Below are 250,929 nucleotides of genomic sequence, written 5' to 3'. Positions count from 1 at the left end.
TGCCGATTTCTCAAATTTAGCCAAACTTCAACAAAGTTAGTGCTTTATGCCTAACTTATTTTTCCAACGAATTTTTATTACCAATTGCAATTCTAAATACAACTTATTTCGCAAAAATTAAAAACACCAGAAAAAATTATGCCAAAAATGATGCAAAGTTGATACAGTTTTTGAAAACAGATAAATATTTCACTTTATTTCTACTTTTTGCGAAATACATGAGCATAATTGAAAAACAATATCAATAAAAAGTCAATAATTTATTCTTTACTGCACTTTTCAAACAATTAAACTTTGATTTACTAATTATGAAAAATTACAACGCAATTAAACTAAGGGAAGGAATTATATGAAAGTAATTTCACATTTACTAAATATCTTTTATGAGGTATGAATGAACAAAATTACTTCAGAAATCAATTTAGATTTTGTTGCCTAGAAAACTAAACCGTAAAAAATTCTAACAAACATCTGTTAAAATAAAGTTATAATTTAAATTAAGAACACTAAATCAAATCGAAACATATGCCTAAACCATGTAAATACCAATAGAAATACGAAATAAAAAGTCACATTTCGGTGTGCCTTCCACCACGTTCAATACAATCAATTGTCCTTTTTAAAACATCTTTAACTGCATTATTTATACTACGGGGTTTCGTGCTCACAACACATTCTCGAATAACTGCCTCTAAATGGTTTATATCTCGAAAAGGTCTTTGCTTATACACCTTTTGTTTTAAGTAACCCAACAAGACGAAATCTAGTGGGGTTATATCTGGAGATCTAGGCGGCCAAAAGTGTTCCACATTGCGACTGATTTCTTTGCCCCTAAATATTTCCAAAAGACGCTCTTTAACCACCTTTGTAGTATGAATAGGTGCACCATCACACTGATACCACACAACATTTCTTACTTGAAGGGGCATATTATCCAAATCTTCAGATAGTTCGGTATTCACAAAGTGTAGGTAGTCCACAGAATTAAAATTATGTGTAAAAAAGTATGGTCCTATAATTTGATCGTTTAATATGCTACACCATACATTCGTCTTAAACGAATATTGATCTCGACATTCGATTACGAAATGTGGGTTTTCTTTTGCCCACCACCTGTAGTTTTGCGAGCTCACAACGCCATTTTAAAAGAAGGTCGCTTCATCTGTCCATAAAATGTGATAAAGAAAATGATAATTTTCTTCTTTTTCCCCTTGAAACCAAAAAGAAAAATACAAGCGCATATCGAAGTCCCTTTCTTTTAATGTATTGATAAATTTCGGTTTATAAGGCGTAAATTTATTTTTGTGTTAAATACGTCGTTCACTCTCTCGGTTAACATCTGTTCTATCTGCAATATCTTGAATACTTGTTTTTTTATATTCTACGACATCCAAACATATTTCAAATTCCACTTCTTCAGTATGTCTAGAAGGCTGATGTGCTTTTCTAAAATTACTCTCAACCGAGCCAGTAGATTTAAACTTAGCTATTATCCTACTAACTGTTGACTGATGAATATTTCTTGCAGGATGTCTGGCATTGAAAATATCAGCTACATGTCGGTGACCGGTATTCGCGCCGCATATTAAAACGATTTCAATTTTCTCTTGAAGATTCAGCATTTTTAACAACACACTAGACAACGAATAAACTATTTCAAATCTAAAACTGATAAACACTATTTTGAGTTATTCAACAAATGTCATACGACAATAAAATATTTTGCTTATTCAGTTCAGTTCAATTGTTTCCACAGTACCCTTAGTTTAATTTCGTTGTAATTTTTCGTAATTAGTAAATCAAAGTTTAACCGTTTGGAAAATGCAGTAAAGAATAAATTATTGACTTTTCATTGATATTGTTTTTTAATTATGCTTATGTATCAAGCTATTTCGCAAAAAGTAGAAATAAAGTGAAATATTTATCTGTTTTTAAAAACTGTATCAACTTTGCATCATTTTTGGCATAATTTTTTCTGGTGTTTAAAATTTTTGCGAAATAAGTTGTATTTAAAATTGCAATTGGTAATAAAAATGCGTTGGAAAGATAAGTTAGGCATAAAGCACTAACTTTGTTGAGGTTTGGCTGAATTTGAGAAATCGGCAAATGTCAAATTTTCGGAAAACTGTAAAAAAACTAAATTTGTACTAGAGAGCTAAAAATTGGTATATGGGTAAAAAATGAAAAAACAGTCATCTTTTCTCTTTACCGATTTTTGAAATTTCGAGCAATAACTGCTTTTCAGAACATTTTTTGGAAAAAATGTCAAATTTGACAGGGAAGAAAAATCACTTGATCGGTCATATGCATGTCATTTGGCATCATTTTTAAAGCACAGCCTAATGGAGATATCAAAAGTTGCTTGAAGAGATGAACAAAAAAAATCTTATTTGATGCGGACTTTATGTGTGACACTGTATATTCACGGAGGGGTATGTATTTTTATCAAAAATGATATTTTGTTCGAAAAAACTGATGCTTTGAATAAATATAACATGGATAAACACGTTGAAACTTGCTGCATTAAGCTATTAAAACAATGATGTATTGTCGTATCTATCTATCGCTCTCCATGTTGAGATATAAATATTTCCAAGGATAATATCTCTACCATGCTCCTAATATTATCAGAAAAATTCAGAACTTTCAATCTAGTCATTGGTGGTGACTTCAATATTGATTTCGCTACAGATTCTAAACACAGTGAAGATATGATAGGAATATTCACATCTTTTGGCTTATCCAAACGAATTTTGGGCTACACTAGAATTTATGGTAATTCAAAATCATGCATCGACAATATGTTCACAAATTTTGATGTTGAGGCAGCAAAAACTTCTGACTTCCCTCCATCTGACAATTATTCTCAAATTATAAGTATAAACACAGAACGAGGGATTCTACAAAAATATAAAACAATTTTCAATAAAAATGTTGCAAACAAAACTTTATTCTTCGATAAATTAACAACAAAAAATTGGATTGAACCATTTAAACAACATTAGATAAACAAGATGATCCAACTTTACTATAATACCCTGAACTAGTATTTGAAAGTATCATTTCCTTCCATGAAAGTCAGAATGAATTCTAAACGTGACCCTAGCATTTATTCATATCCAGAAGTAATTGCTGCAAGAAATGAAATTCAGAAACTGAACGATCAATTGAAACTTTTTAACAACTTTGAGAAAATCAAATCAGAACCTAAATAAAAGAAATATACATGCGAACAATTTCTTATGAAAACGAAGAGAGAAAAAGCGATGAAACAACTGAACGAATCGAACAATAAACAAAAAACAATCTGGCTGCTTATAAATAAAAACATAGGGTGTAATAATCACACGAATAGCTCTTCTTGTCTTACATCAGAGCAGTTCAATGACTTCTTTATAAATGAAACCCTGGATATGAATAATGAAATGAGCACACCGAATAATTCATTCTCAAACTATCTCCACCAAGTTCCATGCAATGCTGATAACTCGATGCATTTCTATCAAACTGATACTGCAGAGATGAATGAAATTATCAAATCCCTGAAAAACTCGGACTCGCTTGATATTTACAATCACTCAGTGGTTATGTACGAAGAAAACCTATCTGCGCTACTACGACCATTGAATTATTTAGAGTACCTACACAAATATCTTGACAGATAGATAGTTTGGATCCAGGAAAGGAAGAAGCATGTTGAAAGCGGTGCTCATAACTGAAGCTTTCGAAAACAAAGAATCAACACTTGGCATATTCCTCGCTCTGAGCAAGGCGTTCGACTGCGTCTCTACTGACATTTAGAAATACTGAGATACTATGGATTTGTAGGCATAGCACACAATCTGCTAGCATCATATCTCAATGAGAGAAAGCAAATGCACAAGGCCACTACTCTTGATTTATTTCAATGACCTGCCAAATTCAATGACAATGTTTACAATGCTATTTGCCGATGACACTTCTTACGCCATTCGGAAAAAAATATTGAAGAGTCATCAGAATTAGAAAAGCGCTTAGACCGATCATCAGCTCCAGAGATTCAAATACTTAAAACTTGTCTAGATTTTTACTTCCCTTGATACAACCATCACAAAGGAAAACATCGTCTTTTGTAAAGAATTCAAGGCATTTTGTCGAACTACCAGGGTCAATTGAGGTCACACAGGAAGATCAACTAATTAGTTTCGACGTGGAAAGCCTTTACATCAACATTCCGGTCGAAAAATCACTCCAAATCAGAAAGCTATCCGAAGACGGGAACCTGAAAGAGAGAACGAATCTACCTATAGAAGTAATCATGGAATTACTAGGATGCTGTGTACGAAACTGTTATTTCCAACTGAAGGACGAATTCTTTACACAAAATGAGGGACTGCCAATGGGATCGCCACTTTCACCAGTCATAGCCAACATATATATGGAGTGGTTTGAAACTCTGGCCATTGAAGAAGCCCACAAGAAACCTCGAGTCTGGTTGAAATATGTTGACGACACCTTCATAATATGGAACCATGGGAATACTGAACTAGACGCCTTGCTGAAACACATCAACAGTGTGAGACCTTCCATCACTTTCACAATGGAGAAGGAAATCCACAACGAATTGCCATTCTCAGACGTTTTGGTGAAGAGGACCGACATTAAGTGGGAAACATCTGTATACCGAAAACCCACTCATACGGGACAGTATCTGAACCACGAATCCAACCACCATCAATGAACTGAGAGAGGAATCATCAAGACTCTATTAGACCGTGCTTTTGGGCTCTGTAACACGAAGGAAGGTCTCGAGAAGGAACTAGACATCATCAAAAATGATCTTCAACGGAATGGCTACTCCAAAGCGATGGTAAAAAAGACTTTGGCTAGAAGACAGCAGGAGCCTCGCAAGGAAGAGAAGCCGTCACAACCAGTGCTTGCGTTTCCCTACATCAGAGGATTATCGGATAGGATAAGAAGAATTGGTTCCAAGTACAACATCAGAACCTGCTTTAGATCCACTAACACTATCCGTAGCAGCCTCACGAAAACCAGGCCACCAAACGCGGACTGCGATTCCAAGAATTGCATTTACCGGATACCCTGTGAGTGCGGAAATTCCTATATTGGTGAAACTAAGAGGCCATTGAATGTTCGCATTGCCGAGCACAAGAAACACACACAGCGAGGGAAACCAGCAAATCAGGAATAGCAGACTCATCAACACAACATCGAGTGGTCCCAAGCTGAGATCTTGCACAGAGAGGAACATTGGTTAGGAGAAAATTCAAGGAAGCCGCGTACATGTTGTCCAACAAAGTGTTCAGCCAGGCCAGCGTAGAAATACGCAACATATGGAAACCCATCATCAAGCGAAAAATGGCCAACTCCCGCCAAAACGGTCATCTCCCACGGAACCAGTGAAGCGGAAAATGGAAAGCGGGGATAAGTGAAAGTACTCGAACGACCTATAAATAGTCATCTCTCGGAGGAATCAGTCCAGTCATCACCCGATGACGATTGTAGATACTAACAATCGAAACGTCGTGAACTAACGTGACTTGGAATCTCTCCATTTTTTATTTTTATTTTCTTTTTTCATTTCCTTATTTTTATTTATTCAATTGCTATATTTTTACTTGTAGTTTATTTCACTATTATTTCATTTCAGGTTTATTTTGCCTAATATAATTGTTATTTTCAGCTAATTATTTAAATTCTTCTTTTTAAGTTGTTTCAGGAATTTCAAATCATTTTATATAGTAGACAATGGAAGTCCGAACTAGTGAAATTCATCGTGAAACTCATCATGAAATTCATCATGAAACAAACGAAATAGTTTCTGTTACATCCATGAAATGTAATCCATTTTTCCTTCGAATAGCGATCCCGGTTTCGTCTGAAATTCCATTTCATGCTTCCAAAAGATCGGGAAATCTTTAATAGTTTTGACAATAATCTCAAAGTCGTATCATTTTTAAGCGATTTAACTATCTCACAGTGTTAATTACCGCCAATAAACTTCGTAATAGCTCATCGTCGACCATTCACAGCCTGCCATTCGTTCCCAAGCAAATAAGTTACGGCTATAAAACATCCATATAAATGCAGCTAATTATAAAAGTGTTAATTACATATATAATCTGTGACCAAGATACCATTCCTTGATCGCAAAAATTCGCAATGAGCATAGCGAGGCATAAAATATATACCAAACCATAACTCAATTTCAGATTGGAATTTAGGTAATCAGTTGATTGAAACATTGTGCAAAATAATATGAAAATAACAGAAAACAAATATTTTTGTCGGAAATATAAAGAAATCTGTGTTATTCATTGCCTTACAGTGAATCACGATAATTACTGATGTATCCAATAATGAAAATCAATTCAAAACTGTTAATTCATCAATGAAAACCCATAATTAATTTGAACAGTAAACACTGGGGTATTGACTTGAAGCAAGTGATAAGACTTGGGGATCAGGGAGATTACGACCCCGTCTTCTAGTCATGTAATTTCAGTTCTTTGAAAATGGCTTTAAAGCAGAAGCCGAAACGTTGAAAAGGTAGAAATTACAGAAATTATACAGTGTATTCCATTCAAAACGAGCCACCCTGAATAACTTTTAGCACACGAATTTTCAGGAAAAATAAAAATACACATCAACCATAGTTTACAGGAAGACATATGTACAGTGTGTCTCACTTCTCATGGAAACACCCCCGTATCTTCCGTAATGTTCGAGGTGAAACGATGAAACTCTCTGGACTGATGGAAATGCTCAAAATGCACCTACCACCTGAATGGAGTTGGCCAAAGTGATATACACTGTCCGCCACTCATGATGGAACACCCCATTTTCACGGTAAAACATATTTGGGGGCAAAATAGTCTCAAAATTCCTTCAGATTCGTGATCAGGACTACCAACTTACTACGATTTCACTTTTTTCCTGGAAAAATTTTAGTCCTGAAAAATCTGAATTTGTTTCACTTCTCATAGAAACATCTCCGTATCTTCCGTAATAATTGAAGTAGATTTTTTGTTTGGTTTTGACCTCAAAACATGAACGAAATTGTTTAAGAGAAACTAGACTTTTGTTTTCACATAAATTATTTATTTTTCATTTTGTTGTCAGGAAAGTTATTCCTTCTCAATAAGAGAGAAAATGGTAATTTTGTAAGAGGAACGGAAACATGTAATCACTGAGGTTTTAGGATAGTTAATGTTAGTTCATATTCTCATTTTCCCATTATTTAAAAAAAACAAGAATATTTTGTGGCGAAAAATGTTATGTAGTTCAAAATTCTTTCGAAGTACTACTTTCAAAATCACATTTTCAATTAAAAAACAAAACAATCAATTTCAAATGATTTAACTGTTGACAATTTTATATATTCCCTCCAATCGAACACATTTTTCTATGCGCCTTCTATTATTTCCTCCAACTCTTCTCAGTTCTCTAGGTGTGATTTATCTACACGCTTGTATAATTCTTGCACATAGAATTTTTTTATTTGCTGGCCTATCCTTATAAACTCTATTTTTCAAGTTTCCCCATGAATAAAAATCCAGTGGAGTTAAATCTGGGGATCGTGGTGGCCATACTACGAGAGTGCTATTGGGTCCTATCCATTTCATAGGTAAATTCCTATTCAATCAAACCCTTGTTATGCCACTATTGTGAACTGGTGAACCATCTAACTGAAAAATCATGCTGTGTCTCACATCCAAAGGTAGTTCTTCCAACACATAGGAAAATGCATTTTCGAGAAAAACAACGAATAGTCGTCTGTTTAAGTTTTGATCGAGAAAAAATGGCTCGATAATATTTTCGTTCAGGATACCACATCATACATTAAATTCCTGAGATATTTGGTCTCTACAATTCACCACCCAATTTGGATTTTGTTCAGCCTAAAACCTCATATTCTGGGAATATATAACACCATTCGTGGTAAAGGTAGCCTCATCACGGTATAAGATATACTTGAAAAATTGTCTGTCATTGAGATAATTTCCCTGCATCCATAAACGGCGGATTTCATCTCCTTCGTGCAAAGTATGTAAAAATTTGGGTTTTAACGCATGCATTTTATGCCTCTTTAAACACCTCCATATTTCACTGCGGCTCATATTGAGTTGAAGCGATAAGTTTCTCAAACTAATTCTAGGATCAGCTTGATGAGCCGCCAATATCCTATCATCATCAATAGGATGTTTTACAATTTTTCTGTCCTTTGTTATTTGGCCATGTTACTCACGAATAGATTATATATTTTATGTACACTTCTAGGGTGTACAGCTACCTCTAGCGGGTGTCTTCTATTAAATTCAGCGGCCGCTTCACGATAAGACCTCACCCCTTCACCAACAATTAAAACAATTTCAATAATTTTTGATTGAAGTGACAGACGTGTTGTTCTTTGTTGAACTTTGTCAATCAAAATGAGCTGATATCAGTTAAAATGGGAACTTCAGAAATACTAAAATATGAACAGGAACTCTCGAACAGAAAACAACTGGAAGACAGGAACAATATCCAACACAAATACAGGAACAATAAACACAATGGGAACAAAAACACGGCAGAAACAACAGGAACAAGGGTGATTCAAAGAACAACAATACTAGAAACAACAAATGCAATGAAAACTGGTCTGGGGGTTAATACAACAAGATCTTTCAACAATATTGTCAGGTTGACGGTAAATATCAATGAGCAACTGTTTTCCATGGTGATTTCAGGGCACCGCATGATTCAATGAAACTGATGTAATTCAATCCCTTCAAATGATTTCAGACAACAGTTCAGCAAGTAGGTAAAATAATCTAAATTCTACCTGTTCACCGAGTGCGATTTTTTCTTTAAAAATTAACAGTTGTTTCGGTGTTGCAATGAGTATGAAGATTGATTTTGTTTCGGATGGTAAAATATTTCCTCAATATATTGATAAAGGACTCCGCACATTTTTTATGAGAAATGGCTTGCCTTGAATTTTGCCAAAATTTTGATATGTTGTAGTTCTTGATGTGCTGATTGAAAGTGTCCACAGCCAAAGCTCAAAATTGTACAGTTTTCGAGATATGAACCTTTGAATATAGATTTTTTCCATTTTTTGCAGTTTTTGCTCATCAATCGAGAGCTCTCACTTCTGGTTGGGATATAATTTGGATGTTCAGCAACCAGAATTAGTTTTACGAATAATCTTCTTCAGTTATAATAGATGCCGCCATCTATAATTTTTCATACACTGCTTCACACGATAATCTGAAAATGTGGTGCTGTGACATTTTCCTCAGATAGGCTTAAAATAGATGATAGCATCTCACAGCATCTGTATCTTTCATACCTGAGAGTACTCTCCAGATAGAATGAAGGGGTTCAGGTATTGGAAGCGTACTATTTTGCCCCCTAATATGTTTTACCGTAAAAATTGTGTGTTCCATCGCTAGTGGCGGACAGTGTATATCATTTTGGCCAACCTCATTCAGGTGGTAGATGCATTTTGAGCATTTTCATAAGTCCTGAGAGTTTCATCGTTCTACCTCGAATATTACGGAAGATACAGAGGTGTTTCCATAAGAAGTGAGACACACTGTATTTTGACATATTTACATTTGATATTACTTCCCCTATCTCACCCCCAGAGCATGTCACCAATTTTTTTCAAAAGGATCACCCTTTTGAAAAACAATGTCACCCATTTTGGGTGACATTAACATTAACATATTAGATGAGGATGATCAGTTGGTGTCTGACTATTTGAACATACTTTATGAATTTGATTTTGTTTCAACAATAAATGGAATAACAAGAGATGCTACAGGAACTTGTTTAGATCATATTTTTGTAAGAAGTAAAAATTATGAATTATCCAATAATTTGTGTGCCCCCTGTATTTATAAGTCTGCACTCACTGATCATTCATCGACAATTCTACATTTGCAACAGGGTGGCATTGGGAAAGACTATTCGGGACAGCAAATTCAAAGTTTGTATACGAAAACTATAAATTATAATAAATTAAAACATTCTTTAAAGCATTATGACTGGACTACATTCTATGATATTCAAGATACAAATAAATCAGCTGAAACTCTTATGGAAGTAGTGAAAACAAATATAGATACTAATACTTGAAAAATTAAAATAAATGCCAAAAACAAACATCGAAAACAGTGGATTACAACACAATTCAAAAATTCTGTGGAACACTGTAAGTGAACTCACAGGCAAAACAGAAACAAATAACAGTATAACAGAAATACATAATATTCAAGGAAACTCTATCACTGATTCTTTTGAAATAGCTACGGAATTTAATAACTATTTTTCCAATGTAGGACCAGAACTTGCTAATAAAATACCGCGGACTTCAAATTGTAAACATTCTTACAAATCACTACCCCATTCAATTTTCTTGGAACCTGCAACAGAAGAAGAAGTTATTACTACCATAAAATCTTTAAAAAACCAAAAATCACCGGGTTACGACGAAATTACCGCAGAATGTTTGAAGGAAATTGCAAATGAGATTGCAACACCACTGTGTTATTTAATAAACAATATTATTTAAAAAGGTGTATACCCTTCTTGTTTTAAATTATCAATTATTGTAGTCCCATTACATAAAAAAGGAAGTAAAACTGAAGTTTCCAATTATAGACCTATCTCCCTGATTTCTAACTTTGCAAAAATATTTGAAAAAAATTTGAAAATTCGTATAACAAAATACTTAAATGAATACAATTTAATATCAGAACATCAATTTGGGTTCTGGGAAGATAGGTCAACACAGGATGCAATCTCTTTTCTGACAAGCAAAATTTATAAATCACTAGATACAAACAAAAAATCGTTATGCATTTTCTTGGATGTTGCAAAGGCATTTGACACAATGTCTCATAATAGGATGTTGGAAACTTTACAGGATTTAGGTTTCAGGGGGAGTGTTTATAATTTGATGGTAAGCTATTTAGCTGGAAGAAAGCAAAAAGTCAAAATAAATGATAAATTAAGTGAAGAAAATTTAATAACATATGGTGTGCCGCAAGGTACGGTTCTAGGGCCGACTCTGTTCACCATTTATATTAATCATTTACTTACCTTGAATACTGAAGGTTCCATTATTAGTTTTGCAGATGACACGGCTGTTTTTTATCAGAGTGAGTCATGGGCTGACCTACAACAAAAAATTAATCAAGATTTTATTCACATTATAGACTGGTTTGATTATAATTTATTAACTGTTAATTACTCAAAAACGTGCTTTGTTCCATTTAGTTGTTATGAAAATGGTTTACCAGATTTTAATGTTGTACAGTTACATGTCAACAATAAAATAATAGAAATAAATAGAGTTAGATATATAAAATATTTAGGTATAACAATTGACGATACTATGAAATGGAATATACATATACAAAATGTAATTAAAACATTAAGGCCTATGCTATATAAAATAAAATTTCTGAACCGATACTTAGACTTACCTGTGATAAAGATTGTATATTACTCTCTGGTTGAATCTAGGCTAAATTACGGAATATTGGGATGGGGTGGAGCCGCAAACTGTCATTTGTCCAAACTTGAGACTCTAAAAAAAGATTCCTAAAAATATTATTTAAAAGAGACATGTTGTATCCTACAAACCTTCTTTATCAAGAGGCTAAAATATTTGATATTAGTCAGTTGTACTACATACAGTTAGTGTATTTTTAATATAAACATAAACGTCACGATTATATAGACCACGTACATAACACTAGAAATAAAGTAAAAAAATTGATCAAAACAGAACTGACACTCAAAACAATTGGTCATCGAAGTCATTTGCATTCAGCTAGTCGAGCCTATAATATACTTTCGGAGTCCATTCGACAGGCAGAATATTTTAAAAAATTTAAAAAATCAATTAAAAAATTCGTTTTGGACGAACGACATCAAATTAATTTGTTACTAAGAGCCTGACGTCCTAGTAACATGGTATGTTGTTCTTTTTTTGTATTGGCAAATCCTGTTGTTTGCAATGGTTTGTAGTTCTTTTTGTTTATTTTTTTTTTAACTACTACATACAAAAGTTTTATTTACTGTCTAGATTATTTCTTCTGTATTTCTTTTTTGTTTGTTGCTATAGTTTATTTCATAAAATACGTACATTTTTTAATCGAAAATTTTGGCAGTCTCATCGCATACAAGCTCTGCTTTCGCGATGTTCTATGTTGGTGTTTATTTGTGTTTATTTGTATATTATATATAATATAATCGATGTAAATTAGCATGTGAACAATTGACAAATAAACATATTATTATTATTATTATTATTATATCGTCTCACATTATCAGATGCGTCATGATGAACAGATTTCAACAAAGTATGAAACATATTGTCTGAAGCTTATGATTTGGAAGCAACAAATTTTTCGAATTGAAAACAAGCTACCCTGAATAACTTTTGAAACAATGATTTGCAGGAAATACAAAAAACAGATCAACAGTTATATAGAAGGCTACATTTTGAAATATTCGTTCTAGAGACAAATATAGAAGCAATAAATCAGAAAAAGAGACAATGAGAAGAACAAAAAATGTTCAAAAACGTTTCCACTAACTTCCATACAATGGTACAAACCCGCTTCAATTGCCGCCCTCACATAGTTGAGAATCCCGAGAGTTATTTCTCTGCAATGTCTCATGATATTCTCTCTCTAATCTTCTAATGTTGTTGATTCTCTCTCATACACTTTAGACTTCAAAGAACTCCAATCCAGCGACCGGAAAATGATCAATTGAAAATTGCCGTACTGGAGCTGCATAATGAGGAGTTGCACCATTCTACTGAAAAACTATTCCGTTTTCGAATAATTTTATAGCCTCCTCAATTGCCCTATGGACGCACGGTATTATTCGATTCTCCAACATGTCCGAATATTTATCACTAATCAAATTATCATTGATAAAAAAATGGTCCTATGAGGTGGTCACCTAAAATTCCTACCCAAACATTTACTTTTTGAAGTCGTTGGGTATGAAATTGACGGTATAAATGAGGATTCGTATCACTCCAATATCGACAATTCTGCCGATTCACGTCTCCATTCAAACTAAATGTATATTCACTCAAAAAGCAAATTTTATGCAAGAAATGCTGATGCAAGTTGATCCGTTCAGTGAGACTTTCACAAAACTTGATACGTCTATCGAAATCATCTTCGTTCAATTCGAGAACTAGTCTAATCTTATATGAATGAAATTTGTACTTATGGAGGATCCTAAAAACATTTGTACGACTGATTTCTGATTTTCGAAATAAATTAGAAAGAAAGATATTGCGAATTATCCATTAGTCCAACGTGCCCTGAAACTGTAGTAGAAATAGCTTCATCGTAGACAACTTCTGAACGGTTATGCTTTTAATTGTTAACAGATCCAGTTTCCATAAATTTGTTCAATAATTCCGAAACGTATTTGGGTCGTAAATTTCTTCCTAGATGATCATTTAACATACGGGCAGCAGCAATAGCACTATTTCCTCATGTATTTCATCAGTTCGGACTAATATAATATAAATTGATTTGAAATCCCTGAAAAAATTAAAAAGAATAACCGAAAATAACAATTTTATTAAACAAAAAACTGTAATTACAAAGAAATAACCTACAAGCAACAACCAACAAATAAAAATTAAATAATAATAAAAGATGAAAATTAAAAAATATTATTAACAAAACTGAAAAATAAAAACTGAAAGATTCCAAACCAAGTTATGTCACGACGTTTCGATTGTTAGTATCCACAATCATCTTCGGGTGATAACTGGACTTCCCTCTTCCCTCTCTCCTCTTCATTGGAGAGAGGGAAGAGGGTTTTAGCGGGAGATGACCGTTTGGCGGAAGTTGGTCATTTTTCTCTTGATTAGGGGTTTCCATATGTTACGTATCTCTACGCTAGCTTGACTAAACGCGTTGTTGGACAACATATACGCGGCTTCTTTGAATTTCCTCCTGAACCAGTGCTGGTTTTTCCTCGCAGTGTGTGTTTCTTGTGCTCAGCAATGCGAACTTCCAACGGCCTCTTAGTTTCACCGATGTATGATTCTCCGCACTCGCAGGGTATCCGGTGAATGCAATTCATGGAATCGCAGTCCGCGTTTGGTGGCCTGGTTTTCGTGAGGCTGCTACGGATAGTGTTCCCAGATCTGAAGCAGGTCTTGACGTTATACTTGGACCCAATTCTTCTTTTCCTTTCCGATAATCTTCTGATGTAAGGAAGTACAAGTATTGGTTGTGGCGGCTTCTCTTCCTTGTGGAGCTCTTGCTGTCTTCTAGCTAAAGCATGTTCTACCATCACTCTGGAGTAACCATTTCGTTGAAGGTAATTTTTGATGATGCCTAGTTCCTTTTCAAGACCCTCCTTCGTGTTACAGAGCCCGAAAGCAAGGTCTAATAGAGTCTTGATGATTCCTCTCTTAGTCGATTGATGGTGGTTGGATTCATGGTTCAGATACTGTCCTGTGTGAGTGGGTTTTTGATATACCAATGTTTCCCACTTAGTGTCGGTCCTCTTCACCAAAACGTCTAAGAATGGTAATTCGTTGTGGACTTCCTTCTCCATTGTGAAAGTGATGGAAGGACTTACGTTATTGATGTGCTTCAGGAAAGTGTCTAGTTTTGCATTCCCATGGTTCCATATTATGAAGGTGTCATCTACGTATCTCAACCAGACTCGGGGCTTCTTGTGGGCTTCTTCAATGGCTATAACAGGTGAAAGTGGCGATCCCATTGGCAGTCCCTCATCTTGCGTAAAGTATTCGTCCTTCAGTTGGAAGTAGCAGTGTATGCAGTAAGTATGTTCTATCTTTCAGGTCCCCATCTTCGGGTAGCTTCCTCTGTATGATCTGAAGTGCTTCTTCGACAGAAACGTTGGTGTAGAGACTTTCCACATCAAAAATGATTAGTTGATCCTGCTCTGTGACTTTGATTGCTCCTAGTAATTCGACAAAATGCCTTGAATTCTTCACAAAAGATGATGTTTTTTCTTGTTTGAAAGTGGTTGACATTTTTTTTCTTGCAGTGGTTATAATTGGTAGTTATATTGGTGGTTATATTTTGAGTAGCTCCAGAGATTCAGCTTCCGCTAAAACCGATGAAGCGGAGAGAGGGAAGAGGGGATTGGTGAAAGCACTCGAATTACCTATAAATAGTCAGATCTCGAAGGAATAAGTCCAGTCATCATCTGAAGACGATTGTGGATACTAACAATGGAAACGTTGGCGTCGTGAAGTAACTTGGCTTGAAATCTTTCAATTTTTAATTCTCATTTATTGTCAATAGTTCAATTTCCAATTGTTGCTTGTATTATACCTATTTCATTGTAATTTCAGTTATTTTGCTTAATATAATTGTTATTTTTCAGCTAATCTTTTTAGTTTTTATAGATTTTTTCAGGGATTTCAAATCAATTTATATCATATTACACAATGAAAGTCCGACCCAACTAGCAATTTCGTATTTTATAATATCTGAGGAAACGTTTCAGAGAACAAATTACAAAACTATATTTCTCCCAGAAATGTTTTCAATGTGTTCATAAAACTGCTGTAAATAGGAAATTGGCACCGTTTTATAAAACATTATAGTTATTATCAATATTTTGTAAGGCCTTTTACAAACACTACAAAACAGTTTTATAAACATTTTGGCAGTTACTATAAAATTTGTATAACACTCTTAAAAAGTAGTTTTGTAAAGACTTCCCTCACTGCACTTTTGCAACATATTTAAGCGATACCTATAAAATAATCAGAAGACGGTTTTATAAGAGTTTTTTAGTAGTTCCAAGTAGGCGTTATAAAATATAATACAGTCGAAAACGATAATAATAAAATAAAAAAGTGTTAATGTTTTCTTGAAGACGCAAGAAGTAATTTTGTATTGAAAACTAACAAACAGAAAGGTTGAAGCCATTTTAAAATTTCACTTTTGCACTCATAAAACTGGTAAAGACATTGTTTGTGTTTCGCGCCACTCATTTATAAATCTTTTTGGTAAAATTATTAATTATACAAAAATTCACTCTATCGACGTATTAATTTTCTAGTCACAAACTCAACTCACTTTATCCTAAATAATATAATGTTATAATATTTATGTACTTTTCAGCTGTAAATATCACTATATGTGCGGTATTTCATATTTTCAACTCATCTAATTTTAGTATCCCGGATCGCTATCATTTAAAATGGCGTCGTTCTATAAAATAAATTGGTATCAGTAGCAAGCATTTCAACGCATTTTAGCTACTATGTTACCCCTATAAAACTGTTGAGAAACACTTAGTTCTGGGAGTGATGGTATTGCGCAGAGTAGGACTACTTTTAAACCTGTAGGTTTCTACAAAAGTGCTTGTATGAATAAAAGATTCCTCACATACAGTTTGGATAAATATTATCTGTCGGGATGTTTTGGCTAAAAAGTTTCTTTCATCGATTATAAAGGCTAAACGACGGGTTTTAACTATTATAATAACCTTTTCCTGTTTTTCGCAAAAAAATTGAAGCACTAGGTTAGGTGGGATAGTTTCAAGTGTTTTTTTTTAGATTTCCAATGTACAGGGCGACTCAAAGCTTCCAAAAAGTTTTATTTATGGAATACCAAGTCATTTCTTCGTCTATTTGAAGCACTTCGAACTGAATCTAAAACTATTATATACCCCCCAATAAATGTTCAAAATGGCCGCCATTGAGTTATTATTTATTTTTATTCATATATTCGGGATACAAACAGAAAAATCCACTACAGTATCCACACAATGGAATTATTATCAAATTGAAAGTATAACATATATATACACATATATATGATTATCATAGTGTCTAAAATTAAAGATGAATTAAAAATATTGAATTTACTTATGGGGTACCTATACTCAATAAAAATCAAATATTTAGACGTTGCTGACTAATTTCCACCACGATATGGATGGTGTTCCACTTGAATAACTAAACAAAAATATTCTTACTAAACATTACTAAAATTTTGAAGAATTTTTCAAAGCTGTGATTAGGAATCGATGTCAGCTGGTTGTTCTTAAATGCTGCATTTTATTCTTGGTGGCAGCAAATATATATTAGCAAAAGCAATTTGATTTTATAACAGTTATATTAGTGTTTTTGAATTGTAGTTAATATACCATACTATAAAATAGTTGGGAAATTATCATTGAAGTGACAATATGGTTATGAAAATAAAATAGTATCCGAAAGTATTCCAATAGAATAATTTCATTAAAGCTACAGGAAACAGTTATAAAATAAGCTTGAAATAGTTTTATAACTATCATAAAAATATCGCAGAAAAGTGTTATAAAACTGCTACATAACAATTTACTTTTATAGGAAAATAAGTTTTATAAGTTACTTGCAAAAACGTTTCTGTGATGATTTCCTGAATATTATATAATGGTTTTTTAATTTTATTTCATAAACGTTTCTATGACAAATTTATATAACACTTTTATTGCCTACAATCATCTAATATAATCAATTAGCATTTTGGAAGTAATTATAAAATACTAATAAAATAAAGCTGTTGCAACATCATGGAATTATAAAACAACTTTGCTGGTTGGGGAACTAATAAAATGCAACACGAAACATTGTCAAGCACCTTCAAACAAAAAAATTGTAGCAATAATTACAATTCGATCACGATATCGAGAATGATCCGGTTGGACTTATTTCTTAAGAATATATGATTCAAGTAAACTACAATAATAGAGGAAGAGTACCGTATTGTTGAAATTGACGGATAGCTGCTCCCTCGTGTTTTGAACAGTAGGTAACAATTAATCTTCGTTTTGACGACATTCCTTGATATCTTTGACTTCTGACAGGATGCTGCAATTGTTCAAAATTCTGAAATGAACACACGGGACTATTTGTTTGTTTTCGTGAACTGGCCAGAATCTCATGTTGAGAGAGTTGTATCGAAACTCACGACAAGCAATTTGTTCGTAGAAGTCGTCCATTGAACATTTCATTCGAAACGAACAAGCTTGAGTGACAGCTCGTATCCATTGAATTATTCGAATATGTTCATCAAATAGAAATATTCTGCAGATATTGTTCGATGTTTCGGATATTCCCAACAGTATGGACTTATCCGAAAATTTGTATGATATATTGAATATATTTTGAAAACTGAGAAAAGGAACATTCAATGTTTTTTCACCACTTTCATTTGTAACTGAAGTTACTGCAGTTCCATCCTATGAGGACATTTTCAAACTTACACAATAAACTGGAAATTAATTGATGATATTAGCCACTATACAGGGCGTTCCAACGAAAACTTGCCCCTCCCTGTAAGTCAGGAACTCAATTTCCATTCCTAGGGTTACTAATTCTGATATGGAAATCAGAGAGAGAAAGAGAGAGAAATCATAACCGAAACTTCCCCCCCTGCGACCAGCAACCACTTCCCTTATTTTTTTCAATGGCATGGGGGTCGAATTTTGTTCCTCTATTACTTCTGTATTTCTTTCTTCACTTCACTTGACTGTCCGAGAAAAATTTTATTGACTTGTGTGTGAGGTTGGATTATACTAAACTCTCCACACACACAGTCGCATAGGTTCCTAGGCAGGTTGATATCTCTTTCCTGGGTCTGCAACTGAAAACACCTGCACTAGAGCCTGAAGTTATTTTTGGCTCACACACATAATCAATCCAGGAAAAAACTCAATAAATATTTAAGCGAGAAATCGTTAAGAATAATTTATTTTACTAATTTTGAAGCCATACATACTTGCCCAACTAGCAATTTCGTATTTTGTAATAGTTTCGGAAACGTTTCGGAGAAACAAATTATAAAACTATTTTCCTCCCAGAAATGTTTTCAGTTTGTTTATAAAACTGCTATAAATAGGAAATTGGCACCGTCTTATAAAACATTATAGTTATTATCAATATTTTGTAAGGCCTTTTACAAACACTACAAAACAGTTTTATAAACATTTTGGCAGTTACTATAAAATTTGTCTAACGCTCTTAAAAAGTAGTTTTGTAAAGACTTTCCTTACTGTACTTTTGCAACATATTTAAGCGATACTTATAAAATAATCAGAAGACAATTTTATAAGAGTATTTTAGTAGTTCCAAGTAGGCGTTATAAAATATAATACAGTCGAAAACGATAACAATAAAATAGAAAAGTGTTAAAAATGTTTTCTTGAAGACGAAGTAATTTTGTATTGGACACTAGGAAAATATAATAGATATGTCACCAACTGAAAACTAACAAATAGAAAGGTTGAAGCCATTTTAAAATTTCACTTCTGCACTCATAAAACTGTTAAAGACATTGTTTTTGTTTCGAAGATTGATATTTTAACTGCAAATGGAATTTTATTGACAAATATATAGCCTATTATTAGCAAAATTTAAGCGCGCCACTCATTTATAAATGTTTTTGGTAAAATTATTAATTATACAAAAATTCACTCTGTCAACGTATTAATTTTCTAGTCGCAAACTCAATTCACTTCATTCTAAATAATATAATGTTATAATATTTATGTACTTTTCAGCTGTAAATATGTGCGGTATTTCATATTTTCAACTCATCTTATTTCAGTATCCCGGATCGCTATCATTACAAATGGCGTCGTTCTATAAAATGAATTGGTATCGGTAGCAAGCATTTTAACGTATTTTAGCTACTATGTTACCCCTATAAAACTGTTAGGAAACACTTAGTTCTGGGAGTGATGATATTGCGGCAGAGTCGGACTACTTTTAAAGCTTTAGGTTTTTACAAAAGTGCTAGTATGAATAAAAGATTTCTCACATATAGTTTGGATAAATATTATCTGTCTTTGATTTTTTGACTAAAAAGTTTCTTTCATCGATTATAAAGGCTAAACGACGGGTTTTAACCATTATCATAACCTTTTTCTGATTTTCGCAAGAAAAAATTGAAGCACTAGGTTGGGTGGGATAATTTAAAGTGTTTTATTAGTATTTCCAATATACAGGGCGACTCAAAAAGCTTCCAGAAAATTTTTTATGGAACACCAAGTCATTTATTTGTCTATTAGCACCTTGAACTGAATCTAAAACTATTATATACCCTCCAATAAATGTTCAAAATGGCCGCCATTGAGTGAAAAATCCACTACAGACAAACAGAAAAATCCACTACAGTATCCACACAATGGAATTATTATCAAATTGAAAGTATAAATTAATACACTAATATATGCATATCATAGTGTCTAAAATTAAAAAACTGATTATTAGTTATTGACAAAATGTATCAATTAATTATAATTTATAAAAATGAGTTTACAATATTTTTTTGGCCGTAAGCTACAATGTATTAAAAATATGGAAGTATTTTGCAACAGTGTTACCTCATATTACTGGAGTTTTCTCACAACACCAAACTGTTCTAGATCCACTATTAAGATTTCCGACCGTATATTTTTTAAAAGATGGATTTTCTGAAATAACTGAAACAAAACCAAACTAACCCAAATCAACCATTATCCCTTCTTTCACTAAACAAAAAATTATAAAAAAATATTTGTTACAAATAGAGTATTCGACCCCACCACAAAAATTAATCATACGTCAATTAGTCAACATCCCAACATCAAAGCCATTTACACTAACGAATACTTATGGATACGAACACTGTCACGAATTAATTATAGAAAGCGGATAGCGAACCTATACAATTGAATTTGAACGCGAACGCATAAGCTCAAATCACAAAATTATCGGAAACCTAGATACTCTCAAATGAATTAAATGCCGTGAATCACCTTGTATGATTTAGCTGCTAAAACTGAACTCTCATCTAACCCTAACAACTCATTTCTATATGAAATATTTTTTCGAAACACAATTAAGCATCCCGTTATTTTGATGTTTTTTTTTTACACAGAATACTAAGAATACGGCCCTATTAATATTTGTTTGCCTTTCTGCTCCGCTGTGGCTCTGCTGTCGGTACACAACTATTGTGATTGTTTATAAGTTAGTTGGCAACATTTTTGCTAATGAATGACACTTTGGTGACTCTTATAATATAAATTACTTATATTCATCACATATTACCTTTTTTATGATAAATATTCGTTGTCTAATGCTAAATACATGTTATATTAGACATAACCTATATGAACGCGGATTAAATATTGTTAATATTTAATTTGTCGTGCGTTTAGTGGCTGAGTTTTTGATGTCAGAATATATCTTTTGATTAGCTTCAATAATTGACCAGATATTTGATAATTCAGGCCTATATTTTCAGTTGATAGTTTTGTGTTTTTGAAGCTGGATTTGACTCATTTCATCTACGTTTTAGGTATATATGTTCACCATAGTTCCGTCGTCATGGGTAAATAATAACCAACTCTCATGGCCAAAAATTGATGTTGATAAGCTAATACGAAACCACAATTCTATGCCCGAAGCCAGTTGGTTTACAATGATGTATAAACTAAAACAAAGTCATTTGATGACCCACCAAATTGCTGAAGAAGAACTATTAGAACGGATACTGAAGAATGACGATACAGAACAAGAAAAAATTATCAATTCTATGCAACCAAAAAAGCAAGCAGGGTTATTTTCATTCAAACAAGTTGTCACAAAAAGTGTGAAATAGCCAGAGTTATGTATTTTTTATGGAACACCCTCTATATGACAGTAGTTATTTGTTATTCGAGGAGTTACTTCTGAATACTGTCTGTGAAGCATACCTTGCTGTACCTGAATTTGGTCATCATTTAAAGAGTTGTAACACGAAACTGCTTCACTCAGAACAAAATATCCAGGTTTCCTAAATAGATAACTAAAAACTGAAACTGCAAACCCTGTGTATTTTACAGTCTTCCAAATTGTGAATAATAAGGTTCAGTTACTAAACCCAATGCCTTGAAAATATTGAATTTACTTATGGGGTACCTATATTCAATAAAAATCAAATATTTAGAAGTTGCTGAAGACCTAATTTCCACCACGACATCGATGGTGCCCCACTTGAATAACTTAACAAAAATATTCTTACTGAATACAACTAGAATTTTGAAAAATTTTCCAAAGTTGTGATTAGGAATCGATGTCAGCTGGTTGTTCTTAAATGCTGCATTTTATTCTTGGTGGCAGCAAATATATATTAGGAAAAGCAATTTGATTTTATAACAGTTATGTTAGTGTTTTGGAATTGTAGTAAATATACCATATTATAAAATAGTTGGGAAATTATCATTGAAGTGACAATATGATAATGAAAATAAAATTGTGTCTGAAAGCATTTTAATAAAATAACTTCATTAAAGCTACAGAAAACAGTTATAAAATAAGCTTGAATAGTTTAATAACTATCATAAAATTTCGCAGAAAAGTGTTATAAAACTGCTACAAAACAATTCACTTTTATAGGAAAATAAGATTTATAAGTTAGTTGTAAAAACGTTTCTGTGATAATTTCCTGACTATTTCATAATTGTTTTTTAATTTTATTTCATAAACATTTCTATGACAAATTTATAAAACAGTTTTATTGCCTACAACTGTATTGTGTTCACCGATCATCTTATATAATCAATTAGCATTTCGGAAGTAATTATAAAATACTAATAAAATAAAACTTTTGCAACACCATGGAATTATAAAACAACTTTGCTGGTTGGGTTAAAGTATTCAAAATTCAGAAAAGAGTAATTAGAAGTATTTTGAGATGGAAATACAGACAAATCTGCTGTGGATTCTTAAAAAAAAACGGAATTTTGACAATATTAGGTTCATATATTTATAAATGTATTGTTTACTTTAAAAAAAAGTTCAAAGTGGGACTATCCTACCCTCATAGTAGTACACACATACATGCTAGTAATAATATTATAATAATAATAATTACGGCACTCTTACGGTATTGACAAGACACCGGTGTTGCCCTACGTTCCGCGGAACATTGAATCCGTTGTGGGGAACGAGGAGTGCAGAATTTATTGGAACTATTCGTTCCCCACCCTCAGGCTCATACAAGCTAATAAGCCTGATGTAGTCCTTCTCGACCACCAGATCAAGACGATATTTGTCGTGGAGTTTTCAGCTCCTGACGAGATGAATATCGTCAGAAAAGAGGAGGAAAAACGGATAAAATATCGAGATTTTCTCTTCGAACTCCGCAGACTCTATCCGGATCACTCTGTCAAGATGGTTGATTGGTTGATTATTGGAGTCCTTGGTGGAATGATGTCTTCTCTACTCTCGAATCTAAAAATCATACCGGCTTGCCGCACTGAGGCAGAAATCTTAGCCGGACAGATGCAGAAAGCTGACATTCTTGGCTCACTGCGTTTGCTCAGGGCACATGATTCTCGGACCCAATGATCACTTACCCCACGGTGTGGGGAGTGATCATTGTTTGATAATACTGGCGCGCCCTTCCGAATGTATCGGGGCTTCGGGGGATAGGGCCTGACCAGCGCACAGCGCACACTACGGAGAAAAATAATAATAATGATAATAATATACTTTATTGTCCTTAAGAATGAATCTTGTGAACAAAGCTTGTGAAAAGTACATACAAATGTAAGTATAGAAATATTAAATGTGAATAAAAAAACACCTACAAAAAAGTAAAGTTAGAACATACACTATAGTTCAATATATATATATATATAAATATATATATATATATATATATATATATATATATATATATATATATATATATATATATATATATATATATATATATATATATATATATATATATATATATATATATATAGCAATCAAGAAAGTGGCAAACCATAGACACGTGTTTCGGGCTTTTGGCTCGTGTCTATGGTTTGCCACTTTCTTGAGTGCTATGTCCGATATTAACTTCTGTTTCTACCGCGGACACGTGTTTCTGGCTATTGGCCTCATCAGCGCGGTTTGCCCCACTTTTGGAGTGTTGTGTCCACTAATTGATTCATTTTTGATTTTTATATCATACCCACTCGATAAAATCTCTCTTTGTATATGTATATATATTTATATATATATATATATATATATATATACCGGGTGTCCCATATTTTATGTGACAGGCAATATCTGGTTTGTTTGAGGAGATACACAAAAATGTTTCATACAATAGTTTCAGGAGTTCATGAGAGCTATATTTTGATATAATTTTTAAAATATACAGGGTGTTTGGTGTAGGTGCTATAGACCAAAATTCCATCTGTATTCAAATGCTACGTTAAATTCTGATATCATTTCATGTTTGATTTTTGAAATTCGGTTACGGCGTTGTTGAGTTATTGCACTTTTCCTTAAATATAAAGTTTCAAAAAAACTTATTTACTCGTACACGAATCCAGTCTATATCTTTTTTTAAATTGAACTAGACTACTACTGAATACAAACCATTATTCTCACCTCTACGATACGATATCGATATCAGTTGAATATAATATTGAAATTCCTGAGAATGTGACTAACTTGAGGGTGAATTGCTTTATATTGCACAATTTCATCAAGTAGCTTATGCTTGTTGATGCCATAGTAACAAATGTTGTTGAATTGTATCTACTTGTCAGTTCGATTCAGTGATTCTTTGCAAAACAGTAACTGTGTTCTTTGTGCGAAAACTCCAGTATGCCTTTCGCGTTTAGTCCAAGTGATTGCATTGATATGTTATTAATTTTTGGGGAATGTCAGAAAAACTGCCGTCAAGCACAACGTCTATACCAAGAACGTTTTCCAGACAGACCCATTCCGTCACGAATTACTTTTTCGAGAGTTGTAGAAAAATTGCGAACTGGGTCATTTCCTTCTACTACAAAGCATCGTCATCATACGAGATCTGTTAGAACTGAAGATTTAGAGATCAATGTGTTGGCTTATATTATTATTCATCCACATGTTTCTATCCGTACTCTTGCAGAAGAAGTCGGTGTGAGTAAATCTAATGTACAGAGAATTCTGAAAGAAAATAAATACCACCCATTCAAAATTCAGTTGGTACAAGGTTTGAAACCCACGGACTTTGAACGACGACTTGAATTCATTGCTTGTATTCAGGTAATATTACATGAAAGTCCTAACATATTCAGTCAAATTTTGTGGAGCGATGAATCGCGATTCTACAATAATGGAGTTGTGAATCGACATAACAGTCACTATTGGTCTCAAGAAAATCCCCACTGGGTCCGCGAAAGTAATTTTCAAACTACTTGGGGTATTAATGTATGGTGTGGATTGTTCAATGGCCGCATCATAGGACCTTACTTTTTCAATGAAAATCTCAATGGATTGCGATATTTACATTTTCTAGAAAATGATTTGATCCAGTTGATGGAAGATATTCCCATAGCAGAACGACAAGGAATTTGGTGGCAACAAGATGGTGCTCCTCCTCACAATTCACAGGTTGTTACTGAATATCTGGATATAACGTACCCAAATAGATGGATTGGTAATAAGGGTCCAATTCGGTGGCCGGCTCGTTCCCCAGATTTATCACCGCTTGATTTTTTCCTATGGGGTTATTTAAAAGATATTGTTTTCACTACTCCCCCTTTGAATTTGGATGATCTGAAAATGAAAATTCGACTAGCGTGCAGTGATATTACGCCTGATATTATAAGAGCGACTTGTACGAGAGAAGTGATTCGACGTTTCGAAGCCTGTATAATATCTAATGAGCATCAATTTGAACAATTTTTATGACTTATTTCTAGGTACATACCATTCTTATGAAATGATTTATCGAGTTATATTATTTACATTGTTATTAATTAAAGATTTGTTTTCGAATACACCTCTTTCAATTTCGCAATTGTTTCATATTCAAAATGATTCCTGACTGAATTCCACAACTCAAAATTGAAACCATTACTTCGAACACCCAAAATTTTGACTAATTTTCATGTGATCTGATGCAGAGAGAATAATTGTATGAGATATTTTAAAAAATAATAGTCGTTCTCAAGACTTTACATTTTAAGCAATAACTCAACAATGCCGTAACCGAATTTCAAAAACCAAACATGAAATGATATCAGAATTTAACGTAGCATCTGAATATGTAATGATATACAGGGCGTCCTATTTTGAAAAATGGAATTTTGGTCTGTAGCACATACACCAAACACCCTGTATATTAAAAAATTATATCAAAATATAGCTATCATGAACTCCTAAAACTTTTTTATGAAACATTTTTGTGTATCTCCTTCAGCAAACCAGATATTGCCTGTCACATAAAATGTGGGACACCCGGTATATATCTCAGTATATATATATAGTTAGTTCCCGAACTATTTCATTAAAGGGGAACTGCTGTGAAGTAGGGGGCACTGTATAATTTATTTGAACTATATCTCATGAGTAAAATTATAGTGAGAAATCAAAACGTGATATTTTTATGTTATATTTGTTGTATATAAATCAGCTTTCAAACGAAATTTATTGAATCTTCGCTTCGGCTTGATATGAATGTGACTTGGAACTGTTGTAACTAAGAAAAACCGAAAATAATAAAGGCAGCGCAACCAAAGTTAACATACAAAAGAGTAAATGCGTGTCTAATCCAATCAGGTAAGTCATCTGTTACACCTTTTGTGCTAGGTACGGCATTATAGTAGGCGCTTAGGACCACCTGAAAACTTAAGCTGTCATTATTGAATCGAAGACACTGATTTTCTGCTCGGAGATGTGTGAAAACGACAATATCGGTGCTTATTTTATGATATTTTTTTTTATTCATTTAAACATTTCAAATTTTCCATATATTTCATCTGTAACGATGTCGGTTCAGGAAAACAAGGTTGAGTAAATCGAAAATAATATTTGAAAGAGGTAATCTAATCTAATTTCGCTACACCGAAATCAGATTAGAGTTTATATAGATTGTTGTCTGAAGTGGAAAAAATATTCACTAAGTGTTCTGGCGATGTCTTGAATTTATTAGAGCCTCTGGAGACACCCTACATTTTGTTTTATGAGAGAGAGGACATTGGCAGATCAAGATCTTCAGATGATGTGGTGCTGCAGGTTTTTCCGGGTTTTCCTGCAGCTGAAAAAGCAAATGCGCCACGGGAATAAATGAAGTCGCCCCGGAGCGCCAATTAATTTTTGTTGTTGCATAATTTCATGATTTGTATTACTTTCTTATTTAATATAATGAATTGAAATTTTACATTCACTTGAATTAGGAAAAAAATCAAGAAAATGTCTTTATGACTTTAGACTTCTAAGAAATATATTTGAAGTGAAAACTTTATTTGTGTTTTATCATGCATTATTTTTCAATATAATGAACTATGGAATCAAAGCCTGGGGTGGTGCATATGAAAATTCATTAAAATCTCATCAAGTCTATTCATTAGTAGGCAAGAAAAATAATTCATAAAATCCTTTCACAAGTACTGACATAATTGAAAATCAGTACAGTACCATCCCCAAAGTATGCACCATATGCGAAACTTATTAAGGGTTTTTCGACAAAAAGTTATTCTTAATAAAAGTTTATGCATCCTCTAAAACTAAATATACACCAACAAAATACAGTACAACACACGTAATATACGAGGAGCCTTCAAATAATAATAATAATACGTCTTTATTCACCATAAAAATACAAATGGAATAGACAAAAATAAAATAAAACAGATTACGGGAACAATAACAAAAACAAAGAAAAAAAACTTCCAGTATATGGTGAATAGGCGGAGTATCAGCCAAGGCTGTTTTTCAACTCAACCTGGGAGAAACTATAGATAAATAATATGAACACAAGTCGAGTTAACAATATCAAAAAATTTTAGTTATTGCTTTACTTTAGAAAATTCATTTCAGAAATGCCAAGGTCGGGAACGGACAAGAGGCTAATGAGATAAATAAGTCTTCAGTCTTTTTTTAAAGTTTACGATGATGTATGATCGAAATTCGCAGGGTAGTTGATTATAATATTTGGGTGCATTATACGAGAAGCAGTGGGTGAAGATGGAAGATTTGTGTTTGGGGATGACTAAAACTGAACTGTTCCTTGTAGTAAAGCTGCTAATCGTAGAGAATGTTTTAAGCTTCTTTAGTAAGTAATCAGGTTGTCGAGTTATCAAAACTTTATGTGTGTTGGTAAGAAGGTGTAGAGTTCTAAGTTTCTCAACATTTAACCATCCTGATTCTTGCATTGCTGTGGATATATGGTCATATTTCCGAATACCAAACGAGAAACGTAGACAGCTATTCTGAATACGCTGTAGTCGGAGAGCATCCGATTGTTTCAAAGCAGGTCCATATACAGGGTGTTCCTTAAACACATGCTAATATTTAAGGAGGTAATTCTTAGACCCATTTTAAGAAAAAAACTTCTCATGGACGTATGTCCTAAACGCTTTAACTTTTGAGATACAGGGTGGCAAAGTTTTCAAAAATAATCAGTTTTTTAATAATAACTGAGATAATTTTGTAGACATCTTTGGCATATTTGGTACATATATTCCATGCCTCAAGACGCATTTTCTGATGTACACAAATTTGTATTTTTTCAAACAGTGGCATCCCTACGGGTTTCGCATTGAATATTTTTGGGGAAAAAGTACTACGCCAATACTTTATTTTCAAAATAAAATAATTTTTAAAATCCTCATTTATTTTTAAGAAAATTTGATCTTCTGGTATTTCTTTGTCCGACGCATGATTTTCACTCAAAAAAATAAAAATCGACAGAAAGCAAATTAAGAAATTAGATCAATTCTAAAATGAATGAGAATCTGAAAATTGCTTCATAACGCATTACCAATTCCCTAATAATATTTGAAAACGTAATTTGCAAAAAAATAAATTTTTCACCAAAACGAGTTTTATTTTATTTTGTGACAGTAAGTCTAAACGAATAGCACAAATTTGTTAATTAGTAATAATACCAAAACTGATTATAAAAATTGTTGGAAGTGGCCACCTGCACTTAGTATGCATGCTTCCGCCCTTCTACGCATGGAATTACGCACCCGTTCAAATATTCCCGGCGTATTTCGTATAGTTTCACACGAGGCAACTATTCGTTCTCTTAAATCTTCTAAAGTATTAACGGGAGTTTTATACACAAGAGTTTTAAGGTGACCCCATAAAAAAATCTAAACTGTTGAGATCGGGGGATCTTGCTGGCCATTGCTGAGGTCCTCCGAGACCTATCCAACGATTAGGATAAACTGTATTTAAATGGTTTCGGACAATTACACTGAAATGAGCAGGGGCGCCATCGTGCATGTACCATATTCGATTCCTTAACGCAAGTGGCACATCTTCCAATAACCCAGGTAAGTCTTCTTCGAAAAAGTGTAAATAAGAACGACCATCAAGGCGTCCTGGTAGAAAAAATGGACCTATTAGATGATCACCTATAATTCCTGCCCATACATTAACCGAAAATTGGTGTTGGAAATGGGTTTCGGTTATTGCATGGGGATTTTCTTCAGCCCACACATGATTGTTATGGAAATTTTGAATGGCAGAAAAATTTGCTTCGTCTGAGAACAAAATTTGTGTCTCAAACTGCGGATTTAGTGCAATCCTTTGTAGATACCACTGACTGAAGTTCACACGCTGTGGAAAATCTCTGGGGAGTAATGCCTGCACTCTTGAAATATGGTATGGGTATAACAAAAAATCAACCAAAATACGCCAAACAATTTGATGACAAATATTCAGAGTTCTAGCGATCTTCCTCGTACTGGTCTCAGGATGTTCCTCGATTTCTTGCAGCACCGCTTCCTCAATTTCAGGAGTTCTTACTACACGAGGTCTACCTTCCGGAGTCCCTTTCTTGAAACTACCAGTTTCCCCAAGTCAACGATAAATATTTGAAGAGGTTCGGCTATCTGGTAAGGCACGATTAGGATATCTTTCCTGATAAATGCGCCTGGCTTCTGTTGCATTACCATCGGCAAGGAAAAGAAAACCCAGCAAATCAATTGTGCTCAAAAATGTATGGAGATTTCAAATATAATTTGTAATTCAAGATAAAGCAGTGGCGTAGTATTTTTTTCGCCAAACATATACATTCCAAAACTCGTACGTACGCCACTGGCAGAGAAAATTAAGGAAATTGTACATCAGAAAAGGCGCCTTGAGGCATGGAACATATGTACCAAATATGCCAAAAATGTCTACAAAATTATCTCAGTTATTATTTGAAAAACTGATTATTTTTGAAAACTTTGCCACCCTGTATCTCAAAAGTTAAGGCGTTTAGGACATACGTCCATAGGACGTTTTTTCCTTAAAACGGGTCTAAGAATTACCTTCTTGAATATTAGCATGTGTTTAAGGAACACCCTGTATACTGTCGCAATAGGAAATTTTTGACATAATCCAAGACTCGCATAGTCTAAGTTTTAATTTGTGTTGAGCAAATCACGATTAGGAAAAAGCTGTCTGAGAACGTTATAAGAAGATTGGTTCAGATGGCTGACATGTTTAGTAAAGCGGAGATCCAGATCAAACCACAATCCTAAATTTTTCATCTCGTCCACGGAGGGAAGTATATCGTTTTCGATGCGAACTTGAAAGGTAGAGTTGGTGAGCTCTCTGTTCTTCTTAGCTTCGAACATCATTATTGCGGATTTGTCTGAATTGAGCTTGAGCTTATAGGCAGTAGAAATGTCAAAGATGGCTTGGAGATCGTTATTAATATGCGACAGAGCAGATGTAGACTCGCCTGACGAAAAAGAAAAATATAACTGCGTATCGTCTGCATAGTGATGTATACTGCATTTTTTCACGGTCAGATAAAAGTCACAAATATACAAGCTAAAAAGCAAGGGCCCAATGATGTATCCTTGTGGCACTCCCTTTAATACCGGCGAAGCATCTGAAATAACTTCATCCACAACAACTCTTTGAGTACGATTCTTCAGATAGTTTTCTAAGAGAGAAACTGCTTTTCGAGAAAAACCGAAGTAGACAAGTTTGTCACACAATATCTCATGATCTAGAGTGTCAAATGCCTTGCTGTAATCTAGAAGTATTAAATAGGTCAAATTTTGTTCATCTGCAGCTTGAAAAATATCGTCAGTAATTGACAGAAGAGCCGTGGTGGTATACTATGCTGAGGTCTGAATCCTGATTGTACAGATGTTATAATATGATTTTCATTGACGTACTCATTAATCTGATTTTTCAGAATCGATTCCACTACTTTAGAGAGATACGGTTGAATTGTTATTGGTCTTAGGTCAGAAAGGACAGTAGGTGAGTTACACTTAGCCAGAAGGATAACCAATCCATCCTTCCAATATTTTGGAAATTGGCAACTGGTAATGATAAAGTTTATGAGAAAGGTGAAGTGATTTATCAAAAAAGAGTCAATGAGATTGATTATTTTGAGGGATATCCCGTCAGAACCCAAAGCGTTACTTTTGATGCGTCTCAGGGAACTTCGCACAATCTCACAGGTGACTGAGGTGAAGTGAAAGGAGTTTTCAGTTTCTTCCGAGTTAATATATCGATCTAATAAGGACAATTGGTGAGCAGATCTGATAGGTTGAGGTATGGAATTGAAGTGCTGCTTAATGAGATTGACGTCTAATAATTCATCAGGGATATTTGATTTCTTGTTGTTCCTCAGGATATCAAGCGTTCTTAAGGTATTCCAAGCTGCTTTGGAATTTTTATTCTTAAAACAAAGTCCAGATATGCTTTGTTCTCACGTCGTATCGCACTCATGTATAATTTCTGAGGTCCTTATAGCTATTTCAATCGGCGATGGATAAAGATTTCTTGTATTTACTCAGAGCTCGGTTTTTGAGTGCAATCATCATTTTTATATTGTAAGTTTACCAAGGTGCTGGGGGTTTAGTTACTCTCTTCGTTTGAGAAGGGGCGTGTTTTTCGAAATGATTAAGAATGTTGTCGTTCAGGAAGGAGACCATACAATCCACGTTATCGAATTGATAGATGAGATCCCACTGAATATTCAGGACGTCTAAACGGAATAGATCGAAGTCGAAGTTACGATAATCGCGAAAAGAAACCATTTTAACTCTTCTAGAAGAAACAGAAGCATTAATTTTGCACATCACTGACATATGGAATGAAATTCCCTGAATATCATATACATCGACATCTAATATTCTTTCCTTATCAGAGACAAGGACGATAATCTAAGGACGATGTGAATAAGGGATTGAGAGTGAGCAGTTATTCGGGTAGGTTTCTCTATAAGCTGATAAAGATCGAACGAATTCATAAAATCTGTAAGGAGTTGAGAACGCCGGTCGTAAGTTAACAGGTTGATATTAATATCGCCGGCAGCCAGCAAAAAATCACACGAAGGAAGTAGGTTGGCCATGCCACAGTATTTCTGTATACAGTAGTTTCACTCAGCGTCGGTCCCTTTGATGTCGGTGTCCAGGAGTTTCATTTTTTATAATGATGACGTATTTGACACTAATGACATTTCTCCCTACTACAATCTCAACCAAAGCGTGTATACACTGCTCAACATAACAACTATTCATATAAACTGCTCAAAAAAAACAGTCTATGAAAACCATGTTGGGCACCTGAGAAAATTGTACAAATGATAATTTTGCATTTGTGTAATATTGAAGTAACCCAGATCGTTTGGGCAATGATGAACTAAGTTTCAAGTAGATTTTAAAAATTCATGGAATCGGCAGATATTCATATTCGAATGTGACAAAATATATTTTCATTTCAACAAGAAAAAAGACAAGATAAAGAACGTGTTTTGTTATTCATGAACCATGGTACGAATCCATGCGAAATTTCTTTGTAGTGATTTTTGGGGCCAAATATAGCATATTCATTTATTGATTGGAGAATTCAAGATAACGGACGAGTTTGCCGATTCGATTATATTAAGGACCAATTATTAAAAATATTCCTAATCGAATTCATCACTCAAGATTAAGGAATCTGTAGAGCCTATTCTTTCTGAAGTATGTAGTTACTATTCAGGACTAGAAGAAGTAAAAAAGTAATTAAGTATGTAGTGTTCAATCATACAAAAATAATTTTTTTGTATGTATGTACTAACTATAAATGTATGTGAGAGTTTTCGGAGTCGGAAGTTATGAATTATTTACACTGTAAGATAATAGGTTGTTTTGCTGCTTCCAGCTTTTATCCAAGTAAAAATTGATAATAAAATCACTGACAAGTCCAAATGCATTTTGACTATACCATTATATATGTTTTCCGACAGAAAAAAACTACTTCTTTAGCTAATAACTCGACATATATTGACAAATGTTGATATTTGAATCTATACAAGTCTAGATGTCTAATCAACCCCGAAAAGTTGCTGCGTAGATTAAAAACAGTTATTCTAAATGAAACATGTCCTATTAGTCAGCAACTTCTTATATAATGTAAATTTGACTATCAAAAATACCTTACGACTGTTAACGTTTCGGAATCCAAGTCTCCTCAGACATAAGTGCAAAGCTTCCCACTTTGGAGAAACAACTTTGCAAATAGTGGGACTTCGCCTGATTCGAACAAGGACCCAACTGCGGACCGTTTTGAAGTGTTCCTTATCAATGCAGACCATGCTATCACGGTTGTATACACACAGGGACTCGGTATTCCTACTAGAGAGCTCTTGCACAGTACCATGGTTCATGAATAACAAAACTCGTTCTTCATCTTGTCTTTTCTCTTGTTGAAATTAAAATATATTTTGTCACATCCGATCCCATGAATTTTTAAAATCTACTTGAAACATAGTTCATCGTTGTCGAAATGATCTGGGTTACTTGAATATTACACAAATTCAAAATTATCATTTGTACAATTTTCTTAGGTGCCCAACATGGTTTTCATCGACTGTATTTTTTTGAGCAGTTTATATGAATATTTGTTATGTTGAGCAGTGTTTAAACGATTTGGTTGCGTGCCTGTCTTGAACTCGTCGTTTGCGCAGACCTGAGACTGCAACTCCTGGGTCTGCGTGTAGAAAATTCAAACCAAAAATCACCCGAAGTGGGATTACTGTATATAGTATACTGTGGCCATGCTGTCTACGAGTTCGTTCAAACATTGAATCAAATCAGCTGAAGGGGGCCGGTATAATACTCCAAAAACGAGAGTTTTACATCTGTGGGTTGTTGAGATCCACAACTGTTCAAGATGAGAACTTATATGACTGACGAGTGTTTTTAATTTAATAGAGTTATTTATGTAGAAGGCAACGCCACCACCTCTGCCAATTCTGTCGGCGCGAACCAAAAGATAATTGTTAATTCCAATGGTACCAGAGTCAATTATTGGAGAGAGCCAAGTTTCAGTGACACCAAATATATCAATATTTTCATTCGAAATATGTTCCGATAGCAAATCAAACCCTATTTGATTTTGTGACAGGAGTAAAGTACTCTTATTTTGAAAAATATCGGAAAATGGTATTCAGAAAAGTTGTTCAGCATTGAAAAATACATCTAGCTTTGAAGTTATGGCCATCTAAGTGGAGTTGTATTTTTTTACCCATTTTATACGACGGTTCATTTTAAAAGCCTGTGATATTACAAATTGCGCAACTATGCTGTTAATCACAGTCAATTGTTTTGAAAAGTAAATTCATTCTAAAGTTTTTGGTGCAAAGTTGTTTTTATTTTTTGTTAACACCGAAAATTACTCAAAAAAATACAGTATTGTAACAAGAACTTAGTATTCAATAATATCAAATCACAAAATATTTCGGAACAAACTCATTGATTTTCTGGAGATTCAATTTTTTGTTTCAATTTTTTCAATTTTTATTCACATACCATAAATTACAGAATTACCATGTTATAATTCGAAAATGTTACATTCTACTTCAAAAACAAACAATCCACCTAAGCAATTCAATTGCTTGTGTTGTGGTCTTGAAATATTTCTGAATTGGTTTGTGTTTCATCAAGATTTAGTAGTAACAGATCAACTACATTAATATTGAGAAATTTAAACAGAAATAAAAAGGAAAAAGAGATAAAATAAGAAAAATAAGGATTTGAAAGAAACTAGGTATTCATGATTAATAACACTAGAAGAAAAAATACGACGGCATGAGGTGTTTGATGAGGATTTGGTTCTAACAAAAGAGATATTATCAATAAATGATAATTTGTTGTTATTGTTACAAAATTTTCAACAGATAATTGAACATTCTTATTAAAACAACGATAAAAATAAAATAAAAACAACAATAAAAAAATTAATTGGCGCTCCGGGGCGACTTCATTTATTCCAGTGGCGCATTTGCTTTTTCAGCTGCAGGAAAACCCGGAATAACCTGCAGCACCACATCATCTGAAGATCTTGATCCAACAATGTCCTCTCTTATAAAACAAAATGTAGGGTGTCTCCAGAATCTCCAATAGATCCAATACATCGCCAGTACACTTCGTGACACGACTATCGTCAAACTTAAACCAGTCCGTTTCGTCTTTGACCAAGGCGTAAAGGCGTAATAATGACCAAATTCAACGCCAGAACCACAGTGAACAATGACTGCATGAATATCATAATAGTGGTCTGCTAGGTTGATATGTTCATCTATTTCGAACCTTCCAAAGAGTTTCTTGCTTCCGTTAGAGGTTGAGTCTTGTTTGAAAATCATCATTGTTATTATTAGATTGACTGGTGCCTCAGCTGTACTTGTTTCCTTATAACAGTCAGTTTGGCGCATGTTTGACAATACAATACAACAGAAAATTATTTTCATATATAAATTTTTTTACAGTATTTTTGTAATTTGGCAAGGAATTCATAGTTTTTGTCATGTTGCAAAATATTGTACAGTTTTGGTCCTTAAAAAAATATATAACGTTGTGTGTGTGCTTTTCGAAAAATTAGTAATATTAAGAACTTATTTACAGCGAATCTAGTTTGCTTAGCTTTGGGAGTCGTATATTTTTGTTCATTATGCAACATCCAGATCAATGACTGGTAGATATATAATTCTCTTGCACCAAGTTTTTTGATATCCTTGTAGAGCTCAATGGTGGAATAGAGTTTTTTTTTCAATATCATTTTCAGTAAAAAAATTTGTGTTGATTGAAGTTTACCCAATGCATTATCGTACAGACCTCCCCATACTGTTATAGAATATTTAATAACAGTAAACAAAAATACAGCCAAAACAGTGAATTGTAATGGGGGAACCAGCTCCAAAAAAAGAAAAAAACTGTTTTTTCGGCTAGGAAAGTGATGACAACGGTTTTTTGGGATAATCATGGAGTTATTTCAATCGACTATCTTCAAATAGGGAAAACAATCACAGAAGCATACTACGAATCGTTGCTAGACAGGCTGAAAGCAGAACTCGCGAAAAAACGGCCACATTTGTAGAAAAAGAAAATCCTCAACAATTATTTCTCAGAGAACAACGCCGAGTAGGTACTATTTGGACGGTTACAGAAATGGGAACGTTGCTGGGAGAAGTGCGTAGAGCTGAGAAGAGAATATGTTGAAAAATAAAAAAAATCTGACAAAATGTCTAATATCTAATAAAGAGAGTAACGAAAATACAATCAAATAAATTCAATCTAATGATGGTTCTATGATTACTGACCAGAAAAAATTGCGAAATTGGTAAAATCTTGGCGGATGAAATACAAAAAAGAACAAATTATAAAAAAAATAAACCAAAAACCAAAATTGTGAATTCTTTTTTCCTAGAAAAAACTGATGAATGTGAAGTCTTGCAAGTTATTCAGAACTCTTGGAGCTGAAACTATTGAAAAATACATATTACTACAGTGCATAAATGTCTGTAGAAGATGTAGGTATGTGATTAGAGTTGTGTAATCTGTAGGTCAACTTCTCCATGGTGTGTTTGTTAGTTTCATTTGAAAAAAAATGAGTATTTGTTTGATTAATGTGTGAGTGATGTTCGATGTAATGTACCTATTGTGATTGTTTCATTATACAGGGTCCTGCAACAGTGGCGCGGTGTTCCATATCTCTATTTAGGAAACAGATAGGAATCTGAATTTCTATAATATTACCTTATTACTCGAGCTCGACAAAATAAATATATTGGCGGTCACACAGGATGTTCAATTTTTTCTGGGCGGATCCCAACTGTGTTTTTTCAAATAGCAACCTATATTTTTTATCGTTTTTTTGGTTTCTACATATAAAATAAAAGACACTTCATGTATATCTTTACCTCGGAAATATTGACGGTTTTCGAGATATCTAGCATGACAGGTTTTTTTTCCAATATGTGTCACTCAAAATATTTGAAATTATAAAGTTGTGCAAAGTCCAATTGAATTTTTTTTTGGTCGAATATTCTACATTGGTAACTCTCTCAAACAATATATCTGAAATCTACCTATGATATACAGGGTATGAAAAACCACTTGCCACATATTGTAAATAAAAATTTGCAGAATCTTCCTTATTTTAAATGGAATGCCCTGTATATTATTGATCCATAAGGAGCGCCAACGAAACCTCTACAAATTTCATTGAGTATTCCCTATGGCTAGGTTCAATAGTTTTTCTTAAAAAAGCATATTTTTCGAAAAATTGTCGTTCTTTCTATTTCTACGCCATAAACTCGATGAAAGACTTTATTCAAAGCGAAATCCATTTGACGGATTATAAGTATGTACAAAAGATATCTTGTTTCAATTTCAAAGTCTTTCATCGAGTTTATGGCGTAGAAATAGATCATACTTAAAGAAACTTTATTTTTATATTTCATTCATTATAATCTATTGTAGGTATATTAAAATGATATAGCCCAAGCACAGGTTTACCCTTCTGGTTTATTCTTCAGTTCTCCCGCCATCCTATGGACAATTTGTGATAGGACACTTTCCACCAGGGTCCTCGAATCCTCGTCCTCGACTGCTTTAGGTCGACCACATCGGGGCTGATCTTCTAAGCTAAAATCTCTGGAACGAAATTTTGCAAAATAACTTCAAATAGTGCGTTCATCAACACTACCATTGCCTGGTTAATTTTTCGGGCTGTTTCGGCAGTGCTTTGGTTGAATTTGAATGCGTACACAACAGTAGAGTAATGAGATATGGAGCTATAAAAACACCCGAATGGAAACGGACAAAACTTTTGAAACAACCTAATATATTTCGAACGTTATTATTTTTTCTGGCATGTAAATAGACCACAAGTACGAAAGAAAAAAGTTGATCGTTATATTCGTAATAATTACGAAGTCACTTGATTGGTTTTCCGTTCCGAAGTTTTAAAATACTTGGATGTGAAAATATATATAAATAAAACATATATCATGAGTATTTCTGTAAGAAGGCGGTTCTTTCATGAACTCCCTCCCACTGTGGATACCAGCGTTGGTCCCGCCCAAATCACCCACTCGAGTTGGAAATTAATTTTGGCTCAAGTTACCTGAGAAATACTTTGAATAATCCTCAGAATAATCAATACCAGTTTCTGCAAGTAAAACTTATAATGTTGGTGATCTTACCCAATGAAAAGCAGAAAAGCTGAACACCATAGGTACGAGATTTTTCAAACAGCTGCATTATAATTTGCAATTCAGTTCAGGTCTCTTTTTTACGTCTCGGCCACTACTTACTTCGAAATCTATATTTATTGATTCCCGTTCGATATCGATATCTAATGATTGAGTATGGGTCACTGAACCATTTTTTATGAATCATAGGAACCCAAGGACGACTGCAAATGACTGTAGAAAAAAGTTTATTACATCTATCCACAAGTTTCGGTGAATATTGAAACTTATTTTCAATAATAACAATATTCTATTATACGAAAGCACAGAAAGGCCTCACACTTTTTTGAAAAATTGAATAAATTTTGAGACTGAAGTTGGCACAGTTGGTGCTTGAGGGAGCAGATGTCTGCCAACCTCAACAAAACTGATAATCCCCTTCACCAGGAGAAGAAAATTGGACGATCTAACGTCACTTTCCTTCAAAGGTGAGGTCATTCCATTTGAAATGGAGGTGAAATATCTTGGCATTGTCCTTGGCACAAAAAACTCTCCTGGAACGCTCACTTGGAAAAAGTTTTAGACGAAGTCAGACTCTCCCTATGGACATATTGAAGGATTTGTAGCAAAACTTGGAGTTTAGGTCCCAAACAAACCCATTGGATTTATGTGATGATTGTCAGACCAATGATCACTTATGGTGCAATAGCCTGGTTGCCAAACCCAACCCATTCAAATTGGAACAAAGGACATTCGGAAGAGTTCAAACATCCTATCATTTCTAATAAATACTACCGGATTGTTACACTACAAGTGTAGTGGTATTTTCAGCAAAAATTATTCTGATTTCGAGTAGGAAAATGATCCTCATCTTTGATTTAGATAGCATGTAGATGAAATAAATTACTCATAAGTTGTTCATAAATATTTTTGTAGATGATGAATGAAGGTTAATTAATAAAAAAACTGAGCTATGGATTGATAATTTTGACCTTATTATACAGAAAACATAATTCTCATCATTGGCACCAAGTGAGGGGTTCTTTACCACATAATTCTAGAGCTATCATTTCAAAAAGTAATTCATTATTTTATAGTTATTACTTGTGATAATTACATCGTCCATAATTTCTATTCGTTATAATATTCCACACGTAACTATGAATTATTCTTCTCGCAATAATGATTTTTTCAAGCTGTATATGTATAAGTAGGTTTTTTCAATTAGATGACTTCCAGTTGCTATCACAATTTTGCAGTCATGACAGTTGAAATTGAAATTATACTTTATATTTTCCCCCATTAATTGTCGTCAAAATAATTCATAGAATTCATGACAATAGTTATACATTTTGGGGAAAGGAAAGTTTTGGCTTTCTACTTCTCCGTCTTTATACAAAAAAATATGGGAATTTTTCGAAGAAAGGAAGGAGCAATCAATTTCAAAAATTTCTACAGAGATATGTATATCATGCAAAGAAATATCTTTCAGACATAAACTGGAAGAAAAACCCTCTCAATACAGCTACTGTCATATAAACATTGAATTATACGAAAGAAAAATTCTTTTGAAACATACACACTGAGTAAAGAAAAGTACTTTTTGTATAATTCAGTGTTCGTATAAAAGTATTTCTGTTTAAACAGATATCGGCTCTTCAGCACCATTGTTTTAATATTTTGTAACATTCCATTTTTCCACTCTTCATTTTATAATGTTTGGGAAACTATCTGAACACAAAAAAAACCCTTTTTTCCAATTTTGAATTGTAGATTGTATCATTCAAAATTTATATTTTCACCACCGATCTGGGATTCTTCTGAGGAGTCATAATCGGAATGCTGACATCTATTCAAAGTCCATATGGTTCGTTTTGAATATTTTTATTCATGTTATTGTTAGGTATACAAATTGCTCTCCTTCTTTCGTTCAGTAATAGAGTTGTTTTCCATAGTGATTAACGTAGAGAGAGAAATAAGGTACAGACAGAGATATCTACTTTCAGTAATGTCATACCAAGAATCGGTATGTATGTCTGTAGGGATTAATGTGATATGTAGTAGCATTGTCTGAACTTTGGACCAGTTCAATTTGCGAAGGATGAAATTTTGAAAGGGTATTTTTCTGTTTCTGTTTTGGTTATACAGTTTTTATTTTATGAAAGCAAAGAAGATCAACTGAAAAGCTAATGGCGTCTAAGAATGGCAGTTTGTTGTGGACTTCTTTCTCCATTGTGAGAGTGATGGAAGGACCTACGTTATTGATGTGCTTCAGGAAAGTGTCTAGTTCTGCTTTCCCAGATTTATATCATATTAGACAATAGAAGTCCGAACTGATGAAATACATATAGCCACCAATTGGATTTCCCCATGATGCATTGTTAGCTAGACATGCTATGAGTAGCTTGAGTTTCCGTCTTTTTTTTTCAAACTAATTAATAATTTAATTATTGATACACATATTCTGCAAAAACAATTTCAATGTACCTAGACCAACCTCTAGAGTGGTTAATCCTTTTTATCTGCCAACACCATGTACAAATATTCTGAAACGTTCATCTCTGTACCGGTAGTGTACATAACAAAAAGCCCCCAGGTCATCCGTCCATTCCGGAAGAACAGCAAGTGCAAATAATTGGTAAGATAGTAGTAAATCCTGAACAGTCTACTTATTCCGTCGCGAATGTTTGTGAGGCGTCTCCTTCTACTGTGTGGATACTTTTGAAGAGAAATAGGTATCATCCGTATAAAATTGAAAAGGTACACGAATTAACTGAAGATGACCTTGATCGAAGAACAGAATTCTGCGAAATCATGACGAAAACCATTGCAAAGTATCCTACCTATCTCCATAATATTTGTTTCAGTAACGTTTGTACATTTTTTTGAACGGCGATGTTCACAGACAAAATTGCCGTTATTGGAGTCTAATCTAACCTAACCTACTGACATCAACCCTCACGTTTGTCGGGAAATACTTAACCAATATCCAGAAAAAGTTAACGCTTGGGCAGGAATATTGGGAAACCATATTATAGGACCTCTATTTATTGATAAAAATTTAACAGGGGAACTATATTTGAATATGGTGAAAACTACTGTTGACCCTCTCATCACTGAGATCGTTGAAGCGAATCCTAATGAATTCGATATGGATATCGTATTCCAACAATACCACCACTTTACTCCAGACACGTAAGAAACTATTTGGATACTACTTTTCCCGGTCGTTGAATAGGCCGTCGAGGTTCTACAGAATGGCCAGCTCGCTCGCCAGATTTGACAAAAAGGTGTAGCAAAAGGTGTACGAAACTGATATTGACGTTACTTTGTTCGAAAATGTTCGTATTGAAATATTGGATAGGCTGTTCATATGTCAAGAAGTTTAAGGCAACCATTTCAAGCATCTTCTGAACTGACCTCAAACTTATTACCTCATATTATATAGTTAAATGTCAATGTATTCAGGCAATTATTTAAAGTTCCGCCATTTTGTAGTAGTTGAAGAAATTAACATTACATTCTAGGGTTGTGAAGCATTCGTCAGGAGCTTCAAAAAGATTTGTCACAAGACCCCCTTTCCATTCATTTTTTCCCAGATGGCGCCCGTCGCCATCTTGAAGGTTTCATCTGTCAATTTCACTTCAAAATAAAGTATTCATGCATTAATTTCAATTTTTTGAGATGAGCCGTTCAAATAATGAAAGAGGGGGACATTAATGTATGTATTGTTTTTACCTTATATCTTATTGTAATTGTCAAAATGGTTTAGACTTTCACGGCTGAGGTTTTCAGTATCATTTCTTTTCGAGTTTAAAAGCCGTGGATTTTCGGAATTTCTTCCTGACGTTTCGCTGGCGCGAGTGGCTAGCTTCTTCAGAGGTTTATCCATCATGGGTTGCTGTCCGATGACTACCTTTGAGGCTTCGTAAAGCGTATTTATGCCTTGTCAGGTAATCAGTTGTATTTGTACCTTTATTTGTACCTGCATTTGAACCTGTACTCGTTCCTGCACTTGAATTTGGAACATTAACAATCTTGCTGTCTGTTGTCCTGTTCGTTATTCTCGAATTCCTCAAAATGGGGTTCCATATTTGATTGAGGTGCACCGCTTCTTCTTTTCAGTTGAAATTCTCCGTGTGTTTGTGGATCTCTATTGCGTCCCGTACCAGTCGGCTATGGTATCCCTGGTTGGGGGCAATTACTTCTGTGTTTTCATACACAATTCTGTGGTCTCCTTCACTAAGTGCGTGTTCTGCCACAGTTGACTTGTCCGTTTAGCTTAGTCTGCAGTTCCTTTTATTCTCTTTCAGTCTTGTTCCCATGGATCGTTTGGTGGTTCCGATATATACCTTTCCACAAGTACACGGTATGCGATAGACCCCTGCTGCTGATAATGGGTATCTTTTGTCTTTAGCCGACCTGAGGCTTTGTTGTATCTTCCTCGTGGGTTTGCTCATAGAAGTTCCCCCCCCCCCCCCATTGAAAGTAACTTCCTGTGAGACATGTTCCAAAGAGTTCGACGATGTCATTCGGGAACACGAGGGCTAACCCCCTCAGAGAGTCTTCCAGTGGGATATCGGTAAACAACGACACCACATCGAAGCTGACCAGAATTTCCGTCAGCTCCAGCGTCAAGCCCCTAATTTTGCCGACGAAGTCTGTCGAGTCCTTGACGGAGGAGTTGATCTTTTCCACATGAGGTTGTAGGAGCGAGGCCAGATGTCTCGCCAAGTGGTAGGTCGGAGAGCCCGTGGTACTCTGCCGCCTGTAGCAAAAAGGCGGCAATTATTTACCATAAGTACAGTTTTGAGAAAATGGCGAAAAACGTTTTTGTGCTACGCCACGAAAGAAATGAAAGAACTTTAGAATATTTCGTTTCGTTAGTGAAAAATATGGAAGTGTTTGTGTTCTGGAATGTATATTTTTGCTTTGTGTCCTTAGACATGGAAGTTATAACACATGCATCGTTTTAACTACGTAGATACAATTTGGAGCCTACAGCGATATTCAACACAAAGGCGGCAACATTTACATTGTATCACATGCTTCCGTTTCAACTACTTTGATAATAGACAAAAAGTAGGGTAATACGTTATATAAAAGAGGCAAGTACCAAAAATACGAATCATTGTTCGAATTTCTCAGATCGCTTGAATAAAATGACCGCAAAATATAAGAAAATAAATTTATTAGACGCAAAATTAATATAAAATTTTGATTCTTGAACAGCATTGAAATCGGCAACGTCCTCAACGAGCATTTAATGCCAGAACTGTTTCCTGTTCTCCGGCATTAGTGGACATAAATTCTTGATGATGGTATCTTTTTTATTTTGGGTATACCACGAAAGGCACTTCGAAATTGTGGTTTTGTTATACCTGTTTTAATTGATTTTGCTGTTAAAAAATTCAATTCAACTGCTTCACCATCAAAATCCGTCCAGTATCCGAGGGTATTCTTATCCCTTTTTTCACAATTTTTTACAATTTTTCAAAATTGTACAGTTTTATGATGTCTCTCAATATTTCGTTTTTTAGCAACGGAGACCGAAGTATTACATAACAAACACCCATCTTTATCTTTAACTTCTGTAAAAAAGTATTGTTCTTCCCATTCCGAATGAAAGTGGTATGTCTTTACCCTCTTACAACTGCTTGCCATAATATTATTTTTGTTGTTCTCTACTAACCCAACCGCTGGACATTGGTTACGCGTTCAGTTTTAAACTAAGCGCAATGTCGCCGCGCCGTGCGTATTTATTCCGTTCAAAGCTATCCAGATCGTTCTCGAACACTAACGCGCTGGTCCGGCTGGTCGGTTCTAGCCGATTTTAGCTTGATGGCGTCAGCGGCAGATCGCTCACCGCAACGTTGCCGCTGTTTATGTTTAATATTATGACAATTAGATTTTTTTGTGGAATTTTCGGAAGCTTCTCTGATTTTTGCAGTTTGTATTTTTTAAATTAAAATCGTTGTGAGAGCTACCAGAATTGCCTCCGCGAGCTACCGGTAGCTCGCGATCGACAGGTTGGCGACCACTGTTGTATTGTATTGTGATTTGACTCGTATCCCTGTTCTGTAGTTGGATGTAACCTGTAGAACGGTGAATAAATCTGTTGAAAATCTGTTTTTCCGTTAATCAGCTATCGCACCCCTTCGAACGACAACCCTCAGAAGTCGAAACTTGTGCGAGCTAAGAAATAACGAAGAATTACCTTTTAACGTGTGATTCCTAAATAAATAAATGTTGGAATGTTGATGATAGTTGAAATGTGGCCTAACGCGAAAGGAAATTACTAACAGGCACAGTTTCACATTTACATAAAAACATAATTGAAGAGTTTCAATCAAGTTAGCGATAATTACATGGTATTGCTGTGCTTCGTTTAACACTATTAGAGAAATTTCCAGATTCATTTCTATTTATTGAAGAATGAGGATGTGTCTTGCAAAAGAAAATAGGAAAAGTCGAAACAACACATACAATTGAGATGACAGAGGTAATGGTGATCGCGGTTTATGGTTATTGCGTCTTAAATAGCTATTGATTACGGCATGAGCGGCTCGCTGAGTTTCGTTATTTAATTGATCCGGCAAAATAACACTATAACGTGTAATTTGAAGATTATGAATAGCTTATCTCACCACCAACCTGACTCACCAAATCTTTTATCTATCTTCCTATGTGTATGAGCTAATCGTCGAAGCCATCGAACTGCAAAACCGCTCGATAGGCGTTGTCGGGCGTTTACCAGGCCCGGAGCAGTACAAGTCGCCGCCGAAGAGTTCATATGCTCTTCAGTGGGTCGCGATCCTATCTCCAGATGTCAGGATGGTAATTTGAGGGCGGCTCGCTGGCACGCTCGCCACGTCAGCCCGATCATTATCATTGTAATGTGTCCTACGGCAGGCTTCCAGCCCTTTCATCGCTCGCCGACAACCCGTCGCATTGCTATTATCTCAGAGTATGGAAGGCCGCGCCGTGATGGTAGCAGCGAGAGCTAATCGTTCCTGCAAGAGAAACGAAAGATATGCTGGTACGTGGACTTCCGATGTTTGGGATTGGCATTCTCGCAATTGTGCATAACGAAAATGGGTGCTTGTCCACAAGAACCAGTGAAAAATGGGAAAGTGTGGAAGGCTCTTTCCGAAAACCACCTTACAGAGATCGTAGCTGTTGTGAGTAGACAAAATTAATTATTATTCGGACATAGCACGCAAGAAAGAGGCAAACCATAGACACGTGTTTCGGGCTGGCTCCTGCTGGTAGCTCCGTGCATTTGTGTTTTCTTCTTCTTGTAACCAAATGTTGCCCATCCTTACACTTGGCTGCACCATACTGATGATGGGTCAAAAGTCCGAAACACGTGTCTATGGTTTGCCACTTTGTTGAGTGCTATGTCCGAATAATAACTCCTTTATCTATATCAAGACACTCGATATATGTCTTGACAAAGTTGGGAGTTAGCCCTTGTAATCACAAGGTCTTTCAACGATGACACAAAATTCCGGTTGGTCCCTGATGATGAATCAGTTTGTTTGTTTTTGATCCCTTTCTTGCAACCACGTGTTGTCTATCCTTTGCACTTGACTGTATCGTACTGACGAAGTCTAATTAGCCAGAAACACTATCACTGTCGACATTCAAATAAATAATGAATTTATTTCCACCAGTAATATGGAAGTGTCTAATCTCCATATAGTTTTTTTCAACTAAAATTACTTTTTCAATCCTTTTTGCCGGTATTCTTCGGTAATATTAGATACTCCTTCTTTAAATAGCTCATTACCTTTTTACTAAATTTTGGAAAATTATTTTTACGCCTGATGCTTCATTTCAATTTTCCCCAAATCAACTCGATGGGATTGAAAACACAAAAATAGAGGAAATCTCAGTATGGTGTGTCCATACTTTTCAGCAATACTCTCAAGGGCATACACTTTTTCAAATGTTTCATTGCTTTTGTAACAGTAGTATGTTGTTTTTTTCAATGATTTTATTAGATGAACATCTAAAGGTTTTGGTAATGCCTGTTTATTATCTACAAACAAACACACCTTTTCAAACTGACAGCTGACATTGTCAATTGTTTTATGTCTCTCTCTTTGTTCTTCAACCTCATGGCTTTACTGGTAATCCATAATTTTGAAACAATTAACAATTTTTAGTAAATTTTAATGTAATATTCTTCTTTGTATCCTGTGAGGAGTCAACCTCTTTTAATCAGTGACTTGTTTATTGTATTGACATATTTCAATTGTTCAAATGTAAAATTCTTTTCGACACGGCCAATCTCACTAACAGTAAGTTGTGACATTTCATATTAATAGTTTTTCATAGCGTATTACCATCATACAAAATTTGTAGCTTTTCCCTGAAGATGATGATAAATTTTATCGATATATTGGAATAACTTGTGTTATAAGTACACTTCCGTTCTACTGATTAACCAAGGAAAATTCCCAAGTTTTATATATATATATATATATATATATATATATATATATATATATATATATATATATATATATATAGAAGAGTAGTTTTTCGGGGATTCGATCTAATTAGAGTAAATATTACTCTTAATATTTATTCACTTAATCTAATAAGATGAAGATCCGTTATTTGAAAAGTCACATGTAGTTAACGAAATTCCCTGCAACAATTGTGATAAGATATATATAGGTCAAACAAAAAACAATTCAAAAACCCGCATAGCTCTTCATAAAAGTAATTGTAAAAATTTTAAACGAAATTCTTGTGCTCTCACACAACACGTTCTAGATAATGATCATTCAGTCAATTATACTAACACCAAAATTCTCCATTTCGAACCAGATTCAAATAAAAGGCAATTTCTGGAAATGGCTGAAATCAAAATTAAAGGAAACAATATCAACAAAAAGACAGACATCGACAACCTCAGCAAAATTTATTCATTTTTACTAACAAAAAATATAAATCTGAATACATCCTGTAATAATAACACAGTATAAATCACCATGATGAACGACAATAAAAAATTTGAAAAAGTATTTCACATTATTCAATGTCAAAAAGTTGTCATTTTGATGTTGAAGACTTCTTTCGAAATTGAAATTTCCAAATTAAATATACTCACATAGCACAGGTATGCTGTATGCTTTGCACGAAGGAGATGAAATCCGCCGTATGGAGTATTGTTTATGGATGCAGGGAAATTATCTCAATGACAGGAATTTTTTAAAGTACATCTTATACAGTGATGAGGCTACCTTTACCACGAATGTTGTATCTGTTGTTGAACATGAGGTTTTGAGCTGAACAAAATCTAAATTGGGTGGTGAATTGTAGAGACCAAATATCTCAGAAAGTTAATGTGTGGTGTGGTATCCTGAACGAAAATATTATCGAGCCTTTTTTTCGATCAAAATTTAAACGGACGACTATTCGTTGATTTTCTCGAAAATTTCTCGAAAATGCATTTTCCGATGTGTTGGAAGAACTACCTTTGGATGTGAGACACAGCATGATCTTTCAGTTAGATGGTTCACCAGTTCACAATAGTGGCATAACAAGGGTTTGGTTGAATAGGAATTTACCTATGGAATGGATAGGACCCAATAGCCCTCTCGTAGTAGGTATGGCCACCACGATCCCCAGATTTAACGCCACTGGATTTTTATTTATGGAAAAACTTGAAAAATTAAGTTTATAAGGAAAGGCCAACAAATAAGGAATATCTCCGTGCAAGAATTATACAAGCGTGTAGAGAAATCACACTTAGAGAACTTAGAAGAGTTGGAGGAAATAATAGAAGGCGCATAGAAAAATGTGTTCGATTGGAGGGAAATTTCAATTGTCAACAGTTGAATCATTTGAAATTGATTGTTCTGTTTTTTAATTGAAAATGTGATTTTGAAAGTAATACTTCGAAAGAATTTTGAACTACATAACATTTTTCGCCACAAAATATCCTTGTTTTTTTTTTTTAAATAATGGGAAAATGAGAATATGAACTAATATTAACCATCCCAAAACCTCACTGATTACATGTTTCCGTTCTTCTTACAAAATTTCCATTTTCTCTCTTGTTGAGAAGGAATAACTTTCCTGACAACAAAATAAAAAATAAATTATTTATGTGAAAACAAAAATCAAGTTTCTCTTGAACAATTTCGTTCATGTTTTGATGTCAAAACCAAAAAAAAATCTACTTCAATTATTATGGAAGATACGGGGGTGTTTCCATGAGAAGTGAAACAAATTCAGATTTTTCAGGACTGAAACTTTTCCAGGAAAAAGTGTAATCGTAGTAAGTTGGTAGTCCTGATCACGAATCTGAAGAAATTTTGAGCCTATTTTGCCCCCTAATATGTTTTACCGTAAAAATGGGGTGTTCCATCGCGAGTGGCAGACAGTATATATCACTTTGGCCAACCCCATTCAGTTGGTAGGTGCTTTTTGAGCATTTCCATCAGTCCTGAGAGTTTCATCGTTTCACCTCAAATATTACGGAAGATACGGGGGTGTTTCCATAAGAAGTGAGACAAATTCGAATTTTTCAGGACTGAAATTTTTTCAGAAAAAAAGTGTATTCGTAGTGAATTGGTAGTCCAGATCACGAATCTGAGGAATTTCGAGCCTATTTTGCCCCCTAATATGTTTTACCGTAAAAATGGTGTGTTCCTTCGCGAGTGGCGGACAGTGTATATCACTTTGGCCAACCCCATTCAGGTAGTAGGTGCATTCTGAGCATTTCCATCAGTCCTGAGAGTTTCATCGTTCTACCTTGAATATTACGGAAGATACGGGGGTGTTTCCATGAGAGGTGAGACACACTATAGGGGTATCTGGCGCTCTGCGGTTAAACAATAAAAACCAGATATTTTAAAGTTTTGCTTTCACAGTATATTTTATCAAATGATCATTTCCATCTATTTATGTGAATTTTAATGGATCACTGTAGTTAAGTCATCTACTTGCAGATTGCACAATGAATGATTCTACTTTCTATCACGTTACAGTATTTTTTCCACGACCCACTCTCTAAAAGTAGTTAATCACATCATTTTTCACTAGTAAGACCCCCATTGTAGCCTCTCAACGTTGCTCCTATTATCTAGAGGCGTTTGCAGGTTGAAATACAATGCCACGAAAACCCAGTCATTTTTGGATACTGTATATAAGAAGTCAATTCGAATATGCAATTCGAATTGAAAAACTGAACAGTTACCGAACGTCGACAGTTTCTTTATCGTCGACGTGGTATACTGTCGAATTTGTTTGAAAATGGAAAAAAACAGTAATTGGAGAGCGTATTTACTGCTTAAATCAAAATTTGACAGCTACCAGTAAATATTTGCATTCTGTTTTATCGCCGCTCTGTGTCTGTTTCAAAGTCTACATGAAAAAACCTAAAAGCTCTGTATTTCAAACATGACTCTAGCTAAACATAAAGTGTGCTACATTATGGGAAATATAATTTCAAGCGCTATTGAAATATGCAGGAATATACAGGGTGTCACATAAAAATAGTTTTCCTTAAATAACAATTGATTTCTTATTTGAGAAAATAAGTATTTAACGAAAGTCATTTTTTGTAGAGGAAAATCTGTTTTTTGTCGACCTTTTTTTCAAAACTCCTTTGACATCTGCTGAAGAAGTAAATAAATAAATAAATAAAAAGGAATAACTGCTAATATATTAAAAATTTTTTGTCCATTTCTGAAGACGGAGGCAGATTTTGGCCTCCGAAACGTCAAAATAAGTAATGTATTATTTCTCAAAAATTTTTTTGATAGGCAAAGTTGTTGAATACGACAAGTTCCTGATAAATAAAAGAGTTTTCTTAGTGAAAAACTTTGATTTTTACGCAGTAACTTATTGGTGTAAACTAAAAAGTTTGTATAATTTTCTCCATTATAATTTTTATATTTTTCAGATTGTTGAACGTAACAAATATCCAGAAAAGGTCGATAAAAAAATAAATTTTTCACACAATTGAATTCTACGTGCTTCTTTCAAGTGCTTTGAAAATGTTCTCATAGGAACAAGAAATTTTTGATAGAAAAAGAGTTACAGTAACTTTTCGAAAGTGCACTTTTTCGAAAAATATGCTGTAACTCAGAAACGATGATAGATATCGATATGCGGTTTTCACCATCAAGTTTGTCATAAAATTTGACCTTTAGACACAACCATGAGGTTTTATCTATCTCTGGTTTGGAAACAAGAGTTTCCTTTTGAAATTCTCCAACTTTGTACCACACATTTCAATAGTAATAGTTGAACTCACAAAACGTTCGCTTGATTTTCAGTTACAAATTGATGGGTTGTTCGAGGGTTGGGGGTTCCCAAAAAAAAGTTCAATTAAAAACTTGTCATCGGAAGTTATTGAAAGTGTGTCGCATCCGTTGAGAACTTTTTGGTCCTCTTTGAATTACAGCTTTCTTGTCAATAATCGAATTCAACTGCAACTCTCCAAAGTAATTTTGTTCGTTCTCCTGCAGTTATCAACCGTATCAATGCATTGCTGACAACAATTTCTTGTCATTATGAACTGAAACACAATATTCATCTGCACAGCTGTCGGTGAAAGACGTAGCGTGGCATATTTCACGATCGCATGCAACAGCGTCCCAAGTAAATGTCTATAATTTCACACACACAGTTATTTAGCATAAATGCGACTAACACCTGTGCTCTGCCGGGATTTTAAATCCGTAACCTGTACGTTGGGATATCCTTCCGAACATTATATTTATCAATTCAGGTAACGATCGGGTGTTTTCCGTTGCTTAGCTGTCAGCTATCGAATGTTATTAATATTAATAAAGGGTGTTATTCGAGATATGTCGTTTTTAAAATGAGACCGAGGAAACTGCATTTTTGTTTTTCCTGATGATACATATTGCAGTGCCTCAAGGTATAATCCCGACCTCCCATGAGGTAAGTTATTAGGCACGAATGGTTTTTTGACATTTAGAGAACATTTGCCATATGATGGCATTGGCCGATACTTGATGAAAATCCATAACTAACGTATTGAAAAAACAGTTTGATGTGAGATTTTCACTAAACGATTTTTCAAAAACGCAACTCGTGTTTGTAATATAATGTTTGTTTGTAGTATTGATTTCTAAACATTCTAGGAGATTGAGTTTCAAACTCTTCTCTTCTAAATGTAACACATCGTATTCATGATTGAACTCATTTCCTTCTGCTAAATGGTGGTTTGCAAATGTGGAATTGGTCTTTCCATTTACAAAACTACTTCAATGCTTTTTCATCCTTTGGGAAAATGTTATCCCTGTTTGGCCAATATACAGTTTTGGACAGGAAGGACAGTGAAGGAATCGTTACTCAATAAAAATTTCATCTACGGAACAAACACTGCCAAGATAATTTTCTAAGAAATGATAATACATATAGCGCATTTGAATAAAATGAGAGGAAATGATCAGATTTCCTCCATTAGTGTTCATATCACAGATTGAATCTTTCAGATATTTACATACATCATCAGCAGTTATACATGAAAATTCATAATGATAATTCATCTCACATGTTGTATTTTTCTCAATCCATTTGTCACTAATTTATTCTATATATTTAAACTTTTATTCAGACGTCAAATAAGCTTCAAAGTGGAATCAAACCTTAGTATGTGGTAGCCACAGCCAAGCAACACATAGTCTAGTTCACATCTACTTTTTTTTGTAACATTCTTCAGCCCTGTCCAAAAATTACGATCGAAGTGTTATTCGATTCGTATTTTTGCCTAGAAAGTTTAAGGAAAGGTCCGATAAAAATTACAGAAGTTATAAACAATTAAGTGAAAAAAATTGGGCTTTAGTTTTTTCTTAATATCTCGGAAAATTTTCAAAATTTTGGAAATTTGAAAAAAGATTTGAAAAGATCAATGAATTTGCGTAAAAAAAGTCCCGACTCTCGAAACTGTATCTCGATTATTTATAATTTTTACAGAGCCCTGAAAATAGAGCCAAAAGCGAGTAGTCTGGCTTCCGCGCGCCTTTCGTCACTCTGACATGAAAACAAAAAACAATTATTTAAACATTAGATGTGAATATTAGGGAATGAAAAAATTCATGTAATGTTAGGATACATCAATAAACAATAATCCGTAGTAAAAAATTTTTTATTACAATTTTAACGTTAATTATAAATTTGTTAATTAATAACTTTTTCTGAATTGAAAGTTAATATAAAAATCCCTATAATTATCAAACTAAAACCCTGGCATTTTTTTCCTTTGGTGAAGTTATCCTTGATATTTTATATTTTTTATTGACAATTGAAAATTATGATTTTATCAAAAATACATTACAAAATTTTTTCTTCTAATTTTCTATTGTTTCAATGTGTCATGGCTAAAAACTAATTAATAAATTTTTTTTTAATTTTTCACAGCTATTATTAATGAATTTATTATAAACAAATACATTGTTTATAAGCAATTCAAAAATTTTTTTTTGCATTATGTTAATTGAAAAAAATCATGATTTTTAGAGAAAAAATGCTTTCTTAAAAAAATTTCTTGTTGCTGAAAAATGCGTTCGTTGATTAACAATCGTGTTTTGCAACTAAATATTAGAATTAAGGAACCATTTTTTTTCAAATCGTACATTCTATTGTTATTTAAGGTTTTGAAAAAACTTTATTTTTATTCTTTCTTCAATTGTTTATTTAAAAAAAATTGTTACAAACAAATTTTTTTTTCAATACTTTGTTCTATAATAAAAGTAACTGTGTTTTTTTTTTAATTTGTTCTATTTTTTATAAAACTTTTAATATTGTGATACCTTGATACTTGTCTTTTTCATTCGCTCCTTCGCTTTTATAATTATAATAACTTTCAAACTATTGCTGTTATGATAAATATGCTTCAAGTCTTTTTGTTCATTATGAATTTATTAACAATTTGAACCTTTTACTAAAGTTGTAGTCCTATTATTTATTCAATTATTGATCGTTATTTATTAAAAAAAGAAAAATGTTTAAGTCTTTTCAACATAAACTGTGTCATGTAACAATAAATCATTCCGGTTTATACCTGTACCTATGCGATATTCTTTTGTTACGTGGAGGAAACATCTGATTATGGTTTGCAGGGTTAGGTTAGGTTAGGTTTTTTCAAAACCTTAAAGAACAATAGAATTTATGATTAAAAAAAAACGGTTCCTTAATTTTAATATTTAGTTGCAAAAAACGATTGTTAACTAACAAACGCATTTGTTACATAATGCAAAAAATAATTTCGAATTGCTTATAAACAATGTATTTGTTTATAATAAATGTTTCAACAATAGCTGTAAAAAATTTTAAAAAAAATTAATAATTATTTTTCAGCCATGAGACATTGAAACAATATAAAATTTTAAAAAAATAAATTTTGTAATGTATTTTTTATAAAATTATAATTTTCAATTGTTAATAAAAAAATATAAAATATTTTTTTTTTATTTTGGCAACGGTAATCTATTTTTTGCCTATTAAGGATAACTTCACCAAAGGAAAAAAATGCCAGGGTTTTAGTTTAATAATTATAGGGATTTTTATATTAACTTTCAATTCAGAAAAAGTTATTGATTAACAAATTTATAATTCACGTTTAAATTGGGTTAAACATTTTTTGACTGCAGATTATTGTTTATTGATGTATCCCAACATTACATGAATTTTTTCATCCCTTAATATTTACATTTAATATTTTCAGGGCTATGTAAAAATTATAAATAATTGAGATACAGTTTCGGGGGTCGGGACTTTTTTTAAGCAAATTCATTGATCTTTTCAAATCTTTTTTCAAATTTCCAAAATTTTGAAAATTTTTCGAGATATTAAGAAAAAACTAAAGCCCCATTTTTTTTCACTTGATTGTTTATAACTTTTGTAATTTTTATCGGCGCGTTTTCGGACCTTTCCTTAAACTCTCTAGGCAAAAATACGAATCGAATGACACCTTGGTCGTAATTTTTGGACAGGACTGAAAAATGTCACCAAAAAGAGCTAAATCGAGTACATGTGAACCAGACTAACACAAGTTATTTGGCAACAAGGCTATGGTCACAGAGAATATATTTGTTGATGTCGAATGTCAATTTTAACGTGAGCTCTGTCATTGGCTGGTACCACACATGTGCGAATCAAAAACATGTCATATGTCAACTTTCAAATTTGATATTTCCACTTGGTCCTCTTCAAGGAACAACAGATGGTTTTCCTTTTTTTTTAAATGATATATCATTTATGCTGTGAATTAATTGTGATTGTATCCTGAGGTTATTTTTTGGTATCTACAACTATATATTATGTGGAGTCCACATTTTAATCATCCTGCCGCCTAATCTCACATAGACTGAAAGTTGTGTTTTGAATGATCTCTTTTTATAGATTTAATACTTATGTTCTCTTATCCATATTATAGTATCCCTTATGATGATAATAAAGATTATCGAAAGCTTGGAATCTGGGTTATAAATATTTTTCTCAATGTCATTACTGTCATTTTCAGGGAAAACGACAAGATATTTCGATAATAATATTGAATGTGAACAAGAGTTGACAAAGATAGGTACTCACAATGTCTTTGAGGTTGAGACGCCAATGTTTTATAAAAAATTATCACGAATAAAAAACATATTAAAATTATGTGTACAAACATAAGTAATTTAAATGTAACAAGAGTCCAATAACTTGAATTTATTATATTTATAAATTATTTTCGCCAATTTTTGGTAAAATGGCCGGATTGTGTATTAAATATGTGTTTTTTTTTAATTTGAGGACGCATAATGACAGGAATGACATGATATTTGAGAACACTTTCTGTGCTTGCAAACTGTGATGCCAACTTTCATCTTAACCAGGAATGTCAATTTTGTTTTATAATGCAAATCTATATTTTTTTGAAATATGACAGAAATCGAATAAAGAGTGTAGATTATGAAGTGGTCAGATTTGTTTTTGAATTTTTGAAACTTTGAAAATTCTTATCTATTGGTGAAAGGAAGAAATATATTTCACTCAGATCTGTTTATTTGAACAATTTTCTGATAAAGATATGGAAGAAATCTCAAGAAAAAGCGTGGAAAGTCTCTACACCAACGTCCCTGTCAATGAAGCATATATATATATATATATATATATATATATATATATATATATATATATATACTCTGCCCGTTGAAGAAGCTCCGGGTCTGGTTGAGATACGTAGACGACACCTCCATAATATGGAACCATGGGAATGAAGAACTGATACCTTCCTGAAGCACATCAACAACGTAAGTCCTTCCATCACTTCCACAATGGAGAAGGAAGTCCACAACGAATTATCATTCTTAGACGAATTGATGAGAGGACCGACACTAAATGGTAAACATCTGTATATCAAAAACCCACTCACACAGGACAGTATCTGAACCAGGAATCCAATCACCATCAATTGATTAAAAGAGAAATCATCAAGACTCTATTAGACGGTACTTTTGGGCTTTGTAATGGTCTCGAAATGGAACTAAGCATCATCAAAAATGACCTTCAACGGGAATGGTTACTCCAGAGTGATGGCAGAATAGGCCTTAGCTAGAAGACAGCAAGAACTCCACAAGGAAAAGAAGCCAGTACAACCAGTACTTGTACTTCCCTACATCAGAGGATTGTCGGAAAGGATAAGAATGTTTGGTTCCTGGTATAACATCAGAACCTGCTTCAGATCTAGGAACACTATCCGTAGGAGCCTCACGAAAATCAGGCCACCCAACGTGGACTGCGATTCCTAGAATTGCATTTACCGGATACCCTGCGGGTGCGGAGAATCATACAAAGGTGAAACTAAGAGGCCACTGAAAGTTCACATTGCCGAGCACAAAAAACACACACAGCGAAGAGAAATTAGGAAATCAGGAATAGCAGAGCATGTTTGAACTCATCAACATAACATCAAGTGGGCTTGAGCTGAAATCATCCACAAGGAGGAACACTGGTTAAGGAGAAAATTCAAGGAAGCTTCATATATGTTGTCCAACAACGCATTTAGCCAAGTTAGCGTAGAGATACGCAACATATGGAAACCTCTAATCAAGCGTAACACGACCAACTCCCGCCAAACGGTCTGCTTCCGCTAAAATCGATGAAGCGGAGAGAGGGAAGTGGGGATAGGTGAAAGCACTCGAATGACCTATAAATAGTCAGATCTCGGAGGAATAAGTCCAGTTATCACCCGAAGACGATTGTGGATACTAACAATCGAAACGTCGTGTAGTAACTTGGTTCGGAACGGGAGACTCCGAAAAGGGCATCCAGGGAGCACTGGCAAATGACAAAGAAGGTGATAGATATGGAGAAAATTGAATAGGCTGTAAACTTATTTTAACCCTATAAGTCACCGGGACCTGTTGGCATATACCCAGTAATGCTTCAAAAGAGACTGGAACTACTTTTCAACAAATTGTGTATAATTCTCAGGGCAAGCTCAGCACTGGGACACTTACCAAAAACTTGGAGGCTGATCAGGGCCACCTCCATTCCGAAACCTGGGAAAATCAGACAGGACTTCGAGACCAATTAGTATCATGTCATTTGCGTTGAAAACGCTAGAAAAACTACTTGACAGGCATATCAGGGACGTATCACTGGCTATCAGACCATTACATCGAGACCAATATGCATACAGATCAGGTATGTCAACAGAAACGGCTCTATATCGGATAACAGAAAAAGTAGAATATACTTACAAACACAAGGAAGTACTTTTAGCTGCTGTTTTGGACATTGAGGGCGCATTTGATAATACGTGGTTAGAATCAATCATCTAGGCGTCGAGGAGAAGAGGGATCGACAAGACAAGCTATAGGTGGATAGACTGCATGCTTAGGGAAGATTGGTGTATACAACCATTATGGGGGAAACATTCGTGGCACGGGTAGCAAGGGGCTGTCCTCAGGGGGGGTTCTATGCCCTCTGTTATGGAACCTTGTAATGGACGAGCTACTATGTCTCTTGGACCATAATGAGTATAAAGCACTGGGCTATGCAGGCGACTTAATCATCTTAGTGGGTAGGGTAATAATAATAATAATCTTTATTGAAATAGGAAACCTATTATACATATCTATGAGTGTAATAATAACACTAGCACAATGAAATATAAGAAAAATATATGTGAAAAATTTTAAATTTAAACAATTTGAGATTTAAACTAGCATATAGCCAGACAGTGAATATTACATACAGTGCTAGTCAAAAGTCCCCTCCCCCCCTCGTATCTTTGGAACGGGTATACTTATAATAATGAAATTTAGAGGGTGGAAATAAACGGATGTAGGCTTCTTAACTGGTCACAACAGGTGACGCAATAGTCATAAATGACGTCACAAGGCCACTGTGACCAAAAATTTTAAATGGGACCCTATGGCAAGTGGCAGCTCGTTTGAAAGGTATTGAAAATACCTATTCAGTCATACCAATTTTGTTTGGGTTTCGGCTGATTTTGATTGATAAATTGAAGAAATACGAAAATTATTGTTTCGCATTTAATTAATAAAGATTTAAAAGTACGCCTCTGGTTCATTGTCAAAAAGGTTGACGTGTTTGAATTATCTACTTGTCAAAAGTGTTTATACCTTGAAAATTTACCTAAGCTATTGTTTAACGAGACGTTTAAGTGTTTACATAGGCAAAATGGTACGTACTGTAGCCGACAAAGTAGCAGCTATCTTAATAATTGGTGAATGTAGAAACAATTTCCATGCAGCGGAACGACTGTTTAATGAGAGGTACCCCGATCGCCCTATATCGAGGGTTTATTTGAGGGAGCTTCTTCGGAAGTTTGAAGCATCAGGTAGTGTTCAAGATGCCAAACGATCTGGTCGACCAACAATTAGTGATGACAAAAAAATTGACATACTTGGAGAAATGGTAGTGAACCCACTTCTTCCACAGCCCAAGTTGCGTCTATCTGTGAAGTCAGTCAAAGGACAGTACATAGGGTGTTGACTAAAAACAAATTTCATCCATACAAATTAAAAATGGTGCACCAACTTTCAGATGATGACCCCGACCGAAGACTAGAATTCTGTGAAACTATGTCCGATAAAATGAACCAACAACCAGGCTACATACAGACAATTTGTTTTAGTGACGAAAGTACTTTCTTTCTCAATGGAAATGTTAACACTCAAAATGTGAGGTATTGGAGTGACACAAATCCTCACATCTTTCGTGAAAAACATACTCAATTTCCAGAAAAAGTAAATGTTTGGGCAGGTATTTTGGGAAACCACATAGTTGGGCCTCTTTTTCTCAATGCTAACTTAACCGGTGAATTGTATCTGGAGATGTTACAAACTGATATTGAGGCGTTAATTCTTGAAATTCTAGAAGATAATCCAGATGAATTCGACAACTTGGAAATAACGTTTCAACAAGATGGTGCTCCTGCACACTATTACGGTGCAGTAAGACGTTACCTAGATGAAGAATATCGTGGTAGATGGATTGGACGACGAGGTTCGATCGAATGGCCAGCTCGGTCACCGGACCTTACACCATTAGATTTTTTTCTATGGGGATACTTGGAATCTAAGGTTTACGCTACAGCACCTGACAGTATTGCCATTCTGAAACAACGAATTGTTGAAGAATGTAGGGCAATTTCCGCTGACACACTGGGACGAGTACGACAAGAGTTTAGCAATAGGATGCATTACTGCCAGGAAGTAGATGGAGCACATTTTGAACACTTATTATAAGAACTGGTTCTTAAATCTTTATTAATTAAATGCGAAACTAAAATTTTCGTATTTCTTCAATTTATCAATCAAAATCAGCCGAAACCCAAACAAAATTGGTATGACTGAATAGGTATTTTCAAAACCTTTCAAAAGAGCTGTCACTTGCCATAGGGTCCCATTTAAAATTTTTGGTCATTTATGACTATTGCGTCACCTGTTATGACCAGTTAAGAAGCCTATATCCGTTTATTTCCACACTCCAAATTTCATTATTATAAGTATACCCGTTCAAAAGATACGAGGGGGGGAGGGGACTTTTGACTAGCACTGTATAAAGATTTCAGTATCATATATTAAGTAACATTTAAATAGATAATGAAATCTTGGTACATATATACATCAAATTATTATTAAAACAGTGATATTTGCTTTCATTACAGATAAAAATACCCTAGTGAACAATTGAAAACAATTAAAAACAATAAATGAAAAAACAATGAATGATAGCCAATAATGTCCCAAACAATTCCACATAACTATACAATTTGTATTCTATTACTTTTTTTTAATTCTTCAAGTGCTCCTTTAAAATGGATATTTTTTTATTTCCTTAGGTAATTCATTGAACTCGTGGAAGCCCTTAAAAATTAACGAATTTATGGTACTTCCGAATGCCGGTCTGTTTATATGTATATTATTGGAATTTATTGTATTATAACTATGAATGTTTTTATTGAATTTGATGTAATCTTCAAAATATTCAGGTGCCATTCCACTTACAATTTTGTATACGAAAGTCATTGTAAAATAGTAGAGTCTACTTTCAACTGATAACCAATTCAAACAATCACGCATACTTTTTATGGGAGTACAGCGATTTGTTTTCAAGATTAGTCTCATCCCTCGATTTTGTAGTTTTTGTAGCATATTTAATTTATTGAGGTTAAATGAAAATAATAATGACGCACAATAATCAAAGTGTGGTTGAATAATGGTATTGTAAACTGTTACTTTGGACTGCATTGACAAATTTTGTGCTATTCTACTGAAAAAATATAGTTTTTTCGATATTTTCTTATGTATATATTCAAAGTGATTGTCAAAATTTAAGAAATTATCCAGTTGAAACCCAAGGTATTTGACTGATGAAACAACTTCAATTTTTTCGTTATTGATATTGAGGTTCATACCGTTGATATCTAGAGAACTGTATTTATATTTCGTGGTGAATATCATTGCTTTTGTTTTTGTTACGTTTAACTTCAATTTGGTAAATACAATAATGTAGTGAAGGGATGCATGCAACAGGCCCTGAACATTATAACAAGATGGACCGAGGAAGAAGGGCTTAACATAAGCCCATCCAAGTCGACCATAGTAGCATTCACCAAGAGGACTAAAACGAAGGGGCTCGGACCTCTAAAACTTCAAGGTGAAGAAATACAAATGTCGGGGGAGGTTAAATATCTGGGAGTAATTCTAGAACTACTTCAATATAGTAGGGATCGGCTCAGAATAATTACAGGGTTACTAACCGGTCATTGTCCGCTTAGAGGACACCTGAATAAAATGGGGCTGTATAACGGAGACCTCAGCTGTAGATTATGCAACGAAGGGATAGAAACAGCTCTACACATCTTATGCTAATGTGAGGCACTGAATCACAGGAGGCAGGCTATATATGATGAATATCCAACACGGAACCTGTACAAACTTGTACAGGGAACAAGACTGATGGAATGGGTGTCATGAGAAGATTAGAAAATAAACGCAATAAGCCCAAGAGGCTGGAAACTTGGACTAAATGGACAAGTCAGACAGTTCCCAAGGTACAAAAAAAACTTGGTTTGGAATCTTTTAATTTTAATTTTTCTTTTCTTGTTAATAATTTTTTTGTAATTTTCATCTCGTGTTGATAGTTCAATTTTTTATTTTTTTGGTTGTTGCTTGTATTTTATCTCATTGTAATTTCCGTTTTTTGCTTGATATAATTGTTATTTCTTCAGCTAATCTTTTGGATTTTTACGGATCCTTTCAGGGATTTCAAATCAATTCATATCATATTAGACAAAGGAAGTCCGCACTAATGAAATGTTTCTCATTCGTGACAATTTTTTATAAAATATTGGCGTCCCGACCTCAAAGACATTGTTGGTATATTTTTCAGCTCTTGTAGACATATAATATTATTATCGAAATATCTTGTAGTTTTTCCTAAAGATGACAGTAATCACTATTGAAATTATTTGAATATGGTTTTATAAGAATACACTTTCACGCTTGCTACATTCCCAAACTAATACAGTTCTCCTATCCTAACTGGTCAGCAACGTCAGGACGAAGTAATTTTAGTCTTACAATTGCAAATTAGTTATTAAATCTGAAAAATTCTTACGAAATGATGACACTATTATCATCATTGCTCCAATTTTGCAAAAAAATTCATTTAACAATTAATTTTCTGTTGTAAAACTCAGATTTAATGATTAAAATGCCCTAGTTAGTTGAATACACCAAGTTTATAATATGAAAGTCAGTTTTCAATTTCATTTTCATTTCCTACGTTCTTTTTGTGAGTTAACTGTTGAAATAAAGAGTAATATCTACGAATAAAGTGTTTCGTTAGAAAACAACCAAAACATGTAATTCACATTTCCAAACATTCTAGGCAAAGCGCGGTACTTTTGACGAAACATTCAGACCTTTCATCCATTTGTAATAATGAAATAACCTTACACACTCCCACTGTGTTGTTTACTACACACTATTCAGTCAGGTTTTGAAGTCAAACCGAAAGCATTTGTCGGTACAGAAGTTCAAAGATTTCGCAAGGGTCTGTTTTGGTTTCGAATAACGTGAACATAATGGGCGGTATCGCTGCAAAGGTGGGTGAGAAAGTCTTGATTTATGCAGGATTTATTCGGTGTGTTAAGAACTAGTTTCCTGACAAGTTGAAAGGCAAGACCGCGGCTAGGATTTCCGCTGACCCCAACACTGGAAATAGCACTGTCGCTTTACACCACCATCTTGATTGAACAGCAAACATTTCGGAGGTCTGTATCGTATTTTTCCTTCGATTAATCAAAAAAGAAAGAAAATCGAACCACCAAATTTTGTGACAATTCAAACCTGCTTAACTATCTTTAAAATAACGTATCATTCCAATACAGAAACATTGAACAGCTATGGTTTTGAATCTTAAATTAATGTAACAGTTTGGCTGAAAAATGCGTAGAACAGAGAGAAATAAAACTTGATAAAACTTTAGTTCATTATTCAATATAGTTGCCTTCGAGAGTAATACAACCAAAACAAAAAACAACATAACCTATATATTCAACTTACAATTGAAATAAAGGGCGAAGTTCATCACGGAAAATGTTCTTCCACTTAACCATGAATAGGTTACAAATAAAAAGAAAAGGTAAACAAAAATTAAACTGTGATTGTTATATATAATGATATTATAATATAAATACGAATAAACACTTTACATAAAGAGTTTACTTCACCTATTCCTTACAAGATATCAATAATTTGATTTAATTTCAGTCTAACAAATTGTCTTTACAATTATTTTATGAAAAAAATAGACAGCGTGAAGTAACCTTCTTTTCTCCATGTTCAGCCATCCAATTTCTTGAAGTGGTGTCACCAACCAATACCAAAATTCAACCTAAAGCACGAGTTTTGAACTTTTTGAATCTATTTATATTGATTGGTTGAACATGAGCCATAAGGACTTTTGCACATAATAAGGCAGAATATGTCGGTTACCATAAATTATTTTCAATGCAGAATAGGCACGCTGTAAGAGTTTATTTACAAATTTTTCAAATCTCAGACCTACATCCATCAAAATACCAAGAATTTTTGCTTCACTAACAATATCTAGTGGCTCATTTCGAATGTAGATATTTACAGAGTTTTTCATTATGGGACAGTGGAATCTTGGAACAAAGATCACTACATTTGATTTACTAGTGTTCATAAATAAACAGTGGTCCGTTGCCAATCTGTATTGATAATGCCACAATCATTGTCTGCCATTTTCGCCGGAAAGCTGTGGTATACTTGAGTATCATTAGCATATAAATGCACCTGACAAGTGTGAAGAGCCTATACTGAGTTGGATATATAAATATAGGAAACAATAAAGGGCCGAGTAGGGATCCCTGAGGTATACAAGATATCTGAGTTGTATTCCTCTATACTAACCAGTTGCTGTCCATTTTCCAAATAGTCCGTCAATAATGCAAGAGCGTTGGCAGAAAAGCCATTATAATCCGAAATGCTTAACAAAAGATTATGATTAATAGTATTAATCGCCCGGTTGAAATTTAGTAGGACTAACACCGTACATTTGTTTTCATCTATTGCTTGTAGAAGGGTGGTTGAACAGCTATGCCCTTTCCGAAATCCTGATTGAACAGAAAGCAACAGAGAAAAGTTCAAAATATAGTTTTTAATTTTGAACTACCTACATGGCTCTCTCCAGGATTTTTGACACTTCAGGCACGATACTGATACCCCTCAAATATTTAAATTCCTTTGGATTTTGTGTTTTAGGCAGAACTTTCAACACGACCTTTCGATTGTTAGTATCTATAATCGTCTTCGGGTGATGACTGGACTGATTCCTCGGAGTCGTTCGAGTACTTTCACTTATCCCCACTTTCCATTTTTTTCCGATTCACTGGTTCAGTGGGAGATGACCGTTTGGTGGGAGTTGGCCATTTTTCTCTTGATGATGGGTTTCCATATGTTGCGTATCTCTACGCTAGCTTGGCTGAATACATTGTTGGACAGCATGTATGCGGCTTCCTTGAATTTTCTCCCAAACCAATGTTCCTCCCTGTGCAAGATCTCAGCTTGGGACCACTCCATGTTGTGTTGATGGGTCCAAACATGTCCTGCTATTCCTGATTTGCTGGTTTCCCCTCGCTGTGTGTGTTTCTTGTGCTCAGCAATGCGAACATTCAATGGCCACTTAGTTTCACCAATATAGGATTTTCCGCACTCACAGAGTATCCGGTAAATGCAATTCTTGGAATCGCAGTCCGCGTTTGGTGGCCTGGTTTTCTACGCCTGGTGAGGCTGCTACGGATAGTGTTACCGGATTTGAAGCAGATTCAGATGTTGTACTTGGAACCAATTCTTCTTATCCTCTCTGATAGTCCTCCGATGTAGGGAAGTACAAGCACTGGTTGTGACGGCATCTCTTCCTTGCGGGGCTCCTGTTCTCTTTTAGCCAAATTCTTTTCTACCATCGCTTTGGAGTAGCCATTTCGTTGAAAATCATTTTTGATGATGTCTAGTTCCTTCTCGAGGCCTTCTTTCGTATTACAGAGCCCGAAAGCATAGTCTAATAGAGTCTTGATGATTCCTCTTTTTGTCGATTGATGGTGGTTGGATTCGTGGTTCAGATACTGTCCTGTATGAGTGGGTTTTCGGTATACAGATGTTTCCCACTTAGTGTCGGTCCTCTTCACTAAAACGTCCAAGAAAGGCAATTCGTTGTGAATTTCCTACTCCATTGTGAAAGTATTGGAAGGTCTCACACTGTTGATGTGTTTCAGGAAGGCGTCTAGTTCAGTGTTTCCATGGTTCCATATTATGAAGGTGTCGTCAACATATCTCAACCAGACTCGAGGTTTCTTGTGGGCTTCCTCAATGGCCAGAGTTTCAAACCACTCCATATATATGTTGACTATGACTGGTGAAAGTGGCGATCCCATTGGCAGTCCCTCATCTTGTGTGAAAAATTCGTCTTTCAGTTGGAAATAACAGTTTCGTACACAGCATAATAGTAATTCCATAATTACTTCTATAGGTAGATTCGTTCTCTCTTTCAGGTGTAAAGGCTTTTCACGTTGAAACTAATTAGTTGATCTTCCTGTGAGACTTCAATTGACCCTAGTATTTCGACAAAATGCCATGAGTTCTTCACAAAGGACAAAATGCCTTGAATTCTTCACAAAAGACGATGTTTTTCTTTGTAATGGTTTGATTATTGGTAGTAGAAACCTGGACAAGTTTTGAGTAGCCGAATCTCTGGAGCTGATGATCGGTCTGAGCGAAACGTCCTCCTTGTGGATTTTGGGTAGTCCATACAAGTAAGGAGGCTTACTGTGGTGTTGTGTTAGCATTGATCTCTCTTTTTCAGAAAAATAGACTTGGTGTTTTTTCAAAATCTGGTACAACTTCATTTCATTAGATGCAGTAGCATCCCGTACGATCTTCGAGTATTCTACCTTCTGAAACAACTCTTCGATCTTCTGTTCGCAAAGAACAGTATCCATCACCACAGTATCGTTTCCTTTATCTGCAGGTAGGATCTTGATGGTGTTGTCTCTACGTAGGCCGTTGAAAGCTTTACGTTCTTCATTGCTGATGTTAGATATTGGAACTGGTTCATGATCTTGCTGCTCACTGATTTTCCATCTGAATTCTTCTGCCTCGGTCTGGTTAATAAGGGAACTGGTGGATTCCACTGCAATAATTATCTCCAAAGAGGGCACATATATTGGCGCAATGACGAAGTTTAGGCATTTCTTCAACAAGGATTCCTCTATTCCTGTTAGCAGGCGGGAACTCATGTTTATGACGTTGGCGGCTTCATAGTTGTCCTGTTTTCGGTCTGCATTTGGACTTTCCCCAGTTTCTGTGGTGGGTATTCTCCGTGTCTTGCCAGATCTTCAAGCACGTGCTTTCAGTCTTGGCAGAGATTGGTCCACGATCCTCTTCCAATGTCTCTCTTCTTATTTTTTCAAATCGTTCCGTGGTTCCGTGGCATTAATTTGAGAACTTATCAGTGCTCGGCTGGCGCGTTCCAATATGCGTTTGGCTCTCTCTCCTGGGATTGGCAATTTCAGCAGAAAACCTTTGAGGATGATATTGTTGTCTCTCGTTCTGCACAGAAGACTAAGGTGAGTTTCTTCCTTGATAAGCTTGACCATAGTCTTCTCATATCCTCGGAATAAGTCGCTGGCTACAGGTCCCTACCAGGTATTCAACGTTTGTTTCAAGGTGATTGACAATGTTTCATGATATTTCCCCATCAAAAAGCGGTTCAAACTTAAAACACGAAATTGTTTTTGTTTCATTGTTTGGAAAATAACAAAAGTATTGTCAGTCGTAGTACAGTAACTCACAAATTTTGAGTAGAATATCATAAAATTTCAACAGCTTCCTTCTGGAGGTTAGTACTAACCGAAAAAGTAGTGAATGCAATAATAATAATAATAATAATAATAATAACAGGTCTGTATTCATCGTAATAAAAAGAAACAGTAGAAAGATATGATGAAACATAATATGATGAATGGGCGAGGTTCAGCTATTATAGCTGCTTTTAAACCTAACCTTTCAAACTATAAAAGAATGCATGGTATCGTAAATAAATAATAAATTATTATAAAATAAAATAACTATAAAATAACACAAAATGATAAAATCGCGATATGGTAAAACAACATCTGGGAAATCGAAACCTATTTGATAAGCATGAGGACAGTATTGTGGTAACTTATTGACTCGTTAACATTAGAGCTTTGAGTCTTTTTTTAAAGTTCTTGAGAGGTAACTGTTTGAAGTCTACAGGTATGGTGTTATACAATTTAGCTGCCATGTATGAGAAACTACGTGTAAAAATAGCCGAATTATGATTGGATATAAACAAGAGGTGTTGATTGCGATTGTTATTGTTGAAAGATAGTGAAATGAGTTTATCACGCAGATAGGGTGGAGTTCCGGTTTGCAATATTTTATGAGTGAACGTGAGAAGGTGCAGTTCTCTCAGGGCATTAAGTTTCAGCCAACCTGAATTCTCAAAGGATGAGCTTATGTGATCGTATTTACGGATTCCATACGAAAATCGAATACAACTATTTTGTATTTTCTGAAGACGCCGATCATCTCTGAATGAAAGTGCACTATTATTATATTATTGTATTTTATTTTAAGAAACTTATTATTATTTTGAGAATTTATTGAGAATAAACTTATTATTATTATTATTATTATTATCAGTTTGTAGTAAAGCTGGTCCGTAAATGCTATCACAGTAGGCCAGTCTTGAGAGTATCAGAGACTCACAGAGGCTGAGTTTCAAGTTTTTAGACATTACAAGTCTGTTAGGATATAACTGCCTCAAAATATTGAAAGAAGACTTGCATACATAATTAACATGTTTTGTGAATCTAAGTTCGGTGTCAAGCCATAAACCTAAATTTTTACTTGCCTCTACAAAAGGGATAGCGTGATTATCGATGTGAATAGATAGAGATTCACGCACCGTACTTCTTCTATTTTTTGGTCCGAAAAGCATAACTTGCGATTTATTTGGATTGAGTTTTAAATTGTGTGCACAGGATATATCAAATAGCGATTTAAGATTTCTATTGATGAGTTTTTCGACCTCTTTAGTTTCATGAAAACTGAAAGACGTATATAGTTGGGTATCATCGGCGTAGTGGTGAATTTTGCATGTCTGTATGTATTTATGGAAATCACTTATGTAGAGAGCAAAAAGAAGTGGTCCCAACACTGAACCTTGTGGTACTCCATATCTCCTGACCAATGAAGTAGATTGTTCACCATCCAGTATGACATTTTGAGTCCGTTCTGATAAATATGTGTCTAAAAGAGTTACTGCGCTGCGAGAAAAACCAAAAAACTGAAGTTTTTTACACAAGATAAAAGAATCTACGGTGTCAAAAGCCTTGCTGTAATCAAGCAAAATGAGACAAGACCAAGACCAAGACAAGACCAAGACCAAGACTAGCGCCATTTATTATTGGGCCCGACCTCCAACAATACATTAAGGAAAGGGAATTTACCATCTTGTTCAATCTTAGTGACGGGCATTTATGAAATCAATTGAATAGTTAGAAAATGCTAGCCAACTTCAAACTTCCAAGGCCTTTTCATGAACACAAAATAAACGGCCTGATATATCGACAACAAGAGTAATAGACATTTTCACCAAAGAAACTGTCAAAAATATTTTGTAGCGTTTATAAATTTCGTCAGTTCATTATAGCTCGACAATACGAGTACATTACAAGTGAGTCGGTGCCTGAAAACAATTAAGGACAAATAAATTTCTCTTAGAGGTGCGCAAAGCTTTTCAATCATACAATATGAATGGTACAGTATAATATAATGTAATGGAAGATGAGTGGAATGTGTGATAGGCACGAGCCGAGACTCGAATAATGGTTAATCCATGTAGGCTGTTGAATAGAAGGGTATGATCCAATGCGCCCACGGCTGTATTCAACGATTATTTGAAATGCGCTTGTGAATAGTTCTGCTCATGTTTGACTGATCGACTGTTCAAAGAAATCTGTTCTGTTTTTCCGTTAAACAGCTATCAACGACAACTCTGAAAAGTCAAAACTCGTGCGATCTTTTAACGTGTGATTCCTAACACGGAATGTCGAAGTACGACAGATTTCACGTACTGAACTCATATTTACTTTTCGTGTTGTCTGAGGAACTCAAAATAATTGTTATCAACGCAAATTACCTAAAATTGAATTGAAATAATTTGTGAGCTGAATGGATAAAATTCCAATCAAATTAGACATTCAGCAAAAGAAGATTATGATTGAAAAAGGAATAGAAAGAAACGTCCCAGTCATTGGAATCACCATATAAGAGGTATGTTCCCGTGGGTTGGGCTATTTATCGGGCGAGTCCCCAAGGGGCGAATAGGGGAACGGCCAGGGGACTGGAAGCCCTGTCCGGGAAGCCAATGTGGCCTTACGGACGGGGTCGCCGGACTCCTGGTCAGTGACAGAAATAAGTAGAGTAAGAGGAACTAAAACCCCCAAAAGCCTTTGCAAAAGATGCCACTGTGGACCAGCCTACCCAAGCTAAGGTGTAAGAAATCGTACCGACAGCTGAATGGCCGCAGGATGATATGCGGTCACGAAATATCCTCTTGGGGAATTGGGCGGAACCTCATTGCAATCAGCCTACCTCTGGTAATGCGGGGCTCTGCCAGAGGTGACCAACTCTTTCCTTGCTACTCGTGGGAATACACATGAATGAAACAACAGAAACAACAAAAACCAATCCCGAGGCTGGACAGAAGTGCTCACCTCAATCTTAGTCGGTGGCTGGGAATGAACAGAAATGGCCACCCCAATCTACCGCTTGGAATGAGGCTGGACATAGCAGATCTCCTCCTGATGTAATACAAAGGCCACGGCGTCGCCAAGGTCAACAGGAGAAAGAGAGCAAGAGAGACAGGAGTGGCAGCAACTATAAGTGCATTCTCCTCCTCCTTCTCCACTCTACCTTCAACAGCAAGGGCAAGGAACCGGCTACCCCTGCAGGAAAGCTCCCTCACTTGTGCACCTCCACGGAGGGAACCCCAAGAAGGTTGAAGAAGCCGCGCATCGACAGTAATATCGTTGCACCTTCCAAAACCTTCGCGGAGGCCACCGTAAGACACCTCAAGGTTGCCAAAGAGAGTGTGTGTTCGGACAGTCTTGGCCTACACCTGCCAATATAAAGGAGATGTCTCCTGATGACCTGCCATCCTTCATGGAAAGGGCAGAATGGACTCCTACTCCACAGATTCCACAGATACACAGATGATTTAGGTCCTCTTTTATTCTTGTTATATGTAAATGATTTGAGTTCTGTTCTGACGAAATGTAAATTTCATCTTTTCGCTGATGATACCTTGATATACTTCAATAGTAGTGATTTCGCTGATACTATGAACACATTGAATGATGAAATAGATCAACTTTTTTATAAATTTAAAATCAATGAACTGAAAGTTGATGAAACTAAAAGTAAATGTATATTCATTGGCAATAATTTTCTGTATCAAAAATTTCTAAGTATGGAATTGGATATTAAAATAAATGATCAGCGGATTGAACGGGTTCAGGACCTATCTCTTTAATAACAACACTTGCAAAAATTATAGAAAAAGTAGTCAAGAGAAGACTAGTTGATTTTCTCGAGAGAAATCAGATATTAAACAAATGTCAGTTTGGATTCCAGAGTAGAAAAAACACTTATGATGCCATTTTTTCATTATTGTACAGTCTATACAGCGTGACTCACGGTCGATGGTAGGTTAGACCTTTCTGGAAAACGCAAAGCATGATTTTTCTGAAAATTTCACCTCACATTTCCATACCTGTTCTATCGATCTATAATATTTTCAGCATTGCAGCGTTGCCACTTCCATCAAAAAGTCCTAGCAACTTTATTTTTTTTAATGGAGCACCCCGTATATTAATACATTTTTGGTATCGCCCTGGTATTTTAATACTTTTTTGTTAATAATGTCCTATATCTATCTCAATCTGTTTTCGAGATAAAAAATAAATTGTGCTAAATATGGTCCAAAACATAGCCTTAATTGAAATTAAGTACATCAGTACTCTCAATTCATGAAAAGTTGATATTTTGATGATAGTTTGGACAAACTCGAAATATTCAAATTACACCAAGAAATCGACTCCGTATCATACAGGACGTGCTGAAATTACTATTATTTCCATTGTGCATAAAAGTAGTCAAAAGTAGTCAAGATGATATATCATGCCCCTATACCTAAATCGTCAAGTTTTCTCAGTAAAGTCGCTTCTTCTATAAACATTTTTTTTTTAGAATTTGGATTTAGGTAGCAGTGGAATTATCAAGCTAATAGCAGTTCGGTTACTTTTATAAGTAATTTACAAAGAGTTATCGACGGTGTTTCGAATCATCTTCGAAAATGAATGCAAATATCGATTATTCAAACGAAGTTCTTATGAAATTATTTATTATACACGGACAGTGTGATCAAAATCATTGCCAGAACTTGTAGAAAATTGAACCAAATGTATCCTGAATTAACACCAATGAACGAGAGGAAGTTTGTAAGATTACAAAATAATTTCCTTAACTATGACTCCATGTTAAAAGCGCCTTCAACATTACCAAAACCTGTTACTTCAAATGAGGACAATACTGTTAACGTTTTGGCATATTTCTATGCATATCCAGAAGCTTCCATTTGCAGTGCAAAAAAAGATTTAGGTGTATCCCATGCTTCAGTAAAACGAATTTTGAGAAATCACGGAATGCATCTGTATAAATTTACCAAAGTTCAAGCTCTAAAAGCAGAAGACTTCGAACATAGAATGCATTTTTGTGAATCCCTTTTGATTCATACACAGGAAGATCGGGAATTTTTGTCAAAAATAATTTGGAGCGACGAATAAAAATTTACGAAGGATGGTATTTTCAATAGAAGGAATAGACATTTTTGGACTGATCATAATCCTCATGTTACAAAAGAAATGGGTTTTCAAGAAAAATTTGACCTGAATGTTTTCTGTATTCTGAAGAACAATAAAATTAGCTCTTTTATTTATGAAGACACACTGAATGCAGAGAGATATCTCCAAATATTAAGGACGACTGTAACCGATTTTCTTGAAAATTTGCCTTTAGAGGAATATAGGAATTCGTGGTTTCAACTGGACGGAGCGCCAGCTCATTCCACCCAGGAAGTTTCCAGGAAACTTGACGAACTCTTCGACGATCGTTGGTTTAGGCGTTTAAAGCCGTGGGATTGGCCACCGAGATCACCCGATCTCACGCAACTTGACTTTTTTTGTTTTAAAAGAAAGGGTATACAGTACTTCAATGCCTACCAAAAAAGAATTGCGACGGCGAATAGTGCGGAATATTGAAGATCTGGATCCCCAGGAAATTGAAAAAGCAACCACAAGTGGCGTACAAAAAAACATTTTAAAGTGTTTAGAATGTAATGGACATCATTTTCAGTATTTATTGTGAAAATGTGATATTTTGTTTACAATTTTGTTATTTTGAAACATCCTATTCTGTTATTGTCTGTACTTTCACATGTTTTAGCCCACAAAATCTTACTTTTTACCTAGAAATGACTGATTTTTGGTACAGTTGTTCCCTGGAAACTTTGAGCCATAGTTAAGGAAATTATTTTGTAACCTTACAAACTTCCTCTCGTTCATTGGTGTCAATTCAGGATACATTTGGTTGAATTTTTTACACGTTCTGACAATGATTTGATCACTTTGTTCATGTGTATAATAAATAATTTCATAAGAACTTCGTTTGAATAATCAATATTTGCATTCATTTTGGAAGATGATTCGAAACACCGTCGATAACTCTTTGTGGATTACTTATAAAAGTAACCGAACTGCTATAAGCTTGATAATTCCACTGCTACCTAAATCCAAATTCTAAAAAAAATAATGTTTCTAGAAGAAGCGACTTTATTGAGAAAACTTGACGATTTAGGTATAGGGATATGATATATCATCTTGAAGCATTTTTCACCATCTTTCAATTCACTGAGTAATATACAGGGGGTTTCATTTGAAAAATTGAACTTTTGACTACTTTTATGTACAATGGAAATATTAGTTATTTTAGCACGCCCTGTATGATATGGAGTCGATTTTTTGGTGTTATTTAAATATTTCGAATCCAAACTATCATCAAAATATCAACTTTTCATGAAGTGAGAGTACTGATGTACTTAATTTCAATTAAGGCTATGTTTTGGACCATATTTAGCACAATTTATTTTTTATTTCGAAAACAGATAGAGATAGGTATAGGACATTATCAACAAAAAAGTATTAAAATACCAGAGCGATTCCAAAAATTTATTAATATATGGGGTGTTCCATTCAAAAAAATAAAGTTGATAGGACTTTTTGATGGAAGTGGCAACGCCGCAATGCTGAAAATATTTTAGATCGATAGAACAGGTGAGGAAATGTGAGAGGTGAAATTTTCAGAAAAATCATGCTTTGCGTTTTCCAGAAACGTCCAAGCTACCATCGACCGTGAGTCATGCTGTATAACAAATTAAATGATGGAGAGATTGCAGCTGCTGTGTTCTATGACATATCGAAAGCGTTTGACTGTGTTAGTCATGAGACACTGCTTTGGAAATTACAACAGTATGGTATAAGAGGTATAAGTCTCAATTGGTTTGAATCTTATTCATCTGAGCGTGGTCAAATTGGTTAAACGAGTAATTATTCTGAGTAAGGAAAAATAAACTGTATAGTTCCACAAGGCTCAGTCCTAGGTCCACTATTATTTCTCTTCTATATAAATGATCTGGCATCTATTGATATTGAAGGAGAGTTTACACTATTCGCTGTTGACACCACAATTTTATGGCATGATCAAAATCCCTCTGAATTTGAAACAGTAATAAATCATGATATTAGCAATATAAAAAGATGGTGTGATGCAAATCTTCTCAGTTTCAATATCTCTGAAACAATATTTCATTAGTTGTTGATGTGATGGGGCGTCCAGAGCGAGCATCGTCATTCACATCTTCTCTATCTTCTGTGAAAAGCTTTTATCTCTTCGAACTAACTCAGAGTACAATCGCTGTAAGCCACTGTCAACATTTCAGGTGTTTTTGAAGCAAGTTCTCTGATCCATGTTTTTCGATAGCAGAAAATCGTCGAACATGCTAAACTCTTTTAACTTTCAGGAAAACCCATTGACAAAGAAGTATTTTTTATTATGGCCCAAAATTTTTCAACCTTCTTCCTGAAAACCGGAAAACTATAAATGGTATAAGGAAATTGGAAACCGATTTGAAAGACAAAATTGGCGTTATTGGAGTGACATCAACCCTCACGTTTTCCAGGAAAGTACCCAATATCCAGAAAAAAATAACGTTTGGGCAGGAATATTGGGAGACCATATTGTAGGACCTCTATTTATCAAAATTTAACAGGAGAACTTTTTTTGAAAATGTTGGAAACTACTGTTGACCCTCTCATCACTGAAATCGTCAAAAGCGAATCCTAAAAAATCAATCAATGTACTTTATTGTCTAAGAGGAAAGACTCTCGTTGACAAAGCATGGTTTACATGTACAATATATGCCCATTAATTTGTCAGTGATTTATATAAAATCGTTAAATAGATAATATATATATATATATATATATATATATATATATATATATATATATATATATATATATATATATATATATATCTTTGGTCTAGTTGTAAAAAGAACAAAACATAAAAATAAAAATATATAAGTAAAAATATATAAAAATTTTTTTCATCTTTCGATGAAATCACACATAAACATAGAATACAGATAATTTGATCTTATAGATAAAATGCAAAAAGCTACAGTTAGCCCAAGATACTGTCACTATAATACTCCTGCAGGCTATAGTATCCTTTAGTAAAAAATATGCTTTTGACGGTTTTCCGAAAGATTCTCGGGCATGATATATTTTTTACTTGGCTCGGCAGATGATGGAAGAGTTTTTTACTCTCAAATATGAGAGAGTGTTTGGTTAATGTCGTTTTTGGTAGCGGTAGGGGTAAGTCGTCTTTTTGACGAGTATTATATGGTCTTACAATTGTCATATTGGATTTTTTCTTATACATCAAGCACACTGTCTCAAGGATAAAAATAATGTATAGAGTCAGAATTCCATGTTTTATAAAAAGTGGTTTACAGTGATCCCTGGACTTAGCTTTCGATAAATATCTGAGAGTTTTTTTTTGTAAGACAAATACTGAGCTCATTAGCTGATAACAGCAAAAACTCCATAACGAAATGCCATACATTAAGTGTGATTCAATGAGAGAAAAGTAAGCCATTCTGCCTGCCTTGGTTCCGAGTTCCGTAGTGATAACTCTGATTGCATAGCAGCCCGAGGCTAGGTTTTTGTTTATGCTCCTTACATGGCCATCAAATCGTAACTTATCATCAATGTATATACCTAAGAATTTTATGCTGGTATTGTTATTTATGATTTCTTCATTCAAGGTCAGATTTTCATAATTGAACTTGAAGGTCAGGATTTTGGTTTCATTTCCGTTGAAGCAAAAATAGTTTGAGTCACACCAGGTTTTAACTTTCTGTAAGTCTAGAAAGATACGCTCTTTCAGAATTTCTATATCACTTCCATGCCATAGTATGGTGGTATCGTCTGCAAACATGGTAAAGGTTCCATGTATATCAATCTTACTGAGGTCATTAATGTAAATAAGGAAAAGAATTGGACCAAGGACGGATCCTTGAGGAACTTCCCAGTTTATTTTTGAGATATCAGAGAAACAATTCGGCAATTTGACAATCTGATTTCGGTTCGAAAGATAGCTAGCAAACCAGTCGAGTGTCACTCCTCTAAATCCATAGCAATATCATTTTTTGAGCAGTACTCTGTGATTAACACAGTCGAATGCTTTTGAAAAATCGCAGAATACTGCTCCAATAGCTCTTCCATCGTTTAGGCCAACATACAGTTCATTTAAAAAGTTGAAAATTGCATCACTTGTGCGTTTAGAAGTTTGAAAACTGAATTGTACTGTAGATATGTTATGTTGGTTCAAGAATGCCAATAATCTCTTCTTTACAATTTTTTCTATAACTTTTGAAATGGTAGATAGTAAAGCTAATGGTCTGAAATTTGAAGGAGTCTCCAGCTCTCCTCCTTTATGGATTGGCACTATAACGGCTGTTTTCAAACATGACGGAAAACACCACTAGCAAAGGATTTATTTATTTCTTCAGCTAGAGTATGTAATGCTTCGTCTGGTAGATTTTCTAATATTCTTACAGATATTTCGTCGATACCAGAAGAATTTTTGTTTTTGATTTCCTTAAAAGTGTTTTTGAGCTCATCAATATCCGTGTTGAATAAATAAAAGCTATCAGGAATGAACATGCCTTCTAAGTAGTCTAGTGGATCCATTTGCGCTTGTATATTTGAGGTTAATTTTTCAGCTATAGTGCAAAAGAAGTTATTTAGTATGTTTGGGTTTATTATTGGTTGTTTGGGGAGTTTTGCAGCTTCACCTCTTAAGTTATTTATAATGGACCAGTTATGAATATTGTATCCCAACAAGATGGAGCACCACCACATTACTCCGTACAAGTAAGAAACTATTCCACTATTCAAAAGTGGAAATAAACAAAGTGTTGAAAACTATAGACCAATTTCATTATTATCCGTTTTCTCAAAGATTTTTGAAAAAGTCTTGAAAAATAGAATCTCGAAGTTCTTTGAAAAATTCAACATTCTCTCCGAGAATCAATTTGGCTTCAGAGAAGGTCGCTCTACAGAGGATGCGATTTATCTATTAAGTCGTGAAATCTATAGTTCTCTGGACAAGAAATTTCCCCTGTTTTGTATTTTCGTCGATTTATCGAAAGCTTTTGACACCGTATGTCACAAAAGATTACTACATAAGATCGAGTCCTATGGAATAAGAGGACCAGCATTCAATTTGTTGATGGATTATCTGTCTGATCGGAAACAAATGGTGAATATTGATGGGGTTTTTAGCCGCCCGAGGGTCGTGACCTATGGAGTGCCGCAGGGTACCGTTCTAGGACCACTTCTATTTACCGTTTATATGAATACGTTGATAAAAATCGGATCAACGGGAAATCTCTTCAGCTTTGCGGATAATACAGCCATTATGTACAAGGGAGATTCTTGGTCCGACCCGAAAATTGAGGCCCAAATTGACTTTCAAAAAATATGTGATTGGTTTAAATACAACAAATTAACATTAAATAGCGAAAAAACGTATTACTTACCGTTCACAATTTTCTCCAACCATTTACCTAATCTAGGACCTTTGGAAATAGACAAAGATACGGTGATAGTGGAAAAAAATGAAACGAAATATCTCGGAAGCATTATAGATACGCACATGAGATGGGACTTGCATATTACCAGCGTAAAGAATAAATTGAGAGGATTGCTAAGCAAATTCAGATATCTGGTCGGCTATTTGAACATGGAAAACCTCAAAATATTGTCCTACGGATCCTACGGCATCCTGGGATGGGGTGGAGTGGCAGAAAATAACTTGAGTAGTTTGAGTGTAATACAAAGATGGATATTGAGAATAATATTTAAAAAAAACATGAGGTATTCATCGGATTTACTTTATTCCGAAAACTATATATTTGATATCAGACAAATATTCTGCCAAAGAATATTAACTTCTATAAATAAAAACTGAATTTCTCTCCAATCCATTGAGCATACATATAATACAAGAACTAAGATAAATTTTAAAAATGTTCCGTGCCGTGAAAAGAGTATTGGGCAACGTTCCGTAGAATTCTTGGCTCCGAAAATATTCATTTTGCTACCAGATGAAATAAAAGTTATTAAAAATTATTTTTCTTTCAAGCGTCATCTAAAAACATGGATAAACAGAACTGGTAGAATAATATTCAACAATGTTATCAAGTTGAAATTTTTGAAATATCTTATCATTGCTTTTGCTGAATCGTTCCGATATTGTCACACTTACCCAATATAGACTTAGAAACACGGAATTGATACATTTACACTAATTTGACGCATTTACCTTATTGTGACCCTTTACTTGATATGGACTTCCCACCTAGATTATGTTACAACTTTACTTCTCTGTATTTATATATATTTTCTTATACTTTCATGTATCACGCACAAGCATTTTTGCTTCAGTGATTAGTATGTTTGTTTTCAAAAATTGTTTCGCCATTTTGTAGTAGTTGAAGATATTGACAATAAATTCTAGGGTTATGAAGCATTTGTCAGGAGCTTCAAAAAGATGTGCCACAAGACCGCCCTTTCCCTCTAATTTTTTTCCCAGATGGCGCCCAGTCGCCATCTTGGAAGTCTCATCTGTCAATTTCACCTCAAAATAAAGTATTCATGCATTAATTTCATTAACCCAAATTTCAATTTTTTGAGTTGACCCGTTCAAAAAATAAAAGAGGAGACATCAAAGAAATGCACTGTGTAATTGTAAAGACATACTACAGTGAAAATCGATCGTGGGGCCTCATTAAATGTACTGAAGGACTTTTTACTGCTTTGATATGTTTTTTGTCATATTCTGTATAAAGTATTATTTCAAACTCATAATTTTTACGAACAATGCTGAGTATTCGAAATAATTTCTATGGAATAGAGCAAAGAAGAGAAATGTCCAAAACTTTACATAACAACCTATGGTGTGAATACCTCCAGTCTCCCGAACAAGTGACAATAGCAACTTGTGTGGGCTAGAATACCTGTCTAATTGAGCTGCGGGAGACCCAGCAGTACTGGTGTTGATTAATACTCCACCAACGAAGATGATTGTCGTTGAAAGAAATGTATTGGGAAGAAAAAACTCACCCACTAATTGTGACATTAATGTAGTTGTACCCGTCCATAATTTTCCACAGATTTTGACATTTGAAAATCTTGTATATTTAAAAAAAAACTTGATATTTTTCATATCCGATAATACCAATGGTATAGGAAAATTTTGTCTACATTCAGTGGAATTTTTACCTCTCTCATTCACTTTGATTCACATTTTTTGGAATATTCCCACAGTTTTTGTATTAAGATGGAGAAGTAGAAATCTATAACCTGTCTTTTCCAAAAGTGTAATATATCTCTTCCAATTCACACAAAGTGTTTTTAATTACTGCCACCAGAATCCGGCAATGCAAAACAGATAAAAATAAATCTCAACCGTAAGAAAAATATAGTGCTCACACAAACTCAGGACCCTCCCAAAATGAAATTTGATCAAAACTTACATTCTGTTATCAAAATTTTCTTACTTGAATCAATTCATATAATCGGGAAGAAACTACTCCTTAATGTCAGATAAAACGTAATGGTTGCTGATTTTGTAATTTCTGTTTTCTTCGGTGTAAAAAAAGGTTTCAAACGTTAAGCCAGGCCTTAAATTTGGGGTGACGGAACAATAGTTATCAATCAATCAATCAATCTAAATATGCTTTAATATCAAAGCTTCACATCTTGTTGATAAAGTGTGTATACAGTGTCACACATAAAGTCCGCATCAAATGCGATTTCTCTTCAAGCAACTTTTGATATCTCCATTAGGTTGTGCTCTAAAAATGATGCCAAATGACATGCATATGACCGATCAAGTGATTTTTCTTCCCTGTCAAATTTGACATTTTTTCCAAAAAATGTTCAGAAAAGCAGTTATTGCTCGAAATTTCGAAAATCGCTAGAGGGAAAAGATGATTGTTTTCTCATTTTTTACCCATATACCAATTTTTAGCTCTCTAGTACGAATTTAGTTTTTTTACAGTTTTTCGAAAATTTGACATTTGCCGATTTCTCAAATTTAGCCAAACCTCAACAAAGTTAGTGTTTTATGCCTAACTTATCTTTCCAACGTATTTTTATTACCAATTGCAATTCTTAATACAACTTATTTCGCAAAAATTTAAAACACCAGAAAAAATTATGCCAAAAATGATGCAAAGTTGATACAGTTTTTAAAAACAGATAAATATTTCACTTTATTTCTACTTTTTGCGAAATAGCTTGATAGATAAGCATAATTAAAAAACAATATCAATGAAAAGTCAATAATTTATCCTTTACTGCACTTTTCAAACAGTTAAACTTTGATTTACTAATTACGAAAAATTACAACGCAATTAAACTAAGGGTAGGAATTATACGAAAGTAATTTCACATTTACTAAATATCTTTTATGAGGTATGAATGAACAAAATTACTTCAGAAATCAATTTAGATTTTGTTGCCTAGAAAACTAAACCGTAAAAAATTCTAACAAACATCTGTTAAAATAAAGCTATAATTTAAATTAAGAACACTAAATCAAATCGAAACATATGCCTAAACCATGTAAATACCAATAGGAATACAAAATAAAAAGTCACATTTCGGTGTGCCTTCCACCACGTTCAATGCAATCAATTGTCCTTTTAAAAACATCTTTAACTGCATTCTTTATACTACGGGGTTTCGTGCTTACAACACATTCTCGAATAACCGCCTCTAAATGGTTTATATCTCGAAAAGGTCTTTGCTTATACAACTTTTGTTTTAAGTAACCCCACAAGAAGAAATCTAGTGGGGTTGTATCAGGAGATCTAGGCGGCCAAAAGTGTTCCATATTGCGACTGATTACTTTGCCCCTAAATATTTCCAAAAGACGCTCTTTAACCACCCTTGTAGTATGAATAGGTGCACCATCAGTCTGATACCACACAACATTTCTTACTTGAAGGGGCATATTATTCAAAACTTCATATAGTTCGGTATTCACAAAGTGTAGGTAGTCCGCAGAATTTAAATTATGTCTAAAAAAGTATGGTCCTATAATTTGATCGTTCAATATGCCACACCATACATTCGTCTTAAACGAATATTGATCTCGACATTCGATTACGAAATGTGGGTTTTCTTTTGCCCACCACCTGCAGTTTTGCGAGCTCACAACGCCATTTGAAGAAAAGGTCGCTTCATCTGTCCATAAAATTTGATAAGGAAAATGATAATTTTCTTCTTTTCCCCCTTGAAATCAAAAAGAAAAATACAAGCGCATATCGAAATCCCTTTCTTTTATTGTATTGATAAATTTCGGTTTATACGGTGTAAATTTATTTTTGTGTAAAATACGTCGTACACTCTCTCGGTTAACATCTGTTCTATCTGCAATATCTTGAATACTTGTTTTTTTTATGTTCTACGACATCCAAACATATTTCAAATTCCACTTCTTCAGTATGTCTAGAAGGCTGATGTGCTTTTCTAAAATTACTCTCAACCGAGCCAGTAGATTTGAACTTAGCTATTATCCTACTAACTGTTGACTGATGAATATTTCTTGCAGGATATCTGGCATTGAAAATATCAGCTACTTGTCGGTGACCGGTATTCTCGCCGCATATTAAAACGATTTCAATTTTCTCTTGAAGATTCAGCATTTTTAACAACACACTAGACAACGACTAAACTATTTTAAATCTAAAACTGATAAACACTACTTTGAGTTATTCAGCAAATGTCATATGACAATAAAATATTTTGCTTATTCAGTTCAGTTCAATTGTTTCCACAGTACCATTAGTTTAATTTCGTTGTAATTTTTCGTAATTAGTAAATCAAAGTTTAACTGGTTGAAAAGTGCAGTAAAGAATAAATTATTGACTTTTCATTGATATTGTTTTTCAATTATGCTTATGTATCAAGCTATTTCGCAAAAAGTAGAAATAAAGTGAAATATTTATCTGTTTTTAAAAACTGTATCAACTTTGCATCATTTTTGGCATAATTTTTTCTGGTGTTTTAAATTTTTGCGAAATAAGTTGTATTTAGAATTGCAATTGGTAATAAAAATGCGTTGGAAAGATAAGTTAGGCATAAAGCACTAACTTTGTTGAGGCAAATGTCAAATTTTCAAAAAACTGTAAAAAAACTAAATTTGTACTAGAGAACTAAAAATTGGTATATGGGTAAAAAATGAGAAAACAATCATCTTTTCTCTCTAGCGATTTTTGAAATTTCGAGCAATAACTGCTTTTCTGAACATTTTTGGAAAAAATGTCAAATTGGACAGGGAAGAAAAATCACTTGATCGGTCATATACATGTCATTTGGCATCATTTTTAAAGCACAACCTAATGGAGTTATCAAAAGTTGCTTGAAGAGATGAACAAAAAAAAATCCCATTTGATGCGGACTTTATGTGTGACACTGTATAATTGAATCCTTAACGAGAGTGGAAGATGGTAATAGTTTGAGATGGTTACTTTGATGGATGGAGTATTTATTCCCTGTAATGAAATTTTGTTTGTGTTTATTCATGAGACACACTGTTTCAAATATAAATATAGACACTACCGTGAGTATGTTGCGTTGCTTGAAGTGAAATCTACACGAATCGCGAAATTTTAGTTTACACAGGTATCTTAGGGCTCTTTTTTGTAAGACAAAAACACTTTGAAAAACATTACCACTGCACACTCCCCGGAATAGGATACCATATCGCAAATGTGACTCTAGTTCGTTTGCAGTAATTTTCATAGCATAACAACCAGAAGATAATTTTTTAATCGTTTTTGACGTGTTCATTGAATTTGAGACCGTTGTCGATATAAAGTCCTAGAAATTTTGAAAAAACACTGTTTTCAATAACCAGCAACTGCACATTTGAACAACACTATCTCAATTTTCAATATATTGAAGAATAAAAGGTTCTAGTCACCACACTTCGACCTTCATTATATCTGAATTAATGATATGATAAAGATCAGCTTGCTTATCATTATGCCATAGTATGGTGGTACCACCGGCGAACAGGGTAACATTTCCTGTAATGTCAAGCGTCGTCAGGTCATTAACATACATGTTGTAACTAAATAAGTGTAAAACATTTAAGGAGGTGATTCCTCATCGAAAAAAGATAGGATCTTTCATATAAAAAATTTCATTGGAGCATCCCTCGTTAAGATACAGCCCCTTAAAGGGGGTACTTAAAATGTGTATAACAATGTTTTTCACAAGCACTAAAAAAGTTACAATATTGAAATTAACCTGACGTTTTGTACTACCAAAAATACACTCAGCCAGAAATTTATTTGGTTTACCCCATGGTTCTAAGGGGTGGAAAACGCAACCCCTAAAATTTATTTCCAATGTAACTTTTTGTCTTATTATTTGTATACCATTTGAAAATTGATTTCCGATAGCCTGTTCCATTCTAAACAAAAATGTCTCTTGGGTTTTTTGCCCAAAATAAACCAGTTCGCAGCAAAAAATTATTTCAGGAACAACTACAGAGATACATCGTCATAAATGCGAAAATACGAAACTAATCTAGTAGATTGCTATTAGCGATAGTGACAATTTAATTGGTATGACGCTGTCAGTTTGTGAATTTTCGAAATTGAATTAATTCTACTTATTGTGTGTTGTTGTTCTGTTCTTGATTTGTTACTTTAATAATTAACTTGTTAATAAAATGGCATACACAAATGAGGAAATGGCTGATATGCATTACGTTTACAGTCTGTCGCAGGGGAATGGGTTAGAAACTTCTAGAAGATATGCTGGAATGTATCCTCAACGGCAGCATCCTTCACATAGGAATCCTCAAGAACGCAGGATTGTGGTAGCCATCGAGAAATACGAACACCACAGTTTGAGGAAGCAGTAATTAATTTGATTGAAGAACAACCAACTACCAGTGCTAGAAATATTGCTTTCCAGCTAAATGTTTATCATATGACGGTATTTCGAATTTTAAAGGAACAACTCTTATACCCTTACCATCTGCAACGAGTACAGGCACTGTTACCGCGAGACTTTCCTAACCGTCTTGAATTTTGCAATTGGATGCTGGAAATGATTAGAAGAAATTGTGACTTTCTGAAGACGATAGAATTCACTGACGAATGTAGTTTTTCTCGGGACAAGATTATTAATTTTCATAATTATCATATATGGGCTGATGAAAACCCTCACGCTATTGTCGAAACTAACCATCAAGAACATTTTTCTCTTAACGTGTGGCTCGGAGTTATTGGAATGATTTGATTGGGCCTCATTTTCTACATCCTCGATTAAATGATGAGGTATAGTTCAATTTTTAAGAGAAGTGCATCCAGTACTGCTGGGTGAAGTTCCTTTGGGCATCAGAAGGGATATGTTTTTTATGCATGATGGGGCTCCCGTCCATTTTAGTCAAGTAGCACGTCAGCATTTAACTGAAACATATGCAAATCAGTGGATAGGTCGAGGAGGACCACAGAACTGCCCCGCTCGATGCCCGGATCTCAATTCTCTCGATTTCTCTATTTGAGGTCATTTACAGCATTTGGTTTATCGTTCTCCTGTTCGCGATGTAGAGGACTTAAGAAACCGCATCATCGATGCGTGCGGGGTAATCAGAGAAACTCCAGGAATATTTGAGCAAATACGTGGCTCAATGCGCCGACGTCTACCTTAATGTCTACCTTAATGTCTGAAGGTAGACATATTGAACATTTACCATGATTTCTTCATGTTGTGTGTTTTGTTATTGATACATTAGTTTTGTTTAATACCCTTTAATCGTATAAAGCAGATACTAACTACAATGTAGAAATAAATAAAGTTCTACAAAATACAATACAACTACAAAATAACAATAATCCAGTTCGCATTTATGACGATGTATCTCTGTAGTTGTTCGTTGGGCAAAAACCCAAGAGACATTTTTTGTTTAGAATGAAACAGGCTATCGAAAGTAAATTTTTAAATGGTAAACAAATAAAAAGACAAAAGTTACATTGGAAATAAATTTTAGGGGTTGCGATTTCCACCTGTTACAACCTTGGGGTAAACCAAATACATTACTGGCTAAGTGTCTTTTTGGTAGTACAAAACGTCAGATTAATTTCAATATTGTAACTTTTTCAGTGCTTGTGAAAAAAATTGTTATACAAATTTTATGTACCCCCTTTAAGGGGTTGTATCTTAACAAGAGATGCTTTGTGTGAAATATCTTTGTTCCGATGAGGAATCACCTCCTCAAATATTTTACAGTTATTCAGTCAAAACAAAATTGGACCCAAGACAGATTCTAGCGGAACACCACATTGAATATTACCTAAACTTGAGATTGATTTTATCTCAACTACTTGTGTACGACCATATGAAAATGTCGTGAACCATGAATGTGCTTTATTTCGAAATCCGCAACGTTTCATAACTGGAAGGTTCATTGCTCAGAAGTGTACTTCCGTGTTTTACACTTGCAAATATGTAAGCTGAAAGATGGAACGTGGATGTCATGGTCGGAGTGGAGTCCAAAAGTGAGGTGTTTTTCAAAAAATAAGTCGAGCTCGAATGAATATTGAAGTGAAAAAAAATTTGAGAGGAATGGCGGCCAACTACGCCAGTAACCAGGCTGGATGTCGCCTGATTCGACGAGGACGTCAGTGCGATAATAATAGATATTCCATTTGTGAAAGTCATATTGAGAGGACTGGTGACCCCTAGTGAAAAAATGAGGTGTTTTAATAGAAGAAGAAGTGAATGAGGTTAGCAAAATTGCCTCGAACAAGAGAGCTGCGCATCTGGACGAAGCTTCTGTTCAGTATGGCAGGAGGAGTCTGGCCAAATGCGTTCGACTGAGACGGAAGGCCATATAAGTCAGAGAAGAAGAAACTAACTTCAGGGTGTCGGTTTTTCGTGACGGTGTGCGTGCATCGTAAAAATTTACTCTCGTCATTTTTCCCTAACGCGAAAAAGAAGTATAACTTCAAAAAGTACAAAAACTTACAAAAAAGAATGGCATGTTCAATATCCGACTTTAAGAGAGTACTTTATGTCCGGTATTAGGTGGCAAATATAGTCTTCAAAATTAGGTGTTGAAACCATTTTGGAAATCCGACAAAACGCTTATATATTACGAGCAATAATGAAGCACTACCTTCATTTAATAGTTATTTATGTATCAAGGGAATTAGGAGGGCCTTAATTACCGATGGCAAAGTTTGCGTCCCGAGGGCCTCTGGCCCGAGGGACAGCAATTGCCTGAGGTTATTAAGGCTCATTAATTCCCGTGGTACATAGATAATTTTATTTCTGACCGATTTCAATAAAATTTTGTTCATTTTTGAAACGGAAAAATGTACCAATTCATTACCTTCCCGGTATATTTGAATCAGGTACCGTTGATTATAGTAGAGTTTTCTTGTTGCTAGGTTGTTGCTATGTTACTTGTTTATAAACAGAACTTTGTTATCAAGCTGTGTTTGCGGTGAAAACGTGTTTTTTACCCCAAATATAATGGAGGATATTTTGAAAAAAGCTGAACAAGCAAGAGAATCATTGATTCCATCGAAAAGTGAAGCCGTATACCAAAAAGAATACAAGATATATCTGGACTGGCTGACACGGAAAAATGTTATGCCAAAAGATGTCACTGAAACTGTATTTCTGGCATATTTTCAAGAACTGGTAAGGAATTTTCTATGTTTTTCGGTAGATTTGGTAGTAATTGTGTTTATTCGTTTCAGTCAGAAACGTATAGTCCGAATTCTTTATGGACTAAATGGTCAATGCTAAAATCGATGGTGACTATACATGAGAAACGAGATATCACCAAGTTCAATGAACTACAGGCTTTTTTGAAACGGAAGAGTAAGAGTTATAAGCCGAAAAAGTCTGCTGTTTTATCTCCTAAAGATGTTATCAGATTCCTAAAGGACGCTCCTAATGATATTCATTTATTGCATAAGGTAATTTTTTTCTTATTTTCCTTTTTGTGTGTATTTATTTCCTTTTTTTGTTATAGGTTGTTTTGATTATGGGTTATTTTGGAGGATGCAGAAGTCAGGAACTTTTGAATATGAAGATATCGGATATAGAGGACCGGGATTCCGTTATGGTAGTGAACGTACCGGAAAGTAAAACTGGTGTATCGAAGAAATTTACAGTTGTGGATGAAAAAGAGTTTTCCGCTTTGCCTTTATTAAGACTTTATATGTCTTTGCGTCCTAAAGGTATTGAACGATTTTTTGAGCTTCCGACAAAATAAATGTACATCTCAGCCAATTGGAAAAAACATGTTTGGGAAAATCCCCAGCAAAATCGCAATGTATTTAGGATTGCCAAACTCATCTTCCTATACGGGACATTGCCTTCGTCGCACTTCCGCTACTGCTCTAGCCAATGCAGGAGCAACTATGACTAACTTAAAAAGACACGGAGGTTGGAAAAGTTCCACGGTGGCGGAGGGGTATTTGGAGGATAGCATCGAATTGAGAAATAAAACGGCGCGTATGTTGTCTACTTTGTCATCAGAAGAGGCAGGCAGCTTCTGTTCACTCGACTGTAGTGAACAGAAGCTCCAGCCATACAAAAGAAGAAATTGTTTCCAGTGGCGGAAGTAATTTTCAGGGAACATTTCAAAATTGTACATTTATTATTTGTAATGACGTGAATAAATAAAATATGGTTCAGTTTTCATTTCTATTTATTTTTACTTGTGAAAGGTAGAGGGAATTATAAAATCTATAATGTCCCAAGGGAGTTATGACCCTCTTTATTGATAGCGTAACTATGACGATATAAGCTTATAATATCCCGGTCAGAAATAAAATAATTATAAATACCTATATACAATAATCACCTGAATTTCATATGACACAGTGTCATGACACGGCTGTCAAAACGGCTGTCACTACTGTCACGTAAATTACTGACAAACCCCGTCCCGAGAATCAGTATTGTTAAGTCTTTCCGCACTTCTTTAATCCGAATTTGGATCACTGCTTTTCTATGTTGCCAATTCATTATGATTGTCCAACACTAGGTTTCGTCTGGCGATAGATATTCATCTCTTAAGATAGTTGAATTCAAAATTTTCTCGTGTTCTATATCTTTTGGTTTCCACAACTGATCACACTAACGATAGGTACAAGTTTTGCAAGGTCCTCTGCATACCATTGCGGTGGTCTCTTTTAAGAATGGTCAAATGACCGTATAACGCCCAGAACCAGATGGCGGTATTAGGTAGAAAAAACATTCCCAATTATCATATTTTCTAGACGCTAATTTTATACCTTTAATGTTTTCATTTCAACGCCAATGACATGGCCATCAAGGAAAGCAACTCGGTCAAGATGTGAGGTTTTTAAAAAGCTCCTTTGGAAATAGATATTTGAAACACAGATTTTTTGTTCAAGTTATTGGATTGTTTCAAGTTTTGTCCGTTTGAATGATATGTGTTTTTGTAACTCAATATCTCAATAAATTTGTATTATTCTACTTTTCGTGGTATATACCGATCGATAAAAGCTCTTTATGATATGAGTGTTAAATGTATAAAGTTTCATTTTACCAGTGAAAAAGAAAATTTCCAAAGAAAATAAAACTTACTTTTAACACAAATATCATACAAATTTTTTTCTACAACTGTCCTGTTTTCATAATAAAATAGATAAATTTATTATTTCTATAAAACACATTTTGACATATCTTGTCAGTTGACTATTTTCATGTTATCGCATTTGCTATGAAGTGGCCGTGTCAGGTGACGCCGAATGACCTGGTTACCAGCAATCAATATTGTTTACAGCTCACGAGTTTTATTTAAAGTCGAATTTAAAGTTCTTGCTGGTGTTTAATGTCTTGTATAATGAAGAACAATAGTGAGGAATTGTGTGTTCCTGATGATATTGAAGAGGCTGCAAAAAGAGCTTCAATTGAATTGTTACCAAAAAAATCAGCTCAGCAGATGACATCGTATATTCTAATGTTCTTAGCTGGTGTATACTTAAAAACGTCGAATGAAATTTTAGCGAAACCGTCTTTTCAGCCTATCTAAAAGTGAAATCAAAAATATGGAGCTCGTCAACTTTGTGAAGCAAGTTTTCAATGATAAAGTCGAGTGCGCTCGTTGAAAATGGTGTTGATACAAGTGAATATTTCAAGGTAATAAATAGCATTCTTAAAGCGAAAAAATGAAAGTTATTGGCTCAAAAAATCAAAAACTCTTACGTTTGAACAAGTCCAGAGGTTTATAAATGAGGTGCCAGATAAAAAATATTTGATGATAAAAGTTGCCACTATTTTCAGAATATATAAAGCCTGCCGGCGTGAAGAGCTATTAATAGAAGACATTAAATTAATGAATAAATCAGTGATTGTTCAAATTCCAAATACAAAAACGAAAATAGGTCGTTCTTTTTGCATTGTTAGAAAAACATTGACTATTCAATAAATAAAATGCATTACGCCCTTCTGTTATCAATCATCAACATTTTTTTTGAAATACTCAAATTATAAATGCAGTGCCCTCTACCATTGCTGAGTTTCTGAACCTTCCGGAACCAAAGGAATATACAGGTCACTGTTTCAGAAGTTCTCCCGCTTCTTTGCTAGCAGAAATAATAGCAAATATAACGTATATTGAGAAGCACGGAGGATGGAAGTATACAACAGTAGCTGAGGGTTACATCGATCAATCTATTTCTTATGAAAATGCTATTGCTGAAATAATAATCTCAACAATTAGCTCCAGCGTTACAGGATCGTCCTTCTTCACTTGAAAAATTGAATGTATCCCATAAAATTGTCAACTCAGCTTGTTCAAATATATTACAAGGCTCTCCAACATCGCAAGGTATTAGTATCAGCAGTTGTTCTAATTGAACTTTCCATATTAATGTTCATAAATAATTATAATAATAATAATAATGTAATTAATGTATACAGGGTGTAACATAAGTACGTTAAAAATATTCTAGTGACGTAATCCTGAGACAATTTTAGGAAAAAAAGTCTATATGAACTTGTGTCCGAAAATGCTTCGTTTTGGAGATACGGGGTGTTGAAATTGAATTTTTTTTGTTCGCTTTTAGAAAATATCTCTTGCAAAAAATAAGGTATTTGCACGAAATTCGCTACCCGGGTTTTTTTTGACGTGGTAAATCATAATTTCGTATTGATTTCCATGTAACATCTAGAAGGCTGCCATTATTTATTCAAAATTGCCCTAACTTTTTTGACAGTAAGCTTTTGGTAGTTTTCATAAAAAAACCTAATTCCCACACCTTTTCGAAGTAAAAAAGTTACACTTCCTCAACAACGCTGGAGGTGATCGTTTTCGAGATATTTACAATTTTCTATATCGATACATATTACATATTATTAAAGTGAAGTTGCTGAGAACACTACAAAAACTAAGTATGTGTTGAATCTCGTCAAAATAAACAACTTTTTCCTATAAAATGTTTAACGAAGAATGATTCGCTTTCGGAATACAGATTGTTGAAATTTTTCAAAACATGGTAGGTTTTTGTCATGAGTTTTTTGCAATTTTAGTTATTTTCATCAAACTTTATACGCAGTATACCCGTACAGACTTCTTCTAAACTGAGCATTATCGAACTGCTTATTTATTCCAAATTAAAAAAAAATTGCCAGGTTTAATTATTCAGTTAGAAAGTGCTACATTTCGGAGTTTCTGAAAAAACAATTCGGAGAAGTACCATGTTATTTATTAGGAAAACAAACATATATAAATTGAACGAAACAACTATTACAACAACTGTTCAAAGTGACGACCCCCAACAGTAATACAAGCTTCTGCTCTTCTCATCAAAGAATTCCACACCCGTTGAAAAATGCCCGAAGTGTTTCTTATCGTTTCGCAGCAAGCTATGATGCGATCCGTCAACATTTTCTTGTTTTCAATGGGGCTAGAATAAAACAGTGATTTTAGGTGTCCGCAAAAGAAAAAATCGACGGGATTGAGGTCCGGTGACCTCGGGGGCCAATTCTCTGTACCTCCTCTTCCTATCCATCTTTGGGGATATGCTACGTCTAAAAAATTCTTGCTATCACACTAAAATGAGCAGGAGCTCCATCGTGCATAAACCAAGAGTGATTTCGGAGACCAATGAGAACATCTTCCATAAGTTTGGGAAGCTCGTGTTTCAAAAAATATAAGTAAGCATCTACATTCAAACGTAAGGGGAGAAAATAGGGTCCAACTAAATAATCCCCAATTATGCCTACCCATACTTTATAAGAGAATCTGTCTTGGAAATGAGTTTGCGTTATCGCATATGTGTTATCTTCCGCCCAGATGTGGTTGTTATGGAAGTTCATGATACCATTTCTTGAAAAATTAGCCTCATCTGTGGAGAGGATTTTCGTGAAAATTTGCGGATGTTGTTCGACGACTTTTCTTTGAAGCCATTGAGCAAATTCGATACGTGGTTGGAAATCACGTAGCGTAAGTGCCTGGACACGCTGAATGTGATAAGTATATAATTGCTGTTCTTTTAAAATTCTGTAAACTGTCATGTGACTCACATTCAAAGTTTGACTAATTTTTCTTGTACTTGTCTCTGGATGTTCACTAATTTCTTCGAGAACCGCCTCCTCCAATTCTACAGTGGCTGTAGTCCGGGGCCGTCCTACTGCAGAATTTGTTTCAAAGCTTCCAGATTCGGAAAGTCGCCGGAAAAGATTCAGAAATGTCTCTGCACAAGAAGTGAGCGTTGGGAATACCTTTCCTGATAGATGCGTCTGGCCTCGTTTGAATTTCCGTCAGCCAAGCCGTATGCAAAAACCATATCAGCCATTTCAGCATTCGTAAAGTCGGGCATGCTACCGAAAAATCACTTTATAAACTCCGAACTGTGAATTTGTCAATTAATAGTTGAAAATGTGACAGCGAACTTCAATTTTTATAAACAAACTTTCATAGCCTACTCGATTTAATTAACTTAATTTGCAAGCGGAGAGTGACAAAAATTATTGAAACCAAATTTGGCTATAAAGTAATATGAATCGATATAGAAAATTGTAAATATCTCGAAAACGATCACCTCCAGCGTTATTGAGGTGTACTTTTTTTACTTGGAAAAGGTGTGGGAATTAGGTTTGTTCATGAAAAGTACCAAAAGTTTACTGTCAAAAAAGTTAGGGCAATTTGAAATAAATAATGACAGCGTACGCAGCGCCCTCTAGATGTTACATGAAAATTAATACGAAATTATGATTTCCCACGTCAAAAAAACCCTGGGTACCGAATTTCGTTCAAATAACTTATTTTTTGCAAGAGTTATTTTCAAAAAGCGAACAAAAAATTCAATTTCAACACCCTGTATCTTCTTAAAATTGTCTCAGGAATACGTCACTTGAATATTTTAACGTACTTATGTTACACCCTGTATAATACATTTATAACAGAATTTAATTGTATCTATATCCATTGTTCATAATGAAACTTCTTTGAAAATTGAATAATTATGTTGTTGCTGTCTGGTCGAAAAAAAATCGTGTTAAAAATACTTATAAGACGCTACTTTGTAAACATCATCTTTTGATACTCTTGACAACAATCAAAAATGTCACTTTCAATGACAGTCGTACAAAAAGGATTTTGTACTTCACACACTGATGCTGTTCTTTTTTCCAAATTTTATTTTTTTTCAGCTAATTCCTTTATGATTATTCATTACTCATTTTCTGAGAATTCAAATTGAAGCGATGCGCTGCCGAAACAGCTCTAAAAATCAACTTTTCATTTGGCAAAGATAATGTTGATGAACGCACTGTTCGACGTTGGTTTGCGAAATTTCGTTAGGGAGATTTTAGCCTCGAAGATGAGCTCCGAAGTGGTCAACCTACGTAATTCAGGGCATGGATTTGAAGATCCTTCTGAAGACGGATCTATCACAAACGGTGCGTGGAATGGCTGAAGAACGGCGTCAGCTCCCATGCGACTATTGATGGTTTAAAACGTAATGGAAATGTCAAAAAGCTCAAAAAGTGGATGCCCCACAACTTGAACGATCGACCGAAATCGTCACGTTTCGTGCTCTATTCTTCTGCGCAACCAAAACAATCCTTTTTTGATCGAATTGTCAAGGGTGAAGAAAAGTGCTTGGCCACCCAGGCACCTACCAAAGGCACCTACCTACTAAAAAGACTATGGTTACTGTATGGTGGACAGCGGCTTGTGCAACATTCTGCAACCAGGCCAAACTATCACAGCAGAGTCATATTGTGAGGAAATCGAGGAAATGTACCAAAGCCGGCTCTGGTCAACAGAAGAGGTCCCATCCTGCTTTGTGACACGTTTCATTATCCACCGTCCAAAAATTGAACGAATCAAACATAGGTGTTCTGTCTCACACACCAGACCGCTCGTCGCCAAGCTCTTCAATAAATTCCACACTAGTAGGACCTTCACCAGTCTCACTGGCAGAACCTTCACCAATCTCACTGGCCGAACCTTCACCAATCTCACTGGTAGAACCTTCGGCAAAGGCAAAAACTACCTTCGTCTACTTCATCGAATCCCTGGTACACATGTCAAAAAAGATTTGATGTTTACATCATATTATACATGTAAGTATCATCAGACAAGTCACAAAGTTAAAGTAGCTTGATTCCTTAATGAGGCACAATGCTTAGGAAAGAATGGTTTTGGCTATCTACTTCTCCATCCTAATACAAAAAATGTGGTATTATTTCGAAGAAAGGGAGGAAACAATCAATACTTTTATATGAACGCTTAATTATATGAAAAACACTTTCATCTATTCCGTTTGTATTCCAAACATTCGTGGTGGAATCGAATCAGATATCGTTCACAGGATTTCTATACTGGTAGACATCCGATGTTTCGCTGTAGGACACTTGCCTAATCGGCTCTTCAGTACCAAATACGGATAACATCATAAGAAAAAACACTCAATTTATAAAATTGCGACTTTTCGTCACGGAATGAGTTGAATCCTCACATATGAGCGATGGAAGGATATATTTTTAAGAGAGATTAATTTTTGGAAAAGAAAGATTTTGGTTTTCTACTTCCCCTAAAATACAGGCTGATTCACGGTGGATGGCACATTAGACGTTTCTGGTGAACCAGACAACGGATCACTTTGAAAATTTAATGGAGGGCATATTCGGACATTCTCTAGCCAACCAAAATATTTTCGACAATGCGGTGTTGCCGCTTCTATTAGAAAGCAGTAGCAACTTTGATTTTTCAAATGGAACACTCTGTATATAATATTATTTTTGGAATCTCCAATAATTGCCCGACAACTTTTCTTGATATTTTCCTATACCTATCTGTTACCGTTTTCGAAATAAAAATTAATTTCAATTTTTTTCTTCGAAAATCATGACTTCTAAAAATGCCGATATCTTTTAGTTAAGAAGTACTATGATATCGAAATTTGGTTTGGAGTTAGGTGATACTTGGACACTTCCCACACGTCAGCCTAATCTCCGTTACTTCAATACAGGGTGGTAAAAAAATACAGTTCTTTCGTTTGCTTGAAAAAGTTGCTGAAATTTGATTATTTTGAATAGAACACCCTGTATATTATTGAAAATTCGGAAAGCTGCTGAAATTTGCTTTCTTTCTATATATATCATACCTATACCTAACTAGTCAAGTTTCGGACTTATGAACATTTATTTGTGAAAATGTCCCTTCAGAATGGTATTTCCATTCGGTATTTGGTAAGCAGGCCATGATTACTATTTGACAGTAGCGTTGTGACATTCTCCTAATAATATCGACATTTTCGTCACTTCAGAAGTTGCAAATACCTTCAAAACGATGGAACAAAGCTATTCAAACGAAGTTCTTATGAATTTGTTTATTATTTTTGGACAGTGTGACAAAATTATCAGCAGAACATATAGAAAGTTCAATGAAATGTATCCGAATCTACCGCCAATAAACCTCAAGAAATTTATACGAATTCAGAACAATTTCAATATGTTTGAATAAACTTTAAAAAAGCACCAAGAAACTTGAAATTGGAAATATTGATATGAATAGTTATAAAAAAGTAAAACAATCATTTGGAATATTTCAAAATATGTTCGAATCGCTGGCCGTTTACTTCCAAGCACTTTAAAATGCGGGTGTTGATTGCTTTCGTGGTGGCAGATCTGATTTCATTGGGATCCAAATCTTCAAATGTTTGGGCAATCCTTTCTAGCAATTCATATCTCGAACGCACGGGTATTTTGTAAACTTTTTCTTTAAACATTCCCCACAAATAAAAATCTAATGGATTAAGATCGGGTGATCTCGCGTGATCCACGAAACTGTCTACAGTATTCTCCAAAATATTCAGGTAGCTTCTGGATGTTAATGACTCCTCGTATATCACGTACCTCAATTTGTTGTCCATCAACATGCAGAAGACATTAAAACTAAATTTTTCTTGAAATCCGGCTTCTTTTGAGACGTGAGGATTTTCACTGGACCAATAATGACGATTGTTTCTATTGAAAATCCCTTCTTTCGAAAATTTCGATTCATCAGTCTAAATAATTTTATTTAAAAAAAGTGGATCTTCTTGAATGCGTGTCAATAACATTTCACAAAATTCTACTCTCTGTAGAGGATCTTGAGGCTTCATTGATTGAATTTTGGTGAATTTATAATCATGCATTTTATGTCTTCGCAAGATTCTTTGAACTGATGAATATTTTATACCCAAATCTTCTTCAGCACTTCTTATTGATGACTCGGGAAATGCGTGAAAATATGCTAAGACATTAATCTGGTTGTCTTCGAAAGTTACGGGTCGAGGCAAGTTTCTTGGTGCTTTTAAAGTTAATCCAAATGCATTGAAATTGTTCTGAATTCGTATACATTTCTTGAGGTTCATTGGTGGTAGATTCGGATACATTTCATTGAACTTTCTACATGTTCTGCTGATAATTTTGTCACACTGTCCAAAAATAATAAACAAATTCATAAGAACTTCGTTTGAATAGTTTTGTTCCATCGTTTTGAAGGTATTTGCAACTTCTGAAGTGACGAAAATGTCGATATTATTAGGAGAATGTCACAACGCTACTGTCAAATAGTAATCATGGCCTGCTTACCAAATACCGAATGGAAATACCATTCTGAAGGGACATTTTCACAAATAAATGTTCATAAGTCCGAAACTTGACTGGTTAGGTATAGGTATGATATACATAGAAAGAAAGCAAATTTCAGCAACTTTCCGAATTTTCAATAATATACAGGGTGTTTCATTTAAAATAATCAAATTTCAGCAACTTTTTCAAGCAAACGAAAAAACTGTATTTTTTACCACCCTGTATTGAAGTATCGGAGATTAGGCTGACGTGTGGGAAGTGTCCAAGTATCACCTAACTTCAAACCAAATTTCGATATCATAGTACTTCTTAACTAAAAGATATCGGCATTTTTAGAAGTCATGATTTTCGAAGAAAAAAATTGAAATTAATTTTTATTTCGAAAACGGTAACAGATAGGTATAGGGAAATATCAAGAAAAGTTGTCGGGCAATTGTTGGAGATTCTAAAAATAATATTATATACAGAGTGTTCCATTTGAAAAATCAAAGTTGCTACTGCTTTCTAATAGAAGCGGCAACACCGCATTGTCGAAAATATTTTAGTTGGCTAGAGAATGTCCGAATATGCCCTCCATTGAATTTTCAAAGTGATCCGTTGTCTGGTTCACCAGAAACGTCTAATGTGCCATCCACCGTGAATCAGCCTGTATACCCTGAAGCGTTTATAAAAACCTATTGTATTTTTCATTTAATTTTTATTTCACCGAAGGTAATCCTAATTGATTTTAAAGACAGTTTCTGAGGAGTAAGCAATCCAATTTACACCTTTTGCCTCCCTAAGTTTTTCACTTCTCATTACACATATTATTAGTTTCTGGTACAGATTGATAAGTTTTTCTTTCCAATAGGACCGATTCATTTGGATCCCTCCGAGGTAGATTTTCTATTTCCGGTAAACCGAAAGTCAGGAATGAGGTGTTGCCAAAATTATTTGGGTGAATTCCTCAGAATAGACTTGCGCTGTAGGTGATCCTTGATAATGAGAACGGCAAGGAGTGGTGCCATTTTTTGGAAAGGAGAGTGATGAACGAGAATCTCGAGAGGGGATTTGTTCAGTAGTGAGCCGTGTGGTCCATTTTCAAGAATTTGAACGATATCGTTTCGGATATAGTTTCATGTATAGATTTTAAGAGTTCCATAAAAGGTTGCACTTCCAGAGGATTCTACTGTATGAATGTATCTCTTATCCAATATTGTTTGTACTACTTTGTTCATGTTTCTCTGTATCTTCTGATGGATACAGAGATAAGATATAAAGTTGTTTCCAAGATTTCGCTGCTGTTTTGCTTTCTCACTGGTTTTGACAGCAGCACCTGCACTTTTGGACGTACCAACTAAATGAGATGGAGCCAATGTGTCTGCACATGTAAAATACTAAAATGCAGCTTTGCCACATTTCCAGGGAATAAGGGTCATTCCATCAGGATGTTTGCCATAATCACGGCTAGTACCTAGTGGTTCTAGGATAGAAGGTATCCCGGCTGATATCAAGGCCCTTTTTATGATGTCGTTGACTTGGAAAACGTCCAGAATTCTTTCTGCAGCTCAAACCATGGGTACCTTTTTCATTCACCTCACTACCACAAATACATTTATGAGGAGTACAAATATCTGAACCCAATCTGAGTTCAATGGCTTCCCTGAAAGTATCATTATCTAGTAGTGTTCCCAGAGTAGCAACAGGTAATGCGTTCAACCAAGCACCAGATTCTTTAATATTAACGGCTTTGAGGCGAGCTTTTCCGAAGGAGATGACAAATATGAAGTGATAGAGTCAGAGGCAATATCAATTTATGATAACGATTCGGAACACTGGCATTAGATGAGTTGAAAATATGAAATACTGCACATTTAGTAATATTTGCAGATGAAAAGTACATAAATATTATAATTGTCGTGAAGTTATCCACAGATTTCTGGCCACACATGCCGACGTAGAGGAAAATAAAAATCTGTGGTTGGGATACAAAATTATTAGCACCCGTACTAATATCTGTGGCTGGAAATACCTATTCACTATAGGTTGAACGTGAAATTATTAAGACTAGTTGGTGTTCAACATTTTTATAGAGTCTTGAGTAGATTAAGGCGTTGATAATACTTTTCTCATCAACAATACTGATTCAAGGAAAAATAAAATTGAAAATATTAGACTTACTTTCCAATACCCTATATAGAAATGATATCCGATGATGTGCGTCAATCAAAATCACATAACTTCCATAGTTTCTTGAGAAGATTAACTTGGTGATAACAGATTTCTTGTCATCTAAACAGATTTCGAAAAAGAAATTGTTGAAACAAACAAACTCATTTTTTGAGATTCCTTGTATTCATGAAAACCACACAACTCTTATAGAATCTTGAATAGATCAACACAGTGAAAACCGTTATCTTGTTACCCATACAGATTTCGAGACTAGAGGATGTGCGTTCATGAAAATTACACAACTGTTATAGAATCTTGGGTAGATCGATATAGTGTAAACCATTTTCTTGTCACCCATACAGATTTCCAGGAAAAAATATTGAAACAATCAGAATCACTTTCTAAGACACCTTGTAAAATTGGAACTAGAAGATGTTCGTTCATGAAAATTACATAACTGTTATAGAATTTTGGGTAGATCGATATAGTGGAAACTGTTTTTCTTGTCACCCATACAGATTTCCAGAAAAAAATTGTTGCAACAATCACACTCACTTTTTAAAACACCTTGTAGAATTGAAAATAGAAGATGTGCGATCATGAAAATCACACAACTGTTATATAATTTTGGGTAGATCGATAGAGTGTAGACCGTTTCCTTTTCACCCATACATATTTCGAGAAAAAAATTGTTGCAACAAACAGACTCATTTTTTGAGATTCCTTGTAGAATTGGAACCAGAAGATGTGCGTTCATGAAAATGACACAACTCTCATAGAATCATGGATAGATAAACACAGTGAAAACCTTTTTCTTGTCACCCATACAGATTTCCAGAAAAAAATATTGAAACAATCAGACTCACTTTTTAAAACACCTTGTAGAATTGGAACTAGAAGATATGCGTTCATGAAAATCACATAACTGTTCTTCTTGTTCCAATTCTACAAGGTGTTTTGAAAAGTGAGTCTGATTGTTTCAATATTTTTTCCTGGAAATCTGTATGGGTGACAAGGAAACGGTTTTCATTCTATCGATCTACCCAAGATTTCATAACAGTTATGTAATTTTCATGAACGCACATTTTCTAGTTCCAATTCTACAAGGTGTTTTAAAAAGTGAGTCTGATTGTTTCAATATTTTTTCCTGGAAATCTGTATGGGTGACAAGGAAACAGTTTTCACTATATCGATCTACATAAGATTCTATAACAGTTATGTAATTTTCATGAACGCACATCTTCTGGTTCTAATTCTACAAGGAATCTCAAAAAATGAGTCTGATTGTTGCAAGAATTTTTTTCTCTAAAACTGTATGGGTGACATGAAAACAGTTTCCACTATATAGATCTACCTAAGATTCTATAACAGTTGTGTAATTTTCATGAACGCACATCTTCTAGTTCCAATTTTACAAGGTGTTTTAAAAAGTGAGTCTGATTGTTTCAATATTTTTTCCTGGAAATCTGTATGGGTGACAAGAAAACGGTTTATACTATATCGATCTACCCAAAATTCTATAACAGTTGTGTAATTTTCATGAACGCACATCTTCTAGTTCCAATTCTACAAGGAATCTCAAAAAATGAGTCTGATTGTTTCAACATTTTTGTTTTCGAAATCTGTTCGGTTGACAAGAAAATTGTTATCACTACGTCAATCTACCCAAGATTCCATAAGACTCATGCGATTTTTATGCACGCACATTATCTGTATTCAATACTACAAGGGGTTTAAAAAGTTGGTCTGATCATTTCAACAATTTTATTCTCGAAATCTGTATGGGTAACAAGATAACGGTTTTCACTGTGTTGATCTATTCAAGATTCTATAAGAGTTGTGTGGTTTTCATGAATACAAGGAATCTCAAAAAATGAGTTTGATTGTTTCAACAAATCTGTTTAGATGACAAGAAAACTGTTATCACCAAGTTAATCTTCTCAAGAAACTATGGAAGTTATGTGATTTTGATTGACGCACATCATCGGATATCATTTCTATATAGGGTATTGGAAAGTAAGTCTAATATTTTCAATTTTATTTTTCCCTGAATCTGTATTGTTGATGAGAAAAGGATTATCAACGTCTTAATCTACTCAAGACTCTATAAAAATGTTGAACACCAACTAGTCTTAATAATTTCACGTTCAACCTATAGTGAATAGGTATTTCCAGCCACAGATATTAGTACGGGTGCTAATAATTTTGTATCCCAACCACAGATTTTTATTTTCCTCTACGTCGGCATGTGTGGCCAGAAATCTGTGGATAACTTCACGCCAATGATATTATAAGCTTATATTATTTAGAACAAATTGAGTTGATTTGCATCTGAAAAATGAATACATCAACAGAGTGAATTTTTGTATAATTGATAATTTTTTTCAAAAATTTTAACAAAAGAGTGGCGCGCTTAAATTTTACTAATAATAGGCTATACATTTGTCAATAAAAATTCATTCGCAGTTAAAATATCAATCTTTGAAGCACAAACAATGTTCTCACCGGTTTTATACGTACAAAAGTGAAGTTATTAAAATGGCCCCAACCTTTCAGTTGGTGACATATCTATCATATTTTTCTAGTGTCCAATACAAAATCACTTTTGTTTGAAGGTGATTGACAATGTTTCGTGATGAATTTCACTAGTTCGGACTTCCATTGTCTATTATATAAAATGATTTGAAATCCCTGAAACAAGTAAAAAAGCATAATTAAAAAATCTCTATACTTTTTATTTTTATTATTTCCTTTTTTTATTCCTTCAATTTTTATTCATTCAATTATTATATTTTTACTTGTAGGTTATTTCACTATCATTTCATTTCAGGTTTATTGTTGCTTAATATAATTGTTATTTTCAGCTATTTTTTTTAATTATTCTTTTTTACTTGTTTCGGGGATTTCAAATCATTTTATATAATAGACAATGGAAGTCCGAACTAGTGAAATTCACAAAATCACTTCTTGCGCCTGCATTATATTTTATAACCCTTACTTGAAATTATTAAAAAATCTTTCATAAAATTGTATTTCAATTATTTTATGAGATTCTTTACGAAACTGTTTTTCAAGAGTGTTAGAACAATTTTATAGTGACTGCCAAAATGTTTATAAAACTGTTTTGTAGTGTTTGCAAAGGGGTTACAAAATATTATTGAAGACTATAATGTTTTATAAAACGGTGCCAATTTCCTATTTATAGCTGTTTTATAAACACATTGAAAACATTGCTGGGATAAATACAGTTGTATAATTTGTTTCTCCAAAACGTTTTCACAACCATTATAAAATATAAAATTGCTAGTTGGGCTTTCTGTGATTCATTGCCTCACATTCGCATAAGATGTGTAGAGCTGTTTCTATCCCTTCGTTGCATAATCTGCAGATGAGGTCTCTGTTGTACAGCCTCATTTTATTCAGGTGTCCTCTAAGCGGACAATGACCGGTTAGTAAGCCTGTGATTATTCTGAGCCGATCCCTACTATATTGAAGTAGTTCTTCGGTTCTTCTCTCGAACGGTTCCCTAATGAAGGTTCTACTGTGTTTGTTGCCAGGTACTTTTTTCCAGTACTCTGTGTGCTTCTTATTGGTCCATGCCCTAATCTGGTTTCGTACCAAAGATTTTGGTACCCCCAGAGCTGGTTCAGTTCTGTCTATAAAAACACTGATCCGCTCATTTCTTTGAGGTCTCAATTTAATAAGCCTTGCACACTGCAAGATAATATACACTTCCGCCTGAAAGACGGATGTGTATCGTCCTAGCGGATAGCTGTAGTTTGAATTCCTATCCGCTCGGTATATTCCAGCTCCCGTTCCATGTTTGGTCTTCGATCCATCTGTATACTAGGTGTTTTTTCCAAACATGTTTTCGGGATGACTAATGGTCTTCCACTCTCCACGGCTTATGATTTTGGTCGTGAAGTTTGTGTTGAAGGTGTACTTTGGTGTCATGTGGTCCGTGCACATATTGAATATGAGCTCCTCCACTTGTTCCAAAATTTCAGTTCGGTCTCACCATTACTTCCTTATTAATGCAAATGACATAAATCAGAGATTCAGAAGTTGTTATTATCCGAGTAGAATTTTTTACAATTTGGTTCATATCGAAACAAGAAACTAGGGCAGTATTGTTGAGTGTCGCGATAGTCACAGTTTAACGAATTGATATTATCAAATCAAATCAAAATGTACTTCATTGTCGAAGATGAAATCTCATTGACAAAGTGTTAAGAAATATAAGATACACAGCTTAAAAGATATTGTCGAAGATGAAATATTATTGTCAAAACTGGTATTATTTTAAAGAATGTAAGTTATACAAATTGAAAGTAATATTTGAACATTTGGTGATTTCAGCATTTTGGGTTGAGAAAGTAGTCAGAAAGTAATAATATATATGCTACATGTTGAAATAAATAATGTTAATAAAGAATATTCTCATGCAACACATAAATGTATCTAAGTATGAGAATACAAAAACTATAAAGCATAAAAATATAAATGTGAATGCATAGAAAATAACAGTAAGTATCAACTCCGTAAACATTTTCAACTATACAGTTCAGAGCTAAATGTAAACATTAAACCAAAAGTAAAAAAAGTCACATAGTTCAAATACCAGTAGGTACTGAAACACGATAATTAAAATTAATTGTTTATATAATTTAAATTTCTGTCTGAATAGAATTCGTCTAAAGAATAAAAAGCCTTTGAAATCAGAAGCTTTTTTACAGACTTTCTAAATTTAGTGGTACATGTTATGCCTATGATCTCAATTGGCAAATGGTTAAATATTTTTTTTTCCATTATATATGAAAGACCTCTCAATTTTTTATGATATTGGAATTGGTAAACCTATATTGAGCTTATTTCTGGTATTTCGTCGTGGTGAAATGAAAATTTCCGTCCTGTATTTTTTTTGCATCAGACCTAACATTTCCAATATAAGTATGGAAGGCAAGGTCAAGATTTTATGCTTTCTGAATAAAGATCGACAGGAATCCCTGAATCCAACTCTACACATATTTCTGATTCCTCTTAATTGTAGTACAAACACCCTATCAAACATGTATTAGCAACACGTTCCCCAAAAAACAGATACCGTATCTCAGATGGGAATCGATGAGAGCAAAGTACACATTTTTTGCCGTATTAGTGCATAATTCATTTGCTGATACTCTGACTGCAAAGCATCCCGATGAATTTTTTTTACATAGATTATTTATGTGACCGTCAAAATCCAAATTTTTATCAATTTGTAATCCAGAAATTTTTCTGACATTTTGTTTTCTATTAATTGAGTACCCAGGTAGATATCTAGTGAGGAGCACTTGAGGGTGATGATGCTAGTTTTTGAGATATTAAATGACAAGAGATTAGCATCACACCAGTCTTTTATTTTCATAATATCCATGCTGATCAAATCATGCAGTGTTCCCTTTCATTCTTGCAATGCCAAAATAATGTAGTGTCATCAGCGAATTGGGTTATTTCTGCGGTCATATTAATGCGGGCTAGGTCGTTAATATATAACAAGAAGAGAATTGGGCCTAGAACCGATCCTTGTGGAACACCACAAGTAACTTTCTGGAGATGGGATATTTTGTCCGGGGGTTTGACTTTCTGAGTACGTTCTGACAGGTATGATATGAACCATTTCAAATATATATCTCTAAAGTCATACACTTCTAGTTTTTGCAGCAGAATTTCGTGATCCAACTAACACCAACATAACACCGACTAACACAACAGATATTTCCAAATACCGGGTGTCAACGAATCTATTAGACAAGTCATAACTTCTAGACTATTAGGTGTATCAAAACGAGATTTGGTACAGATAAATGTTATGTGGAGAGGAAAGTTTTCACATATTTTTCACTTTCCGGTCACTTCCGGTTTCAGCGGAAATGGCTCCGGTTCTGAATTTTTAAATGGAACACCCTGTATATTGTAACATTTTTGGATTTCTGAGACAATTCTGGATCAGAAACTGACATTTCCGGAAGTTTTTCAGCCTACTTGATTTTTTCAGAGTCACTTTTAAAATTGCATCTAGGTGGCCATGATCGGACGTAAACTAATCTATGGACCTCAGGTGATATCAGAAAATTGCAATAGCGGAGTTTTAGTGACTAGTGTGTTGAATATGAATGAGACAAGTTTACAAAATAACATTTTCGTGTCTAACTATTATTTTTCAAATGGCGACCATTTTTTGACAAGCACTTTCCGAAAAAAGGATTTTTTGACAAATCTAACGATACTAATTTATTTGCGATTGGATTACAAATAAGAACATAAATTAAATATTACTGAGGAAAATACTCGATACAAATTCATTTACTTTTGTCAAGGGTGCCATGGATAGGAATGATGCATAATATTTTGCGGTTATTTCCATCAAGTCCACTTTGGAGAACAAAACGCTCACGTAGGTTATGACAGTGACATAAGCTTTATGAGCAGAAAGTAGAAGTTTCTCTTGATTTTCGTTAATTTTAGTTTAATTTTTCGTCGAAATAATGTATACTCAAAGTGAAAAAGTGGATATGTTGTTATTGTTTGGAGAATGCCACAGAAATTCAAGGAAAGCTGCTGAGTTGTATGCTCAGAGATATCCCAATCGGCAACACCCATCTCATCAGTATTTTCCCTATGTTGAGAGTCGTTTTAGGCAAGAGGGAAATCGAGACGCAGAACAGAGGTTTGTCATAAATGAGGAGACTGAGATTAACGTTCTTGCTATGGTAGAAGTTGACAAAACGGTTTCTTTAAGAGAAATTAGTAGAGAAATGCAGATAAGTCACGAATCAGCAAGAAAAATACTGAAAAGCACGGATATCGAGCATTTAAATATCAGTTACATCAACATTTGTATGCTGACGACGGCAATAGAAGAGTAGTATTTTGTGATTGGTTGCTTCAAAATCATAGAGTTAACCCAAATTTTATCAACTTCATTCTATTTTCCGACGAATCACGGTTTACAAATAATGGCATGTTTAATAAGCAGAATTGTCGGTACTGGGCCCAACAAAATCAACATGCAATGAGAGAGGGCAATTTTCAAGAAAGGTTTGGCGTCAATGTCTGGGCTGGTATCGTTGGAAACAGAATAATTGGTCCAATATTGTTTCAAGGTTAGTTAACAGGGGTTAGATACTTGGGTTTTCTTCAAAATGAAATCGAGGATCATCTTAATGATATGCCTTTAGAAGTTTTACGGCAAATTTACTTCCAGCAAGATGGAGCACCACCCCATAATAGCAGAGACGTACTTGATTTTTTAATAGAGCATTTTAATAATAGAGTTATTGCAACCAACGGTCCGGTACGGTGGCCTGCCCGCTCACCGGATCTGACTGTGTTAGATTTCTTCATTTGGGGATATGTAAAAGAAAGGGTCTACTATGCAACAGTCCCAGCCACTCTCGAAATCTTAGAAGAAAGGATTCAACAGGCATTTAGAAGTATATCGCCTCAAATGTTACAAAACGTGCAATTGAACGAGCTGAAATGTGTCTTGAACAAGGAGGGATTCACTTTGAAAATTTACTATAGTGGAATTTTCAAGAACTTAGGATATTGCAAAAAATCTAAGTGCATCGCTGAAATTATTAGTTGAATTTGTTAAATTTGTTGATCCAATCGCAAATAAATTAGTAACGTTAGATTCGTCAAAAAATCCTTTTTTCGGAAATTGCTTGTCAAAAAATGGTCGCCATTTGAAAAATAATAGTTAGACACGAAAATGTTATTTTGTAAACTTGTCTCATTCATATTCAACACACTAGTCACTAAAACTCCGCTATTGCAATTTTCTGATATCACCTGAGGTCCATAGATTAGTTTACGTCCGATCATGGCCACCTAGATGCAATTTTAAAAGTGACTCTGAAAAAATCAAGCAGGCTGAAAAACTTCCGGAAATGTCAGTTTCTGATCCAGAATTGTCTCAGAAATCCAAAAATGTTACAATATACAGGGTGTTCCATTTAAAAATTGAGAACCGGAGCCATTTCCGCTGAAACCGGAAGTGACCGGAAAGTGAAAAATATGTGAAAACATTCCTCTCCACATACCATTCAACTATACCAAATCTCATTTCAATTCTCCTAATGGTCTAGAAATTATGACTTGTCTAATAGATTCGTTGACACCCGGTATACTCGTTCTAGTACATCACCTAACTCCTGCATACAGTCATCTACATTTGTTCCTGGTGAGCTACTTTTTGTTTGTTTACATTGACTATAATCCATAGCTGCTCTAGACCATTTGCCGAAATAGAAGAGTAGTATAATTCTACTCAACTCTATATTCAAATCAATAGAAATCGACATCTTTTTGAATTCCCTCGCAATCTTTACCACGTCTCTCAAACGACGTTCATACAATCATCATTTTCATATCTAACTATTGTAATTTGAACTGCACTTGATTAATAACTGTTCATAACACGATATTGCATATTATTTATAACAATCAAATCATTTATTGTTATTTTCACCTCATCATTTCTGAATACTCTTTTTGGCTTCGTCCTGTTTTGTATTCCACTGAAAATAAATAAAAAGTGTCCAAGTTCTTAACATTACCGAGCAGAAAAAATGAGAAAATTCTACTAGAAACACATATTTCCATTCAAATACCAAATAAGGGACTCATTCAAATATTCAACAAACAAAATTCATTCATAAGATAAGTCACCACTAATTATTTTCCCACTCCCTCCTACATCGCTAAGTATTAGGAGGAGTTGAAGATATTAGAGCGTGGTTTCACAGCTCGGTCTTTTGGCGGCTAGCTCCAACAATACCGCTCATTGTGAGAATGCTGGTGTATCAGTCAAGCGGCTGCTTTGATGGCCCCACTTTACCGGCCCACCCTCTGAGCTGTCGAGATTTATGGGTCGCTTGCTGTTAGTTGCCTTGTCTCCAACATTTATATCGGTTGACAGTGCATTCCACTTTGTTTTGCATAGTTTTGTTCAATATCAATGTTGCAGGACACATAAGTATTCAGTTAAATTAGCTTGAAAATTATACTACCTGGGCTGAAAAGTCTTGGGCCTAACACATAGATGGCGCTAGCCTTGTTGCATCAACCACTTTATCAGTTAGTACTAACTTTCAAAAGAAAGCTGTTGAAATTTTATGATATTCTACTCATACGTTTGTGAGTTGTTGTGCTAAGAGTGACACCACTTCTGTTATTTTCAAAACAATGGATCGAAAACAATTTCGTGTTTTGATTTTACGTGTTAGGAGTCACACGTTAAAAGGTAAGACCTCGTTAGTCCTTAGCTCGCACAAGTTTCTCAACTTCTGAGAGTTGTCGTTCGTATGGGGGCGGCAGCTGATTAACGAAAAAACAGATTTTAAAACAGATTTAAAAAAATTGTTTCATCAAGACAACGAACCGTGTCGCAAGTCAATCAAAACAATGGCAAAACTTGTGTATAGTTAAAGTAAACGATATAGTGCACCCTACCTTCCAGCAGTTCCCCTTTATTAAAATAGTTAGGGAGCTAACTAATTTTATTACTCAATAATCATTTCTGATCATATAAGAATCACAATAACTATATATATATACATATATATATATATATATATATATATATATATATATATATATATATATATATATATATATATATCAAAAGGGAACATTTGTGGACAGAACACTCAAAAAATGGAGGCAAACCGCGGACAAGTGTTTCTGGCTATTGGCCTCATCAGCGCGGTGCAGCCAATTGCAAAGATGGACAACTGGTTACCAAGAATGGAAAAAAAACATCACATATGCACGGTGTCACCAACAGGAGCTAACCACACATTTGTGGTTTCAATTAGAAGACCTAGCATTCTCAGGAATCATCTAATATCACCACGTAGGCAGCTATAGCTGAAATTTTATGATATGCTATTCATACGTTTGTGAGTTGTTTTGCTAAGAGTGACACTACTTCTGTTATTTTCAAAACAATGGATCGAAAACTATTTCGTGTTTTGATTTTACGTGTTAAGAATCACACGTTAAAAGGTAAGACCTGCTGCACCGCGCTAATGAGGCCAATAGCTGCAACAAACCGCGGATACACGTGTTTCGCCTCCATTTTTTGAGTGTTCTGTCCACAAATGTTCCCTTTTGATTTATATCATACACACTCAATAACATCTATCTCTCTCTCTCTCTCTCTCTCTCTCTATATATATATATATATATATATATATATATAAATATATATATAAAGATATATATATATATATATATATATATATATATATATATATATATATATATATATATATATATATATATATATTCTAATATTTGATCCGGATCAAATACCCGAAAAACCAGTTCAGCATATATATATATATATATATATATATATATTTATATATATATATATATATATATATATATATATATATATATATATATATATATTCTATATATATATATATATATATATATATATATATAACCACCAATAGGTGGTTCCACTTATGTTTCGCTTGCGTTTACGCAGCTATTTTTATCAAGTACTTTCTTGGTTTTTTTCTCATTTTGTCTTCAATCGAGGACCGCCTGCCCGGTACTGACGATGCCCAATAGGCTGAAACAGCTGTATACCGGTGGCTCTTAAATTGAAATCAATATGGGAATGATCAAAGAGTACTTATCTATTTATTTTTTGATTTTCATGGAATTATTTTCCAGCAGCTTGACTGCATTAACCTTTCTAGATTTCATATCATTTCTAGAAACATGTGGATTCGTTTTTCCGATGGCATTTCAGGTTAGCTTCCCAAATTTCTGCTACCGCAGTTGTCGGTTGATTGGTCAAACCACCAACACTGACATAAAAACTTGGCAAGTTGACTTGGGTGTCACACCAATAGGTGGTTCCACTTATGTTTCGCTTGCGTTTACGCAGCTATTTTTATCAAGTACTTTCTTGGTTTTTTTCTCATTTTGTCTTCAATCGAGGACCGCCTGCCCGGTACTGACGATGCCCAATAGGCTGAAACAGCTGTATACCGGTGGCTCTTAAATTGAAATCAATATGGGAATGATCAAAGAGTACTTATCTATTTATTTTTTGATTTTCATGGAATTATTTTCCAGCAGCTTGACTGCATTAACCTTTCTAGATTTCATATCATTTCTAGAAACATGTGGATTCGTTTTTCCGATGGCATTTCAGGTTAGCTTCCCAAATTTCTGCTACCGCAGTTGTCGGTTGATTGGTCAAACCACCAACACTGACATAAAAACTTGGCAAGTTGACTTGGGTGTCACACCAATAGGTGGTTCCACTTATGTTTCGCTTGCGTTTACGCAGCTATTTTTATCAAGTACTTTCTTGGTTTTTTTCTCATTTTGTCTTCAATCGAGGACCGCCTGCCCGGTACTGACGATGCCCAATAGGCTGAAACAGCTGTATACCGGTGGCTCTTAAATTGAAATCAATATGGGAATGATCAAAGAGTACTTATCTATTTATTTTTTGATTTTCATGGAATTATTTTCCAGCAGCTTGACTGCATTAACCTTTCTAGATTTTTATATATATATATATATATATATATATATATATATATATATTTATATATATATATATATATATATATATATATATATATATTTATATATATATATATATATATATATATATATATATATATATATATATTTCGTGACAGCACGATCAGCTTTCAATATTCCCCAAATCAACTCGATGGGATTGAAAACACAAAAATGGGGAGAAAGTCTCAGTATGGTGTGTACATACTTTTCAGCAATACTCTCAAGGGCATACACTTTTTCGAATGTTTTCGTCTATATAACTTCAAGTAGTTGGTTTCTGGTATAGTTATCTTCAAAATAAAAATTGTTATCCATTAAAAAACTTTGTATTTCATCTTTCCTCGAATTTATATTGGGTACTTTGATGAGCTGTCGCAAATGATAGAAAGCGTTGTCTAGAACTATTACACTATTCATATCCAAATTTGGGATCAATGTGTTTTCAAACCATTCCCCGAAAATATTAGCTTCCATGTTCTTATGATAGTCAACATTACAGTCCTCAAGTTTTTTCCACATAATTTCAAAGAATTTGAAACCCATGCTTTACTTCCTCCGCAATGCACAATGATTAGTCGCGATCCTTTGTTTGCAGGTATGTTAGGCGTACACATTCTCGAACCATCAGTTCATCCTTTCGTAACTATGTCGTGAGTGTCATACCAAGTTTTTTCCAAATAGAAAATTTGCCTTTGAATTGGTTTTGTGGCCCTTTAACTTCGCCGATAGCTTTAAGAATTACTATATCGGTTACTTCAACTATACGTATGGTATTTTCCCATCTACTCAAATAGACGTAGAAGTTCAAGTCTCTGACTTTGAAGAATATGCTCTTTCAACTCTTTTTTAAAGCGATTAATATTTGAGATAAATTTTATATTTTCAAGAATTCGGTTGTAGAGCAAAGTAAGTAAATGATCTTTGAGTAACGACCCTGATCATTAGGGGTGTGGTATACTGATCTCTTTGGCGGGTGTGGTACTGATGTCAAGTGATTTGAATCACTTGACAAAGCTACTGTGCTAGCGAAACATGTTGTGATATATTTTTCAAAATAAAGTTTGTAAAGATCAAATCGTGAGGTGCAGTTTTTGAAATCATTATATATATTTTATTACATATATATTATATAGTTATTGGGATTATTATATAATCAGAAACGATTATCGAATAACGAAATTAGTTAGCTCCCTAACTATATTATTAAAGGGGAACTGCTGGAAGGTGGGGGGCACTATATCGTTTACTTGTATTATAACTATGACATAACATATTTTCATATGGCAATATTTGCAACGTTCAATGCTCATTGCAAATATTTTCATAAGATCATTTTCAATAACAAATCTCCTGATACTAATATTTTTCTGTGACAAATACACACATGGTTCTAGAAAATAATGAAATGAAGAAAACGTAATCAATGAAGGCAACCCAAGGCGGCTCGGACCTTTCAAAGCAGAAACTTAATATGTTAATGAGACAGATTATTACCGAACACGTGTGCTATCCGTCTCTTTTTATCGCCCATTTTGGTTTGAACCTGTCCTAAAGTAGTCCAGCGAGCCGATTGCAATTATTTCGATTATAAAACCATTTCGTTTTTGCCAAGTTCCAAAAAAAATACAGGGTTAAGAAGGCAATTCTAATCATCAGAGACGGCAAAAGGTGAGTTGAATCAGGTTCTATGAATCAGATTATACAGCGTGACTCACGGTCGATGGTAGGTTAGACGTTTCTGGAAAACGCAAAGCATGATTTTTCTGAAAATTTTACCTCTCACATTTCCTTGCCTGTTCTATCGATCTAAAATATTTTCAGCATTACGGCGTTGCCACTTCCATCAAAAAGTCCTAGCAACTTTATTTTTTTAAATAGAACACCCCATATATTGATACATTTTTGGAATCGCCCTGGTATTTTAATACTTTTTTGTTAATAATGTCCTATACCTATCTTTATCTGTTTTCGAGATAAAAAATGAATTGTGCTAAATATGGTCCAAAACATAGCCTTAATTGAAATTAAGTACATCAGTACTCTCAATTCATGAAAAGTTGATATTTTGATGATAGTTTGGACAAACTCGAAATATTCAAATAACACCAAGAAATCGACTCCATATCATACAGGGTGTGCTGAAATTACTATTATTTCCATTGTGCATAAAAGTAGTAAAAAGTTCATTTTTTCAGAGAAACCCCCTGTATATTACTCGGTAAATTGAAAGATGGTGAAAAATGCTTCAAGATGATATATTATGTCCCTATACCTAAATCGTCAAGTTTTCTCAATAAAGTCGCTTCTTCTAAAAACATTATTTATTTTTAGAATTTGGATTTAGGTAACAGTGGAATTATCAAGCTTATAGCAGTTTGATTACTTTTATAAGTAATTTACAAAGAGTTATCGACGGTGTTTCGAATCATCTTTCAAAATGAATGCAAATATCGATTATTCAAACGAAGTTCTTATGAAATTATTTATTATACATATGAACAAAGTGATCAAATCATTGTCAGAACATGTAAAAAACTCAACCAAATGTATCCTGAATTAACAGCAATGAACGAGAGGAAGTTTGTAAGGTTACAAAATAATTTCCTTGACTATGGCTCAATGTTTCCAGGGAACAACTGTACGAAAAATCAGTCATTTATAGGTAAAAAGTAAGATTTTGTGGGCTAAAACATGTGAAAGTACAGACAATAACAGAATAGGATGATTCAAAATAACAAAATTGTAAAGAAAATATCACATTTTCACAATAAATGCTGGAAATGTTGTCCATTATATTCTAAACACTTTAAAATGTTTTTTGTATGCGACTTGTGGTTGCTTTTTCAATTTCCTGGGGATCCAGATCTTCAATACTCCGCACTATTCGCCGTCGCAATTCTTCTTTGGTAGGCACTGGAGTACTGTATACTCTTTCTTTCAAAACACCCCATAAAAAAAAGTCAAGTGGCGTGAGATCGGGTGATCTCGGTGGCCAATTCCACGGCCCTAAACGCTTAAACCAACGATCGTCGAAGAGTTCGTCAAGTTTCCTGGGAACTTCCTGGGTAGACCGTCCAGTTGAAACCACGAATTCCTATATTCCTCTAAAGACAAATTTTCAAGAAAATTGGTTACAGTCGTCCTTAATATTTGGAGACATCTCTCTGCATTCAGTGTGTCTTCATAAATAAAAAAGCTAATTTTATTAGCTTTTTTATTTATGAAAACAGAAAACATTCAGGTCAAATTTTTCTTGAATACCCATTTCTTTTGTAACATGAGGATTATGATCAGCCCAAAAATGTTTATTCCTTCTATTGAAAATACCATCCCTCGTGAATTTTGATTCGTCGCTCCAAATTATTTTTGACAAAAATTCCCGATCTTCCTGTGTATGAATCAAAAGGGATTCACAAAAATGCATTCTACGTTCGAAATCTTCTGCTTTTAGAGCTTAAACTTTGGTAAATTTATACGGATGTATTCCGTGATTTTTCAAAATTCGTTGTACTGAAGCATGTGATACACCTAAATCTTTTTCTGTACTGCGAATGAAAGCTTCTGGATATGCATAAAAATATGCCAAAACATTAACAGTATTGTCCTCATTTGAAGTAACAGGTTTTGGTAGTTAAGGAAATTATTTTGTAATCTTACAAACTTCCTCTCGTTCATTGGTGTTAATACAGGATACATTTGGTTGAATTTTCAACAAGTTCTGGCAATGATTTAATCACACTGTCCGTGTATAATGAATAATTTCATAAGAACTTCGTTTGAATAATCAATATTTGCATTCATTTTTGGCGATTTTTTGAAACACCGTCGATAACCATTTATCAATTACTTATAAAAGTCACCAAACTGTCATAAGCTTGATATTTCCACGGCTACCTAGAAATCAGATTCTTTAAAAATTATTTTTTGTACAACTGTTATTGAAAATCTCTTTGATAGAAACACTTCAATCAGAAAACCTACCAAAAAATCATTTAGAAAAGTTCACACATGCAGTTCGTGCTATTGGTAATATTAAATCCCTGTGAAGTTACTGACGATGACGAAGTAGTATTCAGTCCAACTGTAGAAAGTCCTTTATGACTAACCAATATAATCCTCCTTAAAATAACGTGAGTTGGCATATGTAGTTGTAACATATGCCTTGTAATCCAAAGATCGTGTATTCAAATCCCATGAACCCTATAATTTTTTTATTATCAGCAGTAACGTTATACAAAAAAATTTATATGATACATTTGTTAAAAGTGATTCTATTTTGCTCGTGAGTTTGCTCCACTTGCTGACGCTCGTTTTGCGATAATCCCCACTCACAAAATAAAATGCCACTTTCAACACTTGTAGGTAAAACGTGAATAACTATTTTTCCACAAAAATGGCTTTATTAAGAAAACTTGACGATTTAGGTATAGGGACATGTATATCATCTTGAAGCATTTTTCACCATCTTTCAATTTATCGAGTAATAGGGGGTTTCATTTGAAAAAATGAACTTTCGACTACTTTTATGCACAATGGAAATAATAGTAATTTTAGCATGCCCTGTATGATATGGAATCGATTTCTTGGTCTTATTTGAATATTTCGAGTTTGTCCAAACTATCATCAAAATATCAACTTTTCATGAATTGAGAGTACTGATGTACTTAATTTCAATTAAGGCAATGTTTTGGACCATATTTAGCACAATTCATTTTTTATCTCGAAAACAGATAGAGATAGGTATAGGACATTATCAACAAAAAAGTATTGAAATACCAGAGCGATTCCAAAAATGTATTAATATATGGGGTGTTCTATTTAAAAAAATATAATTGCTAGGACTTTTTGATAGAAGTGACAACGCCGCAATGCTGAAAATATTTTAGATCGATAGAACAGGTAAGGAAATGTGAGAGGTGAAATTTTCAGAAAAATCATGCTTTGCGTTTACCAGAAACGTCTAACCTACCATCAACCGTGAGTCACGCTGTATTCTTCTAATATAGTATTTGGGCAAAACACAAGCCCTGCAGGAAAATCCTTAAGGCGCTCCCAGGGCGGTGCCTTTGCGAAAGTAGCGATTCACATTGGATTTGAATCGTTGAGAATTAAATCCATTTGGAAAAACATTCTCGGAAAGTTTATTTATTCCATACAAACGCTGTTCACCACATGAAAGAGTTCTTGAACAGTGAAGTTCGAGGTGTACACTTCCCCTGAAAGTATCTATAGAAGATAGACCAATCTCCAACCTTTCTTCGATGTTTCAGACTATCAATGTTGCAAGTGATATCCGCGTCTCCAAATCAGGCGGATGGCTATTTTTGGATGGAATCCAGCACCTTCAGGGTATGTTTGGGGGCGGAGCTCTATACATGAGAACAATTCTCCAAAGAAGGTCTGATCTGAGCTTTATAAAGCAACAAAAGTTGCTGGAACAATGTTCCCAGTGTGTTATTGAATATATAATATGGACTGGATGGCTAGGGCTAGGATGTGGACCCTCTAGACAGATCACAGTTGGCACTTAGGTATTTTGTAGCGTACTTATTACACTCAGCTTTTGAGAAACAGCCTTTGCAATTCCAGCGACATGATTGTTCCATGACATATTGGTGTCCATTTTAACCCCCAACAAACTTATCGAAACAGAAAGCGGAATTGTCTGACCTGACATTATTATATCCGTTTGGGAAACATTTATTTTATTGGAGAAAATCGATGCCTGGGTTTGTGTGACATTGAATTGAACCTGGTTACTTCCACTTAAATTCGAAATCACTTCTAGATCCTAATTAAGCTATGCAATCTCCTGCTGTCGATGAAGATGTGTATCCGCAGCCGATGTTCTGGAATCCAAATGAAATGACGAGACATAAATGCTGTCGTCAGCACCGACTTCAGCAGGGCCTTTGATAAGATCAGTCACAAAACTTTATTAAAGAGACTTGCTGAAGTCGGTTTGAATAACAGGTCACAAATGGTGGGCATAAATGGATTTACGTCACTCCCCTTCACGGTATTCTCCGGAGTTCCTCAAGGCAGCCATTTGGGTCCTTTATTCTTCATTATATACATCAACGAAATCTCTAGTTGCTTTAATAAGTGTAGATTTTTACTATATGCCGATGACTTGAAAATCTATCACACAGTAAAGGATTCATATGACAGCAGAGAAATTCACCACATTACATAACATGTAATGTATTATTTAGTTTCTTTCCTTACCACTTATAGCTGTTCATATTGCAGATGAGATACTTTGGATTCATGAAAATACATCCAAATGAGAGGGACAGTTTATAAACAGAAGCATAAGTTCATCTTTGATGAAGTAAATGAGTTTATTTGATTTATACAAATAGAAGTGTTTCAACGAAATATGCTTCTCTTCAAAGGAAAACAATTAATTTCTCATACGGAGACATTTAAATAATGTTCCAAGTAAACATATCATTCTTTCAAAACCCAAAACAGTTTTGCTTCGAGATTAATTTTGCTCAGAGTAAAGAATGCATACTTACTTTTCTTGAGCTAATGTGATTATTTCTATTGAAATGTATGCACAATCTTGGTGGAATATTTTTTTTTACTTAAAAGAAGCGTTTATTCAGTCCATTTGAAATAATGATTCAAATTCAACTTGAGAGAATATGTTTCTCACTTCAAAAAATATTTCTTCATGAATATAGTAGAGCAAGACTTCTTTAAATCGAGATAATGTTCTTCACTTTGAGATTTTTATTTTTACTGTGTATTTTTATTAAGTTGAAATATATTTTTGATTTGGAATTTGGATTGTTGATATTACAGCTGAAGGTGAGTAAGTTTGTTTTTTTGTATTGAAGCACAAGTAGTTTGCGTCATACCGTTTTTTCACAACTTCCAAATCACTAGAGATAGTTTCTTTCATATCTGAGTATTTGAATCAACTATCATCGAAAAGTCCAATGCAAACTACAATTGCTGAAAATATATAGCACCTCTGAGGAATTGAAAAATAACCGCTGAACTATAAAGTGTTTCGTATATCATCGATCACTTTTACACCTACTCCTTTCCATCCCTTTCAGTCGTGATCCGGAACATTCAGTTATCCTTTTCTATATTGAAAACGGTCACATATCACATTCTCAAAGGAGCCGACTATTTAACAACTTCATGTTATTGGTTTCTCCCTGCGGTTGTAAGCGAACACTTCGAAATGATTTGATGCGGGCCATGAAGAGAGAATTCCGAATGGGATTTTTAAGTCGCGCTTCGGAAACTCACCCTTCCGTTAACCTTTGGATCAATGAAGGTGACTTACTCATTCTAATTAACTTGAGATGTTGGAGGATTTCAAATTGTAGCTTTCAGGGTTCTTGAGGTGAGAGAGTGTAAATAACTAGGGGGGGGGGAAGTGCCCTAGTGGCGGACACCTAAGGTTCTCTGCAAAAACTGATAGGTTAGTTGTGTAATTGAAGACTTGTTAATTTTGTGTGAATTCATGATCACTTCAATGAAATCAATGAAAACATTTTTGTCTAATTTTCACTAGTTATTTCATTTTTACGACCGATTTCCGGTTTTATCCCAGTATCAAGTATGAAAACTTACTAATTTGAAATTTAAAAACGTGGTTATACAGGGTGTTTCAAATTCGATCCTCACCATTGGTATCTCGGAAACTATGAGAGAGAAACGAAGATGGTTAAATTGGGGCAAAGTTCGGAATATAATTTTTATTTTTTTCTGGCTTCATTTTTCGAAAGATTCGAAAATGAATTGCACTTCCACATTATTAATAATGATAATAGCTTTATTGTCCAACAGTTACCCATTTAAAGGACAATATAAAATTTTATTCACAATACTATAAACAAAAAATAAAATGAACAAAAAAGAAAAACTAATTCTAGATACCTACTTCAATTACATGTTAGCAATTCTAATAATCATATGAAGGTTAGTGCAGAATAAATCACCATGGACACAAATGCTATTGAAATTTGTGCACATAACATATATTGGGGAATTGAGCATAATGTTAGTTCTTGCTCTGAGAGGTCCAAAAATTGATTGAAATCGTGAAGCTGACCATGATATATTGAAGTTAATTTGTTCAAGAATTTCAGGACAGTCCACTCTCTCATTCACTAACTTGAATAAAAATATGAGCGTCGCACATTTTCTGCGATGCTCTAAACCAGAGGTCTCCAAACTACGGCCCGCGGGCCAATTCCAGCCCGCCAGTGTCATCAATCCGGCCCGCGACAGCCAATGATTACCAAATTGTTGTTACTATTGCTGTGATAAGTTGAAAAAGAAAACACAGAATGATAATTACTCTGTTTCATTTACTTGCAAGGTAAAACTTAACGACAGAAATGATGACAAAGAAAACTTAACTTAAGTATCTAAGTTTAAGCATATTAATAACTAACAAATAATTGAAATGAATCACAGTAAAACAAAAACACTAATGAGATTTATGTAATTGTGATTTTCCACTGACAAAACTCTGTAGTTGTGGATCAATTTTACTTGTACCAATTATCAAAAGAGATTTAAGATGCTCATCGGTTAATTGAGATCTGTAAACATTCTTTGTGTACTTCATCTTGGAAAACGTTTTCTCACACAAGTAAGTAGTACCAAAAACAGAAAACAACCCACGAGCAAATTTATGCAAATTATCAAATTGTTCCAGTAGAAGACTCTTATAAAATTCCAACAAAGATGAATTTTGATATTTGTTCATAAGCATATCACTGCACCGTAAATCAATAATTTCCATTTGGACTTCCGGAGCCAGGGTTTCAATGTCAGAATCAGAAGGATTTTGAAAAAGCCTAATTTCATTCGCAATGACATCAAAATCTGAAAAACGAGTATCAAAATTTATCTTCAAAGCACTCAAAGTTTCGATTGCAAAATTGACGGGAAATTCAGTCTTTGTAGTGTGGCTGAATATTTCACATGTTTCAAAATGTGTGAAACATTTTTTACGTAATTGCGATTGAAATAGTATTATTTTCTGCCTGAAGGATTTGATATTGGTGTATAAATCAGGAAGAAAATGATTTTCCCCTTGCAATCTCAAATTCAGTTCGTTCATATGATTTGTCAAATCGACATAGAAGGCTAACTTCCACATCCATTCACTATTTTCTAAATCGGCAAAAGGGCGCTGCTTCTCATTTAAAGAAAATTCGATCTCTGCTCGAAGTTCAAAAAAGCGCTTAAGGACTTTTCTGCAACTAAGCCAACGTACGGCAGTACCTATGATATGGTAAATCATTTTCTCCGATGTGTTGAATAAACTCGCGGAATTGTCGGTGATTCAGCCCAGTGGATCTGATGAACAACTGATATGACATATCAGACATATCCAAACATTTTCCGCACAAGGACTGTTGATGAATGATACAATGTAGGTAAGACTTAATGGTTTTGAACCATCATCATTTTCTACAGCCTTTGACACAAGTGTAACCACTCCTTTATTTTTACCATGCTTATGTTTGCCTCCATCAGTTGTTAAAGATTCCAATTTTCTCTATCGAAAGTTCTTTTTATTAATGGCATTTTCAACTCCCTTGAAAATATCTGCCCCATTTGTCGTGCCGTGAATACTATCAATATCAAGAAGTTCTTCATACATTTCATAGCTTTCATCTACTCCGCGAATAAAAATCAACACCTGAGCAGTATCTGACACATCCGTTGACTCATCCAATGCTAGAGAAAACCACTCATGATGTCCATTTTTGTCAGACAGTTGAGATGATATATTTTCTGCGATGTCTTGCACCCTCCGAGCCACGGTGTTTGCTGACAAACTGACACTTTTAAATAAATTGACCTTTTCGAGGCATATTTCTTCGGCTACTGCAATAAAGCATTCTTTTATCATTTCTCCACGTTTTCCAATTTCAAGAGCCACACGAAAGCTGGTGCAAGTTGCAGACTCTTGTTCAGTATTCGCTTTGGTAAACAAAGATTGCGGCGATTTGAGTACGCGTTTCAAAGCTTCAAATTTTTCCTTCCGCAAACTTCCTGTATACTTGGAGTAACTTTGAAGATGTTTCGATTCATAGTGTCGTTTGATGTTATAGTCTTTGAGAACAGCTATGGTTTCATTACAAATTAAACATAACGCCTTATTACTGGACTCAATCATAAAATACTGAAAGTTCCATTTTTCTTGGTACGTTCTGCATTCACTGTCAATTTTTCGCTTCTTTTCTATACTAAAAAATCACACATAAAAACAATGAGTCAAATCTAAATACTTTTATTGATGGGTGTTACTTTATTTCACAATAGACAGTTTCGCTTCCCTCGCCTTTCCTACGCAGACTAACTCGCAGTTGCGCCGCTAGCCTTTTTATATGCAATCATTACTGCCATCTCGAGGTGATCGGAATACACTAGCTAGAACCAGAACTTTCTCGAACCAACGCGGCAATTCCAAATATTTAATTACGCCTAATGCCACCTAGCGGTAGCTGAAAAAGATAGTACATAGTACCACTACTCGCCACTAGATGTCGTTAAATGTCACAATACACAATAATAATTGAAATGCAAAGAAAGCGTAAGTTTGTTTAGGTTACGCACTTTGCGACTATCCTAGTCTAGAAATATAGTTGAGGGCAGAAATTTACCCTTGGAACAAATTGAAAAATTCATTATGGCCCGAAGGCTTCAAAGTTTGGAGACACCTTCTCTTAACTAAAAAGTTCCAAACGTTTATATATGACATCATTACTGATACCTCTCTCAGGGTAAGAACCATCTATTCTGAAAATTAGAAATTTACAAAACCTTCTTTGAACTCTTTCAATGGCTATGTTATGAATGTCTTAGAATGGACTCCAGACGATACTTGCATATTCCATCTTCGAACGTACGTAGGTGAAGTACAACAGCTTCATGGCTTTAATATTATGAAAGTTTCTGTAATTTCCAACAATGAAACCATAAGCTCTGAGAGATTCCGAAACTTTTTGTGATATATGTCTACCAAATGTTAATTTATGATCGAATATTACCCCCCTAGGTCTTTGATCTCATTACATCTCAGCAGATCTGAATCCTGTATTACATAAGGGAATGTATAAACCTCTTTTTTGACTATAACTCACTACTTTACATTTCTCCACATTGAGTTTCAACTTATTATTGCTACACCAAGCAACAAGAAATTGTAATTCAGATTGAAGATTTACACAATATATATATATATATATATATATATATATATATATATATATATATATATTCAATTGTTCTATTTTTACTTGTATTTTATCTCACTATTATTTCATTTCAGGTTTATTTTGCTTAATATAATTGTTATTTTCAGCTATTCATTTTTAATTCTTTTTTTTTTAGTTGTTTCAGGGATTTCAAATCATTTTATATGGTAGACAATGGTAGTCCGAACTTTTGAAATTCAGAAGTTTATACATTGTAGATTTTTTGTCGAAACAGATGTGTTCAAGAAGCCTTACGTCTATCGGTTTGGCCTGTATATACTGCAGAGCATTTCTCATATTCTGTTCTATATACAAGGTGAGTCAGAATAAGACAAACTCCGACTACAGATTCCTCACCTCATTTTCAAATAGAAAGTTTTTGTCAAGGTATGTCCTGAAATGCATTCCCTCTGAGATACAGGGTGTCAAAAGTACGAAAAAAAATTAGATTTTTTTTCTTCAAGACTCCTAGAAAAAAAATTCAGAGTTGGTACACTAATCAAGGTTTATCGACGCGATAATTTGAAGCTATAGTTTTCAATTTTCGGAAACCAGTGGCGTAGTTGCGATGGTATGTGGTCATAATAATGGAAATAATAATGAAAAAGCGTCTTTATGATGTCTTCGAGAGTTACAACTTCTTTTCTCAGGGTCAATAAGGGTTTCGGAAAAGTCGTTCTAGTTCTCTAGCTGTCTTTGATGTTGTTGGATCTATTGTTGAAATATTCAAGAAGGGTATGCACACTGCCATAACACTTTGATTTGTCTAAGGCTTTTGATCGTGTATCACACAGTATACTTCTTAAGAACTTGTATTATTATGGAGTTAGAGGGGTATCTCTGTCACTCATGAAATCATACCTTTCAAATAGGTATCAGGCAGTTTTGTGTAATGATGTTATATCAAATTTTGAACCTGTTGTGCATGATGTTCCACAAGGTTCTGTATTTGGGCCTCTGTTCTTTTTTATTTATTTATGTTGATGACATATGTAATTTCATGTCTCCCTATAAGTCCATTTTCTATGCAGATGACACAACTTTAATATATAGCGATCAATCATCATCTTACTTTCTACAAGTAATGGAAGAAGTTGAAAATCAAGCCAACACCTGGTTTCTAGCAAATAAATTGAAGTTGAATAGTGACAAAACTTAAAATCTTGAGATCATCACTGTAGATTCAGCTAACAAAAGTGTAAAATTATTTGGCATTACTCTCGACAGTAGGTACTTTATCTTGGCATCAACATACAGATCTTCTCGCAAATAAACTATCTAGTCCAATATATATATCCTTCTTCTACTGCGAAACATCACAAGCGGTGAGATTCTAAAAATGGCGTATTTTGCATTATTCCACTCACACATCTGCTACGGTGTTGGTCTTTGGGGGAACTCTCCTGGTTCGATTAGAATTTTCAAACTACAGAAAAAAACTGTAAGAATACTGGCAAGTACAGGTTTCCGGGAGCACTGTATACCATTATTCAAAAAATTACGTATCATGCCGTTGCCAACATTATATATTCATCAGACGCTACTGGAAATCAGAAAATTCAACTCTCTGCCAAATAACTTTAACGAGCTTAATATCTCCAAATTCAAAAGAGTCATCAATGAAATGCTCATCAACCAATGTTTTACTCAGTCTCGGAATACTACGATCATTTAAGGACAGTTCTCGAGATGAAACATACACCGGTAAAGATTGCCCTTTGGTATTTTGTAAATACCCCTATTATCATGGGTGAATATTTATTGGTTCATATATGTACGCAGGCAACCCCTTCGTTGCTTAATATTTTTACAATTTACTTCTTTGTTTTATATGTTGATTAAAGAAAGCCTATACACTTGACTTCTATTCTATTTTCCCTCATATTTTCCTTGGAAAACTGAATTGACAAATGAGCGTTTGACATCAGTTAGGTTCATCGATACTCGACCTAAAAGTCATAACATTTTATTTGCCTGAAATGAAGGTTTCTGAGATATTTGCGAAAAACTGAAGATATGTCATGAGAAGATACATAGCATCTTCCGTGCAATAACCGAAATTATTAATGATTCACTATTATTTCATATGACCCGAAGCATCATCCTAGGAATTTTGAATTAGAATTGAAGAAAGCAAAAATTTGTGACAGTTGAATAGGCCTAGCAACGAAAGATCACCGTTCTACCTCTTTTTTGATAGAAAAAATTAGTATTGCTTTTCAACCTGGCAATGCTATTTCGGTGCTTGAAACTATTCCTCCTTCACATAATTTTGATGAGATCATGCATTGCCCTAATTTCAGTACGGAACTGAAATCTCTTCAAAACAAGCCAAGATATGTGGATATTCATCAGTTTCCTATCAAGGTTAATTCACAAGTGATTGATCCACCTTCTTTTTTTTTCAGTGCGGTCAGTGGACTCAGGTCATTCTTGCCCCCCAAATATGAGTTGCAGTCCTCGTAGTTCTGGTTCCCTTTCAGTGGAAGAGCTTCATTAAGCAAGAGCCGAATAGATCCCTCTACGAAACCCTTCTTCACTTGGAAGGATCGATCGCAGCTTGAGAAATGGTTCTTATGGAGATTCTGTGAAACGTGTTCTTTCTTACGAATCAGTAGAGAGTTGTCCTGAAAATCTAGGGGAGAGAATTGGATTGGATAATTTAGGAAACACTTGCTACATGAATAGTATTTTACAAGTGTTGTTCATGACGAAGAATTTCAAGAACGAAGTTTTAATGATGAACGAGAACGGGAATGTTTCCTGCTTATTCATCAAACTCAAACAGCTGTTCATGCAGCTGCAGTTTCGTAAGAAGGTATCATCTTTCCCTCCAACCGATTTCCTGGAGTCTTTGAAGTCCACTAGATACTCGTTAGGACAAGAGGATTGTTCCGAATTCTTGGGGTTCTTGTTGAATACTCTTCGTGAGCAAAACAATAGCAAAATCAATACTCCCAGTCGCTCTGGACTGAATGATTCCGTACAACCCATCTCGTCTTGTGTTTGTAAATCTTTTGCTGGAAAAATCCTCACTTGTTTACTTTGTAGTAAATGTTCAAGAGGTAGCGAAAACTTATGTGAATTTCAGGAATTTCATCTAGCTTTTCCTAATATGACTAATAACCAGTCCGTGCAAAGTTTATTGTTGAATCATCAGAAAATGGAATTTTTAACAAGTGTTGATCGACTGTATTGTCAAACATGCACCAAACTAACTGACTGTTATAAGGAAACAAGTATAGCTGAGGCACCAGTCAATCTAATAATAACACTGATGATTTTCAAACAAGACTCAACCTCTGACGGAAGCAAGGAACTCTTTGGAAAGTTCGAAATAGATGAACATTTCAAGCTAGCAGACCACTATTATAATATTCATGCAGTCATTGTTCACTGTAGTTCTGGCGTTGAATTTGGACATTTGGTCAAAGACGAAAGGGACTGGTTTAAGTTTGACGATAGTCGTGTCACGGAGTGTTCTGGCGATGCATTGAATTTATTGGAGCCTCTGGAGACACCCTACATTTTGTTTTATAAGAGAGAGGACATTGGTAGATCAAGATCTTCAGATGATGTGGTGCTGCAGGTTTCTCCGGGTTTTCCTGCAGCTGAAAAAGCAAATGCGCCACTGGAATCAAAGAAGTAGCCCCGGAGCGCCAATTAATTTTTATTGGTTTTTTTATTTTTATCGTTGTTTTAGTAAATTTCACTTGTTGAACAGGTGAGAATGCTAAAGTGTTGTTCCAGAAAATGACAGACATAATATGATATTCAGACATTTTATTGACAAGGATTCAAATAGATACAATATCATCTATAAATAGTAAATTGGCAAGAGAAGCCATTTGTGGATATAATTCCTTTATTGTCCAACAGGTAACACTTATTGTCATTTTACATTGAGGAAGTACGATTCTTATAAACTAAATATTGTCTTGTACAGCACATATTGTCAATGTTTCCAGCCTATACATTGTCAGGTCATACTCCCACATTAAGTAGATCAATTGGCCTTAGTCTATATTATGATCTAAAGAGTAATATGTAAAAGATGATATTCTTGATTTCATTTTTTTGATAATTGATAATTGATATTTGCTTGTGATATGCTAACATTTTTGTGATATGTTCTTGAAATCTCGAGTAACATGATTGATATTATTCAAAGAATCAACCGTAGATTGATTTTCCGTATTAGTTTGCCATTAATAATTTATATTATAATAGAAAATTATTGTTATGTCACTGTTATTCAAAAACTTTATGAATATATCCATAGAGTCCATATTCAAAGTATATATATCATCATGAATTTTAGCTGAATTTCGAAATAGACTGAAAAATATCAACTATCAATATATTTTTTCTGATTTAATGAGATCTAGGATGATGAAACATTTTTCGTAGATAAAACACATTTTCTTTGGGTTGATATTTTTGTCGAGCATCCAACAGTGTTATCAATGGGTGTTGGGGGTTGGTGTTGACTTTGGTTTGCCCATCTGAGGTAATCGTCCTGAAATAGAAAGTGAATTTTTTAATAATCATGTTTATACACTGAAGGAAACCAATCATAACTTCTACCTGAGTAACAGTACAAATAAAAAGCATGCATGGAGATATTCTAATTTATGAAGTTTATACGGTTTCTGGATCAGTTCTAGATATTTTCTTAATTCTATGCAAGTATAGTCGAAATAATTGATATTGTGCATTCTTAAAGTTGGCGGCACTCCCAAAGGCCAAAAAAAACAATACATAGAAATGAACTGGCAGCGAACTAGTCCACGTGTACTGAAGAATTGGCGGTTCGTATTGAATAATTTTCAGTAACCTAGTTTTGTGATTGGTGAGTAATTGAAATCGGGGAATGAGGGTATATGTTGAAATTCGATATTGGTGCAGTTATGATTACTCTAAACTTTTGTTATCTGTTTAAAACGTTGCGTCCTTGGACAAGTACTAATAGCAATAACGAGTGTGATAACAACGCTGACTTTTTCCAGTGTAGTGATTCCAATAGCGATGGTGAACAATGCGAAAAAGAGATACCAGTGAATAGGATTCGGATGTATTTGAATATTGAAACAGATAGAGTATGTTTCAATGTATACAGCGTGACTCACGGTCGATGGTAGGTTAGACGTTTCTGGAAAACATAAAGTATGATATTTCTGAAAATTTCACCTCTCACACCTTACCTGTTCTATCGATCTAAAATATTTTCGGTATTGCGGTATTGCCACTTCCATCAAAAAGTCCTAGCAACTTTATTTTTCAAATGGAACACCCCGTATATTATTACATTTTTGGAGTCGCTCTGGTATTTTAATACTTTTTTGTTGATAATGTCCTATACCTATCTCTATCTGTTTTCGAAATAAAAAATAAATTGTGCTAAATATGGTCCAAAACATAGCCTTAATTGAAATTAAGTACATCAGTACTCTCAATTCATGAAAAGTTGATATTTTGATGATAGTTTGGACAAACTTGAAATATTCAAATAACACCAAGAAATCGACTCCATATCATACAGGGCGTGCTAAAATTACTATTATTTCCATTGTGCATAAAAGTAGTCGAAAGTTCATTTTTTCAAATGAAACTCCCTGTATATTACTCGATAAATTGAGAGATGGTGAAAAATTCTTCAAGATGATATATCATGTCCCTATACCTGAATCGTTAACTTTTCTCAATAAAGTCGCTTCTTCTAGAAACATTATTTTTGTTTAGAATTTGGATTTAGGTAGCAGTGGAATAATCAAGCTTATAGCAGTTCGGTTACTTTTATAAGTAATTTACAGAGAGTTATCGACGGTGTTTCGAATCATCTTCCAAAATGAATGCAAATATCAATTATTCAAACGAAGTTCTTATAAAATTATTTATTATACATATTAAGAAAGTGATCAAATCATTGTCAGAACGTGTGAAAAATCCAACCAAATGTATCCTGAATTAACACCAATGAACGAGAGGAAGTTTATGAGGTTACAAAATAATTTCCTTAACTATGGCTCAAAGTTTCCAACTGTACCAAAAATCAGTCATTTCTAGGTAAAAAGTAAGATTTTATGGGCTAAAACACGTGAAAGTACAGTCAATAACCGAATAAGATGATTCAAAATAATAAAATTGTAAACAAAATATCGCATTTTCACAATAAATGCGGAAAATGTTGTCCATTGCATTCTGAACACTTCAACATGTTTTTTTTGTATGCGACTTGTGGTTGCTTTTTCAATTTCGTGGGGATCCAGATTTTCAATACTCCGCACTATTCGCCGTCGCAATTCTCCTTTGGTAGGCACTGGACTACTGTATACCCTTTCTGTTAAAACACCTCATAAAAAAAATCAAGTGGCGTGAGATCGGGTGATTTCGATGGCCAATCCCACGGCCCTAAACGCCTAAACCAACGATCGTCGAAGAGTTCGTCAAGTTTCCTGGAAACTTCCTGGATGGAATGAGCTGGCGCTCCGTCCAGTTGAAACCACGAATTCCTATATTCCTCTAAAGGCAAATTATTTTCAAGAAAATCGGTTACAGTCGTCCTCAATATTTGGAGATATCTCTCTGCATTCAGTGTGTCTTCATCAATGAAAAATCTAATATTATTGTTCTTCAGGATACAGAAAACATTCAGGTCAAAGTTTTCTTGAAAACCCATTTCTTTTGTAACATGAGGATTATGATCAGCCCAAAAATGTTTATTCCTTCTATTGAAAATACCATCCCTCGTAAATTTTGATTCGTCGCTCCAAATTATTTTTGACAAAAATTCCCGATCTTCCTGTGTATGAATCAAAATGGATTCACAAAAATGCATTCTACGTTCGAAGTCTTCTGCTTTTAGAGCTTGAACTTTGGTAAATTTATACGGACGCATTCCGTGATTTTTCAAAATTCGTTGTACTGAAGCATGTGATACACCTGAATCTTTTTCTGCACTGCGAATGGAAACTTCTGGATATGCATAAAAATATGCCAAAACGTTAACAGTATTGTCCTCATTTGAAGTAACAGGTTTTGGTAATGTTGAAGGCGCTTTTGATATGGAGCCATAGTTAAGGAAATTATTTTGTAATCTTACAAACTTCCTCTCGTTCATTGGTGTTAATTCAGGATACATTTGGTTGAATTTTCTACAAGTTCTGGCAATGATTTGATCACACTGTCCGTGTATAATAAATAGTTTCATAAGAACTTCGTTTGAATAATCAATATTTGCATTCATTTTTGGCGATTTTTTGAAACACCGTCAATAACCATTTATCAATTACTTATAAAAATCACCAAACTGTTATAAGCTTGATATTTCCACGGCTACCTAGAAATCAAATTTTTTAAAAATTATTTTTTGTACAACTGTTATTGAAAATCTCTTCGATAGAAACACTTCAATCAGAACACCTACCAAAAAATCATTTAGAAAAGTTCACACATGCAGTTCGTGCTATTGCTAATATTAAATCCCTGTAAGTTACTGACGATGACGAAGTAGTATTCAGTCCAACTGCAGAAAGTCCTTCATGACTAACCAATAATCCTCCTTAAAATAACGTGAGTTGGCGTATGTAGTTGTAACATATGCCTTGTAATCCAAAGATCGTGTGTTCAAATCCCATGGACCCTATAGTTTTTTTTATTATCAGCAGTAACGTTATACAAAAAAATGTGTATGATACATTTGTTAAAAGTGATTTTATTCTGCTCCACTGAGTTTGCTCCACTTGCTGACGCTCGTTTTGCAATAATCTCCACTCACAAAATAAAATGACACTTTCAACACTTGTAGGTTAAACGTGAATAACTATTTTTCCACAAAAACGGCTTTTTATTAAGAAAACTTGACGATTTAGGTATAGGGACATGTATATCATCTTGAATCATTTTTCACCATCTTTCAATTTATTGAGCAATATAGGAGGTTTCATTTGAAAAAATGAACTTTAGACTACTTTTATGCACAATGGAAATAATAGTGATTTTAGCACGCCTTGTATGATATGGAGTCGATTTCTTGGTGTTATTTGAATATTTCGAGTTTGTCCAAAGTATCATCAAAATATCAACTTTTCATGAATTGAGAGTACTGATGTACTTAATTTCAATTAAGGCTATGTTTTGGACCATATTTAGCACAATTTATTTTTCACCTCGTAAACAATAACAAAAAAGTATTAAAATACCAAATCGATACCAAAAATGTATTAATATACGGGGTGTTCCATTCAAAAAAATAAAGTTGCTTGGACTTTTTGATGGAAGTGGCAACGCCGCAATGCTGAAAATATTTAAGATCGATAGAACAGGTAAGGAAATGTGAGAGATGAAATTTTCAGAAAAATCATGCTTTGCGTCTAACCTACCATCGACCGTGAGTCACGCTGTATAAGAATGTACATGTCGAATTTGGTTTCGAGGAAAACAAACCATTACAAGCATCATCAGATTTGACCGAAATTTTTTTCTCAACTGTACGTAAAATAGTCAAAAACAAACCTTATGAAGGCAAGACGCGATGTGATACGGGATTACCAAAACCTTTAGATGTTCATTTGATAAAATCATTGAAAAAAACACAAACAATGAGATACCTACAATTGAAATCATAAGAAAGAAATTGAATACTTCCGGCCATAACCTGAGCTGTTGTGACAAAACTCTTCAAAATTGAATAAAGAAACTAGGAATGAAACTTGGTATGACACTCACGACACAGTTACGAAAGGATGGGCTGATGGTTCGAAAATGTGTACGCCTAACATGTCTGCAAACGGAGGATCACGACTAATCATTGTGCATTGCAGAGGAAGTAAAGGATGGGTAATACTGGGGCACTGAATGAACTGAACAGAATGAGAATAAGTGAGTAACAAAATTAGAAACTAAAAACTTTGAAATCAAATAAGTAAAAAAGTTATATTTAACGGTTTTATTGCAAAAAAAAGATGATAATGATGTAGGTAATCTATTAAAAAATAATTCGGAAGGTCCTAGGTAGCAGGTAGCTAGGTCCTTACATTTTATCTACATCATTATCTTTTTTTTTTTATGAAACCGTTCAACATATTTTTTTACTTGTTTCATTATATAATTCAGCGTTCATATAAAAGCACTTAGTTGTTTCTAAAGTATTTTTCTTTCGCGTAATTCAAAGCTTATATAAAAGTAGATGTTTCAGTGGGGCTTTTTCTTTCACTTTGTTTTTTCTTTGAAAAATTCTCACTTTTTTGTATGAAGATAGAAAGGTAGAAAGACAAAACTTTTCTTCCCTATGAATATCTAGTAGTCGAAATCTTCTATTCCTATCTGATATTTTTACCTAATTTAGTAGTGTTTTAAACCAAATCCCTGAAGAAAAGTCTCTGCTCTTTACTTCCCAATTAAAATATTTTCAAAGCTTTATTCTAATCCAAAGATTGCGGGTATGAACACAATCTGCTATGAAAAGTTAACCACTTTATTTTTTAAGAAACTTGCTGCCTAAGTCGAAGTCGTCGGGCGACGGATTTTTGTTGATCCTATTACTTTGGCGACTTTTAATTCTAAAATATCCAGGAAACTGGGACATCTTGGCCTCGAGAACATTATTATTTCCGTTAATACTAATTGAATGAGAATCAATATTTGTAACCAAAGGGACGTATTGGTTATATAAACAGTTTAACTTTCCATGGCAATGAAAATCAAAGCATTTCATTCACTGAGTAATGCAATTGCGTCACAGGAAAGAAGGATTTTCCACACTACTCGAATACCTACGACTTATAATAAATTCTATTTTTTGGACACAATGATAGCATGAGTGATTGATGGAGAAAATGAACTGAAATATGAAGGTGACATGGAAATTACAAAAAGGTGTTGAATTTCTGAGGATTATCAGAGAATAATTCATTATTAAAACCTATGGAGAGCTCTTCGTAATATTCTCTCCAATAAATGAATATAATAACGAATATATAAATAATAATGGACATATATAATGGTACAAAAATGTATAATTTGATATTGAAGTATAATACATCATTCTTTGGCTTCAGTTAACTTGTCTCATATAATTGTCATCAACCTCACCACTAGTACGAGTATATGGAGCGAATTACAGATTTACAGTGTTGAATTTTTCATTGAAAATATCTAAAAGTGAGGAATCACACCATAACAAAATATAATTCGTATTTGTGAAGAAACTGTAGAAGATTGACTGCTGAGTTTTCAGTTAATTTTTTATTTTAGGAATGTGGTAGGTACCGACCATAATCTTTAAGAAAAATTATCAATACATAAAATAAAAGTTGAACTGATCACTGTCTGTAGGTATTTAAAAGATATTTGTGGAATATTTGGGGGTCGTTGTTATCGAAATAGAATCTGAAACAATGATTTTGTGTGCAGTTATCACAAAAATGGTCGATTTGAGACCGGTTTGAACTTTATATTGTGGTAAGCTGTACTAAACATTCAGTGTTTGACTCATTTCATTCGTTTCATAGTCTATTTCATCAGTTCGGACTTCCATTGTCTAATATGATATGAATTGATTTGAAATCCCTGAAAAAATTAAAAAGATTAGCTGAAAAATAACAATTTTATCAAGAAAAAAACTGCAAGCAACAACCAAAAAAATCAAAAAAATTGAACTATTAGCACGAGCTGAAAAAATTAATAACAAGAAAAGAAAATTAACAAATATAAAATTAAAAGATTCCAAACTAAGTTACTTCACGACGTTTCGATTGTTAGTATCCACAATTATCTTCAGGTGATACTGGACTTGATTTTATCCAGGTTTGGAGACCAGCTCCCCTACCCTTTTCGCTGATTGTTGGTCTTGAGAGGGACCAATGGGTTCACGACTGATTGATGACGGCATGAAGTCCTTAGACATCAGTGCCGCCCTTCACGGGATAACCCCTACCTGGCTGGGGTGGGATGGATGAAAAAGTTATTCATCCGTTAACGGGGGACATGAGGGCCTCATTCGACAGAGTGTCGGGGCCTTCTATATCGAGAGGGGTCGTCTACAGCATAATCTGTGGCTTCCCTAACTAACGGGAGGACTTATTCCTTCAAGATCTGACTATTTATAGGTCATTCGACTGCTTTCACCTATCCCCTCTTCCCTCTCTCCGCTTCATTGATTTTTTAGTGGGAGCTGACCGTTTGGCGAGAGTTGGTCGTGTTCCGCTTGATTAGAGATTTCCATATGTTAGGGATATCTATGCTAACTTGACTAGATGCGTTGTTGGACAACATATATGCGGCTTCTTTGAATTTTCTCCTGAACCAGTGTTTCTCCTTGTGGATGATTTCAGCTTAGGCCCACTTGATGTTATGTTGATGAGTCCAGACATGCTCTGCTATTCCGGATTTGCTTGTTTCTCGTCGCTATGTGTGTTTCTTATGCTCGGCGATGCGAACTTACAAAGGCCTCTTAGTTTCACCGATATATGATTCTCCGCACTCGCAAGGTATCCGGTAAATGTAATTCTTGGAATCGCAGTCCGCGTTTGGTGGCCCGGTTTTTGTGAGACTGCTATGGATAGTGTTCCCAGATCTGATGCAGGTTCTGATGTTATACTCGGAAACAATCCTTCTCATCCTTTCCGACAATCCTCTGATGTAGAGAAGTACAAGTACTGGTTGTCGCCGCTTCTCTTCCTTGTGGAACTCTTGCTGTCTTCTAGCTGAAACCTGTTTCACCATTACTTTAGAGTAACCATTCCGTTGAAGGTCATTTTTGATGATGCCTAGTTCCTTTTCGAGACCTTCCTTTGTATTATAGAGCCCGAAAGCACGGTTTAGTAGAGTCTTGATGATTCCTCTTTTAGTCGATTGATGGTGGTTGGATTCCTGGTTCAGATACTGTCCCGTGTGAGTGGGTTTCCGATTTTCAGATGTTTCATATTTAGTGTCGGTCCTCTTCACCAATACGTCTAAGAATGGCAATTCGTTGTGAACTTCCTTCTCCATTGTGAAAGTGATGGAAGGACTTACGTTGTTGATGTGCTTCAGGAAAGTATCTAGTTCTGCATTCCCATGCTTCCATAATTTGAAGGTGTCGTCCACGTATCTTAACCAGACTCGGGGCTTCTTGTGAGCTTCTTCAATGGCCAGAGTTTTAAACCACAATCGCTGTGTGTACAATTAGCCTTAGCCGACCGGTGATAGATCAGCCTGTCGGCGTGTGTGCCAGGTCCCGTACTAACATGTGGTTCACTATTGGAATTTGGAAGACCGGTATAAAATCGGCCGTCCAAAATCGGTGTGTTACGCTAGTTGCACACACACACACCGATTTTGGACGGCCGACTTTGTACCGGTCGTCCAAATTCCAATAGTGAACCACATGTGGGAACGGGACCTGGCACACACGCCGACCGGTGATCGTCGCCGGTAAAATACCGGTGAGCAACCGTCCACTGCCACTGTATCGCCAGCAGTACTGGGAAGTGGTGGCGTACATGACTAAATACACTCTTGCATACTCACCGGTTTTTTACCGACCATTCCAGTCTCGAATGCTCGGTGAAATTGTAGTTACTACGCATTAACTTCGTTTTGGTAGTGCGTGCTAATTACGACAACAAAGCAACTGGTTGTTTGACCGATAAAAATCCGGTGAGTGTGCAAGCACCCGCTACCAATAAAATATCGGCCGATTTTATACTGGCCGTCCAAAATCGGTGTGTGTGCAACTAGCGTTATGGTTAACTAAAGTCATGTGGATTCAATACTAGTAGCACCATCTGTGTGCTAGCCTACGAATTTTCCAGTCCTATTAATACGTTAATGACCATTGTAGGTTTGTTTATAATCTGGATAAGACAACTGCTATTGTAAAACTTGGCTATGCCACTTTGGTCATTATTCAGATATTGAATATATAAACAAGGAAATTTTTGTGCTATCATTTTTGATTTGCAGAAAAATGCTGGAGTTTGAAAGTGAATGTAACCTGTATTTTGACGAGTATTTAGAATTACAATTCTTGATACTTCCTTCAGCTTATGGTAAATGCGATGTATACCTACAACTAGTGCCATCTTTTTAAGAGAGACTCAAACTTATTTCTATGATTTTGTCTTCAAAAAATATGTAGCTCTGTTTTAGCTTGGCAAGAGACATGTAGATGAAGAGCTGAAACCAAATCCATTATTTGAAACTGAGCGAGGAGTTGATATGATTTTTTTCTATACTATCATTATTGATTTGCATAAAAATGATAGACTTCGATAATGGATTTACTCTGTATTCTGAAGAGTATTTGGAATTTTAATTATTGAGACTTTTCTTATGGAGTATGGCAAATACACACATCGGAAAACTCTAGGGATATTTTTAAAAATGGCAATAATTTTTTTTTACATCGCTTTAGGGAAAAAAAAGTTGACGGGTGATTTCTAAACGAATGTAACTTACAACAAAATTTATTAAATGGTCAAAAATACTGAGTGCGCATATAAGCAAAACTAAAAAAAAATGATGGCTCTTCTTTGGCACCCCGAAAAAAAAATTATAATACAAAAAAAATTGGAATCAGTACAAAGTATGGCCTCCACGCTGGTTTATTACGGCCCTACATCTATCGTGCATCGACAAAATGAGATTGTCAATGTCTTGTTGAGGTACATTTACCCATTCAGCGATTAAAAGCTCTCTCAATTGAAACGTTGTGTGAATGTTCCCCATATGCGGAGTAATTCTTCGTTGAAGCATGTCCCACACATGCTCGATGAGATTCAGGTCAGGTGATTGTGCTGGCCATGGCAATACATCAACTCCTTCGTTGATGAGCCAGTCAGTCACTAGACGCGCGACATGTGGACGAGCATTATCGTTCATTGGGTGGAAGTTTTCACCAACAGCACCAGCAAACGCACGGACGATAGGTAGAAGAATGGTGTCGAGGTACTGTCGAGCTGTGAGGGAGCGATTTGGAAAAACGAGATCGGTTATGCCGCCGATCATGATTCCGCCCCATAGCATTACTGTACCACCTCTGTATGTCTGGACTTCCTGGACGTGTCTCAAACGTTCATTATTTCCAGGTCGTCTCCACAGTCTTACTCGACGAGAATCTGGATGAAATCCAAATCTGGATTCGTCTGTACAAAACTGTGGCCGAATCATTTGCATCCTAGTTTTGATGTTCTTGACACCACTCTAATCTTCTACCGCGATTGCGTCTCGACAAAGGTGGACATCTAAGTGCCCTTCTGTTGTGGAGATCTGCTTCATGCAGTCGATTTCTGACAGTATCACGACCAATGGTTACCTGGTGTGTCTGCTGCAACACGTTAACCAACTCATCTGCTGTGATTGTCAGTTGTCTTCTTGCGGTTAAGACCAAAAATCGGTCTTGAACTGCAGTTGTAGCGCGTCCTCGCCCTGGATGTTTTTCGGCTGGACTGTCAGTTTCACGGAAACGCCGCCACAATCGACTGATAACACTTTGGGAGATCCCCAAACGAAGAGCTACATCATTTTGTCGCATGCCACCTTGAAGAAGCCCTACAGCTCTATTCATCTCAGCCAATGGTAAGTGATGGCGTTCCATGTTGAAGCACAATATTTCCAGTTTAATTGCTGAGCAAGAACTGCATAGAATGTACAAACTCGACACTTTCAGATTATTCATTTTAGCCGAAAACCTACAGTTTGTAAAAAACTTGATAAAAGATTAGTTACCGTTTTTGCAGGCTTTGTTCAACCCATAGAAATCTACAGGGTGGTCGAGTGTACCAATTTAATCGAAATTAAACGACCTCATGCATTTATTTTTATGATATTTAGTATGTTATAAAAATATCCCTAGACTTTTCCGATGTGTGTATAATGATTTTTATGTGATCTATCCGACGCTAGAGTTTCATTAAATTTGATAGTGTACTTCACGGTATTATCTTCTATGAAACACTTCATTTCTATGATATAGTTAATTGAGTGTAGATGTTAAGTGTAGAAGTGTACGTTGTAATAAAAAGTAAACGGTAACTAGACCCCTACAACTACAACTAGGAAACATATCTACTATCTAACATGGTATTCTTTGCAACTACATCTACAGTCAAAATACATCCTTGTCATGCCACACATTAATGTAACCTGCAGGTATTTTCAGCAGATGTCGATCGACCAGATCTGTTGAACCTTCGGATTTGTCTCAACGAAGGAAGCCAACCCAATCGGGCTAAAGATCCAATATGACGCTTTTCGGTTTTAAAAAATTCAGGATCTTTTGCAGATGATAGAGATGATTGAAACCATCCCGTTTTTGCTACAGACCCTAACAAAACATAACTTTATAGAACATTGAAAAGTTAAAAAGTCGTACTTTCGAATATCAATACTTCGAATTGAAGGAGTTATATTTTTAAGAGTGATTCATTTTTGGGAAAGAAAGTTTTTGGCTTTCTATTACTCCATTTTGATACAAAAAACAAGTATGAGGGAATCTTCCAAGGAAAGGAAGGAAGTAATCAATTTTAAATAAGTAACTCTATACATGGATGTGTAGATCATGCAAAGAAATAACTTTCAGACACAAACTGGAAGAAAGTCCTCCTGAAACAGCTACTGTTAAGTAACTGAAAGTTACTTCTTTGCATGATCTACACATCCATGTATAGAGTTACTTATTTAAAATTGATTACTTCCTTCCTTTCCTTGGAAGGTTCCCTCATCCTTGTTTTTTGTATCAAGATGGAGTAGTAGAAAGCCAAAAACTTTCTCTCCCAAAAATCAATACTTCATTGTTGGAAATATCTGGATAATGAAAATCTTGGAAATATTAGTGAATGACTTTAGTCTTCAAGTTCCTCGATTGAAAGTGAAAATAGTTTTGTATTTTGAAGTTGTTTTCCACAAGCATAATAAATGAATCAGTCTGGCAAACTGTAACACATAATTTTGAGAACAAGTAGGGTGGAGTGGGGTAATTGCGTACCTGTTTTGACGAAATTCAACTTCTTCAGCCTCTAGTGGGGAGGGTATTATTCAGAATTTTATTTTTTTTATTTCATCTTTTAGCGGCGTTTCTCTAGATTACAAGTCACCCAAAGAATTTTAAAAAACTATGTTTTTCATGGTTGTATTGCTATTTTTTTAAAACCACCTCCGAAGTACACAATTGCCCCACAAGTTGGGGCAAATGTGTACGCCACATGGAAATCCTATACAATTCAGTTGTTTTGCTTTTGGGGCAAATGTGTACAAAAGAGCAGTTAAGGACAAACAATTCTGTATATGATTTTTTTACTTCCGAATTTTCCAGTGGAAGCTATGCACTTTTTTGTTGCCCACCTTCTGTCCTCTCTTAATTGGCACAGTTTACAAAGGTGAAAACAAAGTACAAAGCATAGGAGTAAAAGGTAAAAAACGTCTTTAATAGCAAAATTGAAAAGAAAATGTCAAAATTTGTATCTTGGAAGGTAAAAAAAAAAGGAATTATAGTGTGGCAAGTCCTGGCCAAAATGAGAATAGAAAATTTGAGTGAGACCTCCAGCAACTCTGCTAACCCATGTTGTAGGAGGAAAATTTAACTGGGAATATCAAAACACCTCTTCTTTCCACAGATGGCTCTGGAAGCTTGGTGACAATAGCATTGCCATCGATTTCGCTAATATCTTCAGAGTGAGGGTAAAAGAAAGTGTTTTCTACCTTCGATTACTGAAGTCTACGTTGAACCACTTCTAAGGTCTCTAGTTGTTAGACGTGTCAGCTTTGAAGCTATTTTCATAAACTGGAAAGCTTAGCTACACTAGAGTCTCCATCAGCCCACTCCTCAGATAGTGACATACTTCAAGGATTTTGTGACGTGGTGCAGAACTCTCCAGCTTTCGAAAAGACTATCGACTATTGTAGCCTACGTTGAACCGCTTCTGAGATCTTTAGTTGTTCGACGTGTCAGTTTTGCAGCTATTTCCATGAACTGGAAAGTCTAGCTACACTGAATTCTCCATCAGCCTACTCCTCAGGAAGTCAAAGATTTCAAGGATTTTGTGACTTGACACAGGAATCTCAATCTGCTTACTATCCAGCTTTCGAGAAAACCTTTTACTACTGAAGTCTACGTGGAACCTCTTCTACGGTCTTTAGTTGTTCGACGTGCCAGCTTTGAAGCTATTTTCATAAACTGGAAAGTCTAGCTACACTGATTTATCCATCATCCTACTCCTCAGGAAGTCACAGATTTCAAGGATTTTGTGACTTGACGCAGAAATCTCAATCTGCTTACTCTTCAGCTCTACAGAAAACCTTCGACTTTTGTAGCCTACTTTATACCTCTTCTACGGTCTCTAGTTGTTCGACGTGCCAGCTTTGTAGCTATTTCCATGAACTGGAAAGTCTAGCTACACTGAATTCTCCATCAGCCTACTCCTCAGGAAGTCAAAGATTTCAAAGATTTTGTGACTTGACGCAGGAATCACAATTTGCTTACTATCCAGCTTTCGAGAAAACCTTTTACTACTGAAGTCTACGTGGAACCTCTTCTACGGTCTCTAGTTGTTCGACGTACCAGCTTTGCAGCTATTTCCATGAACTGGAAAGTCTAGGTACACTGAATTCTCCATCAGCCTACTCCTCAGGAAGTCAAAGATTTCAAGGATTTTGTGACTTGACGCAGGAATCACAATTTGCTTACTATCCAGCTTTCGAGAAAACCTTTTACTACTGAAGTCTACGTGGAACCTCTTCTACGGTCTTTAGTTGTTCGACGTGCCAGCTTTGAAGCTATTTTCATAAACTGTAAAGTCTAGCTACAATGAATTCTACATCAGCCTACTCCTCAGGAAGTCAAAGATTTCAAGGATTTTGTGACTTGACGCAGGAATCACAATTTGCTTACTATCCAGCTTTCGAGAAAACCTTTTACTACTGAAGTCTACGTGGAACCTCTTCTACGGTCTTTAGTTGTTCGACGTGCCAGCTTTGTAGCTATTTCCATGAACTGGAAAGTCTAGCTACACTAAATTATCCATCAATCTACTCCTCTGGAAGTCACAGATTTCAAGGATTTTGTGACTTGACGCAGGAATCTCACTCTGCTTACTCTCCAGCTCTCGAGAAGACCCTCGACTTTTATAGCCTACTTCAACCTCTTCTACGGTCTCTAGTTGTTCGACGTGCCAGCTTTGCAGCTATTTCCATGAGCTGGAAAGTCTAGCTACACTGAATTCTCCATCAGCCTACTCCTCAGGAAGTTACAGATCTCAAGGATTTTGTGACTTGACGCAGGAATCTCAATCTGCTTACTCTCCAGCTCTCGAGAAGACCTTCGACTTTTGTAGTCTACTTTGAACCTCTTCTATGGTCTCTAGTTGTTCTACGTGCCAGCTTTGCAGCTATTTTCATGAACTGGAAAGTCTAGATACACTGAATTCTCCATCAGCCTACTCCTCAGGAAGTCACAGATCTCACGGATTTTGTGACTTGACTGAAGTCTACGTGGAACCTCTCCTACGGTCTCTAGTTGTTCGACGTGCCAGCTTTGCAGCTATTTTCATAAACTGGAAAGTCTAGCTACACTGATTTATCCATCAGTCTACTCCTCAGAAAGTCACAGATTTCAAGGATTTTGTGACTTGACGCAGGAATCTCAATCATGCTTACTCTCCAGCTTTCGAGAGGACCTTGGACTACTAAAGTCTACGTGAAACCTCTTCTACGGTCTCTAGTTGTTCGACATGCTAGCTTTGCAGTTATTTCCATGAACTGGAAAGTCTAGCTACATTGAATTCTCCATCAGTCTACTCCTCAGTAAGTCACCGACTTCAAGAATTTTGTGACTTGACGCGGGAATCTCAATCTGCGTACTCTCCAGCTTTCGACTGCGTGGAAGTCTGCGTAGAACCTCTTCTACGGTCATCTACGGACATTAAGGATTTTATGACTTGTCACAACAATAGGTGTGACACCCAAGTCAACTTGCCAGTGTTGGTGGTTAAACTAATCTACCGACAACTGCGGTAGCAGAAATTTGGGAAGCTATCCTGGAATGTCATCGGAAAACGAATCCACATGTTTCTAGAAATGATATGAAATCAAGAAAAGTTGATGCATCCAAGTTGCTGGAAAATAATTTTATTTTCCAGCAACTATTTATTTTATTTAAATAAATAGATAAGTACTATTCTGATCATTTCCATATTGAGTTCAATTCAGGAGCCACCGGTAGACATCTGTTTCAGCCTATTGGGCATCGTCAGTACCAGGCAGGCGGTCCTCGATTGAAAACAAAGTTTGAATGACAACGAAAAGTACTTGATGAAAATAACTGTGTAAATGCAAGCGAGACATAAGTGGAACCACCAATTGGTGTGACACCCAAGTCAACTTGCCAAGTTTTTATGTTAGTATTGGTGGTTTGACTTGACAACAAGGAGATTGCGGTTGCTGTATTTCTCGATATTGAAGGAGTATTTGACAAGGCACTACCTGAATCTATAGGATCAGCCCTGGCTGGGAAAGGCATAACTGGATGAATATATGCTATGCTGGTCACAGAACTGCACTAACACTACTCGAAACGAGGCCATTAGGTTCAGGGTCATCAGGGGCTGCCCTCAAGATGGAGTACTATCTCCCCTTCTGTGGTCACTCCTGCTTGATGCCCTCGTTAGAAGAGAAGTAGACCTACAAGCTTTTGCATATGACCTTGTCATCTTGGCAAGGTCCACGTCGGAAAGGATGGCGTGTAATATCCTCCAAAGTACGATTGATGTGGTTTACAGTTGGTGCCAGAGGGTGCAGCAAAACTGTGATAATCTCCTTCACCAGGAGAAGAAAGTTGGACGATCTAACGCCACTTTCCCCCAATGGTGAGGTTATTCCATTTGGAACGGAGGTGAAATATCTTGGCATTGTCCTTGATAAAAAACTCACCTGGAACGCTCATTTGGAAAAAGTTCTACACAAAGCCCTATGGACATGTCGAAGGATTTGTGGTTTAGGTCCCAAATAAATCCATTGAATATATGTGATGATTGTCAGACCAATGGTCACTTATGGGGCCATTGCCTGGTGGAAGAAGGCTTTACAGAAAACGACCCAGGCGAAGCTCTCTGGCTTACAAAGACAGGCTTGTTTGGCCATCAGTGATTGCATCAGTACCATACCATCAGATGCCATGGAGATCCTTCTAGAACTACCTTCTCTCCACAGTTTTCTGGAGAGAGACACTAAACAGTCAACTTGCCTTCCACAGTACTTTTTCTCGAATAGAGAGGATTGGATCCTCCGGGAGAAGGAAATTTCAAGAGCAGATAGTTGTTGGTTCACAGATGGATCAAAAACACCTTCCGGTTCTGGTGCAAGTGTTTTCAGTTGCAGACCCAGGACAGAGATATCAACTTGCCTGTGGACATATGCGACTTTATCTCAAACGGAAATCTAGGTAATCTTGGTAAAATCCAACCTCACACACAAGTCAATTAAAATTTTCTCGGAGAGTCATGCGGCGTTGAAAACTCTTGACTCCTACCGAGCAACGTCTAAATTGGTATCAAGCTGCTGACTTCTTTGCAAAGGAGGGTGCTACAAGTAGCTTCATCGGACCAAAAGCTCTCATTGGCTTTGATTTAGGTATTGCCAAAAAAACATTGAACACTTGAATGGCAAAAAGATTCAAATATTTCTGGCAGAATCTTCCAGGATTGGCTTACTCCAAGGCGTTCATTCACCCTTCGAACCTTGAAATCAAACAGTTGTTGGACTACAGTACAGATAAACTAATGTCTAACAGGCATTCTTACAGGTCACTGTCTTGTAAATCATTATACGCAGAGATTCGGACTGTCGCAAGACAGTATGTGTCACCTCTGTTTGGAAAATAATGAAACAGCGGAGCATATAATTTATGCCTGCCCCGCTGCAGACCGAATCAGGTGTTCAGAGTTTGGTAGAACCACACTTCTACATCTGACTTGGATGATCGTCCTCCATATGAACTAATCGGCTTCGTCGAGAAGCTGGGTTCATTTGGTCGAGTTTGAATAGGTGTGAGCCACAATAAACCCTTGCGGGTTGCGGTGGAGGGACGAATTGGTTCACTCAGCCTAACCTATCCAAAGAGTCTTTTTCATAATGCTTTTTGTGATTCGATTATATTTGTAGATATTCAGATTTTCAAAAACAATTTGAATTATTGGGAAAGAAAGTTTTTGGCTTTCTACTACTCCATCTGATACAAAAAAAAGGGATGAGAGAATCTTCCAAAGATTCATGAATGAAGTGTGTGAATTTTCTATAATGTTATCCAATTTGGTACTGAAGAGCCTTAGGGCACGTGTCTTAAGGCGAAACATCGGTGTATACCAGTGAGGGTGACAGTGTTCTATGTGAGTACAATTTATTACCATTCATTCAAAGTAGAACTCATGTGAATGATATCTGATTTTCATTCCACAACGAATGTTTGAAATACGAACTGAGTAGAGAAAAGTATCTTCTGTATAATTCAGTGTTCATATAGAAGTATGTGTTTCGAAAGAATTTTTTTCTTTCGTGTAATTAATTCAATGTTAATATGAAAGTAGCTGTTTCAGGAGGACTTTCTTTCAGTTTGTGTCTGAAAGTTACTTCTTTGCATGATCTACACATCCATGTATAGAGTTACTCATTTTCAAATTGATTACTTCCTTCCTTTCTTTGGAAGATTTTCTCATCCCTTTTTTTTGTATCAGATGGAGTAGTAGAAAGCCAAAAACTTTCTTTCCCAAAAATTAATCACTCCTAAAAACATAACCCCTTCAATTCAAATAAGATTTCTCTTGGCTAGGATTAAATCAAATAGATGAATGAATGTCATTACGATGTCATCGATGACATAAGCAGATCAAGCTTATTCCGTGACATTAAAAAATCGTAATTCATGAATGAAGTGTGTGAATTTTCTATAATGTTATCCAATTTGGTACTGAAGAGCCTTAGGGCAAGTGCCTTAAGGCGAAACATCGGTGTATACCAGTGAGGATGACAGTGTTCCATGTGAGTACAATTTATTACCATTCATTCCAATTAGAACTCATGTGAATGATATCTGATTCTTATTCCACAACGAATGTTTGAAATACAAACTGAGTAGAGAAAAGTATCTTCTGTATAATTCAGTGTTCATATAGAAGTATTTGTTTCGAAAGAATGTTTTTCTTTCGTGTAATTCAATGTTTATATGAAAGTAACTGTTTCAGGAGGACTTTTTTTCAGTTTGTGTCTGAAAGTTACTTCTTTGCATGATCTACACATCCATGTATAGAGTTACTTATTTTCAAATTGATTAGGTACTTCCTTTCTTTCTTTGGAAGATTCTGTCATCCCTTTTTTTGTATCAGATGGAGTAGTAGAAAGCCAAAAACTTTCATTCCCAAAAATTAATCACTCCCAAAAATATAACCCCTTCAATTCAATTTGAACTATCTCTCCGCCAACGACGTGACTGGCAAATTATAATATCTGGTTGTAAAAATTTTGAATTTGTTGTATGATCGATCTCAATCTAGAAAGGTTTTTGCACTTTACGATCAGAGTTTGAGCTGCCATGCTCAAAAAACCTACTTCTGAATTTGACGACTATTTAAAATTGTTTCGAAACGTTGCAAATGAGAGTTTTTATTATTTCACCTTCAATCTATGGAACGTGAAGACAAAGAAAAATAAAAAAGTCGCTTGTGTATAAAACACATCATGAAATGAATGAGTGAATGTCTATAAATTATATCATGTAACATATCTAGAACTCACCTAGAAATCTCTTTTCATAGTTGGAAGGACCTTGAGCTGCATTCAAATCTTGAATAAAGTTGTAGTCGATATTTTGATCATTTGGAGAAAAGTAATGCCCGTTTTCGTAGTGGTTATTCATTCTTTCCAGTTCGTTGAAAGGAATCTCAGAATTATAATAAATTTGAGATCCGCCATACCGTTTTCCTGAGGATAAAAGAGGAATGTAAAAAAGTAGAACAGCAAGTTATTTGAAAGGTAGTTGTGGATGCAGTCAACTGAAAGTGCCAGCAATAGCAGCAGTGCCAAAAATAAATATCACATTGAACATTACTGGTGTTTTTCCAACACCAAACCGTTATTTTAACACCTCGACACGTGTTTCGATCACCAAGTGATCATCTTCAAGAGGAAAATTGAACTAAATATACTCACAATGTTATCCTCATTTATACTATAGATACCTCTTTTAGGTACCTGCGTCTTGAGTGTCTTAATTTCACAATATTGCCTTGTCTACTAGTCTTAACTTGATTTTACAATGTGACCTTGTGTAATAGTCAGGTAAATCTAATAATTAAAACATTATTTCAACAAGCTATATAGTATACTATTAGGTACTTGTCCATCATCATTATTCATAATATCATTATGTTCACTTATGTCTACACACTCATAGGCTTCTAGATTCCTGTTGTTGTTAACTTGTTTAACTTATCTTAATGAACCAAAGTCAATGGAATGGTTTTGTTGCAAAATATGATGGGCGACTGCTTTTTTTAATAGATCTTTAATAGATCTGTAATAGATCTGTCCATAATATTTTGCATCGCAGTCCTTACATTTAATTTAAGGACTGCGATGCAAAATTTATCAAAATGAAGTATAAGGAACACTTAGCACACCTGAAATATTGAAGACCAGAAAAATCAGCAGTCGGCCATCATATTTTGCAAAAAAACCATTCCATACTTCATTAAAATTAGTGGTTTGAAACTCTGGCCACTGAAGAAGCCCACAAGAAGCCCCAAGTCTGGTTAAGATACGTGGACGACACCTTCAAACTATGGAACTATGGGAATGCAGAACTAGATACTTTCCTGAAGCACATCAACAACGTAAGTCCATCCATCACTTTCACAGTGGAGAAGGAAGTCCACAACGAATTGCCATTCTTAGACGTATTGGTGAAGAGGACCGACACTGAATGGGAAACATCTGTATATCGCAAACCCACTCACACAGGACAGTATCTGAACCAGAAATCCAACCACCATCAATCGACTAAGAGATGAATCATCAATACTCTACTAGACCGTGCTTTCGAGCCTGTAATACAAAGGAAGGTCTCGAAAAAGAAATAGGCATCAAAAATGACCTTCAACGGAATGGTTACTTCAGAGTCATGGTAGAACAGGCTTTAGCTAGAAGACAGCAAAAGCTCCACAAGGAATGTCGGGAAGGATAAGAATAATTGGGTCTAAATATAACATCAGAACCAGCTTCAGATCTGGGAACACTATCCGTAAAAGCACGAAATCCAGACCACCAAACGCGGACTGCGATTCCAAGAATTGCATTTTCCGGATACCCTGCGAATGCGGAGAATCATACATCGGTTAAACTAAAAGGCCATTGAAAGTTCACATTGCCGAGCACAAGAAATACACACAGCGAGGAGAAACCAGTAAATGAGTAATAGCGGAGCAAGTTTAGACTCATCAACATAACATCAAGTGGGCTCAAGCTGAAATCATACACAAGGAGGAACACTGGTTTAGAAGAGAATTCAAAGAAGCCGCATATGTGTTGTCCAATAATGCATTTATCCAAGCTAGCGTAGAGATACGCAACATATGGAAACCCCTAATCAAGCGGAACACGATCAACTCCCGCCAAACGGTCAGCTCCCGCTAAAACCATTGAAGAAGGGAAGAGAGGATAGGTGGAAGCACTCGAATGACCTATAAATAGTCAGATATCGGAGGGATAAGTCCAGTTATCACCCGAAGACGATTGCGGATACTAATAATCGAAACGTCGTGAAGTAATTTGGCTTGGAATCTTTCAATTTTTGATTTTCATTTCTTGTTGATAATTTGTTTAATTTTCATCTCGTGTTAATAGTTACATTTTTTTTTTGTTTGTTGCTTGCATTTTATTTCATTATAATTTCAGTTTTTTTCATTAATATAATTGTTATTTTTCAGCTAGTCTTTTCAATTTTATCTACAGATTTTTCCAGAGATCCAAACTAATGGAAAACATTGGCAACCACCTTCAAACAAACAAAATCCTCAATCTGTTGTGGAGCAGATAAGTCAAAGAAGATTCAGATTTAGATTCACATGTATGTATATAACAATTCTCACCTGGAATCATTCCCTCTCGAGCTAGTGCAGCTATATTTCTTTTGGCAGATGACTGTCGACTGTACAAGTCACCAGATTTTGCTAAACTGCTTAAGGATCTCTTTGTGTTGTAAGGGAAATTATAATTCTTCACCAGACTCCTCGCGAGGTAAGCATCCTGTTGCGGTTCCAGCATTTCCCTGTTTTGATGTAAGTCTCCATTTCTGGCTAAAGACTCGATACCTGAAATGGAACCTTCGTTGAAACTTTGAATATGTACAGGAGTATATCACATGTGTCATTTTTAGAAAATGCATAAATGTTGATTATTATGCCTTCTCAACGTTGGGGGTCCAGAATTCATGTGAAATTCATCAGAAATAATACATTACATATTGTTCACTTATTAAGTTCAAATATGAGTTACAGTCCTCGTAGTTCTGGTTCCCTTTCAGTGGAAGAGCTTCATGAAGCAAGAGCCGAGTCTATCCCTCTACGAAACCCTTCTTCACTTGGAAGGATCGATCGCAGCTTGAGAAATGGTTCTTATGCAGATTATTTGAAACATTTTCTTCCTTACGAATCAGTAGAGACTTGTCCTGAAAATCTAGGGAAGAAAATTGGATTGGATAATTTAGGAAACACATGCTACTTGAATAGCTTTTTACAAGTGCTGCTCATGACGAAGAATTTCAAGAACGAAGTTTTAATGATGAATGAGAACGGGAATGTTCCCTACTTATTCATCAAACTCAAACACTTGTTCATGCAGCTGCAGTTTCTGCAGAGGATTGTTCCGAATTCTTGGGGTTCTTGTTAAATACTCTTCGTGAGCAAAACAATAGCAAAATCAATACTCCTGATCGCTCTGGATTGAATGATTCCGTGCAGTCCATCTCGTCTTGTGTTTGTAAATCTTTTGCTGGAAAAATCCTTACTTGTTTACTTTGCAGTAAATGTTCAAGAGGTAGTGAAAACTTATGTGAATTTCTGAAAGTTCATCTAGCGTTTCCTCATATGACTAATAACCAGTCCGTGCAAAGTTTATTGTTGAATCATCTGAAAATGGAATTTTTACCAGGTGATGATCGACTGTAGTGCCAAACATGCGCCAAATTACCTGACTGTTATAAGGAAACAAGTATAGTTGATGCACCAGTCAATCTAATAATAACACTGATGATTTTCAAACAAGACTCAACCTCTAACGGAAGCAAGAAACTCTTTGGAAGGTTCGAAATAGATGAACATTTCAATCTAGCGGACCACTATTATAATATTCATGCAGTCATTGTTCACTATGGTTCTGGCGTTGAATTTGGTCATTATTACGCCTTGGTCAAAGACGAAACGGACTGGTTTAAGATTGACGATAGTCGTGTCACGAAGTGTTCTGGCGATGTATTGAATCTATTGGAGCCTCTGGAGATACCCTACATTTTGTTTTATGAGAGAAAGGACATTCGCAGATTAAGATCTTCAGATAATGTGGTGCTGCAGATTTTTCCGGGTTTTCCTGCAGCTGAAAAAGCAAATACGCTACTTGAATCAATGATGTCGCCCCGGAGCGCCAATTAATTTTTATTGTTGTTTTTTTTAATTTTATCGTTCTTTTATCACAGAATTCAAGGAAATAAATATTCATAATTTTCTTTTTTAACATTTAGTTCAATAGCAATACATACCTCAATGACCAGTAATAATTCAAATGTTTCAGTTTCTCTTCTTCTTTCAGAAATAACAAAATTGAACTTCATTAATGTGTTGGGTATTTCCCAACCCAAAAATCAGCCTGAAATAATTTTCGAAACTCTAGTTCCATAGGAAGTTGCAGAGCGTTATCAACGACAAGGATATTTTATGGTTAAACAAAAACAACTCGAAGGTATTCCCCGTATTCACGAAACTCCTACTCATCAAAATAACTCAAGAATGTGGCCGAATTGAAACAATTAATTTGAATTTGAATCATGAAACTAGTGATGATTCTGAAGAAATACTTCAAAATATAAATAACGGTTGTGATGGCAACTCCAAAAATTGAAACCTCCACAATTTGATAATTTGGAACACATACATAAAACAGTGCAAGATTGTGCCGATACTGCTGATCATGAGAAAGTTTGCAACCGACTTATCGAACTGTTTCATGAAATTGAAAAGTAACGATCCTCAAGCAATGAACATCAGCTGGAAATCGATAAAATGCATAATCCACGAGCAAAGACCAAATATTGCAAAAAGTGATCTGCTCGAAAGACCGGAAAGTAAAAATTGTATCCAAAGATACATGAGAAGACGCAGAAGAAAACGTCATAGCACCTACATCAAGATGGAGTAGTAGAAAGCCAAAAACTTTCTTTCTCAAAAATTAGTCACTACTAAAAATATTACCCTTTCAAATTAAACAACATCCTTTTTGGCTGGGATTTAAGCAAATAGGTGAATTAATGTCATTACGATGTCATCGATGACATAAGTAGATCAAACTTATTCCGTGACATGGAAAAATCGTAATTTATGAATGCTTATTTGAAATTTTTTCATTTAACTTTTCAGTTCAGTGTTCTTTAAAAGCGTGTTTTTTAGTTTTTTTTAAACAATATTTTTTCTTATGATGTTATTCAAGTGTCCTACGGCGAAATATCGATGTCTACAAGTGAGGATGACAGTGTTCCATGTAAGTTAAATTTTAACGCTTCATTCTGTATATTGTGTAGAAATCCTGTATGATTCAGTGTTCATGTAAAAGTATTTGTCTCGAAAGAATTTTTTTTCATGTAATTCAATTTTTATATGAAAATATTTGTTTCAGGAGGGCTTTTTCTTCCAGATTTGTGTCTGGAAGTTACTTCTTTGCATGATCTACACATCTATGTATATAGTAACTTCTTTTAAAATTAATTACTTTCTTCCTTTCTTTGGAAGATTCCCACATTTTTTTCTATATCAAGATGGAGAAGTAGAAAACCAAAAACTTTCTTTCCCAACAATATACATATTTTCAATTCCATTTCCTTTTCATTTATTACATATTGTTGAGTACAAAATATTGTATATTTATAGTATTTATATACTATTTATATACTATTATATTTATACTAAGCAAATGGATGCTTGTTTTATGACTATCCATGTGCCCAGTTTGGGTATTTGAAGTTATAATCGTACAAAACAGCTGAAACTATTAACATATTATATAGTGACCATCCCTATACATTTTATATGTATTGTGGGAAAATAAATATTATATTTTTTTTACCGTAGTGTGCGCTGGTCAGGCCCTATCCACCGAAGCCCCGATACATTCTGGAGGGCGCGCCAGCATTATCAACCAAAGACTACTCCCCACACCGTGGGGTAAGTGATCATTGGGTCCGAGAATCATGTGCCCTGAGTAGGCGCAGTGAGCCAAGAATGACAGCCTTCTGCATCTGTGCGGCTAAGATTTCTGCCTTAGTGCGGCAAGCCGGTATGATTTTGAGATTCGAGAGTAGAGAAGACATCATTCCACCAAGGACTCCAATAATCAGAACAACCATCTTGACAGAGTGATCTGGATAGAGTCTGCGGAGTTCGAAGAGAAAATCTCGATATTTTATCCGTTTTATCCTCCTCTTTTCTGATGATATTTATCTCGCCAGGAGCTGAAAACTCCACGACAAATATCGTCTTGGTCTAGTGGTCGAGGACTAGATCAGGCTTATTAACTTGCATGAGCCTGAGGGCGGGGAACGAATAGTTCCAATAAATTCGGCACTTCTCGTTCCCCACAACGGATTCAATATCCCTCGGAGCGTAGGGCAACACCGGTGTCTCGTCAATACCGTAAGAGTGCCGTAGATGGTAGTATAACACTCTTAGGGCCGCGTTATGTCGATGGATATAGGCCGAGACCGCATATGCTGGACATGCTGATAGCAAGTGCATTAGGGTCTCGGGCGCCTCGCGACAGGCCCTGCACCTTGCGTCAGGAACCTCTATACCCATCACGCGACCGCGGTAGACTAAGGTGTTGAAGAAACCATCCTGGCAAGCCATGATGAACCCCTCAGTTTCCGACTTCAGCCCACTCGACCTGAGGAAAGCGAAGGTCAGGCGCTTTAATAAGCCAAGGTCTCCAATGTTATTGAAGAAGACCCCATGCATTGGCTTATCCTTGTGTTTTTGCAGAAGTAAGGTGATCTCTGCGGCTTTTATCTGAGCTTTTTACTGAACAGGTTCCAACTCGGTGACAGAGTTGTGGTCACCTCGTTCAGTGTCGAAAACTATACCGAGTTCATCAGCTGCTCGGGCAGCTGCCCTAAAGAGAAATGCTCCAATTCCTGCTCTCTCATGGTCACGGACCATGCAGAGAAGGGGATCCGATCCCTGTTGTCGAGGGAAGTACAACCGTGGAACGGACGATTTGGGATGCAAACTCCTATTGAGATGCATCATTTTTCGGGTTTTTACGTCGGGTTGATACAGCTCCTCCTGAGTCCACTTCACTACTCCAAATGAGTAGAGTAAGATTGGAACGGCAAGCATATTTGTTGCAGCAACTTTGTTCTTCCCCGACAGTTCCGATGACCAGATCTGTCGAAGTTTGTGCTGATACTTGCCGCGGAGAGAGTTTTTCACTGCTGTTACCTCTTGTGAGTGGCGTTGTTCCACCACGAGGTAAGTATACATCTCTCCGGCATCCAGATGGTGTAAGATGCTTCCATCTACGAGCTGCACATCCTCTCCGTAGTCCCCGCATCGTCCTCTTTTGAGATGGACCATTGCACATTATTATTATTATTATTATTATCATTATGTGTATGTATTATGTTTTTTTCAAATAATTTCAATTGTTATTTCATTAGCGAAAGTAGTTGTTTGAAATATACTTTTTCTTTCGACTTATATTTGTAACGAACATTATAAATGATCTCAATAATTTGAATTTTCATTGATATTTCTGAATACGTCCTCCTTTTCATTTACCTTTAGGATGACATCAACAAAATTAATGGCAAATTTCCAACAAAACAACAACCAACAAATATGGTAACATACAGCTTGTCAAATATAGGAAGAGCTTTCTGAATACCGTTAAGGTACCGCCCACTTGATCTGCGTTCGTTGAAAGACAGTGAGAGTGAGAGAGAAAGAAGAGAGGAAGAAAGATTTCTCAAGTTTCTTCCTAGATTTGACTAGCTGTACATATTCGTATGCCAGACTCAACGATCACTCGTTATTCAAAATTTGAATAGACTGAAAATTACCTGAGGTTGAGACGTATATGAAATAATTTTATCATGCTTGTGATTCTTAGATTGGAGGTGATTTGTCACTATACACAATATGCCAAATTCAAAAGTTTTCAGTACGGATATCTGAGAAATGAAAAAGATATCAAAAAATATTCAAAATCCGTGTTGAACATTTGAATTATGTTTTGTTCCATTGCGTTGAAGTGAAGTAAACAAAAAGACAATTATTCTGCTACCCATAAAATTTATCGACCACATTCATCTACTTGAGGTTTTTCGCTCTACAGGAGACGCTACATTGATTATAATTGTGATCTTCAAAAATCTTTTCGTTTCTCTGATATGAAATGATTTCATTTAGCTTACCACGCTTTCGATCTTCTTTCCGAGTTGGCAGCTGCCCATTTTTTGCCAGATTTGCAATACTTCTTTTGTAGTTAGCATCCGCATCTTCTTCATCTGGTAATGTTTTTATATATCCTGCTCTTGCAAGAGCTTCTAAATTCCGCTTATGTTCCGGTAAATCATTATACTTGGCTAATGCAACGAGAGCTCTTTTGTTTTCATCTTCCTCCTGTTTTTCTGCCGCTTCCTCTAGTTTTTTCAGTAGTTCAATTTGCAAGGCTCTAACTTGTATGGAAGGATTATCTTGAGGATTGAGCAGAGTTCCCAATGTTTTCTCTATATCTATATCACACGACTTATCTGGTAACACCTTAAACAAAAAAAAAACATTTAATTATATAACAGTGTATTATTAATATTCATAGACTGTAATTTATTGAGTACCAGGTCAATTTCTGCCACATATGTTGGTATCCAATATAATTCACCTAACTGAGAACACATTATTATAGGGTACATCTAGGACTAGGAATCAGATATGGGAATGTAACACCTCATTATTCTTTACTCGCGTATGTTTGAATTTCTGAGAGTCACTTCTGTTATGAGGGTTGTTATTTCTTTGCGACCGGCGATTGATTGAAGAGAGTCTGTGAATATTTTCATTGATCTCGAAGATTAGGACGGAAGTACAGTTGAAAACAACATTGAAACAATTGAGCTATTCTCTAAAATATGTCATGAAACTGTTGGAGATTAACAACAAAAATGAATTTGAGCCACATTATATTTATACAGTGTGACCCATTTTTAATGGAAACACCCCCCTAAAATTTGAAGTTGTAAATCGATTTCAATAATTTTTTTTGTAAATGTCAAGTACTAAAAGGTCTACCTTGGGACAAAATTTGAAATGTTTATTGAAGTTTCAGGGCATACTACGATATTTTTTCATAGTCGAAAATCGGGATTTTTTATTAGCGATTTTTTTATTGAGAAAATCACTACGCCACTGGATTCAGAGTGCCTCTAAACAGGTGTGACCAAAATTTCATGAAAAAATATTCATTATTAACAAAGTTATGGCAACTCAAAAATTCGAAAACTCACACAGCTAACAGTCACAATGTATCATTTTTTTATGATTTCAACAATAAAGTGCCGCCAGATGAAAAAAAAACAAATAGCGTAAATATTTTTTAATGAAAATAACGGAATTACATTCACACAATTCATCTAACAATGAAGCAAAAAATTTCAATAAACGTAACTAATAACTAATTATTATTGAAATGTTTCGATTCAGTGCAACAAATAATTCTAACTCATATTCTAGTAGCCTCTACTAATCCACCACGTATTTCGATACATGTGTCGTAGCACTTACGAATGTTTCTGATTACGTCCCTTAGTTCTTGAGGGCTAATATATGCACATACCTGTCGAATTCTTGCACAAAGTTCATTTCTATCTCTTGAGCGGTTTTGTAAACCTTTTGTGTGAGAAGTCCCCAGAGAAAAGAATTCAAAACTGTGAGGTCTGGAGATCTGGGTGGCCACTCTATAAACAGACTACCACGGCCTATCCATCGATTTGGAAAATGTTCATTAAGCCATTGCCTCACAGCTCTGGCATAATGAATTGAACACCCATCTAAATGGACAATTAAATTTCATCGTTCATTAACTGGCAGCTCTTGAATAGCATCCCAAAACTCTGTGTTTGAAAATTCTAGAAACCTCTGCGCATTAATGTTTTCCTCAGAAAAAAAAGGACCAATAATTCATTCGTTCAATATCCCACACAAGACGTTGATTTTTTGGGAATACTGGCTTTTACAGTTTATTACCCAGTTAGGATTATCCGCTGCCCAATAGCGACAATTCTGTGATGACACTACTCCATTTGTAGTGAAAGTGGGTTCGTCTATATATAAAATATTTTTTAGGAAATTTCTATTGTGTAAACATTCCCCTTGGGCCCATAAACAATATTCCAGGCGTTTTGTTTCGTCACCTTCTAGAAGTGAATGTAAAAATTTTGGCTTGAAAGGTTTAATATTCTTCGCCTTGAGACATCTCCGAATAGTTTCTCGTGGAATATTCAAATCTAAAGTGGCATTCCTTATACTGGCATTAAGATTATTTCCGAAATAATCTAAAATGATTTGATCATTCCTGTTTCGTCTTTGTACAGGATTACTTTTTAACATCATTTTTGATACTGCACCAGTTTCATTGAATATTTTATTTATTTTATTTACCGTACCGCAGCTAATACGAGGACGATCTGGATGTCTCTCATTAAATACTATACAACCCTCTCTAGCATTTCTAACGTCATCTCCCGAAAGACGTACAATTTCAATTTTCTCTCTTACCCTCAATCTTGCAGCCATGACACAAAATAATTCGAAGAACTATAAGGTGAATATTGTTGACAATAGTACACTAAAATCTTTCACAACTAAGATTTAAATTGAAATATTAGTTCTTAGTTTCATTTTATTTGCGTGAAAACTTGAATGTAATTCCGTTATTTTCATTAAAAATATTTACCCTATTTGTTTTTCTTTTGCATCTGGCGGCACTTTATCGTTGAAATCATAAATATGAATGCAAGGATAATTTGATGTATTAATCACTTGAAAAAGCTAATGTTTAGCGAAACATGTTGTGATATATTTTTTCAATGAAGTTTGTGGAGATCAAATCGTTTAGGTATAGTTTGTGAAATTACTATGGATCTTCATCAAGTAACGGCCGAATCAATCAGAAAAAAAACAGTTAACTTGTATTCTGGATGACAATAAGAAAACAGAAATCATAGTAAAGACCGGAAAGTAAACAAGTAAGTTTATTTTCCGGTCAAGAAATTAACACTTCTTGGATTCAAAGTCGAATTTGATAAGCAGCATTGTTTCATCGAATCAAATAATGAAATTGTTGCTCAAGAAACGCTGGTTGGTAATTTATATAAACTAAATCTGTAGATGTTTTTGTAGCTCCATATCTCGATGAATATTTATTTTCCTGTTTCGTGGTATATTGATTTGAATTCATTTAATATACACTACAAGAAGAAGGTATTCCATTCATTTAATACAAAGTGCATTTTACCTCTATCAGAAAACAGAAAAAAACATTGATATAATAAATAAAATTGCTGTCGTTTAAATTTAAATGTTCGAATTGCCACCCACCTGCCTCTTGGCAGTAATTGAATCGAAACCGGCATTTCTCTTGAACATTCTGGATCTTGATACAAAAAAATGTGGGAATCTTCCAAAGAAAGGAAGGGAGCAATCAATTTTATAAGAAGTATACATAGATATGTAGATCATGCAAAGAAATAACTTTCAGATACAAACTGGAAGATATAGTCCCCCTGAAACAGCTACTTCTATACAAGCCATTGAATTATACAAGAGAATTTTTTTTTGAAACAAACACTTTTATGTGAACACACAATTATACGAAAAACACTTTTCTCTACTCACTTTGTATTCCAAACATTCGTTGTGGAATTGAATCAGATATAATTCACAGGATTTTTACACTCTATACTAAATGGAAGGTAAAAACTTCAGTTACATGGAACACTGTCATTCTCATAGGTAGACAGTGACGTTTCGCCGTAAGATACTTGCCTTAGGGCTCTTCAGTACTAATCTGGATAACATTATAAGAATAAATATTGTTTTAAAATCAAAAAAACACGCTTTTGAAGAACATCGAACTAAAAAGTTAAAAAGAAAAAATTTTAAATAAGCTTCAAACAATAACGAACGAAAAATAAAACACTAGTATTATTGTGAAAAAAGAATGGGCGCTAGATATACAAAAAATGTGGCACGCTTTTTTCACAATGATACTAGAATTTTTCGATCGTTTGTTTGAACGTGATTGACAATATTTCATGATGAATTTCACTAGTTCGGACTTCCATTGTCTAATGTAGGGGTCTCCAAACTACGGCCCGCGGGCCAAATCCGGCCCGCCAGTGTCATCAATCCGGCCCGAAACAGCCAATGATTTACTGTCATCAATCTGGCCCGCGCCAGCCAATGATTACCTAATTGTTGTTACTATTGCTGTGATAAGATGAAGAAGAAAACACAGAATGATAATTACTCGGTTTTATTTACTTGCAAGGTAAAAAAAACTTAACGACAGAAATGATGACAAAGAAAACTTAACTTGAGTATCTAAGTTTAAGCATATTGATAACTAGCAAATAAATCAAACGAATCACAGTAAAACAAAAACACTAATGAGATTTGTGTAATTGTGATTTTCCACCGACAATACTCTATAGTTGTGGATCAATTTTACTTGTACCAATTATCAAAAGAGATTTAAGATGCTCATCGGTTAATTGAGATCTGTAAACAGTCTTTGTGTACTTCATCTTGGAAAACGTTTCCTCACACAAGTGAGTAGTACCAAAAACAGAAAACAACCCACGAGCAAATTTATGCAAATTATCAAATTGTTCAAGTGGAAGACTCTTATAAAATTCCAACAAAGATGAATTTTGATATTTGTTCTTAAGTATTTCACTGCACCGTAAATCAATAATTTCCATTTGGACTTCCGGAGCCAGGGTTTCAATGTCAGAATCAAAAGGATTTTGAAAAAGCTTAATTTCATTCGCAATGACATCAAAATCTGAAAAACGAGTATCAAAATTTATCTTCAGAGCACTCAAAATTTCGATTGCAAAATTGACGGGAAATTCAGTGTGGCTGAATATTTCACATGTTTCAAAATGTGTGAAATATTTTTTAACGTAATTGCGATTGAAATAGTATTATTTTCTGCCAGAAGGATTTGATATTGGTGTATAAATCAGGGAGAAGCTGATTTTCTCCTTGCAATCTCAAATTCAGTTCGTTCATATGATTTGTCAAATCGACATAGAAGGCTAACTTCCACATCCATTCACTATTTTCTTAATCGGCAAAAGGGCGCTGCTTCTCTTTTAAAAAAATTTCGATCTCTGCTCGAAGTTCAAAAAAGCACTTAAGGACTTTTCCGCAACTAAGCCAGCGTAGGGCAGTATAAGTAAATCATTTTCTCCAATCTGTTGAATAAACTCGCGGAATTGTCGGTATTTCAGCCCAGTGGATCTGATGAAGTTAACAACTGATATGACTGGTTTTAGAACTTCAGACATATCCAAACATTTTCCGCACAAGTACTGTTGATGAATGATACAATGTAAGATGTAAAACAATGTGGTTTTGAACCACCATCATTTTCTACAGCCTTTGACACAAGTGCAACCACTCCTTTATTTTTACCATACATATTTTTGCCTCCATCAGTTGTTATAGATTTCAAATTTCTCCATCGAAGGTTCTTTTTATTGATGGCATTTTCAACTCCCTTAAAAATATCTGCCCCAGTTGTCGTGCCGTGAATACTATCAATATCAAGAAGTTCTTCATACACTTCATAGCTTTTATCTACTTCGCGAATAAAAATCAACACCTGAGCAGTATCTGACACATCCGTTGACTCATCCAATGCTAGAGTCCATTTTTGTCAGACAGTTGAGATGATATATTTTCTGCGATGTCTTGCACCCTCCGAGCCACGGTGTTTGCTGACAAACTGACACTTTTAAATAAATTTACCTTTTCGGGGCATATTTCTTCGGCTACTGCAATCAAGCATTCTTTTATCATTTCTCCATCGGTGAATGGTTTGCCACATTTTCCGATTTCAAGAGCCACACGAAAGCTGGCGCGAGTTGCAGACTCTTGTTCAGTATTCGCTTTGGTAAACAAAGATTGCTGCGATTTGAGTCCGCGTTTCAAAGCTTCAAATTTTTCCTTTCGCAAACTTCCTGTATACTTGGAGTAACTTTGAAGATGTTTCGATTCATAGTGTCATTTAATGTTATAGTCTTTGAGAACAGCTATGGTTTTATTACAAATTAAACATAGCGCCTCATTACTGGACTCAATCACAAAATACTGAAAGTTCCATTTTTCTTGGAACGTTCTGCATTCACTGTCGATTTTTTACTTCTTTTCCATACTAACAAATCACACATAAAAACAATAAGTCAAATCAAAATACTTTTATTGACGGGTGTTACTTTATTTCACAATAGTTATTATTATTATTTCACTCGAAATAATAATAACTTATATATTAACAGAACAAAAAACAAAAATACTATGAACTCATTGTTTTTCAAGGGTTTTCATCGGTTCAACAAATTACCTAATGCAATTAAAAATAGCCCATCTCTGAACATGTTCAAAAATGAACTGAAGAAATTTGTTTTAAATGAACAAATATGATATGTATTATGTCTTTTTTACCTGTAGCTGTAATTTGTATAATTCCATTCATCTAATGTTCGTTATATATTTCAAATAATTATGTAATTTATCTTTCTACATGTTGCATTGAAATTTTTCGAATGTATAATGTTGCTGTTTTTGTAGTAATGTCTTCAAAAATATTTTATTGAACTTATGTTTGTCATACATTTAAGTCATTTCTAGATGTAACACATACCTTTTTTTTTATTTCTACCATTCTAGTTGATTTGTATATTATTAGGATATCCTATTTAAAATAAAGATCTATCTATATATAGACAGTTTCGCTTCCTTCGCCTTTCCTACGCAGACTAACTCGCAGTTGCACCGCTAGCCTTTTTATATGCAATTATTACTGCCATCTCGAGGTGGTCGGAATACATTAACTAGAACCAGAACTTTGTCGTACCAACGCGGTAATTCCAAATATTTAATTACGCCTAATGCTTCCTAGTGGGTCGCTGAAAAAGATAGTGCATAGTACGACTACTCGCTACTAGATATCGTTAAGTGTCACAATACACAATAATAATTGAAATGCAAAAAAGCGTAAGTTAGCTTAGGTCACGCACTTTGCGACACTCCTAGTCTAGAAATATAGTTGTTAAGGACAGAAATTGGCCCTTGAAACAAACTGAAAAAATCATTATGGCCCGAAGGCTTCAAAGACCCCTGTTCTTATGTATAAAATGATTTGAAATCCCTGAAAGAACTAAAAAAAGAATTAAAAATGAATAGCTGTAAATAACAATTATATTAAGCAAAAAAAAACTGAAAAGAAATAATAGTGAAATAAAATATAAGTGAAAATAAAACAATTGAACAAGAAATAAAAATAATAACAAGAAATACAAAATGAAAATAAAGATAAAAATATAAAAATAAAAAAGTCATCACCCGAAGACGATTGTGGATACTAACAATCGAAACGTCGTGAACTAACTTGACAAATCTCTTAACTTATTTATGTTTTTATTTTTATCTTCATATTCATTTTGTATTTCTTTATTTTTACTTTTTCTTCAATTGTTTTATTTTTACTTGTATTTTATTTCACTATCATTCCATTTCAGGTTTTTTTGCTTAATATAATTATCTCAAGATTGATTTACAACATACACAATTTTAAGACAACGATAAAAATAAAATAAATACAACAATAAAAATTAATTGGCGCTCCGGGGCGACTTCATTGATTCCGGTGGCGCATTTGCTTTTTCAGCTGCAGGAAAACCCGGAAAAACCTGCAGCACCACATCATCTGAAGATCTTGATCCAACAATGTCCTCTCTCTCATAAAACAAAATGTAGGGTGTCTCCAGAGGATCCAATAAATTCAATGCATCGCCAGAACACTTCGTGACACGACGTGACACGGCGTAATAATGACCACATTCAACGCCAGAACCACAGTGAACAATGACTGTTATTTACAGCTATTTATTTCAAATTTTTTTTTAGTTGTTTCAGGGATTTCAAATCATTTTATATATTAGACAATGGAAGTCCGAACTAGTGAAATTTCTCGATCGTTTTTCTCTATGTTTTAAGCTTATTTAAAAAAAATATTTCCAACTTTTCAGTTCCATTTTCTTTGAAAGCGTGCTTTTTAATTTTTTTAAACTATATTTATTTCTACTTTTTAGTTCGATGTTCTTTGAAAACATTTTTTTTAGTTATTTCAAACTATATTTATTTTTTACTTTTTAGTTTCATATGCTATAAAAGCGTGTTTTTTTATTTTTCAAATTATATTTATTTTCCAAATCAATCTGTTGATTTGATATGTAATGTCAAGCACCTTTATTCTGATTTTCCGATTTTTTTAAATATTTAATTACCTGAATTTTTTAGGTGTACATTTTACGATAACGTTTTCATTGTTGAAATCCATATTCTGGTTTGCTTTCAAATAATCGAATTAGATTTTGAAATGTATCTTTCGTTTCGTTCAAAACTTTTTTCTGTATTAAGTCACGGGTAAGTGGAAATTTTTAAATATCTAAATATTTCATCTGTAGTACAAAATTTCGCTAATACTCATAATTCTTAAAATCCATTTCTTATTTTGATTTTCTTTTGAATAACCTATCGAGGAGGTTATGTATAGCGCCATCTGCCCGCAAATAGATCAAGAAATATAAAGGAGATTACGTACAGCGCCATCTGCCCGCGAATAGATCAAGCAATAATGCCGATAATTCTGTCGATACAGATCCCGAGCTTGAGAGTTACAAGCAAACAATCATACATACAAATAAACATACATACCTAAATACATACAAACAAACATACATACATACAAGTGAAGCTAATATAAAGCGTGTAAAGTAATAAAAATGAACTCCTCTTAATCATTTATCAATCTAAAATTATTATACCTCATGAGAGTAAAAATAAAGTAATGCAGTAGAAGTTTTCGTTTCCAATATTTAAGATGCAAAGCCATGAAGCTCGCATATCAAGTTTCTTGTTAATAATAAAGTTTTAATGGATTCGAAATGAGTTTTCCGATGACACTTTATTGAATTTTGCATAGTTTCATTATGACTGATAACTTTTCGAAAGTCTATTATTTAAGTCGATATATAAACTTTCCAATAGATTGAAGAAACTTATATCAAAAATAACTTCTTTAAAGTTTTTATGGCAACACAATCATTTCAGCAGTCCAAATAGTTTTCTTGTCAGTAAATATCTTGTGGTAATGGTTGTAGTTGTTGGATTTTGTTGATAGCTGTAATTATTATTACCTCCAACCGTATTCCTTGTTTTATTGGTATTTTTCAACTGTCTCCTTTCCTCTTTGGAAAGAATTCGACCATTTTCAACTACAATATAATATGTTTGATAAATATTTTCTATATGAACACTGTGTATATTCTGCAATATTCAGAAGGCGTTCACGTATTCAATGATTCCTGCGCAACCGTTATTATTACCAACCTTTCAGTAGTAATTGAAAATCAATGAAATTATCGCATAAAAATAAAAAGAAATGTCGATATATGTTGTATTCATGTTCAATGTATTGGAAAAACAATAGTCCTGATTCCTATACTTTCTATAACGTTTTAGAGGTTCCTCCGTAATGAATGATCCAGAAATAAAGGGAAGAAAATAGTCCCGTTCTGAAAATGCTAGTATGTAATCCATTGTCGAAATGAAATAGTTATAATTTCTCCTACTGATTCATTTTCAGTATTTCTTTTCATTTGCCACTGATTATTATACCAATATTTGTATACGAGTCCATTAACACATTTCCGGTTGAATATCTTATCTGGGGATATTCAAGTAACACTCAAATGTAATATTTCCACTGGACAGTTTACAAAACCGAACACAGGCTTGTCATTATACATGGTGTTGCTATATGGTGTCGGAATAATAATCTATCTCTCAAAATATCCAAATGTAATGTAATGTCTTACTCTGTGAAAACGAATCTGACATAACACAACTACTTCATAAACAATCAAGTTCTGGAGCTTCCTAACACACACACTGATCTATAGTAAAACCAATAATGATTGAGAGTAAAGCGCGTTGTCATATCTAAATTTTACGTTACCAGTTTATAGCAGAATCAAAATATAGTAAGCAGTAGAGTTGTAGGTTGTGGCAAATTATAGATAATACACAATACTAGTACGATTAAAAGGTATTATTTATGACAAAAATCAGTAATGAGCTTGTAATGAGTAATACTTATACATTTCCTGATTACTGATAAGTTAAAATTCATTATTTTCTGTATAGTGTTAGATATTTATTACAACTAGTGGCAACGCTGTACGTAACGATATTTCTGTCTTTGTCACTTTACCGTAACTTCCATCTCATCGTTGCAGTCCTCACTAATGTACTTGCAGCCATGAGCGTATCATTGGTTTGTGAATTATACAGCGTGAATTGTACGTTTTACAGTTAAGTTAGTCAGCAATCAACGTGTTGTGATGACAATTGGTGAAAATAATAGTGCTAATAAGTGTTTGAGCGTTATATAATTATATTTCTACACCGTTCTCAAACTACTCAAAAAATGGGAGACATGGTCGGGCCTTCCACGTCGAAAAAGGTAAAACGGTCGGAGTCTCGGTCAGTAAGAGAAAAACAAATTGTACTGCGAGTATTTCACTGTCTTGAAAGAGACAGCCACCAAAAGATGACTTTGTGCATATGTGCTGTAATTCTACGTGTGTACCTCCGAATAACCAACCGGGCATTTCTACATCATTAAGTTCCACAATTACAAAAGATAAATTAGTTGATTTGTGCTCTGATTATACCGGTGTACCAAAATCATCGATTTACAAAATACTAAGAGAAGCAGAAATTCATGGGGACGTACAAACGCCAAAAACTAGTAGCGGACGAAAAAAAATCACTGTTGATGAAAAAGCCAAAACCAGTATACGCAGAACTATTCACAGTTTCTTTTTTAGAAATGAGCTGCCCACACTACAAACAGTTCTGGAGGCACTTAGCGATCATGAATTGGTCCCAAAAATGGGTAAAGAAACTTTTAGGAAACTTGTACACGAAATGAAATTTACGTACAGAAAAGTTGACAGGAAAAGCATTCTCATTGAACGTCAAGAAATAATAGCATGGAGAAGAAACTATCTAAGAAAAATTGACGAATTTCGGAAGCTCAAAAAAAATTGTACTTCATGGACGAGACATGGGTTAACCAAGGACATACGGTCAAAAAAGTATGGCAGGATGGTAATATAACAAATGCACGAAAAGCCTTCAATGAAGGTTTGTCAGTTGGGTTAAAACAGCCATCTGGAAAAGGTAATCGTCTGATAGTTACGCATATAGGAAGCGACAGTGGATTTTTACCAAATGGTGAATTAATATTTGAATCTAAGAAAACAGGCGACTATCATGAAGAGATGAATGCGGAGGTGTTTGAAAAATGGTTTGAAGGCATCATTCAACTTGTGGAACCTGGGTCTGTCATCGTCATGGACAATGCCCCATACCATAGTCGACATTTAGAACCATTACCGAAACAATCATGGAAAAAAGCAGCAATTCAAGAATGGTTAATTAATAAGAACATCCAATATAACAAAGATAGTTTAAAGGCAGAACTACTTCAGCTAACAAAATTACACACAGACAAATATAAAAAGTTCGCAGTGGATGAAATGGCGTCAAGTCGTGGAATTACAGTTTTAAGGTTACCACCATACCACTCCGAATTAAACCCAATAGAATTAATCTGGGCGCAAGTAAAAGGATATGTGGCACGAGAAAACAGAACATTTAAATTAGTGGACGTGCAACATCACCTACAAGAAGCTATTCGAACTGTTTCTGCAGAAGACTGGAAGAAATGCATGCAGCATGTTTTAAAAGAAGAGCAAAAAATGTGGGACGTAGACAACCGTATTGAACACAATATTGAACCAATCAAAATTCACTTTGATGATAGCGGTAGCAACAGTTATGAATCTGAGGTTGAAGATTAGACGAAAATTTGTACATTTACATTTATATTATATTCTATTATCAAAAATTTGTAATTTGTATTTTCTAGTACCCCTGACGATGAGTTTGAGTTACTCGAAAGCTTGAGAATAGTTATAAAGAGTTCACTTATCAATTGCTGCAACCCAATAGTGAAAAAAAGTTATATATATATATATATATATATATATATATATATATATATATATATATATATATATATATATATATATATATATATAAAAATGTGTATGAATATTTTAACTAACTGTAGTAACAATTTTTCTTTCATTCTCAACCCTCTCAAAAATTAATAAGCACGCCCCCGATTTGCTGTCAACTGGGCTTACTTCTACTCTCAATCATTATTGGTTTTAGTATAGGTGCATATAAATTATTCTAGGCGCTGTTGCCAATATGTGAATCAGAAACGAATCCCTTTAAAAACTAAAACCCAACATTTGAAACATCAATTTAAATACTTTTCGAAGTGAATTTGAAAAACTCGTGAATTGAACTCAACTTTATTTTGTTCAAACTTGCATTTGCTGTAATAACCCAAATTGAGGAACATTCCCCATTCTCAGGGTGCATAGCAACAGGAACATTGGTGAATAAACTCACAACATCGAAAGTCTCCAGGAGACCTCCGTTTTGCAGTGAAACTATTTCTATTCCCAGATAGAGGTTTCAAAATTCGAAAATTATATTTCGCAACTTTCTGACGAGAAATATTGAGTCCTCCACATTAAAATGTCTTTCAAAGAATAATCTTTATCCTATTCAACCAACATCGTATCTTCCAACCGTTGCCAATATAATAATAGCGGCAATTAAATTTGCGCCTTCCTCTATCTGATGCATTCAATTGATTGAAAGCAATTAGAAGACTATTCTTTTGTTCCAATTCAATCATTTCAGTGAATATTGAATGGAGGTTCAACAACAAAGTGAACATGCATAAGTATCAGTACTTAAGCACATTTGTCAATGAGCACAGAAATTGTGGATGAAAGAAACGAAAGATGTTTTTAATAGGGAGACGTTAATCCCCTATTATTTTCTAGACAAAAGAGGAACTCGCATTCAAGAAATAATAAGCCGATTTGCAACTTCCATCATTATAACATTCAAGATGAATCATGTCTAAGATGAAAATATTTTCTTTCGCGTTATATGTGACTATTACCATGTGAATTTCTCCTGAAATTGACAATATAATGCTCAATGGGTCGAAATCTCGAGAAGGTCCATTAGGCATTTTTCAAACGGAAAAGTCGATAGCCCATTCGATTTGGACATATTTTAAACCCAAATTCATGATTTTTTGACTGACCCTATATGAATTTCACTAGTTCGGACTTCCATTGTCTACTATATAAAATAATTTGAAATCCCTGAACTAAATAAGGAAAATTAAAAATGAATAGCTGATAATAACAATTATATTAAGCAAAATAAACCTGAAATCAAATAATAATGAAATAAAATACAAGTAAAAATAAAACAATTGAATGAATGAAAACAAAGAAATGAAAGAAGAAAATAAAAAGTTGAGAGATTCCAAGTCACGTTAGTTCACGACGTTTAGATTGTTAGTATCTACAACAGTCTTCTGGTGATGACTGGACTGATTCCTCCGAGAGATGACTATTTATAGGTCGTTCGAGTACTTTCACTTATCCCCGCTTTCCATTTTCCGATTCACTGATTCCGTGGGAGATGACCGTTTGGCGGGAGTTGGCCATTTTTCTCTTGATGATAGGGTTCCATATGTTGCGTATTTCTACGCTGGCTTGGCTGAATACGTTGTTGGACAACATGTATGCGGCTTCCTTGCATTTTCTCCTAAACCAATGTTCCTCTCTGTGTGAGATCTCAGCTTGGGACCACTCGATGTTGTGTTGATGGGTCCAAACATGGTCTGCTATTCCTGATTTGCTGGTTTCCCCTCTCTGTGTGTGTTTCTTGTGCTCGGCAATGCGAACATTCAATGGCCTCTTAGTTTCACCAATATAGGATTTTCCGCACTCACAGGGTATCCGGTAAATGCAATTCTTGGAATCGCAGTCCGCATTTGGTGGCCTGGTTTTCGTGAGACTGCTACGGATAGTGTTACCGGATCTGAAGCAGGTTCTGATGTTGTACTTGGAACCAATTCTTCTTATCCTCTCCGATAACGGTCCTCTCAAAACGGTCATCTCCTACGGAACCAGTGAAGCAGAAAATGGAAAGCGGGGATAAGTGAAAGTACTCGAACAACCTATAAATAGTTATCTCTCGGAGGAATCAGTCCGCGATTCAATTTCAAAATCACATTTCTCAGCTTCACTGGGAAAAGCCCGACTATTACAACTCTGGCCGCCGTTAGCTTTGGGGGCCCCCATGCAAAAATTCAATTAGGAATACCGCGACAAACAAGAGCCAAATAAAATTTAAACCGAGAAGTTAGATAGGGAAATAAAAGCACCTAAAGGCTGGTTTCCAACCAAAAGAGGTTAGATATCAATCTTGCTGAAGTGCCAGCAGCTGGATTGAGGACCGTTTCCTTAAGAAACGGGGGTGGAAGGAAAGGGTCGCCAGGTCCAAACCTGCGGAAGCATTTCCGTAAGGAGGGAGCTTGCGACCTGGGCACACAACCCGGGAGGGGCATGGGGGGGAATCAGTCCAGTCATCACCCGAAGACGATTGTAGATACTAATAATCGAAAACCGTCGTGAACTAACGTGACTTGGAATCTCTCCACTTTTTATTTTCATTTCTTTTTTTCATTTCTTCATTTTTATTTATTCAATTGTTCCATTTTTACTTGTATTTTATTTCACTATTATTTCATTCCAAGTTTATTTTGATTTGAAAGGGTTATATTTTTAGGAGTGATTAATTTTTTGGGAAAGAAAGTTTTTGGCTTTCTACTACTCCATCTGATACAAAAAAATGGATGAGAGAATCTTCCAAAGAAAGGAAGGATTAATCAATTTGAAAATAAGTAACTCTATACATGGATGTGTAGATCATGCAAAGAAGTAACTTTCAGACACAAACTGAAAGAAAGTCCTCCTGAAACAGCTACTTTCATATAAACATTGAATTACACAAAAGAATTTTTTACTTTACATATACAGTTCTATATTCCAGGATGCCACATTTCAGGATGCCCCTGTAAGTGGGCATCCTGTTGAAAATAAATCGCTTTTTTTATTAGATCAATAAGTCAGGCACTGTTTTTCATAGCAGGCTTTGAAATTAGGTTGACTCTTTTTCGTTGTTATAATTTTGACAGTTAGATATCTTCAACGCTTTCCACGAGTATTTGGTGAAAAGAGTTATAAAAGAGTTTTGCGAGTTTTCAAAATGGTTAATCTCAATTTAGTCGAGAGAATTAAGATTGTGGGTGTTTAGTTGGTGATAATGCTCAATCAACGGGGTTAGCTGCGGAAGGATTCAACAGAAGACATCCAGATCGTGAACCAATTCACAATACAACCGTCTCCAGGATCAATACGTTATTCAATAGAACCGGGAGAGTAAATGAAACACATGTACCGAGACAAAGAGGAAATATATGTAGGGATAGACTTACAAATCTCAGAGTATGTTCAAGAAAACCCGAAAAATAGCTTGCGGCAGATTTCACGAGATTTACACGTTAGTATATCTAAAAAAAGGAGATGTTGGTAAATTTACGTTATGTGGACACCAGGCGATTTTGAAAAAATGTTTGACTGTACTTACGTATTTTGATGCGTAGATTACGAATCCGAAAGAAAAAAGCGGCGCTCTCCCTTATTTAAAAAGTTACGGCCGTTCAAAGTTCAGAAAAGGACAACTTTTCAGCCTTCTTTTTCACTAAATAAACTATTTAAAAACACAAGCATTTATTCGCTAGGTCACCTTTACACCTTATTCCTCCTTCTTTAACACTTTTCACTTCAATAATCAACATTTTTCTTATAAAAAACTTAATTTAAAAACGAATGCTTCCCCTGGTGACATTATTCTATTTTTAGGTTAGTTACTAGTAACATTTCAGAAAAAAGCGGTTGGTATTTGCCGTCGCCTACTATTTCAAATTCGTAATACACCACCAAAAACCAATTTACGATCTAAAGAATGAAGGTAAAAAACATTTGAATTACTTCAGGAATATGGACTGCATCAGTCGTACCAACCATATCATTAACTTTAAAAACGTAAAATACAGTGATATGTTACCAAAAAGCAGCTCCGTACATTTTTTAACATTTTTATATGAAAAATGTTGATTATTGAAGTGAAAAGTGTTAAAGAAGGAGGAATAAGGTGTAAAGGTGACCTAGTGAATAAATGCTTGTGTTTTTAAATAGTTTATTTAGTGAAAAAGAAGGCTGAAAAGTTGCCCTTTCCTGAACTTTGAAGGGCCGTAACTTTTTAAATAAGGGAGAGCGCTGCTTTTTTCTTTCGGATTCGTAATCTACGCATCAAAATACGTAAGTACAGTCAAACATTTTTTCAAAATCGCCGGGTGTCCACATAACGAAAATTTACCGAGATGTTTAAAAAAAAAAGTTATTTGCTTCAAATCGATGAGGAAAGGAGGTTGGAATTCTATTTATTCTGCCAAGGTGAATATTTGAATAATAATAACTTTCTGGGGAATACTCTCTTCACCGATGAGGCGACATTTACCACTAACGATAGGTACAGTGTCCACTCAAAATTCCAGGTGCTGGGAAAGGGAAAATCTACATTGGATAATGACAATGTCGTTGTAGGAATACTCAAAAACGGTAAAATAGGTCCAGTGTTTTCTGAAAACACACTAAATGGTGGAGGATTTTATAGTTTTTTGACAACGAAATTCTTCGATTTCATGGAAACACTAAGCATTGAAGAACACGGACATGTCATATTTCAGCTAGACGGTGCCTCCATTCACAAAGTGATTGCTGTGCGGCAATATCTTGATGAAAAATTTCAAGGAAGATGTTTGGAAGGGACAGCTCTTTTATTTTTTGGCCCCCTCAATCACCAGACCTGACTCTATTAGTTTTTTCTGTGAGGATATTTGAAAGAAAGTGTTTATAGAAATAGACCACGAAATTTGAACGAATTGAAGGAGAGGATAAGGCAAAAGTGTGGTGAAATAACACCAAGCCAACTGAGAAATGCCCGCCGGATTTTGAGGCTATGAAAAATGGATAGAGCTTGAATGAGAATATATTAGAAACTCCAATACCGGAAAAAACTGTTCCATTTATCGTTTAATTTATTTCTGTTGTTGGTAATTTTTCTAAAATTAAAAACATGTTTTCAAAACACGAAATGTTGATTTTAATTAAACTAGAGACAAGTTGCTGCATTTCATCCAGAAAAGTGCCATCCGCCGACCTCTTTGTTGAATGCACATAAGTTGTCGGTCCAGACAATTTCTGTGGCAATTTTCTAGGTGTAACAGTTATAGGTACATGCATCTCTTATTTTTTGTTGAAAAAACTTTGTCCTTTATGTATCCCCAGACAAAAATATATAAAGGAGTAAGATCTGTGGATCTAGCTGGCCAGTTAATTGATTCATTGTTTCCAATCCATTTTCTTGGGAATATTGCATCTGAATGTTCCCTTACTATTGCTGCATTATGGGGAGGAGCGCCGTCCTGTTGAAAATATTGTATTTCATGGGGCGGATGTTCGGTGGCAATTCATCTAAATAGCCATTGAATTCATTGCAAAAAAATGAAGATACATTTCACTATTCAAATGATCATCATAAAAGAAAGGGCCAAAGATGTTTGTTTCCACAATTCCCAACCAAACATTTATTCCGAACCTTTCTTGGAAATTGGTTTCCCTATGTAAATGTTCATTTGTATTATTCCACCTATAATGGATATTTCTGTCAAACCAACCGTTATTGGTCTTATCCTTTCCTTGGATCCAAGTATAACATCAGGACCTGCTTCAGATCTGGGAACACTATCCGTAGTAGCCTCACGAAAAACAGGCCACCAAATGCGGACTGCGATTCCAAGAATTGCATTTCCCGAATACCCTGCGAGTGCGGAGAATCATACATCGGTGAAACTAAGAGGCCTTTGAAAGTTCACATTGCTGAGCACAAGAAACACACACAGCGAGGAGAAACCAGCAAATCCGGAATAGCAGAGCATGTTAGGACTCATCAACACTACATCAAGTGGGCTCAAGCTGAAATCATCCACAAAGAGGAACACTGGTTTAGGAGAAAATTCAAAGAAGCCGCGTATATGTTTCCAACAACGCATTCAGTCAAGCTAGCGTAGAGATACGCCAAAACCAATGAAGCGGAAAGAGGGAAGAGGGGATAGGTGAAAGCACTCGAATGACCTATAAATAGTCAGATCTCGGAGGAATAAGTCCAGTTATCACCCGAAGACGGTTGTGGATACTAACAATCGAAACGTTGTGACATAACTTGGTTTGAAATCTTTTGATTTTTATTTTTCATTTTTTTGTTAATAATTTTTCTAATTTTTTCAATTTTTTCAGCTTTTATTAATATTTCAATTTTTATTTGTTTGGTTGTTGTTGTAATTTCAGTTTTTTGTTTAATAAAATTGTTATTTTCGGTTAATCTTTTTGATTTTTTTCAGGGTTATCAAATCAATTTATATTATATTAGACAATGGAAGTCCGAACTGATGAGGGATTGAGGATTGAGAGTCATGAAAATATTACGAATTATAATTGATTAGGGAGGAAAGAAGGATTACGGCAATAGAAAAATTTCCAAAACGAAAATGTACGAATATTCATTGTGTCAGGGTACCTACCTGTCGAATTTATTGGATTGTCTGAATTATATTTTGAAGAAATAGAAACAATTTACAAAAGGAGTAACGACACGACCGTAATTCAAAATTGTTGTCACTCAAGAGTCCCCGTAAATTTTCTTCGACCATTGTATTGTTTCCAATGACAGTTACCTTTTTCCCATTTTTCTACACCCGTACTCTAACAATACACTTATATGACCATAATTTGTTTCATAATGATATCCATTATGATACAGATTTTTCATAACGATACAGATTATCAACCAATAGAAACCCATAATTTTTCAACCAAGAATCCTGTTCCTTTGTTTGTCCTAGATTCTAACCTAAGTAACTTTATTAGTTTTTAAAGTAACAAACTTTATTTGTCAAAATCAGTTTTCATATTACCTACCTATATTATCAAAATGTCTGAAAACAGCGATATAGAAGGAATACCATCGACTCCAATATTTTTGAAAGATCAAATTAATTACAGTTGTTATATTCAATATAAATATAATTAGATTCTTTATAGTTTTCATATATCCATGATAATACCATTAAGTTTGTGTTTTTTTTTTTTAAATATGAGTTAATTACTGTAAATATGTTCAATACAAATATAATATTTATAGTTTTTCATTATTTATCGGGTTTAGAAAAAATAGCGTATGCAACTCTCATGTAATGGTTATTAATACACTCGCATATACCATACAAAAGTCGCCTTCGGCTCGTTTCGTATCCCGGTTAATGCTCGTGTCTTAATAACCATCATTGCATGATCGTTGCATAATATACTATTATTCGTCTTCGTATCTGTTACAGTTCAGAATATCGCAATGTTACCACATGACAAAAGAAACGGCCTGTATATAATACATTTGTAGTAGGTCAAGTGGGGTAGATAAGATTATCTTCCATGATTAAATCTCTTCCTGTCTGTTTGAAATCTGTTTTTCCGTTAACCAGCTGTCGCACCCATACAAAGGACAAGTCTCAAAAATTGAAACTTGTGCGAGCTAAGGACTAACGAGGCCTTACCTTTTAACGTGTGATACAATATATAAGAGATTAATTACATAAAATAAACAGATTCATAAAACAAATTTACAACACTAAAAATAAATGAAAGTTCGGAGTCATTCGGAGTCATATCAGAAATACGCGACGGACTGTGGCTGCTCATCGTTTTGAGGTTCTACTCAGTACACCTCGAACTCCACTGTTTAAGAACTCTTTCATCTGCAAAACTGCGTTTATGTGGAGTAGACTTCCTGGAAAGGTTTTTCCAAATGGATTTAATATCCAGCGATTCAAATCCAATATGAATCGCTACTTTCGCACAGACACCGCTCTTAGCGCGATTTAAGGATTTTACTGTAGTGCTTGTATTTCGTCCTTTGAAAAAAATGGTTAGTACCTACTTAAGTAGGAACTCATAGCCTATTACCATTCTTTACACTGTTTTCATTAAACTGATAATAGAAGTGCCTTATTTATTGTTTCTGGAAAATGATTAAGTGATTTTGTGTCTGTCAAGAAAACAAATTTACTTTCTTCATTGAAAATTAATGACAACTTCCTCCAGAGACCCGTTTCTACGAAGGACGAAGACGTTGCCTTCATTGGGGTTAGAAAAAGGTTTTTCTTTGAGGGCAGTAAATGATACTGCTGAAAGAGCTATGAAACTTTTGCAACATTTTCATGGCTTAATGACTCTAAAGGAAGAACAAATACAATGTTTCTACGCCATGTGCGAAAACGTAGAAATCTCTATTCAGATTGTGAGAAAGAGAAGCTCAAATGGAAACAATCTTCTTTCAATGAATAATCGGCCTTGAATTGTTGACTATTATGTATAATAATAGGTATTGAATGAAAATTTTTAATTAATTGAACTACGAAACGAAATGGGTCTAAAACAGAATATTCTAAATATTCAAAGCTCTGTTGCCGCGGGTTAATGTTGACGTAGGAAAATTAAATTTTGTAATTAACCTAAAATTCACATCTTTTCTCCGACTTCGAAGAACTTTATTTTGAATTGTAGAGCCCAAAATCTGTACTTTGGGAACAATTTTTTTCTACAAAAACCAAATACCTAGTTCAAGTATCTGATGGACTTGAAAGTCTGAAAAAATGAACTTTAAACGTTCAAGCCAGTCTCGACTATACATATACAGTAGGTTGTATGGACTGACGCCTCCAATTTTGGACCGGGCACATTTGCAGACCGGTTTCGGGCTCCTTAGCCACTCGTCAGTGCAAGATAGTGGCCATCATCGACCTAAAGTCAATGATATTCCATAATTGAAAATCGGGATTCTTTCAGAGTATTTCGTTCCTCTTCCTAAGTTGGTTATAACACACTCATTGATCTGGATTGGTCAATAACTCAAACTATTTTTAGAAACATTATAATCAAACAAATCTATAATTTATATTGGCGTGAAGTAATCCACAGGTTTCTGGCCACACATGACGTAGAGGAAAATAAAAATCTGTGATTGGGACACGAAAATATTAGCACCCGTACTAATATCTGTGGCTGGAAATACCTATTCACTATAGGTTTAACGTGGAATTATTAAGACTATTTGGTGTTTAACTTTTTTATAGGACCATGAGTAAATTGACACGTTGATAATCGTTTTCTCATCAACAATACAGATTTAGGGAAAAATAAAATTGGAAATATTAGACTTACTTTCCAATACCCCATATAGAAATGATATCCGATGATGTGCGTCCATCAAAATCACACAACTTCCATAGTTTCTTGAGTAGATTAACTTGGTTATAACACTTTTCTTGTCATCTAAACCGATTTCGAAAAAGAAATTGTTGAAACAATCACACTCATTTTTTGAGATTCCTTGTAGAATTGGAACCAGAAGATGTGCGTTCATGTATAGAATCTTGGGTAGATCGATATAGTGAAAACCGTTTTTTTGTCACCCATACAGATTTCGAGAATAAATTTGTTGAAACGATCCGACTAACTTTTTTAAACCCCTTCAGGTTCTAATTTTTATAAACTTGCCAGAAAAACAGCTTTCACTACCCAAGATTCTATAAGAGTTGTGTGATTTTCATAAACGCAGATCATATGGTTCCAATTCTTCAAGGTGTTTTTAAAGTGAGTCTGATTGTTGCAATATTTTTTTTTCTCGAAATCCGTTTAGGTGACAAGAAAACGGTTTTTACTATATCGATCTACCCAAGATTCTATAAGAGTTGTGTGATTTTCATGAACACACATCTTCTGGTTCCAATTCTACAAGGAATCTCAAAAAGTGAGTCTAATTGTTGCTACAATTTTTGAGACTGATTGTTTCAATATTTTTTCCTGGAAATCTGTATGGGTGACAAGGAAACGGTTTTTACTATATCGATATACCAAAGATTCTATAAGAGTTCTGTAGTTTTTATAAACGCACATTTTCTGGTTCCAATTCTACAAGGAATCTGAAAAAATGATTGTTTCAATTTTTTTTTTTTCGAAATCTGTTTGGGGGACAAGATAATTGTTATCACTATGTCAATCTATCCGAGATTCTATAAGACTTTTTTGATTTTTATGCACGCATATCATCTGGATTCAATTCTACAGGGGGTTTTAAAAAGTGAGTCTGATTGTTGCAATAATTTTTTTCTCGAAATCTGTATGGGTGACAAGAAAACGTGTTTCGTTATATTGATGTACCCAAGATTCTATATGAGTTGTTTGATTTTTTGAACGCACATCGTCTGGTTCCAATTCTGCAAGGAATCTCAAAAAATTAGTCTGATTGTTTCAATATTTTTTTTTCGAAATCTGTTTGGGGGGCAAGATAACTATTATCACTACGTCAATCTATTCGAGATTCTATAATTTTTTTTTTATTTTTATGCACGCATATCATCTGGATTCAATTCTACAAGGGGTTTTAAAAAGTGAGTCTGATTGTTGCAACAATTTTTTTCTCGAAATCTGTATGGTTGACAAGAGAACGGTTTTCACTATATCGATCTACTCAAGATTCTATAATAGTTGTATAATTTTCATGAATGCAAATCTTCCGGTTTAAATTCTACAAGGAATCTCAAGAAATGAGTCTGATTGTTGCAATCATTTTTGTATCGAAATCTGTATGGGTGACAAGAGAACGGTTTTCACTATATCAATCTACTTAAGATTCTATAACAGTTGTGTAATTTTCATGAACGCACATCTTCTGGTTCCAATTTTACAAGGAATCTCAAAAAATGAGTCTGATTATTGCAACAATTTTTTTATCGAAATCTGTATGGGTGACAAGAAAATAGTTTTCATTATATCGATCTACCCAAGATTCTATAACAGTTGTGTAATTTTCATGAACGTACATCTTCTGATTCCAATTCTACAAGGAATCTCAAAGAATGAATCTGATTGTTTCAACATTTTTGTTTCAGAAATCTGTTTGGGTGACAAGAAAATTGTTATCATTTCATAAGACTTGTTCGATTTTTATGCACGCACATCTTCTGGTTTCAATTCTACAAGGGGTTTCAAAAAGATTAGTCTGATCGTTTCAACAATTTTATTCTCGAAATCTGTATGGGTGACAAAAAAAAACGGTTTTCACTATATCGATCCACCCAAGATTCTATAAGAGTTGTGTGATTTTCATGAATACGAGGAATCTCAAAAAATGAGTCTGATAATTTCAACAATGTCTTTTTCAAAATCTGTTTAGAAGACAAGAACACTGTTATAACCAAGTTAACTATGGAAGTTGTGTGATTTTGATGGACGCACATCATCGGATATCATTTCTATATGGGGTATTGGAAAGTAAGTCTAATATTTCCAATTTTATTATTCCCTAAATCTGTATTGTTGATGAGAAAACGATTATCAACGCGTCAATCTACTCAAGATTCTATAATAAAATTGAACACCAAATATTCCTAATAATTCCACGTTCAACCTATAGTGAATAGGTATTTCCAGCCATAGATATTATGGGATATTGGGATATTTCGTATCCCAACCACAGATTTTTATTTTCCTCTACGTCAGCATGTGTGGCCAGAAATCTGTGGATAACTTCACGCCAATATTATTTATCATCTTAATGCTAACTCATTATAATTACTACTGAAATAAATTTTCTTATTTGTTAAATTGAAACTAATATTGTGAAAAATCATAGTGTTAAGTTCCATTTTACTTTCATTTTTCATGTTTATCTCTTGTGAATTAATATAAATTATTTGTAATATTTTCTACTCAGTATGGCGGACCTAACGACAAATTAGATTTAAAAAAAATCTTCTAAATGAGCCAGTGCCAAAATTCATAAATGGAAACTATTTCCAAAAGAAAAATTTGCTCACCTCGTACAACATTGCAGATATGAAGAGAACAACACTGATGAAAATCGGTTCGAATGCTGCCATAACGAAAGAAGAAAATATGTATGAATTGAAATAACACTTTTTTCAATTATGTGAAACTGTTGCTTCACGATATCAACACGTAGAATACACACGCTGCACGCCCCGACGTCATCTGTTTTATAGATGAGATTCAGCGGGGGAGGTAGTGCCAATAGCGCAGGATCGGCTGCAAAACGTTGGGGCGGCAGATCCTTTATTAACCTGTCATCTGCCTCCAAAGCGTTTCGACTTTTAAGTCCCAGAATTTCCTCTAAATCACGTCGAGGGATGTTCTGGTCGATTTTTTCGAATATCGGTTGATATGGTCACTTCTTGGCACTATTGTGTGCTTCTTGTGAATAGCCGCTTTATCAGTATTTCAGTGGACATGACAGACATTAATTGAAAGATCATTAGGCGTTAATTAGCGTCTCAAGGTTTCCAAACAGACTGAGTGAAATTATATCCAGAGATCATATTATGAATCAACTGCTTTATTATTTCAGCTACTGCTCTTCGAATCAAATAAATACTCAATAATAATAATGAAGCAATCACTTTCCGAATCGGAAGGACGAAATCCCAGCCTTGCGATTCGGAAGATTGAACGGCGTATACACAAGGTGGAGGCTAAGATCACGTCGGCGAGACAACACGCGTCTCGTATCCAATGTATGATGGATTACAGGGCGGCCAACAAGCCTTTGACGCCCGCAGTGCAGCAGATAGCCGCCATACTACGACGTATCCATCACACTTCAAGCCAAGGCGTGCTGCTGACCACCAAACAGCATTGCCTTGCTAGGATACGAATGCTAGTGGCTACCAAGAAGTCACTAGTGAGACGAGAAAGAAGTATCGCGGAAAACCTTAGGTTCCGTGAGATACCTTCTTCCTTATTCCAAGAGCCTCCGCGTGTTGTGGATAATCCGCTGACCGCTGATCAGGTGGAATCCTTCTGGAGGGATATCTATGAACACCCGCAGCCACACAACTTAGACACTCCAGCCCTAGCGCAGTTTGAAGAGCCCTTGTGGGTTCCAAGGACTTTGCTACTCCAGGCCCAGATGGTCTGAACACTTATTGATGGAAAAAACTAACAAGTACCCACCGCCATCTGGCCAAAGTTTTTAGCTCAAGGCTGGACGGAGAGCAGCCGATTCCGGATTGGTTTGTCGAGGTACGGGCCGTTCTCAGACCCAAAAACAGAGATTTGTTGATTCCTAAGAATTACAGACCGATAACATTCTTGAATTCGTGGTATAAGTTGTTTACAAGCATCTTATACACACGAATACTCACCGTAGTTGACCGAGTGTACGAACGGATATATGAGCAGAGAGGAGTCGCTGGGTGTAAAAAGAACATGCTCATCGATAGATGTGTAACGCAGGACTCGATACAATATAAGCGTAACCTCTCTATGGCCTGGATCGATTAGCGTAAGGCATTTGATACAATGTCGCATGAGCTCATCTTGCATTTGCTCAAATGACTTGCGGTACCCGACAAAATAGTGAGATGCATTGAATAACTTATACCACTCCGGCGAACTCGCTCCACCATAACATCTGGTCAAATCAGAGTCCAAACAGGGTGGGTCACTTTCAGAAGGGGTGTATTTCAGGGTGATTCCCTCAGTCCCCTTCTCTTCTGCATCTCACTATTGCCATTGTTCGTTGCGCTCAGAAATACTCGAGGGTATAACTGTGGCACCTCCGGAAACCGGAGGCACAAGGTCAACCATCTGTTTTATGGATGATCTTAAACTTTATGCCTCTGGAGAGAAGGATCTCCATCAGTCCTGGATAGACAAATGTGCAATGGTCCATGTAAGATACCCTTAACGGTTCTTTGTAAAAAGTCCCAGATGTTTTTATATATATATATATATATATATATATATATATATATATATATATATATATATATATATATATATCAGTATATATATATATATGTTTATTTTTCCAGGAGTTGTCTGTTTCCTCGACGATATAGTAATAACGGGAAGGACTGATAGAGAGCATCTCGATAGATTGGAAAAAGTTTTTAAACAACTTCAAGAATGCGGCTTGAAGGTAAAGAAAGAAAAATGCTTTTTCTTCAAAAATTCTGTCAAATATCTTGGTCATGTAATAGATAAAAACGGACTACATACTTTAGATGAACGTGTAGTAGCAATTAAAAAGGCAAAAATTCCTGAAACTGTAACTGAACTAAAATCTTTTTTAGGTATGTTGAATTTTTATTGTAAATTCATGAAAAATGCTTCTCAAATTTTGAAGCCACTTTATAGGTTATTGAAAAAAGGTGCAAGTTGGGAATGGAATAAAGAGTGTAATAAAAGCTTTGAAGAAGCAAAAAGTTATTGGTCTCTTCCTCAGTTCTGGCACATTTCAATCCAGAGGAAAAAATTAAACTAAGCGTAGACGCTTCTCAATTTGCTCTAGGCGCAACAATCTCCCATATTTATAAAGATAACTCTGAAAGGCCAATTGATTTTGCTTCAAGGTTACTGACGACTAGTGAAATAAAATATTCACAAATTGAAAAAGAGGCTTTAGCTATTATTTTTGGAGTGAAGAAATTTTTTCAATATATTTACGGCCAACGGTTTGTTTTGTACACGGATCACAAACCTCTGTTAACAATTTTTGGTGACAAAAAAGGGTTGCCGGTTTTTGCTGCGAATAGATTGCAAAGATGGGCATATATTTTATCAGCTTTTTCCTACGACATAGTGTACGTGAAAAGTAGTGATAATGTTGCAGATTTTTTATCTAGGCTGCCCATAAATTCCTCAAAAGACGAAGAAAGTAATTGGTTATCGATTTTTCGGTTCAACAGTAACATATCGTATTTAAATTTTATTGCCATCCTGAAAGCTAAGAATGAAAATAAAAATGCAGATATAAATTTAATAATACAACGTTTTCTGTTTCATTATAGAAACACACCACATACTACTACCGGCGAAACTCCGTCAAAAATATTATTGGGGAGGAATATGCGAAATAAATTTGACTTGTTGATGCCTTCAACAAATCTAGTAATACAAAATAAACAACTGAAACAACAACAGTATTATCGAGGAAACAGAAAAACGTATTTCAATAAAGGTGACCAGGTTTGGGTACGCGATTTCAGACCAGATAAGCAGGAATGGTGTACCGGGGTTATTAAAATTATTCGTGGTGGTAGAACTTATATAGTTAAATCAGAAGATGGAATGATCTGGAAGCGTCACATAGATCAACTTAAACAAAGAAATTCGACAAGTAAACAAAATGAAGATTATGTTGATAAAGAAACAGTATCTATCATTCCACGCTCTGATTTAGATGTAAATGATGTATATAAAGATATTAGTGTAGTAACTCGGGATGAATCGCATCAAGGTGAATTAGAAAATAATAGTGAAACTGTTAATCAGAGACTAGTGATAATACGCGAGTGTTACGACGCCGTAGTAAAATAAGTCAACCTGACAGACTTGGTTATTAAGCCAATAGTATCGGGTGGTTACGACTTTTAAAGGGGGGAAATGTAAGATACCCTTAACGGTTCTTTGTAAAAAGTCCCAGATGTTTATATATATATATATATATATATATATATATATATATATATATATATATATATATATATATATCAGTAGTATGTATTTGACCGTCAATATAGTAAGTTCGAATTGAAGCTGTGTATTATTATTTCCTATTTAAATGTATGTTTGTTTGATGTTCAAATTAATATCGAATATACATAACAGTCTCAAAGGAAGATGATGCGGGGACTAGGGAGAGAATATGCAGTTCGTAGATGAAAGCATTCTACACCATTTGGATGCCGAAGAGACGTATACTTACCTCGGGGTGGAACAACGCCATTCACAAGAGGTAACAGCAGTGAAGAACTCTCTCCGGGGCAAGTATCAGCACAAACTTCGACTGATCTGCTCATCGGAACTGTCTGCAACAAATATGCTTGCCGTTCCAGTCTAACTCTACTCGTTTAGAGCAGTAAAGTGAATTCGGAAGGAGCTGTATCAACTCGACCCGAAAAAAGATGCACCTCTATGGAGTTTGCATCGCAAATTGTCCGTTTCACGGTTGTACTTTCCCTAGCAACAGGGAGACCGTGGAGTTTGGAGTGTCTACATGACAGAATGGTACTAGATACAGCCTGTAAAGTCGTCTGGAATTCGGATCCCCTTCTCTGCATGGTTCGCGACCATGAGAGATCAGGAATTGGAACATTACCCTTTAGGGCAGCGTCCGAGCAGCTGATGAACTCAGTTTAGTTTTTGACACTGAACGAGGTGATCACAAATCTGTCATCGAATTGGAACCCGTTCAGCAAAAAGTTCATATAGAAGCCGCGGAGATGACCTCGCTATTGTGGAAACACAAGGATAGGTCGATGCATGGGGTCTTCTTCAATAACATTGAAGACCTTGGCTCATCAAAGCGCCTGACTTTCGCTTTCCTCAGGTCGAGTGGGCTTGAGTCGGAAACTGAGGGGTTAATCATGGCAAGCCAGGATGGTATCTTCAACACAGTCTACCGCAATCGCGTGATGGGTATCGAGGTTTCTGACATAGGAGTCTGTCGCGAGGCGTCCGAGACCCTAATTAGCATGTCCAGCATATGCGGTCTCGGCCTATATCCATCGACATAACGCCGCTCTAAGAGTGCTTTATTATCCGATTTTTTTAATGTGTTAAAAACCAAAAGAACCTTTTAAAATGCATTTTTATGATAGTTTCTGTTTCATAAATTCGACGAAAACTATAGCCTTGGACATACAGTACTGAAAGTGCTCAACGTTACATTATTGACATGCATACTAGCGAAAGATTCTCTTAACCCTTGAGTGCACGGGTTGGGTCTGACATACACAGCCTATTACGTTTGAGCGCTCCCCTCTTGAACGCGGCTCATATGATTGCTGTCTTCTACAGTACCTTCCTATATTCAGTAGACCTTTATATCCTGAGAAGTTTGTTCCGCTTGCACTTTCACTTCCCGCTAATTCAGACCATCGGTGTATATCAGACCCAACCCGTGCCTTCGTGGTAAGATTTTTTTCAAAATCATTTCGATGAAATGTATTGAAACGCTTATTTCACAGCTTTCATGATGAATGATTCCTATGAAAGAGAAATACGAGAGTTGCAATCTATGTTTGATGAAGTGTTGACTGACGAAGAAGTCAAATCTGATGATTCTGAAACGGATGATATGGAGATGTTGGAGGATAGAACAAACATTATAAGTACTCATGAAACAGATTCAGAACAGGAGCTGAGTATGGATGATGAAGAGGAAGAAATGATTGTAGATATGGATCAACGTCGTGGAATACATCGTCACCTGTCTTATTATGGAAAAACTGGTTTTCAATGGAATAAGTGCTGCTTTCCAAAGAATGTTCGAACTAGGCAACATAATCTGATAAAAAAGCTGCCAGGTGTTATTGGCGTTGCAAAAAACTCAAAAACTGCAATGGAAACTTGAAAGCTATTTTTTTCGGATAACATAGTACAGAAAATAGTTGAATATACCAATCAGTTTATTGAAAAAGTAGCTCATTCATATAAAGATAAATACGACGTACTTTACACAGATATAACGGAAATCAAAGCACTGATCGGCCTGTTATATTTAGCTGGTGTCCATAAAGGAGGTCGAACCACTATTTACGAATTATGGGCAACAGATGGTACTGGTCTGGAGATATTCCCAGCAGTTATGTCTAAAAGAAGATTCCGCTTTTTGATAAGATGGTTACACTTTGATGATGTCGATACACGTGAAGAGAGGAAAAAACTGACAATCTTGCACCTATTAGGGAATTGTTTGAGGAAGTAAATGGAAAATTCAGAAATCATTATTCTCCAGGAGAATACGTCACGATTGATGAAATGCTATTAGCCTTCCGTGGCCGATGTGCCTTCCGAATGTACATACCGAATAAACCTGCAAGATATGGAATAAAAATATATTCGCTTGTAGATGCTAGGATGTATTATACGTTCAACATGGAAGTGTATACAGGAACCCAACCAGCTGAAGCATACCAAGTGAGCAATAAATCTCTTGATGTCATTGTCAGAATGACAGATCCCATCCATGATAGCAAAAGAAACATCACGATGGATAATTGGTTTACCTCTATCCCCTTAGCACAATCACTATTGACTGATCATAAATTGACTCTTCTGAGAACTTTACGCAAGTATAAAGTGGAAATTCCACCAGAATTTCTAACAGTGCGAAGACCTGCTGAAACTAGTATGTTTGCTTTCACTAAAGACATGACGTTAGTATCTTATAAACCGAAAAAAAATAAATCAGTTGTATTACTGTCTATTACGCATCATGACGATAAAATTGACGAAAGTACTGGAGATGAAAATAAGCCAGAAATGATCACCCTGTATAATGCGACGAAAGCGGGGGTAGATTGTGTGGATCAAATAGTGGCATCATACGATGTATCAAGAAATACCAGGAGATGGCCAATGACAATATTTTATTCCTTGCTCAACGTCAGTGCAATAAATTCGTTGATCATACAGGCTGATTCACGGTGGATGGCACATTAGACGTTTCTGGTGAACCAGACAACGGATCACTTTGAAAATTTAATGGAGGGCATATTCGGACATTTTCTAGCCAACTAAAATATTTTCGACAATGCGGTGTTGCCGCTTCTATCAGAAAGCAGTAGCAACTTTGATTTTTCGAATGGAACACTCTGTATATAATATTATTTTTGGAATCTCCAACAATTGCCCGACAACTTTTCTTGATATTTCCCTATACCTATCTGTTACCGTTTTCGAAATAAAAATTAATTTCAATTTTTTTCTTCGAAAATCATGACTTCTAAAAATGCCGATATCTTTTAGTTAAGAAGTACTATGATATCGAAATTTGGTTTGGAGTTAGGTGATACTTGGACACTTCCCACACGTCAGCCTAATCTCCGTTACTTCGATACAGGGTGGTAAAAAAATACAGTTTTTTCGTTTGCTTCAAAAAGTTGCTGAAATTTGATTATTTTAAATGGAACACCCTGTATATTATTGAAAATTCGGAAAGCTGCTGAAATTTGCTTTCTTTCTATGTATATCATACCTATACCTAACTAGTCAAGTTTCGGAATTATGAACATTTATTTGTGAAAATGTTCCTTCAGAATAGTATTTCCATTCGGTATTTGGTAAGCAGGCCATGATAACTATTTGACAGTAGCGTTGTGACATTCTCCTAATAATATCGACATTTTCGTCACTTCAGAAGTTGCAAATACCTTCAAAACGATGGAACAAAACTATTCAAACGAAGTTCTTATGAATTTGTCACAGTGTGACAAAATTATCAGCAGAACATGTAGAAAGTTCAATGAAATGTATCCGAATCTACCGCCAATGAACCTCAAGAAATTTATACGAATTCAGAACAATTTCAATATGTTTGGATAAACTTTAAAAAAGCACCAAGAAACTTGAAATTGGAAATATTGATATGAATAATTATAAAAAAGTAAAACAATCATGTGGAATATTTCAAAATATGTTCGAATCGCTGGCCGTTCACTTCCAAGCACTTTAAAATGCGGGTGTTGACTGCTTTCGTGGTGGCAGATCTGATTTCATTGGGATCCAAATCTTCAAATGTTTGGGCAATCCTTTCTAACAATTCATCTCTCGAACGCACGGGTATTTTGTAAACTTTTTCTTTAAACATTCCCCACAAATAAAAATCTAATGGATTAAGATCGGGTGATCTCGCTGGCCAATTCCATGGTCCCAAGCGCCTCATCCACCGATCGTCAAATAGTCTATCCAGTTCTGCGCTCACTTCTCTTGTGCAATGTGCAGGAGCTCCGTCTAGTTGGTACCAACAGTTTCGATAATCTTCGAGTGGCAGATTATCCACGAAACTGTCTACAGTATTCTCCAAAATATTCAGGTAGCTTCTGGATGTTAATGACTCCTCGTATATCACGTACCTCAATTTGTTGTCCATCAACATGCAGAAGACATTAAAACTAAATTTTTCTTGAAATCCGGCTTCTTTTGTGACGTGAGGATTTTCACTGGACCAATAATGACGATTTTTTCTATTGAAAATCCCTTCTCTCGAAAATTTCGATTCATCAGTCCAAATAATTTTATTTAAAAAAAGTGGATCTTCTTGAATGCGTGTCAACAACATTTCACAAAATTCTACTCTCTGTTGAGGATCTTGAGGCTTCATTGCTTGAATTTTGGTGAATTTATAATCATGCATTTTATGTCTTCGCAAAATTCTTTGAACCGATGAATATTTTATACCCAAATCTTCTTCAGCACTTCTTATCGATGACTCGGGAAATGCGTGAAAATATGCTAAGAAATTAATCTGGTTGTCTTCGAAAGTTACGGGTCGAGGCAAGTTTCTTGGTGCTTTTAAAGTTAATCCAAATGCATTGAAATTGTTCTGAATTCGTATAAATTTCTTGAGGTTCATTGGCGGTAGATTCGGATACATTTCATTGAACTTTCTACATGTTCTGCTGATAATTTTGTCACGCTGTCCAAAAATAATAAACAAATTCATAAGAACTTCGTTTGAATAGTTTTGTTCCATCGTTTTGAAGGTATTTGCAACTTCTGAAGTGACGAAAATGTCGATATTATTAGGAGAATATCACAACGCTACTGTCAAATAGTAATCATGGCCTGCTTACCAAATTACCGAATGGAAATACCATTCTGAAGGGACATTTTCACAAATAAATGTTCATAAGTCCGAAACTTGACTAGTTAGGTATAGGTATGATATACATAGAAAGAAAGCAAATTTCAGCAGCTTTCCGAATTTTCAATAATATACAGGGTGTTCCATTTAAAATAATCAAATTTCAGCAACTTTTTCAAGCAAACGAAAAAACTGTATTTTTTTACCACCCTGTATTGAAGTAACGGAGATTAGGCTGACGTGTGAGAAGTGTCCAAGTATCACCTAACTCCAAACCAAATTTCGATATCATAGTACTTCTTAACTAAAGGATATCGGCATTTTTAGAAGTCATGATTTTCGAAGAAAAAAATTGAAATTAATTTTTATTTCGAAAACGGTAACAGATAGGTATAGGGAAATATCAAGAAAAGTTGTCGGGCAATTGTTGGAGATTCCAAAAATGATATTATATACAGAGTGTTCCATTTGAAAAATCAAAGTTGCTACTGCTCTCTAATAGAAGCGGCAACACCGCATTGTCGAAAATATTTTAGTTGGCTAGAGAATGTCCGAATATGCCCTCCATTAAATTTTCAAAGTGATCCGTTGTCTGGTTCACCAGAAACGTCTAATGTGCCATCCACCGTGAATCAGCCTGTATATAGGACCAACAATAAGGATATGTTTATCACAAAAACAGGAAGGAGAAAATACCTGAAACAACTAGGAATGAGTTTAGTTACGGAACAGCTAAAGAGAAGAGTTATTGACAAACATATATCAAGAGATGTAAGGCTGAAAGCTGCAAAGTTTAGTGGACAGAGTTTGGTTGAGCAAGCAGATCCACTACAAGAAACATATCGAAGATGTGTCTTTTGCCGAAATCGCAAAACAAGATTTTTCTGTCATATCTGTAAAAAAATTATTTGTATGGAACATTCCAAGCATACATGCCCAGACTGCGCTCAAAATTAACGTTCCGAATCCATGTACCACATAATTTTTCTTCACTTTGTATATTTTCATGAATTTTCTTTCATGTTACATTTTATATGTAAAACATTAAATATATCGGAATACTTGTTTTTGATTAAAAGTGAGAGTAACAATAAACATAATTTTGCATGAACAGTATCAATTCAATTTATTTAAAAAAGATTATGATAATAACAAATGTGTGTATCTCAGACCCAACCCGTCCTTTCTTGGTATATTTTTTCACCCGTTTACTCAAGGGTTAAAATAGATTTTTTTTCGTTCAGTTAGTTCAGAAAACATCTCATCAAACCTATATACAATCTCTCGAAACTCAATAACAATTGAACCAAACTTCTTTTTTTTTGTCTCGCCACTAATTTTGGCTCTAATGAATATTATATTTCAGGAAATCGCGTAGAACTGAAACATTTTTAAAATATAGACCATCCATATTTTTTAATGAAGTATTATTGATGTCGAATATAAATTTTGGAATCCAAATGGGAGCGAGATCCATTTACAAGTTCGAATATCAATTTAGCTTCATTGATTTTAGTTTATTGGGTCTGGCACTCGCATTGCACGATATAGTGCACTCTTGGGCATTATAAAGCTGACTATCCTGCTCGATGTCTTGTATATACCGTAAAGTTTTTAATGAGACATCTGAATAAAAGATAAATATCGAATATTTGAAAACGTATATCAATCAGTTGTATGTACTACGTCAATGACGCAGTAAAACCTGAAAAAACAGCATATATACAATTTGTTTTGAACAAAAATGAAAACAATTCAAAAATGACATGGAGAAATCTTGCAGATTGGGGTGTTACTACAAAATCATCCTCGCAAACCAATAGCCTGCCAATTGAACTACGTAGACCTGAAGAAATCAATGACTATTTTTTAAACGTGGCTGGACATTCAATAGTAAATAATAACACTCTTTAAGTCTACAATAATAATAAATTGAACGCTCCTATGAACTTTTCCATCACCGATATACAGGGTGTTTCAGAATTCGACGGACAAACTTATACCACGTCATTCCTCTTGCAAAATGATGAAAAATGAGGTAGGACATGTTGAAGTTGCAAAATAAAAAGACCCTTTTCGTCGTAGCTCCCGGACTAAAAGGAATAAATTAATGAAACTCAGCAAATCGATTACGAGCTAGAATGTGCTTCCTCCAGTGGTATGTTTGCTTCAGTATCAGTAGCCAGTGGCGTTCCAGCGGGGTAATAGCTTATATTTCCCCCCTTATTTTTTACGCCACTGACTTTATATCCACAACCGTCTTTTTTTTGAATTCCTTGATCAATTTTACGTAAAAACCAAATAAACATTCACTATGAAAAAAACAGTAGTTTTCGAGAAAAATTGAGTTGAACTAATAGGTACATTCTCATATGGGAATATTAATAATCGAGTAAAATAATCGAAATTCCAAAACCGAAATTATTTGAACTCTTTCATCATTCTACCATTCATTGTGTGCTTGAAAAATTATTCACTTCGGCAACATATTGCGGATTTTCTACCATTTTACCAACTTTTTTTGCAGATATGTTGTGAGCCCGCAGACCTACTGAATGGCTTTACCTCGAGATTTATTTTTTAATAAAATGTTCCATCCAAACGATTTTCAAAGACAATTACGAATAGTTGGCAAAACTGAACTCAGAATGTTTTATCGAATTATCTTCTCTCAATGGGTAAAAATCCAAGTTTTATCGATTAACCAAAATACCATTACTTGTTTCAACCTTAGCCATCTACAATGTTTCCTGGGCATATCTATTATAGTTTTGTTAGATAACTGTACCGATATTCTCGAGTTCTTCAGCCACTGGTTGAATAGTTTCAGAATACATTCACGTGACTTATAACAATCTTTGATCCACCTAAGCAATGAGGATTACTTTATTCATTGACAACAATAAATTTATGAGGGGGCTGTGGAAATGAAATGAGATTCGTATGACACTTCCAAGTTAACGTAGCTGTCAGAAAGTGTTTGATTGTGTATTTCGTATAATAAAAATGAATTTTACATTCGAAGAGTTAGCGGACATGCACCTTATTTATGGAAAATCGGGACGAAATGGAAGGTTGGCACAAAGAATGTATCGTGAAAATTTTCCTGGAAGAAATAGAATTCCTAATTGGAAAACGTTCGAAAACGTGGACAGAAGACTCAAGGAAACAGGAAGTTTTTTAATTACCAGAAGGAATGCAGGTATACAGAGAACTGTAAGAAATTATATCACAGAAGTGGAGATATTGAACTATGCTGCTGAACATCCGTCTGAAAGTAGTAGATCTATAGCTAGAGTGCTGCATGTGTCTTCATCATCTGTTTGGAGGACTTTGCATGAACAGCAGTTATACCCATATCGACTGAGAAAAGTTCAGGCACTGAAACCAGAGGACTATCCAGATCGAATTGAATTTTCTCGATGGTTTTTAAGTATGTGGAGAAATAATCCGGAATTTATCAAGCAAGTGTTATACACTGATGAGGCAAAATTCACAAGGGAAGGTATTTTCAATTCTCGCAATAGCCATATTTGGGCCGAGGAAAATCCTTTTGCTATTCATCCTCATGGCCATCAAACAAAATTTTCATTGAATGTTTGGGCAGGAATAGTAGAAAACCGTTTAGTTGGTCCTTATCTTTTACCAGATAATTTGAATGGGGACAATTATAGCACTTTCTTGGGAGGAGTATTGCCTGAATTGTTAGAAGATGTTCCTCTGAATATCCGGAATGGAATGTGGTTTCAGCACGACGGTGCTTCTGTTCATTTTTCGTTAGCTGCTAGAGAGTACCTAAATCGGAAATTCGGTGACAATTGGATTGGTCGAGGTGGACCCCACAAATGGCCTGCCAGATCACCAGATTTGAATCCTGTTGACTATTTTCTTTGGGGTCATATGAAGTCACTGGTTTATGAAACAGAACCAAAAAGCCAAGAAGAATTAGTCGCCCGCATTCAAGCTGCATCGATAACGATTGCCGAAAATTTAGAATCATTTGAAAAAGTGCGATTTTCTATGTTGCGCCGTTGCAGATCGTGTATAAGTGTTGACGGAAAAAAATTTCGAACAATTACCCTATTGATTATTCATCAGATGTTCTCATTATTATTCAAAAGCACATTTGAATTTTCAATGTAAATTTCAAAAAGAAATTCGTGTTTATGACTCACTGTTCTAGAATTTCAACAGTATTGTTTCTTATCACATTATCTAAAATATGTGTAGAGAAGGTATATTTTGAACATGATATTTCTACTCAAAGATGAATTATGAGTACCGACATCCAACTAAGAGTTATGTAATTAGCTGTAAATAGACAACTTCCATTTCTTCATTTATTTAAAAAACTTCATTTACTGACTAGAGTTAGCGAAGATCTTATCAGATGGTTATTCAAATAAATTGACTTCTTCCAAATACATTTCTTTTTTTCAGGCGTATAATTAAAGTCTACTGGTAAAATTTTGTTTTTCGGCTTCATCTGTGAAAATTTGAAAACACTGTATACTTTGAGAATGTTTTTCATTTTCTTATTAATGAATATTCTTCAAGATATTTACGATTCTACAAAGAGAAGTGTGATTTCACGAATGGGAAAGACAGGATAATTGTGAACAAAAAATAATTTTCCCAAAATCCAGAATAATGGTGTTATTTTAGGATTATTGGAGCCTAACTCAGTCGAGATTCCGAATGATCGCAAATTTTATTTGGGGTCACTTTTTTTCAGATCACAAAGTCACTCGAAGATCTGAGAACAATGAAAACATTTCAACAATGAAATCTATTGACAAGCACGAAAATAAGCCTCAAGAGTTATGATTTGTCATTACAATATGCTAAACATAACAGAAATTGGTATGATGATAGAAAACCCACAATAATTACCATCACTTGCAAGCGCTAAATTAATGGTAAAATCATAAAAGAGTTCAAATAATTTTGGTTTTGGAATTTCGATTATTTTAATCGATTATTCCCATATAAGAATGCACGTATCAGTTCAACTCAATTTTTCTCGAAAACTACTGGTTTTTTCATAGTGAATGTTTATTTGGTTTTTACGTAAAATTGATCAAGGAATTCAAAAAAAAGACGGTTGTGGATATAAAGTCAGTGGCGTAAAAAATAAGGGGGGAAATATAAGCTATTACCCCGCTGGAACGCCACTGGCTACTGATACTGAAGCAAACATACCACTGGAGGAAGCACATTCTAGCTCGTAATCGATTTGCTGAGTTTCATCAATTTATTCCTTTTAGTCCGGGAGCTACGACGAAAAGGGTCTTTTTATTTTGCAACTTCAACGCCCTGTATTTCTGAAACGGCTCATTTCCGGACACAGATGTCCTACCTCATTTTTCATCATTTTGCAAGAGGAATGACGTGGTATAAGTTTGTCCGTCGAATTCTGAAACACCCTGTATGTGATGATAATATTTTGACTGCTATCAAAGAAATAAAATCTAATGCTTTAGGTATTGACAATATAAATATTAACATGATTTCTTTAGGAATATCACTGTATTGATGAAGTTGAATATATTTTCAACGAGTCCTTCGGACAGGGTATTTTTCCAGATGTTTGGAAGGTCGCTAATGTAATTCCAATTCCGAAAAAGAATGTACCTCTCACGTTCAGTGACCTACGCCCTATCGGCATTCTGCAGCATTTTTCGAGAAAAATGTTTCCCGTCAACTAAGAAGAAAATCGAATACTCCCGTACGAGCAGTCTGGGTTCCGCAAAAAACACGAAACACAAACTACCTACCCTCATGAAAGTAATCGACGATCTTGCGAGATTCAGAGATCAATCAAAAGTCACCATTTTAGTACTGCTTGATCAAAATGAAGCTTTCGATTTAGTTAATTTCTATTTACTCATCAGCAAGCTCAAGATCATAGGATTCGATGACATTCCTCTTAAATGGATAACCAGCTATCTCACAGGCCGATCACAGAGGGTCAAACTGGATGATTACTCATGGTCATCCCCAAAAAAAACAATCTCAGGTGTACCGCAGGGAAGTATTTTAGGACCCTTGATTTTTTCAGTGTTTATTTTTGATTACTCCACTTTCCCATCACATTGTCAAGTACATCTGTACGCAGATGATATAGTTATGTTTATCTTCTCATCATACCGATACAGAAAGTTGCGTGGCCAATATTAACACAGGTTTTTCACAAAACATTCCTATACTTGTTGATTCATGGACTGAAAATCAATCCAAATAAAACTTTGGCCTTATGCATAGGGTATCAAAGACAAATAGTACAAACTCAGTGTAACTTTAGGCCCATGAACATGTGACAAACATTTTCAAAGTATCATTCCTCAAACTCAAATCGCTATATAAATTCAAGTATCAGTTATCACAAGAAATGAAACTCAGGTTAGTTAAAACTCTTATTTACCCCCATATGAAGTATTGTTATTCGGTAAAACAAGCAAAAGTTACAACGTATACAAAATGCTTGCATGCGATTCGTATGGTGTTTACCATATGGTGAACATGTCACACCATTGTTGTTAAAAATGGAGGAGCTGAATGAGAGATACAGAGTCCAATATTTGATAAAAATTGTTTTGTTTGAGTAGCTTCAACCTAAAACACCTACTCATTTATATAGTTTATTAAGCAGGCATTCTGACATACATATGGTTAATTTAACGATAGCTTTTAATTGACTTATGCATATTTTATATCCTTACTTATTAAGGAGCTCTTAAGTTGTTACTTTTTATGACTACTGTTTTATAAACTTGACTTTTACTCTTTTATACAGTGTCACACATAAAGTCCGCATCAAATGGGATTTTTTTTTGTTCATCTCTTCAAGCAACTTTTGATATCTCCATTAGGTTGTGCTTTAAAAATGATGCCAAATGACATGCATATGACCGATCAAGTGATTTTTCTTCCCTGTCAAATTTGACATTTTTTCCAAAAAATGTTCAGAAAAGCAGTTATTGCTCGAAATTTCGAAAATCGGTAAAGAGAAAAGATGATTGTTTTTTCATTTTTTACCCATATACCAATTTTTAGCTCTCTAGTACAAATTTAGTTTTTTTACAGTTTTTCGAAAATTTGACATTTGCCGATTTCTCAAATTTAGCCAAACCTCAACAAAGGTAGTGCTTCATGCCTAACTTATCTTTCCAACGCATTTTTATTACCAATTGCAATTCTAACTACAACTTATTTCGCAAAAATTAAAAACACCAGAAAAAATTATGCCAAAAATGATGCAAAGTTGATACAGTTTTTAAAAACAAATAAATATTTCACTTTATTTCTACTTTTTGCGAAATAGCTTGATACATAAGCATAATTAAAAAACAATATCAATGAAAAGTCAATAATTTATTCTTTACTGCACTTTTCAAACAGTTGAACTTTGATTTACTAATTACGAAAAATCACAACACAATTAAACTAAGGGAAGGAATTATACGAAAGTAATTTCACATTTACTAAATATCTTTTATGAGGTATGAATGAACAAAATTAATTCAGAAATCAACTTAGATTTTGTTGCCTAGAAAACTAAACCGTAAAAAATTCTAACAAACATCTGTTAAAATAAAGTTATAATTTAAATTAAGAACACTAAATCAAATCGAAACATATGCCTAAACCATGTAAATACCAATAGAAATACAAAATAAAAAGTCACATTTCGGTGTGCCTTCCACCATGTTCAATGCAATCAATTGTCCTTTTTAAAACATCTGCATTCTTTATACTACGGGGTTTCGTGCTTACAACACATTCTCGAATAACTGCCTCTAAATGGTTTATATCTCGAAAAGGTCTTTGCTTATACACCTTTTGTTTTAAGTAACCCCACAAGAAGAAATCTAGTGGGGTTATATCAGGAGATCTAGGCGGCCAAAAGTGTTCCATATTGCGACTGATTACTTTGCCCCTAAATATTTCCATAAGACGCTCTTTAACCACCCTTGTAGTATGAATAGGTGCACCATCACACTAATACCACACAACATTTCTTACTTGAAGGGGCATATTATCCAAAACTTCAGATAGTTCGGTATTCACAAAGTGTAGGTAGTCCGCAGAATTTAAATTATGTCTAAAAAAGTATGGTCCTATTATTTGATAGTTTAATATGCCACACCATACATTCGTCTTAAACGAATATTGATCTCGACATTCGATTACGAAATGTGGGTTTTCTTTTGCCCACCACCTGCAGTTTTGCGAGCTCACAACGCCATTTGAAGAGAAGGTCGCTTCATCTGTCCATAAAATTTGATAAGGAAAATGATAATTTTCTTCTTTTTCCCCTTGAAACCAAAAAGAAAAATACAAGCGCATATCGAAGTCCCTTTCTTTTAATGTATTGATAAATTTCGGTTTATAAGGCGTAAATTTATTTTTGTGTAAAATACGTCATACACTCTCTCGGTTAACATCTGTTCTATCTGCAATATCTTGAATACTTGTTTTTTTATGTTCTACGACATCCAAACATATTTCAAATACCACTACTTCAGTATGTCTAGAAGGCTGATGTGCTTTTCTAAAATTACTCTCAACCGAGCCAGTAGATTTAAACTTAGCTATTATCCTACTAACTGTTGACTGATGAATATTTCTTGCAGGTAGTCTGGCATTGAAAATATCAGCTACTTGTCGGTGACCGGTATTCTCGCCGCATATTAAAACGATTTCAATTTTCTCTTGAAGATTCAGCATTTTTAAAAACACACTCGACAACGAATAAACTATTTTAAATCTAAAACTGATAAACACTATTTTGAGTTATTCAACAAATGTCATATGACAATAAAATATTTTGCTTATTCAGTTCAGTTCAATTGTTTCCACAGTACCCTTAGTTTAATTTCGTTGTAATTTTTCGTAATTAGTAAATCAAAGTTTAACTGTTTGAAAAATGCAGTAAAGAATAAATTATTGACTTTTCATTGATATTGTTTTTTAATTATGCTTATGTATCAAGCTATTTCGCAAAAAGTAGAAATAAAGTGAAATATTGATCTGTTTTTAAAAACTGTATCAACTTTGCATCATTTTTGGCATAATTTTTTCTGGTGTTTTAAATTTTTGCGAAATCAGTTGTATTTAGAATTGCAATTGGTAATAAAAATACGTTGGAAAGATAAGGTAGGCATAAAGCACTAACTTTGTTGAGGTTTGGCCAAATTTGAGAAATCGGCAAATGTCAAATTTTCGAAAAACTGTAAAAAAACTAAATTTGTACTAGAAAGCTAAAAATTGGTATATGGGTAAAAAATGAAAAAACAATCATATTTTCTCTTTACCGATTTTCGAAATTTCGAGCAATAACTGCTTTTCTGAACATTTTTTGGAAAAAATGTCAAATTTGACAGGGAAGAAAAATCACTTGATCGGTCATATGCATGTCATTTGGCATCATTTTTAAAGCACAACCTAATGGAGATATCAAAAGTTGCTTGAAGAGATGAACAAAAAAAATCCCATTCGATGCGGACTTCATGTGTGACACTGTATATACATTTTATCATACATATCCTCCATTTTAACATAGTTTGTACCCATGCACTATTTATATTTCTATTTTTATTTCAGTTGGTATGTATTGCATTTTTTTAAGTATGTACTACACAAGCTTTGTCTACAAGATTATGTCTTATGATAATAAAGCATATTATTATTATTATCATTATTATTAATTTGAGAATTAACTCATTCAACATACCTAGACACCGTAGGTACTTCCAAATTTCAAAGATGTTTTTCTTATACAGCCCCTTCTTATCTAAATGAAATTTTACCCCTTTAAAATCATAATATTCATCAATTTAAGAAAGAAATGAAATCACAAATGCTTACTGCTCAGTGCTAATTTAAAAAATTTAAAATTCAATGTATGCAATGCAATGAAATTGTTAAATTGACCAAAATAATGTTAAGAATATTAAGAGTTATATTAGCAACTATATGATCTATAATTTTTTTCTCTTCCCTATCATTGTTATGATAGTAAATAAGTATTTTTATAATTATTTTATTATACTCACTGTATAATTTTTGGGAGGGGTGGAAGATAGCATTTGGCTAACCCTTTTCCTTTTATGTATAAATGTATTTTTATGCATAATAAACGATATTATTATTCTAAAGAAATGAACTTTAAACGTTCAAGCCAGTCTCGAATATGCCTCCACACTAGGTTTAATGGACTGACGCCTATCAGAAAACAACTACTCCCCTGGCTAATACCACGAAGGGCGTTGTATTAAATCCGACAGGCATCAGTGCAGGCATCTTCACAGAAAATTTCCTGCGTATGCAATTGGCAATACAACTGAAAGAGTCGACCTTCAATTTTGGAACAGGCACACTTGCAGACTGGTTTGGGGCTCATTAGCCACTCATCAGTGCAAAACAGTGGCCATCATCGACCTAAAATCAATGATATTCCACAACTGAAAATCTGAATTCTTTCAGAGTATTCCATTCCTCTTCCTAAGTTGAAGCCAACAACAAGATGTCACTCCATCTAGTGGACGAGGTACTAATCATTATATTATTATTATTATTTTTCATCTCGGTCTCGGTCATCGTAATACTGTTAGTGGGAGATTGAAGAAATAAAATAATTTCATAATGTTCACGTTTGACGTTTGAATCGATTCATATACCAATCAAAGTATTCCAAAACAAACGATTTCAATGAAATAGAATGTGCGAAATGAGTGATTAGTTAAAGAAAGATTTCGGGATTCTACTTTCTTCCGAAAAGTTATTCCTTTCAAAAAAATAGCCTTCTGAATTTAAACTCATGAGGTGTTAAATCGAGGTTATTGGATTGGTCTAATATGTTGAATTTTTTGGCTATTATGATACCCACACATTCAATAATACAAAAATACATTATTAAAATAAATAATAGAGTACAAACTTTTTAATAAAAATCTTTGGGAGTCAGTAAAGAAAATCTTGAAAAAAATAAAAATGATACTGAAATTAGAAAAATGTATTTACATGAGAAAAAGTAATACTGACTAACATGAAATAGTAAATATTTTGCTCAACATTACGCAAGTGCATAAAAAAATAAAAATGAATAAAAATACATTCATTTTATTCCTCACCACTGAAGTTGAAGTAGAACATTACATAAAATATGTAAAAATGTTAAATCCCTTGGATACGATGGTGTCATATGGGAGATCTTGAAAAATATTTTTCTCATTACATAATCGAAATCGAAATTTTTCAAACTGCGGTATTTCTACAAGAACCTAAAACAAGGATCACTGATTCTCTCTACAAAAATGACAAAAATCATATCCTGTGTATTATCGACCTATCACTTTCATATCCTCAATTGCCAAAGTAGTGAAGAAAGTCTTAAAAGAAAAAATTAATCAGTTTGTGAGGAAAAAAACTATTTTCTCGTCATTCTATTAGGATTCCAAGACATCGGCTGCGGAGGCACATCTTTACCGGCAGCAGGAGGTAGCATATCTTAATGAGGATCTGGGGGTAAAAGTAACCAGGTTCAATTCAATGCCACAAAAACCCAGGCATCGGTTTTCTCCAAGAAGATAAATGTCTCCGAAACGGAAGTGATAATGTCAGGTCAGACAATTCCGCTTTCTGCTTCGATAGGTTTGTTGGGGGTTAAAATGGACACCAATATGTCTTGGCATAATCATGTCGCTGGAATTGCAAAGGTTGCTTCTCAAAAGTTTTGAACACTGTTCCGAACCAGAAAACTGTACACACCTCAGCAACTTTTGATGATTCATAAAGCTCAGATCTGACCTTTTTTGGAGTATTGTCCTCATGTATGGAGCTCCGCCCCCCAAAAATACTCTGAAGTTGCTGGATCCCATCCAGATAAGAGCCATCCGCCTGATTGGAGACGCGAACATCACGTGCAACCTTGATAGCCTGAAATATCGAAGAAGGATTGGAGATTTGTCAAGTGTCAAGTAACTTGGCACATTTGATACCACCAAGAGCGGTACATATCAGAAATACGCGACGGACTGTAGCTGCTCATCGCTACTTTTGCACAGGCACCGCTCCCAGAGTGTCTTAAGTATTTACATGTGGTGCTTGTGACGAAAAATTACAAAAAAAGACAATATGTATTTCAAACGAAAAATCAACCTAAGATGTAATAGCTCATGTCACCGATATAACATTTATCAGCAGTTGGCCAACAATCGACCAACACTTGGAATATTTATAGATCTGGAAAAAGCTTTTGATACGGTCAGCCATTCAAAACTCATGTCTGAATAAGAACAAATTGGATTTAGAGGTTAATCATTTAAGATTAACGAAAGTAATCTAGAATACAGGACTCGGCATGTGAAAATAGATATAGCTACAAGTGAACGCTGGTAACAATGGAATACGGTGTACTACAGGAAACTGTATTAGGACCAATATTTATGTGTGACTGATGACTTGTTTATTTTGTGGTAATTCATGATCACCTTAATAGAATGAATAAAAACACTTTTGTCTAATTTATCACTAGTCAATTTTATTTATACGACCGGTTTCGGGTTTAACCCCATTATCAAAAGTATAAAAGTAAAATGTGAAATTTGAAAAACTCGGTTATATCGGGAGTTTTTAGGTAAGATACGACAGGTAATTAAAAGGAACCAGGGTGCCAACTTTAAAATTCACCACAGATTATAGGGGTTGTTAAACTTATAAATTAGAAAGTGGAGACCTACATAAATCGAGTTGCTCATTTAGGGGAGTATATTTCTGGTTTTTATTTGATTTGTTAATTTCCATGACTTCCAACAAATTCATTTTTTCCTTTAATACATATGTGTAGAATTTTGAGGTTATCTTCAGTTATTTTGTGTTTTGATTCATGAAGATGTTCATACATTGTAGATTTTTTGTCCAAAAAAACGTGTTCACGGAGCCTTACGTCAAAATTTCTACCGTTTTGGCCTGTATATACTGCAGAGCATTCGCGACAGTCTATTCTATATATACCTGATTTTTTTCATGAAAAAAGCTCTGGGAAATACCTAGAGAATACATATATTCATCAAATTATTGATCAAAAAAATACATATTATGAAATACATTAATATACAGGGTGAAACTTCAGGAACTGCATCGATCGATTGTGGGAAAACTATAACTAGGAAAAATCTGAAAATTTGACAGTATTTGGTGGTTTCTTTCTTTCCGGAGATCGGCTCGCAAATGCATCACATGTCCTTGAAATAACTTCATCACATTCTCCGTAAATAATAAATAAATTTAAATAATCTTTTTTTTTTGTGTAATTCAACCGTCCCGGCATGATTTACTATTGACGATTTTCAAATGACAAGTAGTGACATTATCTCGTTAGAAAACATTCTCACTGCATAACATCTGTTGTCTGACGTGTCCATCAAATTAAGCTATTATCAATAAATACTCCAAGAAACATTGTGTTCAATTTGTTTTCCAAGATATTAATGTCTATTGAGAGTTCATTTAGCAGACATTTATGTTATTATATTTGTTTTGGAGGATAATAAATTAGCATCAAACCAATGTTTTACCTTTTCTGAAACAGATGGTATCTTTTTATGTAGCTATGCTGAGTTATTTTCCTTCCACAATATTGCTGTATCTTCTGCGAAGAGAGTAAAGCTGGCAGTCAAATCATCAATATATAACAAAAACAGAACTGGTCCTAACACAGAACCCTGTGGCACACCAGATGTAATTGCCCTACTTTCTGAGAGTTCTGATGTTCTTACCATTTAACTTGGCCCTGAGAGGTACCTACGATTCAAACCAATTTCACGTCACCCCTCTTCAGCCATAATGGTGAAGTTTTTTGAGTAATAATTCATGATTAACGCAATTGAAAGCCTTTGAAAGTTCACAAAAAATTGCGGCGGCTACTTCACCATCATTTATTTCGCTTCAAATAAACTATGGAATACTGATATGGGGTGCTTCCTCACATGCAAGTGGAGTATTCATTATCCAAAAAAAGATGAGAAATTTAGGAAAAATTGATTCCAGAACCCATGCTAAACCAATCTTCATAAAATGGGTCATACTTACATTACCTTCGATGTATATACTAGAAGCAGTATTGTTTGTACATAAAAATAATAATAAATATAATAGTGGCTCTAGCACTCACAATTATGATACAAAACACAAAGATATCATCAGGCTACCGAAGATGCATTATCAAAACACAGCCAAACAAACGGAGTTTCTTCCCATAAAAATATGGAGTGGAAAGACCTTCATATCAAAGAATTGAAGTTCAAAGTAAAAAAATCACTTGTCGACCAAGGCTTCTATAAGATTGATGAGGTATTCAATTGTCAGTGGACCTATGTATATTTTTTATATTTTCAGTATGACGTACCTAAGCAAATTTTGTTATTGCAGATATTTTCTAATGTAACAGAAATTGTAATTTGAGGTCAATAAAATTTGTTTCGTTCTTTCTTTCTTTCAAATAGCCCCATAAAAAAAGTTCAAAGGTGTCAAATCTGGCGAGCGGGCTGGCCATTCTGTAGGACCTCGACGGCCTATCCAATGACCTATAAATGAGAATATTTTACCTGAACAATGATGTTCATTGTCGTATTGACATTTTTATAAACAAAAAAATAACTTAACAAACCTTATCGGGTTGTTGGAATTGCTATATGGCAGATAAAATGGAATATTTCTAGAAATATCGATAATAATGTGTTTGTCTTCAGGAAATTATTTAATGTTCCGCCATTTTGTAGTAGGTTAAGATATTGACTTCATGTCACAAGACCCCCTTTCCATTTGAATATATATAATATACAGGTGGAGACAGCTCACCCTTGCCTCTCATGTGTATCTACGATTTATTTTCTAAGTAAGTGTGGCAGATACCAGACGGAAAAACAACAACTAACCCAGCTAATGCCGCTCAGTTAAACCATCACAGAAACCTGTGTAACGTCTTCTATTTTGAAGCTTCGTCGCAAGTAACTTCCCATATAATAAAAGCAGATATTAATTTCATTTGGTCGAGACAATTACCGATAGACCAATTTCGGAGTACTAGCTCCTCATCAGTACCGGGTCATTTCAGACACGGTGAACCTTCTGAACATCCCAAACAAACAAAATTAATTCCATCTAGTCATAAGCTCTGCAGTTGATTCAGTAGAATGTACAACTGCGCCACCTGCAGATAAAGTCCGGAATCAACTCCACAAACATATACTCTGTGGTGGGACTCAGAATGACATGTTCACTGTTATCTTTCCACTGAATAACAACTGACCAACTAATTGGTAAATGTATTTAATCTTAGTGACCAATGCTTTTTTAATAAGATTCAGTCTTTAACAATGAAGTATATATTGATTAATTGATTCCCATTATTGAACATAAGATGGACCTAGGATAGAAGTATAAACTCCAAGAGAATATTTTTCTGATTGATTCGACCATTACTTGATGAAGATTCATAGTAATTTCGTAAACTACACCTCACGATCTATGAAAGTTTATGAAATTCCACGGAATAGGCGGGTTTGTCATACATTGAAAGATAGTATATCTCTCGATATAGCGCAGTAGCTTAACTATTGGATATAATACCGTCAAACAACTGAAAAACAAAAAAGTATATATTTATTTCTTCTGTACAATTACATTTTAGGGTATGTTAATTTAAATCTACTCACATAAAAATATGAGGATAACTTGTACCAAAAAAATATTTATTTTGTTTTCTACAACTAATGTCTATACTAAATTACATAACCTACAATTTGTTAAAGCTACATTCAAAAATACAAAATATACAGTGTTCATATGATATGACTAACAATTCATTATACCATAACTTTTTAAGAAATTTGTTCCCAATATCATCATGAAAATATGGAAATGAAATCATGAAAAATATATATAACTTGAAAAATATAAAAATATGAACATCTCTTAGAATAATTTGTCCAACACTGCTCACACAGAGTTTCATATTGCACATGTTCAATATTCTAAGTATTGTTAAAAAATGGAAGGCAATATACATATATAATCTATATTATAATAAAAGCAGTGTTAGTTTCAATATCCTCACTTTTTGAAATATATTTCCTACTTCCCTAAAATCCAACAGAATAGTTTTGCAACAGTACACATGATTAAAAAGAGATTCATCTAAATGAAAAACATTCACATTACCTAATTTCAGTCAAATGCAAAATTACTAAAAAAAAATAGTGATGCAAATATTGATAAAACATTTCAGACACTAACAGTGTATGTAACAACAAAATATATAAAAATAAAATATACTCGACAATTTTGGTACTGAATATCGGATAGTCTCATCGTTTTTAAAAGTAGAAAAAAAAATAAAATTATCAATGTAAAAAAACTAAAAATATATTCTTAAAAACCTGTTTTCAACTCATATCAACAGGAAAAAATCATTGCAGCTGTAGTGTTTTGAATCCCAAATGGAAGAGTATTTTCTTTCAAGAATTTCAAAATGACCATTCTATGGTTGGCAAAAGTACGAATAAAGGTTTAGTACGAAGTTAATGACGGTATCATTAGATATCTTCAACAGAAAAAAAGTCTATGTCTGTTTTATAATTAGTTTTGCATTTCTCTTCTAGTTCCTCACATTTTCCTGAATTCCTTTGTTCATATATTATCTATAAATTACTATCATCACCACTCTTCTTTGAAAACAATGCAAAAATGTCTGCCCAGAGTTTAAAGTTTTTCAGACAATGGAAGCATTCATCATCAATTTATATAATCATTCACATAATTTGCTGTGAAAACACCAAAACCAATTATCATGGAAAATTTCATCTTTCACAAATCTGTCATTCCTTACATATTTTTCCTTCTCAAAACTTCATTCGTGACGCATTTCATTCATACATCCTAAACCAAACTTGTGTAGAAAAAGTTTTATTGGTGAAAAACTGAAGTAACTGAAACTGTCAGAACAAATTTTCAAATACTATACAAATCATGGAAAGGAATAAGACAAGAATGATCCGCATTAAAGTAAGGTTAGCTCATATGACCAATTGTCATATGATGTCCCAATCGGCAACTCCGTTTATGCTTGTGTTTGGAGCCGATCGGGACAGACCGAGAAGTCTACAGTCACTGAACATACACTATCCGGCGGAAAACACAAGATCCTATTCGAAAATACCAAGAGGTTGCAAATTCGTATCATGATTCAACAAGAATGTATTTAGAAGCCATAGAAATACCAAGAGAACTTCAACGGAAAGCAAGAGAGAACATATCTCCCAAAGATCTGGCACAAAGCATTTATAGGCGCCAAAACGAAGTCATGTCACCCAAATCGCGCGGAAAGTTTTCGAAAAATCAGCACTATAAATGATACAGCAGAAATGAGAGCTTCAGTTTCAGTTGACACGTCAAAAAAAGTACTTCGACCACGCAACTGAAGATGACTGCCGCAGTTGTAGTCGAAACGTTTGGAGATTATAGTTAAAGAAGACCACGGCAAAACCCGCAAACCAATCAAAATACAGACAGATATTTTGCTTGTCATTTGCTTCAGCTTTGTTCGAAGTATGATACTCTGAAAGAATTTGATTTTGAATTATGGAACATCATCGACTTCATGTTGATGCTATCTTGCACTGGACGAGAAGCTAAACAGCTCAAAATCGATCCGCGAGTATGCCTGTTCCAATAATTGAAAATCGATTCCAGCAGTTGTATCATCAAAAGCATAAGCAGAATTTTCTTCAGTGAAGAATCATGTACCGACACCTGTCGGATGTGATCCAACGCCTTTCATGGTATTAGCCAGGGGAGTAATTGTTTTCTGATGGGTGTCAGTCCATGAACCTACTGTGTAGGTAAGAAAAGACCAGCGGCGGCTCGTCAGAGGAGGCAAGGGAGGCTTAGCCTCCCCACAAAATTTAAGGCTATTCATCGCAATAAATTAAAAGATATTGATGATACCATTACTTTACCATTAATTTTCAATATAAATACATAATATGCCCGAAAAAACATTATCACTCACTACGTAGTACGTACCACACTGTATCTTGCATCAACAAACCTCAAACGCACCGCCCATGAACGAATAAACCATCAACCCGAAATATTAAATGACATACTTTGCAAGGGAGCCAAGCCTCCGATCGCTTTAAAAAACACAAGCTTCGCGAAACCGAACCAACTAGCGACATACGTCCCGATTTGTAATTTCAGTTTCGGAAATTATAGCGTTAGAGGAGGCTAGCCTCCAGTTGGTCTCCGTTAGTGTACGACTGCGTTTGTTTTTCATTTAATTATTCGGACGGGATGCCGTGACCGACCGGGACTGAAAAATATTTCGGTCAATCGTTTTACTGTTTCTTGATAATACTTGTCATTTGTGTATAAAACAGGCAGTGTTGTATTACAGCAGTGCTTTTTGGTAATATTTTTAATGTGTTTTTAAAGTGTTTTCTTTCAAGTTCAAGGTGTTTTTTCAGGTTTTCATTTTTTGATAAGTTTTTTTTTTATTTATTATGGATAAGTTGGACGAAATTAAAAAATCTGACGATATGGTCGATTGGTTGCTGACAAATAATTTTAAGTCTTTATCTTATGATAATGAATTTTACATTATTAAAAGTCTGGGAAGGCTTCAACCAAATTTGATTTCAATTAAAGCGTCAGATAATTGACAAAATCGAGGATTTAATATTAGTTGGCACGATAAATGCGATTGGTTAACTGGCTCCATTAAACAAGAAAAACTTTTTTGTTGGCCCTGTGTTTTATTTTCCGTACAAACCGAATACCGAACGGGGTCTAAAATAGGAAACTCCGATTTAAAAAATTTACCTCGTTCTACAAAAAGACATTTTAAATCTAAGGAGCATATACTTTCGTCTTGTAAATTAAAATTGTTCAGCAAACAAAATATAGCAACAGCTTTAGATACAGCTCAAAAAGAGGCCATAATTTGTTTTAATAATCAGGTTAGGGGAAATCGGTCGAATTCAAAGAGACTTATCGATATTACGATTTATTTGGGTTCCCATCTGGGCGCACATCTGACGATTTGTTTAATTTTTTGATTCGTGCGTGTGACACCTATTATTTTAGGCAAAAGTTAATTGCGCACACCTATGATAGGGCTGCGGTCATGACCGGCCATTTAAATGGTTTACAAACTAAAATAAAGTCCACTTGTTGCACTTGTTATGCATTGTCATGCCCATGCCCTAAATTTAGTATTAAGCAAAGCGTGCAACAACATAAAAGATTGCCGCGTATTTTTTTCAAGTTTATTTGGATTTTCGGCATTCTTTTCAAAATCCACTAAAAGAAGCCATGTTTTAAATGAAATATTTGGTAGCCGAATGCCAACTTTTGCTGCTATGCGTTGGAGTTCTACATCTAGAGCAGTGCATTCAAACAAAGACAAATTGATTGATGTCTTTGATTTTATCCCAAACAGTGACGATTTTAAAACTGACGACCAAAGTCTTAGGGAGGCGAGAGGTATCTAATATATTTCAAATGATCACATAAGTTTTGTTTCGTGTTATAAATATTTGAATTGATATTTGAACATACCGATGTTGTTTTTTCTATTCTTCAAAATAAATCAACAGATATTAATTACTCAAAACAACGGTTAAACAATTTAATAGAAATTTTGAGGAATTTTAGAAATGACGATACATTTTTTTTAAATATTTTCGAATCAATTGATTCAAGTCTCGAACCGCCGGCGCCGAAAAAAAAGAAACCCAATTTAGACTTAACCGATTTGAGACAAAATTATAAACAGATTTATGATGAAATATTGGGCACCTTTTTAATGCAAATCAAAGTTAAATTTGAAGATTTACTAAAATAAACTACTTTGATTCGTTGTTGTTTGAAAAATGTTCGTCCTATACCAAAGATTTTCCCCAAAAACTTTATAACAACTTGATAGCTCAGTATCCATTTTTCGATGTTATTCAACTGAAAAATGAATCAATCGTAATGTACAGCGATCCTCAAATGTTTCAAAATTACAAGTCTCCTTCAGCTTTATTGAATTTTCTGTTTGAAAATGAAAAATTAAAAATGATTTATATTAGATAACTCAAAGACAACCCTTTTTTCTTGTTTTTGTTTTTTTCATGGCCAGTTTTATACGTATTATTTTCGGCAACACACAATTTTTGTTTGCATTTATGCAAATATTACGTATTTTACTTTAAATAGGTGCGGTACCTCAAAAAGCGGCGCACTTTTCTGTGTGTATAGTCTTTACGACTTCAGCCTCCCCTGTTCTCCAATGCACGAGCCGTTACTGGGAAAGACTGGCCTGAACGAATTGTTCAGTTAGATCAAGATGATTTGATTAATATGAAAAGTTAGATCAAATGACGACTAATATCAAAAACACATTTTTAAACTTCAGTAATGCGTAATCTCCATTTCTAGGCCACCGACTCTGATTAGATTGAGTTTAGCTATTTCGAAAATCAATCTTAGAGAAAACAGTGGCATACAAAGATGTTTAGCATAAATATCAATCAAATAAGCCTCTGCGACGCCACTGGAATACAAATTCCAAATGTAATTACATGAAAAGAAGCTACTCGTAACAATCACACGTAGTTTAATCAAAATCGGCGTAAATAATGTGAGATATTGAAATAACAATATTTTTTGTTAAACTTTGACACTCCGTTACTCGGAAACGAAGTAAGTTACGACACATGTTCATATGAACTTTTCTTCAAACAATATGACAAATAATCAAAACCTGATATTGACGACATCTTTTAAGATACACCCTGTATAATATATTATAATGAAATTGATAACAATTTGTTCATCCAGCTTTATTTTTAGTGAGAATGTCACATTTTCCACCGAGTCAAACGATTTAAAGTAAGAACTGAAATATTTCTTGTTCAAGTTGAGTTTAAGGTAACCCGGCTGAAGGAAGAGGCACGTATTTATCAACGTGAATTCAATTCCAGCATTAAAAAGTGGGTCAAATATGAATTGTCAAGATTTTGGTATACTCAGTTACAGCAAAACCAATTATTGTTTCATTTCAACTCAAAAAAACATCTCTTGTATTGCACTATTTTGATCGAAACAAATATATTCAAGGACTTGAATCTCCTAGAAAATTTTCCATAATCACTGATTCAGAAATTTTTTGATCTGTCCTTTTGGGATTCTAAGGATTCAAATGGCACTTATTCGAAAATAATTGATAACTTCATTAAATACATGTTCTTACTAGGCAGTCACATCACTCGAATACTGAAAAAAACTTATCAAAATTTTATTAGTGTTCAATAAAATATATATCACACAATTCAATACTTCCAACTTCACTCTGTATCATCAATTGTAGGATTGAAAAGTTAACATCGACATTCTGAGGAAAACCATAATAAAATTTAAAAATATAAAAAATAAAGGCATGGAAATACAGGTTAAATATGCTTAATCTGTCTTTTGTCGATCGGGATATAATTTTGAAGTTTTTGATTTTTTAAATACGGAGGTGGCCCCAGAAGTACCCGGCATGACCTAGAGTAGGTGGTAGTTGTTTGAAAAATATCACTGCATCAGAAAGTACACAATCTATAAAGCGTGTGTTTCAAGTTTGAAGACGCTGCGTTTAGTATTTGTTTGGCAACCATCAATAGCGTAGAAACGGTTAAAAATTTGTCCGAGAGAGTTCCTGCTAATGTCAAAAGAGGGATTCATAAAATGGTAAGAAATGGGCTGTGTGGGATAAGACCTTTATCATTGTTCATGGCTCCCGTGCCACACTTCGTTATTTCCAGGGTTTCCAAAAACACCCAAAGATCCAGTGACATGTACCGATCTCAACAATTTCAAACAATTTCACTAGTTCGGACTTCCATTGTCTACTATATAAAATGATTTGAAATCCCTGAAACAACTAAAAAAGAAGAATTGAAAATGAATAGCTGAAAATAACAATTATTTGGTGGAGTTGGCCACCAAACGCGGACTGCGATTCCGAGAATTGCATTTACCGGATACCCTGTGAGTGCGGAAAATCCTATATTGGTGAAACTAAGAGGCCATTGCATGTTCGCATTGCCGAGAACAAGAAACACACACAGCGAGGGGAAACCAGCAAATCAGGAATAGCAGACCATGTTTGGACCTATCAACACAACATCGAGTGGTCCCAAGCTGAGATCTTGCACAGAGAGGAACATTGGTTTAGGAGAAAATTCAAGGAAGCCGCATACATGTTGTCCAACAACGTATTCAGTCAAGCCAGCGTAGAAATAAGCAACATATGGAAACCCATCATCAAGCGAAAAATGGCCAACTCCCACCAAAACGGTCATCTCCCACGGAACCAGTGAAGCGGAAAATGGAAAGCGGGGATAAGTGAAAGTACTCGAACGACCTATAAATAGTCATCTCTCGGAGGAATCAGTCCAGTCATCACCCGAAGACGATTGTAGATACTAACAATCGAAACGTCGTGAACTAACGTGACTTGGAATCTCCCCACTTTTTATTTTCTTTTTTCATTTCTTTATTTTTATTTATTCAATTGTTCTATTTTTACTTGTATTTTATTTCACTATCATTTCATTTCAGGTTTATTTTGGTTAATATAATTGTTATTTTCTGTTAGAAATATAAGTTGTCAACACTGTATTTCTTTTCTGTGACATTGATCACGGAACTAATGTTAGGTGTTCTATGACTTTTGTAAATATGTTTTTGAGAGTGTAATATAATAAAAATTATAAAAGGCGATTGTGTTATTAAAAAGTATTCTACTATGGATATATGTTATTCAGAAATACATTAATAATATTATTTTCAGCTATTTATTTTCAATTCTTCTTTTTTAATTGTTTCAGGGATTTCAAATCATTTTATATAGTAGACAATGGAAGTCCGAACTAGTGAAATTCATCATGAAACATTGTCAATCACCTTCAAACAAATTTCAAACAAAGGCCGTTGAACGACACAAGACTTTTCTTGTCTTCAAAATGTGATGTGTGTTCTTTGAAACAAGTTTTAATGACTCGCTTAGTCAGACTTATATATTTTTTGTCACAGTCCTCGACTTTTCATTTCCCAACATCTTGTCTTTAGGGTTACCTAACATTTATGGATTTCTGGCAGAATCTTTCAGGATTGGCTCACTAAGGCGTTTATTCATCCTTCGAAGCTTGATACAACCGTTGTTGGACTACAGTAGAGATGAACTACGATGTCTAACAGGCCTTCTTACAGGTCACTGTCATTTGAATCATCATATGCAGAGACTTGGAGTGTCGGAAGACAGTCTCCTCTGTTTGGAAAATGATGAAACAGCAGAGCACATACTTTGTGCCTGCCCCGCTAGGCACCGACTCAGGTTTGAGAGGTCGGCAGAGCCGTTCTCTTACCATCTGACCTGAAATACCACTCACCATACAAACTAATCGGCTTCGTTAAGAAGCTGGGTTCATTTGATCGAGTGTGAATAGGTGTGAACCACAATAAACCCTTGCGGGTTGCGGTAGAGGGTCGAATAGACCCTTTCACTTTGGACCTAAGCTAACCTACCTAACATTTGTTGAAATAAGCAAGAAATTTCACAAAGTTGATTGGGAAAGTAACAATCAACTTTAAACTTTGACGATGTCAAAGATTTCAATAAACCTTTTTTCGGAACACCAAAACAAATTGATGTTCTAAAAGAAATAAAAATATTTTTCAGCAAATTAACTGTAATATCAAAAAAAGGAAAAGACACGCCTGGACAAGTTGGATTCATTGAGGGGTGGCAGATAACAATTTCGGCATTTCTTCAACTTTGGGAAAACCTACATACAAATTACCAGAGCACATTTATTCTTCAGTATTTCACATAGGCAGAAGGAACTAACTGTCTAGAAGATACTAGTGAAATTCTATCTAACATTACAAATGAGTTTTTAATCTTCCTCTTTGAAGATGATCACTTGGTGATCGAAACACATGTCGAGGTGTTAAAAATAACGATTTGGTGTTGGGGAAAAAACTCCAGTAATATTAATTACTACACCAAAGGTTCCAAACAGTGCATCATAATTACAAATGCTGACATAAATAGAATGAAGATTCTCGTGGAAGTTCCAAAAACTCCCTATAAATCTTTGAGAGTAGAGACAAATGATTATAAAACTCTAGCCACTCCCAAAGGCTATGTTTGTGGATATTTTTTGAGAAAAATGTACAAATTTTGTCACGGCGGCTAGTACCAAACAGAATGAAACAAATGTATATAATTATTTCAAGGCATACAGTAATACAGAAGCCAAACAGTTTGGAAGTTTATACATGCTTCATCATTCTGAAAAACCTTTAGAATAAATTAGCATAAGTTTTTGACCTAAATTGTATAATCTTACTTTAAAAAATATACGTTCATTTCACCACCTTGTCTTATTTTTTATCCATTCCCAAACAGTTCACAATCATATGAGACATTTATTGGGAGCTCCTCGTAGCAATGATGAAGTCAGATCATAGTCACATACCTCGTGGAGAGGTGCACAACAGCTCTTAGCCTACACCTTCCTGCCCCGCCACATGCCAGCAAAAAATAAAATCTCGACCCGAAACATCAAAGACGCCGACTGGGAGTGAATTTAGTTGTTTTTACTTATACAGGGTGATTCAAAAGTACATTGACAAACTTCAGGAGGTGATTCCTCACAATATTCTAATATGAATTGTCCTAATAAATAAATGTCCGGAAACGCTTCGTTTCCAAGATACAGGATGTTGAAGTTTTATTTTTATTTTCGTTTTTTTCAAATAACTTTTGAAATACTGAACTTAATTAAACGAAACTTGGTAATAGAAGGTTTTGAGGTGTCGAATTTGAACCTGATGTTATTATTGCTCTTACTCGTAGGGGGCGCCACCTACACGTCTTTTTCTTTTTTCAAGATTCATAACTTTTTTGGGCGTACTTCTAGCACATTTTTCAGTAAAAAAATCGATTCCTCTATCATATCTACGTAAATAAGCTACCCTTGTTACTAGTCGCTGTAAGCAACCGTTTTCTAAATATTTGGACTTGAAAACTTCAAGTCGATTATTTGATAATCGATGCATGTTGAAGTTATTACGAATATTTTGCTTTTTTCACAAGAATGCTTTGGAAATGAATTTGACGTTTTACTCGTTTGAAGAGGTCATTACTGTTGGGTACGTTCCTTTATGACATGCTTAAGCGAAATAGATATTTTTGCATCAAGGGTGCATAATCAGTATTTGTTTTAATAAAATTTGCAAGAAATGTCAACATTTTATTTCAGGAAGTTTTGAATAAGTAGAATAAACTTAAATGAACGAAACTAAATTGTATTCAAATAAATTTATGGAAGTGTCCACCTTCAGCGAAGATACAGGCAGTCAGTCGTCTAGTCATTGAATCTCGTATCCGCTCAAAAATTATTGGTGTGTTTCTTATTGTTTCACAGGCGTCTACTATTCGGTTTCTTAGATCTTCCTCGTTCACTACTGGAGTCTTATAAACTAGTGACTTCAAAAATAAAAATCTATCGGGTTTAGATCTGGGGACCTTGGTGCCCCCGCCTGGTTAGGTTCTTCTACACCCCTACCGATCCATCGATTTGGATAGACTGTGTTAAGGAATTCCCTGGCTACAACGCTAAAATGGGCCGGAGCCCTATCATGCATAAACCACATGCGGATACGAATTTCTGATGGTACATTCTGAAGTAGTCCCGGCAATTCATTTTCTAAAAAGTGTCTGTAAGTTGCGCCATTCAGTCGGAGCGGAAGAAAGAAAGGACCTATCAAGTAATTATCAATTATTGCCGCCCATACATTTACAGCAAATTGATACTGATAATGCCTTTCACTAACTGCGTGCGGATTTTCGAGAGCCCAAACATGGTTGTTATGAAAGTTTGAGATAGCATTTCGGGAGAAGTTTGCGTCGTCTGTGAAGAGTACATATCTTAAATATTGAGGATTTCCAGCCAATTTTCTCAAAAATCATTGACACATAGTAATGTGTTGGGGAAAGTCTCGTGGCAAAAGAGCTTGTACCCTTTGAATATGGTATGGATAAAACTGTTGATCGTGGATAATTGTCCAAACTGTGGACTGAGTAGAATTGACAGCTTCAGCAATTACTCTTGTGCTTGTTTCTGGATTCTCCTCGAGAGAGTTCGAAACAGCTTCTTCCAATTCTGGGGTTCGGGCTGCTCGTGGTCTTCCAATAATATCAGCTGCCCTCTTAATGCTACCTGTTTCTGCCAAACGACGGTGGAGACTAGCAAATGTTGGAGCTGAAGGCAGTACTCGATTAGGAAATCGCTCCTGGTAAATACATCTTGCTTCGCGCGCATTGCCATCCGCAAGGCCATAAACGAAATGTATATCGGCTAAATGAGCATTATTGTTTGGATAATCCATTTTTTCAAAATGAGTGTTTTCTACTTCTACTTACGGAAACTTCAACAAAACGTCTAACTGTCACAAAATATGTAATTACCAAAACTACTCACAAACGTCAAATTTATTTCCAAAGCATTCTTGTGAAAAAAGCAAGATATTCGTAATAACTTCAACATGCATCAATTATCAAATAATCGACTTGAAGTTTTCAAGTCCAAATATTTAGAAAACGGTTGCTTACAGCGACTAGTAACAAAGGTAGCTTATTTACGTAGATATGATAGAGGAATCGATTTTTTTACTGAAAAATGTGCTAGAAGTACGCCCAAAAAAGTTATGAATCTTTAAAAAAGAAAAAGACGTGTAGGTGGCGCCCCCTACGAGTAAGAGCAATAAGAACATCAAGTTCGAATTCGACACCTCAAAAACCTCCTATTACCAAGTTTCGTTTAATTAAGTTCAGTATTTCAAAAGTTCTTTGAAAAAAACGAAAATAAAAATAAAACTTCAACATCCTGTATCTTGGAAACGAAGCGTTTCCGGACATTTATTTATTTGGACAATTCATATTAGAATATTGTGAGGAATCACCTCCTGACGTTTGTCAAAGTACTTTTGAATCACCCTGTATACGGCGCCTCCGGGATGGAGCCAGAGTGTATACCTGAAAAAAATATGGCATTTTTTCAGGTATAGCCCAGAAAGCGAGTGCAGCCGACTAATTTCACGTTTCATAGATTTACATTATGCAGCAACTTTTTGAAGTGAACTTTTCAGTTTGCCCTTTATTTCAGTTGAATATTCTCTGTTTATTCATTTTTCAGATTGTGGAAGATTAGAAACCCAAAAAAACATCGAGAAATTGTGAACCATCCTCGGATCGTCTCTTGGGAAAACACGCGACGAAAAAAGGGTGTCAGCTCTGATATGTGAAAAACCTTTTCATGGATTTATTCTACGCCAAGAGTACCAACTGTTTATTTTTATCATTTCTTCTCAAAACAATAAACCTACTACCTTTCATGAGAGTTGTTCTCCATGCCTTATGTTTTTTCCAGAATGTCGGTTACCTTTTACAAAAAAATTGAATGAGTTCAATATGATGAAGCTAAAACATTAGCATTGGCAGTTTGTACAACAGAATGATTACTGGTCTGGTGCATTTGCAAATGTGTGGACTGCCCAATATTGCTATTAGAATTTTGCTGTTGTTGCTGCTGATGCTGCTGTGGGGGGTTAACTTGCACTTGAGTCATTTGAATCGGGTTAGCAGAAGGATCATTTGTGTGTTGAGCGTTAGCTTGTACTTGATTAACTTGTTCGCTTTCAGTAGCATGCTTTTTCATATGGCGTAACATACTTCCTTTCTCTACGAATGATTTACCACAATTAGGACAAGAATGAGGCCTCTCTACCATGTGAGATCGTCTGTGAGATACTAAATGCCCCTTACACATGAAATCTTTCTCGCACAGATCACATCTGAAAGGTCTCTCAGCTGCCGCACCTTTATTATGGGAGCGTTGGTGAAATAATAGATTGCCCTTTAGGGGAAAGGACTTTCCACATTCACCACAAGCAAACGGTCTTTCACCTGTATGAGATCTCATATGATTCACAAGATGTTCCTTCCTGGTAAAAGGTTTTGAGCAGATGTTGCAACAATGTGGTGTCTCTCCTGTGTGCTGACGCAAATGGTTTGTTAGATGTTCCTTGCGGGTGAAGGTTTTCTGGCAAAACTCACATCGATGAGGTGACTCGCCTACAAATTAAAAATATATATTGTTGAAGTATCGTCAAATTTCATTGAATTTCTATATATTTTTTCATTACCAAAAATCAACAAAGATTTTTTTACAAATTTATTCACCTGATTGGCTATGGGATAGAAAAATACAGGCTGATTCACGGTGGATGGCACATTAGACGTTTCTGGTGAACCAGACAACGGATCACTTTGAAAATTTAATGGAGGGCATATTCGGACATTCTCTAGCCAACTAAAATATTTTCGACAATGCGGTGTTGCCGCTTCTATTAGAAAGCAGTAGCAACTTTGATTTTTCAAATGGAACACTCTGTATATAATATTATTTTTGGAATCTCCAACAATTGCCCGACAACTTTTCTTGATATTTCCCTATATCTATCTGTTACCGTTTTCGAAATAAAAATTAATTTCAATTTTTTTCTTCGAAAATCATGACTTCTAAAAATGCCGATATCTTTTAGTTAAGAAGTACTATGATATCGAAATTTGGTTTGGAGTTAGGTGATACTTGGATACTTCCCACACGTCAGCCTAATCTCCGTTACTTCAATACAGGGTGGTAAAAAAATACAGTTTTTTCGTTTGCTTGAAAAAGTTGCTGAAATTTGATTATTTTAAATGGAACACCCTGAATATTATTGAAAATTCGGAAAGCTGCTGAAATTTGCTTTCTTTCTATGTATATCATACCTATACCTAACTAGTCAAGTTTCGGACTTATGAACATTTATTTGTGAAAATGTCATTTCAGAATGGTATTTCCATTCGGTATTTGGTAAGCAGGCCATGATTACTATCTGACAGTAGCGTTGTGACATTCTCCTAATAATATCGACATTTTCGTCACTTCAGAAGTTGCAAATACCTTCAAAACGATGGAACAAAACTATTCAAACGAAGTTCTTATGAATTTGTTTATCATTTTTGGACAGTGTGACAAAATTATCAGCAGAACATGTAGAAAGTTCAATGAAATGTATCCGAATCTACCGCCAATGAACCTCAAGAAATTTATACGAATTCAGAACAATTTCAATATGTTTGGATAAACTTTAAAAAAGCACCAAGAAACTTGAAATTGGAAATATTGATATGAATAATTATAAAAAAGTAAAACAATCATGTGGAATATTTCAAAATATGTTCGAATCGCTGGCCGTTCACTTCCAAGCACTTTAAAATGCGGGTGTTGACTGCTTTCGTGGTGGCAGATCTGATTTCATTGGGATCCAAATCTTCAAATGTTTGGGCAATCCTTTCTAACAATTCATCTCTCGAACGCACGGGTATTTTGTAAACTTTTTCTTTAAACATTCCCCACAAATAAAAATCTAATGGATTAAGATCGGGTGATCTCGCTGGCCAATTCCATGGTCCCAAGCGCCTCATCCACCGATCGTCAAATAGTCTATCCAGTTCTGCGCTCACTTCTCTTGTGCAATGTGCAGGAGCTCCGTCTAGTTGGTACCAACAGTTTCGATAATCTTCGAGTGGCAGATTATCCACGAAACTGTCTACAGCATTCTCCAAAATATTCAGGTAGCTTCTGGATGTTAATGACTCCTCGTATATCACGTACCTCAATTTGTTGTCCATCAACATGCAGAAGACATTAAAACTAAATTTTTCTTGAAATCCGGCTTCTTTTGTGACGTGAGGATTTTCACTGGACCAATAATGACGATTTTTTCTATTGAAAATCCCTTCTCTCGAAAATTTCGATTCATCAGTCCAAATAATTGTATTTAGAAAAAGTGGATCTTCTTGAATGCATGTCAACAACATTTCACAAAATTCTACTCTCTGTTGAGGATCTTGAGGCTTCATTGCTTGAATTTTGGTGAATTTATAATCATGCATTTTATGTCTTCGCAAGATTCTTTGAACCGATGAATATTTTATACCCAAATCTTCTTCAGCACTTCTTATCAATGACTCGGGAAATGCGTGAAAATATGCTAAGACATTAATCTGGTTGTCTTCGAAAGTTACGGGTCGAGGCAAGTTTCTTGGTCACACTAATGGGTGAAATTGAGAGCTTTAAATTATTTAAATCAAAATTGTTTGATCTTTTATGTTCAAATGCCTTTTATTCAAAGGACGAGTTCTTAGCATTCTGTTCATAGTATATATAAATTGGTATAGGGTAGCTTATGCTTTTATTTTTATACTAATTGTATTTGTTGTATGTTTGACTAGTCCAATAAGTTTTAGGGAGACAAGTTTATATGCTGTATCTTGTAAAACTTCAGTGATGAATAAACATATCTATCTATCTATCTTAAAAACAGAAAGCAGATAGTACAACTCAACCAAAAAAACAAAACAGTTAGATCAAAGGCCTTGGCTACATCGATAGGAGTCCCGCAGGGTAGTATTCTGGGCCCAATACTATTCATTATTTTTATCGATGACATCAGCGAGGCTACAAAAAATGTAGAGTCTGCTCAACTTATCAACTATGCTGATGACATCAATCTCCTGCTAATTGGTGCCACTTTACCAGATATAATCAAGAATAGATGTGACGTAATCAAACAATGCAAAGAATATTTTCTTGAGAACAAGTTAATTCTAAATGAAGGAAAAACTGACTGCCTCATATTTAAAACCAACAACAGTTTAGAAACGCCACATCACGTAACACTTGATAGTGAAAAACTTATTTGCAATACTTCAGTAAAGTTCCTGGGAATCAGCATTGATGATACTTTGAGTGGGACAATTCAGATAGATAATATATGCAGTAGATTGTCTTCAGTATTATATGCGATAAGTGTACTTAAAAAAATATGTTGATCTCGAAGTATTATTAACTGTATATTATGCAAATTTCTACTCAATAGTGAGGCTAGGAATAACAATTTGGGGTTCAAGTAATGAATTATGTAGAGTTTTTCTGTGTCAAAAAAGAGTGGTACGAGTACTTTTCAATAAAAATTCTAGAGATTCCTGTAGGGGAATTTTTAGGTCAAATAAGTTGTTCACTGCACCAGCAGTATATATCTTTGAAACAATGAAATTTCTAACTGCTCACCCAAATCTTTTCGAGAAATACCGTAAAACCCACTTTAATGAAACAAGACATAAAAAAATGATTTTGTGTATCCCATTCACACTAAGACATTGTATGAGCATAGCACCATCTATCAAGCCATGAAATTCTATAACAGAATCCCCCAAAATATACGCAACATTGAGGTTGTAGGCAGGTTTCTGAGGTCTTTTAAAGAATTCCTTCTACAGTATTAAGGAATTTTTTCAAAATGTGTAAAAATGCAAAAGTTCCATTTGAATCAAACTTCTTTAGTCAAAAAAATTTTAGACAGTGTATGATGTATCTAAAAAAGTGTGACGTATTTTAGTTTTTTAGCTTTTACTACTATATATTTATTTTTTAAGCTCCCTGTGCGATTTTTGACAGTCCATATTTCCTGAAGTGTATGTAGATTCAAGATTTTGTATTTTGTTGACGTAATTTTACAGACAACTTATTCTGCCACTGTGTTCATGTAGGACTACAAATACTCTGTGAAGTAAATAAAGATATCTATCTAGCTACCTATCTATCAGAAAACGTTGAAGATACAAGGTAGGTTAAATAAGGAAAAAGTTGCCCATTTAAGAGATTATTCAAATGGAATTATGAAATTTAGGAAATTCCGAATAATTCCAGGCACAACTTGGAAAAAACCGAAACTACTCAATTTCTTCTCTCTCATGAACAGTTAATGAAAACAATTAATGAACTTCAGAAGTTAAGAAACTTGTGCGAGCTAAGGACTAACGAGATCTTACTTTTTAACGTGTGATTCCTAACACGGTTGCAGAATCTTTCCAGCTTCAACCAGATAAATTATCTCGAGAAAAATATCTGGGGCAATATCTGGGGCATTTCTGGGGCAACTAAGAGGCAACTGGGGAACACATTCATTGCACAAAAAAATCGTAAGGTGCTTAACAGGAAAATCAAGACAACACTCTTTTCAAAAAACTAACATTTTGACTCTGACTGGATTATTTGTTTTTGAGATATTTTATTTTTCTATAGAAATAGGAAAGGAATCCCAAAGAATAACACACATAAGAAAAACAAAACAAAACTTATTGCCCAACAGATGAATCCATTTACATAACATCAATACGAAACAAAAGAACTACTTGCTTATACCTTTTGCCAGATTGAATATTACCAGTTCTTTGCCAAACTGTATTATGTATTAGGCCAAGGTTATTCAACAAATTACCTGAGACAGTAAGAAATTGTACTAGGAAAATAGAATTGAACAATAAAATCAAAATATTTTTATTGGACAAAGTTTTTTACACTGTGAACTAATTTTTGTTTACGTAATTACTTACCCATTTGTAATATACACTCATTAGTTTGTGAGTTTTATAGTCGGGTACCTATATAGGTACCCGAAAATCAGTTCAGCATATTCCTGTCCGTGAGAACCTTAGATACTGATACAAATTTCGTGCTAATGCATGATAATGCTCGTGCACATGCTGCACAGTCACGCAGTATCTTAAAGTTGTTTGACTTTGTCAAAAGCTTTGGAGAAATCAGTGTACACAGAGTCAACTTGCAAACCCTTAGACAGAGCGTCAGACAGAAAATCAATGTAGGTAATCAAACCCAGTTCAGCTGACTTTTTGGAGGTAAATCCGAATTGTTCGGTCCCTATAATTGGGGAGCAGTCATAAGTAAGGTAATCCAAAATGATGCTCTCCAAAACTTTAGGGATTGCGCTAAGAATAGAAACTGGACGATAATTACACACGCCGATTTTCGATATTGGGGTGATATTATATCGTTATTCGTTTCATTATATTTAAAATAGCCCAAACATTTTGCCTGAACTTGCAGAGAATGTGTTAATAACTTATTTTTGCTAAGGTAAGTAGTTACGTCATGAAACAATAATGAGATTTTTTAGATTAGACTTGCTTTCATTGATATTTGAATTGGCTATCAAAACAACCCAATAATTTTTTAAATAAAGATACTACACAGATTCAACTTCAAAATCACAGGCTTTTTCTTATGGTTCTTCATTTTAGTCATTTTCGGACCTCCGAACGGATTCTTGTGGAACACCCAACCTAATTTATGATATAAAGTGATGTCGTTCAGCCAATCAGGATGGAGGGAACAAATATCTGTTGGGTAGTTGTATTAAATGAAGTTGAAGTAGGGGAGAGGTGGTGTGCCACCTCACAAACCACAAGAGGAGACTAAATCATCTGTCGGTAACAAATAAGACAGATGGGTATCCGCGGCTAAGCTAAACAGTGGAGACGGGAGTGGGTTAAACAACTTAGCAAATTTCAAATAGATCTTAATGGGCGCCAGGTAAATTTAATCCTCCAGATACCCTAAGTAACTCACAATATCAATAACTTACCAATTAATATTGGAAATAAAAGATAAAGATCCCCAATATGATTTATTCAGTAATCCTAACTTACATGGATTAACCAACAACGCTTCTAAGACAACAATGCGATATTCACACTACTACGCGATGTTCAAATGTCAATACAAGAACGCGGTGTATATAACCACGAATTCAATCAGCCATAAATTACGGTAGTTACGACTCTCAAAAGAAAACTACAATACGTCGAGTAAAACTACTACGAAAATTGAGTAGGTGAATTCGTAAATACTAGTATCGGTAGGTAAGACAAACTCGTTTGCGTCGCGTGAGCTCAGGCGTAGGCGCATCGGTGTCAATCAGCAATCGTGAAAGGAAGAATATACCTCAATTTCCGTTTCACAAATATCTATATCAATCAGGTATCAATAAACAAACTCTTAATCAATAAACGATAAACAAACACTATCTCAACAGGTATCAATAAACATAAGGGCAACAATTATTCAAATATCTCAGTATATCACAAATTTTCAATTAAATCAATTATAACTTGCGTGCTCCTTTTGGGCCACCCGGTATATGGTGTTAGGCTACCCCGTGGTTCCACGGAAGTGGATGACCCTGTAGTACTGCTGAGATGGATCACCCTGTAGTACGGCGGAGATGGATCACCAAATGGACCCAAGAAGAAAATAGGGAAAAACCCTTAAAGAAGAAAAAAAAAAGGAAAACAGGAAAACAAGAAAACAGGAAAAAAAAGGAAAAAAAAACCCTAAACAGGAAAAAAAAAATTAAAGAAGAAGGAAAACCCCTGGCCAAGGGGTTTTCTATACGCTTCTTCGTGTGCGGTGCTCTGCACGGAAGTCCTACTGGGACTTGATGAGTGACTGAGGGCCTTCTGTTTCTTATGAATCTAATTTCGGAAATCCTTCCACCTGGCACGAGTTCGGTAACCACCACAAATCCTCAAAAGAGATTAAGTTTCAGACTGCAAATATCCATACCAAAATGACCAATCAGTCTTCCACTAAACAATCCTGACTTGTAGAAATAATCCCCGTGAAGGATGGCACAAATACAACCATATATATCCTACAATCAGTCTGATGGTACGTTGAACTCCGAACCAAGCTCATCGAAGGCTAACTTCCGAATACCAAGACACTGCCACATCTGACAGCTAACCAGTTGTTGCCACAGTGCGTCCAATCTACACTACAAGCACCAAGGGGGCGCTGTGCACAACATCATAAATCTATCAATTCCTCCACAGCCACTTGAGTCAATATCAACAAGTCCATGACCCATCAAAACCCCTTTTCAAAGCAATGCAACCCTAAAACAACCCTTGACAACTTGAGTAACCGATCAATCTTCCACCCGTGAACAACTGTAGAACTAGTTCGGTGTAGTTCGTCGGAACGACACTACGAAAGTTCGGCGGATGTCAACCAACAGCTGTCTCTTAACCTTGTATTTGAGTGTTTCCAAAAATATTCATTCCAACCTATTTTCAACTATTTACTAATCCTTATTTATGCGATGGAATAGAAACATATAAGGTAAGTCGTCACATCTTTCCCATTCAGTACGAATATTTGAACATTCATATTATGCAGAATATCTATCGAAAATATCAAACAGTATTCAGAAACCAGAGCTAACTAGTATTGTTTTTCAGGCGATGACTCTAATATGTAAGTAATCCTTTTGGAAGTGATGAATAACAATCTATGCAAGAAATATTCTTGGGAAGGTATAGAGAATAAGGCAGACAACGGCTGAAAAATGATAGGCGAAGTAAACTGAGAAACAAACAATAACTATTTCAACCTAGCGAGGAATTTTCAGATCTCCAACGTCGATTGGCAATAGGAGAATGTGTAAGTACTGGTCAAGCAGTTAGTCAGGGAGCATAATTTATTCTTGTACATTTCAGGTATGGTTTTCTATGGAACGGAAGATTCCCATTACTATGAGGTTAATTGAATAAAATCAACTTGTAACTGAATTACATTGGTAATATCCTTTGAATAAAAATCTTAAAAGGTAAGGTAGTGTTTTGAAAGGTCACATAGGAGCAGTATTGATCTAGTGCTAAATTGAAACGTAACAGGTGCGGCGGTAAAAAATGTGTGACGATTTGTGAAAATGAATGAGTTGTAACAAAGAAAAAACAAAGATGGCGCAACATGTCAGAAGGGCACTAAGCCGCATCTTTGTTAATAATAGTTGCATCGTGATGTGCAGCACATCAAATGAAAGGGAAAGGAAAGCAGAATTTACTAACAAAGAAAAAACAAAAACAGCGGCATGTCAGAAGGGCACTAAGATGTATCTTTGTTAATAATAGTTATATTGTCGCTTGCAGCACATAAAATAGAAGGGGAAGGAATGTCGCCATTTTTTGTTTTATTTGTACTTGAAAAAATCAGTTAATAACAACACTACAGAAAAACAGTTCCTCGATTATTCTCTTTCACCTTTCCAATTCTTCTATTGAGAATATTTTGATTCATTCACTACCACGTCACATTTGTTAATAACCGTTCAATAATAATAATAAGTAATGAACTTTATGTGCTCTATACAATATCCATCTGAAGCACACAATTTTTGATTCGAATATACCGACTTAAATTTCGAAAATTAAAAGTACAAACCTGTATGAATTCTGACATGATTAGTTAAGTGTTCCTTCCTAGTGAAAGACTTAGAACAAAAGTGGCATCTATGAGGGGACTCTCCTGTATGTTGTCGTACATGATTATTCAAGTGTTCTTTTCTAGTGAACGACTTCGGGCAATAGGTGCACTTGTGCGGCGATTCTCCAGTATGTTGGCGAACATGATTCACAAGATGATCTTTCCTTGTGAAGGCTTTCGGACAAAAGTTGCATCTGAACGGTGTCTCTCCTAAAAACATGATATTTCAATTGAAAACGGTCAAAAAAAAACAACAATCATTACCTGTATGCTGCCTAACATGATTAACCAAATGTTCTTTTCTTGTGAAGGACTTGGCACAATGTCCGCAACGGTGCGGAGATTCGCCGGTATGTTGCCTCACATGGTTCAACAAATGCTCTTTCCGAGTAAACGTTTTAGAGCAAAAATCACACCGATGGGGGGTTTCGCCCGTGTGCCACATGATGTGATTCGTGAAATGTTCTTTCCTCGTGAAAGATTTCCCACAAATTTCACACCTGTAAATAGTAACGGATTAATTGGAAATTTTCTCATCCCATAAATTCAAATTCGAATCAAATTACCTGAACGGGGTGTCATTAGTGTGGCCCCTCATATGATTGGCCAGGTGCTCTTTCCTAGTGTATTTCTTTCCACATATAGTACAATGATGGGGAGTTTCTCCCGTATGCCACATTACATGGTTCATAAAGTGCTCCTTTCTCGTGAAAGATTTCTTACAAATTTCGCATCGATGTGGAGTTTCGCCAGTATGTTTCCTCACGTGGTTCACCATGTGTTCTTTCCTCGTGAACGTTTTAGCACAGTACTGGCATCTATACGGAGTTTCCCCGGTATGGCACCTTGTGTGGTTGTCCAGATGTTCCTTTCTTGCGAAAGTCTTTCCACACAGAGTGCACCCATACGGTTTATCGGTTGAATGCCGTTTCATGTGACGCTCTAACGAAGCGTCGTTTGCGAACACATGAAAACACACCGCACACGTGAACATACTACCACCTAAATGACATTTACCATGTCGAGTGAGTTCTTGGGCATTAGTAAAAGCCTTTCCACATACCTGACAAGTAAAAGGTTTACGTTCAGTATGGTAACGTCTGTGTACAATTAGTTGGTAACGAAACTGGAACATTTTACCACAAAGATCACATGTATGGGTACCGACTACTGGAATATTTTCGATGTTAACGTTACTTGTTGATGGTTCTTGTTCGTCCTTGGTAACTATCGTTATATTAGAATTCGAGATGTTCAGGTTTGGTTGACCGACATTCTGGCTGGTACTTGATATTTCACCCCCTGAAATAAATAAATTTCAAAACTGATATAATAGTTTGGAAAGAGTCAAAAAGTTCCACAAATCATTGAGTAAAACTAAAAGGTATAAAGAAAAATTTGATTACTAGGTTAGGTCTCAACTGAATGGGTTCATTGGACTCGCCATTGCAACCTGCTAGGGTTTATTGTATTATCTAATCAAACTTGACAAAATTATGTATCCGTGATACAGACGTTGAAAAACAAGAAAACTGAATATATATATATGGAATAAGTGTCTATGTTGTTAAACAGTGTAGTCATTTATTGTTGGACGTTCTTGAAAATATCATTAATACCTCTCTAAATGAAGGATGTTTTCCCTCAATGCTTAAGTTGGCAAGAATCTCCCCAATCTATAAAAAAGGATCTCCAGAACTAACTCAAAACTTCAGGCAAATATCAATCTTGCCTTGCTTTTCAAAAATATTTGAAACTATTCTTTATAATCAACTAGTTGATTACTTCGAAAAGAACGTGATGTGGCTCTGAAATGGTTCGAGTCTTATCTCTATAAACGTAGACAGGTGGTCTACTCTGATGGTCTAACCTCTCATGAGTCTTTGATGGATTGTGGAGTACCACAGGGCTCTGTCTTAGGACCCTTATTATTCCTGCTTTATGTGAATGATCTTGCACTCTTGGATATTGCGGGTAGATTTACAATTTTTGCAGATGATACCACCATTCTTTGGCATAATAAAGACACTCATCATTTGAATGCAATAATAGAAAATGACATTCACAAGGTCAAAAAATGGTGCGACGCCAATCTGTTGTCCTTCAATGTAAATAAAACCCACATTCTCACCTTTAAATGTTTGTTAAACCCAATTTCAATAGGTGATAAATGTCTACAAGAATCCTCTTTGGCTAAATTCCTTGGGGTATTTATTGATAGTAGGTTGACGTTCAAGGAACATGTCGCAAGTTTATGTACCAAACTTGCCAAAGGCTATTATGCACTTAGAGTCATATCCAAGGAACTCGACCCAACCATGGCAAGATCAACATATTTTGCATTTATAGAGTCACACCTGAGATATGGGATCTGCTACTGGGGCAATTCCGACAAAGCATCTTTCAATATGATATTTAAGCTACAAAAAAGAGCTGTCCGGTATGTTTGTAGGGCTGGCTTTAGAGATTCATGTCGTCCACTATTCAAATCACATAGAATAATGACCCTTACCTGCATATTTATACTAGAGACGGTGTGTTTGATGTTTAAAAAACATAAGTTAAATAGAAACACCATAAAAAACCCTAGTTACCTGACTAGACAGATGGGTAATTTGGATCTTCCTAAGCCCAACACTACACAAGTTAAAAATTCCCTGATTTATAACTCAAAAAAAATTTTCAATCATTTACCCCAGAATATCAAAGATCTAAATTCAGAGAGAAAAATTAGGAAAAGTGTCAAAGAGTTACTGTTTGATAAGGCATACTACACTTTGGATGAGTTTTTTAACGATTCACTTTAAATGTAAAACTGATGATTTGTCTTTGTTGTCTTGTATTTTACCTTATAGTTTTGTATAGTAGACTGATGAGCGCCTTGGGCGCATGTTTTTACTTTTGTTAGACTTGTTTTACGTTTTTGCGACTTATTTGTTTATACACATTAATCTCATCTTATTCGTCTCGACTAATTTTATAATTTTTATACTTCCACTTTTATGCTTACTTGTATTTTGTACCTTCATTACTTTAATGATTACTTATGACACTTTGTCAATAAGAAGTTATTCTTAGACAATAAAGTATCAGTAAAAAAAAAAAAAACAAAATCCTGAGTCCTCAGCAGTATGGTTTTAGAAAAAATATGTCCACTTTGGATGCTATCAAGTCATTAACTCGTGCTATAAAAGCTAGTTTTGAAAGAAACGAAAAATTTTTGGGAATCTTCACAGACCTAAGTGCAGCTTTTGATTGTGTTGATCATGACATACTACTGAGGAAAATGGAGTACTACGGAATAAGAGGAGTGGCACTGAAACTAATCAAATCCTACTTGTCCAATCGATTTCAAGTAGTTTGTATTGAAAATCAGAGAAGCACTCCTCAGATAATAAGTAGGGGAGTTCCTCAGGGATCAATATTGGGCCCCCTTCTCTTTATTATTTATATAAACGATTTGCCAAATATGTTCTCCTCAAATATCGAGACAATTATGTATGCTGATGACACCACATTTGGCATCAGTATCTATAAAGGGGAGTGTCCGGCTACAATACTTGGGGAAGTTATGGAACAAGCAAAAACTTGTTTCTGACAAACAAGCTCATACTCAATGAAAAAAAACAAACAAAAGTCTCATTTTCGAATCCAGGCTATTCTACAATGTAGAAAACGACCTAGACATGCTGCACACTAAATTTCTGGGTGTAGATATAGATGTCAGGCTATTATGGAACATACATATATATACAATTTGCAATAGACTAAATAGTGCAGTATTTGCTATAAGAAAAGTTAAACAACTTATTAACCAATCCGCTGCAATAACTACTTATTATACACTGTTCAAATCCATTATTAGATATGGCTTGTCTGTCTGGAGCTCGGCAGCTCAGTTTCATTTAAATGCTATATTCGTCATTCAGAAGAGGGCTGTAAGATGTATCATAGGAGCTAATTTTGAAGACTCCTGCAAACCAATCTTTAAAACATTGAAAATAATGACACTTTACTCCTGATAATTTTTGTAAAGTTATTATATGTCAAACAAAACATTAATAGTTACTCTGTTGTGTCCGATATACACGGTCACAATACTAGAAATAAAGATAATTTGATTTTACCTCAAACCCAGTTACAAAGAATGGACGATACTATTGATATTAAAATGTACAATGCCCTACCTCTTACAGTACGTTCTCTGAACTATAGTAAATTTAAAAAACATTTAAAGACATTACTTACGGAAAATCCCCTATATGGTATTAATGACTTTTTCCATTCACTCCCGGGACATAGAGCAAAGATGCCTTTCACGATTGTATGTATGTACTGTATTATTATTTTATTGCACTGTATCTTCTGAAGATTTTATATTTTACTTTTGGCATATGTTAATTTGATGGTATTTTGTGACATGTTCTAAAGCTGTAGCTTTGTTATGAACCAAATAAAAAATTTGAATTTGAAGCTCTTCGACAAAAGTGATTAGCCTAAATGGGGTCATTGATCTTTCAGGTCAGATGGTCAGAGTGACCCTGCCAAACTCTGAAAATCTGATTCGATGTGCAACGGGACAGGCACAATGTATGTACTCTACTTAAAATCGATCGTCCAGCCTCGCGGCTTGAACCAACAATTCACACAGCGGTCGATTGAGTGAGTGGAGCAAACCACACGTCAACCCGACCGTCTACCTTCGGTAACATTTAAAAAAAGATGTATAAATGCCTTGAAGTGGAACAGTTCTGGTAGATTTTACCGGGGGTCTGAAACTCTCACCGCAGTCCAGGTGTTCAGTGTTTGTTTGGCGAAGCCTAAAGTGATGCCACTGACAGATTCTGGTCTGATAAAACCGCACTGGACAATCAAGGGTTTAGTTCGCGGACCAAATCATACTACTTATAACTGAAGAAAAATCATTGAAAAACAACCTGTACAAAATTTCAAAGGATCCACTCCCTACTCAAGTAAAAATTCACAAGAAACGATCATGTTGACCATGTGGCCACAAAACCGAGCTCATATTGCTTCATTATTAGAAAGTTGCGTAACACAGTGTCAATGAAAGTACTGAAACTACTATATTTTGGCCCTATTCAGTCATCCCTTTCTTATGGTCTGATTTTCTGGAGGAAAGCCCAACATTGTGGTCAATTATTCATCCTTCAAAAAAATGAACATGACTGAAAACAAGAATGTTAGGAATCACACGTTAAAAGGTAAGACCTAGTTAGTCCTTAGCTGCACAAGTTTCGACTTCTGAGGGTTGTCGTTCGTAGAGGTGCGACAGCTGGTTAACGGAGAAACAGATTTTAAACAGACATATGATAAACGACAGAAAGATTCAATCAAATTAAGGCAAAATATAAATTATAGTTCAATACCACCTCCACAAGCCACATAAACAACAGTTGTTTTGTTATTTATTTATAAAGAGGAAGATAGGTTAGGTGCGCAAAATGTCATATGTCACAGAATGTTTCGGAACTCGGAACATAGTAAACAGAACAGCACGCCTCTGAAATATGTCATCTTTGTTTGTCTCATACAGGTAACAGATTCGTTGTCCTTTATTAGCTATAACCGATGTTGCCAAATGGTGAAATAGAAACGAATCCCTTTAAATGTTGAATGCATTATTTCATTCCTCTTTTTTAAGTATTTAAATAGTTTTTTAAAGAAAAAGGTTGAAATGATAAGTTTAAAATGCGTTGTTTTAGAGCTCTTTTATGAAAACTACTAGATTTTCGTCAGGAGGAACATTCCCCATTTTTCAATCGACATTATCATCATCACCCACAATGATGAATAGCATCATTTAACTAATAATTAAATGAAATAAGTTGTGACGGTTCATTTATGAGATACTGGGGCAACCTGTATATACATTTCGATAGTTCCGTTGAAATGGCGTGCAGGTGGAAAGAGGACAATTAAAGCAACGGTGCGAGGCTTCAGTGAACGAACATAGAGCAGAGAAAAGGGTCGGTGCTGTTTGATAAAATAAATTTCAAACTTCGTGTACTTATTCAATTTCAAAGGTCTAAAAAGAATCTAAAATTGATAATTCAGGATATTACAATTTCTAGTTTTTTGCGATAGATTTGCAGAAACGATGTTCTCGTTTCAGGCCTAAAAGAAGGAAAAAGATAAAGGAGGCCCAGATTCAGATGATAATACCCCGTTGACATTAAATTCAATCGATTCAACCTTATCAAGAAAATTTAGCTTCACCTATATCACGATCGTTCACTGCCTGCTATGTCTATCCGATTGTCTACCTTGAGAGCCGATGTCCATTATATAAGAAATTTTATGCAAGATACGCCACTAACTAGCGTGGCCGAGGACAATTTTCTTAAATAATTTCGGTCTAGTCGTGTCTACCATTTCAGGAATTTCACCCCTTCCGGATATATAAGTATGTGAAATTGGTTGTGGAATTGGCCGCGGTGGTAGTGCGCAAGACTCACGATCGGAAGATCGTGGGTTCGATTCCCGCCTCGACCAGATATTTTTCTCGAGAGAATTTATCTGGTCGAAGCGGGGATGATTCTGCAACCGTGTTAGGAATCACACATTAAAAGGTAAGACCCCGTTAGTCTTAGCTCGCACAAGTTTCTCAACTTCTGAGAGTTGTCGTTCGTATGGGGGCGACAGCTGATTAACGGAAAAACAGATTTCAAACAGATTTCTACTTCTTGAGACAGAGTGAGTAACTACATGTCTTCTCCTTCAATGTCAAGTGGACTATTATGCGTTTTATTTATTATTGTTACCGAATGATTATTGATCGTTTAAACTTGTTAATGTTTTCCCTTCAATATTGTTCATGTATACCTATTTGTGAGTGTTCCATGTGTATTTAGTTTCCTGCTACTTGTTAACTGTTTAAAAATCCGTTTAAAATCTGTTTTTCCGCTAACCAGCTGTCGCACCCCTACGAACGACAACCGTCAGAAGTCGAAACTTGTGCGAGCTAAGGACTAACAAGGTCTTACCTTTTAACGTGTGATTCCTAACTAATTCAATAATATTTATGCCATATTTAAGAAGTAGCAAACCTTGTTGCAATTTCTCATATATTTATTGATTAATTATATATTCATATATCTGCATTTATTTTGTTTGACTCTCCATTCCTCGTCAATTTATATGGGTATATTTATTGGCTGGCGCCCTCTCAGCTTACTAAAGAACATTTTAATTTTTCAATCAAATCTCAAAAAATCGAAACCACGCCTTGGTTGTGACGTAGATAAAATTGATGTTGAAAATGTTTTTTAATGAAATTTTATTTTTCAAGTAAGTACGCCACAAAGTAAAACGGTTTTTATTGAAAAAAGATAATGCACTAAAAACTAAAAAGTGATTCGAAAGATTCTGGGTAGCAGTCATCACTCCACTCTTCTCAGCAATCTACGTTATTAATCAGATAAAAAAATAATAAAATCGTTGGGTGTTGCATAACCTTAGTAAACATGTAAATACTACGCCCAAAGATTCTATTTGTCTATTTTATCTGATCAATACAGTGGATTGCTGAGGAGAGTAGTGTGATGACTGCTACCTAGGACCTTCCGATTTTTTTTTAGCTTTTAGTACATTATCTATATCGTTATTTTCTTTTTTTACTTATTTTCAAATTTTCGGTTTCTAATTTTATTACTGAATTATTCTCATTCTGTTGAGTTCATTTAATGCCTCAGTATCACAGTGGAAGCCCATGGCAAAATTAAGGGTAACATCCTTCTTTCAGCCGTCCCGTAATTGAACTTTGCTTGAAACTGCTAAAAATAATATGTAATCCGACATTTTGTAGCTGCGACCATCTTGAATTTCCATCTATTTCACAGTGTACTACTATTCTACTGTCATTTGATACCCATATTGAGGTAGTTGTGAAAAAATAAAATATCCACCATTTTGTAGCTGTGCCCATTTTACATTTACAGTGATACAGAATTTATTGTACTGCCATCAAAACTAAATGTGTGTACCAAATATTAGATGAATTTGTCAACAGGAAGGGGGTCAAACTTTAATTACTAAATTTAACCCAACTAAATAAAACCGTTTGAAATAGGAATGATTGAAAAATATACCAAAAATATATTTCCCTTACCCTGACCACCTTGTAGTTTTCCAAAAATCTCATGATAGGCTAATAACTGGTTCAAGTCATCCACATTGACCTTGTACATGTTATTAACAATATCTACTCCCAAAGTCTTCACTAATTCTTGCTCTTGCATATTCGTCTGAATTTTTACTATACTTCCATCGGCCGTCCTCACATCCATCATATTTGCTTTGATGTCCTGCAGTCCAAATTGAGTTCCGGGAAGAAGCTTGCAGTTTTGAAATGTTTTCTCGTCTTTTACTATTTGTATAGTCTCAGACAAGGCTTCCGCTTCACTGTTAGACTGATGTTGATTATTTTCAGAATTTTCCATTCGTACCTAAGATCATTTTCTTGAATTAAAAAGGATTACATTTTCAATATAGTATACTGATAATCAGCTAACTATTTTGGTGATCCAATAATTTTTCTAAAGAAAGATTGGTTGGGTAACATGATACAGGTTTTCTAAAAAAAAAAAAAAAGTTTTCTTGCCAACGTTTCGAATTTAAATAAATTCTTCTTCAGGGCTCGAAAAGTAGCTTCTTTGACATGAAACAAACGTTTGTTTCATGTCGTTTTGTGTTGGTGTTGTTTCGAAAATTTGGTTGTTGCAATGTTTTTGATTTTTTTAATGCATATATGTCTAATGGTTTTTAAAATAGTAATATTAACACGAAGAAACTACTTTTCGGGTCCTAAAGAAGAATTTAATTAAATTCAAAGCGTCGGCAAAAAAACAATTGTTTTTTATGAAAAAATTGATCCTGTTACACAACCAATCTTCATACTGATAATATTCAATTCAATAGTTCACATTATGCAGGTAATAATACTTGGAAAATCCTACATAATTATTAGGTTGTTTCAAAAGTTTTGTCCGATTTTATTGTCATGTTTTTGTAACTCCATATATCAATAAATATTTATTTTACTGTGTCGCGGCATATACTGATCGATTGAGAATTTTGTAGTTCATACATTGATGCTACTCACTTTTTAACAAATTTTAATTTTTTGCCTCTTTTCAGCTTATTACTATGTGATACAGCCCAAAACTGTTAATGAACGTAATGTTCGACGTTGGTTTGCAAAATTTCGTTATGGAGATTTCAACCTCCAATTGGTCGACCTACAGTAATCCAGGCCGAGGATTTCGGGACCCTAGTGGAGAGTGGCCTATCACAAACAGTGCGTGGGATGGCGAAAGAATTGGGCGTCAGCTCCCATGCGGTTTTTGATTGTTTGAAACGTATTAAGGAGGGCGAAAAGCTCGATTTGAATGATCGACAGAAATTGTCACGTTTCGAAGTCTGTTCTTTGCTTTTGCGCAATGAAAACGTTTCTTTTTTGGATCAGATCGTCAGGAGTAATGAAAAGTGGATCCTCTGTAACAGATATGCCACCCAGGCACTTCCCAAAAGACCATAGCTACTGTATGGTGGTCAGCAGCTGGTGTGATTTATTGTAAATTTCTGCAACCAGGCCATATCATCACAACAGAGTCCCGTTATAACCCCAAAACAAAAATGCGGTCCGAACAGTGGACTGCAAAGTGGGAATCAGCTCCAAAAAAAAAGCAAAAACTATTTTTAGGCTGGGAAAGTGATGGCGACTGTTTTTTGGGATAGTCATGGAGTTATTTTAATTGATTACACTAGCCAACAAATAAGAAACAAAATTGCAACTAATAATATAATGGCTAAACATGAGAGTTTAAAGCATTCTGACTGCGACTTCAACATCAAAAATTTTCCATCACGTAAAGATTTTGAGTTAGTTATTTTTATTTCATACAAAAATTTTCACACATAGGGAAATATAAGATCAAAACAAAAAAAAAACAATACATTTTGAGGATAAAAGACTTTATTTACAATACATGTGCATAACCTTTTTGCAAATGTTGACTTTCATTTATATGTTTCATCATTTTTCCTCATAAGGAACCAGCAATAAACCCCCATCATTGCTGCATCCCATCTGCCTTGGTAACATTGCTCCATTGTCAGTATGTTTTGGTGGAACCTTCCCCCTTGTTCGTCACTGACAGCACCCAAATTTTCTGGGAAAACATTCAAATGGGAGTGCAAGAAATGGATTTTGAGAGACATGCAACATCCCATTCTGCAGTAGTTTTCAAGTAGTTCTTCTACAAGTGTTTCATAATTTTCTACTTTTCTTGTTCCCTAAAAACTCTGAAACAATTCTTTTGAAAGAACTCCATGCAGCTAATTTAACATTACTTAATTTTTTATCAAACTGTTGATAACTTAGTAGTTTTCTAATTTGTGGTCCAACAAATATACCTTGCTTGAACTTTGCATCACTTAATTTTGGAAAAACGTGTTTAAGATATTTAAACGCATCACCTTCTTTGTCTAATGCTTTTACAAATGTTTTCATTAACCCCAGTTTAATGTGTAATGGAGGTAACAAAACGTTTTTGGGATTAACAAGAGGTATATTTTTCACGTTAGCTTGACCTGGAATATACATACATCGGAAAAGTCTAGGGATATTTTTATAACATACTAAATATCATAAAAATAAATGCATGAGATCGTTTAATTTCGATTAAATTGGTACACTCGACCACCCTGTAGATTTATATGGGTTGAACAAAGCCTGCAAAAACGGTAACTAATCTTTTATCAAGTTTTTTACAAACTGTAGGTTTTCGGCTAAAATGAATAATCTGAAAGTGTCGAGTTTGTACATTCTATGCAGTTCTTGCTCAGCAATTAAACTGGAAATATTGTGCTTTAACATGGAACGCCATCACTTACCATTGGCTGAGATAAATAGAGCTGTAGGGCTTCTTCAAGGTGGTATGCGACAAAATGATGTAGCTCTTCGTTTGGGGGTCTCCCAAAGTGTTATCAGTCGATTGTGGCGGCGTTTCCGTGAAACTGGCAGTCCAGCCGAACAACATCCAGAGCGAGGACGCGCTACAACTGCAGTTCAAGACCGATTTTTGGTCTTAACCACAAGAAGACAACCGACAATCACAGCACCTGAGTTGGTTAACGTGTTGCAGCAGACGCACCAGGTAACCATTGGTCGTGATACTGTCAGAAATCGACTGCATGAAGCAGATCTCCACAACAGAAGGCCACTTAGATGTCCACTTTTGTCGAGAGGCAATCGCGGTAGAAGATTAGAGTGGTGTCAAGAACATCAAATTGGGATGCAAATGATTGGACCACAGTTTTGTTTACAGACGAATCCAGATTTGGATTTCATCCAGATTCTCGTCGAGTAAGACTGTGGAGACGACCTGGAAATAATGAACGTTTGAGACACGTCCAGGAAGTCCACACATACAGAGGTGGTACAGTAATGCTATGGGGCGGAATCATGATCGGCGGCAGAACCGATCTCGTTTTTCCAAATCGCTCCCTCACAGCTCGACAGTACCTCGACACCATTCTTCTACCTATCGTCCGTCCGTTTGCTGGTGCTGTCGGTGAAAACTTCTACCTAATGCACGATAATGCTCGTCCACATGTCCCGCGTCTAGTGACTGACTGGCTCACCAACGAAGGAGTTGATATATTGCCATGGCCAGCACAATCACCGGACCTGAATTCCATCGAGCATGTGTGGGACATGCTTCAACGAAGAATTACTCCGCATATGGGGAACATTCACTCAACGTTTCAATTGAGAGAGCTTTTAATCGCTGAATGGGCAAATGTACCTCAACAAGACATTGACAATCTCATTTTGTCGATGCACGATAGATGTAGGGCCGTAATAAACCAGCGTGGAGGCCATACTTTGTACTGATTCCAATTTTTTTTTGTATTATGATTTTTTTTCGGGGTGCCAAAGGAGAGCCATATTTTTTTTTAGTTTTGCTTATATGCACACTCAGTATTTTTAACCATTTAATAAATTTTGTTGTAAGTTACATCCGTTTAATAATCACCCGTCGACTTTTTTTTCCCTAAAGCGACCTAAAAAAAAATTATTGCCATTTTTAAAAATATCCCTAGACTTTTCCGATGTGTGTATTTATCTCTCAGAGGCCATTCTTTTACTTGATAATGGCTCTGTGTTACCCTACTGTTCCGAAGGCAAAGAAAACAGCAAAACTTCGTATATCCGCCCTGAAGACCTACCTGGTAATAGTCCTATGACTTTTTGGTCACCACAAAGTTGCCACTTATACGTATTATAACTTATTGCATTTAGTGACATACTTTTTAGAGTGTTTCCGTCATGGAAACAGCATGTGCAGGAGGAATAGAGGGTATTTTGTTACCATTATGGATCAGAACAGCTTTTAAACTTGTTTTAGACGAATCTATAAATAAACGTCATTCGTCCGGGTTATGTGAAAATTCTACACCATTTGGATTTACACAAACACACACTTTATCCTGCATAGTAAAAAACGAGGACAGCTCGTGGTTATGGTTCCTAAATGTTGTAACTTTGGTTTTAAGGGCCAGTAAATTCCACTGTTGTAATCTAGATCTCACTCTCTTTGCTGACGATACCTCGTTAGCGGTCTCAGCACACAGCCTAGAGGAATTAAAGTCATCAACGGAAAGGTTTATAACATACTTCTTAGATTGGTGCAAGTTGAACATTATGATTGGTAACTTGAATAAAACAAAATGTATCCATTTTAGTTCTTCCATCGGTCTTGATAAACATCCTAGTGTCTTTGATATTAGAGGGGTGGAATTGGTATCAACGAATTTCACAAAATTTCTAGGAGTCTATGTGGATGATTGCTTAAGATTGTCTGAACACATTACAGTCACTTGTAAAAAAGTTAACCAAGCGTACTATGCTCTCTCCAGAATAAAACATTTTATGCTCTTGCATGCCTTATTGGACGTATATTATAGCTTGGTTTACAACCATTTAAACTACAATGTGGTTCTTTAGGGATATGCCACCAACAAAGATAGGGTTTTTATTTCCCAAAAAAAAATTATCAGAAAACTATTTGATATCCCATGGAGAGAATCGTACAAACAGCACTTCATATCATATCAAATCCTGCCATTCCCTTGTATTTACATATTTAAATGCTTACTATACATCTACGATAATTTAACAAAATATAACACAAATTCTTCTTACCACAGTTACTCAACCAGAAATGGAAAATTGTTAAGTATTCCTAGAAACAGATCCTCTAAATTTGAACAGTCACCCAAATATATGGGAATAAAATTATTCAATCACCTACCTGATCACTTTAAAACCATGAGTTTGATGTCATTTAAAAGAGAAGTTAAAAATTTGCTCCTGTCTAAGGCTTATTACAGTGTCAGTGAATTCCTTTTAGATGACTTTAGCTGATTGCGGTCCAGACTTTCATCCAGATTTTATTATTTTATTATACATCCAATTTCGACTAATCTTGTTTTTTTTTCTTTATATTTTATACATTTTTATACTTTAAAACTACTGAGATATTTTATCTTTATGTATGTTTATTTTCTTTATACTATTTTAACGTGTTGTACTGACATGTCCTATATGTTGTTAACGTATCAAAGGATAAATAAATATTATTATTATTATTTACAGACAGCAAGAGCGCACTAGGGGCTCTGACAAACCCGAAGGTGACATCAAAACTTGTCTGGGAATGCCATGAAGAACTGAATGAACTTGCAAATAGGAACAACTTAACTTTGTAGTGGGTGCCAGGGGATTCAGGAATCACAGGTAATGATAAAGCTGATGAATGCGCTAGACGCGGATCATCAACTTCATATATAGGTCCTGAACTAGCTCTGGGGGTACCAGAATCATTGGTACGAAACCAGATTAGGACATGGACCAATAAGAAGCACACAGAGTACTGGACAAAAGTACCTGGCAACAAACACAGTAGAACCTTCATTAGGGAACCGTTCGAGAAAAGAACCGAAGAACTACTTCAATATTATAGTAGGGATCTGCTCAGAATAATTACAGGGTTACTATGTGGTCATTGTCCGCTTAGAGGACACCTGAATAAAAGGGGGCTGTACAACGGAGACCTCAGCTGCTAATTATGCAACGAAGGGATAGAAACAGCTCTACACATCTTATGCGAATGTGAGGCACTGAATCACAGGAGGCAGGCTATATATGGACGTACAAAATTACGCCCAGAAGAATATGACGAATACGGAACCTGTACAAACTAGTACAGGGAACGAGACTGATGGAATGGGTGTAATGAGAAAATGAGAGAATAAACGAAGCCCAAGAGGCTGCAGTGTTTTCTGGAGACTTGGACACTAAATGGACAAGTCAGACAGCTCCCAAGGTACAAAAAAAAATCTAGACTCTAATAGTCCAGCATTCTCTTTGGACAAGTGGAGGTCTTTTAATTCAGGTTGTTCTTCAGGTTTTCTTCCTTCACTCTTGGGAAAATAAGGACCGCCTTTTTCTGGCACATCATGGGAACCTGCCTGATTATAATCCATTTCCAAATCTTCCTCCCAATTTGCCGGGGATGTTGGAACTGGTAAACCTTCTCCATGAAGAACCGGCCTTCTTGCAGAAGGAATATCCGGATATACAATTTTGTATTTGCTCTTTCTTGAAAAACCAGACAGGTTTGTCATGAAAAAGTAACAGTCGTTGGAATGATTTGTTGTTTCTCCCCAAATCATTGAAACTGCAAAAGGCATTTGCCATTTAAGCAGGATTTTCCTGCACAGGTTTGGCAACATATGTGAGGAGCCCAATCCCGATCTTGATTACCAACAACACATCCAAAATACTGATGGTAAGCTACTTTGGTCATTTGATTAAAAGGCTGTTTCTGCGATTTAGGAGTAAACTGACTACATATATAACAAAAACTATCTGCGGGATTAACGCAGTCACGTTTCTGTACTTTGGACAATTTTGTACTGTTGCGTACGTCGAGTTCAAATATGTGACACTGCATTTACAGGAATCAACTTATTTTGCTCACCTCGCTACTCTAATACTAACTCATCACTACTCGCGTTAAACCAATATTGATGATCCAGTTGGCAACCTGCTACTTTTATAGTATTTCTGGTGTTTTCTGGAAACTTCGAGTATCGAAAGTTCGAGAAGCGGCGGCCTTACAAGACTCATATACAGCGGAAGCAGATTCGCGTACTGGGCAGAGCTGCTGTGATGGGAGATTTTAAACAATTCATGCCTTTGGCATTACAGTCATAAATTGACTGTAAACTAGTGTTATCTTAAAAAAAAAACTATTACAGGAGCATACTGGGCATCATTTCTTGACAAGCTGAAAGCAGAACTTGCGGAAAAACGGTCACATTTGCAGAATAAGAAAATCCTGTTTCACCAAGACAACACACCGTCTCACACCTCAGCGGTTGCCATGGCGAAAATCCACGAATTACGGTTTGAACTGCTTGACCATCCGCCTTACTTACCAGATCTAGCCCCAAGCGAATTATTTTTGTTCCCTCAACTAAAAATTGCGTCAATCACCTCCGTGAACAATTATTTTACAGAGAAAAACACTGAGTACTATTTGGACGTATTACAGAGATGGGAGCCCGCTGGGAGAAATGTAAGGAGGCTATGTTGTATCTTTGTTAGGTCGGAAACTTTTCAGATCCACCCTTTCATTACATTTTAAAGTAGACTCATAAAAACAAACAAAGCTTTTGAAACAACCAGCTTGTACGCTAATAATGATATACTCCAACACTCAAATAATCTCAAAATTGAAAAGGGATCTCACCACATTGTCCAAAACTTGTTGGACTTGCAAGTGCTGCAATTGTTGGACTGTTAAAGCTTGTTGGTTGAGTTGATTTTCACTTAGATGAAGTTGAGCAGCCTGTATTGCCTGCAACTGAGCCGAAATGATATCTTTCTGGTCCTTGCTATCTTCAATAACGGAAACCAAATTATCTTGAACTTGGACCTGAACCATGTTTTGTTGTCCAGAATGTTGTTGGTTCTGTTGGTGTGATTGTGGCATCTAGAACACAAAATTCAATATTATGAATAAAAATCCATATGTAATGCTCTACAAAAACTAAATGTCATTCAAAATTATATATTAAAAATAATATATAGGAAAACAAAACGTTATCAGACAACACTACTTTATAATGAAGACGTTGGTGACATATGATCTCTATATTTTCATAGCCTATGTATATATGCCTACAAATACAAGCAATATCAGAACCATCCTTCACATAAATTTACAACCAGAAGTACTACAAACATCACTTAAGAATTCCCAACTGCAACAAAAATATTGTTCATAGATGTTTAATATATACTTTACCTAAATCATTCAACCTTCTTCCATCCAGTATAAAAGAAAAAAAAGAAATTCACTGTTCTATCAAAAAATTATATTTTTCATAATTATTACACTTTTCTAAAAATACTGAATATATTTTATTTATTTACCTGACGATTTACTATATATTTATAAAATTATTACAATGTGTTAAAACAACGATAAAAATAAAATAAATACAACAATCAAAATTAATTGGTGCTCCGGGGCGACTTCATTGATTCCAGTGGAGTACTTGCTTTTTCAGCTGCAGGAAAACCCGGAAAAACCTGCAGCACCACATCATCTGAAGATCTTGATCTAACAATGTCCTCTCTCTCATCAAAATGTAGGGCGTCTCCAGAGGCTCCAATAAATTCAATGAATCGCCAGAACACTTCGTGACACGACTATCGTCAAACTTAAACCAGTCCGTTTCTTCTTTGACCAAGGCGTAATAATGACCACATTCAACGCCAGAACCACAGTGAACAATGACTGCATGAATATTATAACAGTGGTCTGCTAGGTTGAAATGTTCATCTATTTCGAACCTTCCAAAGAGTTTCTTGCTTCCGTTAGAGGTTGAGTCTTGTTTGAAAATCATCAGTGTTATTATTAGATTGACTGGTGCCTCAGCTATACTTGTTTCCTTATAACAGTCAGTTAATTTGGCGCATGTTTGACAATACAGTCGATCATCACCTGTTAAAAATTCCATTTTCAGATGATTTAACAATAAGCTTTGCACGGACTGGTAATTAGTCGTATTAGGAAAAGCTAGATGAAGTTCCAGAAATTCACATAAGTTTTCAGTACTTCTTGAACATTTACCACAAAGTAAACAAGTGAGGATTTTTCCAGCAAAAGATTTACAAACACAAGACGAGATGGGTTGTATGGAATCATTCAGTCCAGAGCGGCTGGGAGTATTGATTTTGTTATTGTTTTGCTCACGAAGAGTATTCAACAAGAACCCCAAGAATTCGGAACAATCCTCTTGTTGTCCTAACGAGTATCTAGTGGACTTCAAAGACTCCAGGAAATCGGTTGGAGGGAAAGATGATACCTTCTTACGAAACTGCAGCTGCATGAACAGTTGTTTGAGTTTGATGAATAAGCAGGAAACATTCCCGTTCTCGTTCATCATTAAAACTTCGTTCTTGAATAAATAAATTAATGCAACATTTACACTTCTTTGCTGACATACGCTTATGAAGTTTTCATTATGTTTTAATATTATTCCTAAGCCATTTTGTTACAAGACTTATTTGAAATCCGCATATATAATAAAGTTGCACAATACAAGTGTTCAATCACTTAGGTGCCAAACTCAGTAATGTAATCAGAAATTAGTATAGCTAACCAAATCCTCGATTAACTTGCTGAACTATAAAACGTATAGTATATTTCCTAGTAAAAATGTATGGTATATATATGTATGTATATATATATGTATGTAATATATATATATATATATATATATATATATATATATATATATATATATATATATATGTATGTAATATATATATATATATATATATATATATATATATGTATATGTGTGTGTGTATATATATCATATCATATTTATTGTATTGTTATCATTTTCAATTGTATAAATTGTATAAAAATTGTATATTGATTTTGAGAATCCTATTGTTACAGTGCTTTTGTATAATATGATTATATTAAATTAAATTAAATTAAAAAAAAATTAAAAAATTAAATTGCTGTTCTATACGAGCACGTCCCACCAGCACGTATTCTGTTAATAACATAATAACAAAAATGTCTGATTAGCGTCCTTTACAATTCACCGATGATTTGGTGCTTTGAATTAATTCTAGGAAACTTTCTGTTGATATTTCGAAATTCCCAGTTGAGTTCGTGACACACTGCAGTAAACAACACACAACTTGCTTTCTACGGCTTTCGCTTATCCGCCAGCACTCCCTTGTCGCCGAGTCGACCGATGTGACGTCAAGCTTGACCACGCCCCGTTTCGGTGAACGCCACATTCAACTATTAATTTGAGGGGAAGACAAAGAGTGAAAATCCAGATTTTTTGCAGATGTACTATTTGAAACATAAACTTTCAAATAATGAAATAAAAAAAATTGTTAAATGGCCCATTGAACATTCACCTTATTTTTTGAACAGACCTCGTATGATCTTACATTTACTGCCATAAACTAACTAATTTGAAAAAATTAATGACTGTTTTATTGACTTTCTTCCTAACATTTTCAACTAAGTCCACTTGCATTTGCATGTAGTCCTAGTCTGTAGCCAATTTTATGAAAATTATAACTTTCTTGATTTTCAGAAAATTCAAATACCTACCCTGACATCTCTGGATATCTGATTGTGGTTCTGTGAAGTCACATTTCCGTTTTGGTGATGATTAGACATACCGTGGGTGTTTTCAAGTTGTATTCCTGCCGATATTCCTAAGTTCCCTTGGGAGGTTGCTATGCTTACTGGAATTTGGGTGTGCTGTTGTATCAGCAATGGATCCGCTTGAAGGAGGCCTGCATGCTGACTCAGCATCCCATCCTAGATAAAATATTTTATGTAGTTCTAGTTCATGTATTGGCCATACGTCATATTCCATTCACACCTTCAGTATGCTACTTTATCTTGGAGTAATGCAGCTCAAACACACATAGTTAAACTACTAATTTTACAAAAGTCTGCCATAAGATGTATTACGAAGTCAAATTGGGAGGCTAGCTATAGACCTTTATTTCTGGCTCTAGAAATAATGACTGTTTATGCCTTAATTATATACCACAAACTAATATATATATTGAAAGTAATATTGAATGCTATGAAACTCATGAAGAAATACATGACTACCAGAATAGTTAAAACAAAAACAAGGCTTCAAAAATCCATCAAAATTGATACGGGACTTACCATCTCAATTTCGAGATTGACCTACCTCCAAAAAAATTCAAATCCAAATTGAACTGTATCTTATCTAGTAACTGTATTTACAACTTCCAAGCATTTACTCAGTTGATCGCTGGAAATCGGCATTTGTTCGTGGATAATCACAGTGATTGAATATAATTTCTCATTTTATTGTTATGGTATATATTCATACATTTATCTATATTTCATTCATTTGACATTCTATACATTTCACATTCTTTTTAACTTTTATACATCATACTTCATATATTTTATACATTTACGTTTTATATACAGTGTGACCCATTTTTAATGGACACACTCCCCTAAAATTTGAAGTTTTTAATAATTTTTGTTTGAAATGTCAAGTACTAAAAGGTCTACCTTGGGACAAAATTTGAAATTTTTATTAAAGTTTCAGGGTATACTACGATATTTTTTCTTAGTCGAAAATCGGGATTTTTTATTAGCGATTTTTTTATTGAAAAAATCACTACGCCACTGGATTCAGAGTGCCTCTAAACAGGTGTAACCAAAATTTCATGAAAAAATATTCATTATTAACAAAGTTATGACAACTCAAAAATTCGAAAACTCACACAGCTAACAGTCACAAAAAACACCCTATATCAACAAATATAGTCATGAGAATATTTTTTTTATGATTTCAAAAAAACAAATAGCGAAAATATTTTTAATGAAAATAACGAAGTTACATTCAAATTTTCACGCAAATAACCTAAAACTAAGACCTAATATTTCAATTTAAATCTTAGTTGCCATAGAAATGATATTACACTTTGACACTTGTGAAAGATTTAAGTGTACTATTGTCAACAATATTCACCTTACAATTCTTCGAATTATTTTGTGTCATGGGTGCAAGATTGAGCGTAAGAGAGAAAATTGAAATTGTACGCCTTTCGGGAGATGACGTTAGAAGTGCTAGAGAGGTTTGTAGAGTATTTAATGAGAGACATCCAGATCGTCCTCGTATTAGCTGCGGTACGGTAAATAAAATAAATAAAATATTCAATGAAACTGGTGCAGTATCAAAAATGATGTTAAAAAGTAATCCTGTACAAAGACGAAACAGGAATGATAGGTCAGTCGGTAGCCAAGCGGTTCGGCGTGAGTGCTTTGTTCACTCACTCGAATTGACTGCTGTGTTGGTCGGTGGTTCAAGCCCTAGTATGAACGATCGATCTTCACTTGCTACCGTCCAACCCGTGTTAGGAATCACACGTTAAAAGGTAAGACCTCGTTAATCCTTAGCTCGCACAAGTTTCGACTTCTGAGGGTTGTCGTTCGTAGGGGTGCGACAGCTGGTTAACGGAAAAACAGATTTTAAAACAGATTAAATCATTTTAGATTATTTCGAAAATAATCCTACTTTAGATTTGAATATTCCACGAGAAACTATTCAGAGATGTCTCAAGGCGAAGAATATTAAACCTTTCAAGCCAAAATTTTTACACACACTTCAAGAAGGCGACGAAGCAAGACGCGTGAAATTTTGTTTATGGGCCCAAGGGGAATATTTAAACAATAGAAATTTACTAAAAAATATTTTATATACCGACGAAGCCACTTTCACTACAAATGGAGTAGTGTCATCACAGAATTGTCGCTATTGGGCAGCGGATAATCCTAACTGGGTAATAAACTGTAAAAGCCTGTATTCCCAAAAAATCAACGTCTGGTGTGGGATATTGAGCAAACGAATTATTGGTCCTTTCTTTTTTGAGGAAAACAATAATGCGCAGAGGATTCTAGAATTTTTAAACACAGAGTTTTGGGATGCTATTCACGAGCTGCCAATCAATGAACGATCAAATTTAATTGTCCAGTTAGATGGGTGTTCAGTTCATTATGACACAGCTGTGAGGCAATGGCTTAACGAACATTTTCCAAACCGATGGATAGGCCGTGGTAGTCTGTTTATAGAGTGGCCACCCAGATCTCCAGACCTCACAGTTTTAGACTTTTTTCTCTGGGGACTTCTCACACAAAAGGTTTACAAAAACCGCTCAAGAGATAGAAATGAAATTTGTGCAAGGATTTGACAATTATGTGCAGATATTAGCCCTCAAGAACTAAGGAACTTAATCAGAAACATTCGTAAGCGCTACGACACATGTATCGAAATACGTGGTGGGTTAGTAGAGGCTACTAGAATATCAGTTAGAATTAATTGTTGCACTGAATCGAAACATTTCAATAATTAGTTATTAGTTACGTTTATTAAAATTTTATGCTTCATTGTTAGTTGAATTGTGTGAATGTAATTCCGTTATTTTCATTAAAAATATTTACGTTATTTGTTTTTTTTTTTCATCTGTCGGCACTTTATTGTTGAAATCATAAAAAAAATGATATATTGTGACTGTTAGCTGTGTGAGTTTTCGAATTTTTGAGTTGTCATAACTTTGTTAATAATGAATATTTTTTCATGAAATTTTGGTCACACCTATTTAGAGGCACTCTGAATCCAGTGGCGTAGTGATTTTTTCAATAAAAAAATCGCTAATAAAAAATCCCTATTTTCGACTAAGAAAAAATATCGTCGTATGCCCTGAAACTTTAATAAACATTTCAAATTTTGTCCCAAGGTAGACCTTTTAATACTTGACATTAAAAAAAAATTATCAAAATCGATTTACAACTTCAAATTTTAGGGGGGTGTTTTCATTAAAAATGGGTCACACTGTATAATTCACACATTTTACATTTTATATATTCATATTTAGTCATTCCTTAAAATGTATTTTATCTTGTATGTAGATCACACATATATTTTTATTCTTCAATATCCCATATCACAATTATTGTCAATCTCGATTGTATTCCCAGGAATACAAATAATTCTATCATCTATCTTTATGTATTGGGGTTTGGACTTGTCTATAAATGTAAAATTTTCTTGAGACAAATAAAAATGAAATGAACTATAAAAATTGATGGAAATGGCCGATACTTTATCGGGTTGTTGGAATTTGCCATATGGCAGATAAAAAGGAATATTTCTAGAAATATCTATATTAATTTGTTTGTCTTCAGGAAATTATTAAATATTCCGCCATTTTGTAGTAGGCGAAGAAATTGACTTCATATTCTAGGGTTGTGAAGTATTCGTCAGGAGCTTCAAAATGATTTGTCACAAGACCCCCCTTTCCTTTCAATTGTTTTTTCCCAGATGGCGCCCAGTCGCCATCAGTTTCATCTGTCAATTTCACTTTGAAATGAACTATTCATGCATTAATTTTATTATCCCTAATTTCAATTTTTTGAGTTGATTCATTCAAAAAATAAAAGGGGGAGGGGACATTAAAGAAATGCACTGTATACAAATTGAACATTACTCTCTATATTTTAGATGTTTTTTGAAGAACAAACAAAACTTATTTTGAAATAATATTCCATGCTGGCTTTACTGAAAAGGTAATTGAAATATTTAGGTATGACAGTATTTTGACTTGAATACTCATTTTCTTGAAAGAAAATGATGGTTCCAATCTTCAAATACAAACCTGTGATACTTTTCCCTGGCTATCTCTGTTAGCACCTGGTAAACCATAAACTGATACTTGCGGAATGGGGCCAGGCAATAAATTTGTCAAAACCCAGTACTTAGCAACATTGCTGAGTGCTACAGCATTCAGTGCAGTGGTATTAACCCTAAGATCTGTTGGAACAGAGGTGGTCGGGGCAGGCCTCTGTGAATTACCCTGGAAAATATTATGCCAATATAGGACCAAATATTTGACTAGTTAACATTGAGAAATAAATTGCCATACACTTTACTTTAAATATACTGACATCTTTTTGCCGATGATTTGACAATGTTCAGGACAGTTCAAACACCAAATGATTGCTCATTATTACAAATTTCATCTATATTATAATCATATAATAATCATATTATAGGAAGGCAACAAAATAGTGAATTTGAGACATTCAATACTGTATTTTTCTTTAGTGATATCAGTCTTAGATTATTGCAGTTGCATTTTTCACCCACTTATGTTTGAAGAAAAGGTGCAAAGAAATTGAAAGGACTGTTCGTTATGAGATATTCATTGAGCTGCAGAAGCCAAATAATTGCAGATTGGAAAACGACTTACTTCATTTGAAGTAAGTCGTTTTCCAATATAAAAAATAAATCCATTTTTAAGGATGCCCACGTAGTTGTGAAGGAACTGCCGACTCCAGAAAATCAAAGTAAATGCTTCATGTTTGGAATCAATTATGTGCATAAAGAGGAAATATACAAACCATGTAATTGGCCACGAAGTGTTGCCTTCAAACGTTTCAATTTTCAAAGATACCATCATTACCAGAGATCAGAGGATTTTTGAGGAATTCCACATTTAACGAAATCAAGAAAAAAACGGAAAAGTTCAAGTTAATACACCAGAACGTACAGTTCCTAGGAAATAGTGTCGAAAAATTAGAAGAACTTTTGAATGAACATGATGATTGTTTATTTTTATGTATCACTGAACACTGGAAAACTGAAGACCAATTAAAAACTTTAGCGATTAAAAACTACGAGTTGGCGTCTTTTTTCTGCCGAGCCGAAAATAAACATGGAGGATCAGCAATTTACTGCCAAAAGGGAGTTAAATACAAATTGATGAAAAATCTCAATACTTTGTCAGTTTGCGATCAATTCGAATGTGTGGCTGTTGCAGCAACAGTTGGTGAGTGCAATATGATTGTTATTTCGATCTACAGACCATCAGGTGCTTCTATTATATATATATATATATAAATATATATATATATATATATATATATATATATATATATATATATATATATGTATCGTTTATTTAGCACAAGCTAATGCAGTTACAATATTAGTCTTAATCTAATTTAAAAATTTAAATGTCACAATTAAAATTTAAAATCATGTACATTGAAACATATAAATAAAAACAGCACAATAAATAAAATAAAAAGAAGAAAAAAAAACTGTATTAGCAGGTTCCTATACTAAACACTTTGTAGGTCTAAAAGGTGCACTTTTAATTTTCTTTTAAATATATTTAAAGAGGTAGCATTCTTAATATCCTCCGGTAGTTCGTTGAATGCTTGAACTCCTTTAATGAAAACTGTATTATTTGAATTGACATTACTAGTCTGACGTATATGAAAGTTATTGCGACTTCTTGTATTGTATTCATGATATTCAAAGTTATACTTTAATTTGTCACGTAGATATACAGGAACATCACCAGTTTTAATTTTAAAAATAAATATTAATGCTCAATAACGAAAGTAATTTTTTACTGATAACCATTTTAAAGTATTCAACATTACTGTTATATGTGTTCTTCTATCACAAGATAATATTACTCTCATTCCTCTATTTTGAAGTTTCTGAAGTCTTCCAATTTCATTTTGGTTTAGTAAGTACAAGATGGTTCCACAATAAGTAAAATGAGGTAAAATCAGGCTATTATACAAAAGTAAAAGCGACCATTGGTTTAAGTGCTTAGATTGCCTACTTATGTAATTAATTTTGAATGCTATTGTTTTAATAATATATGAAGCATGTTCCTTAAAAATATTCTATTATCTACAATTACACCCAAATATTTAATTTTTCTTACTAACTCAATTTTATTATTTGATATTTTATATTGATATATTGATATATTTATGTCTAAAGCTGAAGAGTTATTATTGAAAACGTTCCAAGAAAATACATCCATATTTATAGCTGGTGATTTCAATGTAGAATTGAGAGACACTAATAGAATAGGTGAGGATATGCTGTCACTATTCAGCTCATTCAATCTTATTCAAACAATTATCGAATATACTCGAGTAACACATAACTCCAGGAGTTGTATTGATAATATATTCACAAATCATGATAATATCAATATTGCAACAGTTTTAAAAACTCATATTTCTGACCACTATGCACAATATATAAAATTTTCTATTGATATTATGAAGGAAAACAAATATGCATAACGACAAATTTTTAGTGAACAAAGCAAAATTGACTTTAGTAACAAATTGAAGAATGAAAATTGGATTGAAACGTATAGTCACAGTATCTCCTCAGTCGATTTGCAATGGAAATCGTTCATGAGCAACTTTATCAACATCTTCAATGAATGTTTTCCGCTTAGATACATAAAAACTAAACCATACACCCACAAACATGTATATATCGATGATAATGAAGAACTGAGCCAGTGTAAACATAATCTTGATGTATTGCTAGTTTTGTCTGGGAATAATCCAAATTTCAAAGATCAGTATAATATTGCTAAATCGAAATATAACGAGTTGTTAGTTAAAGCCAAAAAAAAAAACGTACCATAAAAAACTGCAACGTACAGATAACAAAACTAAATGCATGTGGAGCTTCTGCAATGAACTTACAGGTAAGAATAAAATTTCTCATTGTCGAATAAAAGGGAAACCACAAGAGGTTGCAGAAGAATACAATCTGTTCCTAACGAATACTGTACCTAATATAATAAGAAATATCCCAGATGTACCATTTCAGTGTAATATAAATGAAAACAACCAGTCAATTTATTTGAAACCTTTGTCTATGGAAGACTTAATTAATTTATTACGCAAGATTAGGAATAAACAAAGTAGCGGGGATGATGGTATACCTTCAGCATTAGTCAAAGAAAATATTCCTAACATGAAAGAAATACTCACGTATATCGTAAACAACTCTTTGAAATTTGGCATATTCCCAGAACAACTGAAGGTGTCTTTAGTTACACCTATATATAAAAACGGTGATATACAACTCATGGAAAATTATAGGCCAATAAGTCAACCTCCTAGTTTCTCAAAATTGTTTGAATTAGCATTTTCTGAACAACTGATAGATTTCTTCAATAAATGTAACATTTTCAGTAAGAATCAACATGGTTACATCCAAGGTAGATCTACAATGTCAGCCATCTTCCAATTCACTCAACATGTATTGAATTTCATTGAAAAAAAATATTTATATTTAGGAATGTTTTTAGATCTTTCTAAAGCATATGAGTGTTTGGACAGATCTCTTCTGATGTATAAATTAGAGAAGTATGGAATTAGAGGAAACGCTTTGAAATGGGCTAGTTCATACCTGAATGGTCGAACTCAGAGAGTTTCCATTAAAAATGAGGGAATGATTTATAAATCACAGATACTTCAATCAAATATTGGAATACCGCAAGGTAACATTCTAGGACCGATTCTATTTATACTCTTTACCACTGACTTATGCTCAATGAATACCAGAAATGATCAGTTCATAACAAGCTATGCTGATGATACAAATATATTGATTGGCGGTGAAAATTTCCCAAAAATCATAGAAAATACTGAAAATCTCTTTAAAAAAACAAAAGAATGGTTTGATAGCAACAAATTAATTCTTAACGAATCAAAAACCCACACAGTATTGTTTCGCTCAAGACAGTTGCAGTTGGAATGTCCACCGACAAAAGACAGAGAAATAACATCAAAGTCAAAGTTTCTTGGTTTATATATCAATGAATTTCTGACCTGGTCAGAACATATAGAAGATCTATGTATGAAACTCAATAGGGTGCTTTATGCTATAAGATCTCTCAACAAATATCTCCACCCAAAGTCAATGAAAATAATATATCATTCCAGCTTCGAATCGGTGGCAAAGTACGGAATTTTGTTTTGGGGATGTAGTCATGATGTTCAAAAAATTTTTGTAATACAAAAAAGAACCTTACGGGTTATGTTAAACATGGCCTACATAGCATCATGTAGAGGGTGTTTTCGGAAGAATAATATAATGACAATTTTTGGCATATGAATGCTTAATATATTTTTTCAAAAATAAAGATACCTTTTTGACCTATAATATTTCACACAGGCATGAAACAAGAACGAGAAATATCATGTATCCATTACACAGACTCTATAACAGAAAGTAGTCCTACATGTGTATAAAAGTTTTCAATAAATTGCCAGCTCGAATAAAATCAATCAATGGCATCAGCAAATTCAAGAAAGAAATTAAAAAAATTATTATAGAAAATGAACCATATAATACTGGTGAATATTTTAATTGTAATTTTCCCAGCTGATAGGCAACTCTATATGTCTTCAATATATGTTTATGAATATTTTTGCAACATATTTTATATCTACTTTATTATTTAATTTTTTTTTTTAGATTTTATATATACAAATGTTTGTTTTTTTTCTGTGACGCCTTTTCATTCTATGTCTTCATTACTGCTTCAGCTGTATTAGTCTGCATTTTTTGAAATAAAGTATATTATTATTATTATTATTACTTCAAATATTGCAATCTTCAATAAACTGTCTTACATTCAGTCCAAAATGGTTTGAATATATCTTCTAGAAGTACAAGGCGTACAGAGACATTAGTTGTTGGCTTCCATCGTTATGTGACACCAGAATATTATTGTCACCGGTATATATTATCATTTGATTTGCGGATGCACAGGTGTCTTCTTTTGTCACTCACAAAGGCTATAAACAATAGTGGTCCCAAGATTGAACCCTGTGGAACCGCTGTATTTATTATTCTTGAATCGGTGTGTATGTCTGAAGGGACTAATGGAACAGGTGGTAGCATTGCCTGAACTTCGAACCGGTACCGATTCTATGTGTGAAGAATGAAATTTTGAAAAGGTCTACTCTGTGCCTGGCTTCAGATAGAGGACACGTTCTGGTGATTATCATCTAGTACATAAGTATCTTTTCTCGATACAGTATTCAGACATAGAAGTGGATGTGAATGAGATAGTCATTTTGATTTCTATTCCAATTCAGTCTTACCTTTCTGTTTCCTTGTCAACGATGTGCCCTAACAAAAATCCTTTATATACAGGATGTAACAATAGATAATAAACACCTCGAAAATGTAACAAAATCAGATTACATTCATTTTATAGACTGCACAGACAGTAAAACATGTTCTGTGAATGATTACCCAACACATACCAAGTAAACGAGAAATGCACATCAAATTGCTAAAGAACTGCTTTGGTAGAGTCTCACTTAAGGTACGATATACCTTTTTGGGGTGTGTGTAGCCTTAATTTGCTAGAGTCTGTATTTCTATTACAGAAAAAAGCTATACGATACTTGTGTCAAGCTAAACCTCGTGACTTATGAAAACAACTGTTTGTGGATAAAAAAAATTGATGCTTGAAGCTCTTTTTATTCTGAAGACAGTGTGTTTTATCAAAAAAATATTTGATAAACCTCACAGTTATCACCTATTACTATACAGCTCGTCAGAGCATACAAAATAATTTAAAATCACCTACCCCTGAATATTACTGGACTATTTTCCCAACACCAAACTGTTATTTTTAACACCTCCATGCGTGTTACCTCTGCTAGGTACTAGCAGGTATCTATGGTATAAATAATGACAATATTGTATGTATATTTAGTTTAATCTACACGTGTCTAGGTGTTAAAATAACGGTTTGGTGTTGGAATAAAACTCCAGTAATATTCATTACTACACCAAAGATTCCAAATAGTGCATCACAGTTACCTATTCCTTGCAACTCTCTGGTCAACGACTCCTCATTTTACAATGGTGTGAAGATGTATAACCTTCTGCCGAGTTACTCTAAAGAGACAAATATTGATACCAATAAATACAGAAAAATAATTGAATCAATTTTGAGTAGTAGAACCTGTTATAGTTTAACTGAGTTCTATACCAATCATTTTTAACCTAGCATGTTTTATGTGTATGTTTGTTTCAAACATTGTTTGTTGTTTTTTATTCAATGTGTTTTATGCTTTAGTTTAGTGTACATTAAATTTTCATATTTTAGTAGCTTTGTCAACAAGATTTTTTCCTTCAGACAATGAAGTATAACAAAAAATGATTGCAAAAGACCCAACACAAATAACATAAAAAATTTAGCTTTCATACTAGAACGTATCAATAGTAACCTTTCTGTCCCTTTCAATGATAGGGTCATGTGCCCAATAAACTTTCAATTCATCAATTTATATAAAATGAATAAAGCCTGAAATTCAAGGGCTCTTGCTCTATTACTGTGATTATTTGTCATGCAGTAACATAACATTGTTTATAAAAAATTACATTGAAAATGAAGTAATTTTATTGACTGTTCAAAAAGTTGAATAAAAACATCCAGGAGAAATATGGTAGGAATGATTTGAATTGAAGAAAAAAGATATGATCAAGAGGTATTAATATAACATGGGAAAGTATATTTTTGTCCCAAACAATTTGAGAATTCAAAAGTATCCTTATATATTTTAGGTAACATTTTTTGGAAAAGCTTTTGTTACATTTTTTTATATAGTTTTTGATAAATTTGTTTCATTTATTTGAAATTCTAATGGTGAGATAATTTTTCATTATTTTGTAAATTTTCCTGACAACATAATAAATTGTTCAATATTTTTTTATATTCAGGAGATTGGTTCACATTCATTCCTTTAGAAGAATTTTTTAATAACTATTATCTTGTAAGGAAATGTTTTATTGATAAAGTTGAATGATATTAATAAGTTTTTCCATCAATCATTCTGTGATTTAACAAAAGAAGTCCTTTATGTAAAATCCTAGTCACATCCCCCAATTCCTTTACCTTTACTTTTTTTACATTTACTTCATCTTTACATTTACATCAGTTGACAAGCTGGCCTTTAACTTTAATAAACAAAACAATCATTTGATTGTGCTTACCTCAGTATTTGAAGTACTGTGCCCCGCCGACAGAACACTTTGATTATCTATATTCATTACAATATATGAAAAACAAAATAAAATGTGGTAAACATCACAATATTACCATAAATTATAGGTAACAGTTTTAACTTTTTGAATTATTCACGAATATTTTCACTGACAAGTCAATTGATGAACGAGGGGGACGCGGAGGTAGCCATTACAAAGTTCGCAAATCATTTTTGTCGATTTTTAACTATTTAAACGGCATCTTTGAGTACACATCGGACACAAATTGTTGAATTCATTATTTACCAAAGTTGTTCACAATTTGTTATTCCATGGATTAGCCAAAAACGCATTAATTTAGTACAAAGGCGAGAACGGTAGCGGGGCGCCGCAAACAATAAACAGTCCAAAACAACATGGCGTCATAGAACTATAAAGTCAGAAGTGGATGCGCAAAAAAAACAAGAACTCGATTCGAATTTTATTAAGACTTTTCGAAAAACATATCAGAACTAATGTTAACAAATAAATTACATTCAATGGCATAAATTTCACATTATAAAGTCAACTAATACTGATTACTCATCTTCATAGCTTTCAATTTTGAAAAATCCCTCCAATCTTTTGGAACTATGATACATGACATATCTAATGTCGGTAAAATAGAGCTAT

The 250,929-nt window shown here is 34.8% G+C and overlaps 1 protein-coding gene and 1 long non-coding RNA gene across 5 annotated transcripts; both read right to left on the bottom strand.

Moving 5' to 3' along the window:
* Positions 1 to 10,294: 10,294 nt before the first annotated feature.
* On the bottom strand, positions 10,295 to 11,891 carry LOC141486603 (uncharacterized). Its single transcript, XR_012467946.1, has 4 exons — positions 11,641 to 11,891; positions 11,481 to 11,584; positions 11,095 to 11,170; positions 10,295 to 10,415 (listed from the first exon to the last, which is right to left on the bottom strand). It is a non-coding gene; the product is annotated as an uncharacterized lncRNA (long non-coding RNA).
* A 112,320-nt stretch (positions 11,892 to 124,211) lies between these two features.
* LOC111516564 (uncharacterized) lies at positions 124,212 to 250,688 on the bottom strand. 4 transcript variants are annotated; one of them, XM_074184879.1, is made up of 11 exons: positions 250,267 to 250,688; positions 243,071 to 243,268; positions 238,968 to 239,180; positions 236,064 to 236,306; positions 228,350 to 228,686; positions 221,282 to 221,520; positions 151,141 to 151,489; positions 145,556 to 145,777; positions 143,205 to 143,390; positions 135,570 to 135,750; positions 124,212 to 124,962 (listed from the first exon to the last, which is right to left on the bottom strand). In XM_074184879.1, exons 1-11 carry the CDS (start codon positions 250,321 to 250,323, stop codon positions 124,818 to 124,820), a joined length of 2,370 nt encoding a protein of 789 aa, XP_074040980.1. In that variant the 5' UTR covers positions 250,324 to 250,688; the 3' UTR covers positions 124,212 to 124,817. The 4 variants fall into 4 exon arrangements, with proteins under 4 accessions (XP_074040980.1, XP_074040981.1, XP_074040978.1 ...); XM_074184880.1 differs by lacking the exon at positions 135,570 to 135,750 and having other exon boundaries at positions 250,267 to 250,687; XM_074184877.1 differs by lacking the exons at positions 124,212 to 124,962; positions 135,570 to 135,750; positions 143,205 to 143,390; positions 145,556 to 145,777; positions 151,141 to 151,489 and adding exons at positions 210,871 to 212,117; positions 220,177 to 220,428; positions 220,483 to 220,718 and having other exon boundaries at positions 220,785 to 221,520; positions 250,267 to 250,686.
* Between the last annotated feature and the right edge of the window lie 241 nt (positions 250,689 to 250,929).

This window comes from Leptinotarsa decemlineata, unplaced genomic scaffold (genome assembly GCF_025532065.1).
Source record: "Leptinotarsa decemlineata unplaced genomic scaffold, Ldec_3_MD MMD2_tig00026358_RagTag_RagTag, whole genome shotgun sequence".
Taxonomy (NCBI): Eukaryota; Metazoa; Arthropoda; class Insecta; order Coleoptera; family Chrysomelidae; genus Leptinotarsa; species Leptinotarsa decemlineata.
Note: the sequence above shows the minus strand (reverse complement) of the source record. Positions and strands in the feature narration are given on the sequence as shown.

Coding starts and splice junctions, on each gene's coding strand:
- LOC111516564 (XM_074184877.1), bottom strand. CDS start 250,323: ATGAATATAGATAATCAAAGTGTTCTGTCGGCGGGGCACAGTACTTCA. Junction 239,181..243,070: donor GCCAGGGAAAAGTATCACAG/GTTTGTATTTGA, acceptor TATTTTATCTAG/GATGGGATGCTGAGTCAGCA. Junction 221,521..228,349: donor AAAACTACAAGGTGGTCAGG/GTAAGGGAAATA, acceptor TATTTATTTCAG/GGGGTGAAATATCAAGTACC.